Source organism: Manacus candei, unplaced genomic scaffold (genome assembly GCF_025592945.1).
Source record: "Manacus candei isolate 608988 ecotype Guabito, Panama unplaced genomic scaffold, ASM2559294v1 h1tg000007l, whole genome shotgun sequence".
Classification (NCBI taxonomy): domain Eukaryota; kingdom Metazoa; phylum Chordata; class Aves; order Passeriformes; family Pipridae; genus Manacus; species Manacus candei.
Window position 1 is genome coordinate 183352 of NW_026138055.1, and position 288358 is coordinate 471709.

Sequence of the window (288358 nt, forward strand, 5' to 3'; positions counted from 1 at the left end):
CACACTCACTTCTGACACCGAATGCATAAAAGAAACTAAGTCTGATCAGTGGGGTAGTGACGTTGCATTCAAGTTAACCCATGAATAATAGAGCTCCCATTTAGGGCTCTCCTGACACCACCATAGTTCTCCCTGGCACCATTGCTGAGTGGCCATTGCTTTAACATTGAGGATCCTCCTCTTGAGACAAGACTTCAGCAAAAATATGGCATTCTGGTTGTAACTCCAGAGGTGAAACTCGAAGTGTTACTCTGGAGCTCTTCAAGGGCAGCTTTACCCTTCAGTGCTGTTTCTTCTACAAGGTGGAAAGGGCTGTCAGGTGAACATGTCAAAATTTTCCAGCATTTTTGTTTTCTGGTCAGGAAATAGTATTTTTCTAAATAGATTTGAATGGATCTAGAAACTAAATCAAAAAGAATATATACCAAATTGACACCAAAATAGGACAGAAAATTGCTAGAATTTCAGACAGCAACAACAAAAGCAAAATCAAACAGAGGTCACAGCTAGAAGCATTAATTTTACAAATGAGAGCTTCACGTGACTCCCCAACACTGCTACCCTCTGCCTACCAAACCAGTCAATGAGCCCCTACCATCCCAAAGAGCTCATTTTGCTGTCAGACTCCCACAGCACACCGTAGATGCCATATAGAGGCAGGTAAGCCTGGTACAGGCAGCCCACCCTGCGGAAAACTAGAGATGTGAGGCACCTATATGATGCTTTCAAGTGGAAAATAGCCCAGCTTTGTGAAAAAAATGCTGAAGATTTTCCTTGGGAAAAAAATCTATAAATTTTCATCAAGAAACACTTTCTGCTCTCTGCTCTAGGGGACATCTTTACTTAAAAATCTTAACCAAGTGCCCCAGTTATAAATCATCCCCCAATGAACATGCATCTCATGGAGATGAGAAAGCCTTGCTGAGACCACAGAAGTCCCAGGTACTTGCTGCCATTGCCCTGAATACTTTTTAGCCATCACCACAAATTAATGTATAAAGACACATCCCTGATGTCTCAGTGCACTTCACACTAAAAAGAGGAACAACTGTCCTACAGGTTCCCCAAAGGCTGAGAGAGCAAGCCTGTCCATTTTGGTGTTTCCTGAGGCATCAGAGAAAAAGGTTAATTAAACACTGTGCTCCATATTTTGCTGTGAGATTTTAGGTAAATGTATTCTGGCTTTTTTCACTGCCACTCAGAGTCCCCTCAGTGAACTATAATATTTAATCTTCAGTGTTGCTCCAACTGAAATGACTCCCCAGATTCGTGCAAGAGCCTAATGTGTATCTCAGATTGCTCCCTGGATAGTCCTTCATCTATCAAAGAAAGCAGCCGTCTGGTGAGACCTTTCCTATTAACTTACCCTGAGAGGTGGGTACAGGCTTTTAAACCTCATATTTCTCAGTAGCTCGGTGACCCTATTCCTGCTCCACCAGAGCACTTCCTGTGCTCTGATATACTCTCAGCCACCACATGTCTGTGAGGTGAAGTTGGGCTGCTGCTGCTGTTAGATGTAAAGGAGATCTAAGCATACATATATAAAATGTGTTGCTCAATTAGCAATTTAAGCCAAACACTGCTACCAAAGCCTTCACCTTGCTGAGATCACTCACGTCCAGTCCCAGATGTCCCAAATTCTCCACAGGTGTGTGGCAAACAGGGTTGGCAGTGCCCATGCTGGCAAAAGGAGGGATGTTGCCTAGAGGCAAGAGTCCACCTCTCAGTAGCTGTGACCCCTCTCGACCTCTGGGACAAATGCATCTTTAGGGGCTTCCCCAGCACCCCTGGAGGTGTCTGGCAGGAGCTGGCCATCCTGCTCAGCATGTTGCCACTATCTCAGGCAGGCAGAGCAACCTTGCTAGTCACAAAGTTTTCCAGCACCAAGTGTCAAACTCACAGATCGTGTCTTAATTTTAATTACTGAAAATTAAACCAGCTTCCAACATTATAAGTGATGATAAGCCTGCCTCAGCCTGCAGTGAGCTGATGTAGAGATCCCAATGCAGAGACCTCCTCTGCTTATTTTTTGAATAAACTAAGGGGCAGGCAGCTCTTTCTCAGATCATTTTCCAACCTATTCCCAAGCAATTGCCTTTTCTGACTGAGTACAACATTCACCATCCTGTCAGCACTGTGTAAGCTCACAGTGTTTTTATTATAGGACTCCTCACATGGCAAGAGCAGCACAGTATGTGACTTTAATATTTGGAGGAAGGGATGAAGTGGCAAATGCCGAATTTGATAGCTTTGGATTTGGCACCATTTCTCAATAATGGTGTTTTTAACAGCCTCCTAAAAATGGCTGATTTGGAAAGAATGTAGGCAGGCCTTCTCTAACACCCAGGGCACTAAAGCCAGTTGGAAGCCCTGTCCTCAGGCCTATTAGTGCTCTTAAACACAAGAAGGCTCCTGACCCAGGATATTGCATTAACTTATGTCTCCTTTCCAAACTGGAAATGTTTTTGAGTTTTTTGTGTGCCTGATTTGTGTTCCGAGCAGAAACACAGGAAGTCAATAGAAGAAATATTCAACATTTGAAACACACAGCAGAGGTGGGGGCCTGGCTGAGAAAGTACAAGAAGCAGTAGCAAAGCTCAGGTTTTTTTTAAAATCTCCCAATTATCCTTCAAATCCGTGCTTTCACAACGTGGTGACAGTTTGCCCACTGAGCATTTTCAGTGCAAAAAGTCCCACAGGAAAAAATGAACAGTTAAATAGCTACTCTGCAGAGAGAGAGAAATATTTTCCCTGACTGAGTGAGAAAATCAGTAAACGTTAAAACATTGCAGATAACTGCAAAATTATGTTTGCTTTATTTAAAACCACTCCTATTTTTTTTTTAAATTAGTTCTGCAAATGTTGCCTGTGAAGGAATAAGCTTCCCCATGAGCATCACTAAGGATGATGGACGGGACTAGGAAAGAATGCACAATCATGTTTTCTTCCTCCCAGAGAGAGGGCATTAATCACATGTTCTTCCATAATCCTCCTTCCAAGACCCCAGAGGGAAAGGGAAGAGCCTGTCATAGATCTAAAACTGGACTTTTCTTGTCTTCAACATGGTTGTTTCGATTGAGCCAGCAAGAGACCTGAATATATCCCTGAACCATTCCTGAGCATATCAGGGGAAACTGAGGCTGCATATCCGAGCTGGGCTTATGCACAGGTCTGGTCCCTGTGTCCTTCCCCTTCCAGCACTTTTCCCTTCCCTTTTGGTCACTGTCAGGCACATAGTTCAGAAAGAAAAGAGCTTTTTGAAGCATTCTGCAATTGATTTTGGCACCTCCCATTTAAGGCTGCTGGGAGTGCTTCTTTTGGCAAAAGGCAGAGGTGGATGCAGGTAGGTGGGCAAGGCAAAGTTCTGGCAGAAAGTTAGTGCATCTGCAGGACACACTACAGGGTGTGTGGTCACACCTTCCCAAAAGGGGTTGTTTTCTAAGTTAGATGACACTATAAAGCAGGTTTGACCTCTCCTCAGTGTCCATAGTTGATGCATTTGGACAAAAGCTCAACTCCAGTCCCAGGCTGAATCAGCAGCATAGCCAGAGCAGTTTTCAAGAGTGGAAGGAGGCAAGTGAAAGAGTGCAAAGGAAGGTTTTGATCTGTAATATATTTGAATATTTTTAAGGTCTCTATTAACGACTGTAGTCTCCCCGCTGCGGCAATTGAGTGGAGGAAATAATAATGGAGATTGAAAGGCATTCACCATTCGACCTCTAGCAACCCTGACATTCTTCAGTAGAATATGATTGGAATTGGGCACATCTGCTCTCAATAACAAATATAAAAAATGTCCTGCAGCTTTAAGGCCTGAAAACATATAGTTGGGTTAACAGAAGGGTATAAATATGTATACCTGTAGACTCAATATAACTTTAAGAATACAGTAATAATTCTATGATCATGGCTACATAATGTTTTGGAGGGTTTAATCTCCTGGGAGTGCCTAGGAAATGCAGGGAGGTGGAGAGTCAACCTACATTTGCACTTAGGTGACACGTGGGTGTGATAGCAGAGCTCATGCCCAGCTGATATCCCAGCCACCACCAAACACAGCACAGACCAGAAGCTAAACCCTCACACCTTCAGACCTGGCATTGTACTGAGACACCTGGGCTATAACCCAGCACTGCCACACCAAGTCAATTTGCCATGAGAAGCATGTGTTGATACCAGAGTGAGGTGAAAATACATCCAGTGTTGGCTTGGCATAGGTTCTTCTACACCTCACAATGCCGTGAGTTCCATGGCTCTGTGTGCTGACAGAGGATGCTGGGGACAAGACCGTAACAATCCAAAAGATGAAACATGTCCAGTCTCTCAAGTCACAGCTGCTCTACTTGGGACCGTGCTACAAATCAAACAGTGTTGCTGATTCATCCCACTCCCACTAGCACATGTGAGTCGTCTGTCCACCCTGCACTGTTCACTGATGAAAAGTTTATTTTTAACAAGCACTGGTTAAAAATAAATGTAAACGTCATACAAATAAGTAAAGCACTCAGTCCCAAATTGGTATGAGTGTGCCCTGAGAAAAATGAGCTAGCTAGAATGCAATAGGAAACCTGAGAACCAGTCTTGCTCTTACACTGGCATAAATCAGGAATAACCCCACTGAGATCAGTTACTGTTTCTATAAGGAAACATTTTTAAGGCTCTGATTGAGACCATGCTCCATTAACCTAGTAGGACAATCCCTTCAGAGGTTTTATTATCCAGTGTTAACAGAAAGTGGACTCTGACAGCAAGGGTTTAAATGCAGGGGTTGTAGCAATCTAATCTAAGCTTCTTGTTCAACTTCCCTCTAAAATAAATTATTATGTCCAACCCATCCTACTATATGTCTCAACAACTGAGTACTGTGTCCAGTTCTGGGCCCCTCAGTTCAGGAAGGATGTTGAGGTGCTGGAGCAGGTCCAGAGAAGAACAACTAGGTTGGTGAAGGGACTCGAGCACAAGTCCTGTGAGGAGAGGCTGAGGGAGAAGAGGAGGCTCAGGGGAGACCTCATCACTCTCTACAAGTCCCTGAAAGGAGGTTGTAGCCATGTGGGGGTTGGTCTCTTCTCCCAGGCAACCAGCAGTATGACAAGAGTGCGTAGTCTCGAGCTCTGCCAGGGGAGGTTTAGGTTGGATATTAGGAAGAAATTTTTTACAGAGAGAGTAATCAGACATTGGAATGGGCTGCCCAGGGAAGTGGTGGATTCTCCGTCCCTGGAAGTTTTTAAGATGAGACTGCATGTGGCACTTAGTGCCATGGTCTAGTAACCAGAGTAGTGTTGGATCAAGGGTTGGACTTGATGATCTCAGAGGTCTTTTCTGACCCAGTTGATTCTATGATTCTATGAATTGGGAAAAAAATGCCCTTTGGAGCTGCAGGTATGTCTACATTGACTATAGACACAATCTGAATAATTTACCTGGACTAGACACCTGAATTATGGCCAGATGAGCAACACCTTAGGTAACCACAGCAGATGGAAAAACTGAATCCTGCTCCTCTCAGCTCTAATGAGAGGTACCACATGGCTGAAGTGACTGAGGATTTTAAAACTGTCCAAAAAAGGTTGCTAATAGACCATATGGGTAAAAGTCTGTAGTCTGAGACATGCAGCAGGACAAACCAGTAATCTTGCCAGGCCATCAACTCTGGAAATAGCACATCAAGGGCCCCTACCCTGAACTGCATTGTGGCTTACAACCATCAGGAAAGCTGCATGATATCAGCCACTAGATTTAGCCAGCTTTAACAAAAAACACGTTTGCACCACATGGAACCTGACAGTTGCCCTCCCTGGATTTTGTCATGGACACTGAGGTCCTTTTACATCTGAACAAACAGACAGGCTGAGCAGTGCAGGCACATGTGGTCATCTCCTTCCCCTAGAGCTGACATCCCGAGATGATGTTCAGTGTAAGAAGTATGGAAGGGTGGGAGACAACTGAACAAGTCTGTTTAAAAATGAAATAAATAATTGGCACATACATACATTCGGATCACAGAAACAAGGCAGGAGCACCAATAATTTCCCTTGCACATTTGTAAAAAGCAGATGGCATGTGGTAATTTTATGGTGGGACTTTGAAGTGACCTGCTCTTTCAAAACGTGAGACTGAAACAAACTTTTAAGAGCAGAGCACTTCCTTCCTGCTGTCTGTCTCGTGAGGCAGCAGGCTGTAGGGAGAGATGCACTCTCCTTCCTCACTGAGAATTGAAAGGGGCTCAGCTGTGTTGTTCTTTGCATTAAAGCATCAGTCTGGGGAGCCCTTCAGCGCAGGCACTGTCTACTGTTCTCCCTGTGAGCTCTGTCTCCTCCTTGAGCACAGCCTCACAGCGCTGTTACGCCCAACCTCCTGCAGTAACGAAACATCAAACACCTCAGTGTTTCCAGCAGATCCCGGCTGCTGTGGCTTCCTGCCCCAGAGAGCAGCCCCTCCTCTCCCTCACTCACCTCTCCCACTATGCAGGTGGCCCCTTCAGCTGTCCCTTTCCTTCATAGGCTGCTCCACACAACACTCAGGGAGATGGTCTTCCCGGGGACCTGCACACTTAAGTGAAGGTGTTCCCCTTACCTCTCCAAGGAAGCAAACTCAGCACGTGGGAGCTACGTGAGAGGAAAGGAGATGGCTTGTGATGTGGGCAAGGCTACCCTTGGATGCCCCTGGTAGTGGGCCACCCTTCTCTGGACAGGGAAAGGGAGCAAAAAGCTTTGATGCATCCTGCATGTGCAGCCATGGCAGGCAGTTACTGCACATTTGTTTCCTTGACAGAGTTTCTCCCTGTCAGACAAAGGCCTCCCACACTTTTCCCTCCTGAGTCCTCATGTGCAAATATCCACAGGGGTCACTCAGGCCTTCTCCTGCAGCAATACTGCGGGTGAGTTCCACACACAAAGAATACGTTTACGAAAACTTTTTATCAATGTAACACAAACCCCTGTCCAGCCTACAAGGTGGTCAGGAAAGGCATATGTCCTTGATTTGCAGTAGACCAAAGCATTAATTTGCAGTTGTTAATTATTTAATGCAACATTTTTTCCTTAACTGCCTACAAAGAGTAATAGGCAGTAACTACAACTTAAAAGGGGGCAACTTTGGGTGCAGAAAAAATGTTCTTTATGAAGCATTTCCTGTGTCCTTCTGAGTACCTTATCTGACCAGCATCTTTCACTGTTATTTACATTTTATCTTCTTTAAGAACACTTGTGTTATGGACTGAGTCATCAATAAGGGCACAACATGAAAGGAGGGATGAAAAATAAGCTGTCTTAAGAGCACTACTCTGCAGGAAACTTATTAGCATTTATTGTGCAGTATCAGGTTACCAGAGTTGAATGGAAAGAACAGAGTTTATTTAAGTGGCACAAAGCACAACTCTTTGGAAGTCACATTCAGTATTTCAAAAGTATTTGATGGAAAAAGACATAAGAGAAATCCGTTAGATTTGGCAGAACCAATAACAGGTACAAGTTGGGGGGTGTGCTATTAAGGTTCATGAGAGCCTTAAGAAACAGTTCATGGATAAGGGAAATGTCACAGAATTAGGGAAGAAGGTGTAATTTACAGTGGGAGAAATCCCAGGGCTATCACATTCATAACTGACTTGCACAAAGCCCACATCTTGCCATTCCCCCCCAACTCCTCCACCCCCAGATAAGCAAAGGAAACGTACTTAAGAAGCAGCTCAGAGATTTCCAAAACTTATTCCTGCATCTGGAACACTCCTGAGCTTTTTCAATGGCCGAGTCACAAGCCTCACTCCCACATTAACAGACTGATTGGTACTGATGCAGCCTCCAGGAAAACCTTCGAAGCCTGTCATTAGGAGTAAAGCAGGATCCATATTTACAGATGACATGCATGTGCTGCCACAAGCAAAGCACACTATCAGAAATTAGGCTAGATTTACAGTTTTGAGCTCTCCCGAGTGTGGATAAAGATGAGGTGTACACAGCTGACATTTCATTCCAAGAAAGCAAAAATATACGCAGAGAGAAGACTTCACCTTGCTTCAGGAGAAGATCTTATTCCTCCCTGACTAGGATCTCTCAAAACAGAAGGTCATGATCTGAACTTCCATTATGGCTGTTCAAAAATGCATCAAAGGTTCGATGGATAAAAGACTGTTATTTTCCAAAACCGCTGGGACACTTCCTGTCAGTTCACATAATTGAGTATTACAGTATTTAAATTACAAATTGAAGATTATTTTTACAGGTGTCATTTTAAATATAATATGAAATTTCTTGACATTACCTCAGCCATGCTACACAACCCAGCTGCGCTCAGACTTGCATGTGTGATGCACATGGCTGAAATTTTGTCATGTTACATCATGTGCTACAAAAACACACAGTATAAATAGACGATGTAATATTTGAGAGAGCAAAAACATATAGTGCTGGCCTCGCTTCATGAAACCCCAGATCTAATACGGACGTGGAAATGTAAACTGTTATTAGAGTTCAGATCAAAACTCTTTCCAAAGGGTCATGCAGAAGCGGGGGTCACACAGACGGAGCTCGGTTGCCCTCCAGTGGGCTCCCACCGCCCCTGCCTCCCTCCTCATCCCAACCTGTCCCAGGCAGAAAAACCAACCGCACGACTTTCAGAGCTGAACAAACCAGACAGCTGCAGCCCATAGGGAAGACACACTTTATTCACACTGGCAGATCTGCAGGCCAACAAGCAAAATGTTAAATTAATTAAGAAAGAGATCTTTAAGAATCCTCTTGGCTTTCTATCCACAATCTGGCATTAGTGGCTGCAAAGAATTTGCCTTCAACTGTTCTAATTTAATGTGGCTTTCTAAAATGCTATTATCTCCATTCTGTAATTTGCTATTTCATTTTCATGGTTTCCAGCAAATGCCACGTCTGGAAAGGAAAATTCCACCTTTTCTTATACTCTGTTGTGACTCGCAATTTGCTTTCATTCTGCATGAAAAACTCTGTTCCTGTCGAAGAATTCTAAGCAAAACAAGAAAAAATAAAGAAAACAAACTGTCAGCAACTTCCTAATGTTGTTAACACAAAAAATGTCAACAATACTCACTAGATAAATTAAAGCTCCCCTGCCCTTTTGCTACCCTCTTCCTAAAGCAACATGAAGCTTTAAGTTGATTCCAACCTTTTTAAGCAGTTCCAGATCCAACACACAGTGACCACAAACTAGGTTGGGTGCCTGGGCAGTAACTCACAGCAGTTGCCAAACTTGGGAGCAAGGAGATGACATTCCATCTGTAGGCCTGTCCACACAGTAAGAATAAGAAACTGATAATTGTAGGATTAATGGAGCAATTTTTGTTTTCTTTATGGTTGAGCTGCTTCTCAAAGGAAAAAAAAGAGCACAATTTCAGTGATTCAAGGAATAGATTTGGGAATAGATTCAAGGAATAGATTCAAGGAATAGAGGAAAAGGCATTACCAAATTGCAAATCAGTTTTGAGGAGTTAGAATTTCAATGCATTTGCAACTATTAAAGTGAAGGACCATAGCGAAATGACCACCTCTGTCTCTTAAGGCAGGACATTATGCCTTTTTTTAGGGATTTCAGTGCAAACATTCTTATTCCCCTCAGTTAATATGTCTGTTTTCATTCTTTCATCCTACAAAGAGATATAAAATAAGAATTAATTAAGTAAATAAATTGTTCCAAATTATCTTCCTTTTTTTTGGTTTTTTTGGTTGTTTTTTTTTTTTTTTTTTTTTAAATAGAAGCACCTAAATGAAATTGGGAAAGAAAATGTTCTAAGGTTCCTATTCTATACTGAAATATCTTTTCAATAAATACTGCATGGCTTGGTGTTAGGTAATTTGGGTTGTCTCCAAGAATGGAGTTTACTATTTAGTCAGAGATAGAAATAAAAACAATACAAAAATAAGAGAGTGGAATAGTTTCTTGTTGTGAAAGGAAGGTAACTCGAGGTTGCTCTTATCTAACCTGGAAAACGAGCATACTGAGATGGGTCTGATACTAGGAAAACCTGCCTGGCCAGACGTGGGGGTCACAAGGGCCCAGCCTAATCCAGATGGAAACAGGAGAGGGAGCTCTCACCCAGCCTGTCGAGACGGGAAGGTGCTCCCAGGTACTGCGCTGCAGGCTAAAAAAATGAGCTATGAACCCCTGATACAGGTCAACTGTTTATATCCTAAAAGTAAAGCACTGATTTTCTATGTTGAAATTTTCATTATGGACAGGTAACTACTGATGTCAGCATTTAGACTCTGGATTTTACCCCAAAACCATGCAAAATTTGGTGGGCCCTTTTTGTTTGTTTTGTTTGGGATTTTTTGTTGGGTTTTGTTTGTTTGTTTGTTTGTTTTGTTTTAGTTTTTTTTTCTTTTGTTTCAGGGATTCCTAACATTAATTGACTGGAGTTGAGTTTGACCTCATGAGTTTGATCTTGATGTTTGGTTTGTTCACATCTGAAATTCAAAGTCAAAATTATCAAGGAATGGGAGCTCATGTGGATGAAACCCAAAACAAATGTTTGTAGGAACCTCTGAGAAATGGAAGTACTGTGTTCACATAGTTCTAATTATAACACTGCATTTGTAAGATTCATAAGAGCTGGGACCCGTGGAAGAGAAACATGAAGGGAAACTGATTTAAAGGGAAGGCAAAATACCCTATGGAATTTGGATTGGAATCTTCTAATGTGAAGGAAATCTGCTGCAGAAAAGAGGGAACTACTTAAAAAACAGCTGGAGAGACCACAAGTGAAATTCATCCTGGTTATAATCTAAACACAGAAAAGGGCAACAAAGGCCAGTTTGGTTAAGAAAGGATATAAATTCTTATCCACCGTGTGCAAAAAGCCCCATAAAGTGTATTTAAATATAAATAACACTAGAAACTACATTAAAAAAAATAGACTGAAGCAAATTAAAATGAATAATTAAGAGACAAAGGGGTTCTAATGGAAGGTAAACTGTAAAGAATACTTCATTAATCATCAAAGCTTCTTGCATATGCCCATGGGAAGGCAGAAAACCACCATTTTAATTTAAAATGAAAAAGATCCACTCTCCACGTTGAAATGGTGTTGCTCCTGATTTAAAGCTGAGTACAGTTTTCAAAATTTTTCATCACCTTTTCTATCTAGGTAGAAAAGGGACAGACTGCCCACTCATTCAGACACCACCAGCAGTCAATGGAGGTGGGCATTAAAGCTAAGTAAGTTGTCATACCATGAACTATGAGAAAACCCAGGTGACTAAAGTTGGGTGTGAGGACAAGGCCTGCATCTTCACAGGCATGATTTAATCTAGTTAAAAATTTCTGAGGAAATAATTAGTGACTTGAAGTCAATGAAACTTACCAGTTTACAGAAGACATAGGCACCACAGCCTCAAAATAGCCAATTGCAATTGCAAAAGTAATAGGAAATTTGTCCCCAGATTAAAAACATACAGTTTCTGCCCATAAATGGCATCCTTCCATGTCAAACTGATGAATTTCATCTGTGAGTCATTTTTCATGGAATGGTAAAGTTACAAGGGGTAAATGGCTTGTTAAACTGCAGACATGCTCAAAGAGCATAGCTGGAGAGTGGCTGAGAGCTGGTGTCTTTGCAGTTGCAATGGTTAGTTCTGGAGCTCTCCCTTGCTATTATTTTCAACTGTTCAGTGTTATGTCTTCCCACAACACCCCTTGCCTCATTTCAAAGAGTAATAATTTTTCTTTTTCAAAGAGTGATAATATTTGCACACCAAAGATCAACCTGCAATTCTTTCTTATATTTCAGAAGAACACCTATGAGTTATATGAGGTGTGACCTACATGATTTGTCAGGAGGACCTTGTGCTGATCTGCTCAGAGACAACCATCAGGGAGTAAAGAGTTTCACAACACAGACCATTTTTTTATTAAATTCCTCTATTTCATTTTAGTGACATAAATAAATGCTTTTTGAAAGGAAAACTGCAAAGGGTTTGACTTGTGCTCCAAAGGAGAGTCCATTCTGCAGGAAAGGACTTTAGGTTTCCAGCAAGCAAAAAGTGTTTGTTTAAAAGTAGCAACACTTGAGATTTTTCAAGGAATCATAGAAGAGTTTGGTTTGGAAGAGACTTTAAAGATCATCTAGTACAGCCCCACTGACATGTGCACGGAGGGACACCTCCCACTGGACCAAGGTTGTTCAAAGCCCCATCCAGCCTGGCCTTGAACACTTCCATGATGGGGTATCTACAACTTCTCTGGGCAACCTGTTCCAGTGCATCACCACCCTTAAAAGGAAACTCACCCCTGGGTAGACCTGTGAAATCCTGGCTTTCAGTGAAATGGCACTTGGCAGGGATGCCTACAGTTGTTGTCTAGCAGAGTTGTCTGCTCAGTGTGGAGAGGAGGCATTTTCCCATCTTCTGTAGGAAATATACCATGAACGATGCTCAAAATGTTCAACTTAACTGGGGGAAATTTTTGTGAGCACTTATTTGTAAGAACTCTGAGTTCTAGCTGGCCTAGCTGAGAAAATCCCTGAGGGCTCAGCAGTGTTTCTGGATTATGCTTTTATGAAATACAGTAACATTAAAGCAATGGCATGACCGAAATAGATTAACACAAAATTCTATTATTTTACATGAGGGTGTCCATATCAAATAGTAATAAATGTTGCTTAATAAGTACTTGCTATCAAAATTCTCAACGCTCTTAGAAACATCCTCTCTCATGAACTACCAAAACAAAATAATTTTCTTCCACTGAAACAAGAGGCTTGAGAGTTCCTACTGCATTAGGTCTATCCACAAGTCCTCAAAGTCTGTGGGAAACTTCCACTGACATTCAGGTTCCTATCACAAAGGACAGAGAAGGGAAGGGTCCTAACTACACAGACAATGCTTGTGCTAAAAGAACACAAGAAACACAATTTTCAGTTAGGAAAGCCCAAATTCAGAGCAATCCTGTCACAGCTGATGATTTTCTTGAAAGTTGAATATCACCTCTGTGAGTAGATCCAATGGGACACAGCAGTGGTGTTTTCGGTCCTGCAGCTACATATTCATGTGCACAGTTTGCATTAGAAAATCTTGTAAAAGATCCTTCAGGTGCAATGTGGGTTTTTTTGGTTTTGTTTTTTTTTTTTTTACAGAAGACTTTTTTGTATTTGTTTTGAATAGTCATTAATCAGAGCAGTGGAGAGGAAAAAGAAACACCAGAAATGGAATATCACTTAACAAGCCTGCAATTAGCAGACTAACAAGTTTGTTATTTTTGTACTTTTTCCCACTGTATGACCTAATGGAATGCTAGCAAGCACTAAGCACGCCACAGCTCCAGCAAGAGCATTGTGGTCTTTCACAACGTGCACGACTGTACTGGAAGTCCCTGTGAAATTACTGTTGTAGAGCTAAAATGCACTTGATGTCTTGTCCATCTCAATTTATCATGATTCATATGTCAAGAGCTCAATATTGACAAAGACAGCATATGAGAAGTCAGGCTCTTGGACATGTTCCAGCATTTAGCATAATAGTAGTCTTAAGGAATTTAGTCCTATCTTGATATTTGAAGAACAATGCAAATAATATCAGATTTCAGATGCATAAGAAATGCTTAACACAGAGCCAAACCAGAGAAACATACAGGTGTCTTTTCCTGATCATTTCCAAAACCTCCCTGTCCCTCTATATTTCGAGTTTAAGCTCATTTGAGAAAGGAGGGGGAGGGCAAATGCTTTTTGATTAACAAAACTAAGAAGTTGTGCAATAATGCAAAGGGAAGGTCAGAGTTCAAATTCGACATGCTGGATTGCTTGTCTCCCTCAATCCTATTCACTAAATCAGCAGCACTGAATTGCTATGATGACAGGAAGAATTTTGAAGGGGAGGAAGGTTGTACTAGTATTGAATACAAAAAATAAATCTAAAATATTATTGTCTTAATCTCTTTCCAAATGCAGAAGAACCTGTACATTAAAAGAATTAATAACTTTTACCTTCACTGAAAACAGATGAATTTGTGCCTTAAGTTTCAACTATGAATACACATTTCTAAACTTTGTTTAATTTTAACCCAAAATCTGTGTTAGATAGGTAACCTTCCCCAGTAATAAAATGCTTCTCAGACAAAATATCCATTAAAATAAAATATTCTTCTTGAATGTTTGTGATCCAAATACCATCATTATGAGAGCTTGCCACAAAATCAACTAAATATCAACTCTTGCTCAGATTACCAAAAGTACTTATACACTTAGCTTGCATTTAAATTTAGAAATGTAGATCCCTCTGGGACCCTGCACTCGTAAAAAAAGTCAGATCTGGAAAATAATTCTTACTGAGAAATCAGATCATTTCATGCAATTAAGATATACTCATATTGAGAAAAGAAATACAATCTCACTGAGGAATTAGCAGAGCAACTTAAATACGAAAAGACTGAGACTATGTAGTTCTTTCAATAATTTTAATTTTTGAAAGTATCAGCAATCATCAAGTGCTAAAACTCGGTGGCAATTATATCTTATCTGAATCCTTGAAAATGTTAGGTACAGTTTGCAAAAGCCTTTTAATCTTGCAGCTAAACTACACACTCTGGGCTTCTAACAACAACACCCACCCAGCATAAAAAGCAGACTCCCGACTCAGAAAGAGTTAAGTTAGGAAATGAGGTTTAGCAGAAACAATGACTTTACTCTGGAACTTCAAAACAACTGATCCATGCAATGCTGGAACTTATCTCCATCTATGGATCTTAGGCTACAGGGAGTTTCTGTGCACCTGGTCCTACATGAGGAAGAGATGGAGACAGGGGCGTGGCCAAGTGACCCTTCACTCCGAACTGCAAAATAGTTCCCTCCTACTCCAAAAAGTGCCTGGCACAAGAGAAACAGCAGTGAAAGTGGTCTCATCCTTCTCTCACAGGTGAGTCAACAGACAGCAAAGAATGTAAGACCTCTGTTGGTGGGGTAGTGTCTGGTCAGGCATTGATCCATCCTAAGCCAGAGAGTTGACTGGTGTGAATGGGGGCATACCAGGCCAAGGAACAGTGCCAGGGAAAAGTCTCTGGCGTAAGAGCTGCACGAGGACTGAAACAATTCCTGAGATTTAAGTATCTAATGTCCACCTATTTCTCCAGCCTGGTTGGTCTGAAGGCTTGTTTAAGTGACTTAGCGCCTTTGAGAGAAGCACCTAACTCACTCTGACTTCAGCAGCAATAACTGCCTGGATATTTCTCCTTCAGGTGTTGAAGACCCTCAGCTCTCAGAAACCAGCTCCAGCACACAGCCAGACACCCTGGCTGAGATTTACCCCATTAATTTTAAACCCTTCAAAGTTATGTGCCTAGTCTAAACTAGCCACTGATCTCCCTTCTGAAGTCCATGTGAAGAGATAAATCTGTCCAGGGAGGAATGCAATCCATTCATCCTAGACAATTCTCTTAATTTATTTTCTAAGAAATGGCTTGGGTACTGCTTCTCAGGAGGGAGGCTCTATCTGTTTCAGATCCTGCAGATCTCAGAATATAACTACTGAAAATACATTCATCTACTCAATGCACAAAGATGGTTTTTCAACCACAAGTAAAAGATTTTTTTTCTCACTGTCAGCATCTTCTCAGTGTAGTCCCACATCTGAGCACACCTTGCTTGTAAAATATCAGCAAGTTGAACACATTTTTAATTGATGTTTTTCTCATAGTTCAAGTCTACATATATTTTTAAGCTGTCTATAAGCATCTATTAAGCTTCCACCATCAATGAAAAATAATTCCCTGACAAGAAAATTAAAGCTCCTATTTTTTTAAAACAATTGTTTGCCTTTCCTTTTTTCCACAGCAGACAAGAGAAGATCCACAGTTAGAGATGCTCATCTCCCCAAGGTTACTAAAAAAAACCAAATGAACACACACAAAAAAACCAGTCTGAGGAGAAAAACTGAACTGAAATTGAGACACGAGGGATAATCCAAGCAGCATTTTCAATACAAACCTTGACAATCCCGTGTTGTCCTACAGAAAAATCTTTCCTTATATATGCAGCTGATATGCAATTCAATGTGTCATTTTTTTGGATGTGATAGCAAGAAATTCCAGGACTCGTTCAGCCAAAGGTAACTGTAAGTATAATATGATGTGTGGGCATAAAAACTGAAGCCCCTTATTTTGTAAGGCACTTCACAGAAGATTTGAAAAATCCACCTTTCATTAGAGCCAAATTCCAACCTCAGATACACACTCGGGGCTCTCATTAAAGGCACTGGGAGCCAGAAGTACTTTGTCGAGGGCAGACTTCAACCGTTTCTGTATTTATCCTCACAGAGCAACTCTGCTGAAGCCTTGATTAGCCAAATGGAACAGAGACATGAAAGTAGTTTAGATTAACAGGGTTTGGATAAGTAGGAGAGGTTTTAGTGTTTTGTTATGTGCTTTAATAGATGTGACCTTAGGCCACAAATCAGCAAGGCTCCTGGGCACATGCATAACGTTAACCATATGAGTAGCTGAGTGCAGTCGGCAGAACTATCTGCACTCTTAAACATAGGTCTACGTGTGAGCACTATGTAAAACTACTCCCTAATTTTGAATAAAAGGAGGACAGAGGTAAGCAAGGATTGTGTATTGCTCTGGTTTATTTTTTACCCTAAACACAAGCATAAAGCAAGCACCCTGGAACAGGGTCTGCTTATTTATGGATGCATTCACATTCATTCCAGACATGTGAATGAAGCTAAACTGACCAGCTTTGGGTACAGGTGAGAAAGATCTCAGACAGCAACAATTCAAAATCCCTGCTAATAGAGCTTAGAAAAGGAATCCCAGCAGGTCTGGAAGTCTGTGATGAACAGCACAGAGGAATTAATTCTCCTTCTCCTTAACTTCCAGATCAGAATAATGAATCCACACTGATTTTTTGTCCCAGTTTCCAAGGAAAATGAGGCCATTGGAGGACCTGTCTCTGTTCCAACCTCAACTCAGTAACTTTTGCACCAAGATGTAGAGAAGGGAACAACCAGTGAAACCCTTAAAGTTTCACAACAATGTCAAATGCTTTGATAATGAGATAATAAAGGAGCTAGGACAGCTTTGCAAATTAGTTTAGGTTTACAGTCTTTTATACTAAAAATACCATACTTGTCTATCCCATTATAAAACATTAAGGAGCAGTAGTATGTGCTAGTAAAGGCAAATGATAACCTTATAAAATCTAAAACAGGGATAACAGTTGCAAAAAAACCCAAGTCTGCCCCTAAAACTACCTGGTAGGTTTTCCCTACAATGATTAATAATAATTTTTTTCCTGCTTAATCACCTGGATTATTCATACTGAGTCACTAATACACTTCACAGGTAAATGCAGAAGCTCTGTGTGCTGCTTCGTAGCAGCATGCATAGGGGTTCCCTCCTCCACACACCATGCCGTGGGATGCAGCTACAAACCCGCTCCACACACAGCACTTGTAACATCATACATGAACCAGGAGAGTCTGTCACACTGGCATGAGGCTGGGGTTTACAGGATGAATAATGTTGATCCAGATTTTTTCAGCTTCATCTGATTAGTAAAAGGGAACGATTTGAAAGTAAAAAAAAAAAAAATTAGCTCCTTGTGGATATTTCCATTTGCTAACAAAATAGATATGTGCACAAAGCAGCACATCCTAAGTTCAGAGAGATAGATTTTTTTTCCGTTGTATTATTCCAGTCATACAAATGCTTTATTAGCAATTGTTTTAATAAAGGCTCTGGAAAAAAAAAAAAAAAGAATAAAAAAAAGACTCCAATAGCAATGTATTTTAGAAGAATAAACATCTGTGGCTTATGGGACACATGCATCAACCTTGGTTCAGCTGCATGACAGCAGGATGGTCAATCTGCCTTTTCAATCTTAACTCCCATTGTGGGGAGTTAAGAAAAAGAACTGGGAGGAAAGGTTGTTCATTTTTTAAGGAAAATCAATACTGCATGTTTTAACAAATATGGGGAGGCTACAGGAAAAAAAAAAAAAGGAAATCCTTTTGTTAAATACCCATGAGTTTAGCCCCTGTATCCCTATATAAGGACTTTTCCTTGAAGCAAAGACATGTCAAGGGAATTTGAAGCACTGCAGTGAAAGCAAGTCAGATGGGGGATGTAACAAGTTGGTGTTGGTAACAACAGAACCATAACAGAGAGAAGCAACACATGCCTTGTCTATGTGCAGACTGAATCCCTCAGGCCTTCAGCAGAAACTCAGTAGGCAAATAAGCAGGAAAGCTGCTTGCCTGAGCTAGGGTGAAAATTGTAAAATATTCAGTAAAAATAAAAGCTCCTGGGGCTTGAATGAAGAGATAATGAAGAAAAAAAGCATTAATGTGATGAAAGCAGTGAGAAAGAGGAGAAGGAGATGGAGGTAAATACAGGTAAGCACCTGTAACAATGTATACAGGTAACATAAGCATCCCAAAAAACAGTGGTACTCGAATGATGAACTATTCTATTCCTGCACTGCTTTCATTTTAGAGCATCCTTCTGTCACTAAACTCAAGCACCTGTATGATCTGTCACATGTATCAGCTGTAGGACTGTTGCAGGTCTGCAGCCCTGTGCCATGTGCTGGGGGATAAAACAACTATGTCTGCCCGTTTGTGACCTCTCTCCCCTCAGCACTGCTCCTCAGAATCATCACTGATTCTGACTGAGAGTGATAATGAAACAAGCAAGAATCAAGTCCCTGGGCTTCATCCCAGTGTACTGCAAAATCAGTGCTCTAGGGGAAAGCGAGGAGAGAGGTATGAAAACAACTCTAACCCAAGAGCCATTTGTGCAAAAGGCCAGAAAAGCAGCTCTCTGTTATTGCCAAAGAAATTTTTGTGATTATCTAGAAACAAAGGATTTCAATTTCTTCATCTTTTGTATCAGACAGTACTTTGTGATGGAGCATATTAGTCGGGAAAGGCACAGAAACTGATTTTTTTTTTCTCCCTGAGATTTTAAATTTGGATCTTGAGCAGCAATATTTGCAATTTTTATGGGGAATATGATTATTTCATCTGAGTTTCTTTTGTTGTTGATAACACTTCACAGAAGAGTCACATGTAAATGTAGGAAATCGACCCCATAGACTGCAAACTGTGTAGCTCCTGAATTAGATCTCAGTACAGTCCCACAGAAAATTAGTCAATTATTGGTTCATACGGTTCTGTGACTCTATTAAAAAGGAAAAGTCTGTTAGCTCAAGCATTTATTTTTTAGTTAGGAAAAAATACAACATATATATACATATATAATGGCTTCAGCACCTCTCCTATGAAGACAGGCCAAGACAGTTTGGGAAGTTCAGGCTGGGGAAGAGCAGGCTCCAGGGAGACTTTGTAGCATCTTCCAGCACCTAAACGGACTACAAGAGAACTGGAGAGGGACTGTTTACAAGCCTATTGAGTGACAAGGGAGAATGGCTTTAAAGTGAACAAGGGCAGGTTTAGAGTAGATATTAGGAAGAAATTCTTTACTGTAAGGGTGGTGAGGCACTGGCACAGGTTGCCCAGAGAAGCTGTGAATGCCCCATCCCTGGCACTGTTCAAGGACATGTTGGATGGGGATTTGAGCAACCTGGTCTAGTGGAAAGTGTCCCTGCCCATGATAGGGGGTTAGAACTAGATGATCTTCAAGGTCTCTTCCAACCTGATTCATTCCATAATTTTATGACTATACATAAATATACAAATATACATGTATAAATAAAAGAGAGAGAGAGAAACATAGATAAAATTTAAATAGGGTTTAAGAAACTGAAGGGCTAACTGATAGAATAGTATATCAGAAAAAATGTCCGTGTCAATGACTTTTTATGGTGCTTGCACAACATGAAAGATCCCAGACCTTCAGGCTACACCTGTAAGATTTTATACATTGAATGCACCCTGGACTGCATTCTAGTTCAGAAGCCAACTGGCATGGGCTGTTCCAAATCTTCTGCCCTCCAAATCAAGATGGCTACAACCAGAGTGTCTGCTGGGAATAATCCTGTTTTAAATGCTGACATTCCTGGGCATTGGTCAGGATGATGCTAGTCAGCATGGGCTGAAAGCATGTCACAGATTACTCTAAGTAACACTATAAAAGATAAAGTTACAGTGCTCAGGGAACATTCCTTGCACAGTTTGATTTACTGGTACAGACTTATCCAAGAAGAGCCCAAATTCAGAACCTTATGTAACTTCACTGGATAGAGCAGTTTTTAAGAAATGAAGCATCGTAAGAATCCCGAATTTCACACTGAAAATTGTGCAGTTTCCCTGGGTCTTTTGTGATCTTCAGGAGAAAAACTAGTTGCACTTTAATGACAAGTCCTCTGCAAGCATTTCTGAGGCCCTCGGGATAAAACCACACCAATATTTTACCTAGCACCATGCTTCATGGATATAGCATTGCACATTGCTGACCCATGAGAGTGCAACATGTGTAGCTAAACCATAATTCTTAAATTGATCATCTATTGCTAGCATGAAGAGACAGCTGAGTTCCTAAGTTCTCTCTGAAAGAAGTGCCATCAATTTCATCTTATGGGAGAAGAAACTAAAGAACACACTAAATTTTGTGTGCAGGAATTTGGAGGTCTTGACCCCGTGTCACAAATGATCTGAGGACCCTCAAACCCCAGTTCCAACTGAGTCTACAAAATACCCCTGTTACCTTCAAAAGTGTAATCTGTGTCACCTACCTAGAGTGTGTCAAACTTGGAAGCAGAAATCACAAGTCTCATGTCAGAGCCTCAGCTATGGGGCAAGTTTCCTGCTATCTTTGTCTCTCAGAGGGACTTTAAAAGAAAACAGGTATCACAATTGCTTTGCAAATCAATGTTAAAACGCTGTTATTTCTAGGGTTTTTCACAACTGGAGCAATGGGCCAGAACTGGTTTCGGATTCTGCCAACTCCCATGAAAGTAATGGCATTGTAGAAACAGGGTCCTGCACACCAAGTGTGAAAGTCAGACTCGTGTATGCAGCATCTTTTCCAAGTGAAGCCCTGTCCTGCCACGTCTCATCCCTCTCACACAAGAACACACAAGTACTATTTGTTATCCTCCTTTTCTGCCTAAACAACTGTGTTTTTTCTGGCGTGTATCCACAAAGGGAAAATATAACAAAGAAAAGTCAAGGATGGATTATAGCTCTGAAAGAGATTTAATGACAAACACATTGGCATTTTCTCTTCTATTTTTAAATTTCATTTTACCAGCTTCATTACAGCATTCTGCTAGGTGACATGCTAAACTTTGTTTGGTACAAATAGCCAAAACCTATGATGTGCTCCTGCAGTACTATATTGCTCCAATACCTCTCAGTGATTTCCCCTCCCCACCCTCCTTATTATTTCAAGCTGATCTTCAAAAGAAATGTCCAGACTTTATAAAAGAGTTTGTGCTTTTTGTTAAAAGCTGTTTTTAAAATCCATCTTCTCCCCTTTTCTCACATGCCAAATGCACTTGGAGGTGTGAGTATACTAGTGTGTCACATTAGTTTACAGGGAAGGTAAAGAAATGAGATATGGCTGAGTTTCTCGGAAAGGTTAGGACATCTTGCCCAGGAGGCTGGTTTTTGTCATGGAAACTAGGATTATAGACTATTCTTCTGCATCTCCTTACATCATTTGAACATAAAAGTGAGATATCTAAATTGGAGCCTATTTTTCATCTATAACCAACAGATGCAGACAGACACGCTCATTGCCTGTATAGGGAGCTGAGGAGTATGAACCCCTAGGCAAGTTGGTCTGGTGCCTAAAGTTAGATGGACTGAATCCAAGCTGAAGGTCTTCATTTTGTAGACTGTATTATTTTAATATGATTAAAGCATCTAAGGCATATGATATGTATTTTTTCCCCACCATAGAAAAAAAAATGGAAAAACAATGGGATATTTTGAGATATAAACAGAGGAACATGGAAGAAAAGCTCACAAAGTCCTGATGGGACCATCACAAAAGCCTTGATAAAGAGGTAGAAAATATATATATTTTTTTTTTAAATAAGGCAGGAGGAAAAAAGCTATAAGAACATTTAGGTGTTTAAAAAGTCCATTTCTGTTAAAAAATAAAGCCTCAACAGTCAGCCATGCTACTCAGTTACAATGAGACACATTACTTGTAATCTTGCAGTTTTAAACAATGCATCTGGTTATAAATAGGTATATGCACGTTATAATAGATGTGCCAATATGCAATTGACTGTCCTTAACAGAGAAAATCATGCCCTCAGCATGACACATCTGAGCTGGATATCTTCCTCAGGCAGATTCTCCACTTCAGATGGAGATTCCTGCACTTGGTGATGGGATCACCCCGCAGGGGTTTTATGGCCTAATTAATTCTGGTCAGACAAAAGGTTCCTCATGCCTATAATTTAAGTAAATCTGTGAAAATCCACTTTCTCCTCTCCCAAGCCTCTTTTTTCTCCCACTGATATCAAGAGGAAAAAAACTGGAAGAAGTAATGATGCAATACAGATGAAGCCACAGAGAGATATAAATGATAACACTAAACACAAAAAAATTTTCTTTTCTTATCGAATTTCACGAAGCATTACTGAATCCTCCCATCTCTTTCATAAATCACAGTGAATTGATTAACAGGGAGGTTTTGGTCTTGAGGACAAAGCTATAATACAATGCTGTTATTCATAATAAACTACTTGAGGATCAACTAATTAAAAATACACAGTAGCATGGAATGGGAGGTTAGGTAGGGGGTTTGCATCTCTCACACAGGAAATAAAAATTGGACAGGGGATACTTGTGAAGGTACTGGTCAAAGCATTAGTCAAGAAAAGTGAGTTATGACTTATCAAATTAGGTTCAGACAACTGTTCTCATTACCAGATATTGCAGTAGGTAATCTCATCTTTCCCCCACACATACACACTTTCTTTCCCATAGTGCCCCACCCCTCTATCATTTCCTCCTCTTGAAAAGTATTATAGGAGGAATATTTATTTAAATTGCCACTTAAGTGAATGATTCCTTTAGATCCCAGGTGACAGGAACATGGCTTCTCTAAGGGCAAATCATGCCTGACAAATTTGATGGCCTTCTACAATGGAGTTAGAGTCTTGGTGGATAAAGGGAAACTAACGAGAAACTAATGTCATCTACCTCAACTTGCACAAAGAATTTGGCACTGTCTCGCGTGACGTCCTTGTCTCTAAATTGGAGAGACATGGATTTGGCAGATGGACTCCTCTGCTGTTAAGGAATTGGCTGGGTGGTTGCAGTCAACAGCTCAGTGTTTGAGATCACTGATCAGAGGTATTGAGACTGTCACTGCTTAACATCTCTGTCAGCATCACGGGCAGTGGGATTGAGTGCACCCTCGGCAAGGTTGTTGATGACACCAAGCTGTGTGGTGTGGTCAACACTGGAGGGAAGGGATCTGGAAGGACCTGGACAGGCTTGAGAAGTGAGCCTCTGTGAACCTCATGAAGATCAACCAGGCCAAGTGTAAGGTCTTGTACATGGAAAGCCAACCATATCTTGGGCTGAATCAAAAGCAGCACGGCCAGCAGGATTTTTCCCCTCTACTCCACAATTGTGAGATTCCACACGGACTACTGCATCCAGCTCTGGGGCCCACAATATAAGAATGACATGGACCTGTTGGAGTGAGTCCAGAGGAGGCCACAAAGATGATCAGAAGCTGATGCATCTCTCCTGTGAAGACAGGTTGTTTAGCTTGGAGAAGGGAAGGCTCCAGGGTGATCTTATGACACCTTCCAGCACCTGGAGGTGAACTTTTTACAAGGGCTTGATAGGACAAGGGGGAGATGGTTTTAAACTGAAGGAGGGCAGGTTTAGATTAGATTTTAGGAAGAAATTCTTTATTGTGAGAGTGGTGAGGCACTGGAACACGTTGCCCAAAAAACTGTAGATCCCCATCCCTGGGAGTGTTTAAGGATAGGTTGGATGGGGCTTTGAGAAACCTGTTCTAGTGGGTGCCATTCCTGTCTGTGGGAAGGAGTTATAAGTAGATGCTCTTTAAGGTCCCTTCCAGCCCAAACCATTCTTTGAGCCCATGATCCCCTTGGACTGATCAACACTGATCAACATTTAAGCTGTAGCTGAAGCTGGCAGATGTGCTTGCATGAAAGCTTTAGTAATATATACAGCAAGGAGGTGAGGAGTGACCACAGCCTATGGCAACCCTAGTTTGGAACTCATTCTCCCTTGACCCGGAACAAACTTTGGAACACACCACAAGGCAGCTTCATATTGAGTTACTGCTCACTGGTTGTTGAAGTGTTTTGCTTCAATTCACTTATCAGTATATTCATTTCTTGGAGTTTATATCAGGACCACCTGGGTCATAGGGATAAACAATCCTTTCACTCAGTGGTTCATAAGGATAAACAATCCTTTTACGCAGTGCATAAATCTAACAAAGCAATTTTAGCTTTACATTTATCTTAAGTTTGTTGATCCTTTAGAATCAGTAGTGAGTGTGGAATGAGAAAAAATGATCTCTATTTCTGTTTTTATTCCAGCAAACCTATAGAAGAAAGCAAATGGCTATTCCAAAGGAATTTTCTTCATGTCTATATACATCATTTTAATTTATTAATTCAAATTAAGGGCAATTTAAACCCCGTTCTTCTGACATTGCAATTAGATCTGTGAAAAATAAAATTAGAACAATGATAAATTTCAATGCAAGTGCTGAATTAAACAGAGCATTTTAGATTAAAAACACCTTTAGTTCTCTGGATATCATTTTCTTCTGAAGGATTTTTTGTGTCTGTAATCAGGCTATGTCCTTGAAATTCTCTTCCCAATTAAAGAATCCACAATGGTGAAAAACTGTGCTATGAGAAGAGGTTCTTTTATTAGAACAAGTCATCAGTTCAGTATGGCAGAATTTTCATTTCATAACATCATGTAGCTCTTCAAGGCTTTGGCACTTAATGCAAGGCAGTTGTGCCACTGTATTCCTGGAAATTACAAAGACCAGTGAGAGAGATTTGAAGACCAGAGTTGAAGCTGGTTAAAGCCATGAGAAAAGTAGAACAATCAAACCTCTAAGTGAATGGATTATGTTATATTTCTCAGTCAATTTTTGTACCTCTCTAAAACTGTATCAAAACAAAGATTAATTATGAATAAAAAGATATATGAAGGCATGGAACAGAAGCTGAAGGACAGACTGAAATGCATGTAGATGTTTCTGTATCAGGTTATTACAGGAAAAACTCATTTCTTTGATTATCAAATAAATAATTTATTACTAAGGGAAAGCTTGTGAGCTAATCTATTTGGATTTCACACAAACCACAACAAAAAAAAAATAGAGCCACACTGCGGATTACTAACTAGTTATAACAGAAAAAATAGAAATTTCAGTAATGTTTGTGTGGGTACTTGATTATAACTGGGAGGAGTGGAGCTGACAGTCTTAATCTTCCACTGAAGGTCCTCAAGGATAAGTCTTGAAACCTGTTTTATTTTTAATTATCTATCTGATAGCTACCTGAAAGCTACCTTAGAGTTGCAGGTGACAGATCTGGGGATTTCACCAATACAGACTTTCCTAACAGGTGATTCTGAGGAGTAGTAGAAAAAGGATGAAAGTTAGCAGTAGTAAGTTTTAGTCACACACACATGAGGGTGAAACTCTTGGTTAACTCAGGTTAACTGCCTAAGCTGGTACTCTGAATCAGTCTGCGAGGCTACAACTTCTCTTCATTCACTTAAAAAAACCTTCATAGACTCTAAATTAGTTTCTAGTTCCTAGAAACAACTTAAAGCCATCGGCATGATTACCACTGTTACAAATGTGTAACTAAATCACTTGCCTGAAGCTGTATGCCTATGGTTGGAAATGATTAAGACGAAAAAGATCTGGATGAATTGTTCTATGGAAATATTAAAGACCTAGGATGGAGAGGGAGAGGTATTTCATGTAAGGATGAGGAAACTTAAACACCATTGTCAAAAGCAGCATCAGGACATTTGCTGTACTGTCTACAGTCCCACTGACCCAAAACCACTTTTAGTTCTTGACAGGTAACTTACGACTGTAAAAGAGAGTAAAGGGGAGTCATTAGGACATTAGGAGGAAAAGGAGAACATTTCTTATGAGAGTAAATCAAAAGACTTTGTTTAGTCTAGCAAATAAAGTTTGAATGGCCTGTTCCATAAATATATCAAAAGAGTAAACACAGAGAGGAATAAACACTATTTGACCTGAAAGTCAGGATTAGCACAAGAAATAATTAGCAGCAAATAGCATTATATCTGGCAAGTATAAGGTTCGTAACTGGGCTAGGGTTCTACAACAGTCTTCCAGTAGCAAGAAACCTAGCTAAATCCAGGTTGAAGCTTGATCCACTTAAGAAAGGTTGGATAGAATATTAGGGGACAAGGCATCAGAAGCCAGCAGTTCCTTCCAGGCCTATTTCTTTATTTTTCCTCTCACTAAATCAGAAGTGGTTTCTCTAGAATTTTTTAAGCATGATAGCAAAGTAATGGGTAAAGAAGAAACAGCTGATACTGTTTATTTGTATAGTCAAATAAAAGCCATTGACCCGTACAGAAGACTACCATGTAAACTTTGTACTTAATAGCAAACACTTTATAGTAGGATATACTAAAATTCTGGGTTTCAGAATATAATTCCCCATTTGTGTTCTTTCTCTTTTATACCTGAAGTAACTGGCACAGGACATGTTGAGAAACAGGAGACCAGACTAGATAGGGCATGACATTCGTAGCACTGCCTATATGGCAAGTCCTGCATTCTTGTCTCCAAAGGTTATACAGCTGAAATGTATTATCTTAGTCTTGGATTCTTTGCTCTTTCTGTTGTGATTTTCTCTGACATAAACCATAGCAAAAGAGCCTACATGATTTCAACACTAGGAGATTGCAAAGTAAACCCTTTTTACATACCATGTCTGGTAACACTTTAAAATAATAGCCCAGTTAATTAATGATGAACTACAGTGAATATTCTTATACAAGTACATATGACATTCCTATTAGTGCCAAATGAGTTCATCATGATTAATGTTATTACAGTACATACCAGTGAAATTCATAAAAGCCATTACGCTGAATGGTTACCCAGCACCAAAAAGCTCTCCCCTCCAGCCAGCAGCCCACACTCAATAAGGAAGATGAACAAAGTTCTATTCTAAGACCCGTGCAGTTGCATTATTATCAGCTTGGTATGAGATACAGGCCTTTAAAGGAGATCTTCAGAGGATCCTTCATTTTTAGAAACTCTTTCACAGTCAGGCATGGGCTTAAAATTCAGGCAACTGTGGTACCCTACCCAATGTAGGGTACCACAGGGCTTGACTTATCACTAATGCAGGTGAAGGCTATGGAGCTGCACATGCTCATCCTCTTTAGACAACAATCTTCCTATCACGATGTAAAAGATTAAACATGCCTGACTGAGAACCGAGGTCATCCTAGGGCATATGTGAAGAGTGCTGAGTCCCACTGCCTTTTTCTTCCATCAGCTGCATGGCAGGGACAGGCAACATACTTTCCTAGGGCACATGAGGACGGTGCTTAATGTCTAGATTTCACAACTCAAGGTGAGCTCCAGAGGCATTATCTACATCAATAAACTCAACAAGGCCAGTACACAGTCTGGCAGACATCCCTTCACACTGCTAACCATTGGCAGCACCTCCTGGCAGACTTTAGGCCTGTGCCACATAAGATTCTCACTGACATCACGCCAGCATAGTTCAGGGATCAGCATAGCCAAGAACCATTCCTCACAGGCAGTTTGGAGGTAGCCACTCCATTCTGGGGAAATTCAGCAAGTTTAAGTGTATGCACACAAGCTATATGATACCATGTGAATTTAGTGCCAGAGAGCGTACCATGATTCATTTCTCCAGCTCTGCAGATATAGCCAGAAAAGCTGTGCCTCCTAGGACCCATATTGACCCTCATTCTCTGCAGCTGCAGAGAGTAGTTTTGGCTTTCCCACGCTCCCAGCTCATGGTAGAAATTGAGAGACAACCTCTTCTGGGAGTGGAAATATGACAGTACCAATGCTGCTATGGAGGAGTAGGAGACAACCGAAAGAAGAGCTGAAGCAGCAGGACACTGGAAATGGCTGACCAACAAAAATGCAAATTTGCAATACTAACACCTGAAGGGTATATTCTTCAATCTTATGTAAAAATTTGTCTGTTTAATTGCAAGATCTGAGCTGCAGCTCTCAGGAATTTCACATGCCAGGATGGCTGAGATACACTGTTGGGCTTCACAGTCACTGATAGAAGATTGATGTATGCAAGCTTTTGACACTAAAACTGAATCCATCGTGTTTAAATGATACTAAAGATCAACGTTTAACTTTCTTTGAAACCCAAAAGGAAGAACTAATTTTCCATGTCAGCATTTCTGAGAGTCTGGACATTAATTTTTCAACTGTACTGAAGCCATCATTAAAAGTATTCTGTTAAAGGAGTGAAAATGAAGATGGAGGAGTTTGGAAGTAAGGGTATTTACTTTTGAAATAGCTAAAATTTCAGAGAAAACCGATATTAAATCTGGTGTATTTTAAGTGGAAATATTGCCAGTGATATTAATTGTCCTCATCATTTATACTGAAATGTAATTAAGATAATTATGGGGGGGAGTTTTCTCACTAAAATAAGCAGAATAAAAGAGGAAACCTATTAAGAGTATCTTTCTGAGTAAAAAGTAGAGCCTCAAAAATTTTAATGGTGGAAGATAAATCAAACCTTTAAAAACTAAATTTTCTACTAAATAATAAGTATTCATGTAAATTGTTGCCTATTATTGCTCATAACGTTCTTACCTTGTTTTGCATTCTGAAACACCTGCCATTCACACCCTAAAGTCACTTGTCCAATCTCATTTCTTCTGTTTTACCATAACTTCTGATCTTGTGCAGAATGCCCTACACTTTCAAATGTTTAAACATCAGTTTAGCTTTAAGCTTGTGAGTAGTTCCAGTGACATCTGTAGATCTAATCATGTTGATCATGAACACATGGTTAAATACATGAGTTCTGGTAAAGTTTCACTTCAGTTTTCTCTCTTTTTGGGTTGACTTAAGCCTTCCATTTCTCCATGCCCTGCAAAATTTCCCTGCAGGCCCAGTTACACTATTGAGGGTTAAACTCAAAAGAAATAATTTACTTGTTACATTTCAGATAACCCAGCAGGAACTGTCAAGAAAGACTCTTCAAATTATCAAAATCTCAAACACGGTGTTCTTTGTATCACAGATCTCATACCACCCATTTTAGGAGCTCCTACATCAAGGCTTATCGAGAACACCCAGTGCCCCCTCTAACATCCTGTTAATCTCCAATAGTGTAACACCATAAAATGTGGTGTCTCAGGTCAGGAGAACCAACATAACTTAGTGCTTTATATGTCAAAATCGACCATCGACTTGCAACCAGAAATGAATCTTCAAACAATACAACTGGCCATATATATTCTCTGAGAGGCATTTTGGATTACAGATGTGAACACAAAACCTTCATACACTTGATGTTGTTGGAGGAGGTAGATGTGCAAGAAAAAGGGTGACTGCTGGGGAATCTGATCTAAATTCTCATCTTGACTCAGTCAATGTTTCATTCTAGCCCATATGTGGCTCAGTTTTCTCAAGGGCAAAGCATGGATGATACTTTTCCATTTAAGTAAAGTGCTGTCATGGCACAGTTGATTAGGCAAACGTGTTATGCAGCAACGGGAAAGTCACAGAATTCGAAACTAAATTAATAAGAAAAACTAAGCAAACTCATAGGAGGGGCATGCACTGTCAGGGTCAGTTCTGGAGTAGAACATGAATAATTTTGTGTCTGGTGACACAGCCTATTAAGAAACTTGCCCCAGATTTCCCATTTTTAATTCCCTGTTCGGGGGCTCTCAACCACAGTTTAACAGTTTTGATTGCTCATTCTGTGTAATAGGTATCCATCACAAACTTATTTTGGTTTTCAGTTAATATGGTAGCAATTCTGGAAAATGAAAATAAGGGTAAAAGTATCTGAAATATCTGTTTCTTTTTTCCTTTTTTCATTTAAGAAACTTGAAATCCGGCATAAAAGAGATCTCTGTATATTGGATGTGTGATTTTGCCCTCTCAAAGAAACAGAAATGGTCAAAAAATAAGATTCAGAAAACAGTCTGCATTAGTAACATACTTAGCAAAGATCTGACTCACTTTTAATACAACCATCTTGGAAATCTCCATCCTCCATGACTACCTTATCCTGTATACAAGAAGTTGGGTTAACACAGCCTCTATTCTCACCAACATTACCACTCTTGGATTTTATTTTTTTTAATGTCCTGCAAAGCATTTTGGCCCTGTATCTGCTATAGGAAGCAACCATGTATTCCAAGCTTTACCTAGGCAGTTGCTGCTAGTGCAGTCTTCATTGTTTGAGTGCCCAAACTATTTTCATAACTGGTGATGACTCACAACTGTCAATAAAGACAATAAGATCTATATTTTGAACACATACTGTCATATACATGGCTGAATTTTGCAATTAATCAGATTCAGGGTGATTCAAATTTTGTCATATAAATGTTTACCTCAGTGCCTCAAAGCTTTTGTGATAGTTCTGCTTTGTACCTGAAAGGGACATGGGGACATTGATTAACTCTCATGAATTCTGGACATATAAAGCCCCAGATTTTAAAGTCATGGGCAGGACAGAAAATACCACAGGGAAATTAATGATTCTGACTTCATATTTTAAATAGATACTTAGCCATATGATAAGGAATAATTGTTCCCTAAGTCAGTAACATCCATTCTCTCCCCTTAAAGTGGCAAAGGTCCCACTGAGGCAAGACATTGGATCATGCAATTAGTGACAGCATCATACGCACATGAGATTTTAATTCTCATTGCATGGGCAAGCAATTTCCAAGAGCTTGAGTATTTGACATTACAACCTGAATAATATCTTTTTAATATATCTTTGGGCTGCTGATTTGCATTTAAAGACTCTGGAGCATTTGGGAAAACCATGGATTGACACATTGGTCAAGCTTTTCCTTTGATGAGTGAAATTTTATTTTCTAGTACATACATATTTAGCACTATGTTAACATTTATTCTCCATTTTTCCATACTTACATCTTTATGTCAAGCTGCTTTAAAATTTATTTCCAAAGGAAAGCAGCACAAAGTTCAACCAGAGCAAGCTTTTTAAAAAAATTATGGAAAGCAGAAATTAATTCTGACACATCTGATCAGCAATTTGTAGCATCATTCATCTCAAACTCCCCAGACAACTGAAACCAACAAAAGATGATAATAATTTTTAAGTACAATCTTCAACTGGAAATAATTTTCTATCTTACCTAGCTCCTCTGCTCCCTACCCCCAAAATATAAAGCATTTTACACAGTATTGTCTTTAATCTTTTCTTTTGTCTCCCTAGCACATAACACAGATGGGCTGTGATAGGAAAACCTGGCCACAGTCCACTTCTCTCCTGAAGAATGAGAAACAAAAAATGATTGAAACTAACCCAACCTGCTCAATGAACTAGTTTCAAAAGAAAAGAATACAAAATATTAACCTTTCTATTTCTTGGCTGTTTTTGTTTGCGTGTTATTTTGACTTTTGCTATTCACATTATAATAATTTAGGGCCCTGAAACAGAGCAGAATGGCTTCAGGCTACTCACCGTGGGAGAGAGGCTGCTCTCCCCTTAAAGAAATGCGATATACTCCAGTCCAGCCAAGGCATCTTGTAATCACATTCACATTATGGAAATGGAGGGGGTGCAGGTGAGAGCAGTGGAGGAGGAGGAGAGGGTAAGAAGAGGCAAAGCAGGGGAAAGGTAGCTATTTTTTCCCCTGGAGGTTAGATAGGTGGAGGGTGACAAGCTGGACATAGCTGTCTACTGCTGAAGTCTGAAATCAAGTGGGATTCACAGTGTCTTCTCATTATTTTGTAAAGAATGCTATGCGATGAAATTACGATTTAAAACAAGTACAATCAATCACTTGGCAACAATAAGTAAAATTTCATAAAGGGTGAAGTCCCTGATGAATGTAACAAAGAATATTGGTTTTATCTACATTTATATTTATCTTCACTCTATTAAAGGGCTCTTTCTATACTGAGTTACCCCTTTCCTCTTGACAGATAGCACAGTGATTAACATTCCTTGGCAGATCTGAGAGAAGTTCTGGTGTCAATAAAGTCTCGCTAAATTGAGTTGAGTTCAGATGATAAATGTCTCATTCTTTTGTATCCCAGTTCCATTATCAATCAGACAGTTTGGCAAATAACTCTTTTCAGGTTAAAACTCCAACCTCTCCAGCTCCCCTCACCTCAAAACAGAGCATATGGTAATGTGAGTGAATTCACCCAAAACCACCAGGATACCTGGTTACTACACGCAACATACAAGTTTTAATGGGGCTTATGTAGCATAGGCCAGTTGTACAAACAAGAAAGTAAGATTTAAAACATATTCTATTTTGAATACCACAGTTTCCTTAAGGGCAGTTTAATGCAGCATATTTTTCAGATTTCCTGTGTGTTGCATGCCACTGTGATGTAATCTAGCAAGATGCTCCAAACTGTGACAGACATTTTCAAATGCAAAAAATATGTTTCCAAAAAACAAGGTTACTATCACATCAGACTTCAACAGCAAAGGAAAGCTGGGCTGACAGGTTTGAACTACATTTTGTGATATCTCTAACCTCTAAGGGTATATACCTCTGGTAATGTGTACAGTATAATTTAAATGTACTCCAACAGAGTCAAATGAACATTCTGAAGAGATCATACTTTCTGTGTTTAAGAACAGTGGTCGCTATCTGAATGAATACCTTCTGAAATGTCATGTATCAGTAGGAATACATTTAAACTTAGCAAGATTTTAGCTAGTGCACTAGTTCAGAGCACTCTGAGGAAAGCCAAGTCTATCATTGTTTAGTATAGGGAAGGCTGAAGAAATTACCAACTGCAGATAGTGGAACGTCTGAAGCAAGAGGACATAATAACCTGCTCTCTTTGTCTTCAAGAGTGAAAAGTAATGGACTTTAACAGCATTGAAGAAGACTCTTACCAGATATTATGGAAAATTTCCTAATGGTAAGGATAATGAAGCACTGGAGTTGATTTTCTAAGGAAGCTGTAGGATCCCTGGAGGATTTTAAAAGCAGGTTAGGCAAGCATCTGGCAGGAATGACGTACGTTTAGTTGACTCTGCCCTGAGCCACAGTTCAAGATGACCCCTGGAGGTCTGTCATGCACAGCTTTATTTCCTATGAATCTGTATTTTTGAGAGTTGGAACAGAAATACCAGCTTTCAAATAAAATTTCTCTTTAGGCAAAACTGGACTCAGGTCTTTGATTTGGCCATAATATCTTCTTTTCAGTTTTGATTGCCCCATTGTGTGGCATAGTTATTTGAAGGGGCAACTTGACTATGATAAATAAAAATGTATGTGGTGAAGAAAACCAGCAGGGTTTAAAGGACTACTTTAACATGACAATTTCAACAGCAGAATGCAAGAGGTGAATGTTTTCAAAGCAGAAGAAAAGTGCGTCTTGCTAAAAGTATGAGCCAAAGATCGCTGAAAATATCTATCAAGGAAAATGATGGAATAATCTCTCTTGAAGACATAGACTCAAAACTGACTATCTTTCCAGAAGCTAAAATTTAGTCTTATAAATTACTGCATTCGATATAGAAATAATAAGTTATATTACTATAGCTGCATTTTAGAGAAGATCAGCTTTTTGTTATGTAAACATTTATTTTCATCTTTGTCTCCTAGTACTCTATTCCTGTTTGAAATAATTTGTTTCTATAATCAAGTAATTTCTCTCTTACATAATAGAACAATACTTTTCTGATCTACTTTTTTTTCCCAAAACAGCTATCTTTCCCATCTAAGATATTCAAAATGCTCACCTGTGAAATTTTGAGAATTCTAAGATTTTCATTATTCTTTGGACTTTTGGATTCTCAAATGGGAGGAATATACCATTTTGTGTTTTTATAACTGCCTATTATGAGAATTAGCTTATATTTTAGAAAAATGAGCCATTTTAAAGCATAAAAATGGACTTCATGGTTTCAAAAATATTAGTATGTATTATATCAACGTTTTCAAAATACCTTTCTGAAGATTCTACCAAAAAAAAAAAAAAAAAAAAAAATCAGTCAGGTGAAAGAAAAATTAACAGAGTTTTGATTTCACAAGGCAGCTTTTTCCAATAAAAAAATCTATTGTTAAATGTTCTCATTCCACTTGAACTTCTTTTTTAATAAAAGCCCCTGCTCTTTTACTTTAATCCTGTCACTAAAAGTCTTTTTTTCTCCAGCATTGTTATGACTTGGGGATTTTTGTTATTTTTTTTTCCAAAATCTCCAACTCATCACCTTTCTTTTCAGAAACAATAGGTTGGTACTAAGAAGAACAGAACAAAGATTAAAAAATATCTTTCTCTCTCTGGCTCAGTTAAACAAATTCAATTTTTGTTGGACCAAAGGATCTGGATTACCTTGTGTAATCATCAGAAGAAATCACTTCTACAGTATTTGTGTCTTTCACAGATGTTCACAGGGATAGATCCTCACTTACTTCCATAGCATTGAGGGAAAATTTACATGGCTTTGAAGCCAGATGCCACCATTCTGTAGCTCTACTGAAAGCACTTCTATTTAATGAAGGTACCCACTGACAAGACTTTTAAGATTTTGTCATAATAGACTCCAAGTTTACCTTCTTGAGATCACGTAGTGCTGATCTCTTAGTCAGAATAACACTTGGTACAGATTAAAACAGTCCATAATGCACTCTCTCTGTGCTGTTACTAAAATCAATTTACTTTGTCATTCCAAAAAGTAAACCCCATTTATTTACCTAAACCTTTTTTTCAGATTTTGGTTACATTCATGGGAAAACGTTTTTCTTATCAATTGAATTCTGTACCAGACTGTCCATTATTTGAAGGGAAGGTGATGCCAGGTAAACCAGCCTACAGCTGTCTGAATCAGCCCACTTCTGCTGTTTGTTTGCTGGCACAATATTGCAATTCTTCCCCTGTTCTGGAGGTTCCCCAAGATTTCAGGACTTATTAAAAATGAACATCTGTGAAACAGAGATGTCCTCAGCCAACTCTTTCAGTATTATTAAGTGCAAGTTAGCCAAGACAGATGATATAAAAATGTTTATCCCTAGCAGTTCTCTATTGTTTTCCTTCAGTGTTGATGAGCTAGGAAGGTGATAAAGTATGTCGCAGTATATATTTCCAAATGGAGATCAGAAATCCTTATTACTTCTGTATTTTTTACTTCATCACTGTCAGTTTTGTCTGGTTTCTCTAGAATTAAGCCAGTCTCCACCCAAAGGTTTCTTCTGCTCCTAATATCCTTATCCCTATCCTGTAACCAGGGATTTTGTAATAGGTTTTCTTTCTCTTAGCAATGAGGTTTAATTTCTCTTAACAATACCACAATTTCTAGTTTATACAGGTTGTTTTCAACTATCTCTGAACTTTTTCCTACATGTCAGATATTTGAGGGTGATTATAGCCTTGTTTTTCCACTGGACCAGAATTTCTTTTAGCAAGTTACATCCTCTGAATGTGGAATCAAGACTTACTAGCCAAACAATAAACTCTTGCTGAGGTACTCCCTTCTTTCATTCAGATTTTTCCATCTCCAATTTTCCTCGGAGGTAAATTTATTCACCACTTCTCCCTAACTTTCACAAATATGCTAGCTGTTGGGACTGTTCTCTTTTAATATATTAAGTTACATGTTACTTGCAATCAGATTGTGATCATCAGACCCATAGCTATTAAAGGCTGCTGCACAGTGTTTAATTCATCTATATCCATCAGAACAAGATCCAACATAAAATTACTCATTGTCAAACTCAGTATGTTTTGTGTTAGAAAACCATCATCTATCATCCATCATTTTTAGAGGCTTTACTACCCTCTGCACGAAGTGGAGCTTCCATCATTGCATCCTGGATGCAAGTCCCTCATGGCAATTATTCTTTCTCTATATTGAAGACAGGTGTTGCTGTGGCTGGATTCAGTGGGCTGTAACTAACTTACATTAGTGCACGGTCCTGGCCTTTGTTAATTAGCGTAGATTCATGGCCGTTCAAGACTGCACATTTCAGGTTTCCCTGTAGACTCACAGTGTTCAAAACTTCAACTCACCATTTTCAAGCCTATTACTGTTTAGATTTTTTTTTTCTGTATTTTTGATGTTGTTCTACAGACAGCTTTACTGAGGGAGAAAGGAAGATGGTTCTTTTTTGCTTAATGAAAAACGTATATGGAAATTAGCCTGGAACTATGAAAACATGCATTTTACATGTCCAAATGAGTTACTTTTAATACACTTCTAGTCATAGACTTTGAGTCCTTAAAGGATTATTAAGATTCTCCCTCCAACTTTCTGAATAACACAGGCTGTTAAACCCCACTACCTGTTCTTCTCTGGATCAAGTTTATTCCTGATTGAAATATTTCAAAGGCACTGACGATCCTGGTATTGATAATGAACACTTTGTACCAACTTTATCTCCATTCACAAAAGAATCAGACAAAACATCATGTTGTGGAAGCTTGGCATCACTTCTTTAAAATTATATCAGCCAAAAGGCTGAATATTCTACTGTGGATTTTCCCCTCTAAGGGTCCCAAGTACCTAGTTTAGATTAAAGATATCTCTCTTTCATACACAATTCTAAGTGTGAACCATAAATTCTACCTACATTATGCCGAGGTTTTCATCCTCTAATACTATGGTGATGGACAACAAAGGAGTTCCTTAGTAAATGGGTAATGCCATCAAATTAAATGCAACTTGTTACAATAATTTATCATTAATTCCCTATAGTGTTTCTTAACTGGAATTACCATAATTCACGTGAATATTATTTTAATCATAACATAATTGTACAGCAAGAGCCTTGGATTCCTACATTCAAAAGAATTTATTTTTTTTAATGCCATGGACTTGTACATTGGAATAGTATATATATTTGACAGCCTCTTAATTTAAAAAGGCTGAAGGCTCCACCATTTCACAAGCTGAAAAGCAATTTTCATAATTATAATTAGACAGAAGCATGCACATAAAGTTGGCAATCCCCATCTAAGCAACTAGTTCAGACTAAACTTAAATTGTTAATACTCCTTTGCATTGAACCAAGTCAAAGGGAGCTGTGAGACCTGATTTTGCTAATAAAACTGATTATCTGAGATAACACCCACTAAACTGCCAATTTTTGTTGCAGCTACAAAGCTCATTAAGGGCAAAATTGTACATAAAAAATCTCCAGAAAAAAAGAACACTGCTTAAGAAAATTTTCCATCTTGGAAATGGTTATATCTGCCCTGCAGACAACATACCCAGACCTTTTAAACCCAAGTTAGTGCCACCAATGAGGCAGCAAGAAGTCATCTTGCTTCTGCTGATGACAAGCAGTGGGACCAAACCAACCACCACGAACTGAAGCAAGGTGGAGGTGTTCATGTCCTGAACACGACTGCCTTGTGTGGCCAAAAACAGGGAAAAGAATGGCACTGAAGACTCCATGCCAGCGCTCCATGTCTGAAAGCACCGGCTACACTGATGTGATGGGCCCAGATACACTGGCTTGAGAGTCAGACTGCACTACAGGTTCAACACAAAACATCCAGGTTACCCCAGGGAGTCTGGCTGCAGTTATCCTGTCATGTGACTGAGTCCACACTCTAATGCTATCCACACTTGTGCTGAGGGTAGGAGCATGAACTCCCTGCCCACTCATCCCTGCTAGGGTAGGTCAAGACAAAACCTAAACATTTGCAAGGCTCCAAAGCTCTGTAAAGCTGCAAAATAGACTAAGAAGTAGACTAAGAAGTTTAAACTGCTGCTTCTGAATAGCAACAAGAGGCAAAAATCTTTGATAATGATAGCTTTCAGGTTTGAGACTCTGCTCTAGCACCAGTTCATGTTATACTCATCAGCTATATGGTAATGGCACAATATGAAAAACCCTAGTGCCCAGTGCTCACAAAATATGCAGGTACAAGTCTATCACAACATGTCAAATATGCTGTTCACCCTGAAAAATTACATTTTCATTTCCCTTCTCACCCATGCAAGGAGTATGACTTGGCTCTCTTAGTCCTTAAATTTCCAGTGAACTGGGGAAAAAAAAAAGAATTAAAAAAAAAAAATCTCAGCTCTCATTTGTACCTTGCAAGCAGAGCAAATCAAGGTCATGGAGCACTGCCAAATGAATTTTTTTCCTTTTTTTTTTCCCAGTTAGAATGGTTTCAGCACTAATTCTTGAAGGAAAAAGGCTACCAATGAACCAATCTGATGCCAAAACTCACATTTGAAAGCAAAAGATCCCAAGCAGCAGTACATGTACTGTACCACCACAGATGTCACAGACAGATTCTGTAACAGGACCTAGATGCTTTGCTGACCCATATCCATCATGGACTATATCCACTCCTTTTCTTTGCATTGTCATACTTCGGGAGCAGGCAGCCCAACTTTCAAGTATCTATATTTTATTTAAAAAAAAAAACAAACAACCAACATTTGTATATGTTGTTTAGTTTTATGGTTGCAGGGTGGTACGGGTCCTGTTTCTAATATGTAAGTCCTCAGGTGCTTGGCAGTGCCAATGAGCACTGATGAAACTGAGGTTTTATGAGAATACTGATGTCAGAATATTTCTTAGACTAATATATAGCAGATAATGTATTTTAATGACTTATGTTTTTCAATGGAATGAATTATTGCATAATACCATTTTAAAACTCCTCAGTGCACTCATTAAAGCAGATTGCAAAGGGATTTTTTTGACTTGAAGTAATCAGCTCAATCAAGCATCATCTACATGTCCCGAAACACCAGCCATTATCAATGGCTCAGGAAGACCTTACTGATCCTTAAGACATTCCCCAAAGACTTAGTCATTCTGCAAGTATCTCTCTGCCCTCAGACATGTAGTTCTGCTCAGTGAGGCCAGCACTTCCAGGCTAGCAAGAAGTCATGTTGGTTAATAAGCAGCTGTACTGCAAAAAAGGCTGAAGTGGAATAAAAAGAAAAACTACGATATGTTCACCTATCACAAGCATGAATAGTGTCATGGGAACACCTGGATGCACCTGGTACTTCTTGACCTATCCAAGACCCCCCTGCATGTCACAGGGCTGTTTTGAATGATGCATGGGTCAAGATCTGCTTGAAAGTCTGTAAAACTCTTGAGAATCTTTCAAAATGAACCATGTACTTGAAGTGCAGCAGCAGCATCCTAATCCTACACATGACCTAGCTGAGTGATTTCTCTTTGTGGTGATTTAACTAAATTCGGGGCAACTGCAAATTGTGTTTTCCTCAGCAGGTTTATGGGAATTGCAGAAATAAGCCTTCCAAAATTGGATAAAACAATTCTGAAATCTGTTTCTAGTAAATTAATGTGTCTCATTGCATGAAAAAGACATTTTAAAAGTTCATGAAGACAGAACTCATTGCAGAATACTGTTGGCTGACCTTCATATGCTTCTTCTACTCTGTGCCCCAAAAGGCATTATATGCATGTAATTTCCAATATGGGAACAATTTGAGTTGTAATTAGGCAAATCTCAGAAGGTTCCGCCACTGATTTGTTCATTCTTTCAATATTATTCTATAGGACACACCAAAAACATTACATTAGGTTAAAGCAGGAGACAATTAAGAAAACTTTAATCCTGTTACAAGGGTATGTAAACATATCATCACTTCATAATGGTGTTATTATACTTTACATATTGGGCAGATGGGTCGTATTGGTGTTCTGGCATTTAGTATTGCACATGCTGTCTCCAAATATAACTTGCCATATTAACAGACACATTTCCCATTGTAAGACCCAAAGAATGATAGTTTTCTGCTAGAAACTATAATAACAAATCTGTCAAAAGAAGTAATGACAAAGTTAAGAGACTGGGACAACTTTTTTTTCAATACGTGTTTTGTTATGATGAAAAAAGTCAACAGATTAATATTATATTGAGGACAGGTATTGACATAGTATAATTTTTATTTTAAAACTCAGTTGTATGATAAGAGGAAAGTGCCATTGTCTTTCTTTGATACATGATTTTTTTTATTTTTTTCAGAATAGTATTAGAAATCAGCTTACTCAAAAAGACATGGAGTAATTTGGTGTCAATGTAAAGTTATGGAGAAACATAAAAGAAGAAAATTTAACTTGTAAATTTTGTGTGAACAAACTGCTCACAAGATGTAACATGAAATTTGCAATGTTAGTACCCCAAATTTATGATCTGCTTGACGGAGCTTTAACACCAGTTTATATTCACTGTTGTGCTTACAGTCTTCATTTTGCAAAAAGAGTATAAACATTAATCTGGGTCTGTGAGCAGTAGAGGATGACTAAGTTCAGAATAATAGGGGAAACAATTCTTGATGCCTCTCTTGGCATTGCTTTCCTGCTGCCAGTAATCAGAGGCATAAGGACTTCCTAAGACAGAGATTATTTCTTCACGTTATTATCCTTTGAGTAGCCTTTTTCCATGAATTCATCTAATTGGTTTCCTAAATTCACATAAACTTTCAAGATTATAAGTGCCGCAGTTTAACTATGCGCTGTTTATTTTGAACTTGCCATCCCATAACCTTCACAGAAGTCCCTTCATGTTTTGCTTTATGATAAACAGTGAATAAACATTCCCTGTTCACTATAATCATGTCATATATGATTCCTAACGTGTCTTCTACCTTCCTCAATCATCCAGCACACTAAAATCACAAAACTGGATGCCAAGAGGACCTGAATACATTGAAGTCTTAAAACTAACATTCACTAGTACCTAATTAGATTTTCTTTTAAAGTTAAAAGTATTTACACCTTGTCTCTGGTAGAAATATATTTTTCAAGGATTTCCTCTAAAAAGCTGTGCCTCTTTTTTTGAGGCTGTGCTGGAGGATCAAACTGTTGATAAACCAATAGCAAAGACAATTAATAGCACCACAGTGTGGTTATAACTCAAAGTGCGTGAGGCAGACCTCAGTTCATTTATACAGCACGTGTATATATGTGAAGACTGTCAAAAACAGTCCTTTAGAAAGAGAACAGGTAGCATAGATTTAACAGGTTAAAGCTCCTCTGTAACAGGCATCCTTCGGTCATAAACCAAGCAGTGATTTAAACAAACTATTCTCCTCCACCTCCACAAAGTGAATCATATCACATAGCTGGTATTTGGGCACCACTAGTTAAAATGCGCCTGTTTTTCCAGTAGAATCTGTCAAAGTCAACGTGATGGTAGCATTAGAGACCCGAGCCAGCATGAAATGGTGAGAACAAAAGAACACATCCTCCCTACCAACAGAAACACAATACAAACAAACAAACAAAACCTGTTACTCATTAGGCTGATGCATGATTTCCAGCTTGGAAAAAAAAATATTTACTTCAGTTTTCATTGCTGCACTCTGACATGGACTGTCATGTACAATTAAACTCTGTAGGTGTTTGACTGAGCATTATTTCTTTCTGTAAAAAGAAAATACTTCCTAACTCTACCAGCCTGCCTTTGAACAGGCTTTGCAGCTTCTCAGTTTTTATCTTTTTAATACACAGCTCCAGCTTATATGTATTAAGACAAAGTCTTCTCTTCATTGTTTTATTTGCAAATGGGCTCAAGCTAAATCCTTGACTGGAGCAGAGGCAGTATGGAAGTGATTAAACTTTTGCTCTCATCCAGGTCTGTGGCAGAAAGTAATGTTGAATTACCAGATTTGAAGAGCAGAAGCAGAGGGAAAACTGTTATTCCCTGAAATGCTTGGGACTGGGGCCTCATGGGTGTCGTGGAAAAGATGTGCTCTGAACTCTGATCAGCAAATTGCTGTTGCTTCCTTTAGGTTCTGCTTCAAGTTAGTTGGTGTGAGCACAAAATGCAGATGCACGAGATCAGGTCTCCTGGAGAAGACATTTGTGGGGGGTCATCCATGTGCCCCTGCAGCCCAGCCTGTCCCCTTTCTCATTCTGTGGTTCCACGTGCCAGAGAGGCTCACTGGCACGAAGTCTCATAAACAAATCAGCATCAAACCCACTTGGGAGCCCAAGAGCGCGTGGTGCATTATCTCTCATATCCAAGAAGGTGATTCCTTCACAGCCGCAATTTAATGCTGTCAACTCTCTCCTTTTTGCTGCCTCAACACTCATAGTGTTGTTGCCCAGAAACACACATAGGATCCATCACATGAATTTTCACATATAACAAGAGAAGAGAAAATTTAAAGACGTGCCTGAGTCAGATGATTAGGGAATACTGGTAGGAAGAAGGACAAGATCTGGCAACCCAGATTGGAGCATGCTCAGGGACTGCTGTCCAGGAGAAGGAGATGTAAGAAGGCAAGAGACAGTTTAGAAACACTACCCAAAGTTTCAAACCCTAAGAAACTATTATAATTGTTACCTGGTTTCTGGTCTTGGAGGTTCATTTTGCAAGAAAGAGAAACATGACAGCCACATCATACCATGGCTGTACCTTCAACATTGTCAGAGTAACACCATGGTCAGGTTTTACAACAAAACTAGAATAATACAGCAATGACCTAGTTATTAGAGTATTTCCAACAAATGTTCCTGACTGATAGTCACAGGCAGCTGCAAGTACACTGTTTTCTCAGGCCACAGTAATGAAGTCATTTTGGGTTGGTTTTTTTTTCCTAATAGCCAAGTATAAAACTGTGTGCTATATACACACAGGGCTTGGGCAACAGAGGTATATACTGGAAATGGATCTTAATTCAGATTACACAGAGTGTGAGATTAACAAATGCAGAGGACTTAATGAACCTCTAACACTAAAATGTTATTAATTTCAAATTCAAAGGATTAACAATTACCTGAACTGTGACAATAAACCTAACAGTAGTCCATAAGCATTTTTGTGTACAATTCAACAATGTCACCCACCAATCTGATATAAGATCAATTCCATTTAAATTAGTGAGGTTACTGCCTGAAGACAAAGCACATACAGGAAAGGTAGCAATTAATAAATACTATACTAACCCTTTTAGACCTGTTCATAAGAATATCGGTAAGATATTTTTTGTAAAACTGACCTGAAATACCAAAGGTCTTGCAGATCTAGTTTATCAAACATGTAGACTTTTATACATTGACTTTCTGTTGTTTCTACTTTTCTACAGCTTTCTTAATTTTTTTAAACATACGGAAAATTTTATTGTCTAATATACCAAATCCACCTTTCTTTGAGTTCTTCTGCCTTCCTCTCTAGTTAGCAAAAATGTAACTTCCAAAGAACATATCCTTTTCAAAAATATAATCAATGTCTGGTTTGGTCTTATTTCATCTGATTTTTGCATCACAGTAGAAGAAACAAGAGCCTCCCCGTTGCAGAAGGCTCTCAAGAGCAATGACTACAACCCTACCAATGAACTCGGCAGATCTAGGCTCTGTTCTCTGGCCCTGGGAGCAGAAGCATGCTGTCATAACATGGCTGCATGCATTTATTGAACTCTCCTGGCCTCTAAAATAGGGAGGCTGTATCCAAACCACCTTTTTGATGGTCCCTGGCCCAGGCTAACTCCTGAACCAGGACCAGGAATAGTACAAGAGACTTTCAATAAGCCCAAGCCAAAACCATGCCAAGGACAGCTCTAACATTTTAATGACAGAAACACCAGGGGCCAAGACCTCTGGTACTGCTGATGTGTTAGCATGGACACCACAAAGGGATATGGTTAATTGCCCAAGAGAGATGGGTTACCCTTTACCATGTCCTGCAGCCAACACTAAAACAGGTAGTGCCTCAAGAGCAGCACAGGATCTCTGGGAGTGCTGTAGCAAGAACCCTGGGATTCCTCTGCCCCTCTTAATCCCCTCCTTTAAGGGATGTATAACAGTACCCCAACCTTACTACCGTCCCGTTTTATTTCTTGGTCGGGCCTGCTACTGCTCCTCTTTTCCTCCACAGTGTCCCTCAGCCCATGCCATTATCTGCAGTGCTCTCCCAGCATCTCTGAGCCCACAAACAGGCTGGCAGAGACATAACGCTGGAAAAAGATTAATAAGGCTGAGCATATTCACAGTATGTGGGCACATGTCCCACTGAAGCCAAGAACTACAGGAAAATAACCAAAGAAAGAATTCACTCCAGCAAGATTTAGATCTGCAGCATCGTCTATTAGGGCAACGTCATGAGATTATGTTACTAACAGTGCCTGAAATATCTCCTGCTGAAAGATAGATTCATATTAACAGCATGTGCTATTTGTTGGGAGCATTGTGATAAAAACAACTATCACATTGCTAGATGTTTGATGCTTTATAAAGGTTATGTGTCATACCGCAGTCTTATGTCATCAGTGGGAGAGACTGAAATGATACTTCTTGGCTTCAGAGAGGCAAGTCTAGCACTTAAACTGGAAAAGATACAAAATCCCAGCATTTCACAATGCAGTATCTACTTTTTTGTCTTTCTTCTCCTGTATTCCCCTGTCTGCTGGTGAGACCAGGCTTTTATCAGCTCACAAGGCCACTGCTGATGAGGTTGAGGTGGATGAACCCATTGTTGATGTCACTAGGTGTGTCACAAGTTTTACCAAGTTCCAGACGTATCTGCACTGCCTCTTCCACCTAGGGGTCATCACCCCTTGGGCCAACCTGACAACTGGCTTGAACCCTGCCGTTCAATTCACACCCAGACACCTCAGAAGGACAGTACCTCTTTTAGGGGCAACATGGGGACTAATGAGTGTGACTCTCCAGCCCAGCAAGCAGGGCATATGTATGTAAAAAAGGTGAGTTCTGGGTCCTGCCCACTGTTGTGAGCTCCAGCACAAACCACTGCAAGAGCCCATGGAAGAGTTGGTTACACCACCTGCTTTCTCTCTCTTCAATCTTTTCCTGCTGAATCTAGCAATTTTTTTCTACCTCTAGGAACAGTTTCAAAAACAAGCAGAAGTATGACCTTCCTATCTTTTCCCCTTTTGCCCACAGCCTAGTGGGCAGGATATTTTCAAGGACTGGAGATGTAGGATCCCCTCTGAAGGAGGACGTCATGAAACCCCAATCACCCACAGCCTGAATAACTCTGCTCATTGCTCCTTAATAAGGAGCAATAGGTAGCACAACATTTATTGTGTATTTAGTTGAACTGATCATGAGAACTTTGTGGGATTTGTGGGCAGCTTGTGGCCAGAGTGTTTTGAGCATGCCTATGGTAAAAAGCATGTCCCCTTGGCCAGAGAATCCAGGCTGGACTTGAGCAGAAGGGCCTCCTTGGGCTACTCTGGCATCTGTAGGATAAGAAATGTAGGTGCACATAAGCTTTGCTTTTAAAAGCCAGGATGGGTACAAACCCACAAACTCTAGACATCCATTTCAGAAGTGGCTGTGAAGCTCACATTTTTAAATGCAGCTCTGTACTTTCTGGCAAGCCCCAGACTATGTGCCCAAGGCCATTGTTAGATGTGTCCAAATTTATCTAACCAGGACAAGAGTTCATTTACTTTATGTATAGTAACAACCAGGTGAGGAACTGGGCATTTATCTAACAAAAGCTTTCAGACAAGTCTAATTTTGGCCACTACTATATTTTGCCATGTTAAAGAAAATCTTTCTTTTTTCCACTAAAGCTTATCATGTTCACATTTATTTTGGTAGTAATTAATAATTCTGGTCTCATCACTAAATTATTTTGTTTGCTATTCTAGCAGCTGGCTCACATTATTATTAAGTAGCATTGCTGGTTTTTTTTAACACAGCAAATTACTTCTCCAAGGGTGACCATTTTAGGACTATTTTCTCCATAAGAACGGGATAGATGTAAAGCTTAACTCACTGCAATAACTCCAGCTGGTTTTGGATCAAGAACCAACAGCCCTTACAGCAGTCAGGTCAGGGAGACAATCTACTGAGGAAACAGCTTTCAAATTAAGTGTCTTCCCAAGGACTGAAAAGAAGCACACAGTAATTTTCTTCAGAACTACCAAAAAATCACCATTGACAAAGGAGAGCAGTAATATGGAGCACTCGTCCAGAACAAACTAGAACTGTCTAATCCCTAGAATCCCTTACATTTTTGGTACTGTTAGCCAGATCAGATGCTTTTGGATCAGATACATTCTTCTGTTCAGACACATCTCAGAACCTGGGTTCTGACCGTTGTTCTTTGCCACGCCACAGCTCTGTGCCATATATGATTTCACAGTTCTTTTCCAGTAATTAACATAACACCAAAGGGCAAGGAGAGGTTGGGGCTGAAAATTAATGCTATAGCAAAGGCCCATTAATCACAGCTTTCTGCACGCCAAATTAACTACAGAAGGTAGTGCTGATAACATGACAAAAATTAACTACACAAAGCTGCTAAAAATATGTAAATACAGCCTAAGCCTTTGGAACATTTGCCTTAAAAAGATTTTAAAATAACAAAACAAATATTTTGGTTTAGAAAACAACTTGTCAACCTTTTTTCTATCCAGTATTAGAAACAGGAAAATTAGTCCAACAATATCTTAATGGATTTTATTTTCTGTTTATTGGTTTCTAATCAGGATCTAATCTGTGAAGGGAAAAAAAAGGCTTTCATTTCTGATGTAATCCTGTTGCCTACAGATGAGTATTTATTGTTATTAATAAACAACTATTAACTGTTAGAGGAGAAAAAAAAAAAGTCAAAAAACTTTCCCAGTATAATTAATGGCACTACTTTTCAGTTAAAAATCACATTTGACAGAAGCTGGTCTCTTCTGAATAATGGAAAAATTCACTTCAGGGTTTCATGCACAAAAAAAAAAATGTGAAACACCTTTGATCGTAGTTCAAGGTTGATGTAATTGGAAAAATCTGGGGTTTTTTGACCATGGGATGATCTACTCAACACCTGGTCTACTGACACCTGACAGCACCTAACTCGGGGGGGGGGAAAGTGCAGGAGCTCTTAGAGCTCTTTGACAGGGCTTTAAACTAGCTTGGATGGGAGAAAAGGACAAAACCAGGCTCACCAGTGATGAGCAATTGGATTGTGTGCCAAACTTGAGAAAACCATCACTCATGGCATCCCTCAATTTGCCTCAAGAGGTGTTGGCTACGATGCACCACTCCTGAGATGTTTCTACACCAATGCACACAGCATGAGGAACAAACAAGAGGAGCTTCAAACTTTGGCCCAGTGCCAGAGATTTGACATCACTGGCGTAAGTGAAACCTGGTGGGATGACAGCTGTGACTGGAGTGCCCTATTGGATGATTACAGACTCTTTTGGAGGGATAGGCAGGGCAGAAGAGGCAGAGTGGTGGCACTGCATGTAATAGAAGGGTTAAAATGTGTGGAGCTCACAGTTGGCGATGGCACAGTTGAAAGTCTCTGGGTAAGAATCAAGCAGTGAACAAATAATGTGGATTTCATTGTGGGAGTCTCTGCAGACCTCCCAGCCAGGACGATGATGCCAAAGAATTATTCTTTGAAGAACTAAGGGACACTTCCAAGTCAGCTGCACTTGTCCTTATGGACTTAGTCAACCTTCCAGAAATCAACTGTGAACATCACACAACCTGGTACAAGCCAGGCAAGAAGATTCCTAAAAAACATGGATGATGACTTTCTGGAACAGGTCCTGAGGGAGCCAACTTGGAAAAAGGCCCTCCTCGATCTGCTGTTTGTCAACAGAGTGGTTCTCGTGAGCTAAGTCGATTGGTGGCCTCTTTGCCACAGAGACCGTGAAGTGAATGAGTTTAAAGTCTCTGTTGACATAACTAAAAGTGGCAGCAAAACCTCAACTCTGGCCACAAGGAGAGCAGACTTCAGGCTGCTCAGGGAATTAGTAAGTAAAGTTCCATATGAGGAGGCAATTCCCAAATGCTGGAAGTCAAGCAGGCAAGGCAGAAGGCCAGCTTTGCTGAGCAGGGATCTTCTCTTGGAAATAAGGCAAAATAGGAAGGTGTATGCTCAGGTCAAGTGACATGGGAAGAATACAGAGATGCTGATTGTCACTGTAGGAAAAAAATATGAGCAGCCAAAGCTGAACTGAAGTTGTAGCTGCCAGAAATGTGGTGGACAATTAAAAGAGGTTTTTCAAATACAGTAATGGCAATAGGCAGTGTAGAAATATCATTGGTCTGTTACAGGATGAGGGTGGTCACCTCACAAACAGAGACAGAGACAAGGCAAAGGTGTTTAAGGTTTCTTTTGCCTTTGTCTTCAAAATGGATGACAAACCAAGGGGGTTCCCAGTGCCCTGAGCTAGAGGACCATGACTGCAAGAATGATCAACTCCCAGTTGACCCTGAAATTGTGCGGGATCTGCTGCTCCAACTGGATACCTACAAACCTATGGGGTTTATACCTACAAACCTGATTCATTCCAGAATCCTCAAAAAGCTGGCTGATGTCATCGCACAGCTTCTCTCAATGATTTTTGAGCAGTCTTGGGAATCTGAAGAGGTCCCAGTTGACTGGAAGTTGGTGAACGTTGTCCTCATTTTCAAGAAGGGTAAGAAGGAGGACCCTGGAAACTACAGGCCTGTCAATCTCACTTCAGTGCCTGGTAAAGTTACAGAGAAGATTAATCTGGGAGGTATTGAAAAACACCCGAAAGACAATGCAGTCATTGGTCACAGCCAGCACGGCTTCATGAGAAGAAAGTCCTGCTTATCAAACCTGATTTCCCTTTATGACAAGGTAACCCACATAGTTTATCAAAGGAAGCCAGCTGATGTGATCTTTTTGGATTTCAGTAAAGCTTTTGATACTGTCTCTCACAGGATCCTTACAGAACACAGCTAGATAAACACATCATGTGGTGGGTGAGCAATTGGCTCATGGGTCAAGCACAGAGGGTAACAGTGAATGGGGTAACATCCGACAGGTGACCTGTCACTATGGGGGTCCACAGGGTTCCATCTTGGCCCCTGTGCTTTTCAACATCTTCATAAATGACTTGGACACAGGACTAGAAGGGATATTAAGCAAGTTTGCAGATGATACAAAACTGGGAGAAGCTGTTGACTTCCTCGAAGGCAGGGAGGCCCTGCAGAGAGACCTCGACAAATTAGAGGACTGGGCAATCACCAATCATATAAAGTTCAACGAGTGAAAGTGCCAGATTCTACATCTGGGGTGGGGCAACCCTGGATGTACATACAGACTGGGGAATGAGATGCTGGAAAGAAGTGCCACAGAAGGGGACCTAGGGGTACTGGTCAATGGCAAGTTGAATATGGGTCAGCAGTGCCCTGGCAGCCAGGAGGGCCAACCTGTTCGGGGGGCATCAGGCAAAGCATCGCCAGCCAGTCGAGGGAGGGGATTGTCCTGCTCTACTCTGCACTGAGCTAGCCTCACTTTGAATATTGTGGGCACTTTGGGGCACCACAATATAGGAAAGGTATTCAGTTATTAGAGAGTGTCCAAAGGAGGGCAACGAAGATGGGGAAAGGCCTTGAGGGGAAGCCATATGAGGAGTGACTGAGGTCACTTGGTCTGTTCATCCTGGAGAAGAGGGGACTGAGGGGAAACCTCACTGCAGTTACAACTTCCTTGTGAGGGGAAGAGTGGGGGCAGATGCTGATCTCTTCTCTGTAGTGACCAGTGACAGGACCTGAGACAATGGCCTGAAGTTGTGTCAGGGGAGGTTTAAGTTGGACATTAGAAAGAAGTTCTTCACCCAGAGGGTGGTTGGGTGTTGAAACAGACTTCCCAGAGAAGCGGTCACAGCATCAAGCCTGGCAGAGTTCAAGAAGCATTTGGACAATGCTCTCAGCCACACGGTGTGACTCTTGGGGATGGTCCTGTGCAGAGCTAAGGGTTGGACTCAATGATTCTTGTGGGTCCCTTCCAATTTGGCATATCCTGCGATTCTGTGATTCAAAAGTCACTGAAGTCAACGGAAAGACTCGGACTTTGGATCACCTTGCAACTTTTCCCAGGAGAAGTCTCTCTTTTCCTGAGGTGGAAGAAAGCAATTGCAATTTCTAAAATTAGCTCAGAGTAGGCATAAAGAGAGTGGGCTTATCTTTGAAAAGGAACCACATGAGGCACAAAGCATCTTTAGTTTGGAATTTCATGTTTACAAGAATTTCATACAGTAGCTAAATAAAAAATATCATTTCACCAAGTGAAAGATATAAGCTGATTCTCCCTGTAAGCCAATTAACAGTTCCATGGACTTTGAGTAGGATTCATCTGCCATAGTGTACACATCTGAGATTTAAATGTCTAAGCCTGAACTGACCCCTAGGTTCCCCTTAGGATCAAAGAGAGAAGCAGCAGAAACTATTTATCTTATCCTATGGTAGACACAGCAGTCAGGGCTGCATGCTGGAGATACCTAATTCTCTGGCAGCTGCAGGTGAATATTTCAATTTACAGATACAACTTCAGGTCTATGCAGCTGGACTTGATGACTCACTATAATAATGAGCACTGATGCTTAGATCAATAAATGATACAACTATGTATCAGCCAAAGGACAACAGATCTGTGCTTCTCATCTGCACACAGTGAACAAGAAACTGATTTAGCTCAAAACCTAAAAATCAGCCACTTGTATATTCACTATTTTTATAGACTACTCTGAGGAAAACGATGAAGAAAAACTGTGGAGGGGAACAGAGGAAAATAGAAAAAAGGTGAGATTTTCTACAGAATACTTTTACTTTTGGAGGGAATCTCATTAAAACTCCATTCTCTGCTGAAATTAATTTCATTATGCAAGACAACAAACTGGAAACACTCTTGATACTAACTCTTCACAAACATTAACTTAAAGCTAATTTCTTAAATGGAAAAAAAACATTTTTTATAAAATTTCTTCAAGTTTAAAAAGGGTTCAACATGAAAGTTTCTGAAATCCAAAGCAGATAATGTCTGTATGTGTGTATGTGAGAGGGAGAAAGAGACAGTCCATCTACCTTATCAAAAATTATGCAAGAGATTCAAATCAGGCCTTGACATGAGGCAAAACCAGATGTTTCAGCCCACAGAAAGCTTTTCATAAAATGTTTGAGGTTTTGGTTTTTTTTCACTGCAAAAATGAAAATAAATAGTCATATTTTTAAGGGGCTAAACAGAATCCACCAGAAAGGCTTTTTTTAGCCTGAGCTGCTCTGGTTATATGACAGACACTTAGATCCTCACAGCCACAGGGATGCGGAACGGTGGAGACAACTGACCATCACTGGAACCAGTGAAGCATTTAATGACACTTTTTGCCCAGGGTTATCCAATACAAACAGTGAAAAGAGGAAGGGGAAACTGCCTGGCAGAGCCCACCATCTCTCATCCCAGTACGAATGCAGACCAGCTCTTCTGCTGTCGGAAACATTGCTCTGGATCTACACTGGAGTAAATTAGAGAAGAATTCAGTGCAATAATATAAAACTGTTTACAGTTTTAATAGGAAAAATGGTTAAAAACACAAAGGGAACAGTGAAGCATCTTTTTCACATTACCGTTGTTTTTAAAACTTTATCAGACTCAAATTTGGCTTTTAAATGTAGGTCAGAATCAGAACCAGGTTTGAAAATCACCAACACGCCCATGTTTTGTGCTTTCTGCAAAAAAGAGGGGTAAGTTTATTAAATCAAAGTTCATGGAACTGGAATCTATAAACCCAAACTTACATATCCTGGTCAGTGTTCAGTGTTGACTTGCTCTGTGATGATTTAGAATCACCACAAGGGAAAGCAGTTTCTGAAAAGAGAAACTTGGAAAAGACAAAAAAAAAAAAAAGGAAAGAACTTCTTAGCACATCCAAATACTTCAGGATCAGGAGAAGAAGTGTGTAGAAATGTATCTAACTCAGAGAAAGCTTATTAGTCCTTGGAGAATGCCACACGAGTGCTATATTCCTGTAAAATTTGAAGGTGACTGAATAACTTTATGCTGAACCAAGTACAGGCCCATTAAAATTGCTGGGAGTCTCTCCATTGACTACAATAGGCTTTAGATCAGGTCTCATCTCCTTTTTTAGGCAAGGCAGCAGGAAGGGGTGAAATCCTATCCCCACTGAAGTCAACGGGAGTTTTGCCACAGACTTTATTTGGACCAGGATTTCACTCCTCCTCCATTATCAGAATATAAAGTGTGTTTTCCAAATCTAATCTGCTGGTTGTAAAAGAAGATAGGAACAAAAAAAACTGCAACACTATCCAAAAGACAGCATATATTATGAAATTACAATATTACCATGTTTCCAAGTGGTGTGAAATACTCTAAAGAAAAATGGATATGGAACTTGACGAGCACGAGTGTGTACTAGAGGCTAAATTACCCAAGTTACTTGTCAATGCTTCTTTATATTGCAGACTGTGGCATAGAAATTTTGTGGCAAATAAAAAAATCAGGAGTCACATTTCTAAGAAGTCTGCTCTGCCTATCTGGTTCTGCTGGCACTTCTGTTTGTCTTGTTAAGGTACACAAAAGATCTCAGAAACAAAATATTTGTATCTGATTTTCCATTCTAGTTCTGCACTCTCCATGCCCAAATAAAATATTAAAAAAAAAAATCTCCCTTTTTTCTTAAGTTGTTTTAGATGTGGATACATGAAAAAGAAAAAGAGTGCACCTTTTTCTGGCCCATCCAGTTTTGCCAGTTGTTGGGTCTTATGCTTTTTGGGGGTAATGGTGAGATTGTGCTTCTCTCAGAGCAGCCCTTGCACTGGCTCATCACAGGGTCATGGAGACACTGGTCTGGGACAAGAGATGCAGGGAGTAGTGGCACATCTTTCAGAACTCACCCCCATCAGTGTAGGGCTCTGGTTAAAGCACAGCTCCAGGTCAGACCCAGGCACCATTAAGGACGCATAAGGAGGTGCAGCAATGCCTGCCATGGAGGACACCTTCTCCGACCTCCCAAATGTGTTTGAGTCTGACCTGCTCATCCTCTCAGACCCAATCTGGGAAACAAACCAGAAAGAGATAAAGGCAAGTAGAGAAATGAAACATCTGAAACCTCTGGTAGTTCAGAGGCAGGCACATGAAAAAGGAAACAATACAGAGTGCTGTCTTTCACAGCGTACCCTGCAGATCAGAGCCTGGAGACTGGGCCCCAGATGAGAGCAGCAGGATGCAGCCAGCAATGTACTGACTCATGTATCCACTGACAAGTAGCAGTATTAAAACAGGGCGTAAAGATGCCACAACTCTGCATGAGTGATTCGTCAGCCAAGGCAGACACAAGCAAGAGCATCAGCAAAGCCAGCAGTTCCCAACTGGAAAAGCATGATCCTAGAGCAGATGCAGGGCTGTGTTGAGACCAAGGCTCTATCCATAGCAGCCACATAAGTGAGGGCTTTGGCTTCCCCCACCCAAACTGTGCCTAAAGGAGGTTGTTAGCACATGCCTAGGACCACGCTGCCAGTTTCACAGGAGGAAGTGGGTGGTCTCAGCCCCCCAGAGCCCTCCTGACTCCTTCCCGGGCCACCATCCTGCTTAACCGCTTGGTGTTACCAATGGAATGGTAACACCTGAGGCTGATGGCAAAAGAAGCACAGACACAGACAACAATCCGGCTCCCTGCCCTTCAGTGCAGAGAAACTCTCTGAAGGGAGAGTCAGTGGTGGTAAGTCTGGGAAACACTGAGCAAAATCAGAAGTAGGGGAGAATGGAGAGGCTGAAACAAAACATGAGGCAAGAGAGAAGGAATGTGGAGTCCAAGAGTAGTAGCCTGAGGTCCAGCTACAAGGTGTGCTGAAAACAGAGTTACTCTGAAGTGATTTCAGGATTCAAGAGCAAACCTGGAGTCACAAGGGTGTAGTGATGACTTCAGCTGGTTTGCTGTGACATCCTGAACCCTTCGGGGCTCAGAGCAAAGCCAGACCGAAGAAATCCACAGGGAAAAAGTATTAAACATTTCAATCTGAGATGACAAGTGGAAAATGAAAAAAAGGGGACAAACTATACTGCTTGTTAGAGTTATGTCTTTGTAGAAAAATAGCTGATGGTTTAAATACCAAGGGCCAGGTGACAGTGGTCACAGTTTTGCAAGTGTTTTTAACTGCATCAGGTATTTAGGTCCCCAGACTTAAGCATGATGGCCTGTGGCATCTCAGCTAGGAACGACATGGGCATAGAGCAGACTCTGCTGGCAGGGCAGTGGAGACGGGCAGCACAGGGGCTGCTGAGAAAACTGCCAGCACGTGATCCCTCCCTGGCAGACAGCAGACACAGCGTAGAGCCCTCAGCTTGCTGTGCCACAGACACCACTGGCCTGGGAGCAGGGTTAGCAAGCATGTGGCACCTCATTTCAGCAGCTCCAAAGCTGGGTAAAATGCAGGCACCCAGGTGGCAGTGCTGGGCTGTGCCTCCCACCTTTGCCATGTTTCATGGCCTGAAAGGGAGAGGCAAGGAAATGCAGGAGTGTCTGAGGGACACACAGGGCTGCACTAGTCCATCTGAGGACGAACCAGCATGCGCAGCAGTTTGCCAGTATCACTAATTGTGGATTAACAAATATGCAGGCCAGTCTGAAAGCTGTTTCCCCCCCACACTTTTTTCCTGGATGTGATTTTGGCAGCTAGTTTCCTGGTAATCACATCTCTTAGTCACTGTCTGTCACTATTAAGCCAGTGTTCTTTCACACTGTAATTGCATCCCATATGTAAAGTTACTCCTAAAAGCTGCCTTTGATAATTGCTTTTTCTTCTTTGCACCAGGCGAACATTAAAGACACAGGCACAAGTGAAACAATAGACTGTCAGGATTCCTTTCTGACGTATTCCCATGGATGCAATCCAGTTGGCTGTTCACAGTATATTTACCTACCCAGTTCAGCTCCAAGGTAAGCACCTACACTCATTGCTAGAGTGGTGACAGGCTTTATTTACTTTTGCTGTAACAAAATGAATTGTGCCACAAAACCCACCTTTGTTAATGGCAGTGGTATGCACAGGAGAAGACTGACACTGCAGAGGTGAACTATGGATCACAGGAATCTGCTACAGGAATCATGATACAGCAGCAAAAAGGAGAGGAAAAAAATCACTTTAATTGCATGCTAAAAATAGTATTGCATTGGGTTAAACATAGCAGTATTGACTCCACACATGGTTTGGAAGAACCTTATGCAATGTGTCCAGATCTGGAATTTGCATTTTAAAGCAGACCAAAAGTTGGAAAGGTTCTGGAAAACACATCTTCCAACAAGAAATGTAAAGAGTTCATTCAGTTTAGGCCCTCAAAGAAACAGAGACCAGTTTTAAGCCTTCTGAAGCAGAGAGTCATGACATGAGCCACCCCTTAACTGTATCAGAGAAAGGCCCTGGAAGATCGATTGTCTGAAAGTGCAAAGTAGAGAAATGTAAACTGAAAATAGGACACAAATTCCTTACAGTGAGAGAGTAATTAATCACTGGAATGTACTACTCGGGGAAGTGGTAAATTCATCATTGCCTGGAGCCTTCAAATGCAGATTGGATGTTTAAGTGACATGTTCTAGTAGTTCAACAACAACTTAGCAGCCACAGTATCATTCACTTGTCTAAATGTAAAATAATTCCAGTTCCTTGCACTGCAAAACTCCTGCCTGGGATGAGGTGGCACTTATCACACAGTAGGTAGATACACTGGGACAAGTGGCCCCTTTCAGCCTCAAAATCTGTGAGCCCCCAATCTCATTAACGTGTGAGCATTTAAACCATTTTGTTTGTCATACTTCTAACCTGGCTATGTTACACATCATGCACCTTTAATATGTTACAGTTATGTTGCAAGTAAAGTTTGCAGATGAAGAAAAACTAGAAAAAATGCATATGTGCAGGCAACAAAGTTAGTTTGAAACCACATTTTGAGCTTTGGAATGTCTTACCTTCTCAACACCAGTTACACAGTCTCAGCACTTCAGTAATCATTGTAGGAAGTTTTTGCTTACTTTATTTTTTAAACCTATGAATCATTTGTTGGTGAATTCATAAATCTCAATGCTTCAGCTGGTAGAATATAAAGGTTTCTGTGCTTTGTTAATCAGAAAGACCCAAAAGACTTTACAGAGACATCTTAAATTTAGCTTTTCCTGGTTGAATGAGTGCATTGCCATAAATGAGTATTTTCAATCTGTGGAGCTGCAGTCCCTATTGACCACACCAGAAGGAAGTAATTTATAACGGAAGTGTTCCTAGGTAGTATTATAAGGCAAATCAGATAACAATATAAGATAAATGAGATTAATAAGCTCATGACTGAGTTTTGATATGTCAGAAATGCAAGAACCTGAACATCGGTGGGTCAATGCAATGAGCAAAGTCCAAAGGAAGTTTCTGAGGAGAGAGGGCAGAAGGCTGTGAGCCACCACAAATGTCCAAGGAAAAAGGGGAATGACAAAGTGTCTGTCTGTTAAAAGGAACCAAATCCATGAGGCACTTCTATGTAGTAACTCTTTATGATGGATAAAGGTGAATTGAATTCTGAACAGTAGAAGAGTACTTGATCAGGAACTTGACCAGCAGGTCATGACCAGTTTCTATTTATTTCATGTAGGCAAACACAGTAAAGGTCAAATAACAAAAATATTCAGGTACTTCCAAACAGTTATATTCTGACATTGGGAAAACATAAAAGACATTTGGTAATAGGCAAAATGTAGACAGAAATTATGAAAGACAGTGGAGAGTTCTTCAAGAACTTGTTAGATGACCAGGTAGCATATGATCAACAGAAAAAGACAGCATTGCCTGAAAGCTTGCTTCATTTCAGTGATATACTGGATTCTTGGAACTTCAGAAGTTTTATTCCAGAAATAAGACATCAAACAGAAACCAAACCATAGAGATTAGAAGTTGTAAAGAGCAGAAGGTGTGTAAGATGGCCAAAAGATCCTAAAGGAAAAAGTCATGGTTGGCAAAACTAGTTGTCAGAAGAAATCTAAATATATTGAGATCAAAGAAAATGAATGCAGATTTCTCAGTGACAAGGGCAAAATTCTAAATAGAAATACTAAAAACAAGTAAAAATTGAATAGATGTCTGTTTTCGGTTTGACCGTGATGTGTCCTCATCAGCCAAGTATGATTAGACAATTTTTTTATTTGAAAAAAGGGGAAAAAAGGTCTAAAATAAGGAATTAGATAATATCTACTAAGGATGCACTTTTTAAAGCCATCAGCCTGGATAACTTGAACCTAGGAGTCATAAAGGACTTGCCTAAAGAAATCTCACTTCTTGCTTATTTTTACTAAATCCCAGAATACCAAAGAAATCTGAAAGCACCAGATGAATGATCATCTTGTGCAAACATTTGAGAGAAGCAAGCTACCTACCAGAGTTGCATTACTGAATATCCTGACATCAACCTCAAACAAAAGACTAAAAAAAACCACATATGGAATTTAACTGATAACAAAATAAAGGAGAACAATATAATGAATACCAGACAACATGAAATGCATTATGGAAAAGAGTGTTGTTTAAACAAACTTGAGTTCATTCTTTAAGAAGTTTTTTTTGAATAAATGTAACTGTGTAGATGTAATAAAATTTTATAGGGTGTTTGACTTGGTACCACACAACATTTTGATATAAAAATCAGCAGTATATAGTACTAAGAAACTGTATACAAAATATATTGAGAATTAGCTAACTGACATAACAAAGTATTTGTAAATAATGTCACCAAATAGAGCTGTTTCTGTGAGAGTCACAAAATAATGGCTATAAACCTGAGACTTACACCATTCTATCCTCAAGTATTTGAAAGGAAATATAAAATTAAAGCTGATATTTTTTGTGGATGATGTAAAGACAGCTGGAATGGCAGACAAAAGCGGGTAGAAGGCAATCAGAGTGAACTGCCAGGTAATCTGGGTCTACTAAAAAAAGGACTTTTCATAAAATCATGTCTAAAGAGAAAAAGAATTGGTTGTTCCTATAAATCAGGAATGGTCGTCTGGAAGGCAGCAGTTCTGAGATGGATTTTAAAGCTGGAATGGATTAGGCTGAGGTCCCAGGACCATGCAAAAAATGCTGCTGCAAACCTGTTAAAATGATGTTATCTATGATTAAATTCCTCCTGTATCTTTTGGGAGGACCAAAGACACTACGCTGAAAAAAATTCTGACATTTTTAAGGAACATTGCATTACTCTTTTCTCCCCTCCTCCCACACCCAACAAGCACAGGCAGAGACTGAAAAACTCTACTGCATAAACCATCAACACATTATTAACAATTATTAAAATTCTGGTGATTTGATGATGATATACCACAACCTTATGCAAATAAAGCAATGGATTTTACAAGTGACCTTTAATCTGTCAGAATATACATGGACAATTATTGTCAATAGCCAAAACAAAACAAATTTTCAGTTAAATATTTGATTAATTTTAGATAAATCTAGAAACAGAAGAAACAACACATGAAGAAGGTGAACCACTTGAAAGTGATGTGTAGGCACTTCATTGTTCTATTTGTGATTCAGCCAAATGTGACTTTTGGGCTCAGAAAGGGGTTAACTGAGCTATACATAGAGGCCAAATTAAATGATCTCATGGTCTCTACTGAGTTTAGACACAATGGAAAAGGACTTTGTGATTGGAATGAGATGTTCTCAGATGGGCAATCCCAAATTGAGGCATTAAAAACACATCACTGGAGAGGTTCTAATAAGCACATGAAAAGCTGCTGAATTTAAACTTTTGTATCTTCAAAATTAATGATCCAAATTTCTTAGATTTTGTCAGTTTATATTACATTCCCTTTGAGGCAGGATCATTTCTCGCCTATCTATAAAATGCCTTATTCTGAAACTACTTGGAATTTTCTTTTCTCACCATGGAAAATTCTGACTTTTCATCAGAAAATGAAAAATGAAAAAAAAGTCTATTTTCAGCCAAAATGCTATTTTTCAGGGGAAACTTTTCCCCAAGAGTAATCATTTCATCACCAAAATAAATTGCTCTGTCAAAAGTAAAACTTTAATCCAAAAATTATTTTTATGGAAAATTTTCCACCCACTGTGTTATAAATAAACACACCAAAACCACATTCACTGTTATCACTTTTATCCCAGATAAAACAAATGATTCCTTCATTTTACCCTGAAACTGATTAAATTTGAGCTTTGTGGGATGGATTTAAAAAAATTGAGGTTCTCTCTGATTTGTATTCTGGAACACCTTTTTATCTGCTGTCTGTCTACGGGGTTGATCAAAGTCTGAACTTTAGTTTAATCTATAAAAAACTAAATGTGATTTGTTTGCTATACAGGGAAAAGCTAAGTAATCTTAGTATTCAGATTTCATCGGTGATACTTCACCACTATTGATGGAGCAGTGGGTTTCCTTGGGAGCAGGAGGATTTGAAGTTGTATCCTATGCCATGGATGACCACACAACCTGGATTCTAGCCATGGGCTACCCTTGCAGGCACTGACATCAAAAGCATTCACTGTGTGAGGTTGTTAAGAAATATCCTTCAGGTTGAAAGTATGGAAAGTCACCTGCAGTATGGAAAGAACTGGACTAAATTCCTCCATGCCAGTTTCAAATTTAGGTTTCTAACTATCTTGCTTCAACTAATTTGTGTCAGAATTCATATGATTTACTCTATGATCAGCCTTCCATTTCAGCTGCTGCTGAAGGAATAATACTTTTATTCTGCGGATTATCAGGTAACAGCACAGTATATTTCCAGATCAGAGTGTTTATAATCATAATTTTGCTCCTGCTAAACAATACGGGTTGCCTGATGACCTTTTCCTCTACATAACAAGAGCTTTTTGACTGAAGAGTGGCAAGAATTTTCCAGGATAGTAGCTCCTTGTCTCAAGTTCGCATATTTTAGTTATGCAAGTAAAAAAAGAAAAGCACACACGTCACGCATAGCACAGTGCAGTGCACACAAGTGTCACCTGTTAGAAGTCACTTGATCATCATCCCTCTAAGCCAGTCTGGATCCCACTGGTTTTCTTCCTACAGGACAAAAGTCAGTGCAGTCTAAGAGTGTTTGTTCCAGGCTCCAAGAAAAACCGGCAAGATAAAAGAATGAGAACCATATGTAGACGTCTCTAAGAGCACATGCAGGAGTATAAAGTGCTGTTAGATCTTCTTAGATAAGCCTATTGCAGCTGGCTGGCAGAAAGAAGAAATTAGGTTTTGCCAATCCTCAAGGTAAAAATAATAATTATGCTGGTGGAAACCCACCTCTTATGTAAGGTTAATTATACCAGAGCACAGTTTGTCATTCAGTTACATGTGATGTCTGGCCACTTAAAATAAACCTCTAATTGTCCAGGAGGAAACAGGTCTGGGCCAAGGATTTTCAGGGTCCGGTGTGGAGAGGTGGAGGACTCATCTCCATCCTGCAGATGAATGTCAAGGGTCCTGTGATGGATGAGGGCAGGCAAGTTCCAAGGGACTCTGGGGCAACTGTGTTCTCTGAAGAGGTGGCTCTGAGTTCTGTCTTTGTCTCTCTTACCCTCCTTCTGTAGTGTTTTCTACCCTATTTCCACGTCTCTCTTATTTTTGAACTGTCCATTACAAGGGATCTATCAGCCTGTAGGTTACATTGTAGAAATGACTGATGTTCCAGACCAGGTTCTTGTTGGCAGCACTGGTTTTAAGCATTAGCTGCAGTGACAGGTGCAGCACTCCCTGAAGGCAAACCCTGCCTCCCACCCACAAAACAAACTATCCCTGAAAAGGAAAAGAAAAAAGTTTGGGCAGGCAGCAGAGAAATAAGGAGGGAAAAGTACAAGAGGTGAAACCTTGGTCCTTTCACTGGTTTCAGCTCTTTCCTGAACTGAGCCTTTGTCCTTTAGAGGACACAGCTGCTCCCAGACGAGTGCTGAAGGCCTCAGAAAATCTGGTCACACTGCTCATCCCAAGTGATTTTCCAGGTGGCAATTTATTCTTCATGAATGATGAGATTCTGAGGACACAGACATCAGTATCCAAGAACTCCAAACAGTGCAGAGAACTGGCTAACTCCACTCCTTCCACATGGGCTATAGGCCCAGCACACCCCTGAAATTCAGACTGTCATTGTAAATTTGGGGAAGAAAGCACTCTCAGTCTACAACCACAACAGTTCAACAGATAGGATAGAAAACTCAGTGGTACCACTGAGGTCAGCATGAAGGCTTGGAGAGGTACTTTCAAACCAAGCAGCTTTCACCAACAGCCCAGTCTCTCTGAAACTTGGCTTCTATCAGAGATTTGTTTGCCTCGAGAAACAGGGATAAAGTAAAGTAAAAATTTTCCCTGCACTTACTCGCTCTACTGCCAGTTTATGCTCAGTACAAATTGCAGACCTCAAAACTCTGGATGAATCCAAAGAGACAAAGTCAAAGAAAGGGGGAAGAAAAGAAATTATCTGGCAACCAGCCAGTCACCAATGGAACTGGAGGAAACCCTATCATATGAATCATTTAAAAATAAGATCAGTCTGGACATAGCACTGGAAAATGTACCGTGGGGAACAGGCTTGTACTGGCGGGGGAACGAACAGGATGAGCTAATCCTGTAGGTCTCTTCCATATCTAGTTTCTGAGGGCCCAGTCCTCAAGGGACCTCACAGGTTGGGCTCACACCACATCAAATTGTTTCAAAAAGCATTGATGAGAGCTAAGATAAAGCTAGGATCTCATTATAACAGATAAGAAAACACATTTGCAAAGGTCTACCAGGCAATAAGACCTGGTCTAAAAGGTCAGAGTAGTTTTGAAAACATTTGATGAAGGGTATGTGAGAAAGCATCTCTTCTTTGACTAGACAGAGGCTCAAGGTTCAAAATCTCTATCTCATATTGTGCCTGTTTGGAGCTGGGATTTTAGTACAACATATCGTTAGAGACAAGGCCCAGCTGTGAAGCTTGGAGCTGGAGACAGTCTACTATGGTATCTGTTTACATCCAGAAATTTGGGTTGGGACATTATCTAGTCAGAAAATACTGGCAACCTGCCTCATTCTATTCAAAACAAATGCCCTGGATATTGCCAAGTCCAAACATCAATAAGAAATCTTTTTGAGACAAGATGATGGAGTAGAAAAAGACTCTGAACCTTCTTCCCCATCACCACTTCAATAAACTGAAGTGTCAAGGGATTGTTGTGATCAGTATCAAAACCTTCTCTCCTCTGCTCATTTTCAAATCCCTCTGTGTAAATTTGACTGGAGAGGTGAGAACAGGCTTTTATCTACAAAGGCCATGAAATGAGTTAGGGGATGTGAGCTTTGTGTCTGGTTCTAGTCATCGCTCACTTTCTCTCCCAGCTCCTTAACTTCCCATTGCAATGGCGATAAAGGAAGCAGTAGTGCCTACTTTTGTAAAATGCCTTTGAATTCTCAGCTAACTGGTGCTTTCTCAACATGGAGTTCTAGCGGTGCTAGAGAGGAGGAAGGAGGGTGGTTCAAGTGGGTAATGGGACAAAACCAGCAAAGGGATATTTTAGGCTGGAAATCAGGAAAAAATTAACAATGAAACCCATTAGACTGTGGAATAGGCTCCCAGAGGGAACTGCTGGCAGCTCCACTATTTGAGTCATTTCAAACAAGACTGGACAAAGCACTAGAAAATACACTGTAGGGAACAGCCCTGGGCTGACCTTCAGGGAGCGGAGGGAAAGAAAGGGGGGAAATGGACTGTGTGACCTAACAGGTCTTTTCCATCCCTAATTTCTATGAATCTGTTACTGGCTAGTGAAAAAATGTGATGTAAGGGCAGCCTGCAGTGATTGGCAGACTAAATGAAGGTCAGGAGTAATTTTTTGGATGCCTTGAGCACAGTGCGTGTCCCAAGCCCTGACCACACTCACTCGGCATGTTTAGCCACCTGGCAGCTCTGCTGTAGCCAACCCAAATAGTTCATATAAAATTGAAGCGAAACAGCAAACAACCGTCATTCTCAGAAATGTTCACTTTTCCTGGGATTTCTTTTTCTCTCTTTTTCCTTTTTTTTTTTCTTCCCCCAGACAAACCAAAAACAAGTGATTGAGTTGAGGTACTTGCTGAGTGAACTCAGCCTGGTCAAGGCTGACTGGTGTCTGGTGGAACCATTGTTGGAAACAAACAACCATTTACAAGAGGAAAGTCCACTTGTTGTACTTGGATACCAACTCAGGCTACTCCTGGGGCAGCAGATAGCTCCACAAACTTGATAGAGCATGGTAAACATGGGCTAGAAATCCCCCCATACACAGACACACATCTTCCTAGGCTGTCCATGTTCCTTCCTTGGTGTCTTTTTTTTTACAGAGCCCTTGGAAATAAAGCTGTATGTTGCAAGCACCTGGAAAGTCCTGACTAGATCTCATCCCTCTACACTGCCAAAACCACTCTGTCTCCTGTGATTACCAGTGCTCTCCTGTTCCTAGGGCCAAAGTTTGGTGATTCACATGTGCTAGATTTGCGTGTTTTGCTGGTGCATTGGGATTGCCGTTCCTGATCTTGCCTTGGCCTCTTCCGGGTTTGTCTGCTGGAAGGAGGCAGGATGAGTGTTGGCCTTAGCTAATGTAAGAGAGCACGCTAACTGGCAAAGGATCTTAGTAAAGCACCAGAGGAAAGATGGGAAGAAAAAACATGGGCGAGAGGAGGTGGGGGAACTGGAATCAGCCAATAGAAGAAAAGGAGGCATGACTAACTGGGGTAAGCGGAGAGGAGAGCAGATAATTGCCAATGGAAGGGGGAAAAAACTATATTGCTTTTTCATAGATGGAATCTTCAGGGAAAAACACATGAAGGGACAGTGTGTCTGGATCTTGTCTACCACCTGGCTTTAACTATTTGCTTGTCAGAGGGAAGCCAAAACAACTGAAGTCTGTATGAAGTCATGACAAGTATATTTAGTCATTGCCTAAAATTAAAAATGCCAGGTTGTATTCAGAGTCCCTCACAGGGCCTGTCTTTTATGTTTGTGCCTCTGAAGTACAAATCTACAACCACACCAATGGCTTTCAAGTTTTTGTGACTTGGAAATCTTCTTTCATAGCAGAGACATGGATCTTATCTAGGAAATGCATACCTGATATGTGAGCTGTTGGAATCTGCAAAGAGGAGGCTGAAAACCATGGTGCATTATGGTGGGGAAAACCAGGAGCTGTCTCCTCACAACAGTACACTTTCAAGGTGAGGACATTCAAATATTTTAGTCAGGTTTGTTACTATTCCCAAGCTTGATCTTCTTTTTGTCAGACAATGTCAACATCTTTGGCCCATACCTGAGAAAGCAGCTAACACCTGCTTTCACACCAGACTTGGTAGGACATCCAAACTCAGGGCTCCAGGGAGCTCATTTGGCACCAGTCTTGGCCCTGTTATTAACTTTCCATGTAGTTCTACACAAGTCACATCAACTTAATATCCCCCTCCACAGAAGCAAGGATACAATTTCTCCTTCTACTGATATCTCTGCCACCATAGCTGCCACCAGCATCTGTAGTAACCTTCTCTTCACAAGAAACCCTCCCCTGCACCAAGATTTCCCAAACAAGGTCAGGCTTTCGTTGGAGAAGACCTCTGGTCTTCACACACACCTGCCACTTGCTACTCTTGAGCACAATTTCCAAACAAGAATCAAGTGCTGTTTCTGTCAGGCCGAGAGCATGATATGAGAGTAGACATGAATCTCTGCCTGCCCAAGATTTAGGGAGCAATTCAGTTTTAAATTTATTGAGTATCAAACAGATAGAAGAGGACACTGAGCTGTTTTCCATGGTGTTCTCTTTTTACCTGAAAACAAGGCTCACAGATATTTTGATAGCAAAAATCCCCTTTTTCCTTTTCAATCAACAAAATGTAAGTCTCTTGCTCATCAGTGAGCTATGCTGTAGCAGACTGTTTTGCTTTTGGTAATGAATTGCATACCATCTTTAGATAGAGATCTCTTGGACTCATTTTTGGCATCTCCGAGGAAATATGCTCTCCACCTGCTCTCTGTCCCATCCAAACACCATTCCCACAGCATGTTTCACTGCTGCAGACAGATCCTGCCACCTAGTGCATCCAGATGTGTACTAGCCCCACGGCACACCTGTAGCAGCTGGCTGGACCCCCACTCCTCACCCAGGACGACCTGATTTCTCCATTATGCCCTTTTCTTTTCTTCAGTCATTGAAGGAAAAACACTGCTACCAGTGGCAGTTTTCCTGAGAGATAGTCCTGGGCAAATATTCTCCCAGGACCTGGATCAGTTCTTTAAAAAGGCATTTTGATTTTCACTTCTATTTAGAAAATGGCATCTCTGTATTTCTTTGCTAGTAATAGGGAGACCTCACCACAGTCTACAGGTTCCTCACGAGGGAAAGCAGACGAGCACTGACCTCTTTTGCTTGCTGACCGGTGACAGGACCCAAGGGAATATCTTGAAGCTCTGTTAGGGGAGGTTTAGGTCAGATTTTAGGAAAAGATTCTTTACCCAGAGAGTGATCAGGAACTGGAACAAGCTCCCCAGAGCTTGGTGGTCCCAGCCCCAAGCATGACAGAGTTGAAGAAGCATTTGAACAACGCCCTCAAACACAGGGCATGATTCTTGGGTTGTCCTGAACAGGGACAGGAGTGGGACTCAATGATTCTTTTGTGTCCCTTCCAGTTCAAGATATTCTATAATTCTATGATAACAAACTAGGTGAGCAGACACATGGGCATCCTATTTTGTTCTCCTATACTTCTTTGGTTATATCCCTTTTCTCTGGCTTGCTCAGTTCAGGATCCAACAAGGAACAATATTGTCTAGTTTATGGTCTCTTTTTACCTCCTTATTCTGTGGGGTTTCCTCTGTGCCATGAAATGAATGGCCTTTCAGAAAACCCTCAATGCACTAACTTTGTTTCCAGTCATAGGTCAAGCAGTGTGGCTAGTAAAAAGGAGAGAGTACACAGCCAAAGATTGAATTAGAGGTTGTCAGGAAAACAAAATGGGATTTAGGTGTCCATATGTGGCCTGATTCCCCTGTATAAGCTACTCCCTCTGTGTGTGTGTGTGTGTGTGTGTGTGTGTTACACTGTCTTTCTCTGAAAAATCAGGTCTGGGCCAGTTTCAGAGAGGGAATACCAAACTGGACACAAAAGATATGACATTTGAAAAATTCTGTTTATCAAAGAAAAATTCTCCTTTCTTTTTACAAGAACAGCTTATAAATCTTCAGTCCAGGACTGGAAGTCTTAATGCTTCCACACTTTCCTCCACACAGAGCCAATGATCTCGTTTTCTGACAGGACAACCATCTAGCTTTTTGCACTCTACTCTGAAAAAATATCCACTTCTTCCCTCATCTCTCATCTCTGTGAGGAAGGTATTTGTTTTCCTCCACAGTAGCAATATAATATATTGCTTCAATCCTTCGTTAGCTGCCTAATCCAATTTATGTCAGCTTTTCCTCTTTTCTTCTGCCTTGTGTTTCTAACCTTGCACCTGGAAAAAAGCTGTCTTTGCCATCCCTTTTTTCCAACGGTTGGCCAGCCTTGTCAAAATTTGCACTTTTCTTCTGCTTCATTTCTTTTTCTCCCATGCTTCTCGTGGTAAATAGATTCAAACCAGTGAAGTGGTGTACATTTTTCACACCGTTTATTGAAATGATTGACCAAGAGCCTTGGTAGACTCTCCACTACTTGTGTGGCTTTTATATCAGGTCAGATCCAAATCACAGCAGCAGGTGAGCAGAGCTGAGCCCAGAGCAGGGGGAAGGGGGATCCACAAAATGCCTTCTCATGCAGAGCCAGAAAATAGAGGGGGCATCCCTTTGAGCCACAGCACAGCTCAGCTGGATGCCAGGTTAATGCCCTGATCCTGCCACAAGGAGAGGATTAGGAATGGTAGTGGGGCACAGTTGGAATAGGAAGCAGTTTATGGCCTATCCTGACACTCTCAGCAGCAGAAAAGACCATGCCCTGGATCTCCTCTCTAGGCCTTTGCCTTCCTGTAGCCCCCTCCCCATCCATTTGTTTTAGTCTCCTGAGGTGCAGTAGGACAAATAGGAACTGCACAAACTGCATGTCTTTCACCTCGAGGGATTGGTTGGGGCTCAGGCTGGGAGGCTCACACTCCTTCAAAGCGTGGAAGCTGTAATTCCAGAGGGGAAGAAGTCAGATGGGATGAGAGGGGAGCAGAGGGATCTTTGCCCCAGATGACAGTCCTCTCAAACTACCCATGTCTCCTGCCCTTCAGTGAGACCTCTCACAAAAGTATCATCACTTTCATTCCCTCTCTGGTATCCATGACTTTTCTTTTCCATTTCCAACTTTTAAACCACCTGACCATGCGACCTCCTCCTGAATCACACCTGCCAAAAAATAACCTTATTCACCTCTATATCTTCTCTGCAATTCTCCATGATTTTTCCTAAGCCTGTTTGACACGTGGTCTCCAAAAGCTTGCTGATCTCACACTTGCCTACTGCAGTCCTACTGACTGATCCCAACATTCTCATCCCCATCTCCTGAAATCCTCTGGCCCCTTCCAGTCCTTCTTGTCTCACAACCCATTCTGCTGCTGCCCTGAAAAGAAGTTTTACCTACACTGCCAAAAAGCCTTCAGCCATCACTGATCACAATGGAAAACTTTCTTCAAGTACTCTCTCTCCCAGCTGCAGGAAATCCTGTGGGGCCTGTTGAGTGACCTCCATAATGAAATGGGTCAGATTAGATAACCACAATAAGCTTTCCTGGCCCTAAAAGCCTCCTGCAAAACAAATTGCATGATCTAGCACATAAGAACAGAGATTAATAAGGACATTCAGGGAGGTCAAACCCTGTGTTCCTAAAGCCTTTGAAACTCCAGATGCCAAGAGCAGTCTAAACCTATAGATCTAAAGAGAGAGGAAAACAAGTGTAAGTACAAAGGAACGATCTATGTAGCCCTGATAATACCAGCATTAAACCCATATAATTTGTTTTGTATTATTAGACAAGTTACACAGACATCCCGTATTCCCCAGTTTGAACTAGCAAAATGCCAATGGACAAGGAAAAAACCCACAAAAGTTTATTTTTGTAGGAATAATGTGATGACACATTTTCAGCAATATATACTATTTTGTCAAGCCCTCATTAGACAAGCCAAATATTTTTGTGTAATTTCTGCAATAAAATATGAAAGCAGCAACATTCAGACAGAGAGGCTGGCTTTTGTTAGAGAGGGGCTCCAAGAATAACAGCTTGTGAATTACCAACACCATTGTTTGGAGGAAGAAAGTTGCTTGATATTAACAAATTCATTAGGCCAAAACTGACATGCCTGTTAAAGCAGCCATTAGTCTCAATCTTTATGGACTTGTGTCCCAAACATGCCAAGTAACACCAGTCGTGGGTACTGTGTCAAGTGCTCTGACAGAGTAACCTACAGCCACTGGGGCACAGATTTGTTTTCCAGAAGATCTTAACAGTGATTTATGACTCACATTTCTCCCGTGTACTATGGCACTCATACAACTCATTTGTCCTACAAGCTTGCAAGAGTCCTTTCACCCATGCACAGTGCTGGTGAAACACAACCGTCTCTACGGAACAAAGCAAGCAAGGGTTGGAGCTGTTACAGTAGCAGCACACAGGTGTCTGGAACAGGTGACAGGGAAAACTTTAATCTGCTAAGAGTCTTCAAGCCTCTCCATAATTCATTCCCTGATCTCCCATTCCAAGTTATCACCTGGTGAACAACTGACCTGCAGAGCACGTGAATGTTACGTTTTTCAGATAGGGAACATGCACAGAGACAGGACATGAGCCCAGACCTAAGTGCAGTCCAGGGCCTCAGCACATGGCAAACCTTTTTTCTTTCTCCAGTAGAAACTGCCAAGAGGATTTAGGAAGATGGATAGCGATTTGCCCAGGAGAAAATTGGCAAGGACACCAGTGTGAACGTTCCAACCTCTCTGATAAACTTCATATGATATTACAGCTTTAGGTATGCAGTATCAGTGTCTGACTACACAAGCACAAAGTTTATTTGCTGCTTGATCTGGTTTTTTTTTCAATCTGAAGGAGAGTTTTTCCTTCTCTCCATCTCGTATCTTTGAGAGATCTGATCCCAATAACATGAGGCAAAAATTGTTTCCACAGAATTAGCAAGGCAAATTACAGCAAAACATGTGGGAATGTATTTGAAGCACCCACGTTGCTGAACTTTCCTTTTCCTTGTTATCTACTCCTTTTCCAAAGGAAATGGTTTGATCTTCTACCTCAGCTGAAACTCCCATTTGCACAGCACACTTCAGAAATCTCATTTATGCTGTGCAACACTATCATGTTAAATACTCAGATTTGGATCTGGAAGGTCATAGAATTGAGTGAACATCAAAATATGTCATGATTATGGTGGAAGTGTTCTTTCCATTCCTTAAAAAAACTGTAGGAACATTGACGGGTACAGAGCCATTGAAAGATCAGTGTTTACAGTTGTGTTTAATGGAAGCAAACCTTTGGAGGCTCACGTTAGTCCAGGTGTAGCCCACTTCACCAAGATATCTTTCTTGAAGCTCAGAAAAATCAGTTTTAGACAAGGATCATGCTAGTTTTCACCTTCTTACCAGTCCACACGTTTCATTTATCTCCAAAATAACACTTTATTGTCAAAAGAGGTACCGTGAGTTGTGTAGAGGCGTGCAACTCCCATCACAGTTACCTGACATCCTACAACACCATTTATGGAGCACTGTCATCTGGAAAACGTTTCTTCCCTGCAGTAGTTTGCAGCTTATATAGAAGAAAAATGTCAACTTTGGAGTGACAGACACTTTTAAGTAAGACAGGAACTCGAGGTTCACTTTAATCCCTAGGTCCCTGGGAAACTCAGCTGCCAAGTATCTGTCCTACCCAACAGAGAAAGCCAGAGAAGCCCTACTCCTCTATGTCACTGTCTTTTACCAGTCAAACAGAGCTAAGCTTTAGCTGGATTAAAGCAAAACTGTACAAACCACCAGAGACACACTATCAAAAAAACTCTTAGACAGCATGGAGACTACCATGGCAGGATCAGATAGGAAAGATGGATCAGCATTTTATGCTTTTGTGTAACCAAAGAGTAGTATGAAGTAGCAGCAAATCATCTGTGTTATTCCTCCACCCTCCTCCCATGAATCCAATCTGCTTCTGCAAATCTTTCAAACAACCCATGGAAAATCTGCTTCCTTCTTGCTCTGTCGCCAATGACAAAACCTGACACCAAAGCACCTGCCAGCATCCTGTGGTAACTGCAGTAGACACATAACAGGAACAGAATGCAGGTATCTGTTATGTTAAGCCTGTCCTGTACCAATACTGATCAATAGCCTATGTGATGTGCCTGTCACTGGCATACAGACCATAGTGCCCACAAAAAATCTGTACTGTATTGACAATTTCTGCTGCTGTTGTCGAAAGAATGACATGGGACCAAAGACCAAACCATAGTAGTCACTGTTTAAAATCCAGTCTATTTTGTCAAGAAATCCTCTGTTGCAATTGAGAATGTAAAGAAGAGTAGATAACAAGACAGTCCCTTATTCTATAAAACATTATGCTGGCAAGCACAGGAAAATATTGGCATGGAAGGCTGCTCATGCGAGCACTGCTCCTCTATTGCACTTGTTGTCTGTGTTCATTAAACCTTGCAGCACACAGGATGCTCACTGTAACACACTTGACCAGCATAAACTCCTGCAAAACTACAGTTATAGTCCAAACAGAAAACAAATGAGCAACTTAGGTGACTTTGCTATTTGAGAGGTCTGAAGATGATGCTCTAAAACTCCTCAAGGGCATACAGGTTGTAGCACTGGGCTGAAACAGCCTCAGAAAAATTCTATCATTTGAAAATGCGGGCAGAGTTCCTGGGTTGTCTCCCACTTTGCTGAATCCCTTCATGTACTCACTCTTTCTGCTTTCAATCCCACGTGTAGTGGCTGAGTTCTGGCACCCTGTTCAAGTCTCCCCATCCTGGGAATACTGACCCCTTTGGTTCTGGAATCAAAATGACCACATGGCACTTATAACATTTCCAGACAGACATAAATACACAGATTAGTCTTTTCTGCATTTTTCCTCATAAAAACAACAGCAGCTTCGAAGCACATTGGCACAAGCACTGAGATTAAGTATTGCAACCTGCTATTGTTGGCAGGGTTGCTCTGGCTTCTTCTGCTTTCCCCACCTCCTTGTAATCCTCTCTCGTCTTGGAGAGTAGTTAAATGCTATGTCCATTCATGTCACCACGGAGTAGTCTTGGCAGATGCAAGCCCCAAGGCTGGGATGTTTTTACGAGAACCGTTTTCATATTTCACTGTTTGCCTGGCTGATCCTTTATCTGTTCTAGCAGTTATACAACTAAACATACTGAACCTTCTGTCAGATGATTACATATTCCATGCTGAATTGCAGGATATGGAAATACTGCCAAACACAGTCCTGAACTAACTGTCAACTTCAGTGCACAGCTAAGACCTTAAACTCCTTCACACTGATCCTTGAGAATAAATAGAAGCAAATCATCAGTAACATGTCTTTCAGTTTGTACATCTATGCTTTTCTAGACCCAAAGGCTCCTCTGAACACCCTTTAGGTGTGAGTAGCAGGCTTGTATACACCCCCTCTCTGCTGTGAGGTACCTATTGAGGATTTAGAATCCCACAATTTAAAGCTGAAAGCATTTGAGTCTAGAAGCAATGGTTGTCGGGCTCAGAATGAGGAAGGAAAGACGGCAGGGGATGGACCCCTTCCCTTCACTCCTTGCTGTCGACCCAGCCCAGCTGGGAGGGAGATGGAGGTGAGGGAAGCAGGAGCAGAGAGAGGCTCATTTCCCTTCTCCACCTGATAGCACCAATTCCAGGTTCACAGCTCCTAGCAGCAGCTGACTGCACACAGTCATTTGCCTTTTCTAGAAAAATTCAGGGGATTTTCAGGTTGCTTTTAAACATCCCTGAGACCAAGGAAAACATGAGCTGGTTTTTTTTCTGAAGAAGTTTTCATTCCTTTTTTAAGCTCATGATTCCCTAGAGAACTTGCTTCAGGAGGAAAATGCTGATCTGACCTATTGCCATATCATTCAGCTATTGCTACTGTATCAAACCATTAATACAGCTTGAGGGTCTGGTGTGCACATGATCAAAAGTTAAGCAGAAGACAGATGATTGCAGCAAGAGTTCAGGAAGGGACTTTCTCCACGGGAGAATCCCAAGAGAGAACTGACACGTGGAAAGAAGGAAAAGCAAATGTACTGTTCGTATTTTTCAAAAATAGCTATCAAAGTGTTCTGTACCTTTAATTTCAAGGTTTTTTGAAAGAGTGTCTGAGTCCTCCTATTAATATTGCCACCTGGACACCTCCCATACATTTTATCCAGCTTTATCATGCAGTTCTCTGATCCTTGTGAGTTTCTCTGAACTCAGCATATTCTGTGATTCTGTGATCACAACTGCCTACATGCAACCAAGCATTCTTTTGTTTTAAATGTGGAGAAGGTTTGCTTATTTGTTTTTTTGTTTGTTTATTTGTGTGTTTTTACAAGAGTGGCAGCCCCATCTCCTACCAGTGTCAAAACAACATAAAAGAGGCCAACGCAAAGGAAAACTCAGACATAAAAAGATGGGAAGTTTTCAGCAGGAAAGTACTCCAAAAGTATCACAGAGAGTGACTGAATAATTGTCTCCAGCATCCCTGAGTGACTCAAACACTGAATTGCTAAAAAAAAAAGTCATGTCCTGCTAATATTAGCATTTCAATTCCTTGGTCTCCAAAGATGGGGACCACAGAGTGATTCCTCCCCTCAAATCATTTTTCCCTGCAGCTGTACTTCTGTCCAGCTCCTCGCTATCCCAGCTTCTCTGGACCCTAACAATTACTGCTCACAGCAGATTTAATGAGGACTGCATGTTGCTGGCTATTTAGTTGGCTGTAGCTATAATTAGACAGCTGACAAAGACTGGCTTATTGTGTGCTCTTTTTTTTCTGTGATTAAATATCATATTTGGTCTATGTGCAAGACGAAAGATGATTTTTCTTCTTTGTCACTCCCTAAACTCCTCAAGGGAGTTGATAAGTGTATTGGCTGCTTTTTGCCACTTACCTCACTACTAGCAATAAGACACTGTCATCATTACTAAGTTGATAAGTGTGTTGAAGTGACAGGCAGAGGAATTCAGTCAGCCTCCTACCTACGCCAGCATTTTTCCATCTTTTCGAAGAAGTGTTACCTTTTGGGGAGGTAGAAGACCTGATAAACAAATATTTTAATTTTTAAATACTATGTTGCTTGTTTCATGAAAACAGTTTGTTCAACTGCATCCCCCAACACACCATGATGTTCTCACACAGCACAGGGAAGCCGTGCAAGGTGGGAATTCTGTGACTGCAGGACGCACAGAGATGGGGTCAGGCCCATATGAGAAAGTGTGGACATCAGGCTGGCCTGACATAGCACTTTCTCATAATATTTTTCCCCTGAAATATTTCCTGGTTTTACTCAAATCTTTGCATTTTTCATGCCCAAGACTCAATCTTCACATGAAATTAGAGCCTTTTAAGGAAAGGTCAATGAAAATGTTTTCAAACAGAATGTGCTAGTAGAACATTTGTTAGTTTATTAAAAAAACACGTTATCTTTATTAATCACTCACAGTAAAAACCTAGACTCCGAGTCAAGCCAGAATAGATATTTTGAGTGAGAAGACAGCATTTCCAAGACAGTTACTGTTCTAACCATAGTTCAGGACCATACCAGCAACAACAAAAGTATCTGTAAAAGCACATAAAGCCATTCTTCATATCCAGTTCACTGAGATGAGCTAGCAGAGTATTATCACCAAGACAAATGGGTAAAAAAATTCTTGAAAAATAAAGACTGATTAAAAAAAAAAAAAAAGAGCAAGAAAAGACTTTTGATCCCTAGTCTGTGCAATCTCCCAGTAAAGGCAATGGAAATTATACTCATGTTAGGACAAGGTTTCTACTCTACCAAAAAAGGCCATAAACACGGAGAAAGGTCAGGTGGACAGAGAAAGATCAGGTGACAGATACTGACACTCCTCACAACCTGAATTTGCTGTGGATCACACCACATCTCTGCAACCAGAACCTGCCCAGAAAAAGATGGAAGGACTTTTTATCCCAAGAGAAGCACAAATCTCCCAGAAGTTTCCCACTCAAACAAATAGAATGGAAAGGTAACCTCTCTGTGGACATTAGCCAAAAATGGCACTGTTACCACTAGGCTTTATTTCATGGCATCAGAGGCAATAGAGGAATGGAAGTGAAGCCTACAAGGCTGCAAAAAAACCCTCCATCATACTTAGATTGTGACCAACCTACCTCCAGCTGCTACACATTTTCTATCAGGTTGCTTCTGGCAAGCGAGCAACAGAAAGTAACTCATTCATTTTAGCAGCTACCACCACTTTCTACCTTTCTTCCTCTGTCAAGAATGCCCTGGCTATTGCTTAGATAGCAAAGGAACAGCTTTCCCACTGTCTCTCCTGCTTCCTTCCACTGTTCCATAATTCAGCACAGCACCTTGTAACACTCAGAAATGATACTCAACGGTATAATTCGTAGCACCTTCCCAGTCCCCCCACCAGCTGCCCCCACTTGCCTTTTGGGCAGACCTCCTCACAAGTCAAGCGGGTTGGTAAAAATAGTTCTCCCTGTCTGCCCCACTTCTGATTCATGGTCCACTTAGGTAACGTCTCTTTCAGCTACATGGAATGGCTGGGGCCTCCTGGACCCCAGGGACATTACATCCTCATAAATAAGGAGATTTATTTACTGATATAAATCAAGACACAACGTTTAGAACATGCTACAGGGAAACAGTAAAATGCAAGGAGAAGGAAAAAAGAATAATCAAAAGTCGAGGATTCTGGCCAAATTCTTCTTAAAATAGCTCTTCCAAGACATAGTGAACATTGTATCAAACTCACACAGGATCTTTGCTTCTTCATGACTCATTTCACAAGCTGGAGAGTAACAATTTCCTCCCTAGCCACCAACTAACATGGCTAAGACCAGGTAGATAGAGCTCAACCTGCTGTTATTGATCAAGTCTCTCTTTAGGGGAAATGATGCATTTCATCAAACACTACTGTACATCAAAATGTCAGCATCCAGAAAATCATCCTCCTTCACACACACCCACACCCTGCACACCCACACACATACACACACTCAGCCTGGTGGTCAGATCATCACCTGCTAGTGTTAACATGCACACAAGCAATTACAGAGCAGACATCTGTTCAGGATGTTGCTCATTGGATCAGCATCTTCGCGCTGAGATGTCTGCAAGCCTTTGAAGCATTTAGTTTCTAACTCTGTGCTTTCTATTAGTGAAGGATAGTTTGTCTGTAAACGTTCCTCATGCTGGCACAGCATTCATTGGCATGAATTATACTGGTTCAGCACCAAGGCAATGATGCTAATGGGGGAAAGCCAGCCTCATGAAGACAGACAAGATGAAGTCCACTTCTTTCAATTATCACTAAGTGGGAAATATGGAGCCCTGTGTGGGAGATTTTCCTATAAACAATAAATAAACAATGTCTGTACCATGGTCTGTTTGACAAGATAGGAACCATCTCAGAAAAATCAAATAATGATTTGGGAATTAAAACCAAAACACAAGTCAGTTATAGGGTCCCATCTCAATTATACTGAAGTTTTATAATGTTCCTCAGAATGAATACCAAAGCAAAGTTTGAGTTTTCACTGTGATTCCTGAACACAGGCTGATGCAACTCCCTCTGAGGGCATTGGTAATATCTTGAGATTGGCCTTGAAGGTAATTAAAAATTAAACTGGACAGTGGTTGCCAAGAGATGGTAAATGCCCTTGCCAAGTCCCTGGTCCTCTGTCCCAGCATGCTGGTAGTACAGGAACACAGCCCTGGCCAGGACACTGCACAGGTCACCGTGCCCGAACTTCTGTGCCTGCACACCATCATATTCACAAATGCCAATTCTTCCTGTTCCCATCAGCTATTAAAGAAAAAAGAAAAAATACAGTTGAAATACATGGGAGCTGGACATTACTCTGGACTTCACCATGCCTGACCTAGGGTGACATGAATAACCCATAGGGATCCCAACATCTTCACATATCCACCCTAATGGCCCCTTCTCTTGTGGGTTAAGAGCCAGGCAGAGCAGTGTGATTTTCAGGATGGGCTGTGGTCAAAGTCAGACCCCATGTCTGTGCCACTGCCACTGTGTTGTCATGTGCCTTTGGGGGTGTCTCTTCGGCTGCACAGAAGATGTTGCAAAAAAGAGGAGACAAATTGGGAGGGAAGAAAGGGAGAGAAACAACCGACACACATACCTAATACACACACAACAAATTTTATACCTCCGCAGCTGGCTAATGCTGCCCATGCCAGAAGCTGGAGCACACACACTGAGTTGGACACAGCAGTGGCTGCACCTCGCCACAGCACAGCCCCCAATGCCACAGCCACAGCACCTCAGTGCCAGGTGAGACAGCAGCACTCATGACACTCACGAGGGGGCCCACATAGCCACTAGGGGTAATAGACTGATCCCCACAAGCTCTTGAGGGCATTGAAACCACAATGGACAGTGCCATCAGCATGTGTGTTTGCTCCATCCTGAGACAGAGGCAAAGTCTGGGGCCAGTGGCAGGGCAGCCCTGCTGCTGCAGGGCACCTGGGTGCTCGCTCACATTTAATGTCAATGCCATATTCTTATCCTGAGCAGGTACTTCAGGTCCCCTTGCACTGGCCATCGTGCTGCGGTGGCTGAGGTTTGCAGCTCGCTGGGCTGCCGTGGAGCCGGGAGCAGGGCGGGAGGAGGAAGGGATGGCCGACACTTCATTCAGTGATTGCAGCCCTCCTCCAAGGCTCAGACTTTGAAACAAGACATTGGCAGGCCTGCTTAGAGAAATGATTTCATCCACATATGAATTAAGCCAAAGAACACAGTACTTGTCCCCTTGGTGTTTATTTTAAAATAATTATTACATGTTCCCTTTTCTTTCAGGAACATTAAACACAATGCTGCACATGATTTTGTTCAAGAGGGCTGCAGATGGCTGCAATGAGGGAAAGTCAGTGGCAAGTACTGACATATGCACTATGGCAAGTACTCAAAAATGAACTTCTCATTCCCTTCAGCCTGAGGAATGTTGAATTCCAATGCCATTTTGAGGGAAATAAAATCAATAATAGCTAACTGATTATTTGTTTGTTGATTTTTCTAGTGCTGGGCCACCAGGCCTGTTGTATTTGTACTTCTTAAATCGAGAGCAGACTTTTGCAACCAAGTGCCAGCATTTGGTAGCAAGAGAGGCTTTCCTTAAGCAGCTGTCCTCTGAAAAACATGCAGCAGTTTGAAAATGTGGTTGCAAAATGTGAACAATGTGTGCAGGAGTTATTAAGGTTTGCAAGAAGATGTATTGTTTCATCTCCATTATGGTCATTAACCACAGCTGTGGCTTTGCAAGCAAGGAATTCTGCTCTCATTCTTAGAGCTCAGATTTGGATTTCACAATTAGAGACACAGGTACTTCCTAGAATTCCTTTCCCAGCTATAACATTAACATATACAGACACTGGAAAAAGACTTCCCTTTATCTTAATGGACCTAGCATACAGACTGCAGAAGGAATTCAAAATAAGGCTTTAATGTCAGATGTTTCATATGGACCCTATTTCTCACAGTGAAAAGGGAATAAATATATATATATATATATTTAAAAAAATAAAGAAAAGAAAAAAGACAATGCTCTGTCCAGGAAAACAAAGCAAGCCAGCCAGCTCTACGACCATTTGACTGGGAGACGGCTCCAGAGTCGTTCCAGTACTGGCAGTACAGCTAAGCCAGAGTTCTCCTATAAGCCAGATGACACACTTGGAAAAATATATTCCAGAGCTTGTTATCCATCCCCTGCACCTGCCAAATTTGCCCATATGGGGCCACAGGTGTTGGCTGAACCCAAGGAGGAAATGTATGGAAAAAGGCAGAGAGATGTAGAATATCAAGATCTCAAGCAGTGAGTATCATCAAGCCAGTGCTGAAGTTGCTACAAATGCCAATTTCTGATTAAAGGATTGTGACCTTCAAAAAGTCCAGTCCAGCTAAGAGGGTGCTTTTAGATACATGCATGGGCAGATATTTAAAAGCTCAACATATAGCATGCAAATCCAGCCTGGGATGCTCCTTTTTTGCACATGTATGAACACAACAGTTGTCAAATGTTTGTGGGCACAGTGTGCTGGAAAGCACAGCTTTTAACTTCAGTGGCACAGGGCCCTTTTGAGCAATTTACCATGAAGAAGCAACTCCCTGAGCACTGCTAAGATAAGCACTGCTAAGATAAGCACTGCTGCTTACAGTGATGCAAACAGGCCAACGCACTCTACCCCAAATTCCCAAGCTGCTCCTGTCTAGAAATTGTATCTCTGTGTTAGTGTAGAAGGGTGCCCAAGCTAACTACCATTCTGAAAAGCAGGATATATTATCCAGAGAGCACTGCAGTGTTAACATGGCTGTGTGGCTTCTGGAGCCAAGACAAAGGGACTGAGGGCTCTCTGAATCACACGGATGTAACTAGGGAGGAACTTGCTTAGCACCTGCACAGGTCTGATCTGTCTTCCAGGCAAATGAACTAAGGGAGTGTTGTTCTTGACTAAGTGCAACATACCTGGATTTCAGTTCCATGGGCTGGCCTCAGGCTGCTGGCTGCAGATGAGTCAAATCCTGAGCAGTGCAGGGATCAGCACAATATTTGTCATTGGGAATCAAGCATGGGAATTTTAGCATCAAAAGTACAAAAGCCCAGCACTTGAACAGGAACAGCATCTCTTACATTGCCAGCTTGAGCCATCCAAAAGTTGCAGACAGGTTCCCATACTCATGAACTTTAAATAAAAATCACACCAAAAGATATGATTTTAATAACACATTTGGGGCTGGTTGCATTTGCTCTCTAGGGACTTTTTTACCACTAGGGTCTACTTCCAAACACTTTCACTACAGGAAGGCTCAGAATATGCTATTTTATGCTAGTTTTCAAATGAAAGCTGAGGTTCTTATGCATTCATCTTAACTCCAGGAGCTATGTTTTTTAAGGCACACACCAAATGTCAAGGGACTCACAATAAAATCACAGGAATTGGCAAGATTGCTTTCTCTAGCTTTGGGGAATGAGCAGGTTTTTTTTGGAGCCACACATTACAGGGAGACACACTTGCATGTTCTTAACCAGTGAATTATGCACCGAAGTGTAATGGCAACCCGCCCAGCACTGACATACAGCAACAAGAACAGGATGCACAAAATTCCCAGGCCTCTTAAGATAGTGGAGAAGCTTTGTTAGTTTCACTAACAAGGGAACCAATGACATAACCTGCCATAAACGTGTTGGGACCATTATATACACAGACATGAGATATATTTAAGCTATTAAAACCCATTTAATAACCAAAAAGACTGCTGCGCAATCTGCACATTACACTCACAAAAAGGAAATAAAAGTAAAATGAACTGGAACATGTGTGTCCGGAGAGAAAAGGGGTGAGAGAAGCCTGGAGACCTCTCAGAGAAATCTAGGGCCTGCTTCAGCAGGAAAGCACTCTTACCCTCCATTCTCCTTGCTTTGTAGAGTCCATGTTTTTATAGTTTTACTTGTTTTTTTGTTTTAATAGAATTGCCTACACACTCTCAATGGGATAATTTTTAAGTATGGGGAGGAAGCTGGGAGCAGGACTTCATTTTCCCCATTGACAGGGAAAACAAATGTGTACATGTCTCTGTATCCAAATGAGCTGGGTACCATCACCTGGGATGGAGACAAAGTCCAAGAAAGTCAGTGTTATGGTCCTTCATTTTCTTGCATTGAAGCTCAAGCACTGAGGCACAACATGGCAGAAAAAAGGGACCTGCTCTCTTCATCTGTCTCTGCCTTTTGCCTTAAAGGCATTGTAGATTTATGTGCAACAGGAAGGGTGACTCAAACATATTTAACTAGGACTATGCTCACAATGTATTTAGGGAGGTTTTTATAAATCATATCACTTATGTTTTGCATCTCTATGGAGGACATGTTTAGCTGCATAATAACTCACTGAGGTTTTGTCAGGATCAATTTACATTTGTCAGATGCTCTGCAGTCTTCAAACAAAAGCTGTAAATAATGGCACTGCACCAGTATTTCGTCTTTTTTAATGTTATGATTTATAGCCACAGAATGGGAAGAAGAGGCAGTGGAGTGATGTATTTCTCTCCCAGTGTGCAAGAACCGATCTTCTCAAGAGAGGAACCAAACGCAACAACACTCAACAACATCTATCCCTAATACCAAAATAGAGATCGAGAAACTCCTCCGAGGTGCCTAAATGTCTGTATCTAATCTATAGATAATCTACAATGGGAGTAGATGTTATAAAAATGTATACAAATTTGTAGCCTTGCACATCAGGGCAGATAGATATTTTAACTACAAAATAATGAACATGAAGTGTCTTGTGAGCTGCCAGGTAGACATTTTGATTGCCCAGATTTCATTAAACTCAAACCAGAGAGTGCCTGAACTCTTCCAAACATTCTTTAACTCTATCAAGTGTGTCGGTGCTCTACAGCCGATGACAATATATTTCACCAGAGTTGCCAAAAAATTGTTTAATTTTAAGAGATGCCTGTATTGCATTACTCTTACAAGTTAAGCCAGCGTGGAGGGCACGATTAACTCCATAGAAGAATAAGCCCATTGCCAATGTTTTCTTTGCATCCGTAAAACCAATTTCACACAGCCATTCCTTAACCAGGGAGAAAGACAACAAAAACAACAATACAACAATAAAACACTTCTTGTGTCCTTCTCTCCTCTAGTCCCCAAGTCAGCAGTGCTTTTCCCAGCTTTGCCAATCAGACTCAAGTGAATTAAGAGTTACAGAGAATGTCTGTCCTGCCAAGAGCTATTTCCAGTGGACTTTGATCAAATGATGCTGTAATCCCTAATGGGAAGCATACCTCATTTATAAGGTATTCTTTGGTGTTATTCCCAAGGAGCAGGCATACAAGCTATTGAGCAGCAAAGCTCTCTCTACAGAAAGGGCAGCACTGCCATGTCCAAGGCAGGTGTAAAGGCCTGCCCAGGTCAGTGTTAGCCATTGCTACAGTCAAAAAAGGCCAAGGTGCTCAGGGGCAAGTCGTAGTGCTGGAATTCCTTCAGCCACAGACCTTTACCCAACAGCAACAACTAACACACAGCAGTGCTTTCTGATTTGATCTTTTCCAGCTAGGAACACAACAGCAGCGTGTTCTGACATTTGCACTTTGCTGCAACTTTGTTGAACTTAAGAGGCTCGGGTTGTTCAGAACAGTATTTTATTTTTCCCTGAAGTTTTATTCCAAGACCAAGGACAATTAGCTCACATTTTAACAAGGAAGCAATTGAAGCACATGACATTCATAAAAATGATTTATCATGCTATTAAATTAGGATGAAAATCATCAAAGTTCATAACAACCAAAGAAAAACAAATATAAATTATCTTCATACTCAGTTTGTACCCCGATGCTTATCAGCCTGAAATGCGTGTATTTATTCTCCAGTGCTGCTGTGCAATTTTGTCATTGTATCTCACTGTTTGGAAAACCCATCATGTTCATTCTGTGCTGAATAGCAGCCCTTTTAATTGAAAAGGGCCCTTATCTGCTTAAAATATCCTCCAAAAATAGCTTAAGCTTCCATAATTAAAGGCATTTTGGGCACCCCCAGGCAAACCTGCTGGAGTCAGGTGTCCCACTGGACACAAGGAGAGCCTCTTGCCACCCAAAACCCTCTGCTTCTTGCATCTGTCCAATTGCCTATGCATTTATGAAAAACCATTCTCTCATAAATAATAAAAATTTTATTATTTTTGTTGCACTCTTCACTCTTTTCACTATCTATTTTCACTGTTTTTACATGCAAACCAAAAAGATTAGGATGTTTCTTCTGAAATGGCAGTTTCAAATCAATACACCCCACTCCCATTTTCTTTCCTGGCATATTTAGGAATGGCGTAGATATCTATTTATTATGGGATATAAATATGTTTATAAGTCCTCAAGAAAAGAAGGAGCAATGAGAATGTGTCCCAGTGGTAGCAGTATAGAACACGAGATCATGAGTCTTTCTACCACTGGCTGCCTCTGTGACACTAGGAAGAAAAGTTGTCTGTGCCTTTGTTTTGTTAGTGAAATAACAACATATTAACTCCTTCATAGGAGCCTAATCTGAAAAACATTTGGGCACTTTCTACAAAGAAGTATTATGTTCTCTTAGTCAAGGTTTCCTAAGCAATCAGGGTTTCCATTTCATACCAATATACAGAAATCCCTTTTAGTAGTTTTCTGCCCTTCACTAACATCTTTCATTAAAATCCTCCCTGTGCCTCCCTGCAAGCCCCACAAATTTTGACCAGAAAGCAGCTTCAAAGTCTGGCAAAAGCTGCAACCCTGCAAATGTCCAGTTCTCATGAAGTTTAGGGATCCTGCCCTGCTATGAGAGGCTGTAAGCCCTTCTTGAGGTTACAAAGTGATGAGGGGATACACCTGACAGAGAATTGCAAATAAAGTCTCATGAGCGGTAAAATCATCAGGAAAAATCTATCCCTGAAGTTAATGGGTAAAAGCCAGCTCAGATAACCTGTGCTCCTACGCAGGACTTAAATTTGAAGCATGTGGGAAAGAAGATTTCTGAAAGTGAGTGCCTTACTCGTTAATTGCTGGAAAGATTCCTGGTTTAGATGTCGGAACTCCATGGCTGCAGCAGAGTTCCTTATACATTTAATTTAAGGGAATTGTTCATATACTACCTACATGTTAAATTGATTTGCTGAATAGGGACCCATGTTTTAAAGTCATAATACATTTCTGTTACCATGGACACTATTTCTTCTACTATCACTTGATAAACATTTATTTATTAAAATTTGGATTATACAACTTGCAAGTAATTTTTATAGGTTTCTTTAAAAGGCTCATTCATGACTTGGAAAGCATCACACATTATCACATCAATGCAAACAAAGCTAATGAGACCTTAAGTACATCTGTTTTCCAGAAAATAAAATTTAAAAAAATGTGTTTCAATTTCCCATTTCCTTAGCAAATCATCCTTACTTTTTTGAAAAAGGAAAGCATTAAATGTTCTGTCTCCATGATGAGTTTTAAATAGATATTTTCAATGAATTATACTGATTGAGCTGCCTGTCAAGATAATGGTATAAATTGCTTCTTCAATCTGCATTTACAAACTGATTTGAACAGCTTCAGTAGAGTCAGACAAAAGTAAAAGGAATCTGATGTAAATCAACAATGAGATTAGTGTTCAGATCTCCTCTTCACAGACAGGCTGTGCTGCAGCTGAACAGACTCATGTTACAGTTTCTTTTCTGTTTTGCTTTAGTTTCCCTATTTCAACTCCGTTCAAATTTAAAAAGTATGAGTGGCAGGCTAGAGAAAGTATTGTGAGATAGATAATGAAATATTTCCAGAAACTCGGGTAATGAGTCTTAAAAATTTGCATTCACCCAATGAAGGACTGAATTCTACATGCAGAAAATACACTCAAATGTTGAAAAACTCACAAAAAAAAAAAAGGAATTTTAAATAGGGGGGATTTTAGAGTACCTTACATGTAATATGGACTTAAAAGGCAAAAGTATTACTGTTCTAATTAATGAACCTCAATCTCATACAGAAAATGTTATTTTTAGCTTTTCACTTCCCTGCTATAAAAAAAAACCTTTTCTTACCGTGTTTAGCTTAGTTTAAATCACTTAGTCATTATAGTGATCCCCATTTTATTTTGTTTGCAGTTAAGAGTATTTAGGTGTTCTAGTAAATTTTAACAGCATGTTCCAATACTGTTTTACCTTCTCAATTACTTTACAGCCATTTTAAAAAGGAAAAGGAATAATGATAATTGGATATAAATTTGCAGCATTCATGTTCTGAGAAATGATTAGAAGCCTTGAAAAATGTTGACATACCTCACTATTCTGTTTTGCTCTGTTTTAAATATCGTTGTATTTATTAAAGCTGGTTGGAAAATTTAATCATATATAATATTTTCTTTTTCATCAGATGTGAATTCTTTCCAGGTTTTTCAGGACTCTCATTTTTCTACACATCTCAGAAAATCTGTATTAAATGAGGTAGGATTTATTCCAAGTTATCCAATGCGTATCTTCAAAGAAGTATGTTATGTATATATCTTTAAAAATAACTTATTATGTAAATAGTCATTAATACTGAATAGCTGGGAAAAGATTACTTTAAAAGATGTTGATCTTTTAAAATGATGCATGAGAGAGATTTAACAAATGTAGTGAATGTCCTGAGTTATAGTTCTATAGTTATAGTTCATGCAGTATTTTATATTCATCAGATTTAACTCTTGAGGTTATTTTCTACATTTTTTTGCCATGGATACACGTAATCTGTTGTTTTCCACAGCTAGAAACTAATTTCTGAAGGCAAGATTTTTGTCTCTTTAACTCACTGCTTGATATATGATTCTTCACTGAAAATAATTTGTACGTGTGGTGCAAAACCCTCCACGTGCAGAATGTGGATGCTCAGACTCTGATCTCACAGCTCTGGGCACAGAGGACAGACGGCTGCAGCCACCCGCGGCCCCACTCGAGCCCGTGGCTCTGGTTCAGGACCCACACAAGGAGCTGCAGCAGGAGCAGCACCAGTTCAGCCACCTTGAACAACCAGCTCAAGGTCAGGGGGACAAATAACCTCACGGGTGGTTCTTAGACATTAAGGTCTGAGGGTATTCCCTCCTTACCCCAGCTTTAGGGGTATAACTGAGGCTAGTTTTGGAGCCCAGTCACCGTAAATTCCCAGTATGGTCCTGGAAGAAAGACAGGCTTTGTCTCCACTTCCAGAGCAGAGCTAAGATGGGATACAGTGTCTGGAGGAGTTAAGCTCTTTCTATGGACTGTTGTGGGAGTGTGACATGAGCAGATGCTTACTTAGGCACTTCAAGAAATTTCCTACAGCTTGGCAGAATGGATCCAGGAATAGAAGTACAGCAAGAAAAGTGGCACAGCTGGGTCATAGATTTTGCCAAAAATGCTTATTATAAGAGTGTTTATATAATTTAATCCTGGAATGAAATCCTGCTAGATATACACTCTGGTATTTTTTTTTTTACCCTCTGAACAGATTTCCCATCAACCTCTGTGGTGGTAACCCAAGGTAAAGCCTGGTCAAGCACTGCTTGTAAACACACAGATGTTGAAGTGTACAAGTGGTCCTTCTGGAGCCAATGGACTTGGCTTTTTAAAGTAGGATTACTTGGCACGTGTGTAATGAGCAGAACTTCAAAATGGTGATGCCCAAGTAAAGGCTAAAGGCTTTGAAGGGCGCAAGGCAGGAGGCATTAGCAGTTCAGTTCCTCTAGGAGAGAGGAGAGACAAATGGCTGTAATTGAAACTGCTCTTGCTACCCATGGAGTTGCCTGAAACTGCCCAGATTCAAGAAACAGGGGGGACCGTGGCCAGTCATTATACTGATTTCTCCTTTGCCAAGGGAACTGAGCTGCTACAGCTTCACATGGGCTCACCCCAGCAGAGAAAATATTCTCAAACTGCTCCAAAAATTGCTTTGAAATTTTGGGTTATGCTGATTTTTGTTGGTTTTTTTGTTTGGGTTTTGTTTTGGTTTGATTTTGTTGGGTTTTTTTGCAAATTGTGCAAGAGCAAAGGAAAACAACCTCAAATAACAAAAGGTTAACTCCAGAGGTGCAAAGCAGAAAACAACGATTATCAAGGTCTCAAAGTCTGGAGAACACAACTAAAACAGTTTTGATGCAGATCTTGGATTCAGTAGGATAGTGAGTGAAAGTAAAAACAACCTTGACTGAGCTAGTGTTAATTCCAGCTTTAGGCATGGTTGCTTCCAAACCTTTTTCCTGGGTTGAGCTATGTCACTGATTCCAAGGGTGGGTTATCCCCAAGCATAGACTAGGCTCCTCCTAGTAAAGCCTAAGGCTCAGGGATAAGTAGGGTGAGGAGCCAAGCACAGAAATACATTTACACTAGTAAACTTTAGCTTCCTCTGATTGTACTCATCCCATCAAACTCTCCTGTCTGACTGCAGACCTCCTATCTGCCTTTGCTAACTCTCAGACTGTAGTGCATAAGTTTGTCCAAGACAGAAGTGTGCAAGTTACCTGTACCTGCGCCCTAGATACCAACTGGCTTAAGATACCAAGACAGATGTGCCCAGAGATTCTTCACCCAAGCACCCATTCACTAACTATTTGCTGTGTTACCTGAGTGATGGAGCCTGGGATCCATTTCCCATGTACACAGGACCCAAAGCCATTTAGGCATGTCCTCATTCACAGTAACGAGAGAATAGAGTTCATATTACATCAATGTGAGTTTCACTTTTGTATCCTTAATATGCTTCAAATACAAAAGGTTTTGTGTCATATAGAAATTTCTTTGTCAATTCACTTTTCTGAGAGCAGGAAGGTATTTTCATCACTCCTTTGCATCATCTTCATTCTGAAACATGACTGTGGCCAAGGGGGAGAAAGGCTATCAAGGGACAGATCCCATCTCAAGGCTACCATCACCTTTTTGCAGGAACTACTGTTTCCTAAACCCACCTTCCTCTAGCCTCAGGAAGGAAACTCAGCCTGACAAGTGTGTTCCTCATAAGGCCATCGGGGTGCTTGCTAAGTGACAAAACCAACAATCCTTTGTCGTTAGGATTGTGTCGAAAAGTGACTTTCCTTTTATAAACTGGTGCGAGTCTCTCTCAGTCATGTCTGTTTTCTATGTGTGATCATTGCAGGGGAGGGAGGGGAGTCAAAGTGATTCAGCGCTTGGAGCCTCATCCAAGACTCTGCACAGCTTGGATCACTGTCATGTTGGGAAGCGGGAGGATGACCGGAGACTGTGCTAGCAGAATGCCTCAGATTGTTTGTCCTTGCACTTAATCCACTCTATACTTCCTTTCATGCCAACACTAGCAGCAACCAGCAGCTTTGAGACACTGGACGTTTTGTGTAGCTCTTGTAGCATATTGTTTTGCTTCAATTTTTCCTCTCATCGTTGGACTTTTTTTTTTCTCTTTTGTGATATTTGTGGTGGTTATGAAAGGTGTGCCTGTGAAAACAGTACTGACAAAGGGTTCCATTCAGTTTGCCCAAGAATACAGCGAGAATTACACAGAAGGTATCCAGCTATTGTAGAGTCATGGAATAAATTAGGTTGGAAGAGACCTCTGGAAGTCATCTGGTCAAAACTTGTGTTCGGAGCTTCAAAATTAGATAAGGTTGCTTAGGGGTTTGTTCAGTCATGTTTTGAAAATCTTCAGGGATGGAGATTGCACAGCCTCTCTGGGCAATCGTGTCAGTGGTTAACCACTGATCATGAAGGTTTTTTCCTTATATTCAGTCAGGATTTCCCTTGCTGCGGATTGTGACTATTGCCTTCTGCCCTTTTGCTACAAACATCTGAGAAGAGTCCAGTTCTATCTTCTCTGCAACACTTCTTTAGGCTGGACACAACAGTGAGTAGGTACCTGCTCTGCCTCTGTTCATCCTGTTGAGCAAACCCAGATCTCTCAGACTCTCCTCCTACTTCATGATGTGCTCCAGCCCCCAACCAGCTCAGTGGCCTTGGTTGAACTCATTTGAGTATCTCCATGTCATTTTTGTACGGGGACAAACTAAACACAGTACTGCAGCATAGGACAAACAGAAAGGAATCACCATTTCCCTGAGGCTGCTGGCTACGCTTTGGCTGGTACAGCCTAGTGCACGGTAGCCTCACTGGCACAGGGGCACCCTGTGGACTTCTGTCCCACTTGGTGTCCACGACTTATGTCCTTTGTTGAAAACCTTTTTCCTAGCTGTTGGTCCCCACACATGGCAGCAGCACAGGCACATGGGGTTACTCCTTCCCTGATTTAGGACCTCACACTCCTTTTTGTTGAGCTTCCCAAGGTTCTTATAGGCCCAGTTCCTCAGCCTGTCATGTCCTCTGGATAGCAGGCAAATCTCCAGCACACTCCATGGTCCCCTCACTTGGCATCATCCACTGAGGTGCCTGCCATGCTGTCACCTGGGGTAGTGGTGAGGGTGTTGAACACTACCCATCCCAGTACCACAGCTGAGAGACACCAGCCAGACTTCAGCTCATTAAACACTCACCTCCAGGCCCAGTCAGATTTTTAGCCACCTTGTATTCCATGTCTCCTGAGTTTGGCTACAGCTCTGTTACCTCTCTTGCCTGTGGACATTAGTGCTACTCTGTGGTTGAGGAAGCATTGCAAAAATTCAAGCACAGAGATCAGAGGCAGGAGAGCTGGGCTGTTTCCCAGTCTCTGCTGTGTGACCTCCAGTAAGTGGCCCAAGCCACAGAGACCAGATGCTACATGTTGTTTAAATAAGTCAGCCTATCCCAGAAATTGTAGATGCAGCTGCATCTGGGGCAAAACTCTGCTTGTGTGACAGTTGAACTAACATCACTGCCAACAACAGGAGCTCATGCCCAGAATTAATAAATATATTAAAATCAAAATAAAATTTAAAAAAATACCTCTGTGAAGATGTTCCCCTCCAGCAGCTAAATCTTAGCATTGTGTCTTAGTCTCAAGCTTAAGTCCTCCTCTCTACAGAATGGTGACAAGATGACCTAATTTTGTATGCTGCAGGAGTGCCAGTGGTCTACTTCAGTGTTGCATGTGAATTAAGAATAAAACAATGCAATCAGCTATAAAACTTTTAGTGCCATAAAAATCTCCATGCAAGTTGATTTCAGATGAGGAGAAAGCTATGGCAGTGACTGGATGATCTCTGTGAATGCTGCAGCACTCAGGTTGTTGCAGTATTTACCTTCACAAAATACAGCAGTGCTGTATTTTCAGTACCAAATAATATTGGATCAGCAGAAATTCCGGTGTCAAGATGCATGAAACTTGAATAATTTTAGACAGTTCCATGGGATGTCACAAGGGCTACACAGGAGCCAAACTCATTAGGGCAAAGTAGGATCAGAAATCATATGCAGAAAAAGAGGAAAAAACCTCTCAGCCATCCCATTGCCAAAAAATGCCTTCTTCTCCCCACATAAAGGCTCGGGAATATCACTGTCATCATTTCACATTAGGATTTGGGAGGGGCAGGAACATTCATGCATAGTTTGCTATCATGCATCCCCCTTTCCATGTGTTTTCTTCACCCACTGAAGCACAGTGGAACATCTTAGGTTCCAAACAGGGACAGCACATAGTACCTGTGACTAGGCAACATTCCTTTCTCCACCTTATTGGCTTGCTTTCCGGACACCAGGAAATCTGGGTTCAGCCTGAAACTCCATGGAGGTGTGTTGGATGGAGCTGCAAAGCAAGTTGTATGGTACAACACATATACAGCCCTGTATTCATGGGGTTCTGGTAGACAAAAATCTGGACTTGAGCCAGCAGTGCATTCACAACCCAGAAAGCCAAACACGTCCTGGGCTGCATCAACAGCAGCATGTGCAGCAGTTCGAGGGAAGGGATTTTTCCCCTTTTCTCTGCCCTAGTGAGAGCCCACCTTCAGTGCTGTGTTCAGCTCTGGGGCCCTCAGCACAGAAAAGATGTGGATGTATTAGAGAGTGTCCAGAGGAGACCACACAGATGATCAGAGGTCTGGAGCACCTCCCCTATGAAGAAAGGCTGAGCAACATGGGCTTGTTCAGCCTGGGGAAGAGAAGGCTCAGGGGAGACCTAATTGCAGCCTTCCAGTACCTAAAAGAGACTTATAAAAAAGAAAGAAAGCAACTTTTTACACTGGCAGATAGTGATAGTACCAGAGGGAGTGGCTTTAGACTAAAAGAGAAAACCTTTAGATCAGATATTAGGAAGAAATTCTTTACTGTAAGGGTGGTGAGGCACTGGAACAGGTTGCCCAGAGAAGCTGTGGATGCCCCATCCCTGGAATTGTTCAAGGCTGGATGGGGTTTGGAGCAACTTAGTCTAGCAGAAGGTGTCCCTGCCCATGGCAGGAGGGTTGGAACTGGATCTTCAAGGTCCCTTTCAAATCACTCTGTGGTTCTGTGATACTCAGTGCTTTGCCCCTGCCTGCAGGCACACCTGCCTCTCGGGCGGGGATGCTTTCTGCCCCGAACGGGCAGGGGCGAGAAGCCCCAAGGAGCCCCTTGGATCACTGTGTGGTGCCTGGGAGGTGGAAAAATGCGGGTGGACATTGCCCTGATAGTGGTGCCGGCGGCAGGATCCTGTTCCCTTCCCCGGCCAAAGAAATTTCCTGCGCAAAAATCCCGGCTCAAAGTCCGACAGCGCGGCCAGAGCCAGAGATTGACCCCGGCGGGCCGCGGTGTCCCGATCCCGGTGCGCCATCCCGGAGCGACGCCGAGGGACAATCCCACGGATCCAACCGGCCTCCCGAGCCCATAAGGAGGAGAAGGGAGACACCTAACGGGAACCGGCGCTAAGAGCGGCCCCGCAGGACGGAGGGGGAGTCCTGCCGCTGGGAACGGTTTGAGAACTGAGAGGGTGGACAACAATCACCTTGAACGCTGCTTTATGAAATACATCCAGCCGAGGTGGCTGTTCTTCCACCCGCACACCAAAACTGCCAGCCAGGTGACAGCAGCATCGTGCGGTAGATCAGCCTGGATAAGTTGGGGACAATCGGCATCAAAATTGTTTCCCTCTAGAGAACAAAAGGACACTGCACCTTGCTCTGCTCTTTGCTGTGGGCCATGAGCGCCAGGTCCTACTGATAGGAAGAAAAGTCTGACAGGTCTTGTGGAACACAAAAGCTCAATTCCTGTAGAGTAGCACCAATTTAATTCACCAGTTTCTGACCGTAGAATAGGCACATAAGGTACCAGTGATATGAGGCAGTGACTCCACTTCTGACTCGTCTTCCGAAACAGACCTCCACTTACAGGGAGGCTGAGCCTGGTGATTTATAGATCCTCTAGAGTCACACTGCAAACACTCCCTGCTAATCCTTCACAAGGGTCCCTGGGAGCAAGTGCTGTTGCCATTTTACAGATTTTACATCCCCAAGGGTATGAGAGGGGCTGCAGCTCATCGGACATGGAAAAAGCACTCACCTCCCTGACAGCAAAATGACAAGACAAATTAGCTGGTGAGGCCGAGCAGTAGATCACCTCCACAGCCAAACAGGCAAGCATGGAGAACTCATGAGAGAAGAGAGCAGCCGTGCAAGCAATTGACTGAAATCGGGAAGAAACCTCACAGATCACTGTTAATGACAGCTGCTCAGCAAGGAACAAAGTGCTTCATACTGGTCATGGGCCGGAGCCCATGATTGTCCACGCTGGCCCTCATCTTAGACAGATGTACAGTGTAAGCTTGCCAGGGATTTCAAGCTTTTGTAGTCCTAACCCACGTTGCAGTAACCCGAGATAGGAAACAAGAGAGACTTCTTGCCAGCATTCCTGGATGCGCTTCAGGGTGAGAGCTGTCTGCTCCTCTCTGGCCAAGCTGTGCCTATAACTGTGCGACTCTAGGGAAGCACAGGAGTGTTTTTATAGTGAAAATGTGACTCAGCAAGTTCTGTGTTCAGCTGGATCTTGGAGGAGGACATTGGTGTCTGACCAGCTGATGAGCGCTGGCCTCTGTGGGAGGCCACCACTGCTGTGGGTACCTGTTGGGAGCAGGATGGGGGATGCCACAGTACATAGCAGAGAGAGAGCAGAGATGCTGCAAAAAGAGATGGAGATGAATAACATTGATATTAGGGGTAGTCAAGGAAAAGGGTACAGGAAAGGAAGCAGCACAGAACTCTTCTAGAGGAGAACAGGAGAGGGGAAAGACATACAAGAGTGGGGCATCTTAAGAGGGAGCGGGGAAATTATGCTGATAATAGGTTGTGGCACTGACTGCAATAAGCACATCAACAAAATACCTAATTCTTTAACACAACCAAGGTTTTTTTCTTGGTTCATGCCAGGGAAAGGCTCAGCACCCTTGGAACAGGACACCAGAGGTAGCGGCACTGGGAGAAGCAGGTCTGAGCTTGACATGCCTAGGGTCTGGGAAGGGATTACTTATGTTTAAATCTTACTGAAATAAATGAGATTTAAACAAAGGCTTAACTGCTGCACTCAATAGAGAAGTTTTCCTGAATCAGGCCCTTCATCGAGAAATGTTAATTATATGTATTTTCTCCTGAGGACATCTGCCTGTGAGGGCTATTTCATCGTCTCTGAGATGCTCAAGTACATTAGTGACAAGGCTCCATAGCCACCTGGGCAGGGAGATCATGGGCCTCTCATGATCCCAGTTCTGCTACTGCAGATCATGAGAAATAGTGTATCTGAAATAACCTCCTAAATAACTACTTCAGCAAGAGTGCTGCTTAATGCAGGACTGCTCCTCATGAGAAAGATGACAGTCCCATCTTGGGCTGCCAACTCCTTCATACCACAACTTAAAAGACAACTCTGAAGACCACCATCGTGCTGGCATCACTCACAGGCACTACAGAAACATGCAGTGGATGCTCCTCCTCCTCCACCTGCACAGAAAAAAAGTCATGTGCCTTCAGCAGAAAATAAACCCATGCAGTAAAATACCAGAACAAGGTGGGGGAAAATTCTGACAAATTAAATAGATGGATCAGATTCCAGCACACCCCAAAGGTCACTCCATGCAGGGTCTGCCGGAGGGAAGGTGGGAGCAGCATCGCTCCTCCAGGGAGGGTGCCAAGCTACCAGTCTCTTGTTGATTAATCCTGGGGGAGCAAGAGGCAGTGGAGAACACCCTGCCAATTGTAAATGTGGTGATGGGGCATTGGGGGCATATATATGCATCATTAGTCATCCGCAAGAATTTTGTTTTTGTAACCTCTGCATTTTTATCTGTCACTTCGAGCAATAAATATGCACTCCCGCCAGTGATTTGACATTACACTTGCTTTGGATGGTTGCCTTTCCCAAATATTAATAGTAACTCATTGTGGACACAGCATTGGTATTTAGTTAGATCAGACCAGCTTCTTTTAAAAAACAAGTTTTCGCATAAAGAGAACACATGTTTTTAATTTACACAAAGAACAAAAACAAAGTTCTATTGTTCAGTTATAGTGAACACAAACATTACAGGCACAGAGAAATTAACACCAATTGCATGTTAAAAAAAGAATTAAAAGCTCATCAGTGTACAGGTCTGCTTATTTGTTCTTTTTCCATCACATTAACGATTTAGTGGCATGCAAGTGTTGCTTTTTGGAATTCATGTGCATTTGAGTGTGGCGTATGTTAAAGATAAAAATGGCAGTAACACGTGGACACTTTCTAAACACACGTTATACAGATAATAATAATTATTATTATAATCATGATATCTTAATAAAAACAAATGAGGAATATAAACTCTCACAGTTCAGAGCAGAAGCCAACTACCAGCTCATGGGGATAGGAAGAAATTGGCTCTTTGAGCTGATTTTTCTGCAATTATTATATACAGGTATATTTTCCCCTGCACCATCTGCACAGAACAGTACAGCCTCAACCCTCTGAAACATGACATGCATACAAACACAGAGCAGTGGCATCAGTGAGGTTATTTTGTGTCATGAAGTTAAACCAGAACTGTCCTTATATGCTATTTTTCTCTGGGGATCTCAAAGCCTTTTGAATGCACTTACAAGCTCATGGCACACATGGGTGGGAGCAGAGCTCAGGCACACACCCATGTCAAGGTGACCAAGCTCGTCCCAGAACAGCAGTGCTACTCTGCAAGTGGAGGCCACTTGCACCTCTCTGTGTCTCAGACACCCTGAGAAAATGTTTCTCTGAGATAAATTTTAACATTGTTCTCATTTCTCGACTTCTGAACACATAACCTGGTTATCTAATTCTCATTTTACTCCAAGGCATATCTTTTCCTAGGGAGAAGAACCTCTTCTAGCATCTCCTTCTTGAAGATTTCCTAGAGGATCTCTCTAGTTGACAGTCGCATCTTAGCTCATCTTCTTGGGCAGCTATTTCTAGGTTTAGAAACAATGACATACCAATATTTCTATCTCTATTTCAAATCTGCCAGTCCTGCAGCTGCAAGAGGTCAAGGAGGACAGGGATACCTTATATTGGCTTCTCACAGCTCTATATGAGCAAAGACTGTTGCTCAGAGAAGTTGTGAACACCCCATCCCTGGAAGCATTCAAGGTCAGGTTGGATAGGGCCCTGAGCAACCTGATCTAGTGATCTAGTGAATGGCATCCCTGCCCATGCCATGGGGGTTGGAACCAGATGATCTTTAAGGTCCCTTCCGACCCAAACTATTCTGTGATTTTATGATTCTATGAATCTGTTTATGATACAGTAAAACAAGGCTTTGACCCATTCGCTCTCTCATTGTTCACTACTTATTTTTTTGTCCAATAATTGGTGCCATTTTACTCTATCCCATACTCAGACTAAGTATCAAACTCTGAAGTTTAATTCAGATCAACACATGCCCCAGTGGAAAAAACAACCAAAAAACCCCAAATTAACAAAAAATACATCCTTGCTTTTTAACCAGTTGGAAAATTGTAATTAAAAATAAAGTTATAATTAAAGTTATAATATTATCTAAATATATATATAAATATAATATACACATATATAAAAATATTATATATATAACTTTATAATATAAAATCATAATTAAAAGACTTGGGATAGAGAAACCAAAAAATCTATCTCTGTAGTAATCTGGGGATTTCAGTGCCACAGAACAACAGACATACAAACACCATGACTCAAAGGGCTGGAGCCTTTTTCCACCTCTGAAACCAAGCCTCACTGGGAGAAGTGCTATATGTGTGCTGCTCCAAGTGGCCAGTTGTAAACTTCCAATCACATTATATAATACAACCCTCAGTTCCAGACCCATGCAGGAAATAAAGAGAAACCAAAACATTACATTCATACGGTACCTTTCAGCTTGAAAGAACCCAAGCCATGAATCATCTTCTCCACCACAGAATGCCATCACTTCAAGGTCGAAACGCAGCAGCTGTTTATTACCCTAGGAGAACATTAAGATGGGTGCTCTTGTGCAGCCAAAACAGCGGGGGAAACCGAGGAGACAAATATAATAACCTGGAACGCACAAGCTGATCCTCCCTACCTTTATAATCAGTACCAGAGGAACTTTAGGGACCACAAGCAGCTGATGCTTCCAGGCGCCCAATGCTAACAATGCTTTCCACAGCACTTAAGCGATCCTTGGAAGCCAAAAGCGTTTGACCTGGACTTGCTTTGCTTTGCTTGGTTGATAGTGAGGCCAAGAGCTGGCTATTGCACACTGACCACAATTTCTATGTCACATCCAAAGTCATTTCTGCCACATTTAGAAACAAGATTAATGCCAGAAACAGAGTAACCGTGATGGTCTGCATTGTTCAAAGATGGAGAAATTCATCTCACTGCTCGTGGCAGCTAATTTCAGTTGTGTACCTGCCCTGGCAGTTGACTGTTAATTAATAAATTGCAGTCATGCTCTCTCAAACATGGTTCCCTCAGACCTTGAATCTCAGTATCTTGGGGAGATGCTACATGGCTCTTGGAAGTGGCTTATCAAAATTGGAACTGTTTGTTATCCAAATATACTAAAGTTTTCACTCAAAATTTAAAATCTCAGTGTTACACCACACTCATCACTGTGGTATCTGAGTACCGCCATTTCCAGCCGAATTCCAGCCCCAGCTGGATTCAATGAAGAGTCACTCTGAGCCCGGGGACACAGAGGTAACGCAGGCCAGGATCATGCAGCGAGTCCTGCGTGGGCCCATGAGAAGTTGTTGCAGAAGTTGGACTTCAGTTCCCACTGAATGAGAAAGGTTCTTGTGGCCAAAGGACATTAATTAGGAGATTGTTAAAGCCTCTGTCCCTCTGTCTCAGAAATCAGACCAATTGCACTGTGTCCTGGGAGTGGATGTGCCCATTGGCTTTTATTTATTCTGAAGTGGTGTGAAGGGTGCTGTGAAAATAATCTCAATTCTACAGCACAGCTCTGCTCATGCCTGTGAATCAAAGTGAGGTAAGAATCGTTGGGCAATGCCCCAAAATGGAAATGAAAAGGAAATTGAGCCCTGTGTTTTAATTGCTCAAATGTCAGCCTAGATGTCCTGTACCCACTATGGTTCATCAATGCCACACAAGCTGTATTTTCAGCTCACCAAGCCTCTCAGCCTTCCTGCTTCCTGGGTCACTTGCAGTCCCAGAGCCACAACTCTCATCAGGAGCTAAGACATTCTCTTCTCAGGCAATATATTTGGTCATTTACAGACAGACCTGCACATGGTCTGACAATGATATCAGAGCACTTCTAAAAACAAGATGTTTTCACCAAAACACTCTCTGATAATCAAACAAATCAAAGGGCGACCTAACTGGATCCACAAAAGCCAAACATGCAGCTGCCAAAGAACTGCTGTTATCTCTGGCATGGCTGGGTCATTGGGACATTTCACAGAAACAAAAATGTATTTCCTGTGTAGACCCAATTAAAACACCTCCAGGGAAATGTTTCTGTGCTCTTAAGACCTGAAGCCAAAGCTACCCAACTGGCTTGTAAGGAATGAGAATACTTCCCAGGGGTTGATGGAAAGCATTGAGTACCCTCTGCTGGTCTCATTACAGTTAGGTTCAGCAGCAGCCTCTGACCTTGCAAATACCTGTGAAGGTATTTGCACAGCAGAAGGGTGCTGTGCCCTCCCAGTGAGAGGGAGGCTGCTTCCCACTGCCAGGAGTGAGCTCAGATAACATTGAAGGGCACTGCAGGATTCAGCCCAGGTGTCCCTCCACGACAGAAGCCACTGGCCCCTCCTGGTCTACACACAGGGTTTGGAGAACACAGCACAGTCTGTAAAGGTAAGCTGTACCTCTCCTCCCGGGTCTGACCAAGTTCTGTCTCCACAGCTGTGTCCACTTACTTTCTTTCACGTGGAGAAGGACTTTGATGCCCATGCAGAGGTCTCCAAGGACAGATGGAGGCTGTGGGTCACTCGCTATGCAGGTAACAAGACTTTGGTCGCCACCTCCTTAATTTTCCTTTCTTTTTTTTTCTCTGTTCACCCCATTATTAATTCATGTGCTTATACTGCAGAATCTGGCTGCTTTTCTTGCTGTTCTGGCTGGGACAAGGGAGGCAGATGGTTCCCCCAGGTTGGTGAAATATGATAAGAGGATAGTGGGAAGAGGCAAGGATGAGAACTTGGTTATTTTGCTTGTAACAGGATGTGCCTCTTCTCTGCCCTTCAGTCCCAATGACTCATCCACTCTATATGTGCTCCCACCAGGTTTTGTAGAGAGCAGTTGCCGCTCCAGAATTTTTTGGATGAAACTGAATAAACTCTTTCTCCAGGGAAAGTTCTTCCAGCTGGAAATCTATGGTGAGTCACAAGTGTCTACCCCAAATACCATGACGGCTGGGGAATCACCCAAGTGATCAAAGAAGTCTGTGATCTGGATGCTGCTGCCATCTATTGATAATTGGTAACTGACCCCAAAGAACCTGCAGCACATCCTTGTCATCTAGACCTGGCCTCTCACATCTCGATTTGGCCAGTATCCCTACAGAGCACTAAAGCTTGTATCTACAGCCACAGCCCCCTTTGCCCCTTACAACTAACCTGCTGGGGAAAGGAGAAAGGATGGTCTGAAGAGGAAGGACTGGCATTTGGCTTTCATACTTTCCTCTGCTGAGCTCTTACACGTGACTAGCAAGAAAAACAAAGCGGACATTGCAGATCGGATATGTCCTGGACAGCACAAATGAAAACAGCACTGTAGGACAGGTAATACCCAGAAAACACACTCTCAATGAGTGCTGAGTGCTGCAGCAATTTAAGGACTTTTTTTTTTTAATTTCCTTTTCATTTAACATCACAATTGCAGTTAAATACCCTAATTCAGTTTGAACAAAAGGTTTCCGTTTTGCTGGGGAAAACAAAAATCTACCGAACCAAAATGAAAACCAGAAAATGTTCACATCAGATTGTAAAAAGTATGTGATTTCACCCCAAACCAGATTAATTTCTGTTGAGATTAGTCCATTTTTTTCTGGGTTTTGTTTTTGTTTCACTTGATTTGGAGGCAGAACTGAAAAAATCAAGTATGGAAAGTGTGTGGGGAGAAGTGATAGCATTTATGAGAGCAACTGATACTGCTGGAAACAACAGACCAGCCTTCAGGCATAAAATGTTGTTTGTTTCTTCCAGCTCTATCAGTTGGTCTCATAAAAGCTATTCCTTCTTATTCCAAAGTTATTTCCACTTATCTCCTTAGTCTATCCGGGCTGCAAGCATACATGTACTCAAACAGCAGTTATAGTCCTGTTCTACATATAAAGATGACAGACAAATCTAGAAATTGCAGTGGCAGCTAGTTAAACCCTATCTGTTTGTACAGATTCTTGTGTCTATCCCAAGGCTAAAATAGTTCCTTAATCAGAGGGCAGATAATTAACAAAATATGATGTTATTAACTCCACCAACATCAAGAGCTGAGTGCAGCCAGCCCTCATTGTGTCTGTTACTTGGCTCCCCCCATAGGTTTCACAGCACATGCAGATGAGCAGCAAATATGATCAATATGTAAAAATGCCCATCCGAAACAGGTCCATGACTGCATCCTTTGACAGCAGATTATCACAGCTTGATGATTTTTAAAAATGGGTGGGCTTAATAGTCCATCACTTTTTTATAGGGAGTTAGGGAGGGAAAAATGTAGGTGATATCTCGGAGAAGTTCTCCGTAATAGCACTTCAAGGTGGCAGTGGCAAATGCTTCTGGATGCAAAGAAACAGGCACTAAAGTGCACATTACATGGGTGAGGTTGAGTCACACCAGACTGTGTCACACATTCCTACAAATGCCAGCACAGTTTCACCAGGTCTTTAACAGCACACATCACTGGAGAGCACCCAGAGAAGAGCTGCATGAGAGGCCCTTAGCACCACTCTGCCCCGTGACTTGCCCTGAGCTTTACATCCCACATATAATTCCCTTTTTCTGTAGATCCTTATGCTGGCCCCATTCTGTTGGATGAGAAACTAGCATCTCGCTGTGGCTACATGCTGTCAGAAGATGTGTGGGGCAACCCCGTCTTCCGCGCGTCAGTGCTTGGCTGTCATGTGGCCAACGAGGTAAGACCCAGCCACAGGCTTGAAAACAGCTCAGATTGCACATCCTCTCCAAAAAGACAAGACAGACAAGACTGAGAAACTATATGGTATTCTAATGGCACATTTTGAGAACAGTGAATTCAAGGAACCAGTGTTGGTAGTGTGTAGAAATGAATAGGCAATGGCTCTCCGCTTCGAGGGTTGTTCAGTGTGACTGACATGGGATTTCCTCTGTCCATGGAATGACACTTAGCATAATGCTGCTGACTAGCTGCCAGTTCTTAAGCATATCTTTGTAGCTGCTGATTTGCCAGAGAGTTTCTTGAAAGCCTCTCTGGAAAGAAGTAGGCATCTGCTTGAGTGTGATTCTGGCAGATTTTTTCCTGGCTTAATTTGTGTGGTAATGTGCCTATTAACACATGCCTAGGAACGTAGATCACACACGCCTATTAGATCTAGATTTGTCTCATGTAACTTTAGCCATCTAAAAGATAATGTCTAGCCTAAACTAGTTGTTTAGGCTTCCACAATAGTCAATGGAGAGAGGCAGGCATCTCAGGAAAGTGATTCACCCCTTCCAAAAATACATGTAAAAGTGTAGCCTGGACTTCTAATTTCTAAATATTCACCGGGATGAAACATACCCAGAAAGAGAATATATCAGAGTAGAAACTTCATTGCTTGTCCATGTTTAGTCTGGTTGGTCCTGGAAGCCCCACAGAAAAAATATGGTAAAACTTTATGGGCAGAGGTTATGCTAACAAGGACAGGGGGTGTGCAGTGTGCTGTGCAATGACCTGGATTTCCAGGCTGGAAATTTCTCTGGAAAGTTTTTGCCTTTTTCTGTAGAAAAATACACATCTATGTCAGATAGAAGCATGGTCCATGGCTTTGTGTGTGGCTCCTGGAGAGTTGAAGAATCAAAGGGAGTTCTTACCGGAGCGAGTCAAGATAGACTCTAAACAGCATTTTTAAGACAGATCTGAACAACCTACATCAAAACAAAAGGTCTAGTACTTTTTCTCCATGAGGAGGCACATGGGTCACAAATGGGAGAAATGTGAACCATATGGTGAGGTAGGTGAGATCTTCTCTTGACCAGCTGCACGTTATAGTGTGTCAAGAATAGTGCTGAGATGTGATCTGAGACAAAGGCTGTGAGTGCCGAAGCAATGTCTCCAGCTCAGAAAGCCCCCACAAACAAACCACTTCGGATAGGGTGGTATGTTGGAGGAACTGGCACTACAGCTCTAAACCTGTTCTCATCATTATAAAACACCCTCAGAAACAGGACTAGATGGTCCCATGCAGTCAATCCTGGGACCTTACACAGTATCTACTGAATTGCCAGTTTTTCTTCCCAGGCAGATGATCTGTTTACTCTGACTGTGAACATCAAGGTCTCCTCATTTTCAAGCATGAGGGCAGCTGTGACCTACACCCACCCTATGTACTGCTCCTACCCTTCCTGGGCTTCAAGAGAAATTGTGTGTGAAGAAAACTACATGGAGGTAAAAATTTTCCCACTGAAGTCGAGGCTACATACAAGCTCCCTGCCAGGCACAACAACCTCCACAAATTCCTGTCAGAGGTTGATTGTACGCTATGTACCAGGCATAATAGCAACCTGCTGATATTTAGCAGAGTGTGTAACTGTAGATGCTTATTAGTAACACATTTACATGCCATAGGTATTTTGGATGAAGTGAAATTCAGCTAACTCTACAGATGATGTAAGTCAAGCCTCTGCAAACAAATCAACAGCCTGGCAGGGCAAGCTCTTTAGCTCATGAGAGTACCTTTATGTAATAAAGTGCTTCAGCATCTGTGAGAATGTCATCCTTATGTCTGAAATAATAAAACCTAGAGGCTGCAGAGCTTCACCTCTGCTGCATCACACAACTCACAGAACATCACTGTGAGATAGGACCTGCTTCCCACTGGGTGGTATGATTGGGCTGTCCAGCCTGCTGCCACCACCTATGCACCAGTGTAGAAATAAGGCTGTGAACAAACCAAATTTCACTGCTTTTTGTACACAACTACTATAGGCAGGACAAAGAAAGCATATTTCTCCTGTTAGAACATGAGGCTTGCAGTCACGTCTGGGTGTTGCAACACACTTAAACCGTGGTACAGATGTCTGAGGCAAACACTGACTTCCAACCCAGTGTCCTCTGACCCTGTCCTCTTACCTCACCTCACTCAGAAGCACATGCTGGCAAGATTTACACCATAGCATCTACCTTAGGTACCGGGGATCCGGCATTTTCAGATGTTCAGCCTGCATGGGAAGGGGAACCAATCCTGTTAAAGCCAAAAACCTGTTTCTTTATACCTCTGGTGAAGAGACCCAGATGTCCCTGAAAGTCTCCAGATTGGAATCTAGTTTACAGCTTACCAGATATGAAGCAGGACTTTTGGGTTATCTGGTCATACACAAAGTATTTCTTCTGCTATACATGCACCACCATAAAGGCCATGCTTTTAACTTTGATTGTAAGGCCACAGAAACTACTGCCATCAAAAACCTCTACGGAAACACTTTAATTACCTTCGAAGAATGCAAATTGCTAAATCCAGACATAGTTTGGAGAAGAATTCTGAATGCTCTCTCTCTCTATTCCCCATGCCTGTAATAATGTTGAAGATCTGTTTGCTCCCAAAGAATATCCTCTGTGTCCCCAGGTGTCAGTGAAGACTGATGTCCCTGCAGTTTCAAATGACTACACCGTAGCGTGGATGTCAGCACTGCCAGAGGTATGAAGGGGAGCCTTTCCTAACAGTTCCTAGCCTGCCTCTTCTCTCTAGTCTTATGAGTCATTCTTGGGGCACAGCTCCATCTCTCTCAAAAAAACCCAGGGAGATGACAAAGTTGCCATCAAGTATTGAAAAACCTCTCAAGTATTTTTAGACCTCTAGACTGCAAAAAGACATTTAGGTGGGAGAACAGAGCCATGTGCTTGTTCCATTAGTGGAAACTGCATTCAAGACAAAAAAAAGGTAGGTGGTTCTTCACACAATGGGTAGTGAATCTGTCAAACTCATGGCTAAAAGATGTTGTGGCTGTTAAAAATTTATTTGATCCCAAAGAGAATCTGGAAAAGTTGACTGAAGAGAAATCCAATAAGATGTACAAAATACAAAGAAGCTACAGATAGCTCAGGAGTCCCTGAGACGAAAATTATTTGAGAATGGAAAGAATTATGGGGAAATTATGACTGGAGCATCTCTCTTATGAGGAAAGGCTGAGGGAGCTGGGCCTGCTTAGCCTAGAGAAGACTAAGAGGATCTTATCAATATCTGTAAGTATCTGAAGAGGATGGAGCCAGGCTCTTCTCAGTGATGCCAATCAATAGAACAAGAGGCAATGGGCAGAAACTGATCCACTGGAAGTTCCACCTGAGTATGAGGAAGAACTTCTTTACTGTGTGGGTGACCATGCACTGGAACAGATTGCCCAGAGAGGTTGTGAGCCTCCTTCTCTGGAGATATTCAAAAGCCTCCTGGACACAATCCTGAGTAATGTGCTTTAGGGGACCCTGCTCAAGTAGGGAGGTTAAACTAGATGACCTTCAGTGGTTCCTTCCAACATTAACCATTCTGTGATCCTGTGAAATATATATGCTTGTCCTTTTTATCTCATCTCTTACTTGCTCCTTATGCCCATTTTCCTTTTGACTATATTCCCATACAGCTATTATTTCAGGGGACTCTGTTCTAGGACAGTACAGGCATTACTCTCTTCTTATCTTTGGCACAGTATGGCTACATACTATAAAGGGTAGTCTGTCATTTGGCCTCTGGAGTACTCCAGCAATCAACAGACATGAAGACAATAATTTTCTTAACAGCACAGATCCTTTTGTCCACAGTGGATTTGTTCAAGGCCACCAGTCCAAGTTTCTTCCAGTGCTGCTATAAGACTATCTTTAAAGGTGCCTTAAAAAGCTCTAGAATTCCTTATCTTTATATATATCAAAGGAATTTCTTGCCTGGGATGAACTAGTAATGTCCAGTATCATTCCAGTTACTCAAGCTTCTAACAGGAAAATAGGTGCTACAATATTATATTTTTTTAAGAGACTTTGGTAGACTTAGATTTGATGCAACTCATCTCTCTCTTGCAGACTCAAAATGTTGCATACCAGCAATGGCAACTGATGTTTGTTTCTCCATCAGGGAGAAAGAGAGTAACAGTAAGCGATGCAGTGAAACTGGGATACAGCTTCAATAACACGCTGTCCCGAGTGTACCTGCGCGCGCCCTACCACAGCAACGAGTCTGACATCAGTGTGGTGAGTTGTTGGTCTCAGTCACACACAAAGCTCTGCCCTTTCCACTGCCTCTCTAGAGCATCAGCTCTCTTTTTCTGCCTGCATCCCACCAGGTCAGTGGTGTGAATATGAACATGGTCACTTCCACTTCCATGTACAGGCAGCGGTGGCTGCTTTTGCTGATTGACACGACTGTCTCCTGTCCTGTTGGTAAGAATTTCTTCCTTCTTCACTAAAAACAACCAGCTAAGGAGCTAGTAGAAAACACAGTCTTCCCATTTCACTTTGACCTACTCTTAGAAAAGGGGATTACAAGCTGCCCTCAGAGCAACATGAGCTAAGAGTCTGTGGCTTTAGTCCCGGACAAACATGTTCCCTGCTGTGACAGTACATTACTTGTGTTCCCAGTGCAGGGTCGTGCCTTCTCTCCAGTTTCTCAAATCTTCACTTTAGATGAAGGGAACTGGAGACAAGTAAAAGTGGTAATAGAAGGGGCAGGGAGCTTCCCCTGGACTAATCCCACAGCCTTGGTTCTCCTCTTTTGTACCACTTCATGCAGGGCATGCAGCTCTGCATCCTTGGGACTCACCTAGTCCTTTTCTCTGGAGAGGCAGAACTATTCTACCTTTTTGAAGAGAAGTGGTGGTTGTACCTTCTGGCTCTCACAGAAGAGTATTAATGTGAACAAGTGGTGAGAAGCAGTAGGTTTTAAGTTGTCATGACCCTGAAGCCAATATTTCAAGGAGGTCTGAACTGGTTGCTCTGTGCCTTTTATTCCTTTTGCCCGCAAGCCCTGGGACCAGAAGGGCAACAGAGCAGGTAGCTGGCAGCATGACTGCTGGCTCTTCTGAAAAAATTAATGATTCACCTGAAACTGGTGATTCAAGCCTGCTTTGAGTGCCAGGGTCTCTGTGACAAAATAGTCATCAGTTGACCAATATCCTACAAGGTGTTGCATCAGTGAAAGTTGTACAGATATCCTGGTGAAAAGGAGTCAGAGAAAGGCAGCTGTTGCACAGGGATGGCTCTGGTAACTCCAGTGACCCATTCTCTGGGACTATCTATCTATCTAACTCCACAGATGGCATCAGCTTCACTGATACTACGCTGACATGGACGACGCCAAGGGTTATTCCCACATTAGTGGTTCAAGAATCCACCTTTCTGTCTAAAAACATTGTAATGGGAGTTGATGATCAAGTCATAGTAAATCCAGAGGAGAAGAACTACTTACTGGAGCACAATGAGACACACATCAGAATAACTATCCCTATTGGAGCAGAAGGTGGCAAGCTAAAGGTTAGTACGAACACACAAACATGTTTGAGGGCCTGTACCATGGAAGATATTTCTAAATCATGATCATTCTAAATCATTCCAAATACTGAGTGATTGCTGCTTAAAACTTGTAGATACAATAAATATTTGAAAACCTAGATGCTCCTTCTCCGTATTTTGAAAGCACTTACTCAGAAATTAGGACTTTGTGATTACAAATCATGATAGAAGCAAATGTCTTTTGTTAATAATCTCTAAGGCATACTAATAAACTAAGAGCGAAAGGATTCCTGGACACTGGAATTCAATTGTCTATGTTGTTAAATTGTGAAACTAGTCCTCATAAACATCTGACCTGGCTCAAGGAGTAATTTCCCAGCCAATTTCCATGAAGATAGCATGAGTTAGCATGGGACAGTTTCTCCACATGTAGCTGGGGTGCAACTACCTGCCTTGAACATAGTTTATTTCTCATCAATCTATAATTTACAGATACAGAGACAATGTCAAAAAATTGTTCAGTCAAACAGGATAGAATGGTTTGGATTGGGAGGCACCTTTAAAGATAATCTCGTCCAGACTGCCCTGCCATGGGCAGAAACATCTTTCACTAGGTCAGGCTGCTCAAAACTCCATCCAATGTGACCTTGAACACCTAGAAAGGAGCTGGCAATATTCCTACAAGTCTCTTTATCAGTTCCATTTTGTGTGGATGACATTGGTGTGATTCTGAGTTATCCCCTTCAGAAGTTCCCTTTTTTGTGTATCAGTGGATACTTACATCACTGTGTGTATGGTAACACCAGACAGGCTTGGTCTAAGAACTGCTGGAAGCACTGAGAAACTTTCAGAGTGAACTGAGACAGAACAGGACACATGACTGGAAATCCAGGGATTGTAAAAAAAAACAAACCAATGTGTTAACATGTTAATGAGGACATCCCCGCAAACCTGATACTTCCTTATTGAGAATCTCAGCAGTATCTGAGCCACACATGGACCAGATAAATGGGCCAAGCCAAAAAACAAACAAGCTCCCCTAGCAAAATCCATCCCAAACGGTACTAGTATATAACTTTCTCTTGCTAGTGTAAGATTTTTAACCATATACAGTCATCCCTTTATTGAGCTATTGAGAACTAAGACTTAATCACACATTTTACTTCCTAGAGTTCCATATCTGGTGGTGTATATGGAGTCATTTACAGTATTGACTTGTTTTTGGAGCACACGTGGACAGATGCAGGTTGGCAAACCACAAAGTACACAGTCATCAAATCCATCACTACACCTTTCATGCCACAAATGCCAACTGTTATCAACAGTAAGTCATTCCTCTTGTTGTCTTTTACTAATTTTTTGCTGTGTTATACATCGCTCCACTTGACCTCTGCCACACCCCTACACACCCCACAATGTTCTCAACTCCCACTTCTCATTTGCTAGCCAAAGTCAACCACAAAGCTTTAGTTTTAACTTATTAGTTGCTGATAAAAATGAAAACATTTCTTTTGCATTAACATCCAGATTTTTCCAGTGAGCACTGGGACCCTAGAATAAAGATGTTGTGATGTGCAGTTATCACGTTGGGAAGAAAGACAGTGTTCACTGATGGCATTTTCTCCTCCAAACTGCCTGCATTTGTTACCTGGGGAGCATACTCAAATAATTGTGCCATCCAGTACTGCAGTCATGGTTTTTAAATTGTATTTTCCAATGCATTAAGGCACTAAATATCTTTGAAGCTGCCTGTATAAGGGATATGGAAAGAAAAAGGAGCCTCTTAGCATACATTATGATAGTTTTTCTGTATTTTACATGGCTGAACTAGATTCTAGATTTCTTCATAGGAAAGTCATTGCATGCCATAGTGCACCTCTAGAAAGTCACTGAAGCCACTTTCTGTAAAGTTGTATGTATTTGTTGTTAATCTCCTGCAGCTTGAAGCAATTCTCATGTACTCAGGGTATTTCAGATCTGACTAGAATACAAACACTCATTAATCAGAGCCATTAAAGAGATGGCTGTTGGCTAAGTTTCCTGGAATTTGAATGAGAAGCCACCCCAACCGTCTTTGTTACTTGATCCACATCAGCAGTAATTTGATGTTCTCTCCCTGCAGATACTGTGCCAGAGGAACGGCTTTTTAATGTTGCATTTGGATACTTTCTTCCCGATGTCTCTCTGGTGGCAATCGCAATAGGAAATGTGCCATTTACCCCGAGGGAAGCACAGTACCACGACTTCAAGGTTTATGAAACTCTCTTTTCTAATAGAACAAAAGGGTTTATCCTGGAAGTCTCTTTTGATGATCCATATGTTCAAAAAGAGGTAAGATACAGCAGGTCACTTCAGCAGATGAGTGGAGGAGGAGGGGCAGTCCCTTTGCAGACACAGCCCAGCTTTTATTAACCAACAACTGTTCCTCAGCCATAAAGGTGTCAATGACTCAGAGCTCATCTGAGTTAAAATTAGAGGCTTGTATATCTCCAGTTTGCCCTCCATAAGTCTCTGGGAGACACATAGTATCAAGTGTGATTAGATGAGATGAAATACCACTTTCTTTAGTGCCTGTCAGCATGGCTGATGTCCCAGTGCACGCCCAACAGGAAGAGCCTTGTCAAATCTGTATTAATTAGACGCTGTCCCTTGAAACAGGAGTGTCTTGGAAAAATGACTCATTGCAATGCTGCAAACACCAGTTACCAACATCCAGTACCTCCTCTGCACTGTTTGTGCAAAGCCATTTGACCGCTGGCACAAGCCATGCCATGTGTGAGCATGGAAAGGCAGGCTCAGGGTATTCTAAATCTAATTTTGTTAAGCTTCAGACCGTTTGTAATCTAAATATTTTTCAAAAAGTATGAACTCACAGAGGGATTTCAACCTCTCATTTCAGTGGGAGGATGCATAACTGCAAGTTCTCTACCACTATTCCAACCAAACCACGCAGAGCTGTGATGCTATTTTCTGTTACAAGGAACTACATTGTGAAAGCACAGGATCAGGACTTTTGCAAATAGTTTTAAGACTGCAGTCAAACCGCAGTTAAATTGCATTAAGGATCAAAGCAAGCCAAAAAATTCAGAAGTATTTCTTTCAGGTTGAACACCAGGTTTTGCTTTGGGAGCACTTTTAGTGAAGTAAAAGAGGATATTGAGAGGGATCTCTCATAGAATCTCCTCACACCTTCTATTTAACCAATTACTTACTCTCCTGGGTTCAGCCTGCACTCTGAGTAAAGAAGAATAAGGATTTGGAACCAGATCTCCCTCTACAAGCTCTTTCACCAGTGGGCTACAGAGGAACCACCACTGTGTTCACTTGTGCCTCCATTTTCTGAACAGGCACAACATGCTCCACATTTGTGTTTGGCTGAAAGAGCTGTTGAATCTAGGCCAGATTCCTGAATAGTTTTAGTCCAGTTGAAGCGATATTTTTGGAGACTGAGATATTTGCAGGGGAGAGGAGGGTGTTGGAATAATTTAGTGTTGCTCAGGATATACATGCCTGTCTGTGCTGGAAGCCATTGCTGCTGCAGTCTTACACTTCTCTCTCTTTCAGTATGTTAACAGAAATGAAACAAAATACACCCTCCTGGTTAACTACACTCTTAGCGTGGGGCCAGAGATGACACTCTATTATCATTCAGCAGAGGTGGAGTGTGTGATTGCTGATATTGGTAAGCTTTGCCCTGATATTAACTGGTTTGCATCAACAGCATGGATTAGGCTTTCATTGAATTCAGTGAGAACAGCATTAGAGTGAGGATGGAAGCTTTGGGAAAACCCCACCCTTCGAAAGCTCATTGTTGGTAATAGCCAACTTGCTGCTTTGCTGATGGCAGCTCTTCTGCATCCTGGCAAGAGAGTCTGCCCTCGAGACACAGAGCAATAAAACAAGTGTGTAGAATAAGTTGGCTTGCAAACAGTGAACCAGATGCCTCAGAACCTGAACATACATCTACTGGCAAAGCCTTCAGACATTGCTACAAGTTTCAGTTTGTCCTCAAATACAATTTTGCCTCTAAATCCAGGGCAGAACTTAACTGACTCAAATAAGTCGCTGTGATCTCTAAAGAGAGCATTTCTGTAAGGAGAAATCATCCACTAAGAGCTGTACTTAGCAGGTTACTGAAACAGTCAGGATGTCTTATTAGATTTTTGGATGCCATAAAGGTGACAGTCTCCTCACTGACTTATTTTATCTTTGAAATAACTCTTGATTCAACTCAAAGAAGTATGATCAAAAAATGTATTTATGTACATAGCTCAGCTTGCCTTACTGAAACAGAGAGTAGTCCCAGAAGCAAGCTGGAAGGTCACTGCTAAAGCATGAGGATTCCCCATCCCACCAAACGTGAGCTGCTACACCCACAACACAGCCAAGGCCCTGCAGACAATGCTAGCATGCACATAACAAGCTGCTGGGTTTTTTACCCTTGATAGAAATCCCTTCCTGGGTCAAACATTATCGCTCAAACCTTCCTTCATGGCTAACTCTTCATCCCACCTTCTTCCTGCAGAACTACCAGAAGCAGTTGGCTCCTGTGATGAAGAAAACCTGTATCTAACCCTCCCTACTTTTGGCTTGCACCAGTATTGGGAACTGTATCTTGGTAACACGCTACTGAACCGGCACATTGCACTCACCAATGGGTATCTGGCAGCTATCAATTCTACACACCTGATCTTGCAAATACCTCTGTTTGCTGTGGGAGTTATCTACGAGGTACATGTTTAGCAATGCCTTCTTTAAAGCATGTAGAACTGTTTGCTTACACAGAGTCCTCCAGTCCCAGTTTGTAGTGCTGTGGCATCACCCATATTGGAAAACCTCCAGAGGGAAGGACTCTAAGCCAGTGCAAGTAGGATAAGAGGCATGGGACATGGACCCTTCTGGTAATGCCATGTATGATGCAATCTGCAGTGCTCACTTGTCTCTAAAAGATATGCACCAAGTCTTCAAAAACAAACTCCTCTGTATTTTTACTGAGATGAGGCAAAATGTCCCATCTGCACTGAGCCAGAAACAATATTTCAACAGAAGTTTTATAAAAGAAGCTCTTTTAAAGGAACATTTTCTAGAAATGTTAAGACATGGCAGGGAAAAACTGATGCTGTAATAAACATCTGAACTATTGTACAATAATCAGCCAAAATTATCTCTGTGACAGTGAGTGATAAATTCATACAAGAAAATTCTGCCCCCATGTTGCATCAGGCTTGAGCCTTGACACTGACTTAACTCCTGTGACTTGTTAGTATTCAAGTGGCACAAACTGAGAGCAAAACTTTGTACACATGGATGATGTACTGTAACAAGACACCTCTTCTATCTCTTCCTTCACAGGAAGTGTCCTTTCAGAAAATCAAAGCAAGGTTTGATGTTGCCCTAAGGAAAGTGAGAACTATGGAGACCTTACAGATGTTCTCCATTAGCTGCAGTTTTAATTCTTCAGAATTTATAAGTAAGTTATACAACTGATCAGTCAAAAAAAAGATGTGTGATTCTTTCCTTGAGTTCATAACCAACCCTTTGACTCTCTCAGTATGCCACCCAGATGGTACTGTAATGATATCTGCCCAAATGAAGACAGTTCCTGGCATTGACATGAGTAAAACCAAACTAAGGGACAGCTCTTGCAAGCCTAGAGAGTATAATGAAGCGCATGCCTTCTTCAAGTTCCATGTCACTACCTGTGGCACTTCTGCAAGGGTAAGCCCATGGCCAGAGCAGATACACCTGCTGAAATACTCTGTCTCTCCTGCATTTTCTCTTTTGTTCCCCTGCCCCAGATGCTGAGAAGATTCAATTTTTAATGAGCTTCCCATATGCACAGTTTGAAGGTGATCACATTATTTATGAAAATGAAATCTCTTATGAGAAAGAGACTCTTCCAGGACAGGGCATACCGACAATCACAAGGGATCCAGATTACAGGTAGGATCTGCTGCTCACTGGCACTGCTCACTTTGGCACAGCTTCTGGAAAGTACATGTGAACACAAAAATTACCCTTTGTCCTATTCTAGACTAACAATCTTGTGCTACTATCAAGCAAAGGAGACCCTAGTGCTGGGGGCCTTCGTTAGTGATCCAGTCACATCACCTCCCTTTGGCTCCGGTACGATGGGACCAAGATCAAATACTGCAGGTGGGCAATTCTCTTCCTCCACTTTTAAACCTCTCCAACTCTTTCAGCCATGAGTTCCCTTGTTAAAACATGCCCTACTTTCTACTAAAGAACCTCACTAACATTTCCTTTTCTGCAGCACACAGAAGAGTAAGACAAGCTCTGAATGTAGTTTCAAGAGTGTCCAAAGGTAAGTGTCCTCCTAAAAAAACAGAAAATTTCCAAAAGTATTTTAGTTTAAATAAAATTAAACAACAAAATCCCATGACATTTTCTCAAGATGAATCTTTCATGGAATTCTATGAGCCCAGCATGGCCATACTCAAGCAATCTGTGGAGCCTCTGTTTCTTGAGGTGGAGCTGAAAGACGAGAGCTCCAACATTGAGTTATACCTGGAAAACTGCTGGGTAACCAGATCTCTGGACTTCAGTAGCACCCCAAGATGGAACATTACTGTGGATGGGCAAGTAGTTCTAAATGACCAATGTACCCATCAGCAAAGCCCTAATTTCTTCTAGATCTGTTGATCTTTTCCCTCATATAGGTGTGAGATTAATGGCAGTGAGTATGCTGCAGAGTTCTGCCCAGTACCTGTTAGCCCCAGGGTCAGACACCCTTCTCACTTTAAAAGGCTGGCAGTAAGAACCCTGGCAAAGCAACTGGAACAGGTAAGACTAAGTGAAAGGCTCACCTCCCACTCCTGGACCCTATCCTGAGATCATCTGGACAACACAGTCAATCATATGGTTTAGTTTTAGGTAGTCCCGAAAGAGGCAGGAAGTTGGACTTGATGATCCCTATGGGTCCCTTCTAACCTGAGATATTCTATGATTCTATGCTTTAAAAAATAGTTGATTTAAACACTTCACAGAGTTAAGACCTAGTCAGCATTAAACTCAACTAGCCTGACTGCTGCTTTAATTTAGTTCTCAGATCTCCTCTGCAACACAGTTGACTTAAGATTGGACTGGCTGAAGTAAACAAAAGAATTTGTTATGTAAATATGATTTTTATATGGTGTTTCTGTCTTTGCGTAGGATTAGATTCATAGCATTTCAGCTCAAAATGTCTAGAGCAGAAAAGTCAACTTATACGCCCTAATATTCACATGAAGTTCATCTCTGTTGTCTCCCATCTGTCCCAGACAGTCATCCATCTCCTTGGATGCCAGCCCAATGAAGCAGAGGCATGTGGATTTGGTCTTAATTTTTGAGATTCTGTTCTCCTCTAAGAGAACTAATTAGAGCAAAGAAAACCCCAGGACAGTCACCTGAGGGTACTTTGCTCCTATTGCACCCAGCTGAGTGGACTGCACATCCTGACTACATGTATTGATGCCAGGCACAGCAGTACTCCTGCTTGGGCAGCTTAAGTAACTGCATCATTTTTTGACTCAGCCTTTCATAAGCAGCTCAACTTGCTAGAAATGAACATGATGCAATTCTGGCTATGTGTGCAGCTGCATATAGCACCAGATTGAGTTTCTGTCTAGCTTTGATACACTGCAGCACATGAGGTTTTAACTTCTCCTGTCTCAGCCTCTCAGTTACCAAACTGCCTGAGGGCTTCTTTGACACCAAATTTAAAATTCAAGGCAGGTTCAGCTAGAAGGTGTTACATGGAAGCTTTCAGAGAAGCCTAAGTCTAACCAGCAGTAATTTCTGCAAAAGGAGATCAAAAGACAACACAATGCTCTGCAAAGTGGCATTTCATACGGACCAAGTGGCACTTTTTCTTCTTCTCAGGTGTATGTGCACTGTTTGGTGGCAGCGTGCTCTCCTACCAACACACCACCTGGCAGCACCTGCAGAGGACAGTGCAGCTCAAACACAGAGAGGAAGGGTAGGTGTGCAGGAGAAAAAAAACATTGCAATGCACCCCAGCCTGATGTTTTTCAGAGTCTTATGAGCTCTGACTTTGGCATCTGAAATGCCTCAGACATGAACTGTGAACATTGATGTTACCTTTAGTTCATATTTTAATACATGAACTCACAACGTGTAGCATGTATTTATTCCTTAAAAACTACACTGTGTATTATTCTCAGCCCTTCCAGGTCACCATTCAGCCAGTCTCCAGGGCTATGTACTTGCTGGACCAGTAAGGATTGTTGCTCCAGATCTAAGATGACACATGGAAACTGAATTTGGTAAGAACACCAGGCTCTGTGTACTCACTTAGAGATGTTACCATGCTTTGTGACACAAGCGATGCATAGCCTGTCCTTCAAGACCTCAGAAATAAAAGATCTGGAACAAGAACTAGGGAATGGGCATATTTTGCACTCTCCAGGTATAAGCTTGAGCCTGTAAGAGAGGAAAAAAGGAGAGCTACCTGCCAAGCCAAACACAGGTGGTGTGGCAGATGCCAGCAGCAGAGCAGGGCATGTTGGAGTTGGGCCACAGCAGGCACTTTTGGAGCCAGGTATTATTTCAACAGGTTTTCAACAGGACTGCCCCTAGTCTGCAAGAAAATGGATCCAAAATTTTAGAATCAAACACCAAGGCACAAGTCACTGCCATATTCCAAATTCTTTTGAACGGCCCAAATCCTCCAAACAGTTAGGGTTTACACTACAGTTTCATCTGCCCGTGGAGATCCAGAGCTGGTCAGCTGTGTGCTCCAGCACCACTCCTCACTTCTTCTGTGTCCCTTCTACAGCACCTCAAGGCTCTGCTGTGCTGGTTGCTTTCCAAACAGTGCCACTGGACACAGGAGCTACCTCTTCCAGCGACCACCAGAACTATCTTGCCTGGAGTGACCCAATTGTGGGACAGCACTGGCTGACCCAACTGTGAGACAGCCTCTCTAAGGTGGCTACAGAAGACAACTTATCAGAAAATGACCCAAGGCAGCATAATAATATTTCTTGTTTCTTCCAGCTGTTGAAATGTGGACTTGCAGATCAATAAAATTATTCCAGCCCTGATTACAGCTGCTTCTTGTAATATTTCATAAAGTGACTGCCAATCCTCACATCTGAATGTAAAGTGCAAATCTGAAAAGTCAAATAAAAATACATCAGAGCAATGTAAGCACAGAACATCTTCTTGCTAATGTGCAACAGCAACCATCTGGTGTATCAACACTGGTTTCAAAGAGCCAAGCAACCTGCTGCTTCCACATGAAACACAATGCTTTTTTTTCCTCACTAATACAGATTTCTGTCTGTATCATTACATTGACCTGAGAATCTTGGAAACCTGTTAGTTCCTCATTTTCCTCCTACCTGCCCCTGTATGGAAAAGGCTAACTCTACAATATGGGAGTAAATAGATGCTTTAATATGAGCAAAAAGGACAACTTACCTGGCATTTTGTTTTCTGTACACACAGAAAGCCTTTCTTCTTCATCATTATTTTTTAGAGATCAAGTACAAACCTGACCCACAACCACCTCTCAGGATGTGCCTACACTGTAACTGCAGGTGTGGCTGCAGCATGTGTAGCTGTTTAACAGCAGTGAAGAGGGGGCAAGTGCACTGATGGCTATACCAGCTGATAGCACACACCTGTGCAGTCTCCAGTGGGTTTGCCCAGCTCCTGTGGCCACTGCCAAGACCCCAAGACCCCTCAGCAGCCGCCTGGGTGCTGCCTTCCTCTGCTGTACGAGCAGTGCACTCTGCTGTCCACAGCCAACACTGCAGAGCCCAGCAAGTTACTGCTCCCAGCATTTGCCAGGAGAGCACATTCCCTATTTTTAATAACAGTAACAAACTCATCGGTTTAGGATAACTTTCTGTTAATCTAAAATGCAGTCCTTTAGAAATTTTTAAACTGGAATGAAGGGAAAATAATAATGACTAAGTGCTAGCCCTTCTTTTCTCCGCACTCTCAGAACACTGTCTAGTTCCACGCAGACAAGCGACAGGTCTGGTGTGGCATCACTAAAGTTCACTTGCTCTGCAGCCTTGCAGAGTAGATTTGGGTAAACTTGTCTGCAGCACGTGGGATATCCCAGATCTTCCCCTTTTGCCCTGGAAAGCCAGGAAGGGGTCCAGCAGCATTCCATACCCATTCCTCCACCATCTGACAGATGAGATCTTTCTCCTGCAGACATGTTGAAAGAGAGAGGGAGAAGGGGAGACAGATCTGTATTCCCATTTCAACAGGGATTTCGGGTTTCCAACTTTGCACAGACAAGCCAGAGCAATTCCACATTCTTGATCTCTTCCTCCTGCCTTGGTTGCTGTCAAGGTAGATGATGTTTTTCACACTAAATCACAGTGTATTAGAGTTAGAAATTCACTGTTTACCTCAAAGGTAAACAGTGTCTTTCCCAAGCTATGGCTCAGCCATGCTGTTGTACAGGTGTATTGCTCTACAGCAAGGTTTTTCTGGGATTATTCCCTCTTCTCAGATATTACAGATAGAATTTCAGCACCTAGCTCCTGTCCTAGATTGCAAATATTCCTTGCTGGGAGACAAGGATATCCTTCAGGTCCATTTCACATGTTCATCATACAACACAAAGATGTGAATGATGAAAAGTCTGATCATCATGAGCTGTAGGAAGCAATGCTTTGGACTGCATCCAATCTCTCAAGGCTCATAGACTAAAGGGATCCTACAGGTAAAATCTAGGAAACAATCTTCAGAAACAGACTGGAGTTCTACTCAAATGATCACAATATGCTGATAGGTGGGGCTTCCACCTTGACCAGATCTCTTTTTTTTTTTTTTTAAAAAAAAAGCAGATAGACTTTCCATTATCCATGAGAGCCACTGGCTGAGGTTGAATCTGTTTTATAGTCCAGCCCCTGCCTTTATTAAAAGGATGCAGCAGATCCACAGTAATCTGCTAACATAAAAGAATATTGGATATTATCCTTCTCTTAGCAAGGGTGCCTTTCTGAATCCTTCCCCTTGTGGCAGACAACAGAGAGCACAACCTGCAGAGCTGTTTGATTCATAGGCGTTCATCCCCCACAAAATTTGAATAGTGCACCTTTCACTCCAGTCACTTTTTACCAGGTCACCTACTGAACAGGCAGTGCACTATAGTCCTCAGTTGTAACAGTCAAAGAGTTACAGGCTTTTAATGCTGACTTGCCTCGGTTGGTCACTCGGAAGGCATGTGGAAGAGGAATATATTCTGGCCGCTTGGTGACCCAGCCTTTTGCCCTCATCATGCTACAGCTTTCCCTCTGGAAAGGCTCTCCTTGTTCCCTGCACCACATCTCACACTAAACCTATATGAAACACTTCTCATGCTGCTCTGTGCCCTGCTAACCTGCGATTCTGTCAGCTTTTTCCTACCTTTCTGCAAAAGCAAGGGAAAGGCCTTGGAACACTGCAAGCTGCGCGACAAGTAGCGTTTCAGTAAGACAAATAAAGTCCTAGGGAAAAGCACAGAGTGAAGATGTTACTCTTTGCCTTGTCCTGTAAGGCAGTGATGTTATTCTTCGTCATTCTGTAATGTATTAAGGAAATAATGTATTTTTTGTAAGTTTAGAGGTAAATCACCAGGTGGGAACAGTTACTCATTGCCAAACGAGCCCGAGCTATAGGGAACAAAACAAACGGAGGGGCTGCCAGTGACGGCTGTGTGAAGGAAAGGGTCAAGGGCTTTGGGGGAGTAGGTTTATAGGTAGGAAACCTTGGGAAAGTAAAGAATTTTTAATGTTTCATGTCTGAAACATTTCTGGCTGGAGTAAAGAGAGTCAGTGTACACTCGCAATAACCATCTGTTTGAGATACTGGTGCAGCCACACAACTTTGACCAGCAAAAGCTTCACAAGGGCGGTGGAGGGGATGGGACTGACCCCGGTGCTCCACAGGGGTGTGGAATTCTCAGGTGGAGGCAACACCTAAAGCCCTGTGGAGGTATAAACCCACAGCATCTCCACATTGTGAAACATCCAAAGCACACAACCCTACTCCTTTTACAGGCTGAGAGGTTGCACAAATTTCATAATACATTACATAAAAAGAATTTTATTACTCTCCATTAGATTTGTAAATCTTAAACTATTACAGACAGGAAACTTTGCAGGACAAGGGGAGTTACAATATACATCCTCCTCTTCAAGTTTTAGGTTTTTTTGATATGAGTAATGATGGTTAATACCCTTTCAACAGGCCTGAGTGAAAGAACACCACATACTATTTAATAATTTCAGACTGAAAACCCAAATTAGTATTGTGATGTAAAGCCAGAGAACTAAGTGACTCGTGTGCATATGAAAGGGGAAAATGCAAAAATCCTACTGGCCAAAACTACTTTGAAAAAATTCCAAATTATGCTGAAATGAACGATGACAGTTTTGTCCTTTCATAGGAGAGACAAGGAAATACTGTAAGACAGAACTGCTCCCAGCAATAGAATTACTCCCAGCCCAGTGTAATATTTCTGTGCCAATGACTGCACAAGAAGTAATTAAGAAATATTCACAAAACACCACAAGCTGGAATATTATCTCTAGCATCTTTGTTTTCTAAAATACTTATTCACTGTTTTGATTTTTATCTGTATCCTGTCATTTAAAGAGTTTTGTGCAGAACCACATCTGTGATCTCTCCTCTCACAGTAAAACTTCATAGGTCAAATTCAACTGTTCTTTTTAATTTTCTTGGCATGGTCAGTCAAGAATATGTTTAGTTCTAGCTCATCCACTTACCATCAACCAAGAGTTGGTATGACTTCTCACTTTTTAATACTGAGGTGGCATGAAGTGTGCCAAGTCAGTAAATTATTTGTGGTTTTTTGGAGACAGAGGTCTAAGATAAGTGGTAGCAATGCATGTGCTTAATATATGCAGAAAAGTCCAAAATTAAGACTTTGTAGGGAAAAAAAAATGGCCACTGCTTACTTTCCAAACTGTAAATGGTCACATCCTGCTATCATGCATTGTATTTATGTAACTTCAAATTGCTGCAGTCAATTGTCGGGACCATGAGAGGTAAATGTAGCATTTTCTCATCCCTGTGTTTCAAATTTGCTCATTGTAGCTGTTGCAGTGTCATACCAAGGCTGGAAGTGATCTTGGTGAGGCTGTTGTGAAGGATGTCCACAGGCTCCAGACTGACTCACCCAGAGGGTCCCACGATCTTCAGTGAGCCCTGTGCTTGTGCAGGCTCGGGGTCATCCACAGAGGAACTCGTCACAAGCAGCAGAACTGGCACTGGCATAATTTTATTTAAAAAAAAATCCTAATGCTTACGTGGGCAATCAAGAGAGTATTTCTTTTATTAGAACTTGTATTGCTATGAACATGCAAGAGTGTTTCTTGCTGATGATTTCAGTAATGATCTCTCCTACCACATGAGAAATGAAGTGGCCTGGGTACTGACAGCCAGTTTCATCAGACTGATTTAACACTGCATTTTTCAGGTAATTGATCTCTTCAGTAAGAATGAGAAAGCCACAATTCCTCCTGTGAATATTTTCTAAGAAAAGCTTTTTGCAGACAATCATAAGACAAAAAGTACATGTTCATTTTTATTCTTTCAATTATTAGTCTGGCCAAAACTTTTACAACAGGATTACAAAAAAGAGGTGTGCTCTGTTCCTACCTGTTTAGGTAATGTAAAACTAACCCCAGGAGTGAATGAACGAACAAAGGACTGAATTTCTCCTACCACATTCCTTGAACAAGGTACAGATGGTGTTACCTAAAAAGATCTCATTACTTCTGTTAAGTGTTTCTTAAGACAGAAACACTCTGAAATGAAAAAGAAATTCAGATACCATAGAGAATCTAAAGGACAACACCTTACAAAGAACAATTGCACTTTAGAATTAAATAAAATGTAACATTTCTATGTGGACAAACGCTATCATTATTGTATTGCTCACAAGCTCCAATCATAAGTATTTAAATGTTTTGTACAGTTTGATTTTTCCTCCCCGTGAAAGACTGTTTAAAACAATCTGTGAATAAATAAAGAAGTTTTAGTAAGAGAACTACAGGCTTCATTTGCTGCTACTGAGTTTCCAAAATCTTTACAAGGTATTTCTGTACAAAATCTGTACTTGTGCCTCACAGAAATCCAACATTATACTTATCCTCAACACTAACCAAACACAGTTTATTCTGCAATCATATCCATTTTTAACTTGTTTACCCAAGAATGAGGTTTCTTCAGTAGGTCATAACAGATGTAAACGATCTCGTGTTTCATCCATCAATGACAAAAATCACATGTTTAGCAGAACATTTTCACACCACTAGCTCTATTTTCAATATCCCCGCTTCTGTTTTTCTTCTTTATCAAGAATAGCCTGTTTTAGACTCAATGCAGCATCTTCAAACTGGGGGTTTAACTCTAATACTTTCCTGAAATCTTGCATGGCCTCATCAAAGTCTCCTGTCTCAAAAAAAAAAAAAAGGAAGAAAGAAAGAAAGAAAATAATTATCTTTCAAACCACAACTGACGAACACCTCCTAGTACTTTCACTAATAAAAAACAGCAGCTGGACTTATTGGACCCATTACATTTGGATTCTCCAGAGGCCCAAGTGGGAGTCAAAGGGTTTCAGAGCAAGAACCAGTGTGTATTTTTGAACCTAAACCAGACTTGATGCTCAATTCAGCCACATTATTAATTCAGGAGAGGAGCCAAAAGGCCCAAGCCAACAGTCAGGCTGTTTTACACCTGGCACACTGGCATACAGCTTCCCAGATGACGCCTGTGGTCTGGCTCCATTCTCCTAGTGCTCACTTAAGTCCCTCACCTTCTGTGTCTGGACTTTGCAACAGCCAAGCTCCAACAAAAGGCACAGGGGTGTCATCTTCTTACAGCATAGTCAAAACTTGGGCAAGAAATTCCCCAGAAGTGTCTGGCAGTGAACTGGAAGTTGAGAAGACTCTGCTCTCTGGAGCTACACCTGCTCAGAAGATGCTTTATCTCAGGTTTAATGGCACTGCTTGGAACTGGCTTCTTTTACCCCAATGCAGACTTTTCCAGAACTGAAACTGCACCTTTCCCCCTATTTTTCACTGAATAGCATCATTTCCAATGACACAGCAGCACACCTAGAATCACAGAATGTGCTGGGTTGGAAGGGACCCACAAGGATCAGAGAGTCCAACCCCTGGCCCTGCACAGGACCATCCCCAAGAATCACACCATGTGCCTGAGAGTGTTCTCCAAATGCTCCTTGAACTCTGTCAGGCTTGGTTTTGTAACCACTGCTGTGGGGAGCCTGTTCCGATACTAAATCACCCTCTGGGTGAAGAACCTTCTCCTAACATCTAAACCTCCCCTGACACAACTTCAGGCAAGTCCCTCGGGTCCTGTCACTGGTCACCACAGAGAACAGAGCAGTTCTGTCCCTCCTCTTCCTCTAACGAGGAAGTTGTAGACTGCGATGAGGTCTCTCTGCACACGCGGGGCGGGCTCGTAGCCGAACGTCCCGTCACTGCCTGACAGAGCGTGTCCCGCCTGGCTCTGGTGTGACACCCGCCCTCCGCCCCTGGGCCAGGCAGGTGCCCCCGCCCGGGACACGGCGGTCGCGCCCGGGCCGCCCTGCCCTGCCCTGCCCTGCCCCGGGTCGTACCCAGCCGGTAGCGCACCAGCCCCCGGTTGTAGTAGGGCACCTCGAAGCCGGGCTGGCACTCGATGGCGGCCGTGTAATCCTGCAGGGCGGCGGCGAACTCCACGCGCAGGTACCGCACCTGCCCGCGGTCGTTGAGGGCCGTGGCGAGGTCGCGGAGGGCGCTGCGGGCACAGAGCGAGCGGAGTTACGGGGGACCCGCCCGCCGCCCACGCCCCACGCCCCGGCCCCGGCCCTACCCCGCGGGGCTGCGGGCGATGAAGCGGCTGTAGAGCTCCTCGGCCGCCGAGAGCCGCCGCGCCGCCAGCTCGGCCCGCGCCGCCGCCAGCAACTCGGCCGCCTCCTGCGCCATCGGGCCGTGACGTGAACGGAAGGGGAGCCGCGGAAGGGGAGCCGCGGAAGGGGAGCCGCGGAAGGGGAGCCGCGGAAGGGGAGCCGCGGAAGGAAGGGGAGCCGCGGAAGGGGAGCCGCGGAGGGCGGGCGGAGGGCTCTGCCCCGCGGGCACCGCTGCAGGACCGCGCTCAGCCCGGGCAGGGATGAACAGGATGGAACTGGAAGCTCAAATACCAGAGCACACACACGTAATACACACAAAATACAGTATTTCAGTGTTTTGGATACAAAATGTATCTTGGGCTGCATCGAAGAGCTGTGACCAGCCCGGGGAGATTATTCTGCCCCTCTGCTCCACTCTTGTGAGATCCCACCTGCAGGGCTGTGTCCAGCTCTGGGGCCCGCAGCACAGGAAGGACACGGATCTGCTGGAGCGGGTCCAGAGGAGGCCATGAAGACGCCTGGGAGAGCTGGATTACCCCTCCTATGGAGACAGGCTGAGAGCTGGGGCTGTTCAGCCTGGAGAACAGAAGGCTCCAGGGAGACCTTATAGCACCTTCCAGTACCTAAAGGGGCTACAAGAGAACCAGAGAGGGACTTTTACAAGGATATAGAGTGACAGGACAAAGGGGAATGGCTTTAATCTAAAGGAGGGCAGGTCTAGATTAGACATAAGGAAGAAATTCTTTACTGTGAGGGTGGTGAAGCACTGAACAGGTTTCTCAGAGAAGCTGTGGCTGCCCAACCCCTGGAAGTGTTCAAGGCTAGGTTGGATGGGACTTTGAGCAGCCTGCTCTAGTGGAAGATGTCCCTGCCCATGGCAAAGGGTTTGGAACGACATGATCTTTAAGGTCCCTTCCAACACAAACTGTTCTACAACTCTAGGGTTCTATGCAAATGGGGTTTATCCTTTCCTGGCCTAAGTTTAGGTGAGAGACATGACTTGCCCTGAAAGACAGTGCAAAAGAGGTGTCACACTCTCCTCTCAGAAATGTGCCAACGCACAGCATGAATGTCGCAGCTCATGGCTCTTTCCCAAACAGCCAAATGGTGGCTGGTCCTGGGGAAAGCTCACCCTGTGCAGTGGGGACCTGCAGCAATTCCAGAGCAGAGGCTCAAATCCCGCAGTAAGATAGAAGAGTGCAGTTCTAAGTAAGACATCGTTCCTTAGACCTTTGTGTGTAACAAGGGTGACCATTCAGGTCCTGATATCTGTTCAACAGATGTCAGCTGCTCTCTCAAGCCACTTGAAAAAAATTGCCAGATTCCAGTTTGAAGGTTCATGGAGGTTTCCTTGTTGAAGATCACATCAGCCAAGCTCAGGAACCTGGATACAGACAGACAACACTGACTGCTGAGTGTTTTCAAGCCCTTTATTGCTGTGGTGGGTTTAAATACACTTGGCAAAAGAAACCAGCACAAACATGTCTATACTGGTATCATTACTCTAGTAAAACAGTAGTACAAAAAGGTATACAATAATATTATCAGAACTATTGTGGCATTATTTCAACTTAGGAATTACTTCCTTCACAAAACTGTGAATTCTGAGATAACCCAGTAATCTCCTATGGAATTACAGAGAAAAAAAAATGGAGCCTGCTCAGAGTAAAACATACTAATATGAACCTACATTCAGCTCACATGGTTTTAAAACTACACTCAATCTACAATTAGAAAATAATGCTTTTACCTTAAATCTTTTTTTAAAAGTGTGACAAAAATGGAGTCTATTAACATGGTTGTTTATTCACATAAATGGAACCAGTAAAGGTTTTTCTAGTGGGTTTTCTGTTTTGTTTTTTTTTTTTAATGTTTCCCTAATAGCAGCACTATCTGCTACAATACAGTACTTGAGTTGTATTTTAAAATACATCATAAATGAGGATACATGGGCCTTTATCGTCAACTATACTGTGCTGTGGCACAGAGGACAGGACTTATAATTGCCTGCCTCACTGGCTTTCATACAATGCTTACATACACTGCACATCCAGAATCGATACTCCAGGATAGGGTCTCCTGTTGCAACACATACAGGAAGTTTCTCATCTCCACTATTTAAAAAAAAAAAAAAAAAAAAAGAGTAAATAAAGCTGAAAGAATAAAAACATGGTGTGCCAACTGTTAAATAGAAGTTATTAAATCATGTAACACTTCACTGTTCACATAGCCAAATACGTAAATATTCACACCAGAGAGTGCCCACCCCTAGAACCATACAGTCAACAAATCAGGACCAGCAGATCCAAAAGATGGAGTGAAGGGAAGGCCATCTGACCAAGGTAAGGTCAGATTAGACACCTGCACTACTATTATGCTCCTTCCTCTGATGAGTCAACTTGACAGCTGTTAGTGAGATTCTGTACAGCTGCACAGTAGGATCAAACAAGACATGTTAAAATCCTATTTGCTAAAAGAAAATTGACTCACAGTCAATTTTCATACTCACAAATTCCATGCTGTTAGCAGGAAACATATGTCAAAGACACTGTTGTGGGTATAGCCATTCCAAGGACTTACCCCTTAAATGTGCCCTTCTTACTCTATTTTTTTCACTTGACATATCCTCACACCATGTAGATTTAGGTAATTCACAAAACACTGGGACTTATTAGTTAATAATGGTTAAACATTCACTTGTGGATATTTGCTTCACACCACAACGGTGATGCAAACAGTAACATTAAAGTAGTAATGTCATGTGACACAGTATCAGAAGTCCTAAACTCCTGTGCTCTGTCCACCTGCATTTCAAATTAAGGTGAAGTTACATCTTTATGCCCAGTTCCTGAATGCAGTCAGTGTCTATTTTCCCAAACAACACAGTGCTGTATTACCCTTTCTGCAAAGTGGCTGACACCTGCATGATTCTTGCCCAATATTTGGTTTAAGCAGCAAAGCATTTAATTAACTTGGTCACACACAAAATCTGCTAAAACCCAAAATACAGACCAACAGCAGGAAAAAAATGATAGTATTATTACAGTATCATATAAAAATAAGCCCACCTCTCAAGAACATCATCCAGATCAGACTTTTTGTTATACTTTGGACTGTATCTCGTGAATATCTCTAGAGCAAGATCTTCATACTGTTGCCTCTGCTCTGGCCTAAGAGTTTCCAAGGATTCTAGTTTAACAAATGCTTTTGAGCAAGTATCAAATGCTCTGTTTGCACATGCACAGAGTGCCAAAAGGGAATAGATTTCAACTGCAGGGATAATGTCTTCATAATCTCTCAAATGAAGAGCTAAAAAAGAAGAAAAAAAGAAATCCAGGGAAATTATTACACGTCTTCTGAGAACTGCAAGCATCTGGTATGAAATATTTGCTACTAGGACACTATTAATCCGACAAATTGGACAAAGTGAACCAAAGTCGTTTCACTGACATGACTATGAAGCATTGCTTTTTAAAAATAAATAAAATTAGAGGATTTGACTGGGAAACTTCTTGAAACACTTCATTTTGGTTGGTTGGTTTGTTTTAAAGATGTTACAAGGTTTTGAAATAGATCTTCACTACTTGGATAAAGTATAAAGCACTACTTGCTTCTCTTAACTGCCACAGATTTTTTATGAAGCTCTACCGGGAGGTCTGATGTGAATTCAGGTGCGCCTTAGAATTTAAAGAAAGAAATGAAACAGTCAACAGAACAGCTACAGAAACTGACCAATTTAATCATTTGGAAAGTTAAGTAATAAAGTAATATTTGGAAAGTTAAGATTTGCATTGTCTTCAGGAAAGTCCTTTCCAGCCATATTGACTGCAGCCATAATCAATTCATTATATGGTTTTGGTTTAAATTCCATGGATCTATTAAGAACAGAAAAAAGTGCCAGCTATAAATGAAATTATGTGCTGTGCAATTAGAACAGTTTCTGTAACTTCTTTACAGGGTTAAAAATAAAGTCCTACCTGTTTTAAGCGCTGCATCTACAGACCCTTTATAGAGCTGTTTTTGTGCAAGTATGAAAAAATGGTAAGCCTCAGCTCCTCGCCAAGCATTGTCTGCAAAGCGATTAGTTGAAGAAAGAACATCTTCTTCCAGCAAACCAGCCAAAGCTGAAGCACTCTGAAAACAAAGCAGTATCACAAGTAATTTTTATATGAAACAGATACAGCAGGAAATGGGGATACATGAAAAGAACTTTTCTATACTTGGTGATTACACCACTGTCTGTGTTAACTAGGGGAAATATAAATGGACCTAAAGTGAACATTGTCAGACATTTTATAAAGAGCACAGGCACAACATATGGTGCAGATTTTCAAAGATAAATATTGTATACGTGTGTACAAATATATTTTGTGCACATCTGCAGACTGGTTCATACTTTGGATTAATACTGCATTTCAACACCAGAGCTCTTAAAACTTTGTCTAAACTATTTCATTTGGGCATATGAAGATGAATGTGTGCGCAGAAAAAAAAATGCTTCCATTTGTTTCCCTCATATCTGGAGCCATCTTCCTGCTAAATTAAAGGTAAGATAATCTAATCAGAGATCACTCTTTGGGATCAATCCTTACTCCTAAATGACAAGAAAATGACAGTCTTGCAGGAAAAAAAAAGTCTGGAGTTTCTTAGTACGATTTTCATTGTTACAGTGAAAATATTAGGAAAAACACATTACACTTGGGAAGAAAAATATCTATTAATATATATGATTTAAATGTTTTAAAATAATACTTAATAGGTTTTCATGGAAGACTTGCTTTAAGGAAAGCTTTGTTCTTAGCAGGAAAAAGGATTATTAGAAAAACATTATAGCCTCCCATGAAGATAGCTTGCTTTATTCTAGGTAGTACACACCAGAAGTCAGAAAGGAAAAAAAAAAGACACTACCTCTGAACTTTTCTCCTTAACTTTTCCCCTTTGTGCATTTTGCATTTGTTCATGGCACTGTTCCATAAGTAAGGCTGACAAAACATAAAGCTTTTTAACTCGCAAAGGTTTTGTCCTTTTCTTCGACTCTTCATCTGCAATCTTAAAAAACAAAACAAAGGGATTTAATTCTCTTATACAATTGCATGCTTGTTCAAACCTAGGAAATCATGCCAAAAAATGATTCTGCCTTTCTGTGTAATAATTTAGACTGCAAACATAACTATAAATGAAAATGTCAAAGTGAAGTATGCACATTATTCTATATTTATTTAGGTAACATGTATATAAAGCCAGATTCTCATGAAGGATATATCAGTGTAACCATGTATAAGTCTATTGACTTAGTATAAAAATAAACTGAAAAATAGCAGTTTTTAAACACATACATAGCTTTCAATATGGTCTGGTGGTTTTCCCAGGAAAGAAGAATGGCTTTTGAAAGTAACATATATTATATATATACACTGCTATATATATTTGCTGTAAAAATTACATATCATTCTTACAGACTTTAAGTTATGTAGACAAATCCCTGCAACCAACCCAAATCTAAGCAACATCTCTATCTCAAAGCCCACCACAGCCATTTCTAATTGAAGGTACTAATTGAAGAAATACCAAAATTCAACATCTTAAAGTTATTGACATTGCTATTGTTTTAAAAAAGGAGATAAACCTAACTCACACAACACATAAAATAGTGTGGACGTGGCAGCCCAGGCCAGTCTACCATACTTCTTTACTAGGCAATGCAGAGCAACAGGGCCTTTTCTGAGGTGCAGTTCATCTCACACTGAAGTGAAAGTCTCGAAATGATGACATCCGAAAAGTATCCTCTCCATTAGCTACAGAGGACATCAAGGGTAACTATTATAGAGATACCTGAACTCTGAGAGTTGAATTCATCTTTGCAGTATCCCGTATAATGGCATCTGCTCCTAGCACAGACATTGTTAAAACTAAAATAACCCCAAGAGAATAAAAGTAGCATGGAAGTAATAAGAGCTAGTGCAAAAAGCCAGCCACTTGACACAAAAATAAAACCTGTGATACCTTGAACATGAGCTTAGCAGCTTCAAAGAAATAATTGGCTTTACGATAGAGTTCTATAGCATCAAGGATTTTATTCTTTTCCAGCAAATGACTTGCATATCTGGCTAACAAGGATCCAATCTCTTTCATATTGTGATTTTTAGCCAGCTCCACAGCTTTATTCCACTAGAAATGAAAGGAGACAATTATTAACCTAATTTTTTCAAATACATTCTCAGAACAAGCCGGTTATCCGTGAATAGACTGATACATTTGTGTGCAATATTTCACTGCCATTTAGAACCAGACTACTATAAAATTAACATAAAAAGCAAGGGAATACAAATGCTAACATCATTGCCAATCATGTGATGCAGCAGGTCTGTGAAACAAATGCTGGACTTCTGTCCAAAACCACATACAAAACAGTCGCTTCTGCTTTGGTAAAAGCTTTGCAAAATCACTTCAATGCATCTCATAGTTGGACACATGGATTTCAACACTTCTGATATTACTAAAGCCAGACTCTCAAAAGCAGGCCTAAAAGAGGACTTCAGCCGAGAAGCTTAAAGCACACAGTAACACTTTACTTATCCTTCTGTACACTTCGTCTGCGAACTTTCCTGATCTTCAACAGTTTGGCTACTGTGTTTCCCTGAGATTAAAAGTTTGGCAGGACTGAGAGTCTTAGTTGTATCTCACACCTAATAGCTCTTCAGTTCCATAAACTAAGAAATTGTTGATATAAAGCCAGCTCTAGCCAGTCCTGCCATTCCCATACATCAAGTTCCTCATAGCCATCCTCAGTTTTTCTCTTATTTGTGTCAACACAAACCTTTCCACAAGTAAGTCATACCAGGAAACAGCTCTAGATGTAAACACACAGATCAATTTTCAGATCAGCTTTTTCCAGCTACCTCCTCACTCAGTCACAAATCTATTTGCATCTATACAAAGAAGGAGGGGGATATGGAAAACATCCTGAACAGACATCTCTCTCCTCCGGTCTTCCTCCCATTCCATCAGAAGGCAGCACAGCCCAGCTCCAGAGAGGCTACAAATGTCTGTATGCTGAGCATGCTGACCACACACCCTGCATGTGCCTTTGCACTGTCCCTCCAATGGTCTAATCTTAACCTCGGAGAACTGGCTTAACCTTGAAGTATAAATCTTCCAGAAACTGTGACAAATCTTCTAGACACTTAACAAGGACTTGTATTTAACTGGGCACTAGGATAGAAATCTCACAGTTAAACTGATATTGGTAAAGCAGATGATCTCCTGCTGTTTTACCTGGTTGAGGTGCACACAGGTATCCACTGCATCCTTTGGTTGATTACATTTCAGAAAGGCTGACACAGCTTGTTCACACATCCCCACTCGTACAAACATATGAGCTATATCCTGCAAAAATCATCAGCACCATGTTAAATTCACTTCCACATTTTTAGTACATTGTGTACTTATATTGCTTAATTTAATTCCGAGAGGCTGGGGAAGGGGTTGTTCCCTTCATGGATCCTATGAAGGCATCATGCACTGTTGCAAATATTTAGAACAGTGAATGTGCTACTTTCACACACTCCTTCTAAATTTAAAAAAGCTATTTAAAAATTTTTCTTTCAAATAAAATCATACCAGAAGGATTGTATTCTTACTGTTTAGAGTATTTTATGAAACTTTGCTACTACAGTGAGGTTAAAAAAGAAAGTGCTAGGTCTTGCTTTACTGAAAATGGCATTAAAAGGAGCACGTTTTGCATTTTTCAAGCATTTTCAATTAATCAACCATAGCATAGTTTTAAATTAGCTATTACATAGTAGGTCATATCCTGCTATATACCCTGTACATCTATATATCCTATTCACCCTATCCCACCTACTTTTTCTCCTTTGAGAGTATCTTCCATTTTCATTGTACATTAGTATTCCCACCAGAGTTACCATGCAAGAAGTTAGAGAGAGCAACTAGGAAGGATTTAGGGAAAAAAAAAACCAATAGTGTAAACAAGATGACAAAATGAAATCTAAAGTAGCTGTCCCTCCATGAGTGACTTCTCAGTGAAGCACAGCTATTTCAGAGAGAAATGCCACAATCTGGGGAGAGAAACAGTAAATTATGACTTAGCCATGTGGCAATAAAACATGATGAACAATTGTGCCTTTCTGGAGAACTGAGACAATAAGGGAAAGGAAGAATAATGGAGTATGAAAACAACAGTAATACCAGCGATCAATACCACAGTAACACCATTATGCTTAAGTGAGTAGGTCCTATGCTGCATTCCTTCTCTCTTCCTTAACCCTCCCAAGATGTGAAATTTTAAATAAATAGTTGGGTATAAATAAGACAATGAAAAATAAAGATGCTTTTTGCTTACAGGGAGCAATTTATGATTCTCTGGAAGTGAGTTAGCCAGATTCTCCAGTCCTTGGTAGTCCTCTAGCATGTAGTAACATTCAGCTAAACGTTCCTGGTTTCGTCCTTGCACATAATACTGTACAGCATTTAACCTAGTAGGATAAAAAAGATGTGGTGGCTTCTAATATATAAACACGAGTGAAGTTTTTAATTCTGTAAGCCTTTTGCATTTTTAAATCTAAAATCACATTATTTTTAACATGCAGCTTTCCTTGGAAAAACTTTTGTAGTTAGAATTTCACTGTTTTTCTAAAAAGTACTACAAGTTTTAATTTTCAGAGGTCATTATATTCAAGTAGTAGCAAGACTGATTCTCCGACTAGCATAAGGTTAGGAAGTCAAGGAATCTTGAAACTATAGATCATAGCAGATAATGGATAACCTACAACTAAACCTTCAGAAAAGGGCTTTACTGTTGTGCCTCTGTATTTTAAAACACAAGCACTGAGACATCCAAGACCATTCTCCAAAGTTACCTAAAACATCTAAAAGTCATCTTTCAAAATCTAATCACAAGTTTTCAACTGCTTTGGGACCCAAGTTCTTTGTGATAATACAATTTGGGTAATGGCGATACACAGAGGAGCTGTGGAACTCTGAGACATAGAGTTAGAAGGCAACAAGAAAAGTGCATGAAAAAAATTCTTGACAAGTTATTAACTAAGAAGACATTACCTCTGGCTCAGTAAGTACCTGACTGCAAAATGTGTTCTGCAGAAATACAATTACAGGTGTGCGCTGTCCTTAAAATCTTCCTTGGGTGCCCAGTTTGGGCAACAGCTGGAGACAGATCCAGGTCATAAGAAATCTGGACCTTTTCAAATATTTGTGGGTTGAAGCATTCTAGAAAATTCACTGATGTTTAATAGTTCTGTCCTACCTTTAACTACTTTTTTCTTTAATACTTCCTATATCCAGCCTAATACAACTGTAGAGGTATTTCTCTTCCCCTCCCCTCCTTTGAAACAGATAGACTTCTGGCAAAACGGAGATTTTTATCACCTCCATTCTTTAGACAGCTGATAACAGCTCTCTGTTTATCTTATCATGGAACCATCAAGGTCTGAGCTAAATCTCGTAATTCCAAAATTATCCCATGTACTGCATCCTGATGTCTGTCCCTCCTCATAAATTAAGTCTTGTCATCAGTTTAATAATTTTCTTTGTGATTTCCTTCTTACTAGTTCTTCTACAGAACATACCACTTCTGACGGTCTGCAAAGTAGTCTCCAATAGCATTGTGTGCCTGTTCCAGGAGGGCGTCATCCGAGTCCCCTGAGCCAGTTCTCAGCAGCTGCAATACCCGAAACCAATCTCCCAGTTTGATCCGCAGACCAATGGCAAGATCTCTGGTATAAAGAGAAAATAGCAGGGAAAAGTCAAAGACAGTAAAATAGGTAACAAAAATCTTGAGAAAAGCATCCAAAAGTATTTTCATGTTCTTAACCTGCATTGCAGGTATCACAGTGATCCCAGATATCTTATTTTGATTTTAAACACTATTCTATGAAAGCAAATACTCAGAGAGCTCACAGGTTATTTCAGACGTATGCACCTCCTTATTAGCCATACTCCTGTGTGAGGAGTAAAATGAGCAGCTGGTGAGACAATTGGGCTGATGTTACTCCAGGTTCCCTTTTACTCTGTTCTGTATCTTTCATGCTGACCACCACAAGAGATGGCATCAGCTGCAAAAGGCTAGAGGCAGGAGGAAGATGAGCAGAAAGGCCAAGGAGCGAGGAATATGAATAATGGAGACTAAAGTTGAGATGAAATAATGTGGATTTCAGAGACTTCTCTTTCAGATTCAGGGTGACTTTGGCTAAAGGAGAAAGGATTCAGATGTAGTTTTTCCTTTTTATTATTTTTATTATTCATGCATACATATGACTCACTGTGTGTCTGTCTGGCATGTTTTTCCAGCAAATAGAATAATTCTGTATTACTTCATATAAAAGTAATTCTGCAGGTGCATAGAAAATAAATGGGAGAGACTTATACATGTCTTCTAAAAATGCCCTCAGCTTACAAATGAAGGAAGGCAGTAGCAAGTCAGTGCAGCCAGCAAAATAAGAGCATCCATCTAAAAACATTAAAATTGTATTTGAAAAATAGATTTATTTCATCCTGATTTATTGTAGATATTTCTCAGGATTTTTCTAGTGGTGAGGAGACATGTAACGTCAATACAGAATTCCCATATTCTCATAGCTGGAGGATAGGATGCTCTACCATTGAAGAAACCAGTAAAAAAAGTAAGTTTTTGACTTCTGCAATCCTATAATGTCCACATTTCTCTTCAGCCATGTGAAAAGGAATAAGCCACATTTAAAAATCAGTGTTGCAGTGTGACTGAAGTGCTCAGGAGGCAGTCCACCTCCCCAAAGCAGCAGACTGCCATCGAATAATTTACGGGCAAGAAAGTTTTCCATTACCAGGCTCTAATGGGCATCTCCCTCCAGCTCCTGCCTTCTCCCTCTGCCCCCCTGTCCTCTCCCCCTTACTGGGAAAGAGGAAGGTTTCTCATTCTTACAGCATGAAAGAATAACTAATCTTTTTCTCCATCATTCCCTACTGTTTTTCATGGCTCCATTAATCAAAGCTTAAAAATTTCATGTGTGCACAAGTGATTCATGTTTCTCCATGTTTGACCACCATCTACAGGCTACACTGTACAACTGCTGCTGCTGATTTATCATTATCCTTTTCCAGCAGAGACAGTGCTCTAGCTAATTGCTTAGTGTTAATTTATATTCCCAGCAATACTGTAATTTTGCTTTGTTTGTTTTCATTCCTGAGGAAAAATTCCATTGATTGGTCCACAGTTTCATCCAGAGTCCTTTCTGTCTCTCCAGAGATTACAGTTCATTAAAAACTCTGTTGTTTGTATATGTAATTGGGAAGAATGTGTACTTGGCTACTAGCTAAGACCAACAGCACATAAATTAAACATTAGTTAAGACTGTTTGTAGTTTTGAAATCCCAGTTGAAATACTGACAAAATACTTGTGAAAAAAAACCTATGAAACACAGCACTACCTAGAACAGCCGAGGTTTTGCAACCAGTTTGGAATGCGCTGATTTACATATAGAACTGGTTATCTATGGATACAAAAAAATTCTCTCCATTTGATCCTTTTATGTCTTTGCAGAAACTGGTAAAGACTCTTCAGAGCTAAAACAGCCATTCCTGATTGAGGCATGCTTTTTTTTTTTTTCAGACTTTCTTTCTTTATTTGCTGCTGAGATGATTCCATACAATTACCTTCTGTCCATATCCAGATACATTCTTTCAGCTTCTTCAAATCTGCTAAAATAGGCTGCCACTTCTGCTTGCTTCATGGACTCACTCTGCAGGTTGCCCAGACACTTCACAAATTTAATACCTTGATAATCTTTGCAACGCACAAAAGCTTGTTCAGCCATCTGCAGATCCAGCTTCTGAAGAGCAGCTTCAGCCAGGAGACGCCTGTGTGAAAAACAAACATGACAGATGGAAAAACAGCTAGAGACTAAATTAAATGAGGATCCATTTAACTAGTAATTATTTAAAGAAGACATTCAAGTTATTGCAATTGTATTGTTTACTAGCTAATCTTAGTACAGTTGTATGATTGTTCCCAGTACCTTCTGTGACCTGTCCAGTAGCTTTCTCAGGGAAAGATGTTCAAGCAATTGCTAATATTCTTTTTTTCAGCTGTTCAAATGGACACTGGCTTGGGAGGAATGGGCAGGATATGAGAGTTACACTTGTCCTGCACGAAATGGGTTGCTGGTCTCAATGCAGTTCCATTTAGATATTTCTATCTATCCATTTGTCATTGCTTTAAACCTTGATGGCAGCCTCAGTCTAAAAGCCTCCAACTGCATTGGCCACGACAAATAAATTATCCTTCTGATCCATCTGGATGTTCCTTGTCCTGTTAGGATGGCAGTCTGGAAGAGCAGGGAACTTTGGGAAACCTTGTACTGGTTTCACCCCATGGGTTAGTTCTGCAAATAGTGAACTTCTACCTGCAGGTCAACCTACCTTAAACAGGTGCTTGAGTGAGCTCTAGAATTCTCTGCAAAAATCAGGCAAGTTAAATTTAGCCTGGTTGACTGACACTGAAAGAAAGTCAGCACAGCAGTGCACTGACAAAACCAATAATATTGCTGCTGTATTCAGTGACCTAAGCCATGCTTAAGGCAGTACCAACTCTGTATTTTTGAATCCATTTGAGAAGGCTGGTATCACTTCAAATCAAGTGCTCATCACTGACATCAAAGAAACCGAGAGAAGAACAGTGTGGCAAATTTAACCCATCTACTAAACACATCGTCCTGTTTGCTGCATTCTAGAATTAAGGGCACTGTCCTGTTCTGATCTGGAATGTATTTGCTCTATATCCAGTACTTCTAATCCATCTCTTCTTTACAAATATGTGACGTGTTTTCTCGTGTAATAAAAATGAAGTTCATGGCAATTTTGGAGCAAGATGAACAGAATTCGATGTGTATTTTGTGATTCTACAATACAAAACTTTTATTGAGACACAGATTTTCAAACTAATAGCAAAAAGCATGGATGACTTCAAAGCTCCAAAAATCTTCAGCTAGCTCAAGACATTGAGCCCTTCTCATTTCTGTCCTGTTATGGCCTGTCCAAAATGCTACGAGGTGAGTCAAACTACTCTTACCTTCTATCATTCTGATGTGTTCCCTTTTTTTTAAGCGCTGTGTCATCAAGGTTCAATATCAAATATATAAATTTAATTTTTAATTTAACCAACTGTCAGTTAGCTTTCTGCCAGCTTTTTTATTTCCTTTAAATTCACCCCTAAAAGCAGGGAGCACTGCGTTTTGGGGCTCATACAGCACAGAGCCTTTACCCTACACCCACTGCCATGACACACACCACATTGCCTGCCATTCCAGGTACTCCAACATTGATAAATTCTTAGTGCATACTGCTTAGCTGGTTTTAATTTGAGGTTTTGTAATTTCATACTAGAGCTGTCTGAACAGTAAAAGAGTACAAAAGAGCACAAATTTACACAAAGTTGGCTTATAAAAGATTTTACCAAAGTCTGGGATGTGGATTGTCTTCTATGAATTGGGAAGATTCCTCAATGCCAACTTTTTCAATCAACGCTCGACTGTCTCGTAATGACCGGATCTCAAAATTGATGATGTAATCTTTGTTAGGATGTTCAGGATTCTAACATAATGGATAAAGAAACATATTTTTATTTAGTGTGACCTTTGTTTTCACCCAACACAGATATCTACTGTTCAAATCAATAAGACAGACACCAACTTTTCTTACAAAATAAAATTAATTATACTTACCTTTAATATTTCATCCAGGAGAACAGATTTAATTTCTAAATCTTCAAAGTTGCAAATATATCCAGATGTTTGTATAGGTTCCTTAAAATTAAATAAGTTACAAAGGAATAAACTTATATTCTTTCTGATTAAATCCTAATCAAATCTATTAAGTATACATATAAATACATTCATCTCCAAACTAGGATTTAATTGCATTTCCAACAAGAAACAAATACTAAAGTCATTAACATTATTGACAATTCTATAAACACAGACATCAGAAAAAATTTCATGTTTTCTGTAACTAAATTATGAGAGATAAACATCTATTATTTAGAGTCAACTGAACCGTGTTTTACAAGTATCTCTACTGAAATTGCATTTGTTTCCCAAAGCATACAAAACATTATGCTCCTGAAAATATCTCATATGTTTTATAAAAATATGACAGCATTTTTATGTTTCCAGGACTGATAGTTCGTTTTACTTATTTGTTCTAAAACAACATTCCTACATGAGAGTTGGGAAGATTTTGAGATTTCCAGAAGAAAGTTCACATAAACACTTGTCTAACTGAATGGTAAGCACAAGAATACCATTATTCAAGAAAGAGCCATTAACTTATGAGCAAACTTGTAAAATGAACAGTTTATGTATGTTAACATTTACCTCTGGATCCAAGTTTCTGAAAACATACATTCTTGTTTTCTCCATCATTGCAAACAAGTCTGGGTTATCTTTGGCCCATTTCATGTCCCAGACATCTTTGCGTTCCAGTTTCAGCTGCTCCCCTATCACCTGCTGTCCTGTGCTGTCTATCGCCCGCGCGTCCAAGTCAAAGAAAGTCAGAACACCTGAAAGGTCTATGATAGCGAGACGACTACAGACAAACAAAGGAATAAAAAAATAGGACAGCTAAAAAAAACACTATTCAAGGCTGCAAATATGAAATAGCTCTCAAAACTGGCACAGTATAATGCTATAGATTCCATGAGATGCTGTCGTGTGCCAAAACCAGCACAGATGCATGTGATTTTCATTTATCTGCACAGCAGAGACCAGAGACATGGAAACATCTGTTCACAGAGGATCTGGCCCTGCAAAGGCTCTGAAATACGCCCTTTTTTTCATCCAGCATTTTGAAGATCCTTAGTACATCAGATATCAAGTTGAGTAAATTACAGGTTCTGCCCCTCGCCAAACTTTTCCTGACAAAGACTAAAATTAACAACTGAACAGAACTTGTTTTCCTTATTTACTAGGAGGCAATGAAGCAGATTATTAAATTAAAAAGTCAGTTTGGTGATGTAAACTGTTAATTCCTAAAATAGAATTTCTTACATTTCTACAAAGGGTATTCTTTAGGTTTTTTCAAGGCAATAAAACGTATAATCCAATTAATCTTTCAGGTCATTTAAAATATGGGAAAAATACAATTTCTAAAATGTTACATTTGAAAATTTCCAGTTACACAGTCTTCAGGAAATCATAGAAGTCTGTATTTACTACAAGGCCATTTTAGAAACATTTCTAAATCCCTATTAAAATTTCAAAAGCAATTTAGAAAATTTACTTTAAAAAGCTTATGGATCTGAGCCTTCTTCACTAGCACAAAGTCATTTAGGAAAGAAACAGCTTGGGTTCAGAACAAAATGAATGTGGCTCTGACTCGATCACATTACCTTTTGACTGAAGCAATCTATTTTTGGGCTATATCTAAAGAGGCAAGAGATCTACACAAGCATTAGGAATCTTTTTTGAAATTATAAAGTCATTTTGAAGTGATTAAAATTGTCTTGCAAGTTCTCTTTAGTCAGTATATTTTTGCCTTTTCTGCCAAGACTCTTGTGTGCTCTCTTGCCCAAAAATAGCTGTAACGTAGAAAGCCAGTTGAAAGCCAGTAGTTGTTCAGTAGAAAGCAGGCTTGCTAGAAGTATTGCCACCAGTTACAGCATGTAACAAAATTAATATGGGATGAACAAACTTTGCAGACATTAGAAGGACAGGGAAATCTAAAGAAGTCTTGGAGATACAAAGTTTCAGGTTATAACATAATTTTGTCAACTAATTTCATGATCACAGGAAGGTTATGCTTGGTTCATCTAATAAAACAAAGATATTTTCATGTATACAGGGTATGAAGCATAGGAGAGCTTTACTAAGTGTCTCAGAGCAGTCTCTGATGACTGTCTATAATTAGTAATAAAGAAACAGTTAAGCAATCAATAATAACAAATAAAATTAATAGTTTATATTAAATTAAAATTAGTACATACTTATTATAGAATTATAGATTTCACATAATTAGTATTTTCACAAATTTTAGTGCTTTATTTTGAAATTGGATACCTGTGTTAGAAGCAGACCTGTAACCCACCTGGAGTTGCAGTTCAAAGACAGCTGATAGGCACGACAGTTCAGGATGTAGGTCTGCACTAGAGCCACACTAGGGAGACTGTATCTCTGAATAGTCCCGGATTCTCTTCCCTAGGGAAAAGCAATCCTGGCTTAGCAAGAGAATTTTTCCATCGGTAAACTCTTTAAAATGGTTTTCTTTATATGCTGTCTTAGTCAAAAGAGCTTTTGGATAAGTACAGAGCGTAAGTGGAAAGAGGAAGTATCATCACCCTAAAAGTTCTGAATTCTGCTATTTAAACATGATGCTACAATTGACAGATCTGCTTAAATCAGTGATGTTAAAACAAACAGCTCTAGTCCACATACAGCCCACAGAACAGACCCTATGAACTTCCAGACATGGTCTACATAACAAAAAAGAAGAACAGGCAAAAGATCTTTGTCCCATGCTAGTAAATCCCCTCAAACAGTGCTACTTTTAAAAGGAAATGCTGTAAAATACACTGGTTATTCACAGGCTTGAGTAACAGGAACAAATCTAAGTACTGATGTGACTTATCTTTATTTTGCTGAATGACACACCCATTCCCTGTGTTGAGACACTATCAGGCCAACAGTCTGAAAGGAGTTTGACATCTCTGGACTGAGATGGTCACTGCCACTATTTTCTCATGGTGTTTCTGTAGACTGAATAACATATCCAGCTTGGTTTACCTACTGTTTACCTACTGTTCAACTCATGCTGTAAATGAGTCAACATTAAACTTTAGGTAGTCTAAACTTCATTCCTTCTTTTTCTTTTTTCTTCCCCCAAAGCCACCCCTAAGATCCTCAGCATGAAATATCATCTTTGATTTTTTTCACATCTGTATGCCCTATAAACTAAAAAGCAGATTTGGTCAGAAGCATTAGAAAATCCTATCCACTGCAACATGCATTCACCTTCAGCACATCTATCCAGATTTGATCTCAAAGGCATTTCCTCTCATTCCCTTCCTTTTAACCGAAGACACTGATTAATTATTGTCTGAATTTCATTTTCTCATTCCTGTTCTTCAAGCACAAACAGAATCCCATCATTACCAACTAACCATAACACTTTTTTCATTCATGCTTTTTCTCATGACCCATTGATTTTGTAAAATCCAGCAAAGGATATAACAAACAACAACAACAAACAGCTCAAGTAGAAACATGGGAAAACACCAAAGTCTTTGTTGGAATGTGGATAACATGAGGAAACAGTGTTCTTTTTCTATATTTGTTCTGCTCACTTAGTTACTAATATGCATATAGCAAAATACCATACATTATACCATTAATATGTAAATAGACAAACTTTATAAATCTTTTTGTCTAGAACACAGAGCCTAGAAGAGACATCCCAGAACTCACAATACAGAATTAAGTCTTAACCTGGACTTTATCAAGTCCTATGTATAAGTATCAACTCGGGCAACTAGTCCTAAACTGTAAGTACTTCGTGAATTAACCCTCCTAAGGAAAGAATCCAGGTTAACAGAAGAATGTTAAAGTTATCTCTGGAGAAGTTTAGAAAGACATTTTGTCTGTATAAGTTCTAAATTCGAAAATGCTTTGAAATTATGACTGCTTATGACATTCTGCAGAAGAATCTCATGCTTACAAGCACAAGGAGCAATAAGGAATTGTTTTAATCATGTAACTTACCACAAGTAGTATCTTATCAGATGCTGTTATTGCACAAATTGGATCTCTTGTTCCCTGAAAGTATACAAGCAACATCAGTATGTTTTACTGCGAAGGTAAGAATACCCTGCTAAAAAAAAAAAAAAAAAAAAAAGGTTTATTTAAATATACAAGAATGTTGCTAAGTATCCACACAAAAAGGGGATATCAAACCTTGTCAGCATACAGTGTATGGATGGGTTTATGATATTACTAGCCTTTGTTAGGGGAACCATGACAATAATATTAACAGCTTCCTTTCTTTTCCTGCTCCTCCTCCAGAAAAATAAGAAACACAAAATACAACAGGTGTTTAACAAAAAAACACGGGAAGGCAACTATCTCTGACTTGTGAGGTCCCTAATTTCAAGTATATTTGTAGGTATAGTCACACACCACATAAAGTAAAAATGGCCAAAAATACTAGAAAAGATTACAAGGGTTATTGAGTTTCAACAAGCCAGTATTTTGTGGAAGAGGAGCTGCTTCTGACCACGAAGACAGCAGGTATCTACATACTGCACCCCAGAATATACTTTTTTCACATTCCCTACAATTTACTGTATATCTCCAGTAATACTTAATGACACAGTAACAGCACAAACCAGAGGGAAGAAACATAACATGTATGCAAAAAAGGTAAGAATGAAAAAAAAGTTTAAGTACAATCACTTCTACTAATGACAATCTATGAAAATAAATAAAGCTAACTACTGCTCTTTCAAGCTACCAGTGACACCACAATAAACTAGTTAAAAACATCACTCACTTCAATAGCTCTGCTGTAATCAAGGCGTCCATCTCCAGATCCTGAAGAGGTGTCATCAATATGATAGATCCTGTAGAAAAAACAAGTCCAAACAGAGGATCATTTTTGGTAGCATATAGCTATCTCCAGTCCTTGGAGAAGAAACCATTGAATTGGAAAAGAGAACAAAAGCTATGCCTGTTATGTTCCCATAGTATTCCCACTGATAATCCTGTTTTCTATTGATATAAAGATATGGTGATTGCTTTTACTTTCACAGCCCCTGATGGTCCATTCCCATGTGATTTGAGAATTTTCATTCTGCAGCAAACCATCAGCCACCTTCAAACATGCACTTCCATATTTCACCAGGCTCTTCTCTATACTCATGAAGAGCTTCACCTTCATAGCCACAAAACTTATGTATTAGTGTGTTATTCAATACTTCATCATAACTTCTCTTTTGCCTTAAAAAGTAGCATTGGGATAGATTTTAGAATGCTAAAATCATCATTAAGGCTGAATTACAACTATTTACTTTTTTCAATATTTTACAAAATTTACAATCTTGTCCAAGGGTAGGACATTCAGATCCTACAACAATGTAAGTTATTACACCATCTACAGATAATTATTCATTATTATAGATATATGGTGACAGGAAAGGGTAGATTTATAGGCAGATTTTACAGTATCTCTATGGAAGAACACAAAAAATAACACAAAAGGAAACCATAACAAAGTTGAAAGCTTGTGGAGGTGACAGAAAATTTAATGCTAGAAATGAGCACCTGGGAAGGAAATATTTTGGAGGCAGAATTATGTTGATTTTGGCTTGTTTAGTTTGAGAGGATAAAAGTCCATACAGGATTAGTTGTCAAAGCCACAGTCAGACACAAATGTATTTAGAGAAGAACCAGCTGGACAGACTATGTTCTGTCTGACACATGAGAAGGAGTTAAAGTTATCAGAGGGAATATAGCTGCCTGGAAACGAAGAGCATGGAGGAGAAAAAGGGGAGGGGTAAAAAGGCATGAAGAGACACAGCTCCCTAAGAGAAGCACGTAGAGAGCAAATGGAGACACTGAACAGGAACTAATCCAAAAATGTCTAAGAGATTTGGATAACAAACACACAGTTGTTATGAAAAAATAGTATTTAATCTTACAAGCCTACGAGTCAACAAATGTGATTAGAAAAATGAGAAGAGTTTATATTTTAGGCATGGGAGAGTCCACCTTTATCAATAACACCAGAGCAAAGGAAGAAAAATGACAAAGCCTGAAGACAAACCTTTCTCTGCCTTCTTTCCTGGTCCGTGCTACCTGATTGATTTCCATTGCTGTGAGCTTCTTGGCCACACGGTACTGCCAGATGTAAAATGCTCCTCTGGAAGCTGCTATCACATGTGTTTTGGTCATCGTGACAAACAATGGCTCTGTTATGAAACCCAAAGGGTTGCAAATTTAGAGTGGCAAGCACTGGAATAGATGCCAAAAAACAACCACCCACACCCCCAAAAAACCTAGCAGCAGTTTTTGTTAACTGCTAAGAAGTTTCACAGGGGCCTTGTGGCCTTTTCCAGAAGAAGAGAGAAAATCTTCATAAGTTCTGATTTTAGAATTAACACTTTTCCCCCTATTATTTCAGCAGATTTCCATGTGCTAATGTCGAAAACATCAAATACATATAGACAAACTTTCAGGTTAATGACCAGTTCAGGAACACCTTGAATGTCTTTACAAGATCTATAACATACCTCCATATCTGACATATTTGTAATTATTCAAATATAAATAAAAGAAGTGCTACTCAAAAGTTGATAGTCTAGAAGAGATTCTTTGATCAGCACCACTTAAAAACAGTTTGTAAATTTTAAATTAGACGAGACCTAGAAATACTATTTGTATCTTAGTTAATAGCTGGGCCAAATATCAATTCTTTTTCTGAATGGCAGCAAATTAAATATTTAGCAGAGTGTATGCTTAGTCTTACTTTTTTATATCCAAAGATTACACTGTAGGAATGCAGGGTATTTTCTTTACTTCAGCCCTAAGCCCACTTAGAATATGTGCATAAACTGAGTATCTCATTCCTGATGTCCATATTCAGTGACCAAATATACATAAATATATATATGTACACAAAGCATTACAATATTCTTTATAATACACTGTCTTGACTGTATTAAAGCTCCTTTTTCCTTTTTACAATCCTTTGTTTCATCTTTCTGAAAACCAGTGAATGCACATAAGAAGGCATAGAAGAATGAATAAACCTAGTAAGTAAATCCCCCAATGCCATCATATTCTATAAGTAAATCATTATGCTACCAAAAAATGCCAGGTAAATTCAAAAGAATTGTATGGCCCAGCCTGGTGGGGGAACACCGAGTCATACAGATAACATGATGTGAGCACAAAATACAATTCTTTTACCGTGGATCTTTTTTGCTGTATTTTAGCACAGAACAGAACTCTGGAGGGAGCTATAAGCCTGCCATAAAGGAGAGCAGTGCTACAAGAGACAGATGGGGGAAGATTGGTTGAACAGATTTTATTTCTTTGAAACCAAGAGGATTATATAAGCTACCCGATGGCCGCAGAATACTTTTCAGTAAAAATGTGAATACTGGGTAAGAAGGCTTAGTGATGATGCTTAACATGTGAGCAGCACAGTTGTTTACATTATATGCAACTCAGTGTATTTCATGTACTTACAACACATTCAATTAGTCACATCCAAACTGAAGGGTTTTTATTAATACTGTTTCATCAACAGTATTAATAAATTCTACATATTTGTTCTGTTCTTTTATTAACTTGCAGCCATAGGTGCTCTAACAATTATGCTTTTATCCTTTAAAAATGAAACATCAAAATCTTCTGACTTGAGCGGTAATGAGGTTTGCTCAAATCACTAAATCCTTCTACTAAGCCTCATATTGGGACTCAGTCAACATTTAAGCACTTGTAGTCCAAGACAATGCTAAACCAGGCCCACACCTGAAAGCCATGGGCATTCCTCACACTCACCAGGTGACTTCCCATTTGACCTGCATCTTCCACGGAGCTAAACTTACTCATTTGTGCACAGCTTAAAATACCCCAATCCAGGAAAAAGGATGTTCACATAAGGTCTGTTGTGATTGTCAGAGATCGAAATGGTTAATGATTTATGCATTCTAGGATTGCCAAGGGACTTTTGCAGGCTTCTGCAGGACTTTTGCATTATACCTCTGATGGTCCATCAAAGCCCATCCCCCCCTCTGCCAATCTTGAAAGGCGGGAAAAACCCTTTGGCCAGGCCCCTCATGAGAACTCAGCACAGACCCAGGAGATGTTGGAGGCTCATGGTACGGCCTGTGACACTAACCATGGATATAGTAACTCATAACTTCTTGGAGTGTGGGGGCTTCCCCCCTTCACCCCCAGCAGATCAAGGCCACCACTTCAACTGACAGACATGGAAGCGGCAACTACCAAGTGTCATCGCTGGACCCCGTGGGCGGTGACTATGGACATTTTTCCACTCTCAGCTTTTCTTTCTCTTACTCTCCCTTACCCTTATCCTGTCTTTCCTTTGTCTCCCTTATGAATTTTCCCCCCCAGGGTCCCTATGACAGATAATATAGATGACAACACCCAAAATGCTAACATACCTGTTCAAACAAAATTGTTAAAATAAACCCTACCTATATATGTTTTCAAACACAGATTATTCAGTGTCGTTTCACTCTAATCCACCCCAAGGGAATTATTGATAAGAACCTGGGTTACCCCCTCCCCCTTTTCTGGGGTAGGTCGTAACAGTGATCTAGAAATAAGATGGCAAAGCATCCATGCTTTATCCAGGGGATGCAATCAGTTAGGCATTTTATGAACATGTCTGACTTAAACTGACTGTGATTGTCAAAAAACACACATACACCAACCCCTGACACATTTCCCTGCCACTTCTTTTATAGCAGCTCTAGGAGCAGCTTGACAACAGAGTAATTTGGATCAGTTCATTCATCTAACTGACCACAAAATTAAATAAATAAAAGATTAGTTTAAGTTGGATTAAAGAGAAAATCACAAATTCTGGAGCAGGCAGGAATGAGCAGCCAGTATGGAGGGCAGGGCCCTCCCTTTTTTGCAACAGCAGGCTCAAGGATGATTGGATTTAAGCCAAATGTGAAATCCTAGGGATACACAGCACACAGACACAATGATCAGGATCAGATCCATTCAAAACTACATCTGGAAGAGCAGTATCTACATGTGGGAACTGATGGTTTTACAAAACTACCTGTATAACTTAAACAATTGCATAGAAGACACATGATTTTTTCTAGAATTGCTTTAGCATTTTATACTGGTCAGTCATTGAACAAGAAAACACAAAAAAACACAAACAGAAAAATCTGTTGAAAAAGAAACTAAAATCCAAGTCTAGACTGGACACTAGGAAACACTTCTTTACAGAGAAGGTAGTCACACATTGAAACAGGCTTCCTAGAGAGGTGGTCAGTGCCCCAAGCCTGTCAGTGTTTAAGAGGCATTTGGACAATGCCCTTAACAATATGCTTTTGGTCAGCCCTGGAGTGGTCCTGAACTGGATTGGTCAGTCAGTCCCTTCCAACTGAAAGTATTCTAGTCTGCCTTTTCACCAGAGAGCCTTCATCACTGGGCTACTGTCAGTGTAGAGTCGTGATGGCCAATAAAGATACGAGGAGTCAGTTATGTACAGAAAAGATGTCTTCTGTCTTTATTTTCTCATCTGCTTTTTTATACCCCTTGCTAGCAGCAAGCAGTATCCTTATTTTAGGTAAGCAAGCAACAGCGTTTTCATTGGCTAGGATCTATGGGTGATACATTTGGCAAAGCTCAAGGCCTTATTGCAGTTCCCACATCCTAGGCCTACCAACTTTACAGTCTGCCTTTGTTTTCTCCATCAGGGCTGTGTACTGACTTCCTTATCATCAAGGATATACCCGAAAGTTTGCCCAGTCGATACCTTCATCCTGGGAGCTAACAGACCCACTATTAACCCCTTCAGGTTACCACTCTGCTCCTAAAATGTTCTCCTTCTTGACTGCATAACAGCATAGATTCAACACAAGAGAAGGATGCCCCCAGCCACTACAAGTTTAGGCTGTTGCTGGGGCAGAGAAGGAAGTAATGGGATTTCTCCTTTCCTAGGAAAGGAAAGATGCTCGTTTCAATTCCCTCAGGCTGAGGAAGATCTAGAACCCCTTTCAAGGCAGCTGGTTTAACTACTTAGTTTCCTTTAGTGTAGAGAAGTATTACCATCTTATACAGTAGCACTGGTTATAGCAGCCAGTGCTGCTCACTTGAGCATCAGTGCCCTTCACAGAATCTGTGCTCTGACTATTAATCAGATAGAAATGCAAGCACATAAAGTCTGAAGGAGGCAAGATATTTGGGTACTCTTCTGCTCAGCACTTTCACTGCATAGCAGCTTTCCATGCTAAATGTAGACTTCTGAGATAGTCTAGCTCCTCCTGCTGATTTTGCAGATAGCCAGCTTCAGTACTAAGACAATACTTAATTTTCAGACCTTGAAAATATGTATGGAAAACATTTAAACAGGTGCCTTACTTTTCAGTGATCAAATACTGAAAAGTATTAAACATACCATCCCCATCAAAACAATTCCAACATGTGAAACAACTGCCCTGTAAGTTTTCTCTGGACCTTCTTTCTCTTTTCACCTCATTTCTCTTCACTGTTCTTTCATAAAACCTCCTCCCTGAAGGAAAGAAGCTTTACTTCTTACATATCCAGGAATCTCAACTAACCTTCCACAATGCCTGCATTTCATCTACACACACTCCATCTCACTTCAAAACTGTAAGAAAACACCTGCTTTCATGTCTGATCTTATAAAAATAGTAAATGGAAAACAAACTTTATGCATGACTACATTACTTTGCCACATGAAAAAGCTGAGATACTTTCTAGTATACAAAATGGGATACACAAACACAAAACAGGCAAGTCATCCCACCCAAATCTGATGGAAAGGAAGCAGTCTGACAGACAGACACAATACTAAACTCTTGTTTTCATACAAGGCTGATACAGGCTGTTCCTGAGAAACTGGAATGAACTTAGTCTAATGAAGAAAATCTACCTAATTTTAGAGCTTGATTCAAATGTCTCTAGAAGTGTTGGCTCACAAATAGAAGAAAATGTCAGGCGGCAGCTGGGACAACTGAACTGCATGTGAGACAACTCATGAACAAACACAGTTTACAGAACACAAAGAAATACTCAAAATCAGTTATAATTTACATTAAAGGGTTCAACTTTAAGTAACAGCAATTCAAGTGCTGTTTCACATGTAGCTCAGTCACCCTTTTCAAGGCATCCAGGAGGGAGGCAAGACATCTGGGCACGACTCCAGCTCTCTGCCTTTAATCCACCTGTATGTTGGTCAGGCTGTTGTATGAATTTCACTGGGTACTAAGGCAAACTTGAAAGATAACACTTCCCTGTGTCAGCGCTCCTAAGCACATGTAAGAAGATGATATAATCCAGCCTGAGTGACCTTTTCTTAACAGATACCATCTGTTGTGTTTCCATTAAAAAGATATTATATAACAAGATATTTAACCTTCTGTAGTTTATATTTAGTTATTCATCAAAGGACTTCAACAGAAAGCCTGTGAAACAAGCACAGAAGAAACTGTGTTGGTTAATTTTTGTACCAGAGTAGGATGGAATGCAATAATGCTAGACAATGAAGAAAAGACTAATTTATGGGCTTGCAAACATGAGCTATTGTGAAGGACCTCAAACACAGGAAGCACAGGAAGCACAGGAAGCACAGGAAGAAAAATGCCTTTGGACAAAATAAAAAGCAATATGAGGAACAGCCTGAAAGTGTAACCATCCATCAATGTCTAAAGAAAGCTGAAGTGATGGCCCTTCATCAGATAAGGACTGATTAATCCTTTTTTGTCACTGTTAGCAGAAGTAAACATTAAAAAGCTAATGACATAATTAAAAATTCAACAGAATGTAGGAAATAAGCACTTCTTCTTTTGAGCCTTTCTTGAACTACTGGCATAGAGCCCAACAACCTAAGATTTGCATCTCCTGGGGGTGAATCAAACATTGCACAATGTCACAATTCATTAGGAGATTAATAGCACTTTGTTGGAACATTATAAAATGCTATAAATTGACAATTCGTACAAGTTGTGCCTTAACACACATTCTCAGATGCATTATTCAAATATCCTGTCAGCTACTTAGCATCCCTAAATGAGCAATCTTTTTTCTCCACTATCAATTTCCTGCCAGGACAAAGCCCAAGAGGCTTTGCCCAAGAGCACAGCACCAAAATCTCGAGCAGGACTAAACCCTTTATGCTCAGGAGAGCACCAGGTGATTGCTGTTCCAACAAGGGGCACTCTGCTAAAAGCCAAAGATGGTGTGTGTTCAAATTGAAGTAATTACAGCCAGTCAAACAGAGTTTAGACTCCTGGCAGAGAAGAGCACCCACTCAAGAACAGGAAGGAGCACACAGATACCAAGTGGCTTGTTGAGGACATCCTACAACATGAGAAAGCATTTTTCATAAGTATTTATGAAAATCAAATAAAATGACAACCTAAGTTGTATTTAAGCCACTCTGAAAGATGGCACTTAGAAGTCTGAAACAAGAACAAGAGTTCAAAACAAAAGTTACCTAAGCAAATTATTTTATGGACAGAATTTATGCAACAATTTATTGCTTTACTAAAAGAAAATTGAAAAACTGTATTGGTAGAAAGGAGAGGGAAAAAAAGAATTTAACAAACAGGTGATACATTTTTTCACAAGTCAATAACACTTGAGTAATAGATATGTAATTTTACTTTTGTACTGCTTATATCTTAAACTATTAATGGTTACTCTGACCTGAAAATTGATTCAATGCTGATTTTTCTCATTCATAAATAGGACACAAAGCTAATGATTTTGTTAGAAATTATGTACCTACTGGAATCTTACATGAACTTTGGAAAGGTCATCTGTCCTTAAGGTTTTACAAGGTCTTCTCTCTCTATTGACCTCAGCAAGGCCAGACAGCTGCTTAAGTTCAGCATGCTGTCAAAGGAACAATTACACATCCTACTGCCAAGAAGCTCCAACTGTGATAAACAGCATGATATACTGTACAAAAAGACCTTGATTATGTACAGCTGTCAACCCCTCACACAAACTGACCATACATTATAAATATTTCAAATCGTTCTATAAAGTTGTATCTTCAAATGTTACAAGAAAAGGAAAGTAACTATGGTGAAGCCAGCACAATGTGCTCAAAATTTAAAGGTGTTTGCTTTTCACTTTTACCTTCAATCTCTTCTGTAATTTTGGTGGGCAAGCTTTAAAGCAGTCTTGCAGGATGCATATATTAAAAAAAGAAAGGTTGAATCTTTGGCTGTGTTTACTAAACAGCAATGAAAGACTTGCTTGTAATGCTTGAACTACTGAGGCTACAGAAAATTTTCAAGACTCAAAAATGCAAATATTCCCAACCTCTGGTATTTGCCCATCTATGAGGTTGAAGGCTATAATGCCCAGCATTTTCACAAGTGAACTCACACTAGGGAAGAGCATTGCAAATCCATGCACTCAGCTGGTCCTCAGACACTGGAGGGAACCGCAGGAGACTGCAGAAAGCTTAGTTATGCTAAAGGAAGAGAAGCTTTTTCCAGATCGTTTAATCTCTTCAGAACAATTCAAATGCAGCTGGAATAACAGCAGCATTTTTCAATTAAATAGCATTTCATCATAACTGTCTTCACTGGAGAAGATTCTTTTACAAGCAGCTGTAGGAGATGGGTCATAGCAGAAGAATCATAAAGAAATGGATACCTTTGTTCATAATATAAATAAAACTATCACAGATAGATTCAGAGAGCTCGGATAAACAGAACACTAGAAAAATGCCAAGCAAAAAGTTTACATGCAGAGGTAGAGGTGTCCATGCAAAGCTAATTTTGACCATCTGAGTGGGATTCATCTCACCTAATTTTAGACATCTCTGACAGATGAGCTGTCTGCCCTGGGCTTCTTTGTACCCAACAAAGAGCAAAAAGACCCCTTTGTGAATGATTCACTGAACTTATTTTAGATGTCAGTTGTAGAAATGGGACAAACTACTCCCTCTAAGTCCTGAATCCTCCTCCCACCACCCCAGTCCCACCTGCCAATTATGTTCTGGAAACTGGTAGGCACATACAGGACAGGGGGGACGCAACAGACACCCAACTCACACCACTATCATCCACCACATCATCTTACTTTAGTGCTCAGGTTTGGGGCTTGGGTTTTCACTTTCGGCAGGAGGGATATTTCTGGGGACTTTGGGTTGGTTGTTTGGGTTTTTTTCCCTCCATTCATTATAAAATTTTTGGTGTTGAATTTCCTGGACACTTTATTCCTTAAGATTCTGATGTGCCACCCCTGTTGTGAAAGGTGGCAAGAGGACATCAAACTGACACAAACAGAAATTACAAGACTAAAAACTTCCACAACATTTCATATACATTCCATAGGACAAAGTAATCAAACTCATTTATCAGCACAGGATACTTTTCATTTTAATTATGATCTGCAATATAAGGCATGAATTTCACCATATATATATATATATATATATATATATATGACTCACAGTTGATTTCCTGCTGCTATCACTGAAAAACTGAACATTAGAAAATGACACTTACAAACTTAGAAACTTAGTTAATATATAATAAAGAATAAAACTGTTTAAAAGCAGTGGTTAAGGAGAATAATCATCTTTATGATATCAACTATTTCTAGTCTTTGGTTGATTTTTTTCCCTACTTATATTTTTCTGTGAATTGTTGTTACTTCCTTGTCTAATAATTCTTCACCTTACTTTCCTTAACATTTCTATCTTACTAAAACTTTTCCCATCTATTTTATCAGACAGAATGGCTGTTGTTTAATATAAAAACCAACTATTAGCACTGTGGCTTGGAGCTAACTTCTCTGATGACATTAACTTAGACAAAAGAGTTTCATTTTGCAGAAAAGATGAAACAATGGGTCTAGAAGTTAATTGACACTGAAAAACCTTTGAGGTTTCCTGTCAAAATGACTACACCCCTTTTTGGCACAGGCAAAGAAAAGATTTTGCTTTGGTTTCATTAAAAATTAAACCTAATTTCTGCAGAATCAGAGCATGTAAGTTCCAAAGCTATATGCACATATTAAGTAGACACCTTTACATTAATAAAATGAGAGGGGAGCAATTCTCCCAGGTTTACAATAAACAACTGTTTTATCCATAACCTGTTCCAGTATGCCTATACTCCTGTACTGTATCAGATACGTAGAGACTATTTTTTTTCCCTAAGGATTTTAGTGTGCTCACAAAGTGCCACATGACTGATCACAGCAGAGGGTACAGTGTATCCCACCTTTCCAATACAGTGGGAACACATTAGATGTCTACTGCCAAATACCCCTTCTACCTACCGTCACTTTGTTAAGAGGTAAAAAAACTAAAAATAAGTACATACTTTTCATTTAAATAACTAGACTCTCATTCAAAAGCAAATAAATATTTTTGCTAAACCTTCATAACAAATTATTTAGCCTTTCAACAAAACAGAGGAGTTACTCAACGAATCAAGCTTTGAAACAAAAACTGCAAGTGGGGTTCACAGTGTCTATTCTGAATCCAAATTCAGACCTATTTGGATAACAAATCAAAAATAAAGCAAAACTCAGAACAAACAAATGTGGATTCCTTAATCAAAAAGCTCATTAATTTTTCAGTTTGTCCACATTTCCCTCATCTATTTAAAGAGAAAAAATCCTCAATGATCTTTATCCGCAAGCAAAATTCCCAGAAAACAGTGGTTTGCAATTACTTGGCAATGTTCTGTGCCACACCTGCAGCAAACAAGCAGTAGTGAAAGCCTGGAATTCAGCCCTAGGATTCATACTCCTGTTACAATCCACTGGAGTTTTTTTAAATTGAATTTTAATTTATAATCTGAAACTATTTAGATAAAACAATTGTGAGGAAGATAAGGAAGAGATATTAACAACACTGAAACACAAGAATTTGGGAAGCAGCAACAAGTTAATTTTAAATTAAAGTCCAGATCAAATTATTTCACTTGCTCTGATAAACTAGACCCTCTTCAAAGTACCTTTTCCTAAAAAGGAGTTGAATTACACTGTTGTGAAGGAAAATTGGAATCATCAAAAACATCCATCCAAAAAAAAAGGGAAAGTAAGAATTTTTAAGTGTAACCAATTTTACAAGGAATATGACTAGTTTTATGAGCCACTGTTTTTATTAACAGAGTAATTAAGAGGTTATTTCCAACACAAATTTCAGTTCACAACGTGGGAACTCCTGATTACATGTTTATTTTACTTCGAGAGATTCCAAGCAGAAGGGAGAAGCCAATATAAAATCATAGTTACAACTACATACAGAACACAAGGTCACAACATTTGAATGGAAGTGGTGTTAACACACAGTGATTATATCATTGAAAAAGAGACTTGCATAGGAAATTAACTAAAAAGACTAGAAAAAATTCCAACAGAATAAGACTATTGCCAGTTGCTTACCAACATCAATATATTTTGGGTCCAAGGGCGTGCCAATAGAATTGCAGAGAACCAGCACATACTGTATGGATACAAAAGCAAGGGTCATTACTAATTTAGAAAAAATATGGTAGTAGTCTGCACAAGGTTTTCTGTGAAGGTGCATCTCATAACCCACATGTCACACAGCTTAACGCTGATCAGCAACAGAAAACAGAGGGACTATGACTGCAGTAAATATAAAGCAGCATAAGCATGAGAGTAATAAGCTATTTGCCAATTATAAATGAAGAACAAGCACAAAACAAGAAAATGACCAGCTGTTTTAAGCAAAGGAGCAAATCTACCATACAAAACACAAAAGGAAGGATGTACCACCAGCACTGTCCACAGACAAGACATGGGCAAGAGAGCCACTGTGTCACCTGCTGTGTGTGAGGCACTCACTGCACTGTGATTATGTACGAGCATGATCCACCAGTGACTCAGGGACTTAACTCTCATCAGCTGTCCATGCAAAACATAACCTAAAAACTCCCCCAAGTTAGGAGAACCTTTGTTCTATCCTTCGCAAACCTCCATCTCCTTGAACCTCTGAGAAGGTAACAGTGTGGGCAGAAATGTGATAAGGCTCTCCCTTTGCCCTGCAGTATCACAGGTGCTACAAAACTGGTGAGTTTTGTTAGTTTTGCCCTCCTTGTAATCCCGCTGGGGAAGGTGTTGATAGCACAGGAACCTCGGAGTGGGCTGTTAAATTCAGGAAGGTACAAATAAATAAAAATTGACTAGACACCAATGCTTCATTGTTGTATCTGATGTATTTCCTTCTCCAGACCTAAATCAAGGATAAAATAGCCTAACAGTGATTGTACAGGGAAATGTCTTGAATGACAAGTTGTGGACATTAAGGACAAACTTCTGCTGTCAAATCTTTAGACTTAAAATAAAATAAAAATAAATAAAATATACTGGGCTACCAAAACTTGAATTGCCTAAGAGCTGATATCCTGACTTGTCAGGAAATGAAAGATAATTAGTTTTTCATAGCTCTTTCACCTCCTGAACAATTCCTGTAATTGTGGTAGCAGACTAGAGCAACTGTGCAGCTTACCCCTTTAAAATAACAGATTGACATCTTATTAATCACATGAGAACAGCTCAATTTAGCTTTTCAGCTACTATATGAACTTCACTCTTTCAAAGAAAAAGATCTGAACAAGGATTTCTTTTCATTAAAAAAATTATTTTTTCTGGTTCTGCCAATAATAAGCACCTCACAAAGATAGTATTTTTACTTCTTTGTTCATGAGTTAAACTTTACACCAGCATACTCAAATTTCTCTTTTCCAGAAAAAATATGTTGAGTATCCACCTCTGCAGGAAACCACACTGGGCTTTTTTATTTCCACCATGTTTATATTATGGCCTCTTTAGTCATCTCTGAGACTCCAGGTCAGTAGATCAGAGCCTGCCAAGGGGTGATGCAGTAACAGTATCCAAGACGGAGGCTGTATGACCTACACACTGCCAGGGGCAGGGAGTTTGCATTGTCTGATTTATCCAGCCTTACTATGGGTATCAACATTAAGTCCTTCCTAACTTACTGACACTCATGATCCACTTGCAATACCTTAAAAAAGGGCCTCCTGAATTTAGGTTTTTGGCCCCATTAGCTACTGCTGGACTTTCTGCCATTTTGAAATCACAATCCTAATGACCGAAATCTTGTAAAACAAATCTGTTTTTCAGAAAGCAACTCTAATGAACTGCTACCCATAAACTTGTCCACTTCATTTCCTAAAAGTGGGCCCCTCATGGTGTTAGTAATTGCATTGGAGCCATTTCAAAACAACTGAAAGAACCTTATTATCTGTAATTTTCAGATGCTAAAATTAAATCTCTTCTTTATGCTCAAGAAAGTTACATTAAGTCCCTTCACTGTTTGTTTCCTATTTTTAAAATACAATCCAGAAAAAGCTGCACTCAACTTCACCAAATGTTTTTTGCCATGTATGTCCATATGACAGTACACCATTTATTGCACAATCAAGCAAAGCAGCACTAAAGCATGATTGTTTTTTTTTACCATTGCACCAAATGACTCTGTCTCATTCTCCTCCTTTGTAAGCAATATACAAGTGATATAGAAAATAATTCAGAAGTAAATGCAGTAAGAAAAATAATTTAACAGTTAGCATGATGCTAAATGAACATTCATTAGCCAAAGGATACATTTATCATATCATTTGTCGCTACATATAAAATAAATTAATAAACAGAGCAGTTTGTTGTAACATGTAATTTATATCACCTAAGAAATTGCCCTTTTTTCCCATTTCTGACTGATGAAATATTCATTAGCACTCTGATGCTCTCCTGCTTTTAGCTTGTCTCTGGAGAACTGTTCTAAATATTTCTGAAGAAACATTAATCTGGAAGTCTGCAGTTTTATAAGGTTACTAGTGGCTACAAGGAGTTAAACTGTAGAGGCAGTTAATCAGTTTCTTTGTTGTTTGTTGAGGTTCTTTGTTTTTAAACACTGAGCCCACTGAAGTGCCATTCTGTCAAATGACAACTGACAACTCTAAGACAGAATGAGACTTGTCCATTTCATCTTATTCTGGCTGTAAAGAACTGACGTGGAACACAACATTTCAATTGAAAATTAAAAGACAGGCTTTACCTGAGGTTGATTTTCATCTGCTTTAGTTGCTAAAACACAGAAGTCTCCATAAGTTGTTATGGAAAGAAGGCTCTTGACATATTTTACATACTTCTCATTGTTTTTTGTGTCCCAAAAGACTACACAGCATTCCGGGCGATCGGGTCGGGTGTAGGCATAAACAACTGTGTTGGAGCAGTAACCCCACTGCCAGGAAAGACAGTTTGGATAAAACCTATCAGAAATTATGAGAGTTCAATAATAAATTGTTCACAGCTAAGACAGAAAGGGTTTATTTCATGTACATCATCAGCATTCAATACTTTTTACCTGTCAGGTGATGAACTGATTTATTAAAAGTATGTGAACACAACTCCAGTAATAAGTCATTGCCATAATATTAAACTGGCAGAAGAAGCCTCCCCATCACACAGAGTAACCTCGGAACTGGAGGATCAACATCAAAATATGACAAGATCTCACTTCCCCGTGTTTCTTCCTTCTTCAGCAGGTACAGAGAAACACCCACTGTGATGCTGTTTTTTGCCATGAACGTGCTTGCTCTATGACTACTGATTTGGGAACCCAAAGTTCATTTCCCAAGGGAAATATAATAAACACCTCAAACAGTGCAATTCCTGAAGCAGACAAAAATAAGCAATTATATGAGAGCACTGTAATAGCTCACATCACCTCTTTCTTATTACTAACATGAGAAAAACCCTCTCTTCCTCCCAGAAGGATATAATTATTCATGTAACAAACAGGAGAAAGGGCAAAAAGGCAAAAGAAATGGAATATCATAGAAAGATGCATTTTATTCCATTCAAGTGATTTAAACTATAGAATTTTCTAATGCAGCAGAATCAGAAAATATCTGAGAGAGGAGGTGAAGCTGTCAAATAAAAAAGATATAAAACAAACAACTTAAAGATGATGATGCAATTGTAGAAAAACTAATAGAATTCTCTGCATCAGCATTCACAAGAGAGGGGAGAGGAGGAGAGGGAGAGGAGAAGGCTTGTTGGAGTGCTGACCACAGGGGTTCCCAAACTCCACAGGAAATGAAACTGAGACAATAAACTAAAGCATCAGCAGAAGAATTTCTAGAATAGATCTCTAAACTGAATGGCAATAAATTGTTAGAGCCCAAAGGTTTTCACTCAAGCAGAGTTGAATTCTATGGAAATTAAAGCATAATGCTGTGGAATAGAGCCAGAGGAACAGGAGTGGGCAGATGTAGAAAGCCTTATGATTCCAGGAATCACAAATCAGTAAATCTATCTTTCACACAAGGTAGAGATGTAAATAAACAAGTGAATAATGGGATTAGGTGGACATGGATAAATATAACACACTGGACAGTCATCATGTTTTTAGCCCTGGAAGTTGAATCTCATTCCTTTATTATTATATTTCAGACAAGCAGCAGGCATGTAAATGAAAATTACCCAACTGATATAACCCACTTGATCTTATCAGTAGGATATCAGTTGGATTTTCAATAAAATCAAGCTCATTTTATATACAGGAAAAAAAGTAAAAGGATTGGAATAAAAACAGTTTTTGACAACCAAGCACAATATGCACAGGGTCCTTCTCAGAGATGCAAACTGAACTTATACTACTTTGAATATTCAAAATGTTTATGAAAGGAGTAAGTTATGAGGTAACTCTAAATCGTGTTTGTCAAACATAAAACTGATTTCAAGTAGTGGCAAAGGACCCCAGAATGCTGGATGATGACATTTCTACATGGTGGAATGTAGATTTCTACAAGGTAATATACACCAGAAGAAATGTAACTACAGCTATAGACTCTTAAGTTAGTATTACAGCTCAAAAAAATACTACGTAAACTATGAATAGTTTAAAAAAAGATCAGCTCAATGCATAGTTTTTACTGTCATATTAACTTAGAACCACCTTTCTCTTATTACACTCATACTTATGTAAAAAAAAAAAAATAGGAGAAACCAGATTATTCAGTGGAGGGGTAATGTGATACTAACACTTCATCTCCAGGTCATTAATTCCAATCCAGCCTAAGTTAATAACAGCTTTGTATCACTCCCACTGACTGACTGCCACCTTTTAGAACACATACTTCCTAAAAGGGAGTTACTGATATAATCAGAACATAGCAGAAGTAATGTGTATTATTTATTGAAGGAAAACATGTATCATTCACCAATAAAAATATATTTAACATTGAACTTGAGTATACTACCAACACATTAAGAGTTTATTTGCTGCAGAAATAAAATAATTTGAACACATCTTTTTCCACTTCAAGTGAAAAAAAGGGGGAAAGAGCTTACACATGCATTTCTAAAACTAAGAGTTCAAATATTAATTTGCAAACCGAGCCAGATCCTGAAATACACATGATTTCATAGATACTGATAAGTTTAAGAGAAAGCAACAGGCCTGTGTTCCAGCTGTTAGACATTTCCCAAAATAAACATTAGGTACCATTTCCTGCAAGACTAATTTCCAGCTCAAATTTCCAAAGTCTTTTCCAGCAGATTTACAACAAATTATTTGAGACTGCTTCCTAGCAGATTTGTGTTTATAACTCTCTGACTACTGGTTTTTCACAACCAAGTGGAACAATACATTTCAATATATCTGCAATATGTTCCTCACATTGTATTCTCCCTCTCTGTAATCACAGTGGTTACACACTGATGATTAAAGAACATACCTTGTGCTGGGGAAAAAAAAAAACCCAACACAATACTGCATACTGGAAAGTAATTGCTACTTTTTGTTAAACTGTAAATTTAAGTGAAATAGTCTTAACTCTTAAAAAAAACAAAACCAAAAACCAACTAAACAAACAAAAAAAACCAGATGATAGTCAAGATAAAAACATTATTTACAACTAGCTGTGAATACACACTTCAAAAAAGTATATTGGGAATTGAAATATTAGTAGGATGTCTATCGTGTTATATTCATTTCTACTGTTCAGGTTTCTACACAAGTCTCCTGGTTCAAACTAATAATTCACCACCAGAAAAAATGACAGTAAAAGCACGGCTCAAATAATTCCCATCGTATCACTCAGCCCACTTTGGTTGACCAAACAGCAATGAAAACACTGGAGCCTTACCTACATGACAGCCTCAATTACTACCAAATTTAGAATTGTGCCTAATTCTGTTAATATTAATAATGCATACATTTCCTTATTATGAAAATAAAATCAAAAATTCATTGTAAAAGCAATGAATAAATCAATCCATCACCAAGACAGACACTCAGACTCCAATAAACCTTCAAGTCAGTAGTGTTAGTCAAGCAGTAATCATAAGTTAAGCACTGATAGACATATATGAGACCAAACTACTCTTTCAACCCATTCAGAAAGAAAAGAAATAACAGGAAACTTATTAATACAATTAAGTGTCACTTTACTACATACCTTGTAATGTGGACGGATGTTTGCAAAATATATGTAATAATCGACAGCCAGTGCAATTTTCAGTCCACCTCCCTCCCAAGACAAGGAGGATATTTGTTTGCCAGGAACTTTCAGTGTATGTAAATGCTTGGTTAAAACAAGGAAAGAAAAAGAATCTGAATTTATCACAGGAAAACCTTTTTAAAATAGATAAGCAACAGTTGTGATAGTGGATGAAGAAAAACACAGATCTTCTTAACAGTACTCCATAATGACTCTCAAATTGCAACACATATGTAAGCAATGAGGGAGATATTTAACATGCAGTACCATAAAGTCTTCTTTTGCTTCAGGATTGGTATGTGGTTTTTTTCCAGAGAGAAAGAAAAATCAGGACTCAGTGATAGTTCAAGCTTACAAAGATAAAGAGTAGATGGAGAACAACAGTATAAACGTTTATTCCTTTGGCTGGTAACTTGAATCACCTTTGTAATTTCAGTCACAACTAAAACAAACATAATAATAGTGGCAATCCTGACATGCCTGAGAAGTTTCATTGATGCTGGAAATGTATTAGTCAGTTGACACACAACACCCCTAACTACAGCTGATAGTTTAATCAAATAAAAACATTGCTAATCTATGTCAAGAGCATATAATGAATTAGCTGCATAGGTACACAATTTGCAGTGAGGCAATGGATGTTTTCCTCTTCGCTATTCCTTTTCAAAAAGAGTCTAAGAAAGGCAGTTATTACGCTTTCCATCCTTTTTTAAGATCTTTACTTTGTTGAAGAATTTGAAATTGAATGAAGGAAACAATTGGGGAAAAAATAATGTTTCAAAAACAATAACCCTAGTCCCACAGAGAACTTCTTTTTGGTATCTTTTTGTTTGCAAATAATGTACATGAATGTAATAAAGGATATACTAATCTACTGTTTACTGTAAGATTTTGAATAATCTTAGGCTTTAAATAAATATAACATTTTACTGAGTGGAATACTGATACATGCTCAGATTCCTTTTGAGGGCAAAACTTTGGGCCTATAGAAACTGCTATCAGTACCCATTTTGTGCCTCTGACCGGATGCAAATACCAAGTCAAAATACTCGTCACACATTATTCACAGGAAATACCATCTTCCAAAAAGTTCAGTTCATATCTAAGTATCAGAACTAGAACAAAACAATTCTAAAACCTAAAGAATTTACTTCTAAACACTAAATACAAAATCTGGAACACCAGTTTCAGTTAATCTGAAGAACATTAGCAAGTAGAGATGTAACATTATTGTCAAAACTTTGGTTCCATTAAATACTGTCAGCTAAGGAAGCCCCTACAAGTGATGCTGGATCTTAACCCTTGTCACAGCACAGCTCAGAGCTGGCCATTACTTCCTCTGTACAAGGGATAACCTTCCTCACACTCATAAATAACACCAACTTACTGATTTCCAGATATATTCCTAGGAGGGAAAGGGAAATTACCTGAAATTACCCAGCAAGGCAAAAATAGCACCATAAACAAAAATATACTGGAAAGTTGTCTCTCAACTATCAAATATTTAACATACTATAAAAAAGACAGATGTACAAAAAACAGTTACAAAACAATATCCCCAACAGCCATATGAAGAAGATTAGAAACAGTTTACCTTTTCTGAGGTTTCTGAACCATTGCTTTTACTGACACCGGATGCTGTTTTCTCGGTTTTACTGATTCCATAAAAATAGAGGGGATCTTTCACTGCCATGTTTTAAGCCCCTAATCTAGAGATGTCCTGGTCTTGTACACAGCCAGTGTAAAAAGGCAAGTACCTCTGGATTTGATACACAGATGTTGACATCTTGACTGCTGCCTAAGTTCCAAATCACTTACTGTCTATAGTCTGAGCGGTGGTACCTGAGTCAGGTGTTCCACGTTAGACACCGCACATATCCCAGCATTTAGTGTTTTACGAGATGCACTCGGATTTTCATGCTGGCCACTGTCTTGCTGTTCTAAAAGGGCACTTGGTCCCATGTCATCTTTCCAGATCCACATGGATATCCCAGATAACCTGGAGCATGTCGAACACACTAAACACCTGCATTTTGGCATCCAAATTCCACCAGCAATGACTATATAGACAAGACATACTAAGATTAAAAAAAAAAACAAACCAAACCAAAACAAAACACATTTACATTATTTGAGTATATCAAATATTTTTACCTCACCAAAGGGAGTATAGAACTGCACAATGTTGGCATCTTGAGAAGTTCCTTTCAGGGAGCCTGCCACTGCCAATACACTTCCACAGGGGTTCCACTGAATACACACTACGTTCATACCAGTGTCAATCAAAACAGGATCTAGTTTTTAAGGAATAAACATTATGAATATCAACACAAGCAGACATTTTGGGTCAAGAGGAGCTCAGTAACTCACATCCCACATTTTGTACCTACTGTAGTCATTCTCATTCCTCATTATCTGGCATCTTCCATTGTCATAACAGACAGCAAGGCAAGGACAATCTGGTTCAATGTAGCCTTCGGTGCCGTGATACCAGTGTATCCCAGCAATACTGAATGCTCCAGTTAAGTTCACCAAACAGCTCAGCTTCATTTTCACCTAGATAAGAATGATTAATTAAAGCCATATACAGCTTGCAAAAAACCAGATGCCTAAGCAAAATTGTTTTCCTGTCCAGAGAAAAATTTTCAAGTTCTCTGAATTTCACGGGTTTAAAAAACTTCCTTATATAATCAAAGCCAGATCAGACATATGAAAACGCATATTTTTAACTATAAAGAAGTACCTTAACATTGGCATTTTCAGTCTTTGAAAAATAACTGAAAAACAAAGAAAGCGAACAACATAAAAAACCCCACCACACACACACGTGTGTAACACATGGAACCCTGCTGGAGCTTTGAAACAAAAAAAATAATAATTTCAAACCATTCATGGCCATATTATTTTTTGTTTAAAAATAAACCATTTCTGAGCGTTTTCTTAATAAAAGTCTGCTGAATAACATATAAAAATAAGTGGAAAAAAATAAGTGTCCAAATTAGAATACCAATTAAAGTAAGTTAACTTTTGCAATAATTAGCTTTGGATGCCTGGTAACACATGTAAGGGCTTTTTCTGAAAGGTAAGAGTATTCCTGGATCAATTCAAAGAGGGATACCAGGTAACCTGTGGGAGAGAGGGGGGAGAGGAAGAGACAGCACAACCATACATATTGTTGATATGGTGGGGGAAGTGACAACAAATTATTTAAAGAATTTCAGTAATTTGTAGCAGTTGGAAACATCATGACTCACATAGTGGGAAGAAAGAAAGATACAGTGGGAGGTTAAAGAAGAGAAAATGGGAAGGGTAACAGATACTTTCTTAGGGAGGCAATGGAAAGGAGAAGAAAATTTGCCATATTAAGCATCTGAAAGTTAAGAACATGGTCCCAAATACCTTTTTTTAAAGTCAATGTTTTATTTCTATTTAGGATTTTGTCATAGTCATATTCCAGTAGCCCAAGTAAGTAGACAAATATAAATAAATAAATAAACAAACAAACCTAGGTTGTAGGAATGCAATAGTATCCTATAGTTATCTCCTTTCATTCTCCCACTCGCTACCAGATTTTCTCTAAAGCATGTAACATTCCTTATGTAATAAAGAATAATAGGAGCAATAGGAAAATAAAATACTGCTTCTTTCTGAAAGCAAGCTAGTACTTTCAGAAGCAGAAGCTGTAAGAAGTTACTATCCTTTAAGCCAGCATTAGTTCCTCCAATTAGATCCTCTTACTTTAATGAAAGTAAGAAAAAACAATAGCTAAAAAATATTAAATCTGACCTATCATCACAAACAGCTTCAAAAATAAAAGATTTTCAGATGTCCTAAAGAGCCTCATTTAATTTCTTTAGTGTGACCATTCCTACTTTTACATTTTCAGTAACTATTCCAAGGCAAAAAGGCATTAGTTGATGTGACATTCATTTAGCTATCAAAAAAGGAATAATTAAAAGCTGTAGAACTCTTGAATAAAAGCTCTGTGCACAAGACATTGTCCAGTTCTCAGTACTGAAGTCGACCAACTAAACAAACAAATGAACATGAAATAAATTAAGACGAAGTAAGCTTTGATGCCTGTTGAAGTTAATACCTTAATTACACCAGTATGAACTTACAATAAAATTTCCCTGATTGTCATAAATGTGAACCTCTCCATTTGCCATTCCAAAGAGTAAAACTTTGCTATCAGAGGACCAAGCCACGTGGCACAGGTGGGAACCTTTCAAGTCTTTTCCCCAAATGCGATTGCCTGTAACAGAATATTGTTTGTACTTAATAAATACACCACAAAATCAAAAACAGGATGCAAGTTACCAAAGTAAACACTAAAACAGCTAAAGAAAGTCAAAGCAACAATTAGTAAGTAACTATTAATTTTATTTACCTAGAGAAACAGGGCCACTGTGTATATAACACTGCAAACAGAAGTTGTGTAACAACGAAACAATTAGTAGAGCTTAAATTTTACCATCCACTGATCCAACAATCACAGCTCCATCTTCATATACAATACAAATCTTTTGTCCATCAGCATTCCAGCTCATACTTCGAACAACTGATTTATTTCTGTTGTTAATCATCTCTTCATACCAAGCACCTATTAGTAGTGAATGAAAAAGTGAGTTGCACTTGTGATTTGATAATCCTCTAGAGGATTCAAGATACACACTAATCACTGAATTCAAAATTAAGCTACTCTTTATTAAAAAGATATGCAAATTAGATAGTAATGATATTTCTTAGCCATATGAATTCCTGAAGATGTTGCAAAAAACCACAAGTTAAAGATAATACAGCTTATAAAAGTTCCCAAGCAATCAAATTAGGTGCTCAATGAAATAGAAAAATCCAAGAATGGTGTTTTTAACCAAACATGATGCAGTAAGTTACACGTGACTCTGCAATGCAATATACAACAAAAAGCTACAGAAGCAGTAAGTTTTGGAAAAGAATTGATCTTTGGAAAGAAAGTTCTGCCCTTTCAGTAAAAGTCTAGCAAGACAGTGTCCCCCAGAAGACACAGATATAATTATTGTGAAAACCAGTGTTCAGATGTGAGCAGCTTATTTCTGAAATGAATACTAACAAATGAAGAATTAGAAAGGGGAGCCAAAGCCCAAGAGGGGTCCTACAGGAAGAGCTCTGTGCTTAAGTAATTTCAGAACTGACAAGAATACGCTAGGAAACATTATCAGAGAGAACAACCATCTTTGCTAGGGACAGGTAGTATGTAAATTACTGAATATTTCCCTAAATTATGAGCTTATTTATGTGACAGTGGTCACCACATATCAGGTAGAAAGACTAATTGAGTTATATTTATTATTCTTGAAATGCAAAACTAAGATGAGATTTTATTTGTTTTCATTTTTCATTACACTAAAATCCCCAAGAGAAAAAGAAAACCCTTTATTTTATTTTTTTCCCACATATGTTGGGCAGTGGTTAACTTGACTGTGAGGTTTGCTGGCTTTCAAATGAATTGAAGTGCACCAAAGTAGTACATGGAACTGTGAAAAAGTCAAGAGTAATTAAAGATGATTACAGCAATACATTGCTTAGTCATATTAGTTTACTGCCTTAATCAAACATTTCTAAAGATTGTTTTTATGGAAGTATTTAATTGATGCTCTAAGCAGGGTTGCTAAGTTCTTGCAGTTCTGCCAATATGTTTGCGCTTGATGCACAATATATTATTTTCCTCTAAGGGAATAAAGTAACAGAGATAAGAAATTTAGAGTAGTTTAAGCATATGGCTAAGAACTGATACATTCTCTCAAGAGAGGTCTGCAGTATAAATGCCTTTTGTAGACAAGTATTACAATAAAAACTCAGGAATTGTTTTAAAACTATTTTGAGCTTTACAATGTGCAAAATAAAAACTCTGAAAAAGAATCGTAAAAATTTCTAGGGGGTTAATAAAAAAAAACCATTTCTCACAACATGGAATATTATCCCATCTCAAGTTTATCCTGCAGAATACCTTTGTACAGCATCCACACAATGATGAGGCCATTTTGATCACTAGTAGTCAGTTTTTGATACTGTTCATTCCATGTCACAACCTGCACAAAACCTAGAAAGTGATACAAATTTTTAATTGACATTACTTAAGTAAGTTAACAAAACCTACCACATCCCACTCAATCAACCTGAAGCTTTTCAGAGATTACACTGCCGACTTTGACTTAGTTGTATTCTTTCTGTACCACTGGTTTCCTCTTTCAAAATTCTGCTCAACAGCTCCTTTTGCTTCTGTATTCACCTGCTTGAGTAACATCCGCTCCAAATCCTGCTCGGAATGTTGCTTCCAAGCAAAACCCAAAACCCAGAGGTGGTTTCTGACCACTTCTGACAGTCTGGGACACTGACAAACCTTCACTGTCATAGGAATTTGTGGTTTTTTTTCTTTCTCTTAATAATTTGATCCTCACTAGTGCTGCACTTTTAAAACAAAATCTCCTTCACAATTACCAAGAGCACTCTACACACAACTCTGTCAGACCCTCAAGTCTCATATGGGATCCTACTCATAAAAATTTGACTTGAATCATCTTCAAATCTTATTTCATCAGTTCCCTACTGGATATGAAGTTGCATCATGCTTTTTCATGCCATTACTATTAGTCACCCATTTTCTATGTATCCTCACAATTTATTTGTTCCAATCCTATTTAACCAGGTCTCTAAAATAACCTGACTCTTGTCAGGTTTCAAATGCAAATCCTCATTAAAAGTCAATTTCTTCAAATAATGCAAGGATTTTAGCATTCTCTTCATATCCCGTTGTCCATGGGATAAACTTTGTCTGTATACTATACTGCAGTTTAAGCATGTGTACATTCTGTAATTCATCAATAAAGGGAAAATGAAGATATATTTAAGACAGAGTTAAGGTTTACTGAACTAATTTTGATTTCTTCAGAAGAAAATGTAAAGTTACCATAACATATAAGCAAATCACACAGACAAACATAAACAAACCAAATGGACTTGTCCACATATGAATCACTAGAAAAAATGCTTAAGGCTTTTATTGTCATTTCAGATTTTACCCTATCATATGGAATTTAAAACTTTATATATACAGTGTGACAGAAAATTTTTGTTCTTTTTTTTTAATTCACCAATTTCAGCATCAACTGCCTATCAGTTTATCTTTTCTACCATAAAGCATTTTTTATCTGTCATCTACCAAGGCAGTGTGTGAACAAATGTACAGAAGCAAACGTATCATGATCTTTTATGTAAATACTTAAAAATATATTCCTGTCCCACACAACAGAGTAGCACTTCCATATTAGCCATGCTGAAGTCAGAGACAACAAGTACCATACCAGTAACACTGCACAATTAAGAAAAACCCAAAAGCAACAACAAAAGTCCCTCTTTGTATGTATAGCACATACAACAGCATCACCCACTTAAATAGAAATCAACATTTCCTTCTCAAGATAATGAGTGGGCACCAAATAATATGGAAAAATCAAAACAGAGGTAATACAAAACACAAGTTAGGCCGTGATGTCCAAGTTCAGACTTAACTGGACAGTTTCCATAAGCAAACTGGAAATCATAGCAGGCAGAGCAGAGATTCTTCTGTGCAGGATGCACTCTGCTCCACACATACAAAATCAGCCAGGAAAACTGAGGGAAGGCTGCATTAGTTTGATTCCCAACCCAGTGATTCACTTAAGATCATGAAATATTGACTGCAGGTCTTTCATCAGATAACTTGGTAAAAATTGACAGCCAAGCTGTTACATACCCAAGTTGAATACTGCTAACCTTTATTTCAGGCTTAAAATAAAAAGTTATACCAAAATTACTCTATCAGCTTTACAAAATCTTGTATCTTTTTATTCTAACCAAAGGTAGATTAAATGCCTAAATACACTTACCACTGTGACCTTCAAGAGTTTGATTGACAGAAACATTGCTAGGAGCCGCCAGTCCCTTTATTTTTGCTTCATCTAAAATAACAAAAATCATATAAAAATAAACCTAGTAAACCATACATATTATTGTGTCTCTATGAATACTGCAGCTCTAATCACTATTTACATCAATAAATCACCTAAAAGTATGTAAATGGTAACCGCAGGCTGAATTTCCCACCCGTCAGCTCAATGTGTTCACTATTGACATCTGTCATCCAAATTGATATATGCTTTATGGTCTAGCACTCTTTCAGGGAAAAAACCACAACAAAATAAACAAAATGCCCCACAACAACAGCTATGGCTACCACATTTTATTACGTTCAGAAAAAGGTTTAACAAATTTTGAGAATAGATTTTACTTTTCTTGGAACATATTTATTTAAATGAAAATACACAACTTTCTCCCAGAAATTACTAAGGTGGCAGACAGAGAGCATTCAAACAAAAATCATGAAATCATGAAAAAAGTTCCAAAATAAAGGGAAAGCCTACACAAAAAGAACAAGAATTAAATACATGCCCTGAAAAAAGAAGCAGAAGCACTGAAGATAACATCAGCAGATATAACAGGCAAATTACAAATGCATCATGTAAGACCAGCTGAAGAAAAACTGTTCAAATTAAAGTAATGAAAGCATTTTATGTTAGTGCAAACATGTAACTAGCCAGGTACAGATTTAAAACACATGCCATATCAACAGGTAACCTGTGGAAGAAGTTATACTTTCTAAAGTGTGGTGGGTTTTGTTCTTTAAAAAAAAAAAAAATTAAAAACCCTCATTTACCTGTTTGTGTTTCTAATTTTAGAACTTTCAGCAATCCGTCCTCTCCACCACAGGCTATGAAACCTTGATTCTTATTCCAGGAAATACATTTTAAGCGAACATTACCGGGAATTGCAATCTGAAAAAGAAGTCCTTTGTATCTCTACACAATTGCAAGAATCACGTTTTATTTCACATGCCCTACTTGAACACCTCAAAGACACCTACGATAGCACGTGAGACAAATTTATTTCTATTAACAGAGCAGTACACGCAAAAAGAGACAGAAGACAGAACTACAAGCACTAGTGGAGCAGTCGAACACATGCAGTAAATAAGAATATCAGGACACCTTGAAAGGTGTGCCGACAGAGGACAGAGGGGTCACACAGTGCTCAGGGCTTCGGTCTCCAGCCGTGTCCAAAGCATCCCGAGGGAGCAGCTGCGGAGCTGCGGGAGCAGCTGGAACACTGGAGACCGAACCCCAAGCCCCAATCCCAGGCCGATGGAGCTGAGGAGACAGAGCAGGGCAGCGTTCTGGGAAGCGCTGCACCGGGACCAGACGGCCCGCAGCGGGAGAGACCCGGCGGGTCCCTCAGGGCTCCGCGCTCCCGATCCCGGAGAGCTCCCGGCTGAGACGGGGGGCGACTGGGGAGCTCCCTCTCCCCCAGAGCCGTCCGCGCCCCGCGTGTCCCCCGTGCCCCAGGAGCACCTTCTTGCACAGGTAGATGAACATCGCGGCGGAGCAAAGGGAGCGGGCCCGGGCCGCCCCGCACGGCAGCGCGGCCGCCGCGTCTCCCTGGCAACGGGCGCGGAAATGGCGCCGCTTCCGGAGGGGAGCGGACGGGCGCCATTAGCGGGCTGTGCCCGCCCCGCCGCCGCGAACGGGATGCTCCGGGGGGGGCCGTGAGGGACCGGGGCAGTGGAGCCGTGGGCTCTGGCAGGGGCTCCGTGCGCGGCACAGCCACTGGCGGTAGTGCTCGGCTTGCTTATGCGTTAATAAAGGTCACTCTGCTTCTACGCGAAGGAAAATCGCAAAGCTGGTGAACCCCAAGTTCTGTGCGCGCGGCGTTTGTAGTGTAACTTTTATCAACATAGAATCACAAATGGTTGGAAGGGACCTTAAAGTTCCAATCCCCATGCCATGGGCAGGGACACCTTCCACTAGACCAGGTTGCTCAGAGCCCCATCCAACCTGGCCTTGAACACTTCCAGGGATGGGGCAGCCACAGCTGCTCTGGGCAACCTGTGCCAGGGCCTCACCACCTTACAGTAAAGAGTTTCTTCCTCGTATCTAAATGTGTCTAAGAGAATTTGTATCCATCTAAAAATCAATGTCTCTCTTGAGTGTGTAATATTGGCTTGTGGCACACAGGATAACGAATCCCATTTTTCTGGACAACAATATGTCATATTTTTAAAAAAATCGGTTTTATCACCTTAGTTTACCTGGTACTCACAAAGTGAGGCAGATAATTGCTCAGAGGAATTGAATGTAAATACTATCATTTGTAACATAAAATGGACTTACGAATACTAGTGCATGAAACAAAGCCTGACAGCTTGCAAGACACATCTGGCCTCCAGGACAATTTTCATTATGGTATCAAATTTTACATCTCATCTGACAACTGGCCTTAGTGTAAATGGGACTGATGTCATCCACTCTCAATTGCCAAAAAGTTGTAAAGTCTTGCATTAGATTTACAGCTTGTTTATTCTTACCAATTATGGAGGCCAAGGCATACTTCTGGCCCTATAAATCCCTGTATAATACCCATGGCTAAACAGAGGACATGAAAGTAAGGAAAGTGCTGGATATAAACCTCCCCGACTTAGAGAAAAAAATATATGCATACACAGCACTTTGATGAAACAAGTGTAGTGTAGCCAGGTTGTCCTACTAATTGAACAACAGCAAATTAATACCAGTGGGGACACATCATAAAATATTGACCACAGTCCAATCCAGCATCCTTGGACAGTTTATAGTTTGGTTTTTAGCCCTTGCTGAAACTGTTCACTTGTGCTATTAAGTGTTATATTCCAACTTAACATTAATGTATAGACATACCTGAAGTCTCACTCCCATGTGCAGTGAACATAATTGGACTTGTTTGTATCTATTATGTGCAGGGTATGAAACATGCACAGAAGTCATTAATATGTCCTTGGCAAACCAGTTACCAGATATTTTATGTAATTACATTGCAAGGCTCTACAAAGTATGTTGGAATTTTTTGATTAAAAAAACTTAATCATAGTTTTGACTCTAAATTTAAATATAGATTCTAAAGCATTTGGATTATTATAAATGCCAGTGTACAAAAGTAGTAGATTCCTTTCACAGTTAATTTTTTTAATTGTTAGCTTGTGTGTTTTCTTCTACAAGCACAATAGACAGAAGTAGTCTCAGTATAGTCCTTGGTGCGACAACAGGAATGATTAACTAATAATAACTAATAACTGACTAATAAGTAAATCTTGCAGGATAAAAACCTTAAATTGGAGGATATCTGTTACCATTCTGAATGTTAAACAACATTTTTAATGCTTGGAATTACTGTTAAACCTTTTACCTATATTAATAAGTACTTGTAGGTTTTAAAATCAAATGCTTCTTTTTCCAGCTATGTGACCTCGGGACAGTATCCTGTTTAATTCTATGAATTTCTCCCATTTATGCCTCCTTTATCTTTGAGGTTTTGTTTCTTTGTTTTTTTAAACCCTTTATTTCATAACACACATCTTTTAAGTTGTATACAAAAACACTTCCAACATCAATGGGCGTATCATACTGTATTTTATTAAAATAAGTTACAAGATCCCAACTTTTCCATTTAACAGACAAAAGACATAGGCACATTTTTTTCTCTCTGTCTTGCCGTTTCACAGTTTTATATAATGTGATATACTGTATCCATTCATTTTTTCTGTATTTACTTTGAAGTAAGAGAATAAAAAATGCAGTTACTGCAGAAAAGCAGTATCTGCTGCACTACTTGCAGTACGAACTGAAGCACAGCAGGTGTAGTGTTATGGCTATGAAGTGACTGTACATGAAGATCCTCAGGGTCACTGTATTTTCAAGACTGTTTTCTTCATGAAGTCTTCTTGGCACTTGTCAATAATAACAAACCAACTCCTGTTTTGTAAGCTGTGCAACAAAGTAAAGCAAAAAACTACAAAAAGGTTTGATTCTGAAAGATTATTTTAAAATCAAGCAGAAGGATAACTCAGACAACCTCCTGTCTGTCTTGATATGCCTGCAGCTTCTCAGACACTTCATCTAGTGGCCAGTTGTTAAGGGCAATAAAATAGATGGCTATAGGGTTTGTTTTATTTTTAATCTTTCTCATTGCTGCATTTTCAACACACATTTCAACACACAATCTGTTTTCTAGATGAGGTCATTACATGCTTGAACCACAGATTTCAAAACATTTTAGAGACCTGTCAAGGTCTGGCACCTTCCCAAATAATCTCAACAACCCTCACTTCTTAGAAGGAATTGGACCAAGTGACATTCCGGGCTGAGAAGTGGCAGATGATTGTCTGTGCTGTGTTTTCCAGGTTGTCTTGAAACGATGCTAGGGATACAAATGGTCTACCAAAGAAAAACTCTGAAAGGAAGCCTCTATTCTTTATAATCAGGTAAAATCCTAACTTGAAACCACTGCATTTTTTTGCTTAGCATTAGCTCTTGAGGCAGAAAAATTGATCTCTGAAGGACATGCTACTTCTAAGATGACATTACAGGTTTAATTATCTTACTGTTCACTTTTAACTACTTAGATTCCCAGAAATATATATTATAATCCAAAAAAATCAGTCTTTCCTTCGATTATCCCAGGCAGATAAAATGAACTCCAAACACAGTGCAAGAAGAGAGATTTGCAATTAGAGCTCATAAAAATAACTTTGAATTTATTCAAGCTCTGGGAAAGCCTTTTGTCCTTGGCAGAAGTTTTCATTTGACTCCAGAAACTTTGGCAAACTGAAAAATTCTTTTATCTGTCTAAATTATGAGTTCATGTCTAAAACTTACTAGTTTGCTCTCCTTCTCTGATTAATCCTAAATGGCCCATACTTCTTTGAAGCCCCAGGGACCAGGATGACTACCACTGACATAACACTCCTCTAAATCAATCCCTCTTTGAACAAGAGCACCTTTTAGAGGAAAAAAAATGCAGTTTCAAAAAGTTCCAGCAAGGAAAATCTGCCACAATCTTTGGTAAATTGTAAGTGATCAACCACTCTCACTTTAAAAATTATGGCTTAGGATGGACCACAACTTTAAATTCCAGTTATTAGTTCCTGCCATGTCATCTGAGGGCATTTATTCCAGCATTCAGGTTTGTGTGGTACCACAGAGTTCACCGCTTTCTTTTTGTATGTTGTTTGGGTATTTTTCTCCCACATGTTTGTGGAATGTTGAATCTGGGAGCTGACCACATTTCTCGGCACCCTGCATTGCAGCTCTCTCATTTTTCTATATCCCAGGAGCTGGTTATTAATAGGCTTGCACATTTTCACAGAACAGAAAGTGCATGAAAATCGCTTGGGACAGTGCCTGTCTCTGCAGATGGGATGCAGAGGAATACCACACCTAAGAGGACTCCTGTCACACTGTGAAGTTGTCTCTAAAGTTTTGGGACATAATAGGAGCGCTCAAAAGTGAGCATTTGTTGTAACAGTAAAAGTCATCTGGAAGAATTATAAATAGATCAGTGCTTGATGTTCAACATGGCATATGTAGTCTAGGGGATGTGGCCATATATATTTGTTATATCTGTGTCATGATACACTCTTCAGTGAAATGTGAAAACATAGTGGTGTTTGCAACAACCAAGATTTTTTTCCATAATTTTTCTAAAATCACATGGAAAATACTTTCTCTTTTGAGGGATATTTCTTCCCTGGTTTATATCAAAACAGCTACCTCTGAAATACCAGTAAAGTGCTGAATGCAGGAGCTCAGGTAAGAAAAAGGATATATTTTGTGGACAGAGCTTCAAGGCGCGAGGTGACCGAGTCCTGGAGGGCAGCTATGGCCTCACACTTACAGGACTCTTCAGTTGTTACGAGACTGCTCGTTATGGCCCCTAAGAGAGAAAACAGCATTTAGAGTATTTATTACAATTACTGACCATTTAGATCCCAAGAAAATGCTTGATTCTGCAAAAGGAATCGAACCCATGCTGTAAGACTACATAAAGCACTGCAACCCAGGGCAGTTGGGAAGGAGGGATGGCAGTGAATAGGGGCTGGTGTGTAGCCAGAGACCTGAGTGTCATAGTCCAGGACAGGAAAGAGAGAGTTTGATTCTAATGAAGAAGGAGGCAGAGCAGGGACTTCCTTTCCTGCCTACCTGGATCCTCTGCACTTTTTAAATTAGACCATTATTGAGCAAAATATAAAAAGGGGCGTGGGTGCAGGGACCAACTAACCTACCCCATCAGCTCTAACTGCTAGACTAGGGCGAATCTTCCCTTCACCTGTTAGCTCTCCCTCTCATCCAGAATATCCCCATGTAAAAAAGTAGGGCATTGGTCCAAAGCTAAGCCTTCAGGAGTTTTTAAGCCAAGCAAGAAGGCACATAGTGATTTTAGACACAAAGAGTAGGTCAGTGCCAGAAATTCATTGCTTTGCATCAGTTTCTGAGATGTGGGTAGAATTTAGATACATAAGTCTCAGCTTGGGAAGGAACTAGAAGAATTGAATTTACCTCTTGGTAAATAATACCAAAAAATGAAAGCAGGAGCTTGTGTATTAATTTTAAATACTCTGCATCAGAAGTTCAGCTAAATCATCAATGTGTGTTACCCCACAAGTACTCTTTGTCTCTAACCTTGGCAATAGGTATGCATAGGGAGTATCTTTTTTGGTTCAAGAGGTGTGGGCACAAATCCATTCCAATGTCACATAAATATAGATGTAGAGAATGACATCATTCTAATAGGCCCAAATGAATTTAAAATCTAGTAGAAAGACACAGCAATATCACTGGAGGAGCCAGTTAGTGTGATAGAGAAGTCACCAGTCTCTTAAGAAAGAGAAAACAAGTAATGTCATACTCCACTATAGTTCCATTGAATCTTTCCTAGGTCTTGACCTCAGTCTTCCAGACTAACAGGGGAGCAGCCTCAGCTGTCCTCAAGAATTCCCTTTTCTCCATAATTCACAAAAAACCTAGGGTTCAGAGAGATGATAATTTCATTGTGGTATAATAATGTCAGGCATCAGCTGATGGCTGTGAGTTCTTAGCTGCATGAAAGACAACTTAACCTCACCTACTACATAAAGTAAATAAGTTAAGGCTACACCACTTGCTGCAGGCTGAGAACAAACATATCAACAGCTACTGCAGCACAGGTACTGCAGTGAGATAACCATCTACATCTGAGACCAGAATAATAAGTATCCAAAGGCAAAGACTTCTTAAAAGAGGGCCTACAGTTATGAAATACACTCTCAACGAGTTATCAAGAGGTATTACCTGTATGTAATACCTGTCTCTTCATGTATTTTTTTTACATTGCTTGCAAAGGCAATGACAACAGATTATTCATTTATTTTTTCTGTAGATATATAAATGCATAACTGATCAATGTCAAACAAAGTGCTGTAACAAGGAAACAATGGGAATATTGTATCTGGATACGCTTCTCTTTTGTTCTGAATTGGTTTGGCTCCTTTTTTTTTTTTCTGGTTATCAATCATGCAATTGATATTGCCATTTTGCAGGAAATGAACAGATTCATTACTAGCAGTGCAGAAATTCATTTGTCTTAGAGCCAGTGTTGAAACCGGTGTCTCCTTGATTCCAGTGGACCTGTATTTGTTCAGCTCTCTTCTTTGGAACATTCCACTGGCTTTATGGTCAATGTACAAAGAAGAGCTGTTCAAGAGACAGCTGGACGAAGGCCAGTTCAAAACATCACACCAACATGGTTGGTTTCCAGCCAACTGCCAGTTAATTTTTTTATGTCTCATTTAAATTCTCCAATGACAGATACAGATCCTCCTTGGATTTTGTCTGTTTCAACAAAATTACTTTTCCAACCAACTTTGGCAATTGTCCAAGCGTACTCTGAATTCTTCTTCAGTCCTTCTGTGAAATTGAGAGTCTTCCAGTATTTGATATTCAAAATATGGGACATTCCTGTTGCCACTGGGATGCCCAAAAAGTCATACAAAACACTCTAAAGTTGTGTTTTTACACTGCATTTGTGTTTAAGTCCAGACCAACAAGAAATCATTATTTTTGCAGATGGTGTTTGGCTATATCCACCTATTTTATAACTGTGCTCTCACACAGAGTCTTTGGCTACTTGATGTGATGGCGAGTTATTCCTGCTCTGAACCAGAGGTCAGACTAGGTACCTTTTGAGATCCCTGTCAACCCAACTTAACTTATCTACGTCAGGTTCGGCCAATATTTGATGCCATTATTGCCCATCTGAAGAGACAACAGTTCATGCTTGCCCCACTGAGCTTGGAGGAGTGGACAAGAGCATAGGGTTTAGCACTGCAATAGTTCTTACACCAGTTGTGTTCCCCTCTGGCTCCCCACCATCCTCCAAATGCTGGTACACAATTGAGACCCACATCCCAGAGACAGATACCCCAGAACCCCACCTTGCTAATGCCCCCAGTTATTTCCATTTCATAAGGAAATGCAGATTATAACAGATTGCATTTTTAAATACAGTGAGTCCTTAAATGCATGGTGACAGATAAGAGTCATCTGTAGTTTTAAATACAGTAACTGCTATAACTAAAAAAGAAGAACCAAACTAGCTCAAAACACTAGTGGAAAGAGTCATAAAAGAATGAAAAGGGATTATACTTCCAGGGAGCTTGCGAGCTGATGGAACATTTCTCAAACGCTTAAAGAGATTTAATGCATTGAAGAGAGATACTTCAGTAAATAAACATATTCAGAAAAAAAATACCCCAACATTAAATTATTACTTGAGCATGTTTTCTTATCTGGATTAAAGGTAAAGCCTTCATAGCAATCACAGGTTTATAATCCACCATAAGTCACACGGACCTGCTCACAGTCATGGGTTCCTGGTGCATGTACATCAGTTCCTACAGAATGCACTTTGGAGGAACAGTTATCAGAAAACAAGATGACATTTTTTAATGCTTGCCAATGGCAATGCTTTTCCATGCTGGGAGCCTATCCTGTATGAATCTTACCAGGAACTACTGAGTTGTGTAACTGATCTTGTCTTGGAGCAGTGAGACAAACTAATTGTCTTACTGTGGATAAATACATTAATTAATACAAGGGATACCTCAGTCCTTGGTCCCTCTGACTGCAGCTACCTAACTCTATCAGATGTGAAGTGCCATATGAACTCCAAAGGAATGCTAGGAAAAGTTTCCAGTACACAATAACTTGACAGTAAGGAGACTGGAAGGAAAGAAACACTTCTGAAATTATTACATTTTTACTGTAACACAAAGTCACTGTGAAGCAAAAGAAAGAAACAGCAAACATGAAATTCAGCCTGGAAGGTTGGATGTCACATCAAACTGTCTTGCATGGTGGTACACAGGTTCCACAGTACTGCGAAGTATGACTAACCCCAACTCTTCAATTATTTTTCAGTTCAATTATTCAGCAAACTGCTGAATATTGCATAAATTAATGAAGGCCTTAGTTCTAAGATACAAAGACTGAATGATAAGTAGTTACTGGCATTGTTGCATAATAAAGTTCTTTGCATCTCTGAATTTTGCTCAAAGTGGAAAAGGCAGAGTGACATAGAACTGCCTTGTAGCACCTGAATGCATGTGAAAGTTTCTCAGACAGATTCAAATATATTAACCTGCTAGTGAGAGCTATTGCAACACATGCATTTGGTTGGGGAGGCTGTGAGGGGAAAAGGAACAGCGATCTGGTCTTACTTGAGCAAGTCTTCTTGTCTGGGTTGAGGGTGTAGCCTTGGTAGCAGTCACAGGAGAAGAACAGATCACCTCTCACACAGACCTGCTCACAGTCATGCCTTCCAGGTGCACACACGTCAACAGTTGGGGGAGGCATTTGAGAAGAGAAGAATATTAATCAAAATATCCAAACTTCAGCCTTTAGAGTTGGTGATGGTAATTTCCATTTGCAAACGTGTCTTCATTTAGATTCAAACCAGGGTGTTTTTATTGCATGTCACCATGCCATTAACCACAGCAGGGTATACAGATTGTGTTTTTATCTGGCTATCAACATCACAAAATTAATACAATTTTTTGAATACTGGCAACATTTTTTTGTAGTTGTAACAGATTGCAAAAGGAATAGAACTAGCAAGGACACAGTTACAAAACAATTATCCAACAGAATCTCAGAGAACAAATATCTGGATTTTAAGAGACTATTTGGCATTATTTCAGCTCTAATTGAGTTGGAGAAGACACTGTTTTGTGGAGTCAAAAGACCATAAACTGAAATGTATACGTGGCTGCTAAAAAAAAGAGACATGACACCCACTGCCCATTACAAAGTGGGCACTTTATGTGTGAGGCTGCTGTTTTCTGCCAAATTTAACACGTCAGCTCTGAAAGGGCAAGCTGAGAAGGAGTTCCTATATTTGGATATCTTTGCAGTAAAGAGGCCCAGTAAGGCACAAGGAAGGATAAAGGAAGGAGAAAGAAAGCAAGAGAGAAAGAGAGGAAGACACAGAGAAAAGGGAGAGAGAGAAAGAGAGAAAGAAAGGGAAAGGGAAAGGGAAAGGGAAAGGGAAAGGGAAAGGGAAAGGGAAAGGGAAAGGGAAAGGGAAAGGGAAAGGGAAAGGGAAAGGGAAAGGGAAAGGGAAAGGGAAAGGGAAAGGGAAAAGTGGAAAGTACCCTCTCCTGGACCTAGACTATTTTTGCATCATTCTTTGCGTGTCTTTGTGATATAATTATCACAAAGACCTGGATGGTTGAGAAATCATTAGTAGCATACTGCAAAATGAGATTCAAAAGGGAAAAAAAGCAAGCATATTAGGAAAATAATTTCAAGTTTGACTATGCAGGAGGAGAATCAGTGCTAAGAAATAAGCTTTGGATTGGACTCCCAAAGGGGATGCCTAAGTGAATCTACATTCCCTCACATGTTTATTGCCTCTCTATAATGCCAGGTGAGAGTTAATCCTAGGCACCATATTTACAAAATCAGATCTTAAACTAAACAGGAAGAAATACTGAGGCCCTCTGGCTTCACCTCTTTGAGATGTGAGACCTGCGACTTAATTGGAGAGATTTGCCTAGGAACCTCCTGGAACTGAAAGCTTAAGTTCAGCACTTTGTCACACACAGTGTAGTGTGTAGGAAAAGGATTATAGTCAACTAGGGAAAAAAAGGAATTTCTCTAAATAAATCATCAGTGAGACATCCAATGAAATTAACAGTGAAGTTCAAACCCTAATGACATGAAGAAAATATAGAATACACATTATCAATATATTTACTTGTATATCCTTAAGTATCAGTTACATCTATGCTCCTGTTCTCCACAAGAGACCAGCACTGGGAAAGAACATTTCCCTCCATCCTCTAGAGCTCTAAGACTGGATTATCTTTTAAGGTCTCAACACATCCACCAGAAAGAGTAATCACACTCATGATGATACAGACTTCAGTCTCTCTTCCAGCACAGTCCTTGCTCTCCTTCATCTCATTTCCTTGTGCTGCTTTGCTGAAGAGTTTTCTGACACGGGTAATGCACATCGCATACTGGATATGGGAATTTGTGCTCCATGGGTGTAAAAATACTATGAAGTCCTCAAGGATATGCTAAATGGTATTTTAATATTACCAAATACAAGCTTCACACAACTGTAGAAGAGCCATGGGTCTGAAATTACTACTGTTCATATGAAGAAACAAAGTAGTCCTGTGTTTTAAGCAGTTGTACATAAATTCTTAGATAATTTATCAGGAAAATAACATAAGTTAACCTGATTTTTAAAAGCTACTTGCTTTTAGCTGAGCACGGTATTTCCCTAATCAGATTTTACCTGAGCAAGTCTTCTTGTCTGGATTCAGAGTGTATCCTTCATAGCAGCCACAGCTGTAGGATCCATCGTTACTTAGACAGACTTGTGCACAGTCATGCCTTCCATGTGCACACATATCCATGGCTGTGGTGAACCATGGTTAAGAAAAGAAACCGATTAATCTCTCCCAGACACTCAAGAGTTTTAAATGCTCAGCATTTATAATTACAATTTAATTAGAAATCAACCAGTGTCCTACTACATTATTGTATTATGCTGCAGACAGCTGAATTCAGTTACTAATTATTTAATGGAGAAGGCAGATACCAGGACTGCAAGACACGACTATACCACATCTCATGCAGTTCTTACTTTCATCAGAAATTCCAACAGTCCTGAACATTCCCAGTAAGGATGAAGCTAAAAAAACAAGACGAGCAATAACCTGCCCTGTGTCAGACTAAGCAGTTAAGCAATGTTTATGAAATACTGTGAAGACCATGAAATGGTAGGTAAGTGCCAAATTGCATTTTTTAATGAACAAATATAAAGAAAATTGCAATTTTGTTGCTATTGGAACCAAGGGGAAAGTCTACAGGTGAGTTCTCATTTTAAGGATTGATGTCTATAAGCAATTTTTCAAGTAGAAATAATGAGGGTAAGTCAAAGAAAACATGTCCATATCTCCATGGGTTTCATATATTCAAGTAGCCTTTAATTCTTACCTGAGCAAGTCTTCTTGTCTGGATTCAAGGTGTAGCCTTCATGGCAGTCACAGACATAGGATCCATTGTTACTCACACAGATCTGATCACAGTCGTGCCTTCCCGGCGCACACGTGTCCACAGCTGCAAGATGCACGTTAGAGAAACAGTTCATTGTTAATAAAAAGTAGTTCAGATGGAGTGCACATTCACATTTTTTAATATATTTCGATTTGGAGTCAGCTCAAAAATGGTAATACTAATTGAAGGAGTTAGAACAAGTGGTAGGAGAAAATATCTATACAGTGTCTGCATCTGAAGACTTTGTTTTGACATCTGCCCCTCATGAATGGATCTGTAGGCATAATTAAAAAGGATGGTGAGGGAAACAAACTACTCCTCACCATTACTTGCAGCAGATTTTTATTCATTATTCATTACTAGATTTATTATTATTGAAAAAGATACAGATGTTCAGTGTTTCAACAGAAGTACACAAGTAGCTTCTCAAACCCAATTATGGTGTTAAAAAGTGAATTTTTTTTCTAGTTGCTCACATTCACCAAATGAACATACCTGAGCAGGTTCTCTTATCTGGATTCAGAGTGTAGCCTTCATAGCAATCACAGAGGTAGGATCTGCCATTCCTCACACAGAACTGCTCGCAGTCATGGATCCCGAGGGCACACACATTCACAGCTACAAAGGGCATTCACAGAAAGGTACTTCGGTCATCCCAAAGGAAAGAAACAGTCATTAATCATTCATGATTACAGAAGTACATCTTGCACTGTTTGCTGGATTAGTGGTAGTAAATGTCAATGCTGTGTCACTGTCTCAAAAACTTACAGCTCTCCTTTGCATCATTCTGTAGCCAACAGGGAGAGGTCATAAATGTCACTGAAATAACTCACCACCTGAGGTTGCAGAGGAGAAGATGAATTGAAAAGAGTGCAACAGGGAGAGATTTTAAGCATTTAGTAACATTTCACTGGAAATGAGAAATCAGCAATGAAAAGGACCTTCTGGCTTTTTATACCCAGTCCTTTCTATTACAGACAACCAGCTGAAATAATGCTAAAATGTATCAGTCACTGTCTGGTGGCTTACAAACTTCAGCTCACTGGCACAGAACCTGATCTATGAGTTGTTGGTGCACTGGAAAACACTCCCATGTAAACTGAAACGTAACAGAAAGCAAAATTAAATTAATTGAGAGGAAAGGGGAAAGGGAAAGGGAAAGGGAAAGGGAAAGGGAAAGGGAAAGGGAAAGGGAAAGGGAAAGGAAAAGGGAAAGGAAAAGGAAAAGGAAAAGGAAAAGGAAAAGGAAAAGGAAAAGGAAAAGGAAAAGGAAAAGGAAAAGGAAAAGGAAAAGGAAAAGGAAAAGGAAAAGGAAAAGGAAAAGGAAAAGGAAAATAGAAGGGAGGAGAGGGGAATGGAGAGGAGGGGAGGGGAGAAACAGAAAGAGGATCAAGACCAAAAGGAACAGAAAAGTTACTCAGAGGCAGCAGGATAACATACTGTCTTCCCATGAATAAAGAGTGTGTCTGTAATGATGGCCTGAGTGTATCAGCCAGCAAGGAAACCCACCAGTGCAAGATGGGGCGTGTGAGGGCTGCAGCTGCCTTGACCCATCAGATTTTAGAAGTCAAAACCAAAGGATGATATGCAGGAAAGTCTCTACAGTAAGGTAGTTATACAGGCACAGGAAACTCCTAATTGAAGGGGAGTACAGAAATAATGTCCAAATCTCAGAGAACCAACGAGAAGCTGAAACTGCAAAGTACAAAATGAAATTCAGTTTTCAAGGATCCACTGATTCCCCAGCAAACAGTAAGGCTGTCTCACCCTGAGAACAGACAAAACAGTGACATGAAAGCAGCATGATGGATATGCAGCTGATATAAGTGTGCTGTGGTGACAAGGCAGACAAAATGACTGTGCAATGCACTGTATGTGTTGACAGTCTTTTCCTTCACAGACTATGTAGCTAATTAACTCCTGACCAGTTTTTCTCAAGTGTATTTAGCTGCTTCTCGAGTGATCTGCTTCCTCTTTGGTCACCTAAAGATGCCCTTGTTTATCTCCACAGACTGTAAAGGAAACATAGATACTCTCTTAAACGCTTTTGAGATTACTAAATTGGGGAAGAGAAAGGGAGAGGGAAGAAGTGGGAAAAAACATTGGAGTTTAAAAACGTGAAGGGGAAAAAAACCAGGGACGATAAGTAAAGAAAGGAAGAAACAAAAGAGAAGAAAAATGGGAAGACAAGTATGTTTTTACCTGAGATTTTACTTAGACTAGTACTTACAATGTTGGGTATGGACTACATTTGGAGTTGTAAAATCAAACTCCAAAGTAACAGTGGTGAGATAAGTAATCAGAAGCAAGAGTGCTTGAACCTTCTCATGTTATGATGTCTGAAAACAAGGCAACATTTTCCTTTGGTAAAAACAAATTTCAAACCAAGACAGCGCCCTTTCATTCTGATACACCCTTGGGAATAAGAGAATTAATCTCCATCATTTATGAACAAAATCTGTGGTGTGATATTTTCAAGCATAAGTGAGAAGCTCAGACTCAAATGGTCAGATTTTTGTGGTAGGAAAGTCAAACGTCCACTGACTTGGACAGCAATTCAACGCTAAGATTTTCCATCTCTGGGATGGTTTCATATTGAATAATGCTCTCAATGCATCAAGAACTTGATTTTAGCAAACTGTTTTTCCCCTGAACATTAGTTTTCCTGTTTTCAGTTCACCCTACAAACAAATTTATTTACCTTGTTAAAAGCAAATTGTCACTGGTGAGTCCAGAATTCTGACCAAAAAGCAGTCTGGAGCTGGAAAAGGACCCAGTTTACCACACTTACAAGACCCTCTTAGATTCATTTGGTTTGTAGGAACTTTCTTAAAAACTATGTCTTGTGCCCTGTCTTTGTTCATGAATCCCACAGATTCTGGCTAATTGCACACAGGCAATTCAGAGTTACACTGGAAGTGTACATGTGTGAGCTCTCTGATTTATCCTCCAGCCCTGCAGGGGCATAATTTCTGTGTTTCAGCACAATAAACAGTAAATTTACTCTTAAGAACAAGAGATTTTTCTTTGGTGCTATGAAAGGACTTGCTTTGGCAAGAACATAGGTGGAAAATTAGTGCTGTGTTCACAGCACACATACATGTCCAGCTAGGTGGGTATTTGTGCCCACTTCCAGCTACCAGAGAGAGGATCTGGTCACATCAGCAGCACAACATGGTGTCAAGCCAAACCTCAAGGCATTTCCTATGCTAGTTATTGGGCAAATTGTCCTGTCTGCAGATGGTCCTACACATTTATTTCATACCTAGAGAAAGAGGTCTATTGACTCAAAACATACTCAAAAGGTATGGGGGTAATTTTTAGTAAGGCTCTGAAATAACAGAGTAACACATTGCCAACTTTTTGACAATTATGTGTACAAAGTAGATTTGTACAAGATTTGTACAAGTTTCTTAATTGTCAAAAATTTGGCGTGAATTCTGTGAGTAGGGCTGTGTTACAGCTATCTATAGGCAGTTCTAAATACTCCAGATGATTTTTTTTTTCTATAAATGACAATAACCATCCCCTCTGGCCTAGCAACATCAGTGGAGTTCTAACCTAAACCAAATACATCCAGCATTTTTCCAAGATCAGCCCTGAAAGAGCGAAGATAATTCATCCCATCCCACAGTTCCTTGTCTAAATCAAGTTGCAGAGAAACAGAGAGAGGTGCGACCCTGGCACACTGAAAAAGCACAGCAGTGCCTAATGAGTGAAAGCCTGTCCCAAGGTGACCTGCCATTGGGCTTGGACACTTCATCCTGCACCAGATTTCTCAAGCCAGCATGGTGGTTCACCTGCCAGCTTACTTTCCTACTCTGAACCTATAAGGAGCCCTTCAGCTCCACATTCCTACCCTCCTGGCTTCCCAGCGAGATGGGAAAAGAAATGAGCAGCCTGCAGAGCTCTGGTGTGTGCTCTCGGTAAGTCAGTAAATATACACAGCCAGACCCCGTCCAGATTGCCGGGATTTCTCTGGCACTAAATCTGACCACTTGCACAAGGAGGTCCACTCAAGTCAGGTCTGTTACCTACGTGGTAAGGTCGCTATTCAGAATGAAAGGTCATTACTTGGCCTCCACTGAATAAAAGGGTTTGCTTGTTTACCCAATGGATGGCAAAGGAAATGTTTAGATGTGATACATAACACTGCTGAAAAAGAAGAACTTCTTTCTTAGGGAGCGAAACCACAGTAGAAGCCAAAAGGAGCCAAATTACACTACCCTCCTGGACTGGACCCCTTACCACAGAAAGTCTCTCTGAATTTCGATGTCAGCTTTTCAATCACACCGTAGGTCTCCACATAGAAGACATGTTCATCTAGTGGCTCACTGGCCATTATCCTCAGGGACTGCATGTCTGCCCGGTCCACCCCAACCGCGTAGATCTCAATGCCAGCTGTCCGGGCACTCGCTGCCACCTCTTGGACCTGGTCTTGTGGCCGTCCGTCTGTCACAACAATGACCACCTTGGGGATGTTGAGGGTTGCTGGCCGGGTGCCCATTTCCTCGGTGAAGACTTCATCCATAGCAGTCTGGATAGCAAGGCCAGTCATGGTGCCAGCAGACAAGGGCTCAATGCGAGACACAGCCTCCTTCAGAGAGGCTTTGTCGAAATGGGTGCGGAGGGGGAACTCCACCTTGACAGTGCTCGCGTAATTCATGACCGCCACACGCGTCGTCCTTTCCCCAACATCCAGGGTATCAATCATTTCTGACAGAAAGACTTTCACTTTCTCAAACTCTTCAGGTCGGACACTACGGGAACTGTCTACAATGAAGACAAGGTCCAGAGGCCAGTTCTTGCAGGTAGTGTCTGTCAAGAAGGAAGGGAAACACTTCAGTCGCCTCCTACACAGGATAGGAGCTCTCACCCAAGAGGAGTGAGTGCTGCCATGGTAAACTACCCCTACCAGATAATGTTGCTTGATTCTTTAGGAAGAGGCTTAAAATTATAGTGAGCAACAAATTAGAAATTTTTAAATATTAATTTTGACAAGTAATTAAATAATTGAACTTTTCTAAGTATTAACAGATTAACGGATAGGTGCACATTTGAACCCTCAAAATGTCTAACTATCCTTGAAACTAAGGGTTGTGGCTTTCATGTAACAGCCAAAACAGAGATGTAGCAATTATATATACATGTATTTACTGTTTATTTTTGTAACAATAAAACCAGAATTCCACTTTTTATAAGATAAAGAAATAAAATGGCAAAAGAACTGGCCAGATCACATAGTGAACAGATCCTAATATCTTTTAGGATAGTAGCAATATAACTTGCTAAATAGGAATTATCTCTTTGTAATTCACAATCCAAAGTACACAAGAAGAAATAAAGGCCAACAGAAAAAAGACACAAATGATGATGCATAAAGGTTTCTTTAGAAGTTGTTACTGTTTTAAGGCTTCTAGAGCATAGAGAAAAATGAAATTACTTATGAAGTAACTTTACATGTAAAAATGGACATTTACACACTTACTTCTAGCTTCCAAAATTTCTCACTGACATATAAATCTAGGAACAGAAAAGCCATAGCTCAGATCAGAGACAGGCATCACTTCTAAGAAGACAAAAACCAATCAAGACAGCAAGAGCAGGCACCCAAAACGTACCCTCCCTGTCCTGATACCCTGACCTGACACTGACGGTGCCATGTACTTAGTTTATACCATCAAGATTGGATTTGCAGCAGGTTTATGAAAAACACACAACCCAAAAGCAGAGTATTTTCTATAAAAGAGACATTCTGGCTCAAGAGTGCATTAAATAGTAAAATATGAGGTGTTCAGTTTGAATTCGCTCCCTGAGAGCAGTTTTGGGATCACACTTCTCCTGGCTACTGTCAAGTTCACTTTTATCATTCCAGCTGAAATGAAAAAAGAAAAAACAAACTCACTTCACAAGTCTTTTAAAAGTAGAGGTGAAAACAGCACTTTTTGTCAAGGCATTAAAAAACTTTTTTCTGTTGTTCAAGTGAAAACAGAGGGAAAAAAATCAAATTGCACGAATTCCATCAGCAAGCACAGCAGCAGAGTTGATTTTGCCTTTGGACAGAATAACAGACCAGACACCAGACAAATCTAGGATGCCATACAGGTATATTCTGTATAAATCTACATAACTCAGTTTTGCCTTTGGGAAGCTGAGAAAACATGAAGAAATGGAACGTGCACACGTAGCTTAAGACATGAAGAAAGACACATGAGGTTTGTCCTAAAAAAAAAAAAAAAAGAAAAAGAAAAATAGAAAAAGAGCAAATGCAGGATTTGTAGGTAGAATTCCCTTTTACAGATTAAGGAAAAAAAAATTTTTTTCAACAGCGTGATCCTTCCGCGAGTCTGAAATAACGTTGTTGTTCGGAGAAATGAGCGCAGGTAGGGAAGAGCTGTGCGGGTTTTAGGGCCGTGCCCGGAGCGGCAGCGGGGCAGCAGCGAGCAAAGAGCGGAGCAAGTGGGGCCGGGGGCAGCGGGTCGGGGGGTCCCCCCGGGATGCGGTACCTGCGGAGGGGCCGCCGGGGCGCGGCTGCCGGCGCGGGCGGAGCGCGGAGCCCCGAGGGGCCGCGGGCAGCGCCAACGCCAGGCAGCAGCCGAGGATGCCGAGCGCTCGCCCCATGGTGCCGAGGATGCCGAGCGCTCGCCCCATGGTGCCGCCGCCAGCCCCGCGCCCGCGGCCCCGCTTTTAAAGCTGCCAGGACGGGCAGGGGGACGGGACACCGAGGTGGCATCGGCCGCACCCGCCGCCTCGTCTCCAGGAAGGGCCGGCGGCTGTCGCTTCCCCGCCCTGGCGGGCGCTCAGCCGGGCGAACATTAAAGCTCAACGTTGTGCTCCTGCGGTTCAAACCTGGGAGCAAGGGGAGCTGAGGCACAAACCCACCCGTTCTTCCTCCACTGGAAGTGTCTGGTCCAGGCTAACTTTGCACTTCAGTCTCCAGGGCAGTATTTGCAAAGAACGTGAGAAAAAGCTCACGGCGCGATGACCGAGGCACAAGGAGCTGCCTCCCCTGTTGCCAAATCTTAACCATGGGCATTTTGTCTGGTTCCTGGCACTGGAAATCCTGCCAGTTCCTGTGGGAAGCTGCAGTGAGTTTTAACAGAAAGCACGGTTTAGGGCACGAATCCACTATGATCTCTAGCACAAGGCTTTAGAAGACACCTCTGCCAAAGCTGTATAGTGTTGTATTGCAGGACCATCTTCTCTCCCATCACCTCCTTAAGGGGAACAGGAAGCCCCGATTTAGAAGAGGAACCACCAACCCACCAGCTGTACAGTTTCAGGCAGGCACTGACGCACTTCAGCAAGTTCTGCACAGTAGAAGAGGCCACCACGGCATTCGCAAAGGCTGCAAACTACATCAGGGAAGAGGGACCACCGCCCTTCACGCAGGGGAAGACCACAGGACAGGGCTCCAGGGGAGTACAATGGCTTTCCTCTCTCACAGGGGGCTGCAGTTTTTTCAGCAACAGCACATACAGAGACACACACATCAGACGAATTTCAGGCAGTGCCTCCTGCTGCCAAACACTGCTCACCCACCCACTTGGGAAGTCTCAATATCCACCCCTTGGCAGGAGCTCTCTGCCCACATCCAAGTTCCTCTGGTGCCCACTCGTGGTCAGACAGACACACTCACTCGGGGCAGATAGATCCAGAGCAGAGCATGTTCTGGGATCAGTATTTGAGTAGCACCCAACAGTTTCAGCTGTTTCTCAGGTGACTTGGTTTCATATGGTCTTTCAGCTCGCCCCTCTCCCCCCTCCCTTTCCAAAGTCCCATTTAAGCAGTCTGGCAGCATCTGAAGATCCCCTGGGTTTGGAGTGTCTCTGGGAGTCCAGATCCAGTGCAGTTCTTCATAACCTGGAAAACCGAGTACAGCTGCCCCCAGCCCTGGATGTACTCCAGGTACCCCCTCAGGGTAACTGGGAGGGCAGGGCACTGCCACAACAGTGGCACAAGATGGTCTTAGACCACTGCAGTTCAAGGTGCTCTCACGGGTGGCACCTAAGGGAAAACTAGGGAAACTATTGCCAATAGCACAGCCATGACAGAGCAATTTTAAACATGTACAGAGGTACACACTGAAAAGACATTAACCAACAACCTGTAGCAACTTGAATCCTTTTTATCCAGAATTTAATCCAAACTAGAAAGCCGGTTTTTTCTTCAGAAATAAAATCACTAAGTTATCTTTTACCTCCTTATCCCTCTTGCCACAAAAGAGGAAGAGTAAAAAGTTGTTTGTAGATGGTTTGGTTTTTATTCTTTTTTTAGGACATTTCTGAAGTTATGGTGTATCTCAACAATGCTGGATATTTTCCAGTGTAAATAATGATATAGTCCTACTGGGTGTCTGTCCTGCTCTTAACACCTGAGCTCTCCAGACATCAGATTTCCCGGAGGGCTAGAAGCCTCCAGTACAATTCCCTTTTCCCAGCTCATACATAAGTACCAATCAGGCAAGCAGAAGATGACAGAGTACTTGAACTGCAAAGGCTTTAGTACAGGTTTATGTGTTAGAGGGAATCCATGTTCTCCACCCACAGGAGGACTTCTGCTGAAGAACAGATCAACCACTAAACCTGTAACTAAGTGTGGGGACTATCTGCAGGATACCGAAGCACTTAAAGAAAAAACCACCACCAAACAGATCAACCAAGGCTATGGTAAACATTTTGTAAAAGATTTATTTAAGTATCATTTATCACAAAGAGGAAAATACATAGAAGATTAGAAGCATGCAACCATCTTCCACATTTCTATTTATTTTTCTTGCATTCACAGCATGTTGTAATAGTACTCCTGTGCCATCTCACTTCTTCCTCAAAAATACTATGTTTCAAGACATAGGATAACCAACAAAAACACAATAAAAGGGAAGATAACATATGAGAAAAGTGCAAAGTAAAAAAAGTCACGTATATACCACATTCAAACCCCTCCCCTTCCAAAAAACTGATAAAGGCAAACTGTCATTTTGCTGTACGATCAGATTGTCTTTATGAACTACTTTACAAAAAATTAATATAAATTAAGGGCATGATCCTGCAGACACTTATAATTGTAGCTAACTTCAATCAGAGTGGCTCAGATGGTATTATTAAAAGCCACAAGTTAGTCACATGCATAAGTTCTTGCAGTGTAACGCCCTAAGGCAATAAAATGTTTAAGAGCATTAAGGAGAACAAAAATTAAAGCAAACAAAATCACTCTCAGATGTGTTTTGCTTAGTAAGTTTATATCAAACATATTTTAAACAGAACAGTTTGCTCCTAAAAGCCCTGAATATTTCTATTACTTAAGCAGTTTTGCAAGATTAAAAGACAAAACCCCCAGGAAGCTGGTACAGATGTTAATTAACATAAAAATTGCTTCAGGCAGGTATGTAGGGAGGTGGAGGTTCCTTCTCAGGCATCTTCACTGCCATTTCATAGGTTGGCAGAACATACTAAGAAAAAGACATTTTGAAGTGATTAGTGCAGAAGGTTTGAAAATAAGAAAAAAACAGAACAAAAACATACATGCCCCATCAGCAATTTAATCCTCTGTTGCAGGCAGAAGTTTTTAAGAACTTACTGCCGTTTCTAGTAAGCAAATGAGGAAGTGAAAGAAGGTGCAGGAGCAGTTTAGTGCTCTGTTGAGCCTAACCCTGGGTCATTCATTCCACCCCACTACCTCCTGGCTTTGCAAAGCAGCAAGAAAGGTTTGGACTCATGCAATTAAAGCTTCCCTCTACTAAAACAAAAACATTCTAGGACTTCTCTTAATTAACCCTCTTATTTTAGGCACCATCAGAATGCAACTGAGAAATAACCCACCAAAAAATTAGCTGCTTTACCGTTTTTAATCTTTCCAGTCTTTCTTTAGAAAGGTGCACAAGGTTTGGAAGCATACAGGAATATGGTGATTTTCTACTTCAAAATTAAACAATGCTGATTCCTTTTATCTGAAACAGAGGTTTTACCTGTGGAGGAGCTTCAAAAGCAGGGTACACAGCGATCTCTGGCAAATTTCTGTTGCTGATGTATTTATAGCAGTTCCATACACAGTTAATTAGATATGCCTGAAAGAAGAGAGATTTCTCTTTTTAAAGACCTCATATGCATTGGTTGAGTCAGAAATTAGATGTTTGATTACATTCCTATGACAAAAAGGAGCATAAATCAACTTAGGCAATACATATCTGAGGAATGGTTGCTATTTCACAGATCTGGCCACATACCTAACCTATTGCTCCCCATTTAGCTTTGCTGTCACGGTGACTCAGAGAGTATGAACCACACAGGTTTTAGCAAAAGAATTCACAGATTCATTCAACTAATCTCTGTCAGCCTCAGCAATGCTAATCAAATTAATCCCCAACTGGCTCATGCTTCTGTGGATCTCAGTCCAAACCTGCCAGTAGGAGGAGGAGGAGAGGCCAACAGTACAATCCCACTCATCCCCAAGGTAGCACTATTTGTCCAACTAACTGCCAGTGTGAAGGAGAAGACTCAAATATACAGCCGGGCTGGCAGCAAAGTGATGGCAGAGCAAAGCTGGTTGGACTTTGAGTCAACACTGACTGCTGGAGAAAGACATGCTACCACGATCTGATGAGGACTTGGGGTTTATATTGTGTAACATTAATGTTTCCCAATCTGGCAAGTTAGCACTTGGTCATACAAAAAGTATCGAATTTCCCAATCTATACCAAAATCTTATCTACTGTATTAGGCTTCTGCTCTCCCCAGTCAGACATTCCTATTGGAGAATATATAGATAATTAGTAGAATTATTTTTCGTTACTTCATTTTTTCTTAAATGCAATCTGAATGCAATAAAAGAGCATTATCAGGGCAAATGTACATTATCAATTCATTTCTCTAATATGATTTGTCTGCACAAGAGTTTCTGTAATTCAAATTAATGCCTCTGTACTTAGATTCTCAAAAAGAAAATAACTGGTAATATCACCCTTCATTAGGAAGGGAGATGCAGTTCTGAATTAATTACGCATTTCCTCATTCTGTCATCTTCCTTTCAAAACATGCATCCTGGTTTGTTAGGCACAGTGAGGGATTTTAAAAGTTTTGTTTAGAAAATTGTATGCTGTAACTCAATATTGTTTCACCACAAGTTTTATAACAAATATTAAAATTATCTTCACATAGGCAAAAAGATGTTATTTGAAGCCATTATGCATTCTTACTTCCTCCTAAGGAAGGGCAGAACTGCATAAACATGCCCCACTGCACACACACAAGCTAGCTGAAGACACTAGTACACAAAATATTAGACTTAAGTCATACCATAACTGAACATCCCAACAATTCTGCTTAGAGAAGTTCTTATCTCAGCATTAAGAAGCCAGATGGGTTCTGAATTCAGCACTGAGAATTAATGCAGATTGACAGCATCTTAATATTTAGCAACTCTTGAAACAGACATATGCTTAAATTTTACCTTACCTTTAAAATGATAAATAAGGCAAAGAACACCAGAACAATAAACAAGAGACAGCTGGAGTCCAAGGAAAGAAGGTCATCTTTGTAAGGGAAATCCGGCTAGTCAAAAAAAAAAAAGGGGAAGAGAGAGAAAGGGAGAAGATAAGAATGAACACTGCAGTCAAATATGATAGAAAAACATCCAAACTTCACACCAAATGAAACCAACTCTTGTGTAAACTACTCCCCCAGAAACAAAAGGTTCTGTTTCTCACTAGTTTCTTCTCTATGCTCCCAAAAGCACAGCATTTATCCTGCCTCTATCCTGCAAGAACGGGTCACTACAGCACTGTCCGTGCCCATAGTCACATTATCAGTCTCACGCTAATAAAGATATCCACAAAACTTCCTTTTACACAGTTCCAGCACAGAATTTGTACTTATGGTCCTCTACAATTCTTTAATAACTTAGTATTAATTACCTCATGGCAGTCCAACCTGTAACATACATGTGTGCAGAGCAAAAAGGTAAAAAGTTGTCCCCAAACTTCAGAAGAGCCAAACAGAGAGCTTCTTCAAACTTCAGACTTCACTTTCCCTGACTACAGTAACAAACACCAATCCAACCTTGTTTTTAAAATTACTTTTTTAAACATCTGCTTGATCAGATCTAAACACCAGCCAGAGTTTGTGCTCCTTGTTAACTGACAGTGCATTCTATCCACTGAGTCTTCTTGCTTTTAAATTACAGGCAGTGTTAATGAGAACTCCATTCAGTTTCCTTAGAAAGTATTGTTGCAAAATAAGAGCCACATAGAATGTAAAAAGAAAACAATCTCAGATTCCATCCCATAATGCTGTAGGACCTTTCCTACACTTTTCCTCCCCTTCTTTACCAAATAAGGGCCAATACATTTTAATCTGCAATAAATTTGCCATAGAGTCCTATTGCTTAAAGGGTTACAAACACCCTTTCAAGTCCTGTTGTAGCCAACACAGTTTAAACCAACAATTCCCATCACAATTCTTTCTTTATTCTCCCTGGCTTTCCTTTGGCAATGATACCTTTGGCCCTTCCATCTCTGATAAGCTCCCGTTCTCATAACCACCCATGGTTGCTGCAGGCTGAATTCCTCTTTCTTATGCATGGGAAGGGAACTGTAGCTCAGTCACTGATCCAATTAAACCAAACCTGAATTTCAAATGTAAAATATCGACTTGAGCTGAACACTTACCAACTGATCCAGGTAATCCTTGATTCTGGGCAAGTAGGTTAGAGAGCTGATGGCAACCAGACAACTGAGCACAAAGTCAAAGAGTTGGTAACAGAAAAATGGGATCAGCCAGCCTACACGATGCTAAGAAGAAATAGAAAAAACCAGCAGCCTGTAAGTTATTTAGTTAAAAATTCAAGTAGCAAGTTTAAAACCAGGACTATAAATATACTTACAGCAATGGCACCATACACCATCATTGCACTGATTGTGAACATGAGGAGGGAGATGGCAAACAAAACGCAGGCATTTTCTGCATTAAAAGAAAAACAATAAGCATCAGTACTTTCCTGGAGTTGTCTCACTGCAGTTGACAGGTACCCCAGCTCTGTCCATTACTATGATCTGTTCTCAACTAGTTCATCTGTGCAAACTAGCAGCAGCAGAATACAGTAGCTCAGATCTCACCTAACAGAAAAAGATCTGGTTCAATAAAACCGAAAAGTATTTGGAAAAATCCCTCTGCCTTAATCAGAAGCCTGACTAAAGCTCAGACACACCAATTACAAACCTGACGTAGTTTGATAGTAATGCACCATAATAATGCTGATTTGCAATATGTGTCAGTGCTGAAAGTATGTGAGTAAATAACTTTACAAATGGAAAGAATCTTAAGCGAAGCTAACACAGTATCAACCTTTATACTTGAAAATGGCTTGGTTATGTAATTCGGTCATTGGCAGTGGGAGCAGTGCTGCTCCTTCAGTAACACTAAAGAAAACAGGAAATCACTGTGTGGAAGGTATCCCATTATTTACAAGAAAAGGCAGTTGAACAGAAGCCAATTTGTAGGAAAATCCAGGACACTCGTGGAAACTGCATGATAAAGATTCTCCTTGTGCATCACAGTTACTGATGACAGAAGCACAGCTGCTTTCCACGAGTTAGATTATACTTTTCTCCTTTTTTAAACACAGAGAAAGAAACCAGCTTGAGAGTCTACAGATGTGGTAAATGAATGTTTTTTAGTAATATTGAAGCCAAACTTTTGTGGTTCTCATGCTTGGAAAAGAGATGATCTGAGAATACTTTCTAGTCTGAAATTGATTTGAAAAGACACTATAGAAGTACTTATGTATCTAATTCAGTACAAGATAATATCTACATACATAGATGGCATCTAGAAAGAGCCCCCCCCGCCATCTGAAATGCACTGTGTTGATCAGACCTAAGTCTCAGCAGTCACCAACAAGTGTGGTTTTCTTCTGAGAATTTATTACTCTCAATATTCACATGCACAATAAAACCTGTAATATTTCTTCATGCACACAAAACCCTCTAGCCCAGAGGACAACATGGGAAATAAGAATCTCTAAGTTAAAAGCATGTGACAGACATTTTACACTAAAGAGTGAAGAAAGAACCTTCAGATGCATCTTTCATTCATATAAGCTTAAGGCTACCAAGTACACCAACATTCGTTACAGAACACAGGACATTTTACAGACATCTGCTGTAATTTTACTTAATATCTTGGCTTTATGAGGCATTTGGTCCTTTCTCCCGCTCTCATTTCATTACTAATAAATGAGAGTTATGGTCACAGGTCAGAACTCAGGTCATGAAGACAACACAAAATGCTCAAAACCCACATTTGTGCTGCACTATTTATCCTTTGCTCCACTGGATCTAACCCTCCCTAAATTTTCATATAATACAACAGCCTAAGACAAGGCACCTTAGAAGTGCAATACTAAACATATTTCTGCACGTTTAAAAAGAAGAGAAGCAAAATATATGCACAAGTTTACAGATACGATAGTTAAAAAGCTGGGTCACTACAGACAAAAAGCTTGACGCCAATTACACTTGTACACATCATACACTCAATAACAGAGTGAAATGTAGGCTTAATTCTTCTCATGATGCTTTCTGTTTCACTTCTTCTGCAGGTCAAACTTAAAGAAATACTTTGGTTTTACTTGGTGTCCCAATTCTTCCACTTTTCTTAGAAAGACAGCATGGTTTTCTTCTTAGTAAAGTCATACAGAATAGCTCTAAGCTCTTTCCTTAAATCGACAAAGATCAAGAAAAATTCTCAAAGAAAGTCTTTAAAACTGTTTTCTGCTGTTTTACTGAGACAGCAAAGATAGTAAATGTTCATGAAGAAAGCAAGTTAGATATGTTCCACACATACTTCAAGAGTCAAAGCATTATATGGCCAGGAAATCTTCAGAAATCTTATCATCTGAGAGGCTTAGGCATAATATGAAGTAAAAATAATATTCCATGAAGTTCTTTTTATTCTTGTAGAAGAACTCAATCTCAGAATAATTTAGGAGAAGTTCAAAAAACAAGACAATCACATTTAAAAGCTCTATGCATATATTACACACTAGTGTAAGGCAAATCCTTCACAACACTGCTTTATTTTCTAATCAGCCAGTTGAGTTATGGACCTACCAGCCATTCTCTCGGAAGCATAGTAATTTCCGATGACTTCATACTGGATATCAACTGTTGGCACTATATTTGGATGAGTCACTTCTACTGTCAACAAGATGCCCATCAGCAAGTTCACCACCTGAGAGAGATCACAGTTACCTCAAGGTTATTTGCATTGCAACAACTAGGATCATCTTAATGACACACTAATAATCCTTTATTTCAGTTAGAAACACACTCTTTGCTTTGCCTATATGTGGAAGAAAAAAAGAGAGCCCAACTTACAATGAAATTTCAAGCTGATTTAGTTAAATCTCTACCAAAACAACCAGAAGAGCACCAGACACTTGCTAGGGTTAAAGAATCACAACAGAATAACTTTACAAATTAAGGGGATGGATAACGTTTGTAGGGATTCAAATGACATAATTAATAATATTATTATAATAATAATTAAAAGAGGTCAGGACACAACAGCAGACACAACAAGACACATTTGGAAAGTTTCTGCTTTCTGTCACAAATTGAGTTAATTTAACCAACAAATAAAGTACTAAGTTTCTGCCATGTTACAGCCTTTACAGAAGCTGGGGAGAACCATCTCCCTCCCCTTCCTAGAGAATTTATTAAAACCTCATCAGTCCTTATCAGAAAGGCTACACGAAGGAGAAAGGCTACTACAGGAGAAGTAAGAAAAACCACACACAAAGATTGAACTGCAAAATGTGTAAGCATTCAGCACAGGTTGTGTGCTCACCAGTCCTTCTCCTCCCTCATACTGCCACTGAAGACTACTTCTGTTACCCAATTTTGGTACATACCAGAAATGTCTTCAGTAAGAGCTCAAAGAACCAAAAGTAGCTTAAGCCTCTGTAAAATTGCCTTCAGAGCATTTATAACCTATTCAAGACTTACAGGGGCATAGTTTCTGTTACTAATATCTGGAGAGACATGCCAAAGGTTGCGTAACAGAAAAAGCCATGATGGTATTTTCGAGCTGCAGACATTTTCCAATCAGTATTCAGTACAGTCACCACCACCAGCAGGATCTTTTACAATTAGCCTCAAAAGAAAAACACCAAACTGGTTTACAGTTTCTCACAACTTAAGAATATTTGCCAGGGATTTCTTCTTTTACTGGCCTGGTTCCAGGAGGAGCAGTGGCAAGTCTATGTACAATTATTGAAGCTTTCAGTAAGGAAAAAAGCTGTTAAACATTTCCCCCCAAGGTTTAGAGATATCGTGGTGATAAGCTTGCTTGCACTTTCTGCTAAATACAACTTTCATGATATCAAAGCTAGTCACTTCGTAGAAATGCAACTTCATCATACATTACACAAACTTGTTAGAATTTCCAGCTACTTTGAGTCACTTGTATACTCCATTTTATGCCTTAGAACATAAAATACAGCAGCTAGTACAGCTGGTAGTGAAAAAATAAGTTCAACCACCACTATCTTTAGCCTCGAAACAAGCATATTTTCCCCCTCACAGGACACTGCAGGGTAAACTGTCAAGTTGCTCATCTGTCACTTGTCTACATATTTTACTTTGCTTCACCACTGGTCACATGTACAGAACACTATAATCTCTCACCTGTTTAGTCCTTCTGTATTCTGGCTTTCTGCTCTCAGTTCATTTTCAACCCTTCCATTTCCTCCTCTCTCTGTGAGAGAACTGAGGGTATCAAACTATATGTTGGAAAATACCTTCCTGCTCTAACTTGTTTTAAAAAGCCAGTGTCAAGGGGCAGTTGAAATGTTGATCTCTACTTTACAAAACACAAAAGGACATGTTCAATTATAGCTAAATTATTTACTGTTTACACACAGTCATAAGTTTAACTGCCATGATAGGCTATCTGCCTCAAGAAAAAGAGCAAGCAGGACTTCAGTTACTATAGAAGTACTGAAGAACTCGAATGCCTTGGAATTTTGAGACCATAATTCCACATCTATCACTTTTTTTTCACCCTACCCACAGTCCAAATTTAGCATACAGAAGTTTTCAGTAATTTCACTAGTTCCTGAGCACAGTTCAAAGTATTAAAGATTAATTTTCTCAACCTGAAATGATGTGAAAGGAAATCAGAAAATAGTCATTCAAAGTACAATCTATTAGAATCAACGAGACAGAATAAAAATAGTAACTTAAAAACAAACAACCCAAACCTCTGCCACTTAACACCCCAGGGTTTCCAGTACTCCATTGTTGCTGTTTATGAATCTGTCACAGCACTGAGCAATTCATCACATTCGACATATGGATTTCAATTAACAGCTACAGAGCCAGAGCCTGTATTTTAACTGCTTCCACCCTTTCACAGAAGCTTCATAATACAAGAACACAAGGCTTGTTTCAACTTAACAATCAACGTAACAGGCAGCAGGAGTATGGTCTGGACTGCAAAGCATCGCTAGAGTTTGTAAGTATATACCCACTGCAAATCAAATGTACGTTCACAAATGTCTACATGGAGAAGAAGTCGGAAAAATATAAAACTTGTGTACGCATCAGTTTAACATGAGGATTGAAAACACCACCACCTCTGCCTCAAAAAATCCCACCAATCTTGACAAGAGAGCACTCAATGAACAGTGCGATGTTCTGAGATAACACCTCAAATCCCAGCAGGCCCCATCCTCATCCTTTTTGCTGGGAAATCAAAAATAATAATAAAAAAATTTGCAAAATGCATGTTCAAACTCTTACTCAAAAGGTGGTTCAATTAATACGAAAACCCCCTTAATGTAGTTTTGTAATATTTTACATTTTATATTTGGGATGGCTGAGTTTAACACAGTTTGGTGTAGCCTGTATCAAAATTTAAAAATCAAAAAGCTGGTAATCATGTAGAAAGTCAGCATTTATTACACAGTGGTAACAGAAATATTAGCTCCCCATATGATTAGAACTCAAAAGACAGTGGGGCTATTAAAAAGCATTAACTTTTTAATTAGCGAGTTTCACCTCCACAGGGTACACTTAATGCCTTATCATGTAAGTGCTTCTCTCAGGAGGCCTGAACATGAAGTCTAGGTTTTCCCAAGCACTCAGACTGACTTGGACAAAAACAAAAACTCCTACTTATAATTTGCTTCTTTCCTTTTATGAGGCAAAAGAGGTAAATTGCCTTGCACTACTATACTTCATTTTCCTTTCACTTTTCCAATATTTTTCCCTAAACTTGCTCCCAAATTAAAAAAAAAAAAACAACAACACGGAGTTTCTGATTTGTTTTGGTTTATTATATCGAAATAATAAAAACTGAAAAAGAATTATTTTAAATAGGGTACTTCAGGGCCTCTAGCACTGTCAGTATTAGATTGGGACCAGTTATATTCCCTGTTTCTGTAAGTCTTGTTTAGTGAATAAACAACTCCAGAGATCCCCCCTCAGCCTCCTGCTGACCAGCAGCAGTTGCATCACTACCTCCATCGCTGAAGTTTGCTGCCAGAACGCACCAGCCCCTCCCTCCAAAACAATGCTATTGCTTTTAGACTGTTTATTGAACTCTGATCCCATTTTTGCCAGTGCAGTGTTCGTGCTTCCGGTTTCTGGGAAGCACTGTGCCTAATATGAAAGTTTACAGGAAGAAACAAACTTCAAAGCCACACGTTTGCAATTACGGAGTGAGGAACAGGACGTTTCCTTCTCCTTCCTACACAGAACAGCAGTGGGTGTTGCGGAGCAAACCAAGCTCTATCAGTCCTGGATCTCAAGTACGACTCCACTGGAAGTGTCCTTAACTTATCTCTTTGCAACTGCAGCGTTATTTACTGATCACAAACAGCAGCAGCCCTTAGACTGAGGCGTGCTTAAGACACTGATCACACAGCATCAACAGCAGACATTTTAGAAGATAATATCCTTGTTTTCTCTGGACTTGCAGAAGCACTCAACAAGAACAGTGATACAACTGTTTTAGTGAGATGAAAACTTAATTAGATGCAAGACTTAAGAGTATGCAAATAAGCAAGGAATATGAAATGCCTAAAGAAATGGTTACATAAGATAACATGCATGTATTAAGTAGACAAACTCTTATCTTAATAAAACATCTGGAGTAGATTGTTATAAGACTCCATTTTATGTCTGGTATCAAATTCCCTCAGTACTGCACTGCACGGGAACCCAATCTATCCAGTAAAGAGCAAGACTTTCAGTAATACAAACCTATTCTTCAACTAAACATTGTCCCCCAGCAAAAAGCTACCTCCTTCAAAACAACCCCAATAAAATACAAAAAATACAAACAAAAAACCACCAAACCCACAAACCAAAAAACACAAAGAAAGTTATTATTACTTGTCCCACTGTAACTTACAAGCAGAGATTATTAAGTTGATTTAGAAATACTTCTCATGAGAATCTGAAAGACTAAGTTAGTGCTATATTTAAATGGTGCATTAATTACATTTCTAAACAACCTGACATACTCTTGACCATTTAATTTTTTTTAAAGTTTGTGAGCAGACAGATAAGTCTAATTTTCACTGTCCAAACAGTACTTTGCCTTCAAAAAGGTATAAATTATCGCTGAATTCCGATTTAGAGCATTAGGCAAGACCACATAAGACTTCATTGAAAGACCTTATTTCAGCTCAAACAGCCAACAGCTGTCATACTTAAAAGTCCTCACCTCTTCCCAGGTCACAGCTGGGAAGAACCGGATAAAAATTTTCAATGCACAGTTTAACAAAGCGTTTAATACATTTAATATAAACTTCTTTTCTTATAGAACAACACAGCTCTGAAGCACTTCGTGTGCCCCCTACGACCCTGAACTCAACTCTATTTTTCCCTCCAGCAGACTGACTCGTTGCACAGATCAAAGCCCCGTCCGTCCCTGGAGCAGCAGCCTCATGGGCGCCCGGCGCACTTTTCACCGTCCCCAGCATGCATGCAGAAAGAACAAAGAGGAGCTGCAGCCAGGCAACAAGGCGAAACATAAGCACAGTAAGAGAGAGGTAGCAGCTGGAAGTACTACCAGGTCTGTGGCCACGGAAACACATCCCTGTCCTCCGCCCCCAGCAAGTTCCTGGGTTTACAGACACTCCCGCGAACAGGAAACGAAGTGGGGAAGGCAGCGAGGTGCTTCTGTTCTGTAACAAGGATCACTGTCTCCCTACTGTTAACGATTTGTGCTTCTCCTTGAAGTACCAGAAGCACATTCTTGAATTCCATCCATCAGCACGGGGCAAAACTTCCGGAGGTTTTGCAGGTTTCCAAAACAAGTCCGATTCTCAATATTACAATGGACATTTATTTTTCTATTTTAAATGACCTAATAACAGAACCTAATCAGCACCATGACATTTTTTCCAATTTCTTCTTGAAAATGAAAGAAATATCCTTTTCCTAGAGTTTTGTTACATTTCCCACCCCCTACCTTGCTTTTTCTTCCAGTCCTCTCTCCGGCCACTTTATTGTTTGACTTTACATTTTTTTGCCAATCAAAGGACCAAAATGCATAAAAATAAAGGATCTCCCCATACTTGCTTAAGATAAACCATGAACTCTCCAAACTCAAATCCCCATGCCTGTAAAAGCAGTTTCTGTGCATGGCTCTTTCACATCAACCCGTTAAAATTCAGCATTCTCTATTTTTTTTACAGTCTGGGGAAGGGTAAAGGAAAACACAGTCTTTGGCTACAGCTTCAGAAAACAGAAAAGTTATGATTCAACTTTTGTAAACTATCCTCTCATTTTTACTGCCCGCGAGGGGAAGGGGGAAGGAAAGATGAAGAAATAACTTCAATAAAGGGGAACTCAAGTTGGTAACTCAGTTCCGTTTAAGGGAACTAAGGGAAGTTAGGGCTCCAGGCCTTTAACTTGCTGGTATTGTTTTCACGCTTCTATTTCACCCTAGTTCAGAACTATCTCTAATATTTCATCTTCATCATCACCGCTCTCTCTTGGAAAGAAAGACCTCACCAGGCAGAAAGCAAAGAAGTGTTTTGGGAGCCAAATTTGCTTCCATCGCTTCTCAGCCCCTGTGCTGAGAACACCAGAGCATGGAATAATCGGGAACTTCCCCTGTTAGAAAGCTCTTCGACAAGCAAAAGAAATGCTCATTTTGGACACAAGGACCTTCCTGTCCGAGCTTATACACCACAGCTAATCCTCCTATAACACAAATTCCAGTCTCCTCCAGCTCTCCTCCCTTACCAAGGACACGCTCAGTGCTGTTTAAAAGTCTCAATCCCTCCAACACAAGAATGGCAATATTAACACAACCCCTCCGAGACCCAGATTACAACGCTCTGAACTTTCCCTTCACTTTCTTTTTCCAAGTACAACAAGGGAGGCCGCCGAGGGACAACTGGGCTTTGTAAGGGAAGGAAAAGGGACTCGAGCCCCGTCGGGTGACCCCAGGAAACCCTCTCGTCCAGCTTCCCTTCAGGAAGGGAACAATTCTCTGGGGGGCGGGGGAGCCAGAGCTCCGCAGCCCCTCGGGAAAGGAAACAACTCCCGGGGTGAGGGGAGCGGGAGCCCCTCGAAAAAGGAAACAACTCCCAGGATGAGGGGAGCGGGAGCACCCCGGCCCCTCGAGGCGGCCACGCGCGCGATGAACCTCCCCCCACCACCACCACCACCTCCCCCGCGCACGCGCGCTGCGCGCGGGCCCCCCCCACCGCCGCCGCCGCCGCCGCCGCCGCCGCCGCCCCCTCGCCCGCCGGCCGCCCCGGGTACTCACCATGTACCAGGTGCCCAGAATGATGGTCCCGGTGCGCACATGGCAGCAGCCGCAGCAGCGGGTGCTGTAGAAACGGTCCCGGCTACGCTTGAACGTCATGGCGGCTACACAGAACTCCGTCCACCCACCCCACCACCCGCCCTCTCCAGGCAATTCCCGAGGCCCGGGGCCGTAAAACCCCCGCGCGCGCGTCACCGCGTGCGCTAGCCAATCAGGAGCCGAGAGGGGGTCGCGGGGCGGGTCCGCGTTGCCGCGGCAACGGGTGACTGGCGGCACCGCGGACCAATCGCACTGGCCTCCGGAGTGCCGCCCAGCGCTCACCTGCGGGGGCGGGGCTGTGTCCGCCATTTTGGGTCCAGCCCACCCATCCCACAGCCCCTCGGGCGGTGCCGCTCCCTGCGGCGGATCCGGCGGGAACACGGTCTGTCATGCTCGCCCGGGGCACGAGGGGCAGTTCTCCGTGCTGCGCCGGTGTGGGGTGACCGGGCCGAGGAGCTGGGGCTTGGCCGCCGTGCAGGCAGCGAAACCATAGGGGTGAAACTGTTGTCCAACGACAGCGCGGTTTCCCTCTGTTCTCGGTGCTGGTGAGGGGCACCTCGAGTACTGTGTCCACTTTAGGGCCCCTCACTACAAGAAGGACATTGAGGTGCTGGAGAGGGTCCAGAGAAGGGGGGTGAAGCTGGGGAAGGGTCTGGAGAGTAAGTCCTATGAGGAGCGGCTGAGGGAGCTGGGGGTGTTTAGTCTGGAGAAGAGAAAGCTCGGGGGTGACCTTATTGATATATACAACTACCTGAAAGGAGGTTTTAGTCAGGTGGAGGTCGGTCTCTTCTGCCAGGCAACAAGTGATAGAGAGGATGAGAGGACACGGCCTCAGACTGTGCCAGGGGAGGTTTAGACTGGATATCAGGAGCAACTTCCTCACAGAAAGAGTCATTAGATATTGGAGTAGGCTGCCCAGGGAGGTGGTGGAGTCACCATCCCTTGGAGGTGTTTAAGGAAAGATTGGTGCTTAGTGCTGTGGTCTAGTTGACATGGTGGGTTTTGGTCACGGGTTGGACTCGATGGTCTGAGAGGTCTTTTCCAACCGAATTGATTCTGTGATTACGGGGCAACCTTTAATTCCAAAATAAAAACCAGGAGTAATGTCTCCTGGTCCTGGTTTGGGCCAGGACAGGCTTACTTTTTTGCAGTAGCCTGGAGGGGGCATGGTCAGGACATGGAGGTTATTCTGTACCTCCTTACAGGTTATTCTGTACCACCTCGTGGCATTGCTGGGGGCAGGGAAAAGGGACTCTCCGTTTCAGGAAAAGGCGCTCGTTGCAAGGGAAAGGCAATCTCACTTTCATGAAATGAGAATTTTTTTTTCTTATGAATAGTTTCTTTTCATATACTCTCTGTCATTACTATTGTTGCTATTCCTGTTAGTTTTCTTATCTTGTTGCTGTTTCCAGTAAATTGTTCTTATCTCAACCCATGATCTTTGCATTTTGTACCTCTAATTCTCAATTCCATCCCACCAAAGCAGGAAGGGGAAGAGAGAGAAAGAGCACAGAGTGCAGTTTTTGGAGAGCCTCAGTGGGGGCACTGAATTGGAGAGTACCATTTCTAAACCACAACACCTGAGGAGAGCCTGAAGCTTTGAGGTACTGCTAACGTCCCCCAGCTTTCACTGAAATTCAGCCAGTGCTGTAGAAGATTTGCTATTCTTTTGCTATTCTTTTGTGTTAATTCCTTGGATTAAGTAATAAGATTATACTAAAATCATAGGTCATAACAGGGAAAATAGAAGAGGTGAAATTCAGTCCGCAAAGGTGCTTTACTTTGTTGGTTAGTCCAGGGCCCTGTTGGTGAGTGGGTAATGGGAATGTTTCATTAGTCCCACTGAAACCTGCAGTTGCTGTGCATGTTAATGCACATATTAATTAGAAATAACATGTATAAATCCAAGTGCTGTCTTTGTATGTGTACCACACGTACAAAGTGGTGTCCCCACCACTTAGACACGCAGTCTCTTGTTCCCACATGGAGAAGGACCTATAAACTTCCCCTGACCCAAGGGTTTCTGCAGACCTGAGCTGTTGATACAGAAACACACTGTTTATTTTACTCCTTTATGCGAAACTGCAAGTATGTTCTTCTTGGCAGTGTACAATCAGTTTGAGACACTCACAAAACCGTAAATATTTGCCGTGCATATATACACCAAGATGTATGTCAGTATTAATACTGAGCTTTTTCACCCTGAACAATGAGAAGGTAATGATAGCGACTGTGCTTGTCCTTTTGATATATGCCAGATCCTACAATTAACACATTTTAGTGTTTTAGCTGCTTAACCTATTTTTAAACATGAGCTGTTGCTGAGTTGTTTGAAATTATTTACTTAAAGGCTTTAAAACTGACCTTTTTATTTTAAATCCCCAGTGTTCCGTAATTGGTGTTTTTCTTCCTTAGGGCATATTTCATTTTTGAATAAACATGTTGTAAGTGCTGCTAAGACTGCTGTAATGATCCTATTATAAACTATTGTTTGTTTCTCTAGTACTCCTAATGTTCTCAGCCCTGTGCACAGATGCCTTAATTATCAACACTCTGATTTAATGTAGCGAAAAGGGACTAATTTTAATCAATATACATGCATCCATGTAAATAAATAGAGAAAGAATGTGCATTTTATTGTAATCAGTCATTTAAAAAATCGGTTTCCTCACAGATGGCACATTGGGAAGCCTAAGCCAACTGTTCCTGCTGCATGCATGCCTGAATTGATTACATTGTTCTGTGGAGCTCAGAGACTCTCCCTCCTGTTGGTCTGGCCCTGTGTGAAACAGGAATTCACAGTACTAGAATGAGTCAGAAGTGAAAGCCAGAGCCGCTCCCCCGAGCTTGGACATCAATTTGGAAACACCTAGATCCCACTCTCAGTCCAAATGGTTTGTGAGGGCAAGTGTTCCAGCTAAGATCTTGCAGTTGGACACTTTGCCTTTGCTTGCATCACTGGCAGCTCTCATGTCAGGCTCAGATCTTCAGGGCTATTTTCATGAGATGAAAGAAATCTTAATTAAGTGTTCATATCTTTGTCAGCCAGACTCAGAATAAAAATTGATGCGATTCCCTTGAGCTTCGCTGCTTGTTATACCCTGCAGACAACAAAGATACTGGGAAGAATAATGTGAATCTCATTTAACATCACAAAGAAGCTTTCCACAGCAGGATAGACTGATGTGAAACTATTGAATGGGCATAGAAAAAACTCTCTACTTTCTCTTCCCTTAAAAAAAAAAAAAAGAAAAAGAAAAGATTAAAAGAGTATTTTGAGAATGATTGCATTGTTTCCTGTACTTGGGGAAAGAGAGAATAGGTTAATGATTTTAGTCCTACCCTCTGTGAAAGATTCCAGTTCTTCTCTGCCACAAGCAGCCCAGATGACCTCAGGCAAGACACTTCCTTCTAGCTGATCCTTAATTCTCTCCTTTTTGCTAGTTCAAAGAGGATTTGTGAGGCTAAATATATAAAAACTGAAGGGCTCATCTTACAGCCATGACAGCCAGAGCAAAATCTTGGAGACGGAGAGTACTGGTAATAAAACTTTTCCTCAAACAAATAGCAAAAAGACCTTGGCATGCAGGACCAAATTCCCTCAACAGTAAGAGCAGGAAGCAGATCTGCAAGTCCAAAGCAGCTGCAAAAGAATGATTTGGATTCCTTTACTAGCATGATACTTAACTCTTTCCTCTCAGCAGGTAGGGAAGGTATGATATCACAGTGTTCCTCATTAGCCAGACTAGTTAGGACTTTCAAAACCCATGTCTAGACAGGAGATTTGCACTTCTGTCTTGAGAGGGCCTAGCAATGTTTTACCAAATACAAATTAGTTTTGAATAATCATATCTGAATAAAGTGACAGCAGAATAGCTAGGATCAGGTAAATGAGAGACCAGGCTGCATTCTCCTTCAGCTTCTAAGTTCAACACTCACAAGATGTCAAAATCATGGAGCACTAAGGCTGTTTTCTCCTGATTTTTGTAATAGCACAATCTTTCCCTTTTGTGCCGTTCTTCAGTCTGTCCTTGGCTAGGAGATGTTGGTTTAATGCTGTCACCGTTACTTCTCTGCACGCACTGTACTATTGCCAGGATGGAAATATTTTGAAGGATGAGATACGGTTCTGCTTCAGCATTTGCTCTGTTGTGTGAAGGGAAACCTGCAGATCCTGAGCTGATGACCATATGTAACCTCCTCAGGCAGAGTTCATATCAGTTTATAATGAAAATATTATTATTAATATTAATATTATCACAATTGGGGTTGGGAGACTGAGGCGTGGTGAGATGAGCTGATTTGACCAACACTACAGAGGTTAATCAAAGTTGTAGGAACATCAAGCAAGTCCCTTGTGCACTGGGTTCTTTACTGGGGAATAAAAGGTGCAGTGCAGGACATGTTGGAGCTCCTTCTTCCCCAGTGGAAGTCACTTAAATATAAGGGCAGTAACAAGTTACTCCTATATTTTTTTCCTATAGCTGTATGCGTCTGCTACTCTGCATTCTAAAATTAAAAAAGGAAAAAAATGAGGAAAGGTAGCTTCTCAAACTCGGTTATTTTCCACACTGAACAACCATTTTTAAATTAAAAAAGCAAAGATTTTCAACATCACAGAGCAGGTAATATCTTTACATAGATACTGCAATATGTAACACCGTATCCCTTCAGCAGAATTTAGAAAAATCCATAGAACTGTTGCAGAAGGTGTGAAAAATATGCAGGCTAAGATCATGGATTGACTTTTTGCTTCCTTAAAAGATATAAGAATGTACTAAAGTAAAAGCAAAGCATTAGCATATCAATGAGGGGAAAAATCCCTCAAATAAATTACTCAGAGGGAAACTTTGCTCTTGGTGACTCACACAGTGAAATCCTAGATATCCTGAAGTCAGCATTAACAAATTTTACCAGCATTTTTCTCCAAGATGGATTCTGCTGGAAGAAAACAATGTAATTTGGAGAGTCAGTGGTTTCTTGTAAAAGAGGTAAGAAAGTAATAAGAATGTGTCACAATGACTGTTGTGGTTATTGAATTTACTCTTGTTTACTGAATTAATCAACATCACTTTGGGATTCCTAATGTAATATTCCAAGCTTCTATACTATTTGTTCTAGTTGGTTGCTGTTAACAATATGAATTATCTTTTACCAGCAAGAGTCAGTTTAACTCGGTTCCAAACCTTTTAAACTAAAGGTTAGAAAATCAGCTAAAATATGACAGCATGATGTAAAATTTCTCTAAGCACAAGACTGTGTTTCTGGGTGACTTTCTCTGTGCTCAGGTTTTCTGAATCTCAAACATTGAATAAAAATTCTCATCTTCATTTAGAGAATCAAAATCTGATAAACTAAAAGAGCTGTGGTTCATTTATAGCAGCCTCCACACAGCTGAGGAGCTATGAAAATGTCTAAAAATAACGCGATCTAAAATGGTACTTGCAATTTCAATATCTCAGTGCTTTCACATCAACAAACAGTGAGTGCTGGAAAGGGGAAATGTCCTGTACTCACCAACAGCCTCCCCCTTCCAGCCCTCAGCCCGGCCCTGCCCTTCCACGAATCTTGGCAGGGTGAATAGGATGAGCCTAAGGACCCGAAGGATACCTGTTCAGGGAAGCAGGATGTTCCCTTCTGGTGGTAGTGATTTCTTTGCACATTGACTCTTTGACTGGGTTTGCAATTTGAGATGCCAGCAAAGATTTCCAGGAGGAACACAGATGAGTTGAATAAAGCCATTTATCACTTGTCTCTGTAACATGCACTACACAGAACCAAAGGAAAATTGTGCATGCAAAGAGAAATTAAAATTTGATAGAAAATAAAGTTTGCCAAGTTTCTGATATTCTCTTGATGGGACGATAGAGGGGTCAATTTATGTCACAGTGGCCGTTTCCCCAAAAGACACAGGGAGTTTGTTTCTGAGACCAATGCATTACCACATCCTTTCAATACGGGAGGACCTTCCCTTTGCAGATGAGAACATCTGTGAGGCTGAATGTCAGGGATGGCACATGGTGCAAAGTTCAAGTTGCCTTGAAAATACCCCTGGGTCTGATTCAGTATGATCACAGAAGAGGGACAAGGTTTCCTCTATTTGATCTTTGTAGCCCATGACTTCAAAACCCTCTCTCCTCACAACGTCCAGCTACCCTTAGAAAATGTGAGCATAATAAAGAAATTATTTCCTGCCAGACAATTAGCATATGTACCTGCTCCTTGGCTTGTGCAGATATGTCGGCTGTGCCACCAATCTGCAGATTGGGTGGAACCTTGATAATTATAGACAATTACAATGGTCAGTTATGGAAAATTATGGAGCAGCAGGCCAAATTCCTCTCTGCGGTTGCCCCACTTAACCCTGGCAGTGTTACACACGTTTGCAGTGTGAAGCAAAGCTTCAGACTCTGCATCTGCATCCTGCTGTCTGCTTGTGAGTAAACACAGCTTTGTAGGTCAGCAGTTCATCACTTACAGCATCAACCACATCTTAATGCCAGAGATACGATGGATTCTCCATGTATGGGTAAGGCCCTATTATTAGGGATACAGCCAATCTTTCACCTTCAAAAGGCTGCCCACAAGAAAGAGCATTATTACAAAAATAGAGTAGATTGAGTTTAAGCGAAAGTGGAAACTTTAGGCCATATATTTCATCATTTGCTGCTGGAACAATTAATTGCTTTCTCCTAACCAGATCATAGATGTTTCCCAGCCACACTTCAGCCCACCTCCCACACCATGGCTGCACCAGAGGCTTGATTTCCAGCTGCTGGGCTATTTGCAGGCACAGGGAGAGCTTTTGGCTGCTCCTAAGGCATGTGCCTCTGAAGCAGCTAATAAATTGCTTAGGGAAAAGGCAGGGGGAGCCAGCTGAACCTGGCCCATGAACTGAAAATTAAACTACACTGGGTTGATGAATGACCAGAGAGGCTACTCTCAATTTACTCTTCTAAGGGATAACATTCAGCTATAGCTCAAGCAATGCTTCAGCTTGTTGGAGGGATGTTGAATCTTCTGTGAGGATTTACCCTAGACTCCAGCTAGCAAAGATCGGAGACTAGGAGAATGTGCACATCTAGCAGATTCATTTAACCCTCCTGGAGCCAGAATCAGCAGAGCAGGCTGATAATCTGCACAGCCTCATAGAAGAGAAGGGGAAACATGTTTCAAGAGCACAGAAACCAGGGAGTAACCTGAGCATGCGGTGGTGAAGGAGTGTTTCATAAGGAACTCAAAGGTCTGCTTTTCAAAGCATCTGTGAAGGCAATTTGATAAGCTGTGTGATGGTCTTTTAGCCTCTGAGGACTGGGAAGAGAAAGAATGGAAGTTGACAGCAGTTGCTGAGCGCTTTGTGTTTGTTTTTTTTTTTTTTTAAACTCAGTTCTCTCACTTTAGAACACTTTCTCATCACTGAGAGCACGTGCAGCAGTGGCACTGGGAGGTGTAGTGCAGGAAGGCTTCTGGCACTACCACAGCCATATCAACCAAGCAGAACCCAAAATACCCTTCCTAAGTGCTGACAAAGCAGATGAATCACACAAGCAGGCTATACATTGCCACCCAACTTGCCCTGAAGAGTGCTTTTCAATTATTGAGGAAAGCCTCCAATCAAGAGTATTTAGTCGTAGGAGTGTATTTTCTTTGCCTACATTAGAATAGGGTATTAAATAATGTGCTGCTCTAACAGCACTATTGAACCCTTCTGTATTACTCTGATGGCTTCCCATCTGTGAAGCTGCAGAGCCAGAAGAAAAATGCAGCTCTCCAGATAGCACTGATGTCAGTAAGAGAGGTACTGATGAATTTGACAGAAAAGCTGGATAATTTAATCTGCTGCTGCTTGTCATCAGCACCATAGTCAACTTGGCAGTGTTACAGGTCTTCATTCTTTTTTCATCCCAACAACAGAAGAATGTCATGAGGATTTCCTAAACATAAAAGGGTTCAGATGAAGGAAATCTCTTAAAAAACATTTATAGTACCTTGAAAAAGCTTAAAAATGAAATGGTTTTAGCCAAAAACACATGCTCTCACTCACACACATACAAATTAAATAAAACTGTTCAAGAGTGCGGGGCTTTGGATAAAATTTTTCATTTTTTTATTATAAAAACAGTGACATTTGAAGTCCTGAAACATTGAAATAAAACAGTTACAAAGACATCAAAAAGTTTGCAAGCAGATATAGAGAAAAAAGCAGAAGAATTTTTTTTTGGAGATGATAGAGGTTATATTCAATGCTAAGCAGAGACCATGGGCAACATCCTGGCCCCAATGAGGTCAATGGATGTTTTACATTGGCTGCAGAGATAGCAGAACTTTGCTTATTACCCACATACTCATTAGCACATCTTCTAAACCCTTGAACTTGCTGTACCGGCTCCTCCAGTGAAGCCATGTATTTTCGTGTTATGCATCTGCTCCAAACCAGTTACTTTCCAGATAAAAGCCCTTTGGTCTAGTCAGTGCATTCATACACTGCCAGTGTTTTCCTACACTGAGACTCAAACACCAAGACGGTGGGCTGCTAATGGTATCAGTTAAGATTACCCCTCCTCTGCCTTTCTGAAACAATCCTGCTGTGCTAAATTTCAGAGCACACAGCTAACTACCCCAAAAATCACAGCACAAGAGATCTGCCCTTTACCATATAGTAGCTAAACTCTAAACACAAATACATTACTGCAGTTAATTGCTTCTCTGAAGGGTATGGCTGCTTTGACAGCTATGTAACAGATGAAGGCCATCAAGGTAAAAGTATTGAGCTGCAGGTAAAGCTCAGATGAGTTGGGATCAGGGACAGGGTGGCTGCCATGGCAGAAGCACAGAGCTCTCCTCTGGCTCCATGATGCAAACAGGAGTGCAGCCGTGGCAGTGTAAAGCCACATCCCTGGTTACTCAGTATCCCAGTGAAATGGGTTTCACAGCATCAGCCCAAAGCCTACAAATGTGCACACATTTAACATGCATTAGTAAAATAACCTTCCCACACCATCTCCAAAGGCAGAGTCGAATGCAGATGGAGATTTGACAAACACTCTCTCATCCTTCGAGGCAGCACTTCTGGGATGGGTCAAGTCTGAAGAAATCCTCCCAGCTACCACCAAAGCTGCAGCTCCTCTAGGGATAAAGGGCTTCTGCTTTTAGTGGTGTCAACTCAGCATTGTTTATAAACCACAGTATTCAATTGTAACACATTCTCTCCTCCATACTATGAGCTCTCTGACAAGGAGAAATACACACTTGTCAATAAATACTAAATTGACATTTTTAAAAATTTCATTCACAAATTTAGTTTATATTACAATATTCAAGTAACAAAATGATAAAAACTTCCAAACAACATGTGAAGAAAAATGTTTTTAAAAGTTACCTCAGTCTATTATAAGTATGAATGCAACATGCTTGGACATACAGACTTTAAAATTTAGCCCACCAGGAAATCCAAGGAGAAAAGAAGGTTTAGACCAGCTTTCCAAACAAGTTTAAAACCTCCTTTAGAAATGTTCCCTTGTGGAGCACGCTAGTCTGATGTGGGGTAAAAAGTATAAATATGGCAAGGTATGAGGCAAAGTCTGACTATAGCAGCCAACAAGGATTTAAAAATATTTAGGAGGTTTGAGAATGATCCATATTATTCTCCCCTTGTCTCTGAACAGTGCTTCCTTCTGTACATTACTAGCCTGTCGATGAGTATCTCTGCCAAAATGCAAGAGGAAGCCAGACTAGCTGGTGGATCCTCCATGGGACCACAGTACAACCACAGTCAGGTACAGCCCAACTATTTCTACAATGGCATATAACACTACAAGTTGACAAACAACATGACAGTGAAAAACTGAAAGGACCTAATGCAACCAGTCAAACTCCATTCAACACCTTTTGACCGAGGGCAGCAGTTTGCAATGAACAGCCACTCTGTTTCAAAACCACCTCCTGTGCACAGCCTGCTCACTCTCTCCGTTCTCTCACACACTCACGCTCTCTGGCTCACTGTTCCTCTTCTCCTCTTCCTCTCACTGGGAGTCTCCTGAAGTCTCCCTTCGCTTTGGGCTCAGTGTGGCATCGCAGAAAGCAGAATCCTTGCAGCTCATCAGTATGCCTGCCCCATCGGGTTGTCACTCCAGCAGCTGCACAACTCCCTCAAGTCTCTTTCTTCATTTTCTTCCTCTTCCTCCTCTCCTTTTTTCCAGATACACCTGCCATACACACAACAGGGGCCAGTGCACAAATGTTCCATGTGCAATCACATCCCTAAGAACTGTTGGCTTTTTGCCTAATGAAGGGGATTTAAGGGTTGTTAGATGTGTTTAACAAGGGCCACCTACTTTTGAGGGTAATCCAAAGTCATGGGGAGGGCTCTGAATGTTTTTAGTGGGCTCTGACTCACTCAGACACGTTTCCTTCTGTTTTGTGTTGAAAAAAATAACTGTCACTAAATGCAATCGTAGCTTTGCTCAGTAACTGAGAGGAGCAGGAACAGGTATTTGTCACAGAAAAGCCTCTGTAATACCGAGTAATGCAGAGGCTCTCAAAGAATTAACATATACAGCTAAAGGAGAAGCATTTTGCATATTCACTTAAAAATGCATTTGTGAACACTTCTCAGATTACATATTATTCTGAAAATTCATCAGATGTGCAAAAACAATCACTTACCATTACTGGGTGAATTATTAGCAACATCCAAGGATTTTTTGAAGGAAACAGAGACTGCATCACTGCTATAGTTTGTAGATATCAAGTCCCTTGGGCCTTCTTCCATTCTTGTTTGCAAACCTTGCTGGGGTTTAATTGAAACAATATGCTTCACTAAGCATACGAGTTAAACGAAATATATGCAAATACAGAATATGAGAGAAAATGTCATTATTGGCGGGCATTTAAAGAAACTGTAGGACAAATTAATTTTTACATGTTAGAATATTCCTCATGAGGCATGTCCTCAACCTACCTCCTATTTATTTGTTTTAGAGGACATTATAGTGTTGAAATTGTCTTTAATTATGATTTTTCCCCTTGCTTCCCCCAGTGAATGGAAGAACAGCAAGAAATATTGAGATGAAAGTACTGTCACTGTGTAGTGACACTGAAGAGTAAAATGAGCCTCGTGTCTGCTAAATGTCCAAAGTCCACAGGAACACTGGATGTAGCACAAGGAGTGTGATGAGCAACTTTGCGGATCTGGCTTCAAAAGTAATTTCATTTTTTTTTGTCCATCTCTGAAGGATGAGCTTGCACAGCAGCAGACACCAGCATTTGGGGCTGACATACAACATGAGCTTCTTCTGGCCTCCATAAACATGCCAGAAGAGCAATGCTGTCCTGAGGAGTCTGAACAGCACTGTTAAGATTATTCATTAAGGTACATACAAAGCTAAACCAACTAATTGGTTGTGCAAGAGAGCAAGTAGCCTGGCAGCACTGTGGGAACTGATGGACTGGCTTAATGACTATGTGGATTGTGGTCAGTTAAAACCTTTTTGCTTAAAATGGGAGCATCTGGAGTTCAGGGAGCAAAATTGTCCTGAGGATCATGAGAGACCACAGTGGGTGTGACAGGAAGAGAAATGATAAAAACAAAACAAAACAAAAAAAGCTGTACAAGTCCAGAAAAACATATTCTGTGACAAGTGAATGAAATACAATTAGGACATTTTGTGGGATTCACCCTTGCATTTCTCATTTCACAGGACAGCAAGGACATTACAGCCAAGGGCTGCTCCAAAATCCAGTCAACACTGTTCCTTTGCACTTCCCATCCCCAATGAACTGACACCCACCACAGCCTTTTTCTCTTGCACTCTGAGACATTTTTCTCTCAATAAGCTTTTCGGTGGTATAACATTGGCCTCTCTTTATCTTCACTGACTTTCGGGAACCACCTTTGCATTACTGTTTATATCTCTGGATGACCTTCAGCTACAGATAAAACACAGCTCAATTGTACACTAAACTTGGAGTGCATCTGGCTTTAATCATGGAAGAAAAAATGCCTAGGCAGATGCGTTCCAAGTTTAGTGCACAACTCTCTGTACTTAAAATCAAACTGTTTTGCAAATCTATTAGGGAATACCATGTTGCAAAACCCCGGGGTTCACTGTACTCACACTTCTTTTATGGGAAGGCAGGGAGAAAAGAGAAGAGGAAGCCAGAAGATAGAGAGGAAGAAAAGTCTCCCTTGGGTCACAACATCCTAACAGAGAAGACATACCCCTCTGTTCTTGGAAAACCAAACACTACTCTTGGAATAAAAAATACTCACATGCTTCAGCCCAGATCCACCCCTTGCTTCCTTCACTTCCATTTTCTTCTTCTTCCGCTGTGTTTTGCTTTCAAGTCCAGAAGGGCAGAAGCGAATGCCTGCTTTGCCTTTTGGCAAATCCTGAAAGCATCAGAGATGTTGTAAGAGGATTCATGGGACAGATAATTCTTGGTTTTTTTCAGGAAAATCAATTACCTCCAGGAGTGTGTTCTGACAGTGCACAAGCAGGGCATCTCTCTGGATAAGGTACACACCTGAGATTAACACAGCTCTTTGCAAAAAGCTCAGCACACTCTTCCCACTGCTGCCAAAGGGAATATTTCTCTGGGCTTCTAGAAAGCATTTAAACAGCAAGCCTTCTGCTTCTGCCTCTCCACCTGAGCTACCACTGTAGCACTATCAGCAAACCCTCTTATCAGCAAACTTAAATAAATAGGTCCCAGAAGGCTGGTGTCAGCTGTGGACTCCACACCTCTTTTCAGGCCCAGGTATTTGGAAAAGTCAGCAGTGGTAGAAAGAGTTCATTCATGCAGAGTGACCAGCCAACTCCCCCCAGCCCATCCTGCAAAAGTGTCCCCCAGCTCCAGCTATCTCAGACAGGTCAGGGGAGTGACCACGCCAAGCACCTCCTCCCAGTGTGAGAAAGCCCCTGCAACCAGAGGAGCCCAGCTCCAGGGCTGGACTGGAGACCCCAGCCTGGATGAGACTGACCCCAGTGGAGCAGGTCTCCCTTGGCCATCAACATCACTGCCTCACCTTCTCCTTCTCCTCCCCTGTCTGATGTTCCTCATCTCCAGTCCAGTTCCCCCACTCTTCCATGGGAGCTTTCCAGTCAGAGTCCAGGTCAAACGCTGAAGGGTCATCTATTAAAGCAAGTGTACAAATGAGTTATGTTCAAATCCACACTACCTCCAGCCTCACACGAGTAGCACAAATGCTGCAAAGAATACCTGTCACCTTTCTGCTTGCCATTGGGTGCACATATATGCATCTGTCTTACATGTACCAAGACATTTACAAATGTATTTTAAAAAATTATTAAAACATACACATTGACTACTAATTCACAATTACTGACTGCACTCTTCATGACAGGAAGAAAATTAAAGAAGGACGGAAAAACACATACAGGAACAAAAGCCCTGCCAGCCTGCACTTCAAGAAAACGAGCTTTACAAAACTAATAGCATGGCAGGTCAAATATTTTCTTTTAATTCCATGGAGAAGGATTCAAGCATATCCAGAAACACTGGCAGACACAGCAAGCTCTTCCACTCACTGCAACACACCATCCTCTGTGCAATTATTTGTATGGAAGGGTAATATTAGCAAAGGATTTGTGCATACATTAATGCTCTCATTGGTGTTTTCTTTCCTATAAAAAATAGAACTAAGTACATTCTGGACTTCATCTTCCTTTTCCATTTTCTTTTTTTGAATGTAAACCAGAAAAACACCATTAAGCATTGTTTTCCAAACTTCTCTAACAACCAACTTTAAACAGGCATGAAGCAGGTAACACCTACTCTGCATCAACATTGACCATGTCGTGGGGGCTACACAAAAATCTTATCAAAATCTTTTAGATTTCTGTATCTTTCAGCATTTGGTACCTTTGAAAATCTGGCTGCAAGCCCTCAGCTGCCTCTCCATAAAGGACTAGCAAGTGATCCTTAGGCAAGAAGGCAAAACAGACCAGTCTAATTCCTTTACACAAACTGAATGAGGTGCAAAAAAGCAGATAAATCAGCATAAGACGTTGAAAGGGTTACTTGGCTATTTTTTAATGATTTGAATGCAACAATCCTAAGTCTTATCCTAAAAGGGAGAAAGACTTCAAAAACACAGCGTATAATAATAACTCTTAGCTGATTATGTGTCTTAAAATAAAAATAAAAAAGATTTAAAAAAATCCCAAACCTGATGGAAAAACTTCTAGTTGAAGCAGGGCCAAAACCAAAGGCATGCTGGGGATGATAAAAGAAAACTGTTTCCAAAAAGTTGCTCTGACCAGTTTGCTGCCAAATGTTATAAACATGATTATAAACATTGCTCAAGTTTCTCAGTTTAAAATCCATACCCTCTACATAGAGAGTCTTTCCTTCTTCAAAAGGAATATGAACAAGTAATTTTGAACACATTCCCCAGTAAAATTCCAGTCTAAAATAGAATTCAGTCTCCTGAGCTGCAAGGCAGCAGCTCTGCAAGTGGATGCTCTCGCGGGTGTGCAAACAAAACAGACTGTAACTTAACACATGGGAAGCCACAACTGTTGTTTTCACGTATTTAACTTCTGATTTCTCAAAAAGTGCATTAATGCACATACTTTTAAGCATGAAAATAGTTTTAATGGCAATCTGCCTGCAATGGGCTTACATTTGTGCTTCACTCTTGTCATGTGTGGTAATGAAGCTTGGCCAGACAGTGGTGACTCTGCCACATCTCAGAATTACTCTTCCCAAACCTTTGTGTCCCAGGATGTTTAAAGTCAACTCAGAGTAAAATTAAAGGCAATATAAGATTCTTTAAAATTTGCTGGATTTGATGGGTAAATCGGATTAAATGTACTTATCCCAAAGCTCTGGCTTAAAATCTCTCCTCTTGTGTAGCATATTTCCCTTCTACAGTGACATGTCTCACAATGCCTTTAAACTTTGAATACTCTCTAGTATTTTTAAATCAGCAACTGATTTTCCTTGGGTCAAAAATTCTCTCACAGTTTAAAACTGATCAGTAATTTCTGTGAACAGGAACACTAAAAGGAACATGCCATGCAGCAGCAAGTCCCCCTGCTCCCCATATGGGCTTAGCACTAATGGGGGTGATATCTCTCCTGGTACAAATATAGACCAATATCTTGATAATTTCTGGTGTTCATTTTTACAAAAGCAAGGCTGTTACATTTTCCAACTAGGTTCTTGCTTGCAACCCACCTCAGTCCCCCAGCAACTCCACCCAGACAAAGCTGTACTCTTCTGCTGGCAGCAATATTTACAGCATGCATTTCAGGGCTGAGGTGGTTTCCATATACCCCTTGCAATGAAGACACTTTTAGATTCTGAAAGGAACTATGTTGAAGGTTTCTTCAGAAATCAGGGACGCTGCCAGCACCTCTGCAGACAAAAAGTCCATCCCAGCACCAACCACCTGAATGCTCTTGTTCTTCAGTCTCTCTCTGTGTAATGCTTAGGAGCAGCCAGTTGCACCCTGGGAGGTGTTGGGGAACAGGCAAACAGGGCCCCACAGTATCAGAGTCTGGTCAAAAAGGAACAGTCAGCAAGTTCTCTGTGCCTGCTGATAGATAGGGTGGAGTACAGTACTCTACAGACTGACCCTTGTTATCTGACCTGGAAAATGAAACTGGAAAGTACTGCAGCAAAACTCACTCTATGTCGTTGAGATAGGGATTCAAAATTTTCTAATCCAGAGTTGTACATTTGGATTCTGATCTTCCAGCATCCCTCTTGTCATGCTCTCCCTCAATATGGGCAGCAGAAACCTAAGGGAGGTTCATCTGGCAGGGCAGTCCCTCAGTAGGCTGCATATTGTCCATGGCATTGAGTCTTTCTGTGGCTGCTGTAGAAAACCCAGCCCTTTGCAAAGGGCAGTTGACTGTGTAATGAGCATAGTTCTAATCCAAATTCTTACACTTGGAGGCCAAGTGTAATCCACTCAGTTCAAATGGATAGATAATTTCCTGTCTAAAGCTTGCATTTCTGTGTTACAGAAGGTGTTACAGAAATGCTGGGTGTACCGATAGCTGGGTGTAGGATTCCCTCATTTGGCACCTTTCATAATTCAGTAGGGGCAAAGTATCAAATAAATCCCAGACTGAAGACTTCTTTTAGTGGAAAGAAGCTATTGATTCTCATGAAACAAAAGAATTAAAATTTATTTTAACTCCAGAACAGAAGGAAGGATGGGAGTCAGGAAACATAGGGTCAAGAGGCATGGGAGCTTTCTTAAGGTTCCGGAGAAAATTTGTGTTGGCAATCAAGAAGGACTCATTGGGAAGATGCCAAGACACAGGTAAAAAGCGACTCTCATGGTCATGAGGCATTACATTTGCAAAGCAGAATGTGAGTTTTCTGAGACTGCCCTGTGCTGTTGCCAAAGGCCAGGTCCACTGCACTTGGAAGCAGATGCATGGGATAAAATTAGTATTCGCTTTCCTTGGAACCAGACACAAGTGCTCCAAAACAGCCCAGCCAACTGCGCCGTGTGGGTTACATGTTTTGTAACAGCAAAACCAGCCACAGCTTATGATGCATTCTGTGAGACAGCAAAGCATAAGTACATAAATGTCACCAAAGGGGCAGTGGCAGATGTGTGGTATAGGTGCACAAAGGTAGGATTGGGAAACATAAGCAAGTAAAGCTTCCAAGGCAGAGGCAGGAGGATCCAGAACAACCCTGCAGAAGAGATGCCTGGCAAAAGCAGAGCACTTTCTGGATTCAAAAATAAAGTGAATTATGCCAGGACCAGAAGAGGTTCAGCCCCCTTTCTTTTCTGTTTGTGGCAGGAATGAAAAGTATGCAAACACTAATGATGAGCAGGGAAAAATGATGATGAAAAACACTTCCCACTTTGGGGCCCCCTTCCCTCGTGGAAGAGTCCTGGCCACCTCAACCTGCTGCTGGGACTGCTGGGACTGCAGCCATCAGTGTTGACCATGTGGCTTCAGGTCCAAGATACTGAATGCCCCCAGACAATGAAGGCTTAGATTGCTAAGGACTGATTGTTTGAACACGTAGAGACAATGACTGATGACAGAATGAGGATTTCAGAACTGATGAGGTTGGAAGGGGCCTCTGGGGATTGTCTAGCCCAACCCCACGGCTCACAAAGGGCTCAGCTGTAGCAGGTTGTTCAGGAATGTAGCCATCAGAGTTTTGAATATTTTCAAGGGTGGAGACTCCGTAACCTCTCTGGGCAAACTGTTCTGTTGTCTGACCACCCTCACCATAAAAACAAAGCTGGTAAGTGGAAGTTCACTTCATACTCATTGCCTCTTCTCCACCCTCTGGGCAGAGCATAGGCAACCACCTCATCAGGTTTTCATACGCATGGATCGCCTCTGCTGGACCCACTCCAGTATGTCCATGACTGTCTTGTACTTGGGAGCTCAGAAATGGGCATAGCACTCCAGATATGACAATAATTAAGAATTAACCACCAGCAGCGTGTATCAGTAATGAATGTCAACACAGCAGTGTGTTGTATGGAAACCAGGCTGATCGATAGTCTTTTTTCACTCCCATATCGCAGTGACTATTCAGTTCTCTAACCACTAGCTCCCTCTCTACCTCTATGGATATATGCTTTCAGTTGTGACAATACTTTAGCCTTTTGACAACGCTCAAGCCTTTTGTGAGTGATGGTGTTATTATTGCTCGTACTTTACAAAAAGATAACCTGATGTGGAGTGGGGAGCTGGCCAAGGCAGCTCTGCCGGCTGGGGCAGGAGCAGGAGTCCAGCATCCAGTTCCTTTGGCTGTACCAGCATAGAACAAAGAGACTCAATACATGTACTACTCTGGATTTGATAAAATGACCCCAACTTGTATTCAGGTTATAAATGGCTTTTTTTTTTTTTTTTTTTTAAGTTTCCAGGCCTGCAAGAGCTAACAGGCTGTGTTTGACTGCCAAAGAGCTCATTTTGCCTGCAGCACCGACCTTAATGCCAACCATTACCTCATCTAAATTCAGGGAATACATGTTCGTGACACTCCCCTCCCCTGCATCAATATCAAGGCTGATGATTCAAAGGAAAGAAAAAATACCAGGACGAAGAAGCAAGCTGTAAGGCAGGCAGAATAATCCTTCCAAATGCTTCTGTTCAGATGTTTGCAGGAGCAACCTGCTGAATTTGCTCCTATCTGTTCTGCTCTCAGATAGACATGGCACTCAAAAAGCAGAGCTCTGCCTGGCTTTGCAACTGCAGATCAAGCCCAGAGTGTGCCAAGTCTGACATGTGCTAGATGCAGTGCAAGGGAACGCTGCTGATGAGCTGCCCACGCTGCCTCCCTCCATCCCGTGCAGGCGAGCCGGGCTCCAAAGTTGGAAAGGGCCAGGCACCCTCTTGGAGCAACGCAGGGATAAAGAAACACAGCACTAAGGGAAGGGAATGCTTGGGTTTGGGATTTTTGTTTTTATTCTTTTTAAAGCAAACAGTGCTATTTATAAAATCACGGCCAAAATGATGCATCTGCTGCAGAGCCTCAGTTACCACAGGGCAGAGAAGCAAGACAACCACAGTCTTTTCTCCTTAATGCATTCCACCACTCTGGCTTCTCCTACAGTTGAGCAATCAGAGCAGCTAGAGTATAAAGGGGTTTGCTCTCTCGTCAGCCATCATGCCTGCAAGAGCAGGAAAAGGCCTCCCAACAACAGGGGTATATATAGATACTTCCCTCAATCCTGGCCAAAAGGTCAAGAGAAAAAGGTCATCTAATACCCACACTGTTCATGCCAAATTATTCCAGCTACTCAGGACCCACACTGGTCTTTGAAGTAGATTTTGAAAGTAAAAAACCCTCATTACCAGTCATAAAAAGACTGAAATCCTGATTGCCACAGTGCACTGGAGGTGGATTCTGCATCTGTGTTCAGGGTATTACCAAGGAAATTTAAAGTTTAGGCAAAGGTACTCTGAGCTCTAGAAGCACCCTGTCTTTCCATGGCTCTGCCCTAGCCCAGACTGCAGTTGCCTGGAAAAGGGCCACTCAGCTCCACCTTCCCACAAGACGATGGGAGGGAGGGAAATGCAATGCTTCAGTTATGAAAACCAAACACAACTTTGAACTCATTTCACAAATTTAGTAATCTGAGTTGACTGCTAAACATGGGGTTTTTTTGAAATGCAGAGCCTATCCTGATGCATCTGGCTCAGGAAGTCCCTGACCCGCTCTCTGCAGGGTGTGGGGAGGGATCACCCTGTGCTTGCCCTGTTCCTGTGCTTATCTACCCACAGCTGATAGCAGTGCAACTGCCAGAGAGAGGACACCGCCACAGAAGCCTGCAGACAGCCTCTCTACGGCTGCTCCTGCTGCCCAGGAGCTCTAATTGCACTCTGCACAGCAGTATGTGTGCACTGAAAAAGATTGTACTTTCTGCGTCCCTTTTTTGTCATCTTCTGAGGAAAAACATAAATAAAATGCATGTTCTCGCTCTTCTCGAGGGTCCCATGTGGACGCCTCCTGCCTGACTAAGCTCACAGCAGCTCTGAGCACCTGCCAAAAACTAGACCAACACTGGATTTCTCCCTTATCTCTACCAGTGAATGAGCCACATGGGAAATGGCTCCTGATTTCTGAGGCTTAGGAAACAGACTAAAAAGAGTATCACCATTAGTACACTTGCCTTTGAACAGAAAAAGAGCAAAGAGACATACCCTGCCCCTGCCACACATCGTCTGTAGGGAGGAAAGTCGAGCTGCTGTGCCAACAGCATCTGGAAGGACTGTCCTCAGATGATTTACTCTTCACGTTATCTGCATATAGCAAAGTGTCCTTTTTAAAAATTAAAACAAAAACAAAACCAAAAAAAAACCCCAAACCTAAAAGATAATCACATAGGTATATTCGCATTATTAAAACCAATTAATCATGCCTCTATCTGCTCACTATGTCACAATGCCTAGATGTTATGTAATTTAAGCCACACATTAATCTATGCTGCTCATCGCAGTGGATTTATTAACAAAGGCTGGACGAGGACACTACATGCATAAGTTATTAAAAACAACTCACTCCAGGAGTGGCTCCACTAGCAATAGTCATAAAATGTTGGGGACCTAAGAAGGAAGCTATAGTTCCTGCAGAACAAAAGGCACATGCAGTGAATCCAGCTCCAACTCCCACCACCTTCAGTGAGAAGGTTTCTGCTCAAGCTAATAGAAATCCATAATTACTAAATTAATTGCTTCATGAAAGAGAGAGATGAGAGAGCTTCTGGGGGAAAAAGAAAAAATTTTTTTGATGATTACTTTCAGCAGCTAAAGTAACCAGTAGGATTCACATACCTCCCTGAATGACTCCCCTTAACCCCTTTCTAAGGCCTGTACATAACAGACCAGTGTTTTCTTCACATCTTCCATAAATCAGGGAGATTTTTTCGCATTTCTGATCTTTCTTTTCTTCCTTTCAGCTGAAGAACTCCCTGGTTTTGTTCAGTATCAGCTTGATTTTTTGCTGCATAGATGCAGATGTTAACAAATATTTCTCCCTGTTGATTACTTGTACATTAGGAACTGCTTCAATCCATTAATGCAGTGTTGGAAAACAGATAATTAAATATAGTATATATTATATTGATTGCCATGTCTGGCTTTAGATGCTAATTTCAGCATTCAGGCTAACACCACACACACTGTTTTGTGCACAGATGTATCTATGCTTGCCTTTAGCAAAGATTCAGGACCAGACTTTGCATTCATGATCCAGTTGAACTTTCAGACAAATGTGAGTTTCTGGTAGGCAGGGAATGTATGACCCAGGAGTGCTCCAAGTCAATCAGTGAGAAGAACCGACAGTTACAGAGAGGCAAAGTGAAAGCCAGAAAAGAGGATCAACTTAATGTAGAACCAGTAGATGTTCCATCCTTCTCAAAGCCACTCATGGAGAGGGTCAACCTGAAAATCCCTCACTGTGCTGGATAGGAAGGTGCTGGATAGGCAGCATCTGACAGAGCTTTTCCAACCTGGGCGTTCGCTCCCTCCCTCAATCTGAAATTCTCTGAATTTTTTGGTCATCACAGCACAATAGAAACCTTCTGTGTGAGTAAACCCAACAGAAAGAATTTGCTGGGGAAGCAATATTTTTTTTTATTTATTCCAAGATGAGATACAAGTTTGGAAAGCACTCAATAAAAGGTTGTGATGTCACTCTCTAAAATATTGGTGTTCTGGATTGCAGATGCAAGCAAGCTCTGCAAGGGAGAGTGACTAATGAATGTGGCTCCAGGGTAGAAGACCCATATGTGATCAATGAGAGCCCTTTTAAGCCAAGCTTCTAAGAAAGTGATAGAAGAATTCAGATAAAAGTCCAAAGAGAGACCACTCACCTAAATCCCTGGACAGATCTGATAACGTCCCAAAGGTCACAGGACAGGATTTTACATCTGCAATATCCCATGTTCCTGCATTTAAAACGCAAACAAACAGTAACCCTAAACCTGATGTCATGTTTACAGCTGGTGGCAGCAGTTTCTATCTCGCTCTCCCAATCTCATTACAGGCCTTCTGTGTTCTCTCCATCCCAAGCCTGCATCCACTGCTGTTGCTGAACAAGAATCAAGCAAGGAGAAAACACCTTTATGGTGTCCAGCTCCATCACCATGCACACCTTTTCAGCCCTTCAACATGCATGTCACACCAGCATGGCCCTTCTCTGGACTTAAATTCCTCACTCATCTGAACTGATGTCCCCTTTATGCACTAGTGGCAGAAGTTGTCATCAAGTATCAGCTGGAATTTGGCCTTTTGAAAGCATTAGAGTAAAAATGGTACTAATGTCCTCCCCCTATTGACCCTATACTTTGCAAGAGAAGGACTCCAGCAGAGAAGACAACTCATGTGAGAGCAACCTAAGAGCATTTTCTGAATCACCGGAATACTGGATTACTGCTACTGAAGGTGAGTCATCATATGGCCTGATATAGCAATCAGTCCAGCCATCACGCTTTGTTAGTCAGAGAATGTAGTCAAAACCATTTGCTTTTTATTTAGGAATACCCTGCCTCTTAGTGCTTTGAAACATGTGGATATATACCCTGCAGTCTAACTCTGACCATGTAAGAACAACCTCGGACAGAAAGGCTTTGGTTGCAAGGGGCCAAACACGAAATACCTGTGGGTAGAAAACAACTTGCACCCTCCAGGTAGACTACAACACAAGAAATTCCTGCCATAAAGACCCCTCTTTTCACACTGCTGGGAAATAAATGACAGCTAGCAGGGTGCAAGGGGGGTGGACAACACTGTGTGTGCAGGATGAATGTCTGATGGAAACAGCAATTTGTGAAGCTTTCCCTTGGCAATGCTTGAATGCCCACACTCACCTACATTGGAGAAAATATCCTCTTCTGACCGGGAGGGCACTGATTCTTCCCGTGTGGCTCCTGAGGCCTTCAGCGTGGCCCCACACTCTGCCTTGGCAAAGAGAGCACCTTTTCCACCACCACTGGTGTCCCCTGTGAGTGGCCACACCGCTCCCTTCTCATCCCAGTCAAAGGCTGGCTCAACCGCTGAGCTACCCAGGGATGTCCTGCTGGGGTCTTCTCGGGAATAAGAATTACATAATTATTTTTAATTACAAGGAAGAGTTTTTACTGAAGAAACAATAGAACAAAGCCTGTTCTAAACCCGTCAGAGGTAATGGCTATTTCCAACTGAAAGTATTTACAGATACGATTACAGTGAAGCAGAGTGCCTGTGATGGGACTCTGAGGCAGCAAATATGAAGGTCATGTGAGAAAAAAGGCACCGCAGAGGCCTTCGATGTCCCTTCCTGAGTGCAAGGGTGGTTCAAGGCCTCTAGAGTCCAGCTGGAGACCCAGAGCAGTGAAGGGAGGGAAAGAGAACAGCTGGACCTCCAAGGAACAAGAAAGCAAACATCTTGGATATTGCTAGTTCAAGGCTGCTAGAGAAATCAGCGCCAGGCATATGGATATTTTAAATAATGACAATTATCTCCAATATATTTTGCTTCAAAGGACTCCTAAAGCACTTTATGACTCCAGCCTTCAGAACAGCGAAGCATTTTCCTGGGTCTCTAGTGGAGAAGGGACCACTGCTGGCAACAACACCACCTTCCCTCACCTTAATGCTGATGCTGCTGCTTCTCTTCTGATAGGGAACAGCAACCCGCACTTAGCAGGGTTAGGCTTTCCTCCTAGAATACATCTCACTGCTCTGTAAATGCCCATACTAACATGATCACTTGGTTCAGCATCCTGGACAACCCAGGCTCCAGGATCCCACCAAGGGCTTCTGGTCCTTCAACTACAACTTGATCTACTGAGCTCCCTTTCCTGGGTCAGCAAAGCACTTAATGCCTGCATGACCTTAGGGTTAAACCATGCATGGTTAACCTTCTGCATGTGCAGCTGGTAACACCCATGCCAACAGGTCAGTTTACATGAAGAAAGAAATATGGAACCATCTACTTTGCTGGAAAGCAAGCAGAGACCTCAGCAGCTTAATCCCTTAGAGACTCATCCAGGTATTTAACTGTTGATAATCCAAGAGTTAAAAATCCAAGCTCTTGATTTAATAATCAAAAAGCAAAAAGTAGTCCTAAAATGTCTGTATATTTCCATATTAAAATTTGCTGTTCATTTTCCTTCAATTTTAGTAGAGCATCTGAGAGCACTTTAAGACAGTCTTATTTCAGACAGTGCACAAACTCACACACATATATCCAGCTACAACTCCCAATTCCAAATTCCTATCTTAGCTGTATAAGCTATATTACTGTAATATATTAAATTTACAGGTTATTTTGATTATTTTATCACAGATAACGAAAACACTTTCAAATGCCTTAATTCCATGACCCGTTTCATATGATGGTTATTACATATAGCATGATTAGTAGAAATGTATGTAGGTATAAGTGCATGGCAGACACCTTGAAATACCCAGAGGAAAAACATGGAGTGAGCAGAAAGTGTTGTTTCATTTTACCTCATTAGGATAAGAGTATATCCCCCTGTCATAGTTCTTTACTCTGGGCAGGCCTGGACTAAAGAACCTGTTTGTAACTGAGCAAATTACATGAGTTTTTATACATCCATTATCAGAAAATTTCTTCTGTCAAGCCAGGCAAAAGTAAGTAACCCACACAACACCAATCCTTTAGTAGATCTCAGATCTAACAGACACCTGCTTTCAGAGTCCTGTGGGTAATGCTATGTGTTTTAATGAGAGCCTGGAGTAAAAGGCAAGCTCCCAAGTAAGAGCTCCCAAGGCTCTTTTCTAAAGTAAATAGCCTCAGTAAGTGCAAAGACTTTGCTGTCAAATGACGAATAGAGCAAACAGAAAGATGCTGGGAAGTGAGAAGGGGTGACAAGCCTGGCCAGATCAGGTGTGTGAACTGAACCTGTACATTTACCTTTTTGTTTCAGCCTTTCCTTCCTTAAGTGTCTCTTTTCACGGCTGCTGATCTTGGTCTGCCAAACTCCTACAACAGAGAGCAAAGTTCATTTTCAGGCTAACAAAGAACTTCCTTTATTGGCTTTACTGCTTAGCCCAAGGTGAATAGCTATCTGATTGTTTCTGATGTTGACTGTAAAAGTGGTTGCAGGTCTCCTGCAACATCTCCCCTGTGTGCAGCCTTTGCTGCCTCTGCAGAAATGTGTTACATAAGAAATCCCCATCACAAACCTGTCTGTCATGTGTCCTGACCCACATAACTGCACATATTCTCCTGTCCTGTGTGTCAGCTGATGTGACACCCCTTTCCCTCAGGGGAGATGTCATAGCAGAGCATCAACCGCCTTGTATATTTGTCAGCAGGGAGAAATTAATGAAAATCTCAACTGTTAAATAAGGTTTCAATTTACTGGGTTTCTCTAGCCCTGAACATACTCTAAGACTTGTTCGGATGTGTGGACAGCCTCTACCACTCAGCTGGTTTCCACACACATTTGTTCACACCAGTGGGGCCACATTCTACCTCTGTCCATGCTCTCCAGGACCCAAGAAGTCAGAGGAGGGACCTGCAGCACAAATGGTTAATGAAGAAAAAACAGAGTCCCTAGATTTGACCAAGACAAATACTTTCTTTTTCTGAAGCATCCACAAATAACACATGAAACAGTTCAGCTGGCTCATCCATTCAGAAAAACTACAGATCCATTTGAAGAAAGCTTCTACTGTGTCCCCTTTTCCTCCAGCAGCCTTGCGGGCCCTCTGACACCAGGCCCTAGGAAGGACTCCGGACCAACAGCAAGCAAGGGCTTCTTTTGCTCTCACCACCACACTAATCACATTATAATCTTTTAAGCCCAGAAAAGCTTAGAATTTGTTGTTTTCAATATTACCCTTGGTGGGGGAAGGCACAGAGGGGCTCATGGGATGCAATGTATTTTCCAATGAAATTCTAGCTGCCTGAGCCTTGCTGGCCTCTGCCAGATTTCCCTGCAGATCTGCTTGCAAACAAAGATCTTGGCTCTGCTCACTGGCATGCTAGAAGTTGGCTATATATTGTCCCAGTGCCTTTACCAGCCTCAGTCACGGCACAACAATACACTGCCTGGGAAGACCACAGCTCCAGCTGCGGATCAGCATAGCAGGGGCCACAGGAGTAGAGGAAGAGCATGAAGACAGGACCTTGCTGCCCCATGGGCCTCTGATCACTTCAGAGATGCTTCTTCACCTGCAGATTTGCCACACTTGTGAAGATGCTCAGGATCTGAGCAGCGTGGCAGGAAAGCACATGGCCCCTGTCCACATAGTAAGAAGCAGGTGATAGAAACAACTCTCAAACTGGCAACTTTCTCCAATAGTGCAGAACACTGGAACAGTTGAGAAGACCTCCCTGTTGACATATTTCATCCTGTGTTACTGTTTGGTAATATACATTAGGTAACAGAATAACCAAATCTTTTTTTACCTTCCTCTTCTTGCGGTTTGTCTTTTTCCACAGAAAGCAGATCTTTTGGCACCTCCTTGTCTGAGCACTGGATTTTCCTCTTCTTCTTGGGCTACAGTATACAGGAGATACACAGCAGAAAGATAAAACAGGTATTTGTTACATTTCATCATGAAGAAAAAGAGAGTCAGGGCAGTAGTTTTGAAAGGGAGACCACCCATGGTACTCAGAGAGAACAAGAGGTTGCTGGAATCCTTAAGTGGGGGCAAAAGTCTTCCTGAGAAGATTTTATTGCAAACTCCAAACCACTAAATGCTAACCACTTTGGGCCTACAAATCTTAATTTATCTGCTAGATTAGAAAGCTCACATTTTTATTCAGGTACCTGCTCTGTAGAAGATTTGCATTCTTCATTTCTAAGTCCTAATTTTCTGCCTATGAAAGAGAAAAGTCTGAAAGTATTTACCCCCTTCAAAAGCAGGAATGCTGAAATCAAGAATCAGGACCCTACCAATGCTTAAAAAAAAAAAAAAAAAAACAAAAAAAAAAACCAAGAACACCAAAACCATGGAACAGCCTATTTTTAATGAAGGTGTCTGTAGTTTACACTAATCTGAAAGGGCATGGGAGTAGCTGAGCCCATTTTCAGTTGAAACAGTAGAGCTAACCTTAAGCCTTCAGTTTTGAATGTTGTAGTTTAAACACAGTGGTTCTTGACTTTTCCAAGATGGGAAACTCCTGCCAGAAACAGTTCCCTGGCCAGGCTCAGGGGCTGCTCCTCATTTAGAATCATAGAATCACTGAAAGGCTTAGGAGAGACCTTAAAGATCATCCAGTTTCCACTGCCCTACCATGGCAGGGACACCTTTCACTAGACCAAATTGCTCAAAGCCCCATCCAGCCTGGCCTTGAACACATCCACAACTTCTCTGGGCAACTTGGAAGTTGGAACTTGGAAGTGTCTTGGCACTGACCCTTTCCCCCACACCAGTATGACTGCTCAATGCCCAAGATAAAACCCTTAAACAGATCCAAGGACACGTATCCTGTCAGAGCTGGAAATGGAATACAGGAGATCCCAGCACACACTTGGGCTTGGATGATGAGACCATCCCACTTATGGTGACAGTGACAATCACTACAGTGTGACTGTGCCAGAAAATTACATGGTCTTATATTCTTAAGTCATCCCTTAAGTGCACCAAAACCAGGAAGAAAAAAATTACCTTAACAAAGGGAACATTCTTAAAACAACTGTCTCTTCAAAGACAACATATAAACTCTAAAACTCTTGCTGGTACCTTGAGGAGCTTTTTCTCTCTGATGTTGACTGATGTGATAACTTGGCCATTTACTGGGACCTAGAAGATGGACAGTAAAAAAATGTATTATGGAATATATACATGCATGTGTTTGTATGTGTAAATATACATGTAAATACAATTACTTCAAAACCTTCCTATAAAACTTATAATACTCTGAAAGACACAGCTAAAAAACCTGCTGTACAAATCTGGGCTAGAATTTCTGGCCTTGTTCTAATTGGAGTAATTTATTCCAAATTAATTAGTGTTAGCTAAGCCTTTATGAATGTAAATCCAGAAACTCCACATAGATTTATTCCAAAGCAGACATATTTGTGGTTTATCCTAAGATTTGTCTAGGATCAAAGTTGTTTTTCAAATAGGGTAAGCCTGTCTTAAAACAACAGCATAGACAGGAGAAGTCTTATTTCAATTCTTGTTTACTGGTTGGGGTGGACCTTATCAAATCTATCTGACCAGCTAAAAGAATGGCTTTCATCCTACCTAGACCCTGTAAAGTAAACAATGAAAGTTTAAGGACTTTTCAAATTATGGTTTGATTAATGTCTCAGCTGCCTCAGAATTCCCTGGCAATGGCCAGCCTCCAGATACAGAGATGGGAGAGTGTAAATCTGCAGCTGACACAGCAAGGGCTCTGCCAAAAAGGGCCACTGTACACTATGCAGAGCCAGCAGCATCCAAGACAAGGCAGAACCTCCTTCCACTTGTGGCTGCTCACCCTTCTCATAAGTCATCTCTGTCCACAAGACACTGTGGCAGTGATTAGTTACCAGCAAATAAAATCCCCTGGGTGACTGCCCATGCCTGTCCCTGTCAAGCCCAGTGGGGCAGCAGTCCTTCAGACTGTTAGCGCTCATCTCTTTGGTATTTTGGGGATTTCAGAGCTATTTTTCACAAGTCTCAGGAAGGTCTAGCTTGAAGTGCAAGTTAAAGACAGCATGACAGGCACCTGCATGCTGGCAAGTGCTTTGTCCCTGGAGGTGCTTGCTTGGAATTCCAGACCAGTTACAAGCCCGTGGTGGACAAGGACCCAGCAGGCTGGTGCTCATCTGATGTACCACAATTATTAGGAGGGAAAGCTCCAGAACTGTGGAGTTTGCACACAGACAATACTGATTCTAGGTCTTCCAGTAAAATATCACAGTAACAGGAGACAAAATCAGTAATTAATTCCACCAGCTTCATATTATAAACTTAAGCCAAAGTGGTCCACATCTCTTCCATCTCCCTTAGCTGTCAATTGCAAACAATATTATTGTTACAATTATATTGTTCTGAACATTCACTAGCAAAATAATTACTTCTGTGTTAAAATCCATTACATTTTGTAATAGCTAGCAAGGCCATTTTGGACTTTCCCACGGGCAGTCATCTCTCTTCTAAGACTCTCAGGTTCATTTACTAGAGGCACTCCATAAACCCCACCACAAAAGAAACCATTTTCCATCTCCTGCTCTGTTCAAGGAAAAAATCCCACTCTATCTGCAGCAGGGAGGGAAGCAGCCTCTCACGTATGATGTGGGACATAAAATACAAAAACAGGAGTATTTGCTGAAAATTTGAACCATGTGGAAATGGAAAAACCTGAGCTTACACTATTCCTTGTTTCTCAGCATATGCTTCTGTCCACTTTAATGTGTGAAATTACAAATAAGATCATGTCTTAGTGAAGAACATGCAAAATGGAATATGGGGGGAGGTGACTTTCCACTAAATGACAGAGGACTTCAGGAAAGCTGAATTTTATGTGATGAATACAAGAAGGGATTACTGGGGGAAGCCACACAACATGTAAGTGCAATATTCCTTCCTAGTCTCATCAAACCCTGATGATTTCCCAGTTCTCATAATGAAATCTAAAGGCTTTGTAAATGGACCTCCCAAACGAAGGCGCTTTGAGCAAGACTGCCACCGTGGGCACAGAAACAGCAGTGGCAACTTAGGAGGCAAGGAGGATGCTCTCCTGCCTTCTTTCAGACACACACAGAGGATAAGAGACATCCCACCTCCTGTTAGCCTCTCTTTACGTCAAGATGCTTCTGCAAGTATAAGAGACTACAGGCAAAGACAAGGAGATGTCAAGATTAAGGACATGCAACTGCCTTCCTGCCCTAGGCTGCCCTAACAGAGCACAGCCCAAGGCTGTACAGAGCCCTGACGTAGGCAATGAGAACTCCAGAGGGAAAATGTTGAGTGCAACAGAGGATTAAGGAAGATGGAAACTATATTGACTCTGACAGACTTGTCTCAGCTGGGGCAGGATCACGTTCCTAGATCTTCTCTCCATATAAATGACAGCAAGCAAGAAGCTGGAAAAATTGCAGCACTCTGTTTTAGCTCTTTGCCAACCTGACTGTTTTTATACGGGTAAAACCTGTATGCTTTTACCAGACAAGCACAACATTTACTACTTAAATGTTATTTCATCTGCTAGACAAACATCCCTCTCTCTCTCCATTACTGACTAAGAGGTTAAAAATATACTGTTGACAGTCATTTACTATATTCCAGGGGTCTTCATGGTGACTGACTGGCTGCTCAGCCTTAAGTACCCACCTGGGACTCCTGAACCTTGTTGCATTCTTCCTAATGATCACCTTAGTGCAAAACAATATCACACTTGACCACTGACTGATGCTCTCACCAAACAGCCCACTGCGGTGATGCTCTTCTTTAAAACCTGAAATATTTGTTGCTTCTTCACCGTCCTTCAGTATAGCAGCATATATAATATATATGATAGCAGTAATTCCCTTCCTTTCATCACCAAGAATTTTTACTGAGTTCTACTTCCTTTCAGTGGAAAGGTATTATGTTAGCCTGACCTTTTGTATCAAATCCTGCCTTTATCCAACCCCTTTTCAGGCAGTAAGCTGGCTGTGTGGCTGAGGAACCCCACCCTACCCTATTCTTCCCTTTGGAAGCCCTCAGGGTAAGGGATTAGTCATGCCTCTTTATCATGCCGTTTGGCCATTCTGAAAAGGAAAAAGGAATTTTCATTATTTTATTGCATTTAACCTAATGGAATCATTAAAGAGATATGAATATTGTCAGGGTAAATTTTTTCTCAATGAAAAACGTAGTTTTGTACAGGGAAAACACATCTAAACCCACCACATAAAGTGACTTTATAAAGTCATCAATGCAATTCCAAATACATTAAATATATGCAGAGAAGCAGAATCGGGACTTTTAGTGGAATAAGACTTAGCATATTAATTTCTACTCACATTCTGTGGAACAATAGGAAGATTATTTTTAGTTCATGGCCATTTGCTTCGTGACCCAGTGGAACAGGATTTCCCCCACACCCCCTGCCTTTTTTCCCTTTTTATGTAACCTAAGTTTATATTTCTGATGATTGCTCTGAAACTAGCAATTTCTGATTGATTCTTTTGAGCTAGTGTTTAATTTATTTTATGCTGTTAATATAGTTCTACATAAAGCCTCAAAGAAAGGAGGCAAAGTGACAGGTCTTCAAATGTTACAAAATACTGAGTTTAATCATTAGTATATAAACCGTGTATTTGAAGCCATAAAGCTGTACCCCTAGAGACTTACCTTTATGCATTTCAATAATTTTGTGAGACTAGTCAGTTTTGTAAAACCCAACACCTTTGTAAGTGTCTATCAGATCAGGCAGCCTGCTTTCACATCTCAGTGCCACCAACTGGTTACAGGATTAATTAAAAATTGTGTGAATATCAGCTTCACGTTCGCTAACTGCCCTTTGTCCCTCTTGGGGAAGGTGCTTAAAATTGCCTTCCTTAGGAAGGCATGGAAAGGTTTGCCCAGTAGAGGGATACTAGGACAAAATAAACTCAGCCTATGAAACCCAAGGGGAGCTATTATATGCTTCACACACTGGAAATCAGGGAATTCATTTAAGAACATGAATAAAATTCAGAAAATTGTTTTCAGCTACCACTTTCAGAAAACTCAAATTAAGTGGGTTGGACACTGGAAATGAAAGGAAGCAAGACTACCCCATTCTGGCAGGGGGTCTGTGAACACAAAACCATTTCCAGATTTAAGAAATACTTCAATTAAATTGTTTCTTAGTGTTCATTTCCAGTGCAAAAACCATTTTATTTTTTTCACTTTATATTACAACACAAAATAAATGTGGTGGATTTAGGCTAAAAGGCAATACTGGTATGACAAAAGTAACACCAAAATGCACCAAATTAAAAAAATAAGGGAAGGGGGAGGAGAAAAGAACAAAAGGAAAGGAATTTCTAACCAGGGCACTACATAACCTTCCTTAAATACGCTGTGTTATACTGAACAAGGTATCACTACACTCTCAGATTTCTCAGTAGATGTTCAACAAGAACTTCATCACCCTCATCACCCTCTGGAAGATCTGGTCTTTACTCCCTACTCTCCACGCTATGAGTTGGATATTTGCAGCACTACTTGCACTCCCGTTTGCTCTCTGCAGATGAGTTCTTGTCTCCTGTGCACAGAGTGGGGGCTCAGCCACAGGGTGAGCAAACCCAAGTGCTGCTGTGGCCAGACAGCAGCTCCTATTGCTCCATCCGCAGACAATGAGCAACCCGCATGACAAATGTGTTGGGAAATGAAGCAGCACTGGCTCTCATTAATTCTGATCCAGATTTTCATAAATGGAAGCAGACATCCTGGCCAGTCTGGCTTTGCCACATGATCTTGTGCTGATGATGGACTTCACTCTGGGAGTCTTATTCCCTGTATCAGTGGGAACCAGGTGAATGGGAAAGGACGACACTGCATTTGTCAGAGGAGAAAGGATGGGGTTTAGGCAGAGGCAAAGGCCACCAGAGAGACAGGAAAGTATCAGCTTCAAAGAAAATTACTCATTCAATCCTAACAACTAGAGAAAGGGTAACACAATGCCAATTTCTGCTAAGGTGACAATGAGAAGCCAAAAATTCCCCATATTTGGTTCATTAGCAAAGGAAACTGAGGGCTCTTTATGAATGGCAGAAGAACGTAAAGGAGCTTCTTTGTGGCATGGCTTTTCACAACACTGCACAGATATACCTGCAAAGGGGAGGGAAAAGAGAGCAGGATCTTGGTTTGTGATAAATACTGTAATTACTATTAGTAATAATATTAATAATAAGCTTATTATTAATAGCTATTATTTGTACGTGTTAATGGAATGTTTTCCCTGAAAAAATCACGTCAGACAAATGTGTTCTGAGTAGGAAAGAAGAGTCTGTTGGAAGGTAAAATTACATGGGAAACATACACAATGAATAGACAGAATTATATGAGAAATACACACCAGGAATACCTGAAATTTCCCCCTTCGCTTAAGGCCTCTCACTTAGAAAAGAAAGGGGTAGGACTCCTATCAAATGGATGCTCCAAGAACCACACAGAAAAGGATCAGTGCAGAAAACCTGTTCCTCTGCACATACTCCCAGGGATGAAGCTGCCCATAGGAACCCCTTGAGCACAAACACAGGTTGATGACAAGAAGTGAGGACCAGAACTGCAGCTGTAGCCATTCATATCCATAAGTAATTTCAAGAGAAAACTTAGGGAAGCAGCCCTAGGATGATGCTGCCTACATTACGTATCCTCCTGCTGGCCAGCCTTCCCAGGACACACAAGAAGCCATACACAGCAGCCATAAACACATGGAGCTGACGGGTACCTGCCTCTGTTCAGCTGCTCTTATCATCTGGGGAAAGAAAGAAACCTGTGTGAGTGGATTAAAACCACTGTTGAGAAGAGAAATGAAGAAATCAATTTCTTGGGATCTGCTATTCTGATTAATTAAAGCACCATCCCAACAAGGGATAAAGGCTCCATTTTAAGGAGGCAATTACCAAACTCCAACACTTTTCAGGATACTTTCAAAATTAATTCTCATCCAAGACAGCTGTATAAAAATAACTGTGCAACTGTGTTGCTTTGGCATGAAGAATACTGTGTAACCTGAAGAGGTAAAAGATCTGTCTGCAAAACCTCTGGAGCTGAGGGGATGGATCTTTAGGTCTGGTACAGTTAAGCAATCTCTGCAAGAAGCATCTCCACTTCATAAAGACACTTCTGAAAAGCAGAAAACTTTTTTCTTTAATGTATCAGATAATAAATATTTTTAGAAGTTGTCTACATTTTTTAGAAGTCACTACATTTGTAAAAAAAAGTTCTTATTTAGAACTGACCAATTTGCAGAACAACCCAAAAACTTTGAATAAACACAAACCCCAACACTCAACAGCAATCCCATCCAGATCAGTTGGCTTCCAGCAAGAATTGCTAGAAATTTCCTGAAAGAAATGAGGGAAAAGGCTATCCTGAAAAAGACTAAACGTCCTCCAGCATAATTTCTAGAAGGTTTTGCATGTATGTGTGTGTGTCAACAGCCAGAATGTAACTTGTTATGTGTGATGCATAATGAGATCACATTAAAAATGTTCTTGTATGATCGTGTGAAGACCATGCATCCATTTGAACAAAGTGGTGGATGAGAGACTGGACATGAGCTGGCAACATGTGCTTGGCAGCCCAGAAAGCCAACTGTGTCCTGGCTGCATCCAAAGTAGTGTGGGCAGCAGGTTGAGGGACAGGATGCTGCCCCTCTACTCCGCTCTGGTGAGACCCCACCTCAAGTACTGCATCCAGCCCTGGGGTCCCCAGCACAGGAAGGACATTGACCTGCTGGAGCAAGCCCAGAGGAGGCCACCAAGTTGATGAGGGATGGAGCACTTCTGCTATGAGGAAAGGCTGAGGGAATTGGGATTGTTCAGCCTGGAAAAGAGAAGGCTTCAGGGTGACTCTCCTGCTTCCAGCCGGGACAGGGCTAATTTTTTGCAGTACCAGGAGGTGGCATGGCCAGGACAAGAAGATTATTTTACACCACCTCACCATCATTGCTGGGACAGGGGAAAGGGACTCTCTTCTAGGGAGAATGGGTTCCTTCTGGTCAAGTAAGGGTGGCAGAGGGAGCCATCCAATACTGTCTATTGTCAGGGTTTTTTCTTTGTCTTTTCTTGTACCCTGTCATTAGTATCCTTGCTATTACTGTTAGTTTTCTTATCTCATTGCTGTTTCTAGTAAATTGTTCTTATCTCAACCTGTGATCTCTGCCTTTTGCTGGCTCCAATTCTCCTCTCCATCCTGCCACTGCAGGGAAAGAGAGGGGGAGGGGGAAAGCAGGGGAGCAAGAGAGACCAACAGGTGGTTTGGTGAGTCTTGGTGGGGACACTGAATTGGGGAGTATGATTCCTTAACCACAACAGTGACCTAACTGAGGCCTCCCAGTACCTGAAGGGAACTTACAGGAAAGATGGGGCAAGAGCATGTAGTGAAAGGACAAGGGGGAATGGGTTCAAACTGAAGGAGGGTTTAGATTAGATATTAGGAAAAAATTATTTACTGTAAGCGTGGTGAGGCACTGGCACAAGTTGCCCAGAGAAGCTGTGGCTTCTCCATCGCTGGAAGTGTTCAAGGCTGGGTTGGATGGGGCTCTGAGCAACCTGGTCTAGAGGCAGGTGTCCCTGCCCATGGCAGGGGTTTGGAACTAGATGATCTTCAAGACCCCCTTCCAAAACAGACCACTCAATGATCCTGTGAGAGTTTGTTCAATAGACTTATCTCACATGGGCTGTGGAAGCCACTTAGTCTGGGTCTAACAGTGCACAGCCTGCTCTGGGACTAGTCATCCCTCCAGGCTCTTACTCTGCCATACTTGAAGTTAGCAGGTAATGAGATGAAAGGCATGAATGCTGCCTGCCAGCAGCACTGGCACTGGGAGACACCAACACAGTCATGATCTGTTGTATTTTAGTGACTTGGACCTGGGAGGGATTTAGATGGAGGTGGCTGGGCAGACTGGGCTGTGGCTCGGAGCTGTACAGGAGAGGAACCCTGCAGAAAGTTGAAGGCACCTTCAGCTCCTGGGAAGGTGCTGGCTGCCTAATGGGGAGTAGGGGCACACAGAGGGAAGAAGATCAGTCCTACATCAGACAACTGCAGCTGTGTAAGAGCAGATTCCGTGGGAAGGCAGTCTCACAGCCCACCCATGGGGAAGTGACAGGGAATCATTGGCAAACTTGCATCCCAAATTGAAAAAATAATTAACCACCTAGCTGCTTTTAATTAAGATCTTGACTTATTCACCACTCCAGGATATGCAGATGTTTGGCTGCTGGGATGTATCAACACACCTGAGCACTGGAGGCAATTGTCTCTTGGCTTCATACCTCAGCAGGCAGCAGAGAGGGGCTCCCGTCCTGTAAGACATGCATACCCCAGCTTATGGTATTGGCCATGTCTATGGATGGGAGACTTTCTTATCAATAATACCTCTGATACTGCCTTGGTGGAGATTTTCATATGCAAATTTCAGCATATCAAAGGTGTTTTGCTGTTCTGGCATCGTTGCATCAGCTAAGTGCCAAAGCAGCATGCAGCGTTTTACACTTATGTAAGGAGATAAAGTTTTTGCCTCAAGGATATGATGTTCCAAAGACAGAGATAACATGATGGGAAATGACAAGAAGCAGTGGAGAAGGGGGGGTGGGGAAAAGAAAACAAAAGAGACAAATAGAGAAGAGAAAGGGCAGGGTACTGTCGTGGGAGGACAAGCCTCTGTTTTTCATTTCAGCATGTATGATGTTTTCCCTGGATTATCTCTCTCTAGGATCTTTGAAGTTATTTTTCTTGATCATCCTCTTCTCATCCTTCACCTCCTCAGGACCACGTTTTCTGTATTCTGCACAACAGTCAGTGAGTCTCATACAGAGGATGATGCTACTCTGTGCAAATTCAACTGTTAGAATCTGGCCCCTCAAGAGTAAGAATCGCTCAGTGCAGGAAAAGATGAGATTAATGGCAGAAACTGCAGATGACTGTAAACAAATTCATCCCTTCAGTTTATTCCTCCTCTTCTTTCGTTTCTGTTACTCAGGCCTGTGAGATGCAGCACCTCTGATTAGAAGATATCTATCTAAATCAATGTCTTCAGCTTGAACTAATAACCCTGTCATCACCACAGCACCTGGCCTGTCTCTGACACCTTTCTGTTCATGAGAGACAAACATGCTTATTTTATAGCACACTTAAAAAAAATTCCTGAAAATTCATTTTGTTTGCCTTTCTCAGAAACGAGACCAGGTGGGTGTCCCCCCTTTCTGCCCTGCACTGCCTGCAATAATTGGTGGCTCTGGAAAATTTTAATTTGTTCTGCAGCCAAATCAAGTTATCTAGTATTGATAATTAGAAAGTTTTAATAAAATTGTTGCTGAAATTCCTCTTCACACCTTGACATGGGCAGTTATGTCTGGGTTGCTTTTTGATTTAATTGTTCTTTACTAATTCAGGGATACCTGTGTTGTCAGGCCAATATTCTGCCCTCAGTGATGAAAGAAAAAAAATGCTCTAAAATGAAATAGTCTATTAAAATATAGTCAACTAAAAGTTACAACTCCCAGAACAAAATAATAAAACCCTGAAAACTAGTGTTTTTTTTGAAAGCCTGACATATTTCTGTTCATGAGGAACAAAACCACTTATTTTATAGCACAGTTAAAAAAAAAATCCCTGCAAATTCATTTTGTTTGTCTTTATCAGAAATGAGACCTAGGAGGTAATAGTAACAGATTAAAATGCTCAGAAAAGCTTGATGTATTATTTTTAAATACATATGTATGTTTGGTATGTTCCCCTGAGAGCTGCACTTTACATATTACAGTGCCTCAATGAAATTGTTTTCTGTAATTTACAGCAAGATTTTCTGCCACAGACAGCTTACAGCATGTCAGAGTGACACAGTCATGACAATGTCATACGGAAACTTCAGCACTGTGCATCGAATCAAGCTCACAGCCTGTATTCAACAGGGTGGCATGGTCATCAGCTCAGAGCCACTACCACGTATCAGTGCAATAACAACAAGGCTTTGATTTGGAGTATATTATTAGCCCATTGTATTAACACCACAGTGCCAATACTATTCTTGCATACTCCTTCTTTATACGATGGACATTAACTGGAGCTTTTTTAATTCCCTTCAAAAAGGATGAATCCCATCTGTTGTTATGCTCTTAGACAAAGCGGCGGATGAAAGGCCAGCGCCAGAAATCCCCAGCCAGGTGCTCGGGCAACCTGTCATCTGGATGGCAGCACGGGGCTCAGCGGGGAATGCTCAGCCCCTCACCGCTATATCACACAGAGAGTTCGGGAGGGTGCCGATGTAGGCGGGATTGGATGAGATGGGATGAGATGGGAGGGCTGCAGCCCCGTGGGGCCGGGAGCAGAGGGTGCAGACCGGGCTGTCTGCAGGGCTGTTCTCTGCACGGTGAAAAGGTGCTGGGGAGGAAAGAGGGAAGGATGATCGTCCCGTCCCGGGAGAGCCGGCCAGGCGCGACCCCCCCCACTAACCTTACCTGCGCCGTGCGCCTTTGTTCCTCCGGCTGCCGCGACGGCAGCGCCCCGGCCGCCCGGCCGCCGGCCCCCGCGAGGGCATCCTCCCCCTCCTCCTCCTCCTCCTCCTCCTCCTCCTCTTCCTCCTCCTCTTGCTCCTGCGCCTCCCCGGCGGCGCGGCGGCGGGGGGGTCCCGGCGCGGCCCGGCGGCCCCGCAGCCCCCGCAGGACCAGGACCATCAGCGCGGCCGCGGCGGCCGCCAGGACCAGCGCCGGCCAGAGCAGCGCCAGCAGCCGCCCCGGCAGCTCCCCCGCGCCCAGCGCCAGCCGCGCCGCCGGCCCCAGCATGGCCGCGCCGCGCCCCGCACCGGGATGCCCCGCTCCGCTCCGCTCCGCTCCGCTCGGCTCCGCTCGGCTCCGCTCCCAAAGTTGGTGCCGGAGCCGCGCTCTCCGCCGCCCGGAGCGGCACCAGTGCGGCTGCGGAGCCGCGCGGGCGGGGGGGACCGGCCGGCCGGGGCGGGGGATGCGGGGGGAGCCGGGGGGCGCGGACACGTCGGTGCTTACGGGAGCCTCGTCGCCACGGGCTCGGCCGGGAGGGCGGGTGCGCGGTGCGGGAGGGCGGGAATGGGACTCCCCGGGCGCGTGTGAGGCTGGTCTGGGGGCAGGAAGGGGTTAATGCATCGAATAGATCTTCCCTATGGAAGTGGTACATGATGAAAGGAGAACGCGATGTGGTTCGAAGCAGCAGAGCTGCGGGCATCGGCAATGGTTTGAGAGCAGATGTTTGACCGAGGATCGGCGTATGCAGGGATGCTCGCAAGTGATGCTTTTCTGCGAATTTCCCCCAGTCTAGACAGAAGAGTTTTTAGAGATGTACTTGAGTTGTCAGGCACCGTGACAAACAAGTCGTTATCGAGCACCATCGCTGTGATGATGACAAGCTCTGCCATGTAACGCAGCGCGTGATGCGCTCTCATCTCGGGCTGATCCTCAGGGAAATAGCAGTTTACCGCCGCCAGCAGAACGCTGAGCAGAGCGCCTGGAGCCACATCTTTGCTGCGCCCGGATAGGAAATTTCTCCACCCACCTGATGAATAAGTGCAGGTGGTGCTCTCAGAAAGTCTTTTTTTCAAAGTCACTGGGCTTCAGTGGCAAGTTGAGTTTTATCTTGGTCGATCTAGGGGGCCAACCTCCAAGCAATAAATAAGCAGTGAATAGCAGTGAACTGGAGTGAGCCCCTCATTCAGAAGTGTGTCTCAGTATGTTTGTGACTCACACCTGTCACAAGCTCAGTGGCATTCACTAGGGGCTATTACTACAAAATAAGATAGTAAATAAAGCTTATTTAACTAGAACAGCATAAAAAGTTATGTTTGTAGTAAACCCAGCACAGAAAAGGGGCTGGTAGGGGAATGGCTTTCATCTGTCAAGGCTTTATTTCACCCAGCAGGGACTGCTCTCTCCTGAGCATGGATCCAAGTGCTGGAGCTCAAGCTCAAACACACGCCCATGGAAAAGATAGCAAAGCAGAAGGCTCATTATCCACCCTTCCATTGGATTACCAACTCTTCAGGGATGAAAGATTTATTATTCCCATGTCCTGGGCCTAATTCCAATACATCCTAAACAAGTCTTGGTCTTGAAAGCATCGTAACGTGTTAAAGCGCTCTAGAAATTTCCAGACAAAATACAGGAGAATTGTCAATGAAATGATGTGCTGAATGACTTTATGGGGAGAAGAAGGTTTTGGGAGGGAGAGAGAAACAATACACAGAAGAGATCTGTGGGGATACAGTGGTACTTCAAACACTGTTGTTGGGGTGGGAAGCTTCTATTTAAACATAGATCCCACAAGTTATCATTTTCTGTGTCTCCTACTGCCTATCTTCTAAAATTCATCACCGACTAATCTTGTGGTCTGAAACCTCAGGAATTTGAGTGGTTTTGTACCTAAGCCCTGATACTGATTTCTTATGAGAATATATCCATCTGGAACCCTGAGCTGGTAACTGCAAATGTCAGAGACAAGGGGACTTCTCCTGAAGTTAAAAGTGGCAGTTATCTGATTAGTTTAGATACCTGTCTTTTATTTTTTCCCCTGTCTTTATTTCTCTGTTCATAAAAGGAAGGTAAGTATCTTCAGGTCTGAGCGGTTAAAAAGTGTACAATCTATGCCTCAGATCATAAATAAATCCACTACTTTCAACTCATCTAAATTAAGTTGCTGTTCTTTTCCTGGGGAAACATAAGCTGAAAGACATTTCAGGAGTCAGCATTGCTTAATTGACTATGAGATTACTGCTTTGCAACATTCCTTTCTATTTCTTTTTTTCTTCAATAAAGGCAATTAGTGTGGCTGGCCTCTAATGGCATTTATTTTCAAAGATAAGCATCATCATATTAGACTTTTTTTCCTAGTATTATTACAGTCTTATTAAGCAGCATATCACACCATTGTTCTATGAAAATAGCACAAATTATTGGCATGTAACGTTATATGGAAAGCCTGAAATTTTATTGCAAGCCTGAGAAAATACTTTTCTTTTTATGTGTGACATGAACTAATTGCAAATTTCGGATAGGAAGTTGTTCTCCATTCAGACTTAGACAGAAAATCCAATAATCAGGAGCTGGAATCACATATTTGTTGTAGATCAAAATGTGGTGGATGTTCACAAAATAATGCAGCTGCTAATGCCTGTTGAGTCCTGTTCAAACCTGTCTGCTTCTGCATGCACAGTTAGTCTTTCAGGGTGCTGAAATGATGAAAGTAGGCTTTGGGAAGTTTTCTGGAGAAAAATTCAGTCTTATTAATGTTTAAATATTTCATTAAAGCTGTTTGATTTTGACAAAACCATATGGCAACAGAAAAAAAAAAAACCACAGCAAAACTTGGTTTGGACAGTTTTCTAGCTGAAATTAAAGCATAGTTTTTATTTCCATTTTCTATTGAATTGTTAAAAAATGAAATTTTCTAAAACAAGCAAGGTATGAAATGATTATTTTATTAACATTTCACAGAAATTATAATGTTGTGACCTGATGTATTAGCACTAGACTTAAGGATTCACCCACAGAAGCCAAGAGAAATGCCCTACTCTGACGCTGCTCGTGTTTAATCAACAGCAACAGAAGTGATAGAAAAATTAGTGTTTTCAAACAAGTCAGAGATAGAGAGGAGAAGCTTTTAAACTGCCCCAGCAAAAACACCTTTCGAGAGGCACTGAGGGGAACACTTGGCAGTATTTAATACACTTCAATCCTGTAACCAGGAATTCAGCAAGCTGTATATAAAAGAAGGCAGGCGGGTTTTGTTCCTAACAGCTGTTCAGAAAGCCTCGAGTAAGGGCAGAGAACGAGCTGTGTGTCTTCCCTTTGGGAAGCCATTGATGCTGACCAGGTTGTTCAGAACAGACCCTTCTCATGAAGTCACAAGGCTTTGCTTTACTCTCTCTCAGACTATGCAGATTTGGGGCAACTGCATAGAAAACAGTGGGAATTTGCACCGGTTTAAGCGACACAGCGCAGGTCTCCTTTCGATAGCCTGTTGCTTAGCCCGGAGATGGGAGACTTTCCCTGTGAGCCCTGTGCCGACACGGGCAGGAGGATGTTTGGGCGTGGCCGAGATCAAAGCTTAGATCTCTGTTTCAGTCATTTCTGGGCAATGAAACACTGAGGTGTCCCCCAGCTGGCTCCTGTCGTGGGGCCCTTGCCAGCTGTGACCCTCCTGCTCTGCTGGAAGGAAGCTCGTTTAAAGGCTGAGATGGTCTCACAACCCACTCGCTTAAGGTCTTGCAGGGACATTTGCACCGAATCCTGAGGATTGTCTGCTGATGTGCAGGAAGTGTATTGATTACAAATTTGTGTAATTCACAAACTTTTCCCATTTTCCCTCCTGTCTGAAGCCCTGATGCACTAGCATGGACGTGCACAAAGCTGATCAACTACTGAGCTTGCTTAGCCTGTCGATGAGGAAACTGAGGAAGGTGCTTGCTGCATGCCTGGCAGTAGCGTGACAATAACTAGTAATGAGAGAGGAGTGCTCCATCTGTTCAGACTATTCAGCTCTTTTGCACGGCTGCCCACGTGGCCAGGTATTTGCCATTAAATAAGATGATTAATTCCTTGACAAGTTGGTATCTGGCCTAGCAGTCCAGCATTTCCTTTCAGCATCTGTGGCTGCTTTGAGGAATGCAGCTTTATAGAATTTTACTAATTATCTAATAGCTTTTCAACCTCTTGTTTCAGTACAGGGAACTGCTGTTAATTAATTGCAGATCCTCGGCATACCATTCTTAACTGATTCCCCTAGTAAATATGTTTAACACTTGCCTTGGTTTCCTGTACATGATTCATTCGGTTGGTAAGTGATCCATCTTTGTTTGCTGTCAAAGTCTTTGAGTTGGAAGAGGACTTTAATCATGTTACTTGGCTTTCCTGAATAGAGAGAAGAAATGGAGTCAAAAAAGCACGCAATGGTAACGCAGTCAAAGAAAAACCATGGTCTGGGTTTCTTTCACCAACAAAAAAGTTGTGTAAGCTTCAATTTCCCTTTCATTTTCATAAAGAACATACTGGAAACATCTATTCAGCCAAAGACATGAAATTAAAACAAAGAAACAAAAACATCTTGAAAGGAGGAAAGGAGGCACTTTCCCAGCTTATGCATTAATTAAGACCAGTCAAAGAAAACAGCTTCAAAGGAAGGAGGAAGCCAGTGGTAAGCACGGCTGCAACTGCTTTTAATGGGCTATAGCAATGACATGCATGGCAGGCAGAGCCAGAACAGACATTAATGCAGCACTGTCAGTTCAAAGGGGACAGAGAAAAAGTTGGAGGCAAAACTGAAGTTACTGAATAGTAAAATTGTTTCACTAGCAGATTTGTCAGCAACACTATGGGACAAAGGAGCTTGTTTAGCAGAACACAATCATCTCGAGAACGATAAACACTGCTGGTTTAAAGATAAAATCAAAGGCCTTGAGAGCAAAGCAGAAGACATAAAAGTATGTATAGTTGGCTTTCCTGAAGGCGAAGAGGTTTGCATCCCTGTCAAACCATTCAGAAAGGAGCTGTTAAGCGCCCCAGGTCACTCTTGCACCCTTTACCACCCACTCTTCCCCTGGGTGGAAGCCTGTGCAGAGCTGCATGAATATACAGCAGCATTTTTAGGTTTTCTGCGCATCTCATCAGCAGTGGTGTTTTGGGAGTCTGGCAGGAAAATTTATTCCCCTCCACCCCACAAAAAAAAAAAAGCTGAGTACAACCTACAACATACTATCATAAATATTTTATACAGTTTAAAAAATGGATTTGTTTAGCAGCAGAAGACAGGGCTTTATTATATTCTTTACATGCATATTTGTTTTCAGTGCTGTTCAGTCTGTGTCTTGGATCCAGCTGTCTGGAAAACCAGCTGGTGGTTTGTCGTCTCTTTTGACAAGCAGTTCAAGCTCTTGCTTTAAAAACTTCCTAGGTCCCTTCATCAGCGATCAGCAGCATGTGTGCATTTTTACAGGAACATGATGTCTACAAGGAAGTCTCCTAAAATCAAGATAAGTGTCTCTCCTTTCTTTATTCCAAACTGGCACACAACACAGTGAACATGGAGTAAATGAGTGATGACACACAATTTATTGCTATCAAGAACAGCATTCAGAGAGATGCAGCTGACACACTGGAGGGAAGCGAGCATTACCCTCAGGGAGGTTTTAGTGTCAAAAATGTATGAATATGCATCCACTGGTAAAAGTGTGGCTTACACTGTAGTGTTCTGGCAGCATCATATTCTTGTGCAATCTGGGTATCCAAGGCCACAGTTTTTCTCTAGATGTGCTCACATAACCTCTGCATCTGAAGAGGATCTTCCACTTTGACCTGGAGACTTGAAGGTCTGAAAAATGTACCACATCCACCACATCCTCCATGGTTTCTTCTCATGTTTTAGTCATCCTCCATGGAAAAAACCTACATCTTGTTGCTAACTTAATGTTATCTAGCGGTTTCTCACCACTGCTTTCTGTGACTTACTCTGACAGAGATATCCTTGTAGCTGCTGTGTTCCTCCTGAGACAGAGCTTCAGTGTCACAAGTATGTTACCTCTTAAACTCACTTCTGATAAAGATATTAAACACCTATTTCTCGCCAAAAGGCATTTCCACCAGGCCTCTTGCTATTTTTCTCGTGCTCCTATTTTGAACATGCCCTTGACATCCTTCTTCTCTGTTGTCATAAGGAGAGGTAATATTCAGCCTCTGTAACCTATTCACTTGTTCCTAGACACACAGTGTAGGATCATGTTAGCTCTCTTTTCCTCGCTAACATATCAGAGGCACCAGTGGAGCTGGTTGCTCATGTTTTTCTTGCTTCCTACCCAGTTTACTAATTTCAACTAAAAATATTTATATATTTTTAGGAAATGACATCTACAAACCAACAGAACTTGTTGGTTGCCAGCAGTTGACTGCCCTGTATTTGATTCGTTCCTCTGCAAAGGAGAAATAATGTTTCTACAACACTTAGTCTCTCTTGTCAGCTCAAACTAGTCTCATCACAGTTTTGAGAAGAAGTTTAGTCTTTTTGTGATCAACAGGGAATGTGGAGCACTTGCAGGTAGATTTTTTTGAAGATATTGAAGAGATTTATAGTTGTTGCATAGTCTCGATGGCCTTGGTCAGTGTGACATTAGCAGGCAAAACCCTGACGTATCAGTGCTTCTTTCAGACAGTCTGTCCCATCATATCTATGCAACAGGTTTGATCAGTGGGTTAAAATTTGTTTCTGCACTCTTTGCAGTATCACTTTCTTTAAATTCCTGAGAATAAAAGTAGCTTATGGAGGCTATATTTACATGGTGTTCTGTAGATACATGGCTGTTTGTTCTGCTCACAGAACAACAAGTATCTGCATATACTTCTGTATATCTGCAGGTGGTTGCTGAGATCTGGTTTGTGTTCAGTTGTTTTCACATTGGAGGCAGAGAAATTGTGAGTCTGATTGTAAAAGACCACAGCAAAGTACCCAGAGCTGGCCTGTCACTGGAGCTCGTGCTCTAGAGGGATGGCCAGGAAAGCTGGGGCAAATCATCTCAGCATGGGGAGTCAGACCTGAGACTTATGGGGCTGCTGACCCACAGGTGTAACCTGGTCATAGATGATTCATTGCTTTGTCTTCTCTTCCTTAAGGTCTACTTAAATCCATGTCTCCTTGTACCTGAAGCAGATAATCCATCTTGGGCACTGATGTTGAGACAAGCCTCAAAATTTCAGACATTGCAGACTACTGTGGTCTCCTGGACCCACAGAAATGAGTGCCCAGATCCTTAGAGTGAACCCTGTATGCTCAGGGAGCTTGCTGGCCTTTGCATAAAACAAAACACGAGACCCTGGTTCCTTCAAGGGAGGTGACACAGCAAAGGGCTGAGCCTCCTCCATGGCTGGCAGTTACCTGGGATATGAGTGCTGACACAAAGGTTTGCTCTACTGAGAGCCCTGTCCTGTGAGCAGCCAGGCTGAAGGACCGGAGTAATCACAAAGAAGCTTCTGGATCTGGCTCTTTAGAGGAAATCTCTATTAATAACTATGTCCTAAGGTTTTTTGAACTGCTATTTTGTCTAGATCCCAGGCTTGTGTCCATGAGTTGTGCCCCAAGGATCCATCTAGTCAGGATTTGTTGGGATTATTGCTCCTCTACTCACCCTGCACAAAAGAATACAGCTGCTTGGGATAAACCCAACAATTATTGTCTCCTTCCACAACCCAGGGAGCCAATATTTCACCATAAGGCATGTGACAATTAAATAAATGACAGCAATGGTTTCCCATTTTATAATTGCCATGGCAACTATATTGTAACTTTGACTGATAACATCTCTTTCTGGGGTTGTCTGTCTTAAAACATGGCATAATTTAGCACTCTGAACCATCCCACCAACCTGCCAGCCACACAATACAGCAACACGTTGTCGCAGCAGTGCTACTGCAGACTCCCATGCAGAGGGTTACTTTTACTTGATCCTCCACATTTCTTCACAAGTAATGCAGCATTTCAGAAGGGAGGGCTGCGTTTGGTAGGCTTTTTTAGAAGGGAGTATCTTGTAATCTTCTGACAGTCTGTAGAGAGTGTTTGTTTAAGCCAAGTTCAAGTCCTTTCGCTGTTCCCTGCACCCCAGGTTCCATTCATGTAACATTTTTCTAAATTTAGTGTATTGAGCTTAGATTCACTGTAAGAGGCATCTCCAGAGATGAGATGTCCTTTTTCTTAGCCTTCAATAACTGTGCTGCCTGCAGCTTACTCTGGTCTTTAGATACCTTGCAAAACATGCTATTCAAACATGCAAACCAGGAAAATAAAATCTGTTTACCCAGTGTGGATCAGAGGCAGTCCTATTTTTAAGTCAGATTGAGGAATGTGGGAAGCAAAGTGTCTCAGGAGGAAATCCAGGCTGGAAATGGTAGGCAGTCATGGCAAGGCTGACTTTTTGTCTGAGTCGTGCTGCTGCTGTGCTGAGTTGTGCTGGCCTCAGGACAGGCAGAAGAGGCAGGACAGGGGCAGGTGGCTCCATGCCCAAGTCCACCTGCCAGGTCTGTCCAGCATTGGCTGAACTCCAAGGCCTCTCTCCAGAAGGAGCTCTTACTGAAGCTCTCATGGTCAGAAAGTCACAGCTACTTCTGCCTCCTTCTTTCAGCCCTCCTGTTTCATTTGCAGTCCTGCTGCTCGTTCAAGGCCTGCTCTGAAACCTCCTTAAGTCGGGAAACTGGGTAAGGTCTTCAGCATCCCCTGATGTCTTAACAGCTCTTCTCTGATTAGCCTCAGGCTACAGGCAGCTTTGGAGGAAGGCAGCTTCCATCGAAAAAGGGGGATGGTATGTCCTGTGGGAAAAACTCAAATCCTGTAAGGAAATGTTGGCCATCATTATGTCAAGGGTGTCTGCTGACACTTTATTATGTTTCTATCTGAAAATGAATCACAAGCAAGTTCTAAGATGATTAAATGAGGCAGAGGAGAGACAGCAATGTTAGCCACATTTTCAGTCTAAAAAGGGATTTTTTGTTTGTGTTCCTGATATTTTCCATTTTACTTCTCAAGTAGAAAACATAACCTTTGGTTTACGTGCCCCTTGGGGGCTGTGTTCACTTCCTGGCTCTGCTGGGTAACACTGGCCAAGCCATTTCAGCTCAGGAGCTAATGGCTTTGCTTTCACATCCCTCATCTGCTTGTCTCCTCAGATCAGCATTCCTCAAACTCCACCAACCCATGGTCTGCAAAAGGCAGCACCACCCTTTGCTCTCTCTGTGAGCCTTGGTTTTAATTTCTGAATGTCCTATGCCTGTGAGTAACACTGGAGTAGGTTCCATGGCTTGTAGGCTAGTGTGGCCAGCAGGGTCAGCTAGTGTGGCCAGTGGGATGGGCTAGAATGGCCAGCGGGGTCATGTTTCAGTGCAGGAGCTGCTGATGGTAGGCTGGACACCTAAAGCCTTGGGGACACATACCTGGAGGAGCACTGGTGTCATGCCCACTGTGAGTATTAATGATGCTTATTGATCTGGGAGTTCTTCATTATGTAGAGAGAAAAACAAGACTTAAAAACTGCCAAAGTCCTGAAGCAGAAAAGGATTCAAGGTGAATGTCTCTTGGTATTTCTAATTAGTTTGTTTAAACAGCTTCTTGCATGGTGTGCTGTCCAATCTGGGTTTGATCCCTAGGCATATACATCCCCCTCATTATGCAGTCTAGATGCCAAAGATACCAGGTCTTACAGCTCTCAGTAACAAAATCCTATTAACTAACTGCTCACATAATTCTCTCTCTTAAATGTAAGACATTTCCTTTCCTAATAGTGTTGGTAGATAAGCAAGTTAGTGATGTGAGGCAGTAAGATGTAATTATAACAGGAATCTGCAATAGGATTAAGAAGTTCCAGGTCAGTTGTGTCTCTCAAAAAGTGACATTGTTCCCTTGGAAAGCTCATCCATATACCATCCACCTGATTTCCTGAGCTACCATAGACAGGTATGGAGCACAGTGTGCCTGTTCTGCAGTGACTGCCAGGAAGATGACCTGTGTTGAAATTTGAAAACTGAAAATACCTCAGGGAATATTTCTCTGGCCAGTCCTTCCTGGTAGACTTTTGAGCTCAGAAATTCTCCTGCAGAGGATGTGGGTTGCCCTTCTGAGGAATCTGACTACTAATGCACTCATTTTCAGTTTCCCACTTTCATGTTATCAGATAGGAGATACTTGTGGTTGAGAGTGTAATCCAATTTCAGTAACAAAATAATATCTCTATTGTTCAGTCTAGTTTTTAATAGCTCTGTGATCCCGCAAGCCTATAAACAATGGGAACTAAAGTATAATATAAGGCTGAGAAGCTGAAATTGCCCATTCCCCAGTTGCCTGTGCACCTTCTCTGCTCATGGAACTGAAGAGCAGAAGGGAGGTTCAATTTTCTGTTAAAATTTAATATTGCAGAATATGATTCTACATCCTCTGTGTGTCATATCACCTTTGATACTTCTGAGCAAGAGAGACAAAGGAAAGCCCTTTCATGTCCATACCAAAGCAGAGCCCTTCAAAACAGTGAAATAAATGATCCTGGGAAGGTTGAAGCCTCCAATGGGGATGGTGAACAGTCTCTCTACAATGTGTGTCCCTCACATGGGACAAGTCACAGTCATGTGTGGCCAGGCTGTCAGAGTTGATTACTGCAGAGTGTGCAGACCCAGGGAAATCTGCAATTCCAACAGCAGATGGCACAGTCCTAAAACTAAAATCAGCCTGCAAGGGGAAATAGTGCCTGGGCCACGAATCTGAATGCTCCTGAAAGGGGATCCTGTGGAGTGAGTCTGTTGATTTGTCAGACTAAGCAAACTGGTTTTGAAAATAGTGTATTTTCTCTCTAGGGGAATTAATTTATAAAAGAAATTGCATATATGGGATAATGTGGTAGCAGTGGAGTTTAGTTTAAGACTCCTAAGTATAGCTGACAGCTTAAGTGTAATTATAAGGTTTTTTTGCATCCATGCCTCATAAATTACTCTTTTTGTCATCTTTGTATGATGACAAAACCATTTACAGTTGTCATAGGTACAAGGAAATTTTATTTACTGGAAGGAAAGTGAAACTTCAGATTGATTTAATTGGACAGTAATGTCTTTGCTTTTATGCAGGCATAATCCTTTTGTGTTTCTTAACCATCATCCAGAATCTTACCAAATTAGGCACAAAAAATGTGTTCTGTTACATTTGGAATTTTATGAACTAAGTGAGATTTGGGTGTATCAACAAAGCCACAAAGCCCCCAGCCCTGCACATATTGACTAGGCCTGGCACTTCATTTCTATTAGCAGTGAGCATTTGGATGGACAAATACACTTAGTTTGGCACTTCTTCTACAAACTTACAGAATAAAACCTAGAGATCTTCCTGCAGCAGGCAGTATGGTAATCCTGGATGTACAACTCAGGAAAACCATTTCATGATGTTTAAGGAATTAAGAAACTAATCCATCCTTTTGATGCACTAAGGAATTGCTACAAGAATTGTCTGGTGGTTAGAGCAGGAAATTGTGAGTCAAGACGTCTGTTCCCCCCTTTGTCAGTGAATCATTTCCTCTTCTTCGAGTCCCACAAAACACCCAGACAGAACCTGTCCCCAGAAATAAACTCTTTACCAGATTTGGTCCCCATGTAGTTCCCAGGCTGCTGCTTGCAGTAGAAGCTCTCATGTGTGTTAGAGTCAGAAAGTCCTAGATGTCAAAATACAAACATATGTTGTGGTCCTGTACATGAATTTTCCCTCATTGGGCTGCACAGAGCCTGGAGCTCTGTTATCAGCTGCCCTGTGAGACCACATAGAAGCAGCAATCTCAGCACAGTCCTCATCTTACTAGATGTCAAAATGCAGAGAAAAAGACTTTTCCAGTGCTAAGAAGAACGTAGTTTGTATTAATACAACATCTAGGGACTGGACTATCCACCATTGTTAAGGATCTAGTGACTTTCTTGCAGTTAGAAAGAGCCTGCTGTATTCAGAGAGAGATTCAACCCACAGATTTTAAGTCTTTTCCTTGGAATAGGATGAATTGCTTTCTGGAGCTGTCTACTCTTCATAGAAGGAAATACCAGGCAATTTTACTCCTAATTTACTGTCCCAATTCAGTGCTTAAATGGACATCCTTGACTCCTGCCACAGGTGACAGACCACATTAATAAGATATTCTTCCTAATTAGATATTAGGAAGAAATTCTTTACTGGGAAGGTGGTGAGACACAGGAACAGGTTGCCCAGAGAACCTGTGGATGCCCCATCCCTGAAAGTGTTGAAGGCCAGGTTGGATGGGACTCTTGAGCAACCTGGTCTGGTGGAAGGTGTCCCTGTCCAAGGCAGGTGGTTGGAACTAGATGGTCTTTAAGGTCCATTCCACCACAAACCATTCTGTGATTCTATGATTAAGTATCAGCTCACAAAGTTTTACAGAACTGTATTTGCCTCTGTATTGTATTTCAACAGCTACGGTTGAAGCTGCTCTTTTCTCAGTTGCTACACATTCCCTGCCTCCCACCACTGCACACAGAGCACTGCTGCTGCTCTTCTGTTCAGTGGTGTTTGCCCACAAACCAGCATCTTCCCAGAGGCAGCCTGAGGCAGCAGCAGAAAAACAGCGCAATGCTTTTCTGCCCAACACGCCCATCAGTCATCCTCTCTCACTGCTAATCAAGCAAACAAAAATATGTGCTCTCAGAGATAACAAGGTTTTGCAGTTGTTTCCCACATGGATTCCAGGCATTCCCATATTTGCAGTAATTCCCAGAAGTTTACATCCCAGTCGACTATGCAGGGAGAGCAGTGGTCTTCAATGTTCAGAGAAACACAAGATCTGAGCCAAATAACTCTGTAGAAATGTCTCAAATATTTGAGATTCCTCCTTCAAAAATATGTGTCTGTCATAAGAGGAGATTAACCTCACCTAGCTGCAGCTTTCTAAAAGTTAGGCTGGTGAGCAGGAACTGTCAGTAACTGTTGGAGGCAGGGGAGCAATTTCAGAAATGAAAGCATAAAAGAAATAATGCCTTAAACAAGGGAAATACAGTGGCCTATTCTGTTCTTCCTCTGTTTGTCTTAAAAACAATTATAGTTGTAACTTACTCAGGGAGAAAATAATTTTCAGCTTCCTTTCTCTGTTAAAATTCAGTTTGCATTTTCCTGATACCTTCAAATTGGTATGCTTTTTTCTGCTCATCCGTCATCAGAGGCTATTGGTGGATGCAGGTTCAGGTGTACCTGGATTATAGATGTTTGCACCTGATCTACCTATTTTGAGCTATGCTTGCAAATACTTCTACTGAACAGTATTTCTCATTCTAAGGTAGAGTAGGCCTAATGAATAGCACCCCAGAAATACTTATTTCTCCCTGTTCATAATGGGGAGAGCCTGGAGTCACTAGCTCTGGTGTAGATATCTGCACTGCAAATGTCTAAAATTAGGTAGGATAAATCTCATGCAATGAGCTTGGTACTTTAAGCCCCTGTTCAACAAAGCACTTACTGACAGCCTAAAATGAAGCCTGAGCTTTAATGCTTTGCTGAGCTAAAGCTTCAGTTACTTACTGAATGAGAAGACAATCATGGGGTTCACAGCAGTTAGGCTTGCACAAGGCTTATGTTGGATTTCCACCATGCAGCCTTAAATATCACTCTAGTCTCCTACAAAAAACACTTTTCTTCCTTCAGTTCCCTCCTACAAACACATTTATTTCCAACCCCTCTCAGAATTCCCTCTCCCTAGTGAACCGGGGGCACTGCAGACTGTGGGGACCCGCAGCCCTGTGCCACTGCCTCTCACTGCTCCTTAGCCCTTGGGGTTTTTTGCTTCAGTGTTTAGCATCAAATTCTTCACCACCCAGCCGAGAATTTTGCTCAAGAGTTGCAGGGCCAAATAAATACCTGCTGGTGGGATGAGTGAGCTTTGTGTAATTTGGGGCTTGGTTTGTAACCACTGGGTGTAAGTGGCTGGTGCTGGAAGTCTGACCTTGTCAGGTGTGTTGGCACCAAAAAACTCCACTCACAGGGTGCAGGTCCAAGCACAGGTATTGGTACCCACGTTGTGATGTTGGCCTGGGTCACTGTGCCACCCATAGTGGCACCTGGGCTCATCCAGCCCCAAAACACCCTCCACATCCTGTCACCCCCTCCTGGCTACCAGGAAAACTTAGATATGGGAATAAACCTTGAAGTTATGTTAATTCATAGAATCGTAAAATCACTTAGTGTGGAAAAGACCTCTAAGATCATCGAGTCCAACCATTAATCAGCACTGCCAAGGCTCTCACTGTCTCTGAGCACCACATCTACATGTCTTTCTTTTAAATACCTCCATGAGTGGTGGCTCATTTAATTTTATAGCCACCTTGCACCTTTAAGGCAGGGATCTAATCATCACTTATATGCAGAATTCAGTTATTACAGTCATCTCCTGAGCTTGGCCAAGGCTTTTGGGTGCAAATAATAAATAATGGTAGTGATTTATTATTGTTGTGCTAATGCTGTAAAGATGTTAGAGGAGATGTCAAAATTGAATTGACATGCTTTGTTTATATGTGCCATCACTCTGCTACATGAGAAACATAGAAATTAAATTACTAAACTGAGATCAGCCACTAGAATGAATTGCTGCAACCCTGAGGATGTGCAGAGCACAGACTAAGTGCAAATTGATAACTATAAAAATACAGGGTCACCAACGTGAAACTTTTTTTCCCCTGTTACCACAATTTAGGCTGTGTATTCCCTGCTGGTTAATGCAATTAACAGAGACAGAATCCCAAGTATTGAGCAATACTGATATTGATAATCACAGACACTTGTATTCACACAAGTAGTTAACTACCTAATAAAGCAAATAAGTAAATTAAACCCAAAGGTAGCAACACAAATGTAGCTGAGAATTCAGTTAAGTCCAGTGACTGTCGCTGCTAAGGGCACAGTGACTATGTTAAGGGGCAAGGTAGACTGGGGTCAGCATTACTTGAAATAATCATAATTTTTCTGGGCTAAAGTACATTATGTTTCTTCTCATAACTCTCAAGAACTGAATTCCATTTCCTCATGTCGAGTGGTTATGCCATGTTTACAAATGCAAGTATGACTCATTATCAGATGCATTTTCACTTGTTTTTCTTCTGGTATTTCCTATAAAATGAATGGTTGCAGATGTCCTTGCAAAAAAACTCAAATCATTGTGTCTTTCACCCCATTAGCAGTGAACAGCTTCGGAAGACAATGAGGCATACTTAAGTTTCTGTTTTTCCCTCTTGATGACATATTTATAATTTTTAAATGTGAAATGCTTCAAATTAATTATTGTGTCAAGTTTTTATGATCAGATTTTTATACATTTAGCAATAAATATTGTATTTTTGCTTTTTTCCGCTTCTTATTTGCAAGAAACGATGTCAGTATTCCCAGTAAACTTCAGGCTGGAAAACAGATGCATGTGTGTTATAACTTCCTGACATGCTTTTTGATAAACATAAATAATACTTCTGGAATTTTTTAAGGTGTGAGAACCTTTCTAGTGGAAGTAAAAACGCTGTTACATGATTGCTGAGAAATGCTTATTTAATCCCTTTGACAAGTTGTCAGGAAAAAATGAATGAGTAAGATTTTTGTTAGCTTTTCTCTTTCATTATATCATGTATGAATTAAAAAACTCTGTAAAATAAGCTGTACAGGTAGGTGTAATTTTCCATTACTCCAAAAGCAGTATCAAGAACAAATTTGCCTGAAGTTCTTATTTCTGACTGTCAAGTGCTCAAAATGTAATGAGTAAACAATTAAAAGGTACTAGCAGTGCAAAAAAATGTATAAATTCAATAAAAGTAATTAAACTCCTTCCTTGCATAACACACAAGGTTTCACAATTCTCCAGCATTTCTCTTTTATACAGGACAACAACTGAGTCAGATACTTCAACACATTTTGTTACAAGCTCACTTGGTGCATGGCCCCTATTTGTTTTCCAACCATGGTCATAAAATGATTTACATCCAATTAAAGCTCTCAGGCTGTGAGTTAGATATTCATTACACACCCCTGCTGACTGTGTACAGCAAAATTGCATAACGTCTTTGTAAATCTTATTTGAATGAATGAGCCGTTGAATTAAAAAGTGAAGTAAAGCTTAGTCCTGCCCTTTCATATGTTGTATTGCACCAAGCACTTTCCAGAATTAGCAGGTGGGAAGAAGAGCCTCTGCTTTCCCCACAACACCCATGGAAGGAACAACTGAGCATTCATACTCTGACTCACTGGTTATTATACAAGCAAGGCACCAGTTAAAGAGTCGGAGTTTAGGTAGTTTATATTTCAGCCCTTATTCCCTTGGCATTTATTTTGGTTTCATAATATTTATTTGTAAAATCTAAAGATACAACCATACGCATGGCACCACCTTGGCCCTATAAACATAGGGGAAACCTATTTTTTTTTGTTGTGAATTTATGGCGTGTACATTGGCTGTGAAACTGGAGTTCCCACATGCGTTGGTGCACCATGCTGCCGTTGAAAACCAGCATGCCTGATGCTGAGGTAGTGTAAAACATTTTGTCTTGACGATATTGTAGAGGCAGGAGTGAGCTTTTAATAAATTAACCTTGCCTCTTCATGCTAGTCTAGCTTGTAAGGCCCAGTAAATTGCCTACAGAGTGCTGTACCACATCGCTGCATTACATAAAATTGCGTCTCTGGCGTCTCTCAGTACATTTCCAAGGCAAGTAAAAGTAATGCTCGCTGACCTGCCTTTGGGTGTGAGCTGTGCTGAAAGCACTTGCAGTTGTTGACAATGAACCCTCAAGAACCTGTCCCACTCGAAAACCCATCCCTAGCTTTTCACAAGAACAAACACCACAGATAAGGGCAGCAATTTCAGCTTGCCATCCTCTGACTCTGCAGGAGTGGCAAAATCGCCGTAATCCAGCTGATATTACTCACAATAATGTAACTAATATCCAGCTCAAGAAGTTAAACATTCATTTACCTAGAAGTAGCTCACTAAAAGTAGTTCATTAGTGTTTTTTTCTCTTTCTTGGACAGTAAGAGCTTCAGACCTGGAGGATAATTTTTTCCTGCTTCCCTCAGAAATTAGTTGCCGAGAGCCTGTGCTACTGCCTGAGATAATTCCTCTGCCACCTCTTTGTCTGCAGCCTGGTAGATGCCAGAGGACTGGGAAGTGCATGTGTGCTTGCTGACAGTGTTCCTGTTCATAAACTGCTCCTATGCCTTGGCCAGGCATTAGGTGGGAAAGCACTTTTGCAGTGGAGTTCACCCCCGTGGGACACAGGTCACAGCCCAGCAAGAAATCTGACTAGAAAATTGATTACTTGTTTCACCGCAGGAGAAAACCACTATTTTTGGAGATGAAAAAGTAATATGAGTGAGGGAGAAGCCCTTCACCTACTCCAGCATAGCCAAATGATAACAATCCTTATTCCAGGTGTGGTGAGAGAACGTGGAAGCTTTTAAAACGTAGTTTTACAAACAGCCCTTTTTTTTGGGGGGGGGAAAAAAAAGGAAAGCCAAAAAAAAACCCAATAAACCCAAACATTAAAAAACCCGTCAAAAACAAAGCATCTTCAGAAAGACTTAATCTACTTATAGATCTTGGTCAAGTTTTGCCAAAAATATTGACCCTTAAAATGGAGGCATATTTTTTGAAAATGTTACTTTGGTATTCCTTTCTGGCATTTGCCAAACAAAAATTTTCACTTTTCACTGCAGGAAGATATCTTGAATTTTAAAATTATCCCACATTTACGAAACAAAGCCTTTGAAGGGTTAAGTTTTATCTCTCCAAGAGACATGTTGGTTTGGATCAAAAATATCTCAGATGGTAACAAAAGTATTTCTTGCTTCCAAAAACCCCAAACTTCTGTTTCTTTGTTCAACCCAAGGCAAAATTTCCCCTTTAGCTGTTAGTGCAATCTCTACCTAAACAGGAAATGTTGTTTTCATACTCAGGTCTAGATGCTAGAGGAAAGGTCGAGTCCCTATTCTCATGTCCAGCTATTTGTAGAGAGGATATTTGAACTCTGGTCTAGGCAAAGGTCCCTGACATTGACCTGTTAGTTACCTTTGTGCAATAATTTTCTCCTTTGTTAAACAAAAAATCACTCCCTTTTCCCTCCCTCCAAAGCAGATACACATATTATAGCAAATAATTTTGGTTCATATTAATCAAAATTTTCAGATAGAGGTTTCTCTAGGAAATGTTTAACCCTCTCTAGTTGCCAGGGGACTTGTGGGCTGATTTATTTTCCTTTCACATTTCACCAATGGGGAAATAAATGATCAACAGGGGTGATAAATTAGGAAATTGTTCCCCAAAAAGCAGTCTTGCTGAGGCAGGCAGGGATTCATGGCACCTAGACCCCATGGGAAGGGGACAGAAGGACAGTCTCTGCCTGTCTGTCCTAAGCAATCAGGACTAGCAGGGAGCAGGATTACTTAAAGCCCCTATCATTTTTAAAAAGCTTGAATTAATAGGTATCCCCATGGAAGCATATTCCAGAGGCAAAACAAGGTGGGAGTTAGGGAGGCCGTGAAGCAATAACACATTATATTTCTTATAGGTTTTGAGAAGCAGTGGGAGATGCAGAAGACAACCTGGGTGGAAGTTAAACCATTTATGGCAAAACACTTTCATAATTAAAAGGAGGAATTAATTGCCTTACAGTCAGAAAGGCTTTCACTTGTTTTCCTCCTATGTATGTAAGAAAGAGAAATTAGGAAATGAGACTCTGAGAAAGAAATGGTGAAAATGCTAATTTTATTTTGCTGTGTTGTTACTAACTTTAAGCCATGCAGATCCAGTGCACAGAAGTGAGATCATCACCACCATTTACAGAAAGGAGAGAGGTAGGATTTGCCCAGGGTGGTTCTTCTGGTGATGGAGAAGCAGATTTCAGTAAGATTTATTTATGAAGGCATTCCATTGTAAGAGGAGCCCAAACTGCTAGATAGATATTGCAAAATCCCAAAATCACTTCTCCACCTTAGAGAGGGAGGGAGGGAGGAAGTGAGGGAAAGTGGAGAGTTTGTGGTTTGGTTGCTGGGTTTTTTTAAAATATTCTCTTTGATATAATACAAGTGAATTGTTGGGTGCTTTGCCCTTTCCTATAAAGTAAGGATGAATAAAGATCAGTTGTATGTGCTACAGAGGATGGATGATGGAACAACAAAGATAGGTCATCCTTTAATTTGTACCTAAGCACAAAATGGCTGATGCCTGCCCAGCCATGGGGAGGGCTGCTCAAAAATCATACACAAATTTTATCAGGGCCAAGCTATGCATGTGGCAGCAGACTGATTTTTTTCTTAATTTTTTTTTTTTTAATGTGAATCAATGTTCTTCCACAGGGAAAGTCTCCATTTCATCTCACAACTCTTCGGTGTTGGCTGTGAGAAACTTGGCGCTGTCACTCCATCCTGATGCCCCTGGGGCTGCCAGCATGTCCCCAGCCTGAGACGGCCCCACCCACCACTGGGTGCTGAGGGCTGTTTGTTCTTCTCCTCATCATCCCACATTGTCCTTGGCTCCACTCAGGTATTTCTCTTCTCCGGTGAAACACCACTGGTTGTTTCCTTGCTCCAAGGAATGTGGACATACGTGAGGTACCTGCAGGGCATGAAGCCCAATGCATTTCTTGCTGCAAGAGGGTGTGGGAAATATCAAGTATTTCACATTTGCCTTGATTACTGTATCTCCATGAATCACATACTTGGGAGCAAGGCAGCCTGGCCCAAGGACCCTGGGACACCAGTGTTCGCAGGGTCCTGCTGCCAGCTTGGTCTGCCGTGACTTTCACCTCCCAGCATCTCTCACACTCCCTTATCATTCCCAACAGTGCCATGTCTCCTCTCCCGGACTGAGCCAGCACCACTGCCAATAATCCAGCTGCAACTTCAACTGAGTCAGACCAGCCTGAACTTTGTACCATTTCACTCACACCTGCCACCCACAGCGCTCCAGCTTCACGCAGAGGAAACATGTTGGAAACTACAATGCCTGTGGCCCATTTTTCAAAAATTTGAGTTCTGTGAAGAACTGATTTAACCCTGTACAGACTACTTTGTATACATGGTGGAGGGGAGATGACTCAAAGGGAATTTCTGTAACACACAATAAGAGGGAGAATACATCCTGGGACCTGGTAGGAAGGCTTTGCAGAAATATGAAAATAGCACTTGGCAAACCTGAACCAAGTGCAATTCATTCCTGATATGAGGACCTTCGAGGCTAATATCAGTGCTAAAGCATGCTGAGGGTGGAAAGAAGGATTTCCAGGTTCTTTTGGATGTCATTAACACTGGTGCCATTGTGGCTGTCCAGGGAGGTGTCCTGGTTTGCAGCCCCATGGACACAGTGTGTACCAGTAGTAAAGACTTTTAGAGGGAGAAGGAAAAGAGCTGGGGTATCCTCAGGGAAGATGGAACCATGTGGGTAGGAAACAGCTGCACCATGTCTCAGATCAGCTGTTTCTCTGCCTCATCCTGCTCATTTGATCTGTCTCACATCATGTACTCTGCTCACCCTTTTTCTTTTGGTTCCCTGTGTTTTCTTCTCTTACCCTCCTTTTGCATCATGTCTCCCCCTGTACCTGAGCACACATCCCTCTTCTTGGGCATCAGAGGGCTGATGGGCACCATCCACATGCTCCATTGCAGAGGCCAGTGCTTCACCACTTTGTTACCCACACTAGGTAGAGTTATAATCCTCTCACAGACCATGCAGTATTGTATCACTGAAACAATCGTTGTCATTTGCATTAGTCATAACTAGAAACTTCACAGTGTTTTGGCTTTGATGCAGTGTAAACCCATAGTAGGAGACAACTCCTGCACCAGAAGGCTTTTAAACATGATATGTCCGTATCTTAAAAGATGTGGAGTTCACTGACCCCATTGGTGAGCCTGGAGAAGAGCCAGCCCCAGCTTCTCGAGGTTGCTCTGGGTGGGTGGCCCAGAGGTGGCCTGAGAGAGTGATGACTGCAGGTGGGAGCAGCTACCCTGTCTGGAAGCAAGCAGTGGTACTGCGTGAGCCACAGCACCCCGTGGTACAACCCATGGCATGGAGGCTACTGGGCACCAGTCTGGGGCAACTGGGGACATCTGCCCAGCCTAATGACTCCATGGGGACACCAGCAGAAGGGGTGGTGACAATGTCCATGGGATGCTCAGAGCCCTGGGCAGTCAGAAGCCTGACCAGTCACCTCACTGAAACACTCTGAGCACAGGCATGCTTCAGGGTGAATGGGACCAAGCAGGAGGGCAGCAGTCGTCCTTTTGGCACCATCACAGCTGCAAGGAGAAAGATGAGTCCAGGCTAATTCCTTAATAACTATGCTGAGGGGCAAGGCAGGGGTGCTCTCAGTCTTAATTCAGATTTCCCAGTCTAATGCTTCTTTCTGTTTCCTTCTGTCCCTCCCTTCTAATAAAGTTCTGTTCATTTAAAACACTTAATTAAAGCTTGCCTCTGTGACTAGTGAAACACTGTCTAATTCAAGGTGTCCAGAGTCATTTAGTGTCCCAAGTTGTTGAATGTGAGGTTGAGCCAGGGTTGCTTTAGTTTTCAAGGAAGTGTAGTTCAAAATTGGATCCAACTTAGCAGCATGTGCTGAAAGTGTTACAAAAGTAAGGAGACGACACAAAAAATGGGATGACAAAGATGAGGTGAGGGATGCTCCCAGGATCTCTCATCACCTTAAGATATTCAATACCTTAAGATATATGACCCAAATATGGGTTCCTTCCAATTTGAGATGTTCTATGATTCTGTGATATAGCAAACTGTCAACAGCAAAGTGGAGATCTCTGGGTCAGGCTCCTCTGCCTGACAACATGTTCATCATGAGACTGAGCATATAGTGGACATGGACATATCCGGATGAATGTTAGGTCATGTGTTTGGGCCCAGTTTGGCAAGTCTAGAGGTACCCAGTAAAGTCTCTTAGTTATTTGCCAAGTCTCTCTCTTCTTACAACTGCCCCTTTGTTTCTTCTGTTGAAAGTTCTCACCCTGCAGAACTGAGAAGACTCACTGTCACTGTCATAGAGGGGACAGTAGCAGAGTAGATGTGTCCTGGAAATTTATCACCACCTTTGCTTTCTGTGCTCTTTGAAATTACTAAAAACCAATAGCGACCAGTGCTGCATCCATAGATATGATCCATCCATGACCTTCTCTAAAAAGGCAATGTCATCTCACACAGGCAAAACTTCCCTATCTAGAATAGCAGAATGGAGAGGAATATAAAGTATGGAAATCCACACTGATAGCCCTTGATATCTATGATACCTCTCTATACTTTAAATAAAACAAGTAAGAGTAGTATTATGATTTTTTTTCTTTATAATCATCTTAATAAAGAGACCGGTATATGATTTTATTTGTCTGTCTCTTTAAATTAATGAAATGTATTATGAATTTAAAAATTAATCCTTTAGAAAGTTGCAGTAGATTTCAACTCTGTATTAAGACTTGCGAACTTCAGTGTCTCCATGAAAACCACACCTAGCACACATTGTACATATGAAACCATCACGGTCAGTGGAGAGCTTGTCAGTACAGTGAGGGAAACCCAGCAGCTCAGGTCATCAGTCCCCAGGGCTATGGGCTCAACTCAGCTGGCCAGACACATGTGTTTGGGTGCACAAGACTTTTATGTGGTGCTGTGAGAAACAACACAGCACAGTCCCTAAGACATTTGCACTGTTGCCCAGAAGCCAGAGAGGGCACCAAGAAGGTCTCAGGTGATAAAAATAAATTTAGTAATGACTTTTTTACAGTAACTCACTGTTTTCTGCTAAGTCCTGATGTCTGAATTGCTTCTGAGAGCTTCATTTGTTCCTTTTGTCTCATATGCTGGCAAGATAAATCCTAAGATGGTACCACTCTAAATAGAAAAATTGTTCAAGGGCTGCTTTCTGCCCCATGGTCTAGAACTGTGGTATGCCTCATGGTCACACAGGTAAGCAACCTTCTCCCCAAAGCTGAGCAGTCACAGTTTAAATGCCTGTTGTCAGTGGTTCAGCTCCTGAGCTGTGCCTGAGCTGTGACTGCAGGAGTGAGAGCTGTCCTGGGATGAGGATGAGTGACGGCCAACCCGTGGGCCTCTCTACACCTTGCTCGTGCATTTGTATCATCTTTTCAGAGTACTGCTTGTCAGTGTTATATCTACTTTTTATGACAACCTAGTGTTTTAAGGCCAGGATGAAATGTGAATGAAATTTTACAAAATAAGTGTGCTCTGTATAATGAAGTGAAAATCATAACCACAATGTTACTTCACTTAATCCAGAAGCTTTTCACGGATATCCTGCAAATGACAACTTTACTCAGCTAAGGCAAACTTGCAAAGTCCAAGAGTGCCAGATTTTCTGAGAGCTGACTGGGTTTTGCCCTTTCATCCCACCTTGGCTTCACATTGTAAAAGTGCAGATGCTTAGGAAATTGCCTCCAGGTGTTGAGTGATCTGAGTTTCACAAAAATAATAAACCTTGATCTGAGATAGATGACCTTGTTGTCAGCATAGAATCTTTAGGCTCACACAAGAGAACTGAAAAGGGTCATTTTGCATTCCCTTGTTGCAACTGTAGTGCTCCTTTGGAGAGTCTCAGAGAGACTCAGAACTGCTCAGTTTTCTTGGGCAAGAGAGTCTTGCCATACACACACAGAACAAGGCTGTTTTTGGAGATATGGGAAGTAATGCTAAACACCCCTCATTCAGGTACTGTCTGTCCTGGCACTGTAGTACTCAGCATGGAGGAAGACATCTCTTTTGGAAGTATCCAGTGACCATAAAGCTACGTGGTGTCTCTGTACAGTGATCTGCAGTGGAGACCTGCCCTTTAGTTCTCTTTGTACTTCTCATGGACCAAAAGCACCTGGCCCCTCTGTCTTCATTTTTTGCACTAGAAGAAGTGATAGTACTGTTTTGTTTTCTCTTGGGGGTTCTGTGTGGGTTGATTTATAAATGGGGGTGAAATCTGGAAGTCTTTAGGTAGAGGCTTGCTATAATGCCAGTCCTTTTTCCCATGTCTCCCGGTAGACAAAACTATGCATTAGGGGCATCTGATGTCCACAGTAGTAGCCCAGCAATTACTGACCAGCTCTCTTTATGCTCCATATAATATTTACTGTGCTGCCACATTCAACAGTGCTGGGAAAAATGAATTGTAGATGCAATTTCACTGTAGAAATTGTTTAGAGCCTGCTAAAGCTTTAGTCAGAGTACATGGGATTTTTTTTCTTCTATAAAGAGCCTGAGGATTAGCGTCTGTTTAATATTCAGGAGGCAAGAAATGCTTCCAGCACTCAGAAACAGTGAAGAGCATCCTTCTGGGATCCCTGAGATGAGATGCTAAATCTTGTAATGAACTTGGACTCCTTGTTTTCCTATTACAGACATTGAGGGTAGCAGTTGTGTCCCTGTACATCATCACCAGCAGCAACAAAACACATTAACTCAATGCAGCTAATGAGCATCGAGTGAGCACTGGAATAGGAAGTTGTGTTGACATTTAAAAGATCCCAGTTATCAGGCTCCATGTTGCCTAATTGTGAGTGCTGTGTGGGAAGCACTGTTTCAATGTCTCTATCTAGTATGGACATGACTGGCAGGAATACACTACTTCTTTGGAATGTCAGTTACTTCAGGAAACAATTATCCTTTCTGAATATTCAAAATATGTCAAAACATTCTTCATTTTTCCCTTTTAGAGCTCATCAAAACTGTGAGTGTGTCAGCATCATTCCACCTACTCGGAGGCGGCTCTGGAATATTTGATTCACAGACGTTTCTCTCGGTCGGTGTTGAACCTCAGCTCTTGTAGCCAAATCAAGTCTTTGCAAGTAATGCAGGCAAACATGGATTTTGACAATCAAAGGGTGATCTGGTCAGCATGTTCCACTATTCTATTCTTTTCCTCTCCAAAATAGGGTGCTCACATCCAAATTTCCTATAACCCTGGACTATGCTTGTTCCCAAATCATGCTGAGTGTGTCTGGGAGAGGGCTAGTTGACCCAGGTCAACAGCACGTGAGGGACTATCCTAAAAATTTAATAGCATAGGTGATTCATGTTCTGGATTCTGGACCTGGGTCCTGACACTTTAATTTACTAGCAGAGACAGAGCCAGTGGGTAGTAACAACAGGACCAACCAGTCAACTGGTCTGAGGGTATATCACCAACCATTATGTCTCACCTTGCTTCCCTTTCATAGGGGTTTGCCTGGGGCATCTCTACTAGGAAGACATCCAATCTTGATCTGAAAACATCAAGAGATAGAGAATCCAGCCCTACTTTTGGTAAGTAGTTCCCAGGATTAGTTGCTTTTACTATTAATAATGCATGCCTGGGTTTCTTTGTACGAATTTGTTTGGCTTCAGCTTCCAGCCGTTGATTCCTGCTATGCTCTCTCCACTAGATGAAGGAGATCTTTTGCATATGGCATTATCTTGTTGTGGTGGTACTTGTATGCTTTAATCAAGACACGTCTCCATCTTTTTGATAAGGTAAGCAGAGAGATCCCTTCCAGGCTTTCACTAGAGAGAGACATTTTTCTCTCATCCTCTCTCTGACCTGTCTCCAACTTTTTCAATTTAAAATACAGGCACCAGAACTTTATGCACTATGCCAATATTAGTCTTACCAGAGCAGTGGGGAGAGATAAGATCAGCTCCCCACTCCTACTCACTACTTCCTTGTTCGTGCATCCATGAATCACGTTATCCCCTCTTGCTTTACAGCAGGAACTCGCTTAAATTCAGTCTGCGGTTCTTGATTTCCATGGCTGCCTGCTGTCTACACAATAGGCTCATCCCCTGGTCCTATAGCAGTGTCTATACTAAGACATATCTTTAAAATCAGGTCTTCTGCACTGACTGTGTCCTGCGAGCGTCTTGCAAAGTTAAATCCCTGTGGTGCTCAGTTAGCATTTTTGGGTGTGGAATAAAGAGAATAAACGAAAATTGTTCTTTAGAAAATGAATAACAAAATTCCTCTTAATAGGAATGGGAACAGCTCATGGCATTTGTTCGCCAATATGAATCTGTACCTGAATTTTCCAGCTCAACAAAAGGTAAAATCCATGCTGCTCAAATCCTTTTTCATATACAAGAGCTCGTAACTGCTGTAACCAGTGAACACACGTTGATGCCTTCCCACTGCTACTAACAGTTTTTTTCATCTTATAAAAAAATACATCAAGTTTAACCTGTCTTTCCAACAAAGATTTTCTGCTCATTAAAGTCTGAGCACTGCTGCATGGATTTCAGCTCAATAGTCAGAAAGTACCTTGTTCATTCCAAAGGCAAGTGTAGTTTGTGTGGCAAAGCCAGCATTATGAAGGTTGTTTTAAGTCAAATCAGAGCTATTCTTTGAAGGACTGTGATCGTGCAATCATCAAGGCATTTTTCATGCTGGCAAGAAAAGACACAAAGCAAACTGATCTGATGCATTTTAACAGGTATTTTTTAGATATGTAGATTGAAAAAACAGCCCTGAAACTTTTACGTGAGTGATCTTTACATCTTTGGTCCTACTGATTTTGATAAGGTTTCTGGTCAGGAAAGGATTTCAGGATTTGACTGGTGCTGATACTTTCTGCCACTGGGGTTTTTTTCCAGGTAAATATGAAGTCACATTGATGTCATAACACCAAGGAATCAGTCTTGTGGGCTTATTACCAGAGGACAAGCATCTAGTACTCTATAGGGTTTTGTGGCTAGCCAAGGATTACAGTATAAACCCAACATATTAATGCATGAAAGAAGAAAGTACATTTAAGTTCATGTGAAGCTACCAATTCCAACACACAATGTGCTTTATATCAAGAGCTCACAAATTCTGCCATTAAAACAGTAGTTGGTAATCCTGAGGAATGCAAAAATTTGTGTCTGAAGCTACTTTTAGAGCCTACTTGTGATTAGTTTTCATGAATCTGTCATTGTCAGATGTTCACATGAAATTATATGGTTGTTATTCCTTAAGAGCTGTGGTTCTCCCTGAAGCACTCGGGATACTCCCCCCCTCAGTGAGGGCTGAGCACGAGGTTGGGATGTTTGTGGAGACTTGTATCTCTGCAATATACATTTCATCATGGTTTGTTTGTGCTCTCCCAGGTCCCTGTAGCACACCCAGTGTGTGAATGCCTCTCAGTGATGTATTAAACTAACCAACTACCCGTCACACGCATTTCAGATGCAGCTTTGCAGTCAAAGAGGAAGACTCATCCCTCTTTGATGGCCAGTCCAGCATGTTCCCATCCAATCACATTCTCTCTGCACTTCCTAAAAGTTTAAAACAAGCAAGTAAAGTCAATTTTGTTCTATATAAATGCAGCAAGAACATGAACATGAAAATCTATGTGAATAACAGTCTGACCACAAAGTAGTCTATAGGAAAAGGATGGAATTTTTCTGTCAGAGGAGTCATAGCTGTCCCAGTGGCTGGGTGGCAGGAAGGTGTGTTGGCCCATGGGAAACCTGACCTGGGGAGTTCCCAGGCAGGAGAGTGAAATGAGGCCACGTTGCCTGAGCATCTGTCAGGAGACCAGTCACACACCTCACTTCACCAAATGCTATCTCCCAAAGGATTGGTGTCTGCTCAGGGTTGGGAAACAGTTAGAAATAGTGGTTGGATTCCTCAGTTGCTTAAAAACTGCACTGAGAGAAGAATCAAAATAGCCATATGCAAAATATCACCTCCCAGACTCAGTCATTCCTGGGAAGAGGGCATGTGGTGTTCTGCTCATGTAAAAAGGCTGGAAAAACCTGGCTGGCAGAGGTCAGATGTGGATTTGAACAGTTGGAGAGGAAAAAAAAAATTCAGAGGTATTCATTTGTCTTGATATTCTTTCAATATTTTGGGATGGAGATATGTTTGGTGCTGGTGTGCAGAGCTGGTCTGCCTACCCTTGAGCCATTTTAGTTTCCTGCTGTCTGTGACTATATTTCCACCATTATGGTATTTGCTGCATTTCACTTCCTAAGAACATTTTTAATGTTAAATTTAATGTTAAATTTAATATTTGACTCAGTAATGAAAATTAGACTATGAGGAAAGTCATAATTTATAAAAAAGTGGTATAAATTTCCCTTATTTACTCTGTTCTTCAATTTTCTTTTTTTTTTTTTGTAATCTGTCTTTCTTTTTTCTTTCTTTCCTTCTTTCTTTTTTTTTATTTATCTGTCTTTCCTTCTCTCTTTCCTTCTCCACTCTCCTCCCTCTCTCCTTTATTCTGTCTTTGTCTCTCCATTTCTATGCCCTTTTTTCTCAGTCTTATGGGCCTGTTTTTTGAACCTGGGATGACATAGTTACACCCACAGATTCACCCTCCCTAAAAACATTCACAATCAGACTTGCTGCTGCATGTTTCCCTCCTTTCTTAAGCTGAGCAAATTGCACAGAAAGAAGTGAAACAGCTTAGATTTCCTTTCTAGCATCTTCAGACCGCCACAATAACTGAGAATGAATTATTCTTGACTTACATACTCTGCAGATACAAAGAGCAGCACACATTGCACAGAGGTGGGAAGCTGGGGTGGGTTAGTCACAAGTGATAAACACCCTGTGGTGCTTACAGTGCTTCTCAAAGGTTTACTTGAAAATAGCCTGGAAGAAAATGAAGACAGTGTGCTAGAATAAATGTCTACTTTTACATATATAAGTGTCAGGTACTGGCAAATATTGTACCCAAAAGCCAAAATCATTTACGTTTTGTACCCTGATGGCAGAAGTGAAAAGCTTCTGATACACAGAGTGGTTTCCTTTACATTAACTTCCATCAGTTAACTCCCCATCAGTTCTTTGTAGAATTATCTACCAGCAATAGTTTTAAAAGTCACACAGCAAATTTGTAGGGAATCTATTTCCCTCCTTCTTCTGATTTAGCATCTATTATAAGGCTGAGGTGAACTGCTTTTTAGGAGAAAAGTACTCTGGCCAGGAAAGAAAGCACAGCCCTGGCTGAAGGGCTGTCCTTGACAGACATTTGTGGGTTTCATCATGAGCATCCTAACAGGAAAGATATTTGTTCAATTTAAGTTTCCCCTTTCCCCTTTAAACCATGTTTTGTTTGTGTTATATAATTTCCTGATATAACTTCCTGACCTCAAGAATTAGAAGAATTAAGAGAAATTATTCTGAAAGAGTTGACCTCCTGTGAGGGTTTTTTTTCTGCTGCCAATCACACTTTCGGAGGCAGAGTACCCAGATTTTTGTCTTTCAGAAAGTGAGGTTCAACACAACTAGGAATATTGTACCTTACATTTTAGAGCTGTAGCAAGGTCAGGATGAGAGGGGGGGAAAAAGGATGTCGCAAGTTCTTGGCAGATGGGTAAGCAGCTCCCATTGCAAGGACCTCACAGAGGAAAGTAAGTAATTCCCACTTTCAAATGTCTTGTTACTTCTCTGAAAAATTTATACATGTATGTGTCAGAGTACTACCTCAGACCTCAACCTACATTGGGAGTGAGGGATCTGGGGAGAGCTCACAGTCCAGAGAGACAAGAGGGATAAGGGCTGAGGAAGAAGCAAAGTCCCCAGCAAAGCAATGTGTGGTCAGCCAGGACAACCCTGTTCTTCTGAACTTCCAGGCTGGATTTCTGTAAGCCATGCCTGAAGAACATGTGAGGTCCCATGGACCTAGTTAGTAATAAATAACTCCTGGTTCCATGTAAAGGTCTGAAAATGGCATTTCTAATAAGTGCTGGAATTTCTGAGTTTACCAATCCAGAATTAAAAGCAGGTTGAATATTTCAACAGGACTTATGATGGCACCTTATGCATCGCTAATAAAGGCTGTAAACATGTGTGAAGAACAGGTAATATAATTTGCAGAAAGAAACATCCCAGTAAATGCCTAATTATACCATTTAAACTGTGCTTACTGAAGCCCTGGGCTATACTCCACTGCTTGAATTTTTGTAAATCCTTGACATTAGAGCTGCTTAAATCCATGCCAGGAGCAACATTGGATCTGCCAAGTGGAGAGAGAGGTTTCATTGTCCAAAATTAAAGATGGGTGAAGCCTGAGATAGCTTTTCACTTTCAGCTGCTCTGCTTCAGTGTTGGAGAGCCTGTGTGAGAGATCCAAAGCCCAGTTGTAGGATCATACCCTTTACATGTGTAATATGTATGATAGGTATCACTAATACAACATGTCTGGGTCATGCAGATACACTCTGTTTGTGATTTTCTTTGTGCTTTGAGAGCTCTGAAGCCAATCCTGCACCATGAACAAATCAGTGAAGCCCTGTCAGCCCAGCCCCGTGTCTGAGTTTTAACTAAGTTAACTGCAAACGTTTCCAATGCAATGCTAGATGTGTTATCTGCATTATCATGTATGTCTCCTTTATAGTGCACTTCTCAGCATAGTTCTTTAACACAACTAGAAGAACACGGTTAGATAAATACTCCGAAGGTATTGTCAAGTTGGGAATATTTTCCTGAAAATAATCACATGGGAATGACTATTCCACCTTCTTTTGGGAGACAAAAAAATTGGTTGCTGAGAAAGCAATCAAGTAACGTGTCAACAGGAGAGTTAGAAATGGCCATAAACTAAAGAATCTCTGCTGGGATCTCCACATAAACTCACATTCTCTGCATTATAAGAGAGATTAGGAAAAAGTAAAATTCAGAGCATGTGGTTTCCCTAATTCCCATTAAATGATGATTTCTCAGTCATAATACTAGTTTCTTTTTGATTTATCAAAACTGAGCTGGAAACTAAATACTGCTTCTTCCATGAGACTTGCAATGGTGGGCTCTTGCTTTGGTGGACGTAAAACAAAGAAGTTCAATGTACTTGGACACTAAAGATACCTTGGCATATTTTTGTCAGGTGAGAGACAGTATTTTGGGGATGTAAAGTAATTCCAACTGTCTTCCTAGAATTCCTTGGAGATGGAGAGTAATGATAAATCTCTCCACTTCCTTGCATGGTTTAGGGTTGCTGCATAGTGTTTGAACAGCTGCACTTGTCCCATCCCTGAAGGTGGCTGCAAGTCAGTGGAGGAGGAAGCAATCCAAGTATATATCATTCTAAAGTGGCAGACAGGATGAGTTATTGGGTTTTTTTCCACTGATAAATCCCTTGTCTCTGTTAGTGATACTGAACATGCTATGCTGTCATGACTGGGGAGTTTCAGCAACTTATTGTAGAGCTCAGTATGTCTGTCATGTAACAGAAGGTTTTATCTCCGTGTCCTGGCTCAAATTTCCTAATATACAAATCTCTCTAAACTCCCTTTAAATCCTCCAAAAGACACATCTCATGGAGCAAACTCCACTGACCTGTGGTTTGGTTAACTTACTAGTTACAGCCATCCTGCAATTTCCTTATCAGAGAATCATGTAAAGTTATTCAGTAAATACATGATATTTATTTCACACAGTAAAAACTGTATATTTGTAATTTCCACCATATTTAGTAACCTTAAAGGTGTAATGGTCAAAGCCATTATTTATTGCCAAATTCCCCAACTGATCCAAGACAGCATGATTTCTTACAAAAGAGGGAAGTGTCTCCAGTCTACTGGTGTGTTGCTACAAAACTGAAGTCTGAGCAATTCCCGCACAGTGAGCACACCTCCATGCTGGATACTCTAGCAGAGGAGCCTCTAAAGCACACTGCTTATTCACTCCAGGGAACCTTACTGAATGCCAGTGAACATTTCTGCAGAGCTGCATTTGGTTTGATCTGTGACTGGCACTTGACAGTGAATTTAAGCAAGTTTTGTTGAGCCTGTGATAGCACCACTGATCTGGTCTATATCCCCATGGACACCTCCCAGTCTGCTCTGCTCAGTCTCAGCTCATTCCTGACGAGCTTTCAGCTTTGCTGTGTGTAACTCAGACTCCTCCTGGGACATGTCATGCACAGATTCCAGGTGGAATCAGCTTCACTTAAATTTCAACATGTGAAAGTTGGTTTTAAGTTCTCTCTGCCTTCTGTAGCATCAAAGGAGCACTCTGAGGGGGTATTTTTCCCATTCAAAGGGAAAAATGTCAAAGTTAGGTAAGAAGAAAACTTTCCTCCAGATTCCTATTTTATCTCTAGTGACTTTAAAGCATGACCAGAAAGCAGCTGAGCCCTAAGTGATGAAATTTACATATCTGAAGTGGTATGAGATCCATCATCTCTGTTTCTTAGTCCTTCATGGAACAGAGGCCCACGAGACCACTGCTGCTGTTCCTTAGGACACCCACGGCTCCTAGACAGGACATCTCGATCATTTAAATACAGACATATACACGGAGGGGGTGAGTTTGTGGAGCCAGGGTAAACACCTACAGAAGTAGGTGGCAAGTTAGCACTTACACACAGAGATAGGCAGGTTTTGCATGGGTTTTGTGGCTTTCCATCTCGAAGACTAAAAAAGTGAGGTTGGATGGTTTAGGAATCAATAAACTTTATGGATCCTTTGTTATTTCCACCAACTCATCTTCTGGAGGCCAGCAGACACAACAGTCCCTGATGAGAACAGATCCTGTTGTTCTCTCTCTGCTTCTCCTTGATCCTCCTTGATCAAGGAGATCTCCTTAATCTCCTTGCCAAGAGGCAACCGCAGCCCCTTCCCTCCCATTTCCCCCACAGAAGTTCATACTGAAAGAACTATTTTGCACCAGGCAGTGAACATTTTTTCTCTCATTTCCCCTTTTTTAACTGCAGAGGATCAGTAATTCCTTGTGGCAGGTCCATCACATTTTCCCTCCTCCTGGAAATCTAGATCAAAATTGAGGCTAACAAATGGTAAAGCCTCCCCTTCCCTTACATTTATAAAGAGACATTTGTGATGTAAAGAGTTTGTAGACTCCAAGATCATTTCCACCAGCTGAAGGAACAGAGGGAGCTGCGCAGACTTCTGAGGGAAAGGGGAGCTAGAAGGATAGATATCATAGAGGGATAGATACCACATTGCAGTGTCTGCTGTCTTCTGAGGACAGTATAGACTGTTGAATTCTGGGTTTAATACAGTCATCTGAAAACCTGCAGAAAAGTAATTTTTTTTTCTGTAAAAACCCCTTTGATTAGATATAAATTGATATTTTTACACAGACAGTGAACGTTTCTTCAGTTTGAAGCAAGAGAAAATGTATAGGTTACACAGGAAGATGTGCAGAAGGTTTACACTAAAAATTTATCTGAGGGTCAGCAAAAAAATGTTTTAACATTAAAAAATAATTAAAATCAGATAACAGCACAACTTTGCAGCCTGGTTTACAGCACATTTCACATATTTTCAAAGTCCATGTGAATCCAATAATTCTCCAAAGACTTTAAAGCTGTCTATGGTGTACCCTATTAAGGGCTGACAGTGTAAATATTACAGATATTTTGTTCTTGGCACACTAGTTTGAATATAGGATCTTAAACGAATGAAAATTCTAAATCAAACCCCTTAATTCAATCACATCTGCATTTCAAAAATGTTTAAAAATCTGAATTTGGATTCGGATCTGAAGTATACCACCATAGCACCAGAGTGGATTTGCCTCAAGTCCCAGCATAAATATCACATACACTTTATAATATACTGTGATTTAAACCAACAACTGGAAAGCAAAGCAATGGGTATTTCTCAAAAGACTAGTGTAGATCAAACTGATGCATTTTATATGTAAAGATAAATAATTTTAGCATATTTTGCAATATTTTATTTATTTAGGAAGTAAAAGGCTATTTTGCATCATAGAAGAAACCCAAAAAGACAAAAGTTACCAGAGCTGACCAAAGCTGAAAAACAGGAAAGCCACTGGGGAGAAGAAAAAAGGATTTCTAGTTATTTTGCATAACAGATGGCAACATAACAGAGAACAGCTGATGCTGGTAGCCTAAGGGAATTTTCCCAGGTCAGAAGAAAAATAAAATTCAGGGTATACAGAACCCCCCATTAAATGAGTATCATAAAAAGTGTCATACTTAATATAAAACCTTTGGTATCCGTATATCTCACCTGGGCAATTCATCCACTTTATAGCTTGCTCTCAGTGACCTTTTTTCCCATGAATGGTGGATGAAATATTCTCAGCAGCGGCATCCCTGTCCCACTCTGCATCTTCCAAACTGGCTTGTCCCACTATCCCACACACCCCCCCATCATGGTAGACTTAGGGTTTATGACATGGATAAACCAAACCACCAAGGCAAGCAGCTTGGTTTGCCTCACCAGAAGGTCCTATGGAGTTAAATACCATAAAAGCTAACTAAGATATCCAAATCTGAACATCTTACCTGAACAAGGTGTACCATGTGCAAAGGAAAAGAAGTTGCAATGACGAAACCCTGGAAAAGGACAGCAAGGAAGACAAAAAGGAGAATGTGAATAATCTCGTGCAACAGCATGGACTAGCGCTGGTTGGGGGTTGATGGGCTCAAGTAGTTTTAGGTTACATGCATATGAATGCCTGTCTCTCCCTGTGTGCAAGGGATTTGTGGGCTGCCATCCGGGGCACAAAGGAGAAATAGCTGCTGATCCAGTGCAATTTGACCTAGCACTGGACATACCTCTGCTATAACTGTGACTGTAATGAGTAGCAATCATTTCTCCTGGGTACACCATTGCATCAAAAGAGAAAGGTGATTATTATTAATTAGATTCATTAGTCATTAAAAACTCCATGGAGGAATTTTCCATGCACGAAACTAACTCCACTCATATTGAATAATGTTTTCTTTTTTTCCCCATGGATTCAACCAAAGGTAAATCAAGGCCTCAGATCTTTGGAAACACTCAACCAAAAAAGGAATTTTGTCTTGTTGAGAATAGTTTTTTAAGACTTTGAAAAAAGATGAAGTTTTACCAACCTTAGAATCATAGAATATCCTGAATTAGAAAGGACACACAAGGACCATCAAAGCCCAACTTCCTTATAAGGAAGTACATGACATAAGAAGTACATAAAAATCTTGATGTCAGAACTCCTAAAGGAGAAGTATTTCTTCCATCCAAGTCCTAAGAAGTGATCCGATGAATGGTGTACTCAGTGCCATTTTATTCCCAAGACAAGTTCATCCCAGGTCTTACCCATTACTAAGGCAGAGCACAGGTCAGTGCTGTAGGTGGCTGCTTCCAGGTAGAAATGTTCTGTTGTGATGATGCCTGGCTGCAGTTCTTTCCCTTTACAATTACAAGGTGACACTGGCTCAAAGCTGACGCAAGGGATCTTATACTAACCCAGATTTCCCATGTTGTTTTAGGCTGTTTCACAGAATCCCTGGGGATGGAAGGGACCTCTGGAGACCATTTGTTTCTATATCCCTGCTTAGAGCAGGGTCAGGATTTCCTCACTGAAGCTGCATGTGCAATATTTATTTGCTTCAGCTGTTCACTGATGTCTACAAAAGATCCCTGAGATCCTTGAAAGGAAAGTGCTGCATAAGTAGAACCCATGTGACAACTATCTGGATATTTATCTATGTAACTTCGGTACCTGCAGGCTCAAGAGTGTGCTTATGTGTGTGTATATACATATACATATATATATATGAATACATATATATATATATATATATATAGGCATCCTGAGGATGTTGGCATGAATCAACACTCTTGTCCTGTCACAGCTTCTATTCTGGTTGCTGTTTTTTTTTATTTCTGCTGTAACAGTAGGGTTCTAGGTTATGGAGTTCAGCTCTCTTTTTCACTCCTGTCTGGATTCTCAGCAGTTCTCACCCTATATTACCTTTGGGTCTCTCAAGGTCTCTAAGGAAAGGAGCACCTTCTCCTCCTCTTCCCTACTCCACCAACATCCCCTTACTTACATTTAGTGGTGGATGATGCCTGACGTAGCCTGAGTGAATTAGGTGTAGCCTGAGTACACCAGTGGTTTGGGCAAACAAACACAGACAGATGACAGATCTTAATGAAAATGAGCTTAAGTAATAGCACAGTGCCTGTCATCTCACACCAGGGAGTGGCTGAGCAGATGAAAGACCCTTTGCTCAGGTACCTGGGAGCTGTGGGGCTCTAGCACTGTGTTAGGCTGCCTGAACAACTAAATTGCTCAATAATCTGCAGAAACTGTCCTCTGGAAAAGAGATAACTACAGACTTTCTAAGCTTGGACACAGGTTTTGGGGATGTAGCCTAGTACCTGGAGACAATGAGGTCCAGATTTTTGATGCATGTCATTTGGTTTGACCAAAACCTGAAACAGGTACAGAAGTTTGGCCGTAGGGTGCATTGATACAAGGCATAGTGATGTTTGGGTCACATTTTTATTTTGCTCTCACTTCTAAAAAGATACTGGGAATCTGACTTCTGTATAGGAGTGGATCAGATGCCAATCACTTCAACAGCAAACATGTTTGGAAATGACCCCCACATCCAGATCTGCTGATCTGTACACCCTGCTCTGCCAAAATAAACCCTAGTGAAGAGCATAGACCTTTGCAGAATACAGAAATAAGTTGGGATGTACTATTCTTTTTTATTTACTTTTTATCAGGAAAAAAAAAAGATTGAAATATACCCTTACACATCTGATCAGAGTAAAGTAGGTCAGCTGAGCAAGTTTAGTCAAGCAAACACCATTTGATGTGGATCCCAAAGAAAATCTCCTCCACAGTATATCGAAGAGCTGCAGAAATAAATGTTGTACATGCTGCCATCTGGCCACAATGTATTTGAATGGGATGGGAGATGAATGAATATTATTTTCCTGTGTTACTGCAGAAGGTTTAAACAGAATTTCAGTTCTCATGTTGTGTATTCCAGCTGCCATCATAGCTCTGGTGCAACACCTGTAGCTCTATCAGTCACAAGAAATCATAAGCAATCTCTGAAATGAGGACCATTGTAAATAAAACTAGCACTAGAAAGCATTCAAAACATAATAATCCTGCCTAATATCCTACACAGATATTAGTGAGCCCACTTGAGATATCAGTCTGTGCAATCTGGTGGAGAATCTGGTGTCTGTGATACTGCTGGACATATGGGTGAAAACAGAGCAAGAATCCAAGGAAGAGGGCAAACAAGTGAGGAAAACCTTTCAACTGGGAAAGTTTTTAAGGGTGATGGCTTCCAAATCCCGTCAGCAGATCACTGACGGTTAACAGAGCTATCACAAGTGGTTTTGATTTCATTTCTAGTGAAAGACTTGATGAGAAGGTCGTTGTGAAATAGCCATAGCTGACTCTGCTAAGTCAATCCAGTACAGCTGGAGCCTGTTTTAGGGGTAATGAGCTAAGAAATGGAAAGAAGATAAAAACCATGTCTGATTCTGAAGGAACAACAGCTCATTCTCTTCTTCTGCTGTATCATCTTCTTCCTGACTTCTCAGTTTCCTTTCCCTTTGCTCAGCCTTAATGAGTGGTGTTGAATTATTTCCACTGTGTCACAACTGTCACAGGTGTTGTTTTGCAGTTTGCTTCACATTTCTGTTATTACACCCACTATTAACATGCATTTTAATGTCTGCTCAGATAAATTTCTTTCAACCTTCTGTATAGATTGGATACTAAAATCCTTGCTTTATTTTACATGTTTAGACATATCATAATATAACATAGTTCTTTAAATATATTTTATCTGCTTCCTGATGAATCACCCTAAAACATTTTAATTTCCTAGTAAGAGATCTGTTCCATCAGATTAAGCAAATAGCACTGAAAGCACTGAAAATTTGGGGGAGTGAATTTGTCCTGTGTAGGAAGTGGAGAGGGTGAGCCAATTGCCCTTCACAATTTCTTATTCTAATTTGAAATCTGAATTCCTATTTCACATCTCATTTCCAGTGCTCACCATCTGGGGACCATTCTCAGAAACAGAAGACGCACTGGGAAAAAAATGGAGAAGATAGAAACTTCTTGATTTCAAAATTTTATAAACAGATTGAAAACAACAACAACAACAACAAAGATGAGGAAAAAATAGGTATTGTTCCCCCTATGACCATAATTTTTCTACTCTGATACTGTCATAATAGATCCTGGGCATCGACTGTTACTAGTGATGCCAAAATCCCTCAGGAATGGACAACTCCATCTGGCAGTTTTTCTGCTGTCATTTGGGGTTATCTACTTGGACATCTCATGTTGGCCCTCCCTGTGGGCAGTGACTTAATGCCAAAATCCACAAACTTATAGTTTAAGTGTCTATTTCAGCCTACACTTCAGTTACTTGAGACATCCTGTGGGGTTTAAGCCAGGATGACTAACTTGAATGTCTCCTCATCCTGCCCCTGCTTTGGCTCAGTGTCTATGAAAACATCCCTCCTCTCAGAAAACATGGCCCTGGGGCATGTACAGCCTGAGGGCAGCAGCTCTGGCATGCTGGCAGGACAACTGGAGCTCCTCCATGCTGAGTCACACTCCCCCTCCTCCAAGCAACATTTGGTTATTCCCACCCAGGAGGATAAGGCAGGCAGTTACATCTCGGACACGCGGCTTCAACTTTGTATTTGGATGCAAACATATCCAGTTATATTGCTACCAGGCAGGTAACTTGCACCATGTTTTAGCTTTCCCCAGAGATCCTGGATTACCAAAGTCACTCTTGTCAAGCATCTCTTTTCCTCTCTCCTCTGTTCCTCCTTGTTTCTCCCTTGCTGCTCCACTATTCCTGTGTAGGTCTGCTTTTGAGCAGCTGCACTGTTACTGATTTTGTCATGATAGCACCCAAACACCCAGCCACAGACAAGGTCTCTGCAGTCACAAACTGCTTCCCTTGGTTTTCATTTCCAGGACTCATCTGGGTACTGGGGGGCTGAGTGATCTGTGGGGTTTTGGAAGGAAACACAGTCATAAACCCCAGGACAACACCAGCCTTTTCTGTGTTTTATACAAGCTTTACAAAAGCTACATCAGATGAAATTATTTATAGTCCTGGGCGCTGCTTACTTCTGGTTTGGACCCAGTCCTTCCCGTTTGCCTCTCTGCCACGACATTTTGTGGTGTGAGCGCAGTTTAAGAGCCAGACCTTTCTGGTCCCAGCTGTGCTACCAACCCCTTGTGTGGCCCTGGACGAAGCCATGGACCTCTCCTGTGTCAGCCTTCCCATCTACAAAAGGGAATGTAGAGTCCCTGCTCACCTCCATCCTCTGGAGGTGAAAAAAATCAATTAGTTTACATTTGTGAGACACTTTTGATGCACAGAATGCTTCGTAAGTGCTAAGTGTGACTGGAATGGTTAGGACCGTTTATGGACCTTGTGCATGTTGTTGATACTTGAAAGTCTTTGGGAAAGACAGAAAGGTGACAAACATGTAGCAAAAAGCAACCTCTTCTTGAAAAAAAAACAACAAACATTCACTTTCCTGAGTGAAGGAGAACTTCCCCAGTGCAGCAACTAAGCTGGAAATGCCATTTTGGGGCCTTTCAGCCACAAAGCTGCCTGACCCTCACACTCTGGGCACAAAGATGGGAGTTCACACAGGTACAAATCACTCCTATGTTTTGAGGCCTGAGGAGAACTGAAGAGGCTCTGGGGCTGGCCAAAGAGCTGCCTTAGTATACCTTGAGTGGGGATGGACTTCCCTCTCACCCACAGTGGAGCAGCAGACCCAGATTTCATGCAGGCTATAATTTTGCCTGCTGCTGCCGCTGGATCCTAATAACCAAACTGAGAAGGGAATTTTTACACCATCTGAGGCATTCCTGATCCCCCTCCACATCTAGTGAAAACTTAATAGCGTGAGAAAATGCCTTCCTGCAGCATATTGTAAACCACATGCAGAACAGGAGCAGATGGAGGGGACCTGTCCTCCACCCAACGGAGGGGCTCTGCCGGGATTCTCCCTGCCAAGGCATGGAAGCAGCAAGAAATGGCACCTTTGCAGAGTGTGGTATTTAGTCAACGAGGGTGAAGCCAGCAGAAATTGCAGAGGCCGTGGGGTAATAACTCCTGGTGCTCAGAGGAATGTAAGTAAAGGGAGAGGAAGATCTGCTTTTCCGAAGCCTTTCCCCTGTACAGATGGAAGCTGTTAAGATTCCTGCAGGAGCCAGGAGCGGCAAAGTTAACACATCTGGAAGTTTCCTGATGCCTGAAGTCAGGCTGTGGTGAACAATGCTCACTGGGCTGAGCAGGCTCTGCTTGGCTGCTTTTATTGCACTTGGACTCATTTCAAGCTCTGCTCCGTGATTAATTGCACTTTTAAAAATAAAGTTCAAAACCCTTCCCAGGAAGTTTGGGAAAGACAGAGTGCTTTGGTGGCACCAGAAGCTCAGCACTCAGTACAGTTTTCATTATGGCAGCCCCAGATACATCTTGGATTAGCAACAGCTTCATTGACACAGGATCTTGTAACCTCATTTCATCATGGAGAGGGTGTCTCTCCTCCTAAGCCTCTCCAATATCTGCCAGACACAGTAGGGTTGCAGCAGGTGTTGGCCAGGCTCTCCCCCCAATCTTCTTGGTGCAGTTAAATCTGGGGCCAGGCTAGGACTGTAGCTGTCCTCTACCCCATGGAAATCATGGAAAGGAAGAGCCTTGCCCCTTCCCCATGTGCTCCTGCCCCTCTGTCCCAAGGTTCTCACTCTAACTCACAATTAAAAAAAAAAAAAAAAAAAGAATCTTTCAGGGAGGGCAGGGTAAGGGCATAGTTAGAAAAACAATTTCCTGGGAAGCAAAAGACATTTCAGAGGACTGAAGTTACATTGTAAGAGTCCTTATTGCCCTATAATGATGGTGGAGAGGTCGGATGCAAGACTGAGAAAAAAAGAACAGTGAGTACTTTTCATTTCATACTAGGATGGAAGAAGGTTTGATCTCTTTGCTAAAAAAAACAGGTGTATGTTTGTAGTATAGAAGTGACCATCTGCTCCAGATGTTGTTGCTAACGGTGGAGGTGCACAAATTACACTGGTTGAGAGGAACTGGTGTGAATTGAATAGAGACCTGGAAGCCAGGGTCATGGTAACTCATTAATACATAAGGAAAGAGTCTGTGAAGGGCTGTTGCACATATCCTACAGCCCCTCCGGGGCGTGTGCATGAGATAGAGTGAACTAAAACTCACACATCCACAAAAAGGTAGTCACAGGCTCAAGGGATGCCCAAGGCCGTTTAGCACTCTGTTGGCACTCAAAGCTTCTCCAGGAGCCAGTGAGGTACCTGTCAGCTCTTTGCAAGCATCCTTCACCACGAAAGACAGAGGTTGTTTTTTGTACAAAAGTCAGAGGTTGCGTTTTGTACAAAAGTCAGCAAGTTAAACAACAGAAGATGTGCTGAACCACTGGAAAATTTCTCAGGCAGGCAGCAAGAAGGGGAGCAGGGAGCTGCAGGCACCACAGGGCTTGCTTTGACAATCTCTGCAGGTAAGACAGCCCTCTGCACACAGGCTGCCAGGTTGGAACACAAAACCCATAGGGCCCTACCACCACAAGGCATCAACACACACCACACTGAGCGGAGCAGAGCTTGCAGATGCATGTGAACCAGACAGGAGATGGGTCATCCTGTGAACTTGTGGTGGGCCCTCGGTATTCCTGGGCTTCTGGCATTTACACCCCATACCTGGTATGTCTGAAGAAAACACTCAGAGTGGTAAGACGGGTGCGCTGTTGGTTTATTTTACAGCCCTTCTGGAGTGCTGCTCCCTTTCTCCTCCACCCCCTTTGCTTCCTCTATTAAACCGTCTTTGCATCTTGTCTCATGTTAGGACCTGATTTGGAAAATGATTTAACTGCTTGCTTAATTTTAATACACTGCAAGTCATTGTGTTGCAATCACAGCTCGCTGCATGTAAAACTCATCCCATGTGCAGGCACTGGCAGAAGCGTTGCCTGCTCTGGAATGCTGGGACAGGGGCTGAACCTCCCCTGCAGGAGCTGGGCAAAGGAGTCTCTTCCAGGCTGCTTCCTCCAATGCTCTTTGGCCATACACAACACCCAGCGAGTGATTTGGCTGAGGGAGCTCTAGGCTGTTGTTTGCAATGCCACTGTAGGATTTCACCTGTTTGTTTGCACCTCTAGTCTCTTTTGTAATCTCATTTTGGCTCCTCCACGAGCTCTCTGCTGTGTTGTTATAGGGCACAAAGCACCCCAGGGCTGGGCGTGGGGTCGATGTCCCAGCGGGTACCTGCATGTCAGTGCAGCTACTGAAATACCATTGGGAGCACATGCCTGGTCCCAGGATTGAATGGCACAGTGTCTATGGCAGGCTGTGAAATCACCACTTGCAAACAATACTTTCCTCATTACAGAGTAGGGTTTTTTTTACCAATTTATCCATCACACACAGATGCCCTCTGAGGTGAGGTCTAGAGTGTATGGGCCCTCAGACAGGCAACACTCCTTCAGAAATGCTCTCTTGCTGCAAAGAGTCCAGATGAAGGGACTCATAGAGGGACTTTTAGAAGCACAGAATCACAGCATCATTTGGGTTGGGAGGGACTTAAAGATCATTCAGTTCCAACTCCCCTGCCACTATAGCAGCTTGCTCAAAGCCCCATCCAACCTGGCCTTGAACACAGAATCACAAAAGTGTCTGGTTCCATTACTCTGAAAATCCCTAGGGTGGATTTTTTGTGTTTGTCCAGCATCAGGGATGCACTGTTGAGGGACACCCACTGGCAGGTACCTGCTGCATGTAGGTGCAGCACCATGCACTGCTGAGCCTTGGATGCTACCACAGTGCTGGAAATCAAGACAAAAATAACACCAGGGGCTTCTCTGAACCCAAGGTTCTCAGCTATTAGCTTATTTCTCTCTTTGGTTTATCTGTTATGTACTCTTTCCTTTACCCACAGCCCTGAAGGCATGAGTCTCTGTGGATTGAGGCTATATTGCATGCTGTTTTACATATATATCAAATAATAAATTAATAAGAAAGGGATTTTCCTGAGACAGATCAAGCTTCTTACCAGAGGCATATATCAGAAATCACTGTACACATGTAAAATTGCAGGTGGAGCAAGCCCGTACATGGAAATACTGCTCTTTGCAAGCAAGAAATTACCATGCTGGTTTGTTTTTCTGTTTCACTTTTCCTCCTAGGAATTTCTTTCTGCTTCCATGGTTTATCTTCTGACCAGATTTCATACTGCATGGAGTAGAGGAATGTGCATGGGAACTGCTTGGCTGGCTGGGCTCCTGGCTCCACTGCACACCCTCCGCTCCCGCCCAGGCGTGAAGCCCTTCCCACCACTCACCAAAGTCACTGTCACACATTTCACCCATGAGTCACTAATTTGCCTGATCATGCTGTGGCTTGCAAGCGATTAGTGCTTGTTCACATAGCTTGTTTTTTTTTTCCTTTCCCCTGCTCCTTCTGATTCAGCTGATTTAGATGGCCGATGCCTTCCCTGCTTGCTCATGCTGCTGTTAGTCATGGCCCTGCTGTTGGTTCACCAGCCTTCCAGGGGTGGGGAAAGGACAAGAAGGATGGAGGCGAGTGTTTGGAAATTGGGGATGGGCAGGTGATTTCATGGCACCTCAAAAGAAAGCTTAAGCCTTACTGGTACCATCTGCCTAAGCATTTCACACAAGAGGTGCTAAAAAGGAATCCTGGAGCTTTAGAAATAAGTGTGAGTTGAAAGGGAGCACCAACAGACCAAGCAAACAGGCTCTGCTGCCTGTGTTGGCAGGTGAGCAGCTACTGAGTAGATGCTTATGCCGACCTTTGAGAAACAAAGTTCTGGTGCTTAGGCTGACTGGAGAGAGCTGATGCCCCTGGTTGTATTGTGGCCATCAGATGTATGGGGCTGGCATGGCTCTGGGTATCCGTGGCATGGTAATATGGCATTCCAGGTCTTTGTTTTGTGGGCTGGCTGCTGCAGGGGAGAGAACACAGGCAGTGGGGCTTGTTGGGTCTCTCACTAGGGCTTATATGGACAGAATCAGTTATCGAATGGTTGCATAGGGTAAGGTGGCATTTCCATCCCCAGAAGGGACCAAATCACCCAGCAGGGAGTTCCAGAAGAGAGCAAACTGTCTGCACTGCCCTTTGCAATGGTTTGCACCTCTGGGACTCAGCATGCCATGGGGGATTTTCTCTGTGTTTAACCAAATTCAGAGCATTTGGGAACCCTGTGTCAGCAGCAGGGACTGCCTGCCTGCATGCAAGGCCTGCTGGTAGGGCACCACACGTACCACTGCTGACCCAAAAAGCCCCCACTGACATCTGCTAAAGTTTTTCTTGTTTTCAGGAAGATCTGCTGCCTTCTTACCGACAGCAGTGAGAACCCTTCCACCGCAGCACACAGAAACAAGATACCCTGACCACATGCTTGCTTTTTTTTTCTTGATGTTTATATGGGGTTGCAGCCAAATGGGCACTGGAGACTGCTTTCTGAGATCAGAATTTGGGACAATGATAATCTAATCTGACCTCCTGTGTAACCCAGGTCAGGGAGTTTAACATAATTATTCCTGCAAGGGAAAGAATCGGTCTTCCTGTCTGTGCTGTGAACCCTGCTCAGCCCTGCAATTTGTGGTTGAATTAGGTATGTCCAGTCCTGGGTCTGAAGGAACAATGAGTTTTCATCCCCTTTGTTGGATAAAGGTCTGGTTTGTTCCTTTAGATTTTCTTCCCAGCCACATTCAAGAGATGTTCAACAGTTAAATGAGATAAGAGAAATGAGACCCCACATGATAGAGGTATAATTTGGATGTGCACAAATATATTAAACCACTAATTGTTTAATCCTGAAAATTCTGGAGTAAAAAGGATGATGATTGTAATTGTGGTGATCTCCTGCAGATGACTGTGAGTTATTTGTGCCCACTGTTGTGATTCAGAGGCTGTAGGAACTGGGTGCAGATAATACATAAAGAAGTTTATGACTTCCTCCTCCACTTCTCTCCTCTGACCCTGCTTCTCTCCTGCCTCCACTTCTGATATTGTTTTGGTTATATGAAGACTTCTGAGGGGATTCTGGCTATGTTTCGTGGGATATCCACTTGTGAAAACTGAGTCATGTTCTCCTATGAGAAGAGTTTTATCAGAGTGTCTCATCTCTTGCATAATGTGAGAAAGAAAGACAAATAGGTTGGAGAAAGAAGGCTAAATTGAAAGCCTCAGAGATCTCAATCTGACCCCACCACTTGTTAAACGACCAAAGGGAGATCACTCTTAGCCAGAGTCTTTCCAGCAGGAAGCTGCTCCAGAGGCTGTTCCTTGCCTGTCTCTCAAGATAAATGAGTTCGTATGGAAATACATCACTTGGAATATGCAGCCATACGTGCATGTTTTGTATATATCTGTGCACATACTTACTTGAATAATATATACAAACAGATCCCTGCAATACCTGAGCTACTTCAGTTTGAACTAAGAGCTGTCAGTGCTCAGAGCTTCCAGAAGAGCTGACATACATGTTTACACACACACACACACATACACACATGAATCAGCTTTCCCTGTTTACCCTGCCAAAGACAGGGATCCCTGTGCCTTTAAGCAGCAGGAAATAGGCATTTCCATCATGTCGGGGCTGGATAGACCAGAGAGAATTGCAGGTATAAAACAAAGTAAACCTGGTTGGGAAGGAGGAAGAATTTCTAATCAAATACACGCACAAGGCCCAATACTGCCCTTAGTACAGCTGTGCTCCCTTTTTGTGCCACTGGCAGAATTTAGTCCATAGAGTGAGCTGGTTTATTTTCTTCTTGTCTTTTCTAGTTGCAGATTCAGTCACTTACCTGCGTAAAATTCCTCTCCTTCTCATAAAACCATGGCTGCATTTTACCTAGTGGCTTAGCAGTGCACAGTCTGTGGCCTTCTGCATCTGCGTAACCATCTGAGAAAACAAACCTTTTGCCAGTTAAAGTTAGTAAAGCAGAGTTTTTCCCTCCACCAAGGCCAGCAAACTGAAAAAGGCAGAAGCCCTCCAGAGTGATTTCAAACATACAGGTCAAAGAGCTGGAGAAAGAGCCTATACACAAGTCAGATGAGGAATGAATGGCAAATGCTTTTACATTCATCATCTTGTTCCTTCTTCCAATTCTTCATCTCATTTCCTTTTCCACGGGTAAATTGGTTAAGTGGGTCTCAGGTTGCCTGTGTTTAATAGAGTACAAGGAAATCCTATTGCAATGTGTATCACTTATGGCACAGTTTGGTGGTGCAGGTTTTGCGACATTCAGGGAAGGAAGCATCTTGTTATTGGCATCTGAAACATCCTACATAAAACTAGGCTATGCTTTCCCCCTGCAGTCACTGCTTGTGGCTCACTGAACAAGAAGCTCTCCTTAAAAAGATAAGCTCAGCCTGGACTAGTGATCTGTTGGAATGGGTGGAAATCAAAACAAGGCTATTGGTTTTGGTTTTTTTCCTCTTGGCACCTAATGAATTTTCCCCATATAGAATAAATTGGAGCCAAGATTTTTTTCCAGAGCTCCAAGATCATTACTTTGCCTGTTCATACATTTTCTTTTTATAACAGGGTTTTATTTTTCAAACCAATTTTTCATCAAGCCAATGAGTGAGGAGCTTGTGGAGACCTGCTCATATACTGAACCTGGAGAAAGGAGGGGAAAACCCAAACCAGTATTGCTGCCTTGCTAATGGTGCAGAGGCTCAGATAACAATTATGGCTGCTGGATATTTGGGCTCTACATTAACTCACCTTTCCTGGCTGCCTTTACAGCTCATGTTTAAACAACAAACACTTTCTCTTTCCCAAGGCTTTTCCTTAATTGGATTTTTGTTGTGCTTTTTTTTCTTCTCATCTGTGGCTTAAGAAACTGTAAAAAAGTAGCTTGGAGGAACCAAAAAAAACAGCACTCTAATTTCAGGCAGGAATTACACAGCTTTCCTAAAAAGCCATTTTGCCTCTTTTTTATGGGATGGGGAGAGAAGAAAGACAGAAGGCTTTTTGTTCTGCACAAGTTTGTGATGACCCTGAAATGCAAGTTTAATCTGGAACTGGGGCCAATTTCTTTGCTGAAACCAACACCCTAGGACAGAGGTCAATAATCCTATCCCAGCTTTATATATGTGTGTGTAATAAAGCATTTATGATGAAAGGAATGGCTTTGGGAAGGGGTGGATTTTTATACACTATTTCCCTGTACTCTTCTTCCTGCAGTCTTGCTGGTCCCACAGGGTAGCCGAGCTGGGACTGGCATGGAGGCTACTTGACTCCTGTTCCTGTTCCCAGTGGCTGAGCCATCCCTGTCCACAATAACTCTAGTACTGTGGGTTAAACTGAGGACTTCACACCAGGCTGTGTAGTGCTTTATCTCATGAACAGTCATGTCACCTGCAATTGTGGGCACTCTGAGCTCTGAAGGAGAGAGTGAACACGCCAGTGACTAAAGGCAGCATCTCTCCTCTTGTCAATCCATACTGTTTCATTACCCAGTCTAGAGGAGAAAAAAAAAAGGAGAGTCATTACCTGGCATGTTTCCTTAGCAGCAAACCAGGTGTAGAACTTCCTAACCCACCTACCCCGCCACCCTCTGGTTCTTGTTTGTTCATCTTTGCTGTCTCCTCCAGGGTGAGAGCCTGACATCAAGGCTGTGCTTACCCACAGCATCAGCAAAAACAGCCCCACTAGAAATAAAAACATCCTCTTCTGCACCAGCACAGCTGAAGGGGTGGTGAGCTGCAGCAGAAAGTGAAAGCAAACTGGTTAGGATGCCCACCAAGGGCCCTTCTTCAAGAGAACTACTGACAGGCACTGTGCATACTCTTGCCCTTCCAAGAGTTTCATGGTCCTGTGTCCCTTTGGCTCACAAATGCACAAGTACATTGATCCTCATAGCACAAATCCTTCTGAAAATTCAAGAGCAATGCTTTTTCTGCCATCAAATAGTTTTGCCAATTTTCAAAATACACTGGGCACCGATTGCCAGCTTTTTTAAAGAAGCATTCACTCACAGGCCTCGAGTCAGAAACGCTGCAGATTTCCTGATAAAGGGGTGGTGAGATTTTTCTCAAGCCTCATCAGTCACTGTGATGGCAGCTGGATCCAGGCCTAAACTCCTGGTTTGGGGGATGCAGCAATAGCCCTGTGAATAAATAACAACAGTGACTCTGTAGGCATCCTGAAGTCACTGAGTGCTAGACAGCTTTCCTCTTCTCTTCAGAAAATTACAGCATCATGTTGTATCAGAACTTCAACTGCTGTCATGAGCCAGGGATAGGATAGGACTGCTGCCAGAGACCTGGAGACATATAGATTTCCACTCTGCTTTTCTGGACTTTGTTAACTTTTAAAAGAAGCAATCAGCTTTCACAAGAACAGGGCTTTGCACTATTGCAGCATTTTTCATTTCCACATCACTTTACAAGAACTAAGTGGTGTATCCTCACAACACACCTCTAGATGTTTTATCTTAATTTTATAGTTGTATTTAATCAAGCAAACAGGAAACTAGTTTCTTGTCCAATCTTCATTTTCTGGCCTTCAGGCTAGACCCACAGGCACAGTCCGCTGTCTGGCTTCAGGTTGGTCTCTAATCAGCCTGGGATGGCATTGTTACAGAAAAACAGCCCAGAGAATAATCTGAGGGCAAGCTGCCAACACCAGCATCAGGCTCAGAGTGACTGCATGCTATAGTTTTACCTCCAAATGTAAATGTTTAAGCTCTTGGGCATTTGCAACCTTCTCCTCTCATCCTGTCCTACACAGTGAATGGCATTTTGCAACCGCAGCTCATCCTTTCTGACCAAAGGGCTTATTTAAAAGGCATCTATTCCCTCCAGTTTATACCCACACAGGCCAACAGAAAATGACCTAGTGTTAAAATGTGGTTGCATAAATCTCTCCCAAAGCATATTTTCATTATCCATTAACTGTTCATAGTCAACAGTGAAGAACAGGTAACAGATATCAGGGAAGCATCGGCAGGACAGGTGAACCAGCACCCTGGCCCTGGAGGAGACCAAAACATCCCATGCACTGCAGTGAGCCTGGTGCTCCTGTCTCCTCATCTAGGGCAGATTTTACACTCCTAAATAATTTTTAGTGAGTACACTGCATCCTCTTACTTTCCCATCCTGCATTAGTGTATTCACATGTTCATAAGGAAAGCTTTTTAAATTTTAGTTCTTTTTATTTTAGTGAATAAGTTGTGGAGGCCCCATCTCTGAAAGGGTACAAGGTTAGGTTAGATGGAGCTTTGGGCAACCTGGTCTAATGGAAGATGTGCCCACCTGCGGTGGTGGTGTTGGAACTGGACAATCTTTAAGGTTCCTTCCAACCTAAACCATTTTAGGATTCTATGATAGCCATCAGATCAATGTCTGAAGCTTCCAAATAACCTTATTTTTTATCACTTTTTACATTATGCTGCACCTTGATTTTCATTGCAGTTAGAAATCTAAATGAGTCACAAAGGCTACAGCTTTGAGTCCCATCCCTATTGCTCATATCTCCTGGTCAGGATACACCACAGCAATCCATACCAAGCTCATTTTCATACTGTGTTTCCCAGAGGCTCTGTGTAAATAAAAAGGCTGCAAAAGCCCTCTGACTGTTCCCAATATTTTCATGAGGGCAAACCCCAGGAAGCTGGAGTACTTGGTCCCTGTATCTCACGTGTTGACAGTCTTTTAACATGAGATTTTGAAAAAGGCCAATGATTCACTTTAAAGGAAAATCCCACCATGGATGGCAGTTCCTGATTGTCAGAGAATCTTTAATCTGAGTATCGTGGTGCATCTGCTGCGAGGTTAAATCCATGAATACTGTTCAGATTCCTATTTAACACTCAGAAGCCAAACATCACATCTGAAAACATGACACTGCTGTTGTCTGTCCTTGCTCCTGTACCAGCCTACATAATTAACCCACCCACATTTGTTTGTAAAGCATGTAAGACAAATAAAGGCTGAAATTCCCAACAGCAGAATCAATGAATCTATAGACATAAGCAGAAAACTTCTCCACATCAATGGATTTCTTGCTTGTCTGGATCACTTGCATGTCTGTATTTCCTGCTGCTGTTAAGAATTATTCTTTAGTTTTTTAAAAGTGCAGCTAAACATCAGACAGGCAAGATGGCGCAAGCCACACGGACTGAGCTCGTCTGTGATCTCACCCCATTACACAACAGTTTGAGGAGCCCCAGTGGTGTAACATTGCACAGAACAAGCTCTGAGGAGTTTAGGGGTTATACACAGTCCAGAGGAATTACTTCATGTCATGGGAGAAAGAAATGGGAATGAACAGGAGTTCAAAGTCCTGATTACTGTAAGGCCAGCAAAACACATTCCTATAGCCTGCAAGTATATAAAGACATCATAGTTGGCTCATTTCCTTTTCTCTTGCCTGTAGCAGTCACAGCCTCATCTCTACTTTATTTGGTTTACATCAATGTGTCAATAAAATGTTACTGTGGGGCCTGATCCTCACCCAGTAGGTGTGAGGTAGCTCTGTGTGAACGCCAACCAGGGCTCAGGCTGGCAGCTCTGTCCTGGGCAAGGAAACACTATTTCCATTACATTATCTCTTTTGTTTATTGGCTTTTCTCTTTCTCCCTAAAGGTATTTATATTTAAACCATAAAATATGATCAGATTCAAACTTGTTCTGTACTAGATCTTCTCCAAAGAGTTTGTATTTCAAGTTTCTTTTCAATTTTCCCGTAACATTGATACATTTGTAGGGATGCATAGTGATAGGCAGGCTGGGGTAAATCCACCAAATTCAGTTTGGATTTATATTATCACTGACCTCCTGCCAGGGGGTGAGGCAATGGCAGGCTGAAGGCTGAGGGAGGAACTGAGGACCTGGGGGAGATGGGGTCACACCAAACAAGCAAGGGAGAAAACAGAGCTCCACAAAATGTGGTTCCCACCCTAAAGCCAGGAAGGTGCAGAAGGAAACAGAACTGTTAACCTACCCCTAGTGCCTATCCCCTGCAGGGATTGCTACCCAAGGCACACAGGAGATGTTTTGCTCTCCAAGCTTTTGTCAGTCCTTGTGTTTCAGAGCTCCTCTGCTTTTTCAGGGCTGACCTGAAAATCAGGCTGGATTTCTCCCTGCTGCGGAGGATGGGGTAGAGTTGGTTGCCCTGGCTAATGTCTACACCTACTTCTGCTGCGTTTGTGTATCGTGTGCTTCCTCCCTGAAAGGTTTTGGTCAGAATGAGCTAACTTGCTGCTGTTCCATGGTTTAAACTCTAAGATTGCTATTACCAGAACCCCCTGAGGAGCAACTACTCAAGCACATAAACAAGCACATGTCCTTAGAAACTGGGACAAAAGCCCTGAAGAGTTTTAAGAAATCGCATTATTTTTGCAGTTCAGATTTTAGAAAAAAAAATACTAATACCAGATTTACTGGCATCCCCAAATCATTGGTAGGAGCCCACACATATCTTTCCTGCTAAACCAGCTGCGTTGGCACTTTAAGCAGTAGCCACTTCAGAATCCAATAAGGCACACTCAGAGATTACTTCTATCTACTGCATAATACTGCATTTTTTATGCCATTTTTCTGGATTTTTGTGATGCTTCATATGTTTACTGGGCTTTGCCCTTAGCTGTGGTGAACACAGTCTTTAAAAGAAACCTCACACTCATCTGTGTGCTCGGTGCTTTGCAGAGCTTTCATGATTACCAGAACACATCCTAATGTCCCTTCTGTTCCTCCCTGGGAGCCTTCATGCAGCAACCTTCTGTGGTTGTTTCAGTTATCTGGATACTTTTCTCCTTGAATCAGATGACTTCTCCCTTCCTAGACAGATTACACAAAGTGTTCCTTAACCAGACACCATGAGTCTTTCCGCCCACAGAAATTGCCACAGAGCTCCTTGCTGAGCCTCTCTTTCCATAAATAATACATGCCCAGATTTCTTAAATTCTTGGTCA

The 288358-nt window shown here is 41.2% G+C and overlaps 6 protein-coding genes and 1 long non-coding RNA gene across 14 annotated transcripts; 2 read left to right on the plus strand and 5 right to left on the minus strand.

The window, feature by feature from the left end:
* The first annotated feature begins 96363 nt into the window (after positions 1-96363).
* Positions 96364-113918, plus strand: LOC127481752 (uncharacterized). Of its 3 annotated transcripts, none has more exons than XM_051811382.1 (24): positions 96364-96435; positions 96784-96880; positions 96971-97029; positions 97164-97256; positions 98883-99010; positions 100354-100500; positions 101678-101749; positions 103120-103287; positions 103380-103476; positions 104348-104565; positions 105715-105868; positions 106667-106875; positions 108109-108226; positions 109070-109275; positions 109897-110014; positions 110096-110262; positions 110387-110487; positions 110579-110700; positions 110819-110869; positions 110960-111143; positions 111225-111348; positions 112426-112522; positions 112728-112829; positions 113342-113918. In XM_051811382.1, the coding sequence occupies exons 2-23, from the start codon at positions 96852-96854 to the stop codon at positions 112808-112810; spliced, it is 2745 nt and encodes a 914-aa protein (XP_051667342.1). In that variant the 5' UTR covers positions 96364-96435; positions 96784-96851; the 3' UTR covers positions 112811-112829; positions 113342-113918. The 3 variants fall into 3 exon arrangements, with proteins under 3 accessions (XP_051667342.1, XP_051667331.1, XP_051667353.1); XM_051811371.1 differs by lacking the exon at positions 96364-96435 and adding an exon at positions 96543-96706; XM_051811393.1 differs by lacking the exons at positions 96364-96435; positions 96784-96880; positions 96971-97029; positions 97164-97256 and having other exon boundaries at positions 98982-99010; positions 100341-100500; positions 113342-113916.
* Positions 113919-116600: 2682 nt separating this feature from the next.
* On the minus strand, positions 116601-120575 carry TTC32 (tetratricopeptide repeat domain 32). The gene is made up of 3 exons (XM_051809798.1): positions 120418-120575; positions 120182-120342; positions 116601-118989 (listed from the first exon to the last, which is right to left on the minus strand). The coding sequence occupies exons 1-3, from the start codon at positions 120528-120530 to the stop codon at positions 118862-118864; spliced, it is 402 nt and encodes a 133-aa protein (XP_051665758.1). The 5' UTR covers positions 120531-120575; the 3' UTR covers positions 116601-118861.
* Positions 120576-121825: 1250 nt separating this feature from the next.
* Positions 121826-166263, minus strand: WDR35 (WD repeat domain 35). 2 transcript variants are annotated; one of them, XM_051809777.1, is made up of 28 exons: positions 166149-166263; positions 165458-165575; positions 164631-164702; positions 162713-162805; positions 161198-161326; positions 160845-160978; positions 159114-159279; positions 158878-159017; positions 156682-156807; positions 153273-153458; positions 152676-152708; positions 150611-150671; positions 140277-140421; positions 139005-139074; positions 138218-138271; positions 136548-136657; positions 134840-135050; positions 134189-134269; positions 133921-134057; positions 132123-132326; positions 130060-130206; positions 128817-128949; positions 127730-127840; positions 126458-126622; positions 125363-125503; positions 124432-124588; positions 123523-123763; positions 121826-122568 (listed from the first exon to the last, which is right to left on the minus strand). In XM_051809777.1, exons 1-28 carry the CDS (start codon positions 166170-166172, stop codon positions 122421-122423), a joined length of 3537 nt encoding a protein of 1178 aa, XP_051665737.1. In that variant the 5' UTR covers positions 166173-166263; the 3' UTR covers positions 121826-122420. The 2 variants fall into 2 exon arrangements, with proteins under 2 accessions (XP_051665737.1, XP_051665746.1); XM_051809786.1 differs by lacking the exon at positions 152676-152708 and having other exon boundaries at positions 121827-122568.
* Positions 166264-168253: 1990 nt separating this feature from the next.
* Positions 168254-184488, minus strand: MATN3 (matrilin 3). Its single transcript, XM_051810473.1, has 8 exons — positions 183719-184488; positions 181461-182030; positions 177708-177830; positions 177153-177275; positions 176449-176571; positions 174362-174484; positions 170434-170541; positions 168254-168728 (listed from the first exon to the last, which is right to left on the minus strand). The coding sequence occupies exons 1-8, from the start codon at positions 183861-183863 to the stop codon at positions 168673-168675; spliced, it is 1371 nt and encodes a 456-aa protein (XP_051666433.1). The 5' UTR covers positions 183864-184488; the 3' UTR covers positions 168254-168672.
* A 1394-nt stretch (positions 184489-185882) lies between these two features.
* On the minus strand, positions 185883-199363 carry LAPTM4A (lysosomal protein transmembrane 4 alpha). 2 transcript variants are annotated; one of them, XM_051810670.1, is made up of 7 exons: positions 199001-199363; positions 192319-192439; positions 190092-190168; positions 189877-189999; positions 188666-188761; positions 187180-187278; positions 185883-186047 (listed from the first exon to the last, which is right to left on the minus strand). In XM_051810670.1, exons 1-7 carry the CDS (start codon positions 199346-199348, stop codon positions 186039-186041), a joined length of 873 nt encoding a protein of 290 aa, XP_051666630.1. In that variant the 5' UTR covers positions 199349-199363; the 3' UTR covers positions 185883-186038. The 2 variants fall into 2 exon arrangements, with proteins under 2 accessions (XP_051666630.1, XP_051666621.1); XM_051810661.1 differs by having other exon boundaries at positions 185883-186663.
* On the plus strand, positions 199357-211250 carry LOC127481543 (uncharacterized). Of its 4 annotated transcripts, none has more exons than XR_007908245.1 (3): positions 199357-199698; positions 200523-200643; positions 201714-202120. It is a non-coding gene; the product is annotated as an uncharacterized LOC127481543 (long non-coding RNA). The 4 variants fall into 4 exon arrangements; XR_007908247.1 differs by having other exon boundaries at positions 199357-199646; positions 200526-200643; XR_007908246.1 differs by having other exon boundaries at positions 199360-199584; positions 200526-200643.
* Positions 207130-236939, minus strand: LOC127481320 (protein LYRIC-like). The gene is made up of 11 exons (XM_051810486.1): positions 236616-236939; positions 226207-226266; positions 224927-225017; positions 223424-223492; positions 221370-221585; positions 220374-220448; positions 218704-218802; positions 212067-212173; positions 211311-211430; positions 209705-209828; positions 207130-209244 (listed from the first exon to the last, which is right to left on the minus strand). Exons 1-11 carry the CDS (start codon positions 236937-236939, stop codon positions 209189-209191), a joined length of 1341 nt encoding a protein of 446 aa, XP_051666446.1. The 3' UTR covers positions 207130-209188.
* Positions 236940-288358: the final 51419 nt, after the last annotated feature.

Excerpts from the sequence above, each read along its gene's own strand:
- WDR35 (XM_051809777.1), bottom strand. The coding sequence starts at position 166,172 with ATGTTCATCTACCTGTGCAAGAAG. Across the intron at positions 156,808-158,877 it reads TCTATACTCCCTTTGGTGAG|CATTTACATACACTGAAAGT; the intron begins GTAAAAATATTT and ends GTTTTAACCAAG. Across the intron at positions 139,075-140,276 it reads AGGAAAGAAGGCAGAGAAAG|GATCTATCATATTGATGACA; the intron begins GTTTGTCTTCAG and ends TTTTTTCTACAG.
- LAPTM4A (XM_051810661.1), bottom strand. The coding sequence starts at position 199,348 with ATGGCGGACACAGCCCCGCCCCCGCAGGTGAGCGCTGGGCGGCACTCC. Across the intron at positions 190,169-192,318 it reads TGCTTCCGAGAGAATGGCTG|AAAATGCCTGCGTTTTGTTT; the intron begins GTAGGTCCATAA and ends CTTTTAATGCAG. Across the intron at positions 188,762-189,876 it reads AGGATTACCTGGATCAGTTG|CCGGATTTCCCTTACAAAGA; the intron begins GTAAGTGTTCAG and ends TTTTTTGACTAG.
- MATN3 (XM_051810473.1), bottom strand. The coding sequence starts at position 183,863 with ATGGGGCGAGCGCTCGGCATCCTCGGCACCATGGGGCGAGCGCTCGGC. Across the intron at positions 176,572-177,152 it reads AGACAAGAAGACTTGCTCAG|CCATGGATATGTGTGCACAT; the intron begins GTAAGAATTAAA and ends GGTTCACCACAG. Across the intron at positions 174,485-176,448 it reads AGACAAGAAGACTTGCTCAG|CTGTTGACGTGTGTGCACCT; the intron begins GTAAAATCTGAT and ends TGCCTCCCCCAA.
- TTC32 (XM_051809798.1), bottom strand. The coding sequence starts at position 120,530 with ATGGCGCAGGAGGCGGCCGAGTTGCTGGCGGCGGCGCGGGCCGAGCTG. Across the intron at positions 120,343-120,417 it reads ATCGCCCGCAGCCCCGCGGG|CGCCCTCCGCGACCTCGCCA; the intron begins GTAGGGCCGGGG and ends CTGTGCCCGCAG. Across the intron at positions 118,990-120,181 it reads GCTGGTGCGCTACCGGCTGG|GAGACTTTGATGAGGCCATG; the intron begins GTACGACCCGGG and ends TTTTTGAGACAG.
- LOC127481752 (XM_051811382.1), top strand. The coding sequence starts at position 96,852 with ATGGAGGCTGTGGGTCACTCGCTATGCAG. Across the intron at positions 109,276-109,896 it reads CTGTGGGAGTTATCTACGAG|GAAGTGTCCTTTCAGAAAAT; the intron begins GTACATGTTTAG and ends CTTCCTTCACAG. Across the intron at positions 111,144-111,224 it reads TGGAACATTACTGTGGATGG|GTGTGAGATTAATGGCAGTG; the intron begins GCAAGTAGTTCT and ends TCCCTCATATAG.
- LOC127481320 (XM_051810486.1), bottom strand. The coding sequence starts at position 236,939 with ATGCTGGGGCCGGCGGCGCGGCTGGCGCTGGGCGCGGGGGAGCTGCCG. Across the intron at positions 221,586-223,423 it reads GGAAAGGCTGAAACAAAAAG|ACCCCAGCAGGACATCCCTG; the intron begins GTAAATGTACAG and ends ATTCCCGAGAAG. Across the intron at positions 209,829-211,310 it reads GTGGATCTGGGCTGAAGCAT|CAAGGTTTGCAAACAAGAAT; the intron begins GTGAGTATTTTT and ends ATTAAACCCCAG.